Source organism: Mobula hypostoma, chromosome 4, assembly GCF_963921235.1.
Source record: "Mobula hypostoma chromosome 4, sMobHyp1.1, whole genome shotgun sequence".
NCBI classification, from domain to species: domain Eukaryota; kingdom Metazoa; phylum Chordata; class Chondrichthyes; order Myliobatiformes; family Myliobatidae; genus Mobula; species Mobula hypostoma.
This window is the reverse complement of record NC_086100.1, coordinates 170,437,900-170,726,257: the sequence shown is the minus strand read 5'-3', so window position 1 is coordinate 170,726,257 and position 288,358 is coordinate 170,437,900. Positions and strand designations below refer to the sequence as shown.

Sequence of the window (288,358 nt, the reverse complement as noted above, 5' to 3'; positions counted from 1 at the left end):
CTACCATCCTCTGACTCCTCTCGCCAAAACAATTTTGTACCCAGTTAGTTAGCTCACGCTAGAGCCCATGTGATTACCTTCCAGACCAGGAGCTTGCCAAAAGCCTTAATAAAATCCACAAAGACAACATCCACCGGCCTACCCTCAACTATCCTATTGGCCACCTCTTCAAATTCATGAGACATGATTTCCAATGCACAGAGCCTTGCCGGCTATCCCTAACCAGTCCTTGCATTTATGAATGTAGATATGCCCTCTCTTTCAGAATCATCTCCAGTAATTTTCCCAGCCCTGATGTCAGGCTCGTCGGCATCACCCTTCTGAAATAAAGGCACAATGCTTACCACCTTCCAGTCTTCAGGTCCTTCACCTGTAAGAAAGATACAAAATTTCTGCCAGGGTTACAGCAAAAAACGTTATTGCTCTCCACAATACCCTTGGATACACTTGGTCAGACCCCAAGGATTTATCAATTATTTTGTACTTCAAGACCACAAATACCTTCTCTTTCAAAATATTGTTTGGTTTCAACCATTGTTCTTTTCCCTGTATTCTTCAGCTTTCATGGCCTTCTCCACACTAAATATAACTGACAAATAATTAAAACTTTGCGCATCTCCCTCCGTTCTGCACATCTGCAACTACGCTAATTCTTAAGAAGGCCTTTCCTCCTCTGGGTTACCCTTTTGCTCTTATACTTTGTGTAAATTATTTCATTAAGAGATTGAGGAGATTCAATATGTCATCAAAGACTCTTATAAATTTCTATAGATGTACCCTGGAGAGTATTCTGACTCGTTGCATCAATACCTCCTATTGGGATACCAATGCACAGGATCGCGATAAGGTGCAGTGGGTTGTAGACTCAACCAGCTCCGACACTAGCACAACCCTCCCCATCATCAGGGACATATTCAAGAGGCAGTGCCTCAGAAAGGTGGCATCCCTCACGAAGGGCCCTCGCTGTCTGGGTCCTGCCCTCATCTCAGTTTTGCCATCGGGAGGAGGTACAGAAACGCAAAGACCCACACTCGACAATTTAGAAACAGCTTCTTCTCCTCCACTATCAGATTTCTGAATGGTCCATTAACCTATGTTCACTACCTTGTTATTCCCTCTCTTTGCACTAACTATTTATTTTTGCAATTTTTGGTAATTTTAAGTCTTTCCACTGTACTGCTGCTGCAAAGCAACAAATTTCTCATCATAATAATCCTGGCAACACACACAAAATGCTGGAAGAACTCTCAGGTTTTGTGTGTGTTGTCTGGATTTCCAGTATCTGCAGATTTTCACTTGCTAATAATAATGGAGGTGCATACAATGGGTCTTTTAAGAGACTCCTGGACAGGTACATGGAGCTCAGAAAAATAGAGGGCTATGGATAACCCTAGGTAATTTCTCAGGTAAGGACATGTTTGGCACAGCTTTGTGGGCTGAAGGGCCTGTATTGTGCTGTAGGTTTTTCTATGGTTCTAATCCTGATTCTGAATCGGAGTCCCTAAAAGGGTCATCAGGTATCTTATAAGGCCATCAGATATAGGAGCAGAATCAAGCCATTCAGTCTGTTCCACCATTTCATCATGGCCTATCCAATTTTCCTCTCAGCCCCAAACTCCTGCTGTCTCCTCATATCCCTTCATGCCCTGACCAGTCAAGAATCTATCAATCTCTGCCTGAAATATACATAAAGATTTGGCCTCCACAGCTGCCTGTGGCAAAGAATTCCACTCAATTCACCACTATCTGGCTAAAGAAATTCCTCCTCATCTCTGTTCTAAAAGGATGTCTCTCTATTCTGAGGCTGTGTCGTCTGGAAGTAGACACTCCCACCATTGGAAACATCCTCTCCACATCCACTCTATCAAGGACGTTCACCGTTCAATAGGTTTCAATGAGGTCACCCCTCATTCTTCTGAATGCTAGTGAATACAGGCCCAGAGCCATCAAATGTTCTTCGTATGACAAGCCATTCACTCCTGGAATCCATTTAACTCTCTCCAGTTTCAGCACATTTTTTCTTAAGATGAGGAGGTCAAAACTGTTCACAATACTCAAGGTGAGGCCTCACCAGTGTCTTATAAAGCCTCAGCATCACATCCCTGCTCTTGTATTCTAGTCCTCTTGAAATGAATGCTAACATTGCATTTGCCTTCCTCACCACTGATTCAACCTGCAATGAACCTTTAGAAAATCCTGCATGAAGATTCCAAAGTTCCGTGTACTTCAGTTCTTTTGTATTTTCTCCCTAGTTAGGAAATAGTAATCCTTTCATTTCTTCTACATGACCATTCACTCCTGACACTGTATTCCATCTGCCACTTCTGTGTTCATTTTCCTAATCTGCCTACATCCTTCTCTAGCCTCTCTACCTCCACCTAACTTCATATCATCAGCAAACTTTGCAACAGAACCATCAATTCCATCATCCAAGTCATTGACATATAACGTAAAAGAAATAGTCCCAACACAGATCTCTGTGGAACACCACTGGTCACTGGCAGCCAACCAGAAAAGGATCCCTTTATTCCCACTTTGCGTCCAGTCAATCAGCTACTGCTTTATCCGTGCTAGAATCTTCCCTGTTACACCATGTATACTGTACTTCTCAAAAGATTTGCTTGTTCCCACCAGCCTACACCTGACATTTGCCTCCTACATTATCCTGACCATAGCCTCAGTTATAGCTCAGTGTTCCTGGATCCTGTGAGCCTTGCCCCTCACTCTACTAGGGAATCTTCTGGCCTTGTGTGCTCTCCATCTCAATTTTTAAAACCTCTCATTGGCCAAGTGTTCCTTTCCCTGCTAACAGGCATGCAAATCAACCTTTATAAGTTTTTGTCTGATGCCATCAAAATTAGCTTGCCCCAATTTAGGACTTTACTTGTGGACCAGTCTTAAACTGTTTGTGTGACTATTTTAAAACCAATAGAGTTATGATCTCCGGACTCAAAGTGTCACTGCAATCACATACTCGTTTTCCAACAGGATGCAAAGTATTACCCCTCTCTAGTTGTGTTATCTCCATTTTCCTCATGAAAACCCTTCTGGGATACACTTAAAATATTCTTCCCAATGTAATTCCTTTGTACTGTGGCAGTGTCAGCACAAAAGCCCATCATCAGATCAATTCTTAATTCAGATTTCCAGCTTTATCCGATTTTCGTACAACTTGACCATGCATGGGAGTGTCGGGCCCACGGCTCTGATGCAGGTGCTTTCAAACTGAGTTTCTGTCCGATGATATTTTAAATAAGTTACCCTTGTGTTCCAGGCAATTAGTGCTCCTCCCGACATCTAAACTACATTCTGTCTCACTGTTTTCATGTTTATGTCTATAGCAGCTTGCAGAAAACACATCAGCAAGTTTCCACCTTACAGTAACGGTGAAAAACTTCACTGGGTGTTGAGTGTGACAGTGAAAGGATGCTTATTCTCTCATTCTTGCAGTTCACTGTTCTTCTCACGTTGCCAGTTTCTATATGATTCAGATGGGTCCTCATTATCGAGCAGCGCACGCAAAATGCAGCAGGAGTTCAACAGGCCACCAGCATCCATGGAGGGGAATAAACAGTCGACATTCAGGGCGAGACCATTATTCCCCTCCAGGTTTTGTGTGTGTTGCTCTGGATTTCCAGCATCTGCAGAACCGTTTGTGTTTATCATCCGCAGATCATGGAGCTGTCTTATCACGTGATGCTGCTTTCCTCGACCTCAGGTCCTGTGGGCTTGCTTACAGGTAGTTTGCCAGGCTTGGACCCTACTGACAAGGCCTATGCAAGCAAACGCAAAAAGATTTATTCTCTTCTGGATTTAAATAAAGAGACTCCCTTTTTAAGGAGATTCTGCTCCTTCAGCGACAGATGCAATCTCGTTGTCTCTCCGCTTGGCCTTGGGCCAGCTGGGTAACAGGCTGCTGTTTATCAGTTACAACTTGGTGTTCGACTCTATCATCCCCTCACTACTAATCAAAAAGCTTCAAAATCTAAGCCTCTTTACGCTATCTACAAATGGACCTTTGACGTCCTCATCGGGAGATCATAGTCAGTGCAGATCAGTAATTGTGATTCTTCCTTGCGCAGTACCAGCAGAGGAGAACCTCGAGGATGCATGCTTAGCCCACTGCTCTACTCGCTATACTCATGACTGTGTGGCTGGGCACAGTTCAAATTTGCCGGTGACACCACTGCTGTTGGCAGAATCTCAGATGACGGCAAAGGGGGAAAACAGGAGAGAGGTAAATCAGCTGGTTGAGTGGTATCACAACATCAGCCTTGCACTCATTGTCAGGAAGTCCAAGGAATTGATGTGGAAGAGGAAATTGGGAGAACACACGTCCGTCCTCATCGAGGCGTCAGTGGTGGAAAGGGTGAGCAGCTTCAAGATGCTGGGCATCAACGTCTCAGAGCATCGATCCAATGCAGTCACAGAGAAGGCTCTCCAGTGGTTATACTTCATTCAGAGTTTGAGAAGATTTGGTAAGTCACTAGCGATTCGAGCAAATTTCCAAAGATGTACAGTGGACAGCATTCTGACGGGTAGCATCTCCACCTGGCATGGAGATTCTGATGCGGGGGATTGAAAGCAGTGGAGAGCATTCTGACGGGTTGCATCTCCACCTGGCATGGAGATTCTGATGTGGGGGATTGAAAGCAGTGGAGAGCATTCTGACGGGTTGCATCTCCACCTGGCATGGAGATTCTGATGTGGGGGATTGAAAGCAGTGGAGAGCATTCTGACGGGTTGCATCTCCACCTGGCATGGAGATTCTGATGCGGGGGATTGAAAGCAGTGGAGAGCATTCTGACGGGTTGCATCTCCACCTGGCATGGAGATTCTGATGCGGGGGATTGAAAGCAGTGGAGAGCATTCTGACGGGTTGCATCTCCACCTGGCATGGAGATCCTGATGCGGGGGATTGAAAGCAGTGGAGAGCATTCTGACGGGTTGCATCTCCACCTGGCATGGAGATTCTGATGCGGGGGATTGAAAGCAGTGGAGAGCATTCTGACGGGTTGCATCTCCACCTGGCATGGAGATTCTGATGCGGGGGATTGAAAGCAGTGGAGAGCATTCTGACGGGTTGCATCTCCACCTGGCATGGAGATTCTGATGCGGGGGATTGAAAGCAGTGGAGAGCATTCTGACGGGTTGCATCTCCACCTGGCATGGAGATTCTGATGCGGGGGATTGAAAGCAGTGGAGAGCATTCTGACGGGTTGCATCTCCACCTGGCATGGAGATTCTGATGCGGGGGATTGAAAGCAGTGGAGAGCATTCTGACGGGTTGCATCTCCACCTGGCATGGAGATTCTGATGCGGGGGATTGAAAGCAGTGGAGAGCATTCTGACGGGTTGCATCTCCACCTGGCATGGAGATTCTGATGCGGGGGATTGAAAGCAGTGGAGAGCATTCTGACGGGTTGCATCTCCACCTGGCATGGAGATTCTGATGCGGGGGATTGAAAGCAGTGGAGAGCATTCTGACGGGTTGCATCTCCACCTGGCATGGAGATTCTGATGCGGGGGATTGAAAGCAGTGGAGAGCATTCTGACGGGTTGCATCTCCACCTGGCATGGAGATTCTGATGCGGGGGATTGAAAGCAGTGGAGAGCATTCTGACGGGTTGCATCTCCACCTGGCATGGAGATTCTGATGCGGGGGATTGAAAGCAGTGGAGAGCATTCTGACGGGTTGCATCTCCACCTGGCATGGAGATTCTGATGCGGGGGATTGAAAGCAGTGGAGAGCATTCTGACGGGTTGCATCTCCACCTGGCATGGAGATTCTGATGCGGGGGATTGAAAGCAGTGGAGAGCATTCTGACGGGTTGCATCTCCACCTGGCATGGAGATTCTGATGCGGGGGATTGAAAGCAGTGGAGAGCATTCTGACGGGTTGCATCTCCACCTGGCATGGAGATTCTGATGCGGGGGATTGAAAGCAGTGGAGAGCATTCTGACGGGTTGCATCTCCACCTGGCATGGAGATTCTGATGCGGGGGATTGAAAGCAGTGGAGAGCATTCTGACGGGTTGCATCTCCACCTGGCATGGAGATTCTGATGCGGGGGATTGAAAGCAGTGGAGAGCATTCTGACGGGTTGCATCTCCACCTGGCATGGAGATTCTGATGCGGGGGATTGAAAGCAGTGGAGAGCATTCTGACGGGTTGCATCTCCACCTGGCATGGAGATTCTGATGCGGGGGATTGAAAGCAGTGGAGAGCATTCTGACGGGTTGCATCTCCACCTGGCATGGAGATTCTGATGCGGGGGATTGAAAGAGGCTGCAGAGGCCTTCAGAGCCAGCTGCATCACAGGCACGTCTCTTCACATCATTGGAGTGATCTTCCAGAGGTGGTGCCTGTAGATGGAAACACCCATCATTAAGGACCATCACCATCCAGGTCATTCCCTCTCCTCTGCCACCAGGTTTATGAATCTTGGCTTTCAAGATGGTGCCAAGCCATAACCTCTGTTGAGGTTGTGGCTCAGTTTTAGTTGTTTTCTGGGTTTGTAGGGTGGGTTTTGGGGCAGGAGGGGGGTTAGGGATGTGGCGAAATTAATGGAGTTGGGGTACATGCCAGAGTCTTTAAGTCTCTGCTCCACATTCGAAGGACAACGACGCAAACCTGGGACATCTGTGGGCCGGGCTGGCCAGATGCCAGACTGGCAGAGCAGTGTGGTTGAAGGCTAATGGCTTCCCCAGGGTCAGCGAGCTGGAGCAGGTTCCAGAGTCAGAATTCTGTGCAGGCAATCGGAACAAAGTCCAAAAGCCCCAGGGTTCACAAATCGGTCAGAATGGAGTTTGAGACCTGATGTTCAGTGATTGGAGGGTCTTGTGGTCAAAGCCAGGGACTGAGGCCTGAGGATCGATTTGAAAGTCCAGAAGTCAAGCCCTATTAACCAGGAGCATTTAAAGTGTATAACGTTTAAAGGGTGCAAATGTAGAAAACTCAGTCTATGTAAACAATATTTTCTAGATGGGTGAATGGGCCTATTTCTGTGACTCCATGGGATATGGGATCGTTTCTTTATAAGAAGAGGTAGAAATGGACCTAGTCAATCTTTTCCATATGTAGTGCATAACTTAATTGCTTTGTTTTATAAGAACAAGCAAGTTATGCTCTACACCTAGAAAAGGCTAGCTAGATCCAGTTCAGGCCACCGTGTTTTTAGGAAGGGCACTAAATCCTACTAGAGGACACAGAGCAGATAGAACCTATCTTGGGGAGACTGGGGAAAGCGGGTGATTCAGATTGAATCAGAGAAAGTTAAGAGGAGACTCTTGGAGGAGTCCAGAAGTATGAAATAAGTAATTGAAATTGGAGTTATGGGCTAACAAGTCGATGGACTCCATCTCTGTCACTATACAGCCTAGTTCATTCACACCATGACCTTCTAATGTCATCTTCACCCTGCTCTGTAGAAATGATATTCCAACTCACTTCACACAAGCTTTTGTCCACACATGGACATTTCCTTTCCCAGCTGATCAACTTGCTGCCTGTGACTTTTACAGTAACTGCTGTTTCTTCGTGTTGCTCTGCTCTTCGCCGAGTGTTCTGGCTGCAGTTGGCCACCTGAAGTTTCTAGCCTGGACTTTGATGGCTCCACAACTCTGCACATCCATAAGCATCTTTTCAGAAGTTACCTTACCTCATATAACTTTGCTGGACTGTTCAAGTAATCACAACTCAAATGAGTAAATCCAATTAAATCTATAAATTGGTACCCACCACGTTCTCTGAAAAAAAAACTGCCCCACTCTTATCCTCTTAACATTCTCCAACCCCCTTACCTTAAATGAATGCCTTCTAGTGGTAGCCATTTCGACCCTGGGAAGAAGACTGACTCTCTAATGCCTCTCATAAATTTATAAGTTTCTATCGGGTCTCCCCTCAGCCCCACCCACTCCGAAAAAAAAACAACCTTAGTTTGTCTCATCTGCTATTATTGCACATACATCCTAATCCAGTCAGGCTCCTGGTAAACCTCTTTCACACCTTCTGCATTGCCTCCACATCCTTCCTGTAATGGGGTGACCGGAACTGAATACAATACTATAGATGGGCCTAACCAGAGTTTTGTAAAGCTACAACTAAACCCTGACTTTTGAACTCAACAACTTGACTTATAAAGGTTAGCATACCATATAAATTCTATACCACCCTATTGACTTATGTAACCACTTTCAGAGACCCCATATGCCCCTGCATATCTGCAGATTTGATACCTTAGAAGTGGCAGCCTCAGTCAATATTAAGGAATTTAAAATCATCTGCTATTGCAATGCTCTCAATCCTTCAGCTACCTGTGATCTCCCTATATACAGTAATTGTTCAATCTTGTCAAAATAATCTGCCCCTTCATGTTCCTCAATATTCCTGTCTCTATATCCTCACAGGCCATTCCCCCAGGAATATCCTCTGCTGCACTTTCTCTTCTCTCTTAGTTCCGTATTCAAATGACTGATAACCTTACATCAAAATCAACAAAATTTAGAAATGAGGAAGAGGTGGGTGGACAGAACTAAGGAAATGTCTGTGATAGGACAGGGAAGGTTAAATGACATGGGGACATGGGGTGGTTGTGCTGGCTGAGCGAGAGAGTGCGGAAGGCTTGTACAAGATGAAACAAAAAAAGAGGAATAAAGGAAAACGAGAAGTAAAGAACAATGCTGACTGCACGAGGGATGGGATCCAGGAAAACCTGGCTGGGAGGATTCAGAATTGGCTTGCCCACGGGAGGCAGAGGGTGCTAGTTGATGGTAACAACTGGTGTTTCACAGGGATCTGCTCTGGCACCCTTATATTTTTATCAATACTTTGATAAGAAAGTGGAAGCATGTATTAGTAAGTTTGCAGAGGACATGAAGATTAGTGGTGTTGTGGTCACTGTAGAACATTGTTGTAGGTTACACTGGGATATAGAGAGGGGTCACTTAAATGTCCCTATTGTATCCACCTCTACCATCACTCTACCATCACCCCTGGCAGTTCATTCCCTGCACTTAACTCCTCTCAGTGAAAAAAAACTTCCTCTGATATCCCCCCTACACTTTCCAATTACCTTAAAAGGATGCTGTCTGGAGCAGAGAATGTGACTTATGAGGAAAGACTGAGTGAGCTAAGACTTTTCTCTTTGGAGCGATAGAGGATGAGAGGTGACTTGACAGAGGCGTGGGAGGCATAGATAGAGTGGACAGTCAGAAACTCTTTCCCAGGGCGACACATAGATGTATGAAAATTGAAGAATTATGGACTGTGTAATAGGATTGATCATGGAGTAGATTTATATAGGTTAGCATGACACTGTGGCCAAATGGCCCCATATTGTGCTCGGCGGTCCTACATTATATGTCTATTACACACTGGGTAAGTAAAATGCTATGGGTGTGAGAAATCTGAAATAAATTCCAAGAATACCAGAAATACTCAGCACCTGTGGTGAGAAAAACATAGTTAATGTTTGAGTTTGAAGGTTTTCATCAGATTTGATACGAACTGGAAAGGCTGGTTATCTGGAATGGTGAAACGAAGTGTTTTGTCTTTAAGGATGCATCCTGTCAAGTTGAAACAGAAGATGTTTGTTCTTTGAGTTTAAGTTGGGCTGACACCGACTAGGTCACGGTTGTCCCTGACTTTATTAAAACAGTCGTAGATGAGTGTGCACCCACAAAATAATTCGGAGTCTTCTCCAACCAGAAGCCCTGGATAAACCATGAGATCTGCAAGAGGTGCTGATACAATCTCCATAAAACCATCTCACGCGCAAAGTGACAATTCCGGACCAAAATTGAATCATTGAAGCATGCTGAACAGCTGGGTCAGGGCTTGAATGCTATCACCTCCTGCAAAGTGAAACCAAGTGACACAGGTGACTATAAGGCTTCGCTCCCAGATGAGCTCAATGCCTTTTATACTCACTTTGACCATCAAAACATGGAGGCACCTTCACAAAGTCACACAGCTCCCAATAACCTTGTGATTTCAGTCTCTGAGCCTGAAGTGAGAGCACCCTTTAGAAGAGTGAACCCATGGAAAGCATCCGGCCCAGATGGGGTATCTGCCTGAGCACTGAAGACCCGTGCGGATGAACGGTCTGGAGTGTTCACTCAGATCTGTGACCTCTTGCATGGGCACCTGCTGCAAACAGGCTTCAATTACACAGGTGCCTTTGAAGAAGATGGTGACTTGCCACAATGACTGTCATTCAGTAGCACTTGCATCCATTGTGATGAAGTGTTTTGAGAGGTTGGCGATGAAACATATCAACAATAAGAAGCAACTTAGATCTGCTCCAATTTGCCTACCGTCACAGCAGATCCACAGCAGATGCCATTTCATTGGTTCCTCACTCAACCCTGGAACATCTGGACAGTGAAGATGCACACATCTGGATGCTCTTCATTGACTACAGCTCAGCATTCAACACTATCAGCCCCTCAAAACTAAATAAAAAGCTTCAAGACCTTGTCATCAATACCTCTCAGTGTAATTGGATTCTTGATTTCCTCACTTGCAGACCCAGTCAGTTCAGATTGGCAACAACACCTCCTCCACAATCTCCATCTGCACAGGTGCACCACGAGGCTGTGTGCTTAGCCTCCTGCTCTACCCGCTTTATATTTATGACTGTGAGGCTAAGCACTGCTCCAACGCCATACTTAAGTTTGCTGGTGGCAGCACTGTTGTTGGCCAAATCAAAGGTGGTGACAATTCAGCATACAAGAGGGAGATTGAAAATCTGACTGAGTGGTCCCACAGCAACACCCGCTCACCCAATGTCAGCAAGACCAAGGAGCTGATTATTGACCACAGGAGGAGGAAACTGGAGGTCCAAGATCCAGTTCTCATCGCTGAATCGGAGGCAAAGAGGATCTGAAACTTGAAATTCCTCATTGTTATTGTTTCAGCGGATCTGTCCTGGGTCCCACACGTAACCGTCATTACAAAAAAACCAAAGCAGCATCTCTACTTTCTCAGAAGTTTGCAAAGATTCAGCATACCGTCTAAAACTTTGATGAACTTCTACAAATGCACCACGGAGAGTGTACTGACTGGTTGCTCCATGGCCCGGTATGGAAACACTGCCCTTGAATAAAAAAGTCTACAAAAGTTGTAGGCACAACCCAGTCCATGAAGGGAAAAGCACTTCCCACCATTGCACACATCTGCACGGAGACCTGTCGCAGAAAAGCAGCATCCATCATCAGGGACGCCCACCATGCAGGTCACCACTCTTTTTCAATCTTTTTATTAGTTTCATAAAAATAAACATAACATGGTAGTAGTACAAAGTTATTGGGAATACATTGTTATAATTAACATGAGTGATTATAAAGCCAGATAACACTTAAATAATAAAACTCCCAATCATATAGGATACAAATGAATAATATAAAACAAAGAAAAATATCTAAAAAAATCATGAAAAAGGAAAAAAATAATAACCCTCCAAAAAAAACTAATCTAAATAGAATTAATCAATTAAACTGGATAAAAAAGAGACCTGGGCTGTTTTAACATCGTAAAAAAATGGGAGAAAAGAAAACCGTAGTGTCGATGACTCCGTTCCTCTCAACCAACATTGCAAAGAAGTAAAATAAGTTTGGAAATGGTCAAATTACATCATATGAAAATGCTGAATAAATGGCCTCCAAGTCTTTTCAAATTTAATAGAAGGGTCATAAACAACTCTTCTAATTTTTTCCCAAATTTAAACACAATGTAGTTTGAGAAAACCAATGAAGTGTGGTAGGAGGATTAATCTATTTCCAATCCAGCAAAATGGATCTCTGATCGGTCGGATCAATGCTATTAAGATGATTACTTTGCCTAAATTTTTATATGTATTTCAATCGGTACCAATTTTTATTCCAGTCTATTTTTGATAATGTTGATACAAAAATTTCTTCATATATATGGCAGAACAAAAACCCTAGGCTAGGTAAAAGGCATTTACAGAAATCTGAAAAAGAGCGGGGGGGGGGGGGTTAGCGCTCCCGAATCTTAGATTTTACTATTGGGCAATTAATATTCGATACTGAAAGTTTTGGTTATGGGACTTGGATGTAATTCATTACAAGGGTTTTCACTGGGTTCCGTTTTAGGGACTTTGCTTCCTTTCATTCTTTCTAAATTGTATAAACAAATTAATAATCCAATAGTTAAGCATACTTTACGTATATGGTTTCAATTTCGAAAATTTTTTGGGTTGAACCAATTTATTTTAGCAAGTCCTATTATATCTAATTTCTTTTTTCAACCTTCCACTATGGATCAAGCTTATTTAGATTGGAAAATCAAAGGTATAGTACGATTTCGTGATTTATTTTTGGATAATTGTTTTATGTCCTTTGAACAACTATCTGATAAATATAATTTACCCAGATCTCACTTTTTTAGATATCTACAGGTTAGAAACTTTTTAATTACTGTTTCTCCTAATTTTCCACATTTATATCCAATGGATATTACGGAAAAATTTTAGATTTAAATCTTTTTCAGAAAGGTGTTGTAGCAATTATTTATAATATAATTATGAATTTATGTCCTGATGTATCTAATAAAATTAAAACTGATCGGGAAAGAGAACTTAAGATTACTGTGCTGATTGAAAAATGGGAAAAAATTCTTCTATTAATTAACTCATCCTCTATATGGTTGTGTATGGTTATGCACTCTGGCAGAAAAAATAAATAGGCAGACTATTATTTAAATGGGGAAAGAATTCAAAGTTCTGAGATGCAATGGGACTTGGGAGTCCTCGAACAGGATACCCTTAAGGTTAACCTCCAGGTTGAGTTGGTGGTGAAGAAGGCGAATGCAATGTTGGCATTCATTTCTAGAGGAATAGAGTATAGGAGTAGGGATGTGATGTTGAGGCTCTATAAGGCGCTGGTGAGACCTCACTTGGAGTACTGTGGGCAGTTTTGGTCTCCTTATTTAAGAAAGGATGTGCTGACGTTGGAGAGGGTACAGAGAAGATTCACTAGAATGATTCCGGGAATGAGAAGGTTAACATATGAGGAATGTTTGTCCACTCTTGGACTGTATTCCTTGGAGTTTAGAAGAATGAGGGGAGACCTTATAGAAACATTTCGAATGTTAAAAGGCATGGACAGAGTGGATGTGGCAAAGTCATTTCCCATGATGGGGGAGTCTAGTACGAGAGGGCATGACTTAAGGATTGAAGGGCGCCCATTCAGAACAGAAATGCGAAGCAATTTTTTTAGTCAGAGGGTGGTGAATCTATGGAATTTGTTGCCACGGGCAGCAGTGGAGGCCAAGTCATTGGGTGTATTTAAGGCAGAGATTGATAGGTATCTGAGTAGCCAGGGCATCAAAGGTTATGGTGTGAAGGCAGGAGAGTGGGGCTAAATGGGAGAATGGATCAGTTCATGATAACATGGCGGAGCAGACTCGATGGGCAGAATGGCCGACTTCTGCTCCTTTGTCTTATGGTCTTATGTCTTATGGTCTATATGTGCTAAACATGCGTTGATACAGTTTAAAGTAGTGCACAGGGCTCATATATCCAAAGATAAATTATCTCGTTATTACTCTTATATAAATCCTATATGTGATAGGTGTCACTCCGAGATAGCTTCTGTAACTCACATGTTTTGGTCATGTCCTTTGTTGAAAAAAAATTGGAAAGATATTTTTGATATTATTTCAACGGTTTTGAATATAGACTTACAACCTCACCCCATTACTGATATTTTTGGGTTACCAATGATAGAATCAAATCACTTAACCTCTTCAGCTTGTCGGATGATTGCGTTTCTTACTCTAATGGCTATAAGATCCATTTTGCAGGCCATCATTCTTGCTACTGCCATCAGGAATGAGGCACAGGAGCCTTAACACCCACACTGCCAGGTCCAGGAACCCTCAACCATCTTGAACCAGAGGGAATCACTTGCTGCTGCTTGTCTGGAGTTTGTACATTCTCTCTGTGAGTGCGTGGGTTTCCTCCGGGTGCTCCGGTTTCCTCCCACAGTCCAAAGGCGTACCGGTTGGTAGGTTAATTTGTCATTGTAAATTATCCTGTGATTAGGCTAGAATTAAATAGGGGGATTGCTAGCTGGCGTGGCTCGAAGAGCCAGAAGGGTGTATTTCAGACTGTATCTCAATAAATAAACAAGCAAGCAAACAAACTTCACTCAACCAATCACTAAACTGCTTCTGCAACCGTAGACTCACTTTCAAGGACTCTCCATCTCATGTTCTCAAAATTTATTGCTTTTTAATTATTATTATTATTTTCTTCTTGTATTTGCAAGTCTTGTTGTCTTTTTGCACATCGGTGTTTGTCCGTCTTGTTGGGTGCGGTCTTTCATTGATTCTGTTGTGATCCTCTGTATTTGCAGTGAATGCCTGCAAGAAAATGAATCTCGGGGCTGTGTATGGTGACATAGCTATACTTTGATAATAAATTTACTTTGGAATTTGTACTTTGTTGGGACAGTGTGGGGGATGAAAGGCAGAGAGATCAGAGTGGAACGAGAGTGAGGATCACACTGATGGGTGTTCAGATGGGTTACTCGATTGTAAATATGTCTGGAACATGAGCACCAACTATAAGTTGAAATCAGGCTCGAGGCTGTGTACATTCTCTGATATTAAATTGAACCATTGAAATCTTGTGTCTCAGTATTTGTTAAGAGGTTGATATGACTTGTGGCGTAAGAGAGGGAGATACAGAATGACAGAGATATACAGTACAGAAACAAGCCCTTCAGCCCAATTAATGCTGACCAAGTCACCGACCTGATCAAATCCTTCAAAATCTTTCCTATCCGCATAACTGTCTAAATGTCCATTAAATATTACAATTGTACCTGCGTTGTTCCACAAACTCACCAATCTCAGTGTTGCGAGAGTCGCCGTAGATGGGCTTTAATAAGTTGTTTCATTATTATTGTCATGTGTGCTGAGATACGGTGAAAAGCTTGTTTTGCAAACAGATCAATTCATTACAACAGTGTAAAGGGAAATAATAATGGAATTCAGAATAAAGTGTTACAGTTACAGACAATGAGGTGCAGGCCATAATGAGGTGAGCACATGGATTGTGAGGTTAATATTCCTTCACTTACTGGTCCCCCCATGAAATCAGCCTGGTCCCCACAAATGACAGCCTGGCCTTCCCACCCCTTGTTCTGGTTACTTAATCCACCAGATGATTTCTAACCTCCCCTTTTTCGATGACCACAGTTCCTTTGAACCTCAGTAACTCCTTTGTCTCTGCTGTGATTTGTGCCGAGGCAGGTTCTTCCCTCTCTCGATATTTTAAGGCGTTTTTATTTCAGATTCAGCTGATAGAAATCATAGTAAAACATCAGATGTTTCGCATTCTGCATGGAGGTCGGTGACCAGTGGTGTTCCGCAGGGATCTGTTCTGGGACCCCTCCTCTTTGTGATTTTTATAAATGACCTGGATGAAGAAGTAGAAGGTTGGGTTAGTAAGTTTGCTGATGACACAAAGGTTGGGGTGTTGTGGATAGTCTGGAGGGTTATCAGAGGTATTAATGGTAAGACTGTTGGCAGCGTGGAGGATCTGAGAGATCTTGGAGTCCATGTCCATTGGACACTCAAAGCTGCTGCGTAGGTTGACAGTGTTGTTAAGAAGGCGTTTGATGTGTGGACATTCATCAACCGTGGGATTGAGTTCAAGAGCCAACAACTATATAAAACCTTGGTCAGACCCCACTTGGAGTACTGTGCTCAGTCCTGGTCACCTCACCACAGGAAGGATGTGGATACTACAGAGAGAGTGCAGAGCAGATTTACAAGGATGTTGCCTGGATTGGAGGGCGTACCTTATGAGAATAGGTTGAGTGTATTTGGCCTTTTCTCCTTGGAGCAACGGAGGATGAGAGGTGACCTGATAGAGGTGTATAAGATGCTGAGGGGCATTAATTGTGTGGATAGCCGGAGGTTTTTTCCCAGGGCTGAAATGACTAATGCAAGGGGACGTAGTTTCGAGGTGCTTGGAAATAGATACTGTACCGAAGGGATGTCAGGGGTAAGTTTTCCACACAGAGGGTGGTGGGTGTGTGGAATGCACTGCTGGCAGCGGTGCTGGAAGTGGATACAATAGGGTCTTTTAAGAACCCTTAGATGGGTACATGGGGCTTAGAAAAATTGAGGGCTATGTGCTAGGCAAATTCTAGGCAGTTTCTAGAATAGGTTACATGGTCAGCACAACATTGTGGGCTGAAGGGCCTGTAATGTGCTGTAGATTTCTATGTTCTAAGTTCTAACCAGACAGGATCTAAGAGAGGTTGATTGGGTGAGTCTGGTTAAAAGGAAAGCAATGAATGGCTTGAAGGAAAAGGAAGGCAATGAAAGAAATGAGTGGGAGGCTTTTAAGAGTGTGATAGCAGGTGTCCAGGAGCAGTATGTTTTTATTAGGGGAAAGACTGGCAAGTTTATGGAACCTTGGCTGATGAGAGATATTGATGTTCTGTTAATGAAAAAGACAGAAGCTTACTTTGGGTTTAGGGGGTCAGGAATGAATGAATCTCTCAATGATGGTGGTGTCTGTACAACTACATATCAAATAAATCAAGGCACACTCTCGGAGGGGAAGTTAACGTATGTTCACTTTGCAGAGAGAGCAACAAATCAATGCGCATGGGTAAGTTATCATTTTTCTTCATGAATAGATGAACTCTTCTGACATGTGCTGTGGTCCATCGTCACTCACAATTTGTTCATGTAAGCTGTTTCTGGAGAAGATAATCCTCAGAGTCTTTTCTGAGGTGGCTGACTTCATTGGTATGACCTCTGGCCACTTCAAATGAGCATCCACAATAATCAGAGACATGGAGTCCATGAATGGCCCAGCAAAGTCAATATGCACCCTTTGCCATGGTGAAGATGGCCACACCCACAGGTGTTAAGCGCCTGTGGTGGTGCACTTTGAATTTTGTGGTACCCCAAACGGCTTTTGGTCAAGTCTTCAATCTGTATATTTATTCCTGGCCCGGCCACCACACGTAACTCCAGGTGAGACTCTTCATCTTGACTGTACCCAGGTCTCCTTCATGCAGATTCTGTAAAACTCTGGTTGCAGTTTGGAGGGAACCACAACATGAGATCCACACATCAGGGTTTTTTGACATACAGACAGTTGGTCACATCTCACTGAGAACTCTGGAAACACGGGATTAACCTGAGCTGCCCATCCTTGCATGGTGATGTCATAGGCTTTTGACAATATTGAGCATTCCTTGTTTCTCTTTGTATTTCACAATTTGTTACCGACAGCCGGAGAGGGTTAGAAGGTGACGAGCCAAAGATGAGTAACTGAGATGAAGAGGAAGAATGCTGTGGTTGGTATGGGCCAGCAGCCCAAAGAGCCTGTTGGCATTCTGTAAACTCTACAACTTGGCATTTTTTTTCATTACCTTTCATTACTTATTTGTTTCGTTTGATGGATCAACTGATCTCTCATACCGCTTAATTGTGATGGTATGTGAGGTTTTCTTTGTGAAATATGACGAGAATTTGTCCTAGTTGTATTTTATAAAGTGTCACCAGCGAATGCTGTGGAGACACACAAAGTGCTGGGGAGACTCAGCAGTTCAGGCAGCATCAATGGAAAAGAGAACAACCCACCAACAGGATAAATCGACTGTACTGTTTTCAATAGATGCTGCCTGGCCTGCTGAGTTCGTCCAGCAGTTTGTGTGCGTGGCTCGGATTTCCAGCATCTGCAGATTTTCTTTTGCTTGCAAATGTTGTAGAGAACTTACTTTACTTGAACAATCAGAAAGAAGTAACAGAAGCAAGAAATGTTCACGGTATAAACACTTCTTTTCTGATCTGAAACCTGTAACCATCTGAGCTGTTGTAAACACTTAATAGGAATGTTAACTGTTGGAATCTGAAATTGCAAATAATAATTACAAAACAGAGAAGCATGCAGTTGGAAGTAAAACGAATGGAACTATGTAGAGTAAAGGAACTAAAGACAGTTTCTGTAATTCAGAAGCTCATTGTTTTATGTCGCGTTGCACAATAAATTGTGGCAGCCTTCCCTGGGGCTTCTTTTACTTCCTGTAGTCTGTCAGATGGCAGAATGATTGTAAACTTGTTCTACACAGTCACTTGTTTTTGGCACCTGGATAAAGTGTGACCTATAATGTGTCAGATTAACGCTTTTAGATACTTCCTTGAAGACCATAGTTTGGACACAGCTTCTTTAGATCTGTTCAACTGTTTCATCTATTTTCTCCAGTGTTTCTTTGGTTTTAATTGCAACTCTGTGGTGCTTGGATATGTTGAGCACAAAAGTTATCATAACCCCAAGATAATTTGCTAGAAAAAAATTGTCCTGAAGAATGACATTGTAGAGTGAGTAGTGAAAGCAATAATGCCGTCTTCAAACAACAAGGTTTATATTATGAACTTTGAACATTAGCAACTAAAATAATTGACGTAACACCATTTTTTCAGCATTTGCAGTATTTGAATCCAAAGAGAAAGTTCAACAGGCTAGGCAGATTCTGTGAATTTATGATGGAGGTTATCAAACTCAAATATTAATTCTGTTTCTCTGTTCACTGCTACTTCCTGACCTGTTGAATATTTCCAGCATTTTGTGTTTTCATTTCCTCAGTGGTGGAAATATCCTAAACCTCTAGGTCTACAATCTCTCATCAGTGAGTTTGTGGATGACATAAAGTTAGGAGGTGCTGTTGATAGTGAAGAAGGTCCTGGTGAAACGTTACTGATTTAGGGAAGTGGCAGATGGATTTCAATACAGCTAAATGTGAGGCGATGCACTTTGGAAAGTCAAACCAGGATTGTACTATGGATGGTGGGGCAATGGAAAGTGTAATAGAACAAAGGGACGTAGAAATACAAAAACATGGATTGTTGGAAGTGACATCAGAGATTGACAGGGTGGTGGTGAGAAAGGTATTTAGCATACTGCCCTTCCTCAGTCAGGACTTTGAGTCTCATAGTTGGGACGTTATGTTGCATTTGTCTAAGTCATTTGATGAGGCTGCACCTGGACTACTGCGTTCAGATTTGGTCACCCTATTATAGCAAACACATGGTTAAGCTGGAAAGAGTGCAGAAAAGATCCACGAGAATGTTGCCCCCACTAGACGACCTGAGTTATAGGCAGGGTTTGGCCACACTAGGTCTCTATTCCTTGGACAAACAACAGAAAATCTGCAGATGCTGGAAATCCAAGCAACACACACAAAATCCAGGCCAGGCAGCAATGATGGAAAAGAGTACAGCTGACGTTTTGGGCCAAAACCCTTCAGCAGGACTGGACAAAAAAGATGAGGAGTAGATTTAAAAGGTGGTGGGAGGGGAGGGAGGAACACAAGGTGATAGGTGAAATGGGGAGGAGTGGTGTAGTAAAGAGCTGGGAAGTTGATTGGTGCATGAGATACAGGGCTGGAGAAGGGGAAATCTAATAGGAGAGGACAAAAGGTCATGGAAGAAGGAAAAGGGGGGAGGAGCACCAGAAGGAGGTACTAAGCAGGCAAGGAGGTAAGGTGGGAGAGAGAAAAGGGGATGGGGAATGGTGAAGTGGGGGCATTACTGGAAGCTTGAGAAAACGATGGTCATGCCTTCAGGTTGGAGGCTACCCAGACGCAATATAAGGGTCTGTTCCTCCAACCTGAGTGTGGCCTCATTGCGACAGTAGAAGAGGCCATGAATTGACATATGGGATTGGGAAATAGGATAAAAATAAGTGGCCACTGTTTAATCCCGCTTCTTCTGGCGGATGGAGCATAGGTGCTCGGCAAAGTGGTCTCCCAATCTACATCAGGTCTCAGCGATATATAGGAGCACTGGACACAGTATCTGACCCCAACAGACTCACAGGTGAAGTGTGGCCTCACCTGGAAGGACTGTTTGGGAAATGTAGGAGAACGAAGGTCCGCCTTACAGAAATGTTTAAAATCATGAAGGGCATAGATAAGATGGATTAGGGAGGATAGATTTAGAACAAGAGGGGAAAGACCTAAAAGGGACCTGAGGGGCAAATTTTTTATGCAGGGGCGATGACAATATGGAATGAGCTGCCAGAGGAAGAGTTTGAGGCAGGTCATTTAAGAAGAACTTGGATAGGTATATAGAGGAGCAGGACGGAGGGATACGGACCAACATCAGAAATTCTGACTAGCTGACTGGCCATCCTCATCACCATGAACTCTAGACTCTGTGACTTGATTCAATGTTTATCAGTAAGAAAAATACAAAATTTCTGCCAGGGCTACAGCAATATAATTTATTGTTTTCCACAATACCCTTGGATACACTTGGTCAGACCCCAAGGATTTATCAACTTTTTTGTGCTTCAAGACCACCAATACCTTCTCATTCAAAATATTGATTGGTTTCAACCACTGTTCTTTTCCCTGTATTCTTCAGCTTTCATGGCCTTCTCCACACTAAATATAACTGACAAATAATTAAAACCTTGATTCGGAGCAAGAAGGCTGCGAGTGAACGGCTGATTTCACTCTGCTATTTGAACAGTGGTGGAGGCGGATACGATAGGGTCTTTTAAGAGACTTTTAGATAGGTACATGGAGCTTAGTGATTAGAGGTCTATAGGTAAGCCTAGTAATTTATAAAGTAGGGACATGTTCGGCACAACTCTGTGGGACGAAAGCCTGTACTGTGCTGTAGGTTTTCTATCTTTCTATGTTTCTACATCTCCCACCGTTCCACACATCTGCAACGACACTAATTCTTAAGAAGGCCTTTCCTCCTCTGGGTTACCCTTTTGCTCTTATACTTTGTGTAAATTATTTCATTAAGAGATTGAGGAGATTCAGTATGTCATCAAAGACTCTTATAAATTTCTATAGATGTACCCTGGAGAGTATTCTGACTCGTTGCATCAATACCCCCTATTGGGATACCAATGCACAGGATGGCGATAAGGTGCAGTGGGTTGTAGACTCAACCAGCTCCGACACTAGCACAACCCTCCCCATCATCAGGGACATATTCAAGAGGCAGTGCCTCAGAAAGGTGGCATCCCTCACGAAGGGCCCTCGCTGTCTGGGGCCTGCCCTCATCTCAGTTTTGCCATCAGGGAGGAGGTACAGAAACACAAAGACCCACACTCAGTAATTTAGAAACAGCTTCTTCTCCTCCACTATCAGATTTCTGAATGGTCCATTAACCTATGTTCACTACCTTGTTATTCCCTCTCTTTGCACTAATTACTTATTTTTGCCATTTTTAGTTATTTTATGCCTTTTCACTGTACTGCTGCTGCAAAGCAACAAATTTCTCATCATAATAATCCTGGCAACACACACAAAATGCTGGAGGAACTCTCGGGTTTTGTGTGTGTTGTCTGGATTTCCAGCATTTGCAGATTTTCTCTTGCTGATAATAATCCTGATTCTGAATCGGAGTCCTTAAAAGGGTCATCAGGTATCTGACAAAGATACCTCATGTCCCTTTTATGCCTTCCAAATTTCCTCCTTAAGTGTACTCCTACATCTCTTATAAGACCATCAGATATAGGACAGTATCAGGCCTTTTGGTCCATCAAGTCTGTTCCACTATTCCATCATGGCTTATTTATTATCCCTATCAACCCCATTCTCCTGCCTTCACCCCATAAACTTTTTTTTAGGAAATATTGAGATTTATTTCCTAAAACATCAACTTGTCACATTCTGAAAGTTTCTGGCAGTTCCAAGACGTGCAGTGCAGTGGCCCATGAACGGTGGCAAAGCAGCAGTCAAGTGGAGTACGAGGTGTTCTCTCGCTTGTGAAGCAGCACGCTAAAAACGGTTTAATATTGTGTACAGGTGATCTTGGTGTGTGATTTAGTGAAACACGGAACACAAATGTGCAGATCCAGCAAGCAACTTTAGAAAGCCAATCGGGCTTTATTTTCACCCCATAAACTTTGATGCCCTAACTAATCAAGAACATATCAGCCTCCACTTTAAGCTTTGAGAGGTTAGTCATGGCTAGAATCAACTCCTGCCTCAGCAAAGATCTGGACCCAATTTGCCTATCGCCGCAATAGGTCTACAGCAGACGCAAACTCAACGGCTTTTCACAAGTCCTCAGATTAACGGGACAATATTAACACCTACATCAGCATGCTGTTTGTTGACTATAGCTCAGTGTTTTACACCATCATTCCCACAATCCTGATCAATAAGCAAAGGAACCTGGGCCTCTGTTCCTCCTTCTGCAATTGGATCCTCTGCTTCCTAACCGGAAGACCACTATCTGCATGAATTAGTGATAATATCTCCTCATAAATTTGCTGATGATACAACCGTTATTGATATAATTTCAGATGGAAATGAGAGGGCGTACAGGAGCGAGATATACCAACTAGTAGAGTGGTGTGGCTGTGACAACCAGGCACTCAATGTCAGTAAGACCAAAGAGCTGATTGTGGAAGGGCAAGACGAGGGAACACATACCAATCCTCATAGAGGGATCAGAAGTGGAGAGAGTGAGCAGTTTCAATTTCCTGGGTGTCAAGATCTTTGAAGATCTAACCTGATCTTCAGGAAGGGCAAGACGAGGGAACACATACCAATCCTCATAGAGGGATCAGAAGTGGAGAGAGTGAGCAGTTTCAATTTCCTGGGTGTCAAGATCTTTGAAGATCTAACCTGATCCCAACATTTCGATGTAGCTATAAAGAAAGCAAGACAGCGACTATATTTCATTAGGAGCTTGAGGAGATTTGGTTTGTCAACTAAAACACTCGAAAACTTCCGCAGATGTAGCATGCACAGCTTTCTGACAGTTTGCATCACTGACTGGTATGGTGGGGGGTAGTTACTGCACAGGATCAAAAGCAGCTGCAGAAAGTTGTAAAATTTTGGGTACTCCATAGTATCCAAGACATCTTCAAGGAGCGGTATCTCAGAAAGGCGTCGTCAATCATTAAGGGCCACCATCACCCAGGACACGTCTTCTTCACACTGTTACCATCAGGAAGGAGGTACAGAAGCCTGAAGGCGCACAAACTCAGTGATTCAGCTTCTTCCCCTCTGCCATCTGATACCTAAATGGACATTGAACCTATGAACACTACCTCACCTTTTTTATTTCTGTTTTTGCACTATTTTTAATTTAACTATTTAATATACACATATATACTTATGTAATTGATATTTTTCTATATTTTCATGTACTGCATTGTACTATTGCCACTAAGTTAACAAATTTCATAACATATGCCAATGATATTAAACCTGATTCTGATTCTGATTCTGAAACATACCCAATGACTTGATCTCCACAGCAATCTGTGGCAATGAATTCTACTGATACACCACTCTCTGGCTGAAGAAATTCTTCCTCATCTCTGTTCTGCAGGGACGTCTGTCTATTCTGAGTTTGTGTCCTCTGGTCCTGGACTCCCCTGCTATAGGAAACATCCTCTCCACATCCATTCTACCTAAGTCTTTCAATATTTGATAAGCTTCAATAAGGTCTCCTGCTCATTCTTCAAAACTTCAGTGAGTACAGGCCCAGAGCCATCAAACATTCTTCATACGTTAACACTTTCATTCCTAGAATCATTCTTATGAATCTCCTCTGGAACCTCTCCAATGCCAGCACAACTTTTCTTTGATAAGGGATCCAAAATTGCTCACAATACTTTGTGTGGTCTGACCAATGCCTTATAAAGCCTCAGCATTACATCCTCGCTTGTATATTCCAGCTCTTCTGAAATGTACGCAAACATTGCATTTGTTTTCCTTTCACTGACTCAACCTGCAAGTCAACCTTTAGGGAATCCTACATAAAGACTCCCAAGTCCCTTTGCACCTCTGATGTCTGAATTTTCTCCCCATTTAGAAAATAGTTTACGTCTTTATTCCTTCTATGAAAGTGCATGATCATTCACTTCCTAACTATATTCCACCTGCCAAATCTTTGCCCATTCACCTAAAAAACTCAAAACTACCTACCTGTCCACCTATCTTTATATTGTCCACAAACTTGGCCATAAAGCCATCAATTCCAACATCCAAATCATTGAAATACAACATGGAAAGAAGCGATCCTAACACCGAACCCTGCAGAATGCCACTATTCATTGGCAGCCAACCAGAGAAATCCCCCTTTATTCCCATTCTTTGCCTCCTGCTAGTCAGATAATGTTCTATCCATACAGGTGTCTTTCCTGGAATACCATGGGGCCTTATCTTGTCCAGCAGCCTCATGTGCAGCACCTTTCAAATGTCTTCTTAAAATCACTGACTCTCCTTTGTCTATCCTGCCTGATATTTCCTCAAGGAATTCCACAGGTTTGTCAGGCAAGATTGCTCCTTAAGGAAACCTTGAGGACTTTGGTCTATTTTATCATATGCCTTCAAGTACCTTGAAATCCCATCCTTAATAATGGATTCCAACATCTTCCCAACCTCTGAAGTCAGGCTAACTGACCTATAACTCTTTTGCCTCCCTCCCTTCTTAAACAGTGGAGTAACATTTGCAATTTTCCAGTCCTCCAGAACCATTCTAGAATCTAGTGCTTCTTGAAAGATCGTCACTAATTCCTGCACAATTTCTTCAGGTACCTCTTTCAGAACCCTGGGGTGATTTCCATCTGGTCCAGCTGACCTACCTACCTTCAGATCTTTAAGCTTCCCAAGCACCTTTTCCTTAGTAATAACAACTACATTCACTTGTGCCCCCGACACTCTAATTTCTGGCATACTGCTGGCGCCTCCCACAGTGAAGGCTGATGCAAAATACTTGTTAAGCTCCTCCGCCATTTCTTTATCCCCCATTACTACCTCTCCAGTGTCATTTTCCAGCGAATATCCAGTCTCGCCTTTCTTTATAAATCTGAAAAAAGTTTAGGTAACTTCTTTGATATTATTCTCCAAAGAAGTGACATTGCAGAGTCAAGCAATCTTGTGGTCTTCAAAATAGGTTTAAATTACGAACTTCGAACTTAAGTTGAAACTTATGCAATGTCATAATACTGCAGACGCAGTATTTAAAAATGAAAAATGCTCAAGGAGCAGTTCCTGTGAAGTTCTATTAATTCTGTTTCTCTCTTCAGTGATACTACCTGTCCTGCTGAATATTTCCAGCAGTTTGCATTTGTATTTCATTATCTGTGGTCTATAACCTTGCAACAGATACATCACTATTAGGGCTCTCATCGGTAACTAGGAGGCGTTGTTGATTGTGAAGCAGGTTGTAAATTACAGTGAGGGAAGTGGACTGATGGATTCAGCACAGTTAAGTAGGAAGTGATGCATTTTGGAATATCAAACCGATTATACAATGATCAGCAGAGCACTGGGGAGGCTCATGGAACAGAAGGACTTAGAAATACAAGTGCATAGTTCCTTTAAAGCGTTGTGACAGGTAGAAAGGGTGGTGATAAAGACAATCAGCACACTGGCCTTCATTTAGAGCACTGAGCACAGGAGTTGGGACATTATGTGGCAGTTGCATGTCATCAGTGAGGCATCGCTTGGAGCACTGTGTACAATTTTGTCCGGCCTGTCATAGGAAACGTATAGTTAAACTGGAAAATATGCAGAAAGGATTGATGAGTATGTTGTTGGTACTAGAGGGCCTGAGTTATGGGGAGAGGTTGGCCAGTTTAGGTTTTTATCCTTTGGAATGTGGGAAAATGAGGGTCATCCTTATAGAAATGGTTCCTAAGGCTGTCATAGCCAGGGGTGGTAGTGGGGATAAGCTCCCACAACCTATAAAGTTCTCCAAATGGTGTGCGTCTCTAATAGCCTCTGACAACCAAGTCCAACTCTTGGCCTTCATGTGTGACTTAGCTGCTGGGCCCGGTAGAATTGTTTCTACTGATGAGAGAAGGGGCAAAGGCGGACCACTGGTGCTTCAAAACCAGTTGCTTCAGGCAGGTTGGGCTCATCTGCCTTGGACGACAGCCCCCCCAGGAGAAGGAAAACTCTGATCTTAAACCTCCTCTGCCTTGTGGCCATACCCACCCATGGGAAAGGCTTCAGGAGTAAACCCCGAGGAAGAAATCTGGAGCCGTGGTCCCTAAGGCAGTTTGATGTTGCTTACAACTTCACTCTGGTAACCTCTGCGACAACACTGGTGCCAAGCTGTATTGGCGCTTGCCCTTCCCTTGGACTACATCAGTGACGTGGAGAGGGGGAGCCCATTGCATGGGCAACAGCTGGTTCTTCAAATCTTCCTGCCCAGGCTTGTGCCCTGGAGTGGACACAGTCCACCAGAGGCACAAACCCATGATCCCCTGGAATTGACGGCTGTCTACTACTTATAGAAATGTTTGGAATTATGAGAGGCATAGGTAAGGAGAGCCAAAACAGTCTTTTCCCCAGGGTAGGGGAGATCAAAACTAGGGAGCATAGATTTAAGGTGAGATGGGAATAATCTCAAAGGGACCTGTAGGGCAACTTTTTCACCTAGAGGGATGTGAGAAACTGGAATGAGCTCCACCTGGAAGTGGTTGAGGCAGATATAGTAGAGTCACGTGGACCTGTGGAGCTTCAAGTGATGTAGTCCGAATGCAGGAAATTGGAACTTGCTTGGTGGTCACCGTGGCTGGCAAGGACTCATTGGGCTGAAAGGTCTGTATTTTGCTGTTTTTACTCTGAATGCATTCAGGAGGGATTTTAATGTGGAATGTCGAGCAGGGGTTCTCAACCTTTTTTATGCCATGGACCAATACCATTAAGCAAGAGGTCCGTAAACCCCAGGTTGGAAACCCCTGACATAGAGAGTCCTATTAGGGAGGGAGATGTATTGACTTTTTTTTAAGGAGATGAACTTAAGCAAATGGTGGAGGTGTTTGTGAAGGAACCCTTTGCAAACAGAGATTTACATTCTCAAACGTAGTCACAGACAAAGATAAAGATGGACCTAGAATTATGGTCTTCAATAGTATGGACCTGGCCAAATGTAATGTGGAGATGCTACTTCAGGGAAAAACAACATTTGATCATGAGAACCTTTAAAAAAACAGAACAGTAAGAGTTCAGAGTGATCATGTTCCTGTAAGGGTAAGAGGCAAAGATGGCAAAATTAGGAAACCTTGGTTAATAAAAGAAATTGAGAGCCTGATAAGGAAAAAGAAGGAAGTGTAATTTAGTTACGGGAAATTGTTGTCAGTTGAGCCCTTTAAGGTGTATAATGGAAAGCAGTCAGGAGGGCAAAGAGAGAACTAGAAATGGCCCTGACCTACGCAAGTAAAGCAGATTCCAAAGCTTTTTTCAGATACATTGGATGTGAGAATAGGTGCCTCCTGGGACCAAAAGGGCCACCTGTGGGGATCCAGCGCACATGTATGGCATCCCGAATGAAAACATCAGGTCGTATTCACTAGGGAGAAGATGGTGAGGGTAGAGGATTAGGAGAGGTGACACTCACATTGTTTGGCACATGTGTATATCAGGAAAGAAGAAGTGTTAAAGATGTTGACGAACCTTAAGGAGGACAAATCCCCAGAGCCTGATGAAAGTGATTTATTTATTTAAAGACAGCAGGGAAGAGGCCCTTCTGGCCTTTGAACCACAGTGCCTAGTAATCCCCGATTTAACCGCAGCCTAATAGAAACCATAGAAACCATAGAAACTACAGCACAGAAACAGGCCTTTTGGCCCTTCTTGGTGTGCTGAACCATTTTCTGCCTAGTCCCACTGACCTGCACACGGACCATATCCCTCCATACACCTCCCATCCATGTATCTGTCCAACTTATTCTTAAATGTTAAAAAAGAACCCGCATTTACCACCTTGTCTGGCAGCCCATTCCATACTCCCACCACTCTCTGTGTGAAGAAGCCCCCCCCAATGTTCCCTTTAAACTTTTCCCCCCTCACCCTTAACCCATGTCCTCTGGTTTTTTTCTCCCCTTGCCTCAGTGGAAAAAGCCTGCTTGCATTCACTCTATCTATACCCATCATAATTTTATATACCTCTATCAAATCTCCCCTCATTCTTCTACGCTCCAGGGAATAAAGTCCTAACCTATTCAACCTTTCTCTGTAACTGAGTTTCTCAAGTTCCGGCAACATCCTTGTAAACCTTCTCTGCACTCTTTCAACCTTACTTATATCCTTCCTGTAATTTGGTGACCAAAACTGAACACAATACTCCCGATTCGGCCTCACCAATGCCTTATACAACCTCATCATAACATTCCAGCTCTTATACTCAATACTTTGATTAATAAAGGCCAATGTACCAAAAGCTCTCTTTACGACCCTATCTACCTGTGACGACACTTTTAGGGAATTTTGTATCTGTATTCCCAGATCCCTCTGTTCCACTGCACTCCTCAGTGCCTTACCATTAACCCTGTATGTTCTACCTTGGTTTGTCCTTCCAACGTGCAATACCTCACACTTGTCAGTATTAAACTCCATCTGCCATTTTTCAGCCCATTTTTCCAGCTGGTCCAAGTTCCTCTGCAGGCTCTGAAAACCTTCCTCACTATCTACTACACCTCCAATCTTTGTATCATCAGCAAACTTGCTGATCCAATTTACCACATTATCATCCAGATCATTGATATAGATGACAAATAACAATGGACCCAGCACTGATCCCTGTGACACACCACTAGTCACAGGCCTCCACTCAGAGAAGCAATTCTCTACCACCACTCTCTGGCTTCTTCCATCGAGCCAATGTCTAATCCAATTTACCACCTCTCCATGTATACCTAGCGACTGAATTTTCCTAACTAACCTCCCATGCGGGACCTTGTCAAAAGCCTTACTGAAGTCCATGTAGACAATATCCACTGCCTTCCCTTCATCCACTTTCCTGGTAACCTCCTCGAAAAACTCCAACAGATTGGTCAAACATGACCTACCACGCACAAAGCCATGTTGACTCTCCCTAATAAGCCCCTGTCTATCCAAATGCTTGTAGATTCTGTCTCTTAGTACTCCCTCCAATAACTTACCTACTACTGACGTTAAACTCACCGGCCTATAATTTCCCGGGTTACTTTTCGATCCTTTTTTAAACAACGGAACAACATGAGCCACTCTCCAATCCTCCGGCACTTCACCCGTAGACAGCGACATTTTAAATATTTCTGCCAGGGCCCCCGCAATTTCAACACTAGTCTCCTTCAAGGTCCGAGGGAACACTCTGTCAGGTCCCGGGGATTTACCCACTTTAATTTTCCTCAAGACAGCAAGCACCTCCTCCTTTTTAATCTGTACAGTTTCCATGGTCTCACTACTTGATTCCCTCAATTCCATAGATTTCATGCCAGCTTCCTTAGTAAATACAGACGCAAAAAACCTATTTAAGATCTCCCCCATTTCCTTTGGTTCCGCACAAAGCCGACCACTCTGATCTTCAAGAGGACCAATTTTATCCCTTACAATCCTTTTGCTCTTAATATACTTGTAAAAGCTCTTTGGATTATCCTTCACTTTGACTGCCAAGGCAACCTCATGTTTTCTTAATCACAGAACAACTTACCATGACCAATTAACCTACTAACCAGTATGTGGGAGGAAACTGTTGCACCTGGGGAAAACCCACACTTCCCACAGGCAGGAAGGACTCCTTACAGATGTCGCTAGAATTGAACTCTGAACTCTGACATCCTGAGCTGTAATAGTAAATTGAAGGGTGTTATGGATAACAAGAGAGGAGATTGCTGAGACTCTGAAACAGGTATTTGCATAACTTTTATCTACACATGAGTTAAAGAAGACTGGAAGTCCACTAATGTTCTTCCCATATTCAGGAGGGGCAATGAGTCTTAGGTCTATGGAAACTCTTGGGAAAAATCGTTAGGGATTGGATTTATGGTCACCTGGAAAGGCAAGGACTAATTTATGGGAGTCAGCACAGTTTTGTGGATGGAGAATCTTGTCACACAATTCTGATTGAGTTTTTTGAGGAGGAAACTGACGAGGAAAAGGCAGAAAATGTAGTCCCATGGAATTTAGCTGTTTTTTTTAACATAGTAAGCCAGGACAGAATGTTAGGGCACCAAGCACCTTATTCAATAACAATCATGGTGATAGGAGGCAGGGAGTAGAGGTGGGGGATTGTCTTTCTGACTGGAATCCATAATGTGTGGTGTACTGCGCGAGCTGGTGTTAGGACTTTTGCTGTGACTTGGATGAGAACATCTGTGGTCTGATAAATTTGCTGATGACAGGAAGATTAGTTGAGTTATAGATAGCAAAGATAATTACCTGAAAATATAAAGTGGCTAGGCATAGCTGAAATACCGTCTATAAATTTGCTGATGATAAAACTATCGTTTGTAGAATCTCAGGTGGTGACGAGAGGGCATACAGGAGTGAGTTATGCCAAATAGTGGAATGGTGCTGCAGCAACAACCTGGCACTCAACGTCAGTAAGACAAAAGAGCTGATTGTGGACTTCAGGAAGGGTAAGACAAAGGAACACATACCAATCCTCATAGAGGGATCAGAAGTGGAGAGAGTGAGCAGCTTCAAGTTCCTGGGTGTCAAGATTTCTGAGGATTTAACCTGGTCCCAACATATCGATGTAGTCATAAAGAAGGCAAGACAGTGGCTATACTTTATCAGGAGTTTGAAGAGATTTGGTATGTCAACAAATACACTCAAAAACTTTTATAGATGTACCATGGAGAGCATTCTGACAGGTTGCATCACTGTCTGGTATGGAGGGGCTACTGCACAGGACCGAAAGAAGCTGCAGAGGGTTGTGAATTTAGTTGGCTCCATTGTGGGTAATAGCCTACAAAGTCTCCAGGACATCTTCAAGGGGTGGTGTCCATTATTAAGGACCTCCAGCACCCAGGGCATGCCTTTTCTCACTGTTACCATCAGGTAGGAGGTACAGAAGCCTGAAGGCACACACTCAGCGATTCAGGAACAGCTTCTTCCCCTCTGCCATCCGATTCCTAAATGGACATTGAACCTATGAACACTACCTCACTTTTTTAATCTATATTATTTCTGTTTTTTTGCACTATTTTTAATCTATTCAATATAAGTATACTGTAATTGATTTACTTATTTTATTAATTTTTTTCTTCTTCTTCTAGGTTATGTATTGCATTGAACTGCTGCTGCTAAGTTAACAGATTTCATGTCACATACTGATGATAATAAACCTGAATCTGATTCTGATATCAGTTGAAAAGTTGGTGGAACAGTGGTAGGTGGAATTCAATCCAAATAGGCATGAAGTATTCTCATTTTGGGCCATCTAATACTGTCAGAACCTGAGAAGGAAGTGTTGATGTCAAAGTCAAGTTTACTTCCCTATGTACAAGTACGTGTGCAGAATGCAATGGAAAGCTTACAGCAGTGTCACAAGTACATTGTGTCAGACACACAACATTCACAAGAAAATCATAAATTAAACATAAATTATGCAAAACCAAATGAGAAAGAACACAATTAGAGCAAAAGATAAAGTTCACTCAACCTATTCTCATAAGGCATGCTCCCCAATCCAGGCAACATCCTTGTAAATCTCCCCTGCACCCTTTCTATGGTTTCCACGTCCTTCCTGAAGTGAGGTGACCAGAACTGAGCACAGTACTCCAAGTGGGGTCTGACCAGGGTCCTATACAGCTGCAACATTACCTCTCAGCTCCTAAACTCAATCCCACGATTGATGAAGGCCAACGCACCGTATGCCTTATTAACCACAGAGTCAACCTGCGCAGCAGCTTTGAGTGTCCTGTGGACTTGGACCCCAAGATCTCTCTGATCCCCGCGAAGAATATGCTTAAAACTTTGATGAGAGAAATGCTAGCATCCTGAATTTGACAGAAAATAGTAGAGGGTTCAGAAATTACACTCATGGCCATTTTATTAGGTACACCTGTACACCTGCTTGTTAGTGCAAATATATAATCAGCCAATCATGTAGCAGCAACTCAATGCATAAAAACATGCAGACATGGTCAAAAGGTTCAGTTGTTGTTCAGACTAAACATCAGAATGGGGAATAAGTGTGATCTAATTGATTTTGACTGTGGAATGATTGTTTTGCGCCAGGTGGCGTGGTTTGAGTATCCTGGCATCTCCTCTGTACCAATTTCCAAGCACTTTAAAACTATGCCTTCTCATGTTAGTTATTTCAGCCCTGGGAAAAAGCCTCTGGCTATCCACACGATCAATGCCTCTCATCATCTTATAGACTTCTATCAGGTCACCTCTCATCCTCCGTCGTTCGAAGCAGAAAAGGCCAAGTTCACTCAACCTATTCTCATAAGGCATGCTCCTCAATCCAGGCAACATCCTTGTAAATCTCCTCTGCACCCTTTCCATAGTTTCCACATCCCTCCTGTAGTGAGGTGACTGGAACTGTACTCCTGATCTCCTGGGATTTTCACGCACAACAGTAAAACATCCACTGAGTGACTGTTCTGTAGGTGAATATACCTTTTTAATGACAGAGCTCAGAAGAGAATGGTCAGACTGGTTCAAGCCTACAGGAAGGTGACACTAACCCCAATAACCATGGGGTGCAGAAGAGCACCTCTGAACGTACAACATGTCAAATCTTGAAGTGGGTGGGCTACAGCAACGGACGAGCATGAGCCTACACTCACCGGCCACTTTATTAAGGTACAGGACCTACCTAATAAAGTAGCCACTGAGTGTATACTTCAGGATTTTAGCAATCGTCAAGATTTGAGTAAACATGGGAACATTTTGTATTGATTTCAATTGTGAGACAAAACTAATCTGTGTTTTAAAGATAATTGGGACAAAGCAGTCCAGGCTAATTATAACCCTCTTGCACACCATCAATAATATTTTCCATTCAACTTCCTTTAACTCTGATAATATATAGATTAATTTCCAATGTAGCTCTGGGAATCAGGGAAAGAGGAGCTATACATTTCATCTAATCTTAACCTTCTCAATAATCGCTGATAACTACAGGTAAATAAATAATTTATGCTTCCCTCCCTATTAAACTGAATATATATTTCCCCTTCCCCTCTGCCCTAAATATTTTGAATTCATGTCAGGTTGATAGAGTGGGGCGTTGGGAAAACGAAAGTTAATACATCTCCCTCTGCTGGTCAACAAGTTAAATTCTGAAAATAACTCTGCTCTGTTATGGAACAAGTGTTAGGGTATGCATGTGTTTGTACTTGTCTTAGTTATACTGCTGAACTGATAATCCAATCACCAGTAAAAGGAACTTGTCAGATTGTCATTAAAACACAAATGCTTCCTTATCTGCCGTCTCTATCTTCTTTGCTTCTGAAATGACCCTGCAAATTATTGTTATATGAAATCAATAATCCAAACCATTGCCACTTTTTCAAGGCAACATACCAGAGTCAATAGTATTGTAGTAATGCCTCTGACCTGTACAGTATTCATACCATCTATATCGCTACTGCTTATCTAGGCAAATTATCAGAGACGGAGTTATCAATGGATCTTTTATTGAAGGCAAAGAACCCTCAACTGACTGTAGCATCTGATATTTAAAAAAAGTATCAAAACATGCCATATGATACACTCAGTTCATAGACGTTTTTACATTTAATACATTACAGATTCACTCACACCTCTTGTCTATTAAATTCTTTATAAACTGCATATGATACCTCTGAAGTATCCACTTAAGACAATGGCAATATCAGTGAATCACTTTCTCGTAAAGGCTTAATACGGATCTAGTCTCTCATTTGGTCTGCAATTGTCGTTGGAACATAATTTCCTTTGGAACTGTGAAAAAGTTGTTAAGTATTCTTCAGCGTTTTCCTGATGTCAAATCTGAGAGGTGCCATGACAATACAGCAGTCAGCATGATGTTATTACAGCTCGGGAGGGCGCAGTTTGGAGTTCAGTTCCAACTCCGTCTGCAGGAGCCATGCATCCGCTCTCTATCTGCACTGTACTCCACGTGTTCGGTGTTTATTACGTTTAGTCCCATGAGCGGGGTCGTGGTAAAAGCAAAGGGAATAAGTCTTGTATTCGTGCTTTGTTCTGGACAGTTTGGGGCTGGGGACATATCATACCTTTTGTTGACTGCTTTGTTACAGGTTAATTTACGCTTTAAGTTTCATAGCTTCAAGGCTGTATGTTTGCAAGTTGATATTAAAGGATTGAATACACTTCTTTGACTTTTCGAACATTATTGGAGTGATGGGGGGGGGTGTGTGTTGCTGTACGAGTATAACAAATCCGAGGGGGTTGCCAGAGGCAGCAATTGGTTTGTCAGAGAAGTTGTAAGGAGTTTGCATCCTCCCTGTGAATACGCGGATTTCCTCCGGGTGCTATGGTTTCCTCCCACATTCCAAGGATGCACTGCTTACTGGGATGATTAGTCATTGTAAATTGTTCTGTGATTGGGTTAAGTTTAAATGAGTGGGTAGCTGGGCATTGTGGCTCATTGGGCTGGAGGGGCCTGTTCCATGCTATATCTTTAAATAAAATAATTAATAAAATCTGTGAACAAGAGCAGTTTGCAAACAGCAGGCTTCTTATCAGCTACTATAGTAACTACAATTAATTCAGATTAGTATCGGAGTCAGAGATACCATAAGATATAGGAGCAGAAATAGGCTATTCAGCCCATCGAGTCTGTTCCGCAACCTACCATGGGCTGAAGGTTCTGCTCCTGCACCATACTGCTCATTGTTCTAATTAATTATTCTCTTTGGTATTTTACAGGAGACCACAAATTCAGTTGGAAGTGTTTGTTTGCCTCTTAAGGTGCTCCATTTTATGCCTCTTTCATGAATCTTGCATCTATGTAGATTCCCACAACAGTAATACCTGCTGTACCACTCTTCCTCTCTTCCGAGGATACAGACCTGAAATTTTAATTATCTCTTTCCCAGCATGCTAAGTAGTTCCAGCATTTTGCTTTTATTACAGTATAGGAAATCCTATCTTGATATGCCCAGCATACATAGAAGGTAGTCATTTGCCTACAGTAGAATACAATGATATTATTTTCAGCTACTTTACCCTCAAATCTTGCTCAATAGACAATTATCAACACTCAGTACAGTGAACGAGCAAACAGCTCAAGCTCGCCTTACTTTTCCTCACTGCTACAAATTCACTCGTTCATGGAAGGGTTATAGGAAGGATAAATATTCCAATAAGCAACACCACTTCTTCTGACTTCATACCTGATATTGCAGGTGAAAGCAGAGGGTGCCCATGCTCCTAAATAAAGGCACTATTTTATATTGTTTGAGGTAAGAAAAAAAATAAAGAAATCAGTAACTGACATTCAGCTGAAAAAAAAATAGTCAGCAAGATATTTCATCTTGTCACTTTGTTTGTGAGCATGGGGTCGATTGTTTCAAATATACAGAACATTGCACTATCTGATTGTAGAGCAAAGAGGAATTTTATGCATCAAGTCCACAGTACTATAGAGACAAGTATGCTTTCACATGACAGGGGAAATGTTTCTTGAGTTAACTTCCCCAAATAAGTAAAACTTTTGTTGTATAAATACATAACTAAAGGATGTTCAAATAAAGCAAGCTACTTCTGTCACTGTAACGCTCCATCCAATACCATTTTAACCATGCAGCATCAAACTGGAAGACCAACCCTTGGTTTGGTACACTCAGTGCCCCGATTCTGAAACCTAATTTCTGCTGGAGTCGCCATTTAACAAGCTCTACTTTAAAATGTTGTTTTAATATTTTCAATAGACAATAGACAATAAACAATAGGTGCAGGAGTAGGCCATTCAGCCCTTCGAGCCAGCACCACCATTCACTGTGATCATGGCAGATCATCCACAATCAGTATCCAGTTCCTGCCTTATCCCCATAACCTTTGATTCCACTATCTTTAAGAGCTCTATCCATCTCTTTCTTGAAAACATCCAGAGACTTGGCCTCCACAGCCTTCTGGGGCAGAGCATTCCATATATCCACCACTCTCTGGGTGAAAAAGTTTTTCCTCAATTCCGTTCTAAATGGCCTACCCCTTATTCTTAAACTGTGGCCTCTGATTCTGGACTCACCCATCAGCGGGAACATGCTTCCTGCCTCCAGTGTGTCCAATCCCTTAATAATCTTATATGTTTCAATAAGATCCCCTCTCAGCTTTCTAAATTCCAGAGTATACAAGCCCAGTCGCTCCAATCTTTCGACATATGACAGTCCCGCCATCCCTGGAATTAACCTTGTGAACCTACGCTGTATTCCCTCAATAGCAAGAAAGTCCTTCCTCAAATTTGGAGACCAAAACTGCACACAGTACTCCAGGTGTGGTCTCACCAGGGCCCTGTACAACTGCAGAAGGACCTCTTTGCTCTTATATTCAATTCCCCTTGTTATGAAGGCCAGCATGACATTAGCTTTCTTCACTGTCTGCTGTACTTGCATGCTTGCTTTCAGTGACTGATGTACAAGAACACCTAGATCACGTTGTGCTTCCCCTTTTCCTAACTTGACTCCATTTAGATAATAATCTGCCTTCCTGTTCTTACCACTAAAGTGGATAACCTCACATTTATCCACATTAAACTGCATCTGCCATGCATCTGCCCACTCACCCAGCCTGTCCAAGTTACCCTGCATTCTCATAACATCCTCCTCACATTTCACACTGCCACCCAACTTTGTGTCATCGGCAAATTTGCTAATGTTACTTTTAATTTCCTCATCTAAATCATTAATATATATTGTAAACAGCTGCGGTCCCAGCACTGAACCCTGGGGTACCTCACTGGTCACTGCCTGCCATTCCGAAAGGGACCCGTTAATCACTACTCTTTGTTTTCTGTCAGCCAGCCAATTTTCAATCCATGTCACTATTCTGCCCCCAATACCATGTGCCCTAATTTTGCCCACTAATCTCTTATGTGGGACTTTATCAAAGGCTTTCTGAAAATCCAGGTACACTACATCCACTTGCTCTCCCTTGTCCATTCTCATAGTTACATCCTCAAAAAATTCCAGAAGATTAGTCAAGCACGATTTCCCCTTCATAAATCCATGCTGACTCGGACCGATCCTGTTACTGCTATCCAGATGTGTCGTAATTTCATCTTTTATAATTGACTCCAGCATCTTTCCCGACGTCAGGCTAACCGGTCTATAATTCCCTGTTTTCTCTCTTCCTCCCTTCTTGAAGAGAGGGACAACATTAGCCACCCTCCAATCCACAGGAACTGATCCTGAATCTATAGAACATTGGAAAATGATTACCAATGCGTCCACGATTTCTAAAGCCACCTACTTAAGTACCCTGGGATGCAGACCATCAGGTCCCGGGGACTTATCAGCCTTCATCCAACTAGAATCAGTACGTGCCTCATCCATAGGAATTTCCAGCAGCCAGATCTTCCACAGCACCCATCCAGGAGAGATGTCACGTCAACTGCGAAGCACACAGTGAAATGCATTGTTTGCGTGAATGACCAATGCAGTCTGAGGATTGTGCAGGGGCAGCCCGCAAGTGCCATCACGCTTCCAGTGCCAGCGTAGCATTCCCACAACCCTTTAACCCTCTCCGTGCATCTTTGGAATATGGGAGGAAACTGGAACACCCAGAAAAAAACCCACACAGTCACAGGGAGAGCGTACAAACTCCTTACAAACAGCAGCAGAGATCAAACCTCAATCAGTGATCGCTGGTGCTGTAAACATGCCCTGCTTAGCAAACTACTGTAAAACACCTGCCTTTCCTCAAGACCTAAGTTAATCATCCTTTGTCATGAAGTTGATATTGTCATCCACAGTGCTTCTTACCATAGCTAGAGCAGCCGTTATTCTATGAAACAAACAGTAGGTCATTCAGCCTTTTGCACTAGTGCCAACATTCAACACCATTGTAGCCGATCTGTACTTCAGTACCGTGTAACTGCTCTCTCCCTATGTATGTATTTTGGTGGTATCTATGTCAAGAAGTCTACCACTTCCTTAAATATATTCAACAATGAGTCCTTCAGCTACAACAGGTCTATTGCAATGCAATCTGACTGGTTTCCACCACCTATTGCAAGATGTTGTTTTATCAATTTCTCAGTATTTTTGACGAAGCTTCAAACCCCAGGACTCCTTTGTACCTCCGCTGCAAATGAATCCTCTACTTCCTTATTGGAAGGCTATATAGTCAGCGCAGATCAGTAATAACATCTAATCTTTGCCTCCAGCACAGTGGACCTCAAGGATAGCCCTCGGCTCAGTGCTCTATTCCCTCAACATTCACGACTACGTGGCTAAGTATAACTCAGACACCAGCTATAAGTTTGCCAATGACACCACTATTGTTGATAGCTCAGATGGAAGTGTGGAGACTAATAGCAGTGCAGCAGATTGGCTCGTTGAGTGGTGTCATAACAACAACTTCGTTCTTGGCATCAGCAAGATCAAGGAAGTTACTGCGGACTTCAGGAAGGGGGAGTTGGGAGAATACACACCAGTCCTCAGCAATGGAAAGAACGTTCCTGAGCATCAATATCTAAGAGGATATATTCTGGGCCCAACATATTGATGTAGTCACAAAGAAGACACACCAGCAGCTCTACTTCATTAGGAGTTGAAGCAGATTTTGTAAAATCACCAGTTTCCATAGACGTACTGTGGACAGCATTCTGACTGCTTCCATCACAGCCTGGTATGAAGCCTCCATACACGCGATCACACAATGCTGTAGGTTATGGTCAGCCAGTTGAACACAGACACGATCCTCCCTACCAGAGGGCAGCTTCAAGAGATGATGCCTCGGGGTGGCATCCATCATTAAGGACCCTCACCATCTGGGACATACCCTTATTTATTACCATTAGGGAGTACAGGAGCCTGGAGACCCACACAATTATATAGGAACAGTTTCTTCCGTTTTACCATCAAATTTACAAACAGTCCATTAACACTTCCTCATTATTCCTTTTATTTTGCACTATTTTTGTAATACAGGTCGCCCTTCACTAATCTGGCTACCTGTAATCCGGTTCCTTCGATAATCCGGCACTGATTATGCTTAATGTGATCCTTCTGTAATTCGGCATTTTCACTAATCCGGCACTCCTCAGGTCCCGATGGTGCCGGATTAGTGAAGGTCGACCTGTACTACAGATTTATGCTTTTACACAGTACCACTGCTAAAGAACAAGTTTCACTCCATTTGTTAATAATAAACCTGATTCAGCACTTTTAGGAGGGAGGTAATTTCAGAGGTTCACCATCTTTAGAGCAAAGGAAGGTCTCATGTCAGTACTCAGTCTTACCGTGTCCCCAGATCATGACTTTTGTTCAAGGCATCCCTGATGCAGAAAATAATTCCATGCATCCAGCTAGGCTTTACATTTTGTTCTTGGGACACTTTAATAAAATCCTCCACTGATTCTTTTGGACTTGAGTTAATAGACTCCAGTCAACCCAATTTATCCTCATGAGTGTTGCCATCACTGATTCAGATTGATGAAGCTTTTGCTGCACTCATGTAGGTTGCTTTTTAGGTTAAGATAACAACACTGCACCAGTGGCCTCATCAAGATCCTGTATAATTGTAACGAGAAATAATTCCTCTTGTACTCAAAACATCTTGCCACAAGGACCATTTGTGGTAGAAACAGAAGAGAGGAAACTGTGTGGACTAGTTTAAGGCTGGGACACTGTGCATTAAACAAAACATTGAAAATGATGGGGAAACACCAGACAGGATTGTGTGAGGAATGTCAGGAAGAGGAGTCAGTAGAACATGTAGTTCTGTGTTGTAGGAAGTATGGGATACAGAGAGAGATGAGAATTAAACTAAGGGAATTGGGGGTGCAGGAATTCACATTAAAAGGGTTGCTGGGCATGGGTGAGAGAGCATAGGTTAGGGTATTTTTAGCTTTCTTAAGGGGTACAGGGGTTTTTTATAGGATGTGATGGATAAACAGAAATAGAGTACTAGGATGGCCAAAGATGGGAGGATAAAGTATAGTTTAGGGTGTGTGTGGTGTGTGTGTGTGTGATTGGGTGAAGGGATTTAGACTGTACGTCTATGGCACGCTCCAGAGCAGAAGGTGGCGGTAATGCACCATTAAGCTAGGTGCCAACTGCCGTAAAACAAGACACAGACAGACCATTTGTGGTAGTTACAACTGACAAACATCAGTCATCACCCTACTCACCATCAAGGACAAATATACAAAAAGACCAGCAATATTGTGAAGGATCCCACCCACCTTGCTCATGGACTGTTTTTCCCACTTCCTTTTTTTTTAAATTTTATTTTTATTTGGATAAGGTATTCACAAGTAATACACAAACTTTTTTTTAACATATATAACCTTTTCCATTTTTTATGTGAGTAAATCTATATTAATTTGTACATTCACAAGTGCACATTGAGATAATTTAGAAAATAATTAGGTACTCAAATAGATGTTAATGTGCAATTGTAATTCCATTCTATTAAACTAAATAATGATAACAGTTGTTATTAAAAGTATTAATAATAATGGTTGGTTGAATACTAATTTCCATGTATCTCTTCTGGTCCAAAATTTCCCCAGATCATTTCTTTACTTGTGTTAATTCCACATTTTCCAAAAAAAAGAACAGTAAACATCCAAGCCAAGGGTGCTTACGTTAACACTATTACTATGTTGGTGAGACAAGCAGTATGAACCTTTAGGAGAGTCATCTAAAGTCTGCTCGCACTGGGTTTATAAATTCCATCCATTTATTCTAAATTTGATAAAATTTTTATTTTTGAATTCTCAGAGAGTAAGTCATCTTTTCCATCTTAAATAATTCCAAAATGATTTCATGCCAATCCTCTAATGTAGGTGATATTGGATTTAGCCACTTTCTGGTGATTGATTTCTTACTTGCCGCTAAAAGGGCCTGTAGCAGCTTTATGCCTTTCTTCTGTTCCAAAAACAATACATGCTCCAAGTAGAGAGTCTCAAAGTTCAGAGGTATCTGAGTCTTAAATACCTTAACTAATGTTCTGTGAATATCTTTCCAATATAAACTTAATTTAGGGCAATCCCAAAAAATATGGAAATGATTTGCCTCCTTGGAGCCACACCCTCTCCAACACACCACATTTGTGTCTTTATATTTTTCCTGGTATGGGATCTTGAAGTATCTTATAATATTTTTCCAACAATGTTCTCTCCAAATCAAAGCGTTAGTCGAAGACCACTGGAAGCTGCATATTTTCCCCCAAGCCTCCTCTGAAAGTACCAACCCCGCTTCTTTCTCCCACTTCTCTTTAATATACAATGTGTTTTCATTTTTAGCATGAGAGAGGGCATTATATAATCGAGAAATTGATTTACATGGTATTGAACTGTAAGCCGAATTCAGAATCTTGAAAAATTCTAATTCTGTTAATTAGTTTGTATATCTACAACTCTGGTTAACATGATGTCGTACTTTAAGAAGTCATTGTGTTCTAGGCCATGTTTGTCCCGCAGGGATTGAAAACTTTGTATTACACTTTTATGTGTGTGTGAATGAGAGGTAGGTTGTAAGACTTTTCTTTATCCACAGTTCAAATCTTCTATCTCCTCTGCTGGGAAGAAATTCGGTATCATAAGCACACCATCTGAAAAGTTTTAACATGTTATTGATCCCACGTGAATTTGCCACTTTCTGCCATACTTTTAATGTGAGATTTATCCAGCTGTTTTTAATCTTTTCCTATTGGCCATCAATCCTTTGTCCACAATTGAGGCCTGTAGAAGAAAACTGTCCATCAATCCAAATTCTATTTCCTTCCATCTAGCCTTGTATTCCCTATTGCACCAATATAACAGAGGGGTTATCTGTGAAGCATAAAAATAGTTTCTCAAGCTTTCTTTCCTAACTGTAAGGTGTTAAATCAGATTCGAGGTTTCTTTCCTTGCCAGATAAAACAGGAAATCCATGTGTCCCATTCCCTGAATTGATTATCTTCTACCTCCAGAGGTAAAGTCCGGAAAAGGTAAAGGAACCGAGGGAGAATATTCATTTTTATGGTATTTTTCCTTGAATAAAAAGGGGATAAGATTCCACCTATGTATATCCACTTTTATCTCTGAAATTAATGGCCCATAATTTACCTGTGAGAATGTCGAAAGATCTTTTGGCAGGGTTATTCCTAAATATTTTAATGATTCAGCTTCCCACTTAAGATCATATGTATCCTGCAGTTTTTTGGATGCTGTATAATTGAAGGACAAAACCTGTGTTTTCTTTACATTAATTTTATAACCATAATTCTTTTGTCTCAGGTAAAGAAAACTTCTTTTGAGTTTCCAGTGTGTACATATCATCAATTTCACTGTGCACTTTCTTAATTTCCTGTTCTAAATTAGAACTAATTTTGTTGCTATCTACAACTTGAAGTTGTTTTAATTTTCCTTGACGGTCTGCTAATTTTTGTGCATTGAATTTTTTCATGCGAATAGTAATGGAAATAATTTTCCCTCTCAGTACAGCTTTCAATGTATCCCATAAGATCACTGGTGATGTTTCTCCCATGTCATTATGGTCTAAGTATTCTTTGATTTCTCCCCTTAATTTCTCCATTACTTTCGGGTTATTGAGTATATGTGAATTTAACCTCCATAGTGTTTTCCTCATTTTCCTTTCCAGAATTAGACTATGGTCCGACAGATCAATTGTTGCAATATTTCACTCTTTTATCCTGAATCTATCTATGTTAAATATAAAAAAAAGTCTATCCTTGAATAAGCTGAATGAGGGAAAGAATAATGTGTATAGTCTTTAGTACTGGGGTGTAATTCCCTCTGCACATCTAGAATTCCCAGCTCTTCCATCAATGAATTCACTTTCCCAGTCAGAGGTTTATTCTGAATAACTGTTCTTGAAGAATCTAATGCAGAGTTTAACCTAATATTAAAATCCCCTCTGCAGATTACTACCCCTTGAGAGCTGACCATTTGGTCAAAAATGTGTCTAAAGAATGACCATTCACAGCCTGGTGGAGCATAATCATTTAACAATGTTATTTCAGTACCTTCTGTTCTTCCTGTAATTTTTACAAATGGTCCATCCTTGTCTTTAGACTCTGAAATATGTTCATGATTAAGAGCACTTGATTACACAATACTTGGGTATTGTGTAATGAACCGGAGGTGATTAGAGAGATTGAGGTGAAGGAACCCTTAGGAGGCAGTGATCATAACGTGATTTGAGTTCACTGTGAAATTTGAAAAAGAGAAGCTGAAATCTGATGTGTCGGTATTTCAGTGGAGTAAAGGAAATTACAGTGGCATGAGAGGGGAACTGGCCAAAGTTGACTGGAAAGGGACACTGGCGGGAAAGACGGCAAAGCAGCAGTGGCTGGAGTTTATGCGAGAAGTGAGGAAGGTGCAAGACAGGTATATTCTAAAAAAGAAGAAATTTTCAAATGGAAAAAGGATGCAACCGTGGTTGACAAGTCAAAGCCAAAGTTAAAGCGAAGGAGAGGGCATACAAGGAAGCAAAAATTAGTGGGAATCTTCTCCAGTAGCGACTCCAGTTGGGTGATGACTTTTATGGGTAATCCCTGAACCGCCAGATCCAACGTTGCCTCTTCCACTGTAGCGTAGGTTTTTGTCCCTTCATCGTAAAAGACTCTTAGCCGAGCTGGATACAGGGTCTGAAATCTGATGTTGTTTTCCTTCAGGACCTTCCATGTTTCTGCGTATTCCTTCCGTCTGGCAAGGATCCCTGGTGTGTAATCGTGGTCTAAACTGATTTTACAGTTGTTCCACATAAAGCTTTTCTTTTGCTATGCCAGTTTAAGCACTTCTTTCGTTCTGTAATTGAGAAATCTGGCTAAAATCGATCTGAGCTGGGCGTCTGCCAGGGATTGTGGTGCCCTTTTTATCAGTAGGTCTTTTGCGTCTGGTCTTTTAAGGTTCTCTCTAAGCAGCTTCTCCACGAAGGGAATCACCAATCCAGGTTTACCTTCAGCTCCTTCGGGAACTCCATGGATCGATCCTCACTTTTTCCCTTCTTGGTGTATTCGCTTCCACTGGAGCTGCTCTTGTAGCTTCAGCATTTCTCCCATCACTTCCTCTGTGCTTTGCAGCCTCTCCTCAGTCCCTACAATCCTCGCTTCGGCTTCATCTAACCTGAAATTAGTTTTTCCCATTTTTCCTTTAATATCTTCCAGCTGTTTGTTGTTATCTTGTCGGAAATCACGTATCTCTCTAAGATTCAAAGTCAGATTCACCCATTCTTCCACATTATCTCCATCCTGGCTGGCCATGGGGGAGCTAGGCCCCTCGACTTGCTGCGTCTTTTTATATTTATCAGCCTTCTGAGTGGACTTTTTATTCTTGTACTTAGGATCCATCCTTGCCCCTTTTATTGATATAGTATAGTTACACAATACTAAATATTTGTCTAATTTCCACTTTAGGGCAGTTTACGTTCTTTTTTGTCGAGAGACCTTTTCCTATGCTGCCATTCTCTTGGTGACCCAGAAGTCCTTGTTTTTCCCACTTCCATCAGGGAAAAAACTCGGCGGTATCTACACCAGGACCACTAGTCTTGTTGCCTATTTTTAATGTTGCATGGATCTACAGTAACTATCATTTCATTCTTGAACCTTTAACTATTTGCTTTCAGGATACTCAGGTCTCTTTGTTCATCACAATCCCCAACCTACAGCCAATGTTATTGTCTGGTGAATTACAAATCATCCACAATATTCATTGTTGAGATAATACTTTAGTGGTTTCTTTGGGCCCTTTATTTTGTGGGATTAAATATTGTTTTTAAAGAAACAAGATAATAAATTATGCACTGAAAACTGTAGCTGTCTCAGAATTTTATTTTATATTCACAAATGAACTCTGCAAAGTGTGAAATGCAATAGATCCAACCAGTCAGAATCAATATTTCCCCATTTAAAATTTATTGTTAACAGTTATTATTCATGACCAAATTGTTCTTATGCACATCAACTTTCTTCAACTTGTATGCATGTGCAAATAAAAAGATTAAACAAAGATGTTAATGGAATATTTTATTCTCTGAACAGAAAACCACCTGTACATATTACACAAGAGCATGAACCGCTTTCCTTTAGTTCGTGGAGTCATCAGAGCAGTCAGCAAAACATGAACAAGTCAGCAGATGGAGACAACGTTTATACCTCAAAGGTGGACAAGAAATCTACTACTATTTTCTTCAGCTTGCCTTCTGTTTCGTTACTGATGTGCCCTTCAGCCCTTTAATAAAAAAAACAGTACTTCAGAAACTATTCTCAAAGAACTGCAAAGTAGTCCAAAAATAATTGAACCAACAAAGCACAATTAAAAATCAGCACCATTTGTAATCAAGGAGTGTGTTAAAAGTCAACTCACAAATCACTGTCCTAATAGGCAAATTTCATACATAAAAAGCAGTACAGATTTGTAAATTTAAGTCCAGTACATGAAAAAAGATTAAGTTTTTTCTGTAAGGGGAGAGGGTTGTTGAGAAATCTGTTGCAGTGATACACTCACCTGATTGTTGCCAAGACATCTTGGTGCTGACTTCTCACATGGGCTAAGAAAGCTGGTTCAAACTTTGTGATCTTGCTGGGTTCCATTTTATCCAGGTGACCCCTGACTCCAGCATAAATAACTGCAACCTGTTCCTCGATAGCCATGGGAACTGGATGGAAAACACAAAAATTACTGCATAATCTGGCACACATGCTCCAACTGAACCCCCAACATCTCCATAACATTTATGAACTGCAGTAGGACTGCACTGTTAGACCACAAGATATAGGAGCAGAAGTAGGCCATTCAGCCCATTGAGTCTGCTCCGCCATTCAATCATGGGCTGATCCAATTCTTCCAGTCATCCCCACTCCCCTGCCTTCTCCCGATACCCTTTGATGCCCAGGCTAATCAAGAATCTCTCTATCTCTGCCTTAAATACACCCGACAACTTGGTCTCCTTAGCCACTCGTGGCAACAAATTCCAGATTTTCACCCTTTGACTAAATTAATTTCTCTGCATCTTAGTTCTAAATGGACATCCTTCGATCCTGAAGTTGTGCCCTCTTGTCCTAGGATCTCCTACCATGGGAAATAACTTTGCCACATCTAATCTGCTCAGGCCTTTTAACATTCAGAATGTTTCTATAAGATCCCCCCTCATTCTCCAGAACTCCAGGGAATACAGCCCAAGAGCTGACAGACGTCCCTCATACAGTAACCCTTTCACTCCTGGAATCATTACAATCATTGTTATTACAAACAGCATTGGTGCTTGAGTTTTCATTGATGGCAGTATCTGTAGAGGGAAACTAATGGTTGATTTTTCAGGTCGAGACCCTGCTTTACATCTAAGTGCAGAGCTGGCAGAAGTTGGAGAGGGGCAAGGTATACCTTCTGTCACTGCACCTTGTATCAATATAAATGGCAAAATGACTTAGCAGTATGGTGAAAAAAAAGTGACCAGAAGGCAATTTCAGGCTTCTCTGAATCACAACCCAGGGATAAGACTCACTCACCGTACTGCCCTTGTTTGAGCAGCTCTGTCAAACGAACACCGCGGTTCAGCAGCTGTTGAGTAGCAGCGTCTAAATCAGAACCAAACTGGGCAAAAGCTGCCACTTCACGGAATTGGGCCAACTCCAGCTTCATGGTACCAGCCACCTGTGATCAGTGAAGATCAAGAGTTAGAAGGTAATGCACACTCCTTCAATATTTGGGATATTTGAAAGTGAAGGTAGATCAGGAGCTGAGCAGCAGCTGGAACAAGAGGTAACTCTGACTAGGTGTCACAATGATTAATGTTGACAGTGGCTCCACAACATCCTGCTCTGTTTGGAACACTGCCCATCACAACAGCAGGGTGGAGATGCGAGACTACAGATGCTCAAATCTGAAGCAAAACACAAACTGCAGGAGGAATAAGCAAGGCATTGCCGCCTAACCGAGTTCCTCCAAAAATGTGTTTTTAGCATCAGATTGGCCTACTGGGGAAAAAAAAAGTTAGCCCAGATGGATCTAAATCATACTGAATGATATGTAAACTCCTGGTAGGGACCGGACAGTGAGATTTAATTGTCCCTCTTCTTCCCCTATCAAAGTAGATGAGTTCCCCTGCCAAATCTAGTAGCCCACTTAAAAAGTCTGTCAAATGTCTGACCTGAACACTTTTGATAGGGACTGCTTAGACCTGTAAGATGAAAATATAAAAACTTTCTATTGGAATTAATGTTCTGCCTCATTACTTTGATGTTCTTATTTAGTTCCAAAGTTTAAAAGACTCAATTCTCCCATATAGCAAAAGTGCCCAATAAATTCAGTCTAAATATCTATTAAAATAAAATGTATTGAATTGAAGTGATAAAAGATCAAATTCCCAGCAGCAATGTCAATTCTTTTAGTTAATTACCAAGCAGTAATCAAAAGGATGCAGATAAGAACAACCCAATGAATACCTGTTTCATGGCTTTGGTCTGGGCAGCAGATCCTACACGGGATACAGACAGACCCACATTAATGGCTGGGCGGATGCCCTTGTAGAACAGTTCAGTTTCCAAGAAGATCTACAAAGTATGCAAGTACATAGATCAAGATCTAATACTACATGAGCGTGATTCCAGTCATAGAAATAAGGCTGTACATGAAATCTAGTGTTGCAATGATATTGTTTACAAATCCAATGCAAAACTATTGAATACATCACTTAATTATTCAATGAAAATGACCATCGATCAATACTAGTCATTAGTCTTTAAGAAAGTGTATTCAGAGGGCTTATCTTATAACCAATTGACCATAAATGATTATCTCCATGAGAGCCCTCATTCCTGAAATGGTGGGGGGGTGGTTAAAATCAGGTATTGCCATAAATACATTTACCATTCATTTCCCTTCCCTGCAAACATTAGTACTTCAAAAATTCACTTTTCAATTTGATTTTCAAAACAAATACAGGACAATTTTCACTTCTACAACCCACCTGACCATCCGTAATGGAGATGACATTGGTTGGAATGTAAGCAGACACATCACCAGCCTGAGTCTCAATTACTGGAAGAGCTGTAAGGGAGCCACCACCAAAGTTATCGTTCATCTTGGCTGCTCTCTCCAGCAGACGGGAGTGCAGATAGAATACATCACCAGGATAGGCCTCCCGCCCTGGGGGACGACGCAGAAGCAAGGACATCTGGCGGTAGGCAACAGCCTGCAAAAAGGTTGAAAGTGAGATACTGGCAATGGTTGTTACAAGTTTCAGTTGTTTATGGTGTGCAATAAATTCCATGGATCCTTTCATTTTAAATACTTAATTAAATGTTATTCACAAATAGCACAGACTATTGCAGGAGGAAAGGAGTCAAGTTACAATCAACTTTAGTAACTTCCTCTGAAGGCATGGCTCTGCAGGCGGGTAGATCCAAGGCCGATGCTTTTTTGCTGATGGCGGGGGGGGGGGGAATGTTGCTTTGCTGCTGCTTATGCATGAGAGAGGGAAGTTGGGGGGGCTTCGGAGGTTCTAACATCTAATTGTCATTCATTCTTTGGGGCACTCCTCTGTTTTCGTGAATGTTTGTGAAGAAAAAGATTTTCAGGATGTATATTGTATACATTTCTCTGACATTAAATGTACCTATTGAACATATGAACTACCCTTAAGCATAGACTATCGTGCTTAGAACCAAGTTACTGCTAATCATCATGGGCATGCTATATTAATGCTGGATTGTAGACATGCAGCTTGCCCACAGTACATGTTCAGTTAACACAAATGACTCATTTCACTATATGTTTCAACATACATATGATATAAACAAAACTGAATTTGCTCATTTTTAGTATACATTCCACAACAAAATAGCTATTCTGTCTTCACTTTCAAAACATTCCATTTCTAAAAGATTATAAAAACCAAATCTCAAGAAATAGGTATGTAATCAAGTTTTCTCCTGTTCAGTGCTAAAAGAATACTGCACATTGCTTCAGTGACTTTGGGCAAACTACATTTTCTCTGGTTTGAAGATCCAACAAAAATCTTGAAAATCAGAGCACTTCAGCCTATAAAACTCCAATTGGCAAGGTGGCAGCACAGACCAATGGCGACATCCTGCAGACAGCTCACAAAACTACTATACTTGATACGCTGCTTCTTCTAAAAACACTTCTTCTGATCTACCATCAGTTGCAGCCTGTAAATTCCTCTTATGAGCCAACTAAATGACCTGGCATTTCTGCAATCTCCTGGGGAACTTGGTGTGGATGAGAGTGGAGTGCAGCTATGGCAGCAGTCCCCAACCACCGGGCCGCAAAACACGAACTACCAGGCCGCAAGGAAACGATACGAGTCAGTTGCACCTTTCCTCATTCCCTGTCACGCACTGTTGAACTTTAACACAGGGTTGCCAAATGTCCCGTATTTGCCAGGACATCCCGTATACTGGGCTAAATTGGTTTGTCCCGCATTTCCCCCGCTAAGGTAGAGCGTTCCTATGAAACCTTTCGTGCCGAAATGGCGTGAAGCGAAGAAGCAATTACCGTTAATTTATATGGAAAAAATTTTTGAGCGTTCCCAGACCCAAAAAATAACCTAACAAATCACACCAAATAACACATAAAACTGAAAATAAATAACACTAACATATAGTAAAAGCAGGAATGATATAATAAATACACAGCCTATATAAAGTAGAAATAATGTATGTATAGTATAGTTGGGAACAGTAAGGCAAAACCGATTAGCGGGGGGGGGGGGGGGAATCAGCAAGTACGTGCATGCGCACACAGGTGCCCGTACAAGGCTTCTTGGTCACGGTAGTCTTTCCTGGGGTAAAGTGTCCCGGGATTTGACTGCTACTTTTGTCCCTTATTTGGGTGTGAGAAAGTTGGCAACCCTAACTGTAAAGACATGTTGAGGTGAGTTTAACCTTACTTGAACAACCCACCACCACCCGGTCGGCCAGTCCGCAAGAATATTGTCAATATTAAACCGGTCCGCGGTTCAAAAAAGGTTGGGGACCCCTGAGCTACGGCATAGCTGCATCAATTCTTAATGGCGGAACAAGAACCTGTCATCAGCTCCATGACTTTGCTTGGATTAAACTGTCGACCGATACTAGATGTGTTGTTGCCTATGTTTAGCCAGTCCCTTCGTGCTGCTGCTGGAATGTGGACAATCCAGCAATCCTGGGTCCCATGCAGCCAGGTCCAGAAGCAGCTGCTGCCCTGCAGCCATCAGATTACTGGACAGGCTTCACTTGTCTCAGCACTGAATGTGCTCCACAGCTGTGGATTCACTTTTGGTGACTGCAGTTCATTTGCCTTGTGTTCTTGTTTACACTTCTGCACAATTTGATCAGGGTGCTTCAGCAGTGAACTGACTCTGCAGCTGTGGCCTGCGACCATCAGGCTCCTGGACCAGCTTTACTCGCCTTAACAGCTCAGTGGCTGCGGACTCACTTTCTGTGGCGAATGTTGTTTGTTTACTTCCCTTTTACACACTGGGCATTTGATGGTTTTGTTGTGTGGGTTGTTTCTTTCTTTTGTTGTTGCCTTCAAGAAGACGAATCTTAAGGTTGTATACCGTATACACGCTTTGATAATAAAATGTACTTTGAAATTAGAACTCCCAAGAAAATGGTTCCAGGTATCAATATTTAGAAGCCAAGCAAAGCAAAAGGTACATCCAGCTGGTGTAGCAATAAAATACCTCAGCCTGTTCTCTCAACCTTGGGAGTGAGGAGTCTTAGGAAAAATTCTGCCCAAGTTACTTCATCCTCTCCCAGGGTACTACAATAGTTACAAATGGTAACACCCACAGAAACTAACAGCTGTTGGCCTAAGACCAGGAACCTAAACTAATGGCTGGAGCTCATCTGCTGGAAAAAGCACTGACCTGTTTAGACAAGTCATCATAGATGATTAGGGCATGCTTGCCGTTGTCTCTGAAGTACTCTCCCATTGAGCAGCCAGAATATGGAGCCAGATACTGAAGTGGAGCAGCATCAGAGGCTGTGGCAGACACCACGATGGTATACTTCATTGCATCTGGAAAACAAGTCAAACAAGTAGAATACACAGCAACTTCAACTATAGTGATAAAAGATGTTATGTTGTTTCCCTGCTTGATCACTTACTACCACTTTCCATTGGATTTTGAGAATACCTAGTGACAACTATCCAATTAAAATTGAGTCAAACCACTTTTGAGAATGCTCTGCCACTCATATTCATGCCCTATTTAAGCTTGGCCTCAACTTCGCTTTACTGTCAGGTTCACCATTACCCACCTGCCATCCTCCAACACATCAATAACTTAGCCCCGGCGGCTCTATGGGGTACAGAACTCTCCCAGAAGATATTCCTTCATATCCCATCCAAACCAGTCACCCGTATTTTGAACTTTACACTTAGCTCTAAATTTCCCCACGAGGGAAAACATTATATTTATTTATTTATTTGGAGATACAGAGCAGAACAGGCCCTTCCTGCTAATGAGACATGCCATCCAGCCTTCCACCCATTTAACACCAGCCTAATCACAGGACAATTTCCAATGACCACCTTAACCTAGTAGTCAGCGAGTCTTTGAACTGTGGGAGGAAATCAAAACATCTGGAGAATATCTAAGGGATCACAGAAAGAACGTACAAACTCCTTACAGATGGCGTCAGAACTGAACTCCAACGCACTGAGCTGTAATAGCATTGCACTAACCACTATGCTACCATGGCACCCTCATTTTATGCTCACCACATCACATTCCCTTGGAGTCTTATACATTTGATTAAGATCACCCTTCATTCTCTTGAATGTCAAAGGGCACATGCCCGACCTTTTTAATCTTTCCTTGTTAAAAAACACTTTTCATTGTAGGATTTATGCTTGCAAAACTGAATTGCTTCTAAAGTCACTATAGCATCCCCTCCCCCTTAAAGGTTATTTAAAGTATGGTCTTGTCAGCACCCTGAAAAGTAGAACATCCCTACTTACCCTGCAATTAAGGTCAACTAACTATGCTGGAAAAGTAGAAGAAACATAGAAAACCTACAGCACAATACAGGCCCTTTGGCGCACAAAATTGTGCCGAACGTGTCCTTACCTGAGAAATTACCTCAGGTTACCCACAGCCCTCTAATTTTCTGAGCTCCATATACCTGTCCAGGAGTCTCTTAAAAGACCCTATCATATATGCCTCCACCATCGTCACCGGTAGCCCATTCCACACACTCAGCACTCTCTGCATTAAAAAAAAACTCACCCCTGATACCTCCTCTGTACCTACTTCCAAGCACCTTAAAACTTTGCCCTCATGCTAGACATTTCGGCCCTGGGAAAAAGCCTCTGGCTATCCATACGATCAATGCCTTTCATCATCTTACACACCTCTATCGGGTCACGTCTCATCCTCTGTCGCTCCAAGGAGAAAAGGCCAAGTTCACTCAACCTATTCTCATAAGGCATGCTTCCCAATCCAGGGAACATCCTTATAAATCTCCTCTGCACCCTTTCTATGGTTTCCACATCCTTCCTGAAGTGAGTTGAGCAGAACTGAGCACAGTACTCCAAGTATGGTCTGACCGGGGTCCTATATAGCTGCAACATCACCTCTTGGCTCCTAAACTCAATCCCACAATTGATGAAAGCCAATGCACCGTATGCTTTCTTAACCACAGAGTCAACCTGCGCAACAGCCTTGAGTGTCCTATGGACTCGGACCCCAAGATCCCTCTGATCCTCCACACTGCCAGAGTATTACCATTAATACTATCTTCTGTCATCAAATTTAACCTACCAAAATGAACCATCTTACTCTTATCTGGGTTGAACTCCGTCTGCCACTTCTTAGCCCAGTTTTGCATCCTATTGATGTCCTGCTGTAACCTCTGACAGCCCTCCACACTATCCACAACACCTCCAATCTAAATCAACAAATTTACTAACCCATCTCTCCACTTCTTCATCCAGGTCATTTATAAAAATCACAAACAGTAGGGGTCCCTGAACAGATCCCCGAGGCCCACCACTGGTGACCAACCTCCATGCAGAATATGACCTGTCTACAACCACTCTTTGCCTTCTGTGGGCAAGCCAGTTCTGAATCCACAAAGCAATTTCCCTTTGGATGCCATACCTCCTTACTTTCTCAATAAGCCTTGCATGGGGTACCTTGTCAAATGCCTTGCTGAAACCCACATACACTACATCTACTGCTCTACCATCAATGTGTTTAGTCATTCTCAAAAAATTTAATCAGGTTCGTAAGGCATGACCTGCCTGTTACAAAGCCATGCTGACTATTCCCAATTATATTATGCCTCTCCAAATGTTCATAAGTCCTGCCTCTCAGGATCTTCCCCATCAACTTACCAACCCCTCAAGTAAGACTCACTGGTCTATAATGTCCTGGGTTATCTCTACTCCCTTTCTTGAGTAATGGAACAACATCCACAACCCTCCAATCCTCCGGAACCTCTTTGCATTGATGGAGCAAGGATAATCTCCAGAAGCTCAGCGATCTCCTCCCCTGCCTCCCACAATAGCCTGGGGTACATCTCATCCGGTTCCGGTGACTTATCCAACCTGATGCTCTCCAAAAGCTCCTGCACATCCTTTCTTTAGACCTACATGCTCAAGCTTTTCAGTCCGCTGCAAGTCATCCCTACAATCGCTAATATCGTTTTCTGTAGTGAATACTGAAGCAAAGTATTCATTAAGTACCTCTGCTAACTCCTCCAGTTCCATACACACTTTTCCACTGTCACACTTGATTAGTCCTATTCTCTTACGTCTTATCCTCTTGCTCTTCACATCCTTGTAGAATGCCTTGGGGTTTTCCTTAATTCTGCCCACCAAGGCCTTCTCATGGCCCCTTCTGGCTCTCCTAATTTCTTTCGAGCTCCTTCCTGCCAGCCTTATAATCTTCTAGCTCTCTATCATTACCTAACTTTTTGAACTTTTCGTAAGCTCTTCTTTTCTTCTTGACTAGATTTACAACAGCCTTTGTACACCACAGTTCCTGTGCTCTACCATCCTTTCCCTGACTCATTGGAACGTACCTATGCAGAACTCCACACAAATATCCCCTGAACATTTGCCACATTTCTTCCGTAGATTTCCCTGAGAACATCCGTTTCCAATTTATGCTTCCAAGTTGCTGCCTGATAGTCTCCTATTTCCCCTTACTCCAATTGAATGCTTTCCTAACTTGTCTGGTCCTATCCCTCTCCAATGCTATGGTAAAGGTGATAGAATTGTGATCACTATCTCTAAAATGCTCTCCTACTGAGAGACCTGACACCTGACCAGATTCATTTCCCAATACCAGATCAAGTACAGCCTCTCCTCTTGTAGGCTTATCTACATATTGTTGTCAAGAAACATTCCTGAACACACCTAACAAATTCTACCCCATCTGAACCCCTTGCTCTAGGGACACGCCAATCGATATTTGGGAAATTAAAATCTCCCACGACAACCCTGTTATTATTACACCCTTCCAAAATCTGTCTCCTTATCTGCTTCTCGATGTCCCTGTTACTATTGGGTGGTCTATAAAAAAACACCCAGTAGAGTTATTGACCCCTTCCTGTTCCTAATTTTCACCCAGAGACTCCGTAGACAATCCCTCCATATCTTCCTCCTTTTCTACAGCTGTGACACTAACTCTGATCAACAGTGCCACGCCCCCACCTCTTTTGCCTCCCTCCCTGTCCTTTCTGAAACATCTAAACCCTGGCACTCAAAATAACCACTCCTGCCCCTGAGCCATCCAAGTCTCTGTAATTGCCACAACATCATGGCTCCAAGTACTGATCCACGCTCTAAGCTCATCCACTTTGTTCATAAGGCCAGGCAGCATCTCTAGGAAGAGGTACAGTTGACGTTTCAGGCCGAAACCCTTCATCCTGACGAAGGGTCTCTGCCCGAAACATCTGCTGCGTTCACCAGCAACTTTGATGTGTGTTGCTTGAATTTCCAGCATCTGCAGAATTCCTCGTGTTTACACTTTGTTCATAATACTCCTTGCTTTAAAATAGACACATCTCAAACCATTGGTCTAAGTGCATCCCTTCTCGATCACCTGCCTATCCTCTCTCGCACTCTCTCCAAGCTTTCTCTATTTGTAAGTACAACACTTTCTAGTGCTCGAAGCTCAATATCAAACCAGTGACTGGAAGAAGCAGACTTTCACTACACAACCAGCTGGTGGTGCAATGGCATCAGCACCAGACTCCCAGTTTGAATCCAAGTTGGGCCACCCCTCCAGTACGCTTTCCATCCATGTCCGGTTGAGCATCAAGCTAGCCACTCAGCCTCGTAGAAAAAAAAGTTCGAGTCAGGAACATTCATATCGTGACCCGGTTAATCCGAAAGGAGACCAATTCTGACACCACGCGCCAGGCAAGAATGGCTGACTGTCTGGTGCGACACGCTAAAAAAAGCTATACAACCAACACCCTGTCCCTAACCCCATAAAATTAAAGATAGACAATACACTGTTCACTCCACTGAAAGACTTAAGGCAATAATCTCAAATCCTCAGGTGGAAAATAACCTCTCATGTACTCTCAGCTTGTACAGCTCAAACTTATTAACTTTCACAGATTCTTTGGGCTAAAATAGCAAAGCCAAGGAGGGATTTAATATATAGGCAAAGCAGCATTGTTGAGTTACAGCACCCACAATAGATGCAGAGTACTCTATCCATAGAGTCTGCATGGCCAAGTGGAAATTGACAGAGGTGGGACCACAGGTAACCTTCATTAATGGTGGGAACTATGCATTACTGCTACCACAAAGCTGGGCTGGGCAGCCCTTAAATAATTGACTGCTGATTTTCTAGTCTGAATACCTCACTGGATTCCTGGCATAGATGGAAACTTAGCATGAATCAAAGAAATAAATGAATTTTCTGACCTAATAGCTGGAATTTTGTTTACTTATTGAGATACAGCACAGTGTAGGCCTTTCTGGCCCTAAAAGTCGGGCCACTCAGCAACTCCCCGATTTAACCCTAACCTAATCACACAACGATTTGCTATAACCAATTAACCTACCAAATGATACGTCTTCAGACTGTGGAAGGTAACCAGAGCATCCAAAAGAAATCCACACAGTCACGGGGAGAGTGTACAAGCTCCTTACAGGCAGCGGCAGGAATTGAACCCGGGATATTGGTACTGTTGTGCTAACCAGCAAACCACCGTGTCACGCCAGGAACATGCATCCTGGTTAGACAGGCAGCAGCAGATACAGAAACAATCCAGATTGATTGCAAGTCTTAAAAATTCAATGCTGATATTACAGCATTCAGAAAAATCTGGCAGGTGGAGGCTCTATCCAGGAGGTTAATTTGCTTGTTCTGTGTAACTCTAGACACTGAAGAAAATCTGTATGGCATCAGCTATAATGAGAAAAAGTGGTAAACCTGTGGGGATCAGAGCACACATCTCATTTAGACTTCAGATAAATATTGATTTGATAAATATTGGTTTTGTAAATATCAGGGCTAATTCACCAATTCCAGCTCCAAGGAGAAATATTATCATAATCTCCAAGACTTTAATACAGAAATTGGATGAGATAATTCACAGCTAAATTGCTTTAAGTTATCTTGGCAAAAGAACCTACCAGCATCAGTCAATCTCTTGACAAGCTGAGCCACAGTGGATCTCTTCTGACCAATAGCAACATAAATGCAGTACAGTTTCTTCTTCTCATCAGTGCCATCATTGAATCTCTTTTGGTTGATGATGGTGTCAATAGCAATACCAGTTTTGCTAAAAAAGCAAATCAAATACATTAGTCACAACAAAATTGTGAACATCTGAGCTATAAAATGCAAAAGGACTTGAAGTTATTTCACTGTTAGTCTTTCTCAAATAGGAAATACTATCACGCCATCTTTATATTTACAAGCTAGAAAGACAAAAGAAAAAGAGGAAGCAGAAGACAGGTGACTACGCATGAACAGCTGGTTACTCTCCAGTCTGATACAAGTGATAAGTTCAAATGAGCGCTGCCCAAACGGGGTCACAAGAACAGCTTTTCACATGGTGGCAGAGTGCCATCAGAACCACTATCGGCAGGAAACAGGAAAAGTGTGCAAGCTCTCTACTGGAGCAACAACTAGACAGCTACAGAGCTCTCACCTCTCATGGTTTTTGGATGTAACCTATAAAACCATAAATCTAAAATTAACAAGTCAGCCACTGATCACAAAGCCGCAGCTCAAGTCCTAGTCCAGACCCTTGCGCACAAAGATTATTCACAATCCAATGAAGTACAAGACTATTACACAGCTGGAGCTACTGTCTTTTCAAAAGTCTTCAATTCAGCCAGATCCATCATTTCAAGTTAATGCCCTAGATCCCATAGCACTAATTTTAACGGTGACATGACTAACATATTTAGAAATATGGAGTAAATAAGTCATTATCATATTGTTGTTTGGAGAACCTACAGGCTGCCATGTTTCTTATATTGCAACAGTGACTACACTTCAAGATAATCTTTGACTACAGAGTACTTTGGTGAAGTGCTGATAGGGATAGTATCAATGCAGATCTTTGCGTTTGAATACAATATTTGGTCCTTACCCAGTCTGTCTATCACCAATGATAAGCTCACGCTGACCACGGCCAATGGGCACCAGACTATCGACAGCCTTAATACCAGTCTGCATGGGCTCACGCACAGAGATCCTGGGGATAATACCAGGAGCTTTCAATCCCACACGCCTACGTTGCTTAGCTCCAAGTGCACCCTGTTTCAGAAAAACAAATAGCAAGATTTGAACATTCAAGCTTCTACAGCAAAAACAAATCAAACAGAGTATGTTTTGAACACTCCAACAAGTTCTGCTTTTCCAACTCCGATGCTTTTATTCTTTTGGAAAACAGATTTCAATACCGGAATGCACAAAAAACTGCTACATTTACAGGGCAGCTTGTTCATCAAACAAGAAGGGCTTACAGTACCAAATCAAAATATTGTAAGCACAAGTTCTAAGTCAGAGACTTACAAAGGTATCCTAACATTGAAGTAACCGCTCCAAGGCCATTGGAAAAATGGAGCTCAAATAGCTCATTTATAGCACAAATGCCAGAACTGACCAGACGATTGAATATCCTGTTTCTATGCTCATAGAAGTAACATAAATCAGCAAAAAACAATTAAATAGCAAAAATGAAGACAAAGCATGTAGTCTTTAATTACAATAAAGGCAGTACTATTAACAGATGAGTTCAAGGAATTAGAAGTAACCTTAATAGATATCATATCATGGTATTTTTAGAAAGCTCTTTACCTTTCCATCAATGGCATTTCCCAGGGCATCAACAACACGTCCAAGTAGTTCCTCTCCTACTGGAACATCCACAATGGCACCAGTTCTCTTTACAATGTCACCTTCCTTAATCAGCTTGTCATTGCCAAACACTACAACACCAACATTGTCAGGTTCCAAATTCAAAGACATTCCCTAAAATGAAAACACAAAATCAGGAAAAAAAAACAGTACAAACTCTTGACTCATTTGTATGGCTTGGAGTCCATTACAGAATGCACTGGAAGTAGTTTGAAACACTCCTCAACCTGATTAAGGCAAAATGCATGAGGAACACCACAAACCATAAGCACAAATCCTCCCCACCCAAAAAAGCCTCTTTTGATGATGTACTTTCTGCACCGCTAGATCAAGTACCATTTCTCAACTCAGTTCAAAAGTGAGATTACGGAAGCCAAGCCAAATCTCACCTCTGTTCAACACCCATTCACGTGCTTGTCATAGCAACAAAAACCTGGCTGGATTATACGGCCCAGGTGCTGAAGCAACTGTGCTACGAGCACAATCCTGACTTTAATCAGCTAATTCAGCATCTTCAGGGAATCAAACGGGAACTTATGGCATAAGGATATACAAAATGGAAGGGGACCACATCAGTTACATAAAAGGATTAATATTTTCATCCAAAATATCAGGTCATTTAAATGAAGACAAAATAAAGGTACCATTCCCCTAATGTTTTCGTGAACCAGAGGAATTCAACATGAAACACTTGTTTAATTTTGAGATCTACTTCTTTATAGATTAGAGGGATAATTTTGGTTACACTTCTCCGTGATGGAATAAAATTCACAACAATTTAAAATTTCCAAATAAATGCAAAGCTGAATTCAAGGATGCAAGTAAGTATGGTTTTCTTCCAGTCCATCTCATTATTCAGTTACCTTCAGACCAGAGGAGAATTCCACCATTTCTTCAGCCTGCACATTTCGCAGACCGTACACACGAGCGATGCCATCACCAATTGAGAGCACACGACCAGTCTCTTCCAGGTCGGCAGAGGTATCAGCTCCTAGAATACGCTCCTCCAAGATGGAAGAAACCTCTGCGGTACCTAATGAAAAGTAAAAAGGGTGTAAAATCAAAATTATGAGGAATGGGAATAAGCAACTATGAAACAGTTCCTACTGCATAAAATGTTAAAGTTTTAAGGCAAGAAAGATATAGTGAACCAGTTGCTTAATGGAGGCAGGCCAGAGCCATTGTCAGTGACTAAGAAAGGTTGGGTGATGCTCTTTTATGCACAGGGTTACTCAGTCATACAAAAGCAACATATTAACTAAATGCAAGATACCTCAGAGCTCTGAAATACAGATCCATCTAGGCATTCTAGTGCATGATACACAGAAGTCTGGTGTACAAACTACAGACAATGCAAGTAAAGATTTACAAACAAACCTCACCATAAGCTCTAATCTAACCAAAGGAAGGATAATTTAAAAAAGTACATTAGTATAATTAGACAGCATTAAGAAATTACATGAACTACGGACACACCAATGCACAGCTCAGTGCAGCCCAAACCTGGAATTAATTCAGTTTGTGCCTGGCCAAACCAGAAAGCAATTTCTCAGCCAATTCTCATTAACCCAAAAATGTATTTCACATTTGATCAAGTTAACCAACATATATGAACAATAGCCAAAAAGCCAACTAGAAATATCAAAAAAGAAAATGCTTGTTCCTGACACTACCTGGCTTCTTTCATATTCACCTCTAAACACCTGAATGTGATTGAAAACATATTTAACAAAGACTGACCAGTCTTTTGAAGGCATGTCCTTGAAGTGTGAAGATTTTTAGTGGCTACAAATCCTGCAGGAAAGACATGTCTTGCCACCTGAAAAGAACAAGACTTAAAATAAATCAATTCTGCCCAAATATTTAGAGACTGATACATTCTGCAAAAGCGCAGAAGCAAATCTCAAACTGGATTAGCTACAGTATTTCTAATGTGTTGCTTTTATATTCAAAATGTAAATTGCCTCACTTATAATTGTTGGTAAATTTAAGCTTTGAACTTTGGCATCAATCATGATTATGTTGGTACCAAAGACACCAAGGTCATTCCATACTTCTTAAAATAAACCAACTCATTTTAAAATTCATGACAGCATCACTGGGTTTGAGTATCCACCCTTCAGCAGAAGAGAAGTGACTGAGTTTTTTATACAACTTGTACATCCAATAACAAGACAAATATTACTTAACACAGTAATGTTATTTGTTTTATAAACTGAGATACAAAAGTTTAATGGATTATTCCAATTCCAGATCCATTAGGACAGACAGCTAATAACAACCTACTCTGACCTTCAGGAGCTTTAGAAGCAGCCATCATTGAGAAATTACACATTTTATTCAAAATATATACTACATGTTTGTAGGAAATTGCCATACGGTTAATAGATATGAAACATCAGATCGTTGTCCCATTACAACATTTTCTTCAATTGAATGTGCAAACAATAGCTGACTAACCAGTGTAGTTTTGTACAGTTAGATATTAACCAGCAGGAGGTACAGCATTTTGCATCATTGGAATATTTTTATCTAGTTAGGTCAAATTCAATGTTCACAACAAAATCAGTGAATGCAATAAAATTCATGGGTGTGTGCGTATATTAATTTTAAAACCCTAAAGAAACAGATTACAAACTATAAAGATATGTAGACCGAACATTCATATTGCAAAGCAATGAAGGTTTGACCGAGAAGGAGAAAAGGAGGACCTGACCTTCAGCAGGGCGAGGCCTACGAACATCCCTCAGACTATTAGAAATCTAAACACGCTTAATTAGCACAACTGCAAAGACCACGTCCTCATACAGTGGTGCAAACCCAATGAAAGGGAGGACTCGAGGATGGGATCCACAGCCACCGCCAGCCCACTGTCTGCACGAAGCCACCACAGGCCCTGTGCAAAATGGCCGCCTAGGTACAGCTCCCTTCACCCGTCCTTCCCCGCACCCGCGACTCGGCACTCGGGACACTTACCTGAGATCGCTGCCTAGCGAGAGACCGCGCGAGTGCGGCTGTCAGGCGGGCCGACAACATGATCGGATTCGGGTGTCGGAGCGGTGCGACGGTGTACTACTCGGGACGTGCCTCCTCCGCCGAGTGGCTCTGCAAATGGCCACCCTGCCGCTCCCGGCTGCTGAAGGAAGAGGTCAGCGGTACAGAGCGAGGCCCCGCCTGCCGCCCCGGAAGCAGAAGGCGCTCGCTGCGGACTCCAGGTGGAGAGGGATCAATGAACTTTGGACCCGAGAATCGACAGCCATCCCAGCGAAGATTGCAGATGCTGCAAGTGACGGGAAAAATAATATGAAAGTACAACGTTCTTGCTCCAGTTCCGTTGTTTCTGTTCCTTATGACATCCCATGTGACTGTGAGAGCTCACCCCGCCGGGCTGCAGCGTGTCTTACTGGGTCTATTAAAGACGTAGCTGTTTCCATTCGTGACTCTCCAGAGGTAGATAATAGGTCCCCGCAAGGATTTCTATTATCTCTGCCATTACATTCAGTGTCCATCCAAATAACTAACAACCCGGTGGAGCAACTCACTGGGTTGAGCAGAATCAGGGGGGTGGGGTGGAAGAGTTGTCGATGTTTGGGAGTGATGCATGGCCACGAACTAAAACGTCGACATTCCTTTCCTCCCACAGATGTTGTTCGACCCACTGACTCAAGAAAGCAACGTTCATCACCAAACACCTCCAACATGCAGGTTCTCAACTGGTTACTATAGTCGGGCAGGAGGTTCAGAAAGACCCACACCACCGGTTTCAGGAACAGTGGAACAGTTATTACCTAACAACCACCAGATTCAGGAACAGTAATTACCTAACAACCACCAGACTCAGGAACAGTAATTACCTAACAACCACCAGATTCAGGAACAGTAATTACCTAACAACCACCAGATTCAGGAACAGCTATTACCTTACAACCACCAGATTCAGGAACAGCTATTACCTAACAACCACCAGACTCAAGAACAGTAATTACCTAACAACCACCAGTTTCAGGAACAGTAATTACCTAACAACCACCAGATTCAGGAACAGCTATTACCTTACAACCACCAGATTCAGGAACAGCTATTACCTAACAACCACCAGACTCAAGAACAGTAATTACCTAACAACCACCAGATTCAGGAACAGCTATTACCTTACAACCACCAGATTCAGGAACATCTATTACCTTACAACCACCAGATCCAGGAACAGTGGAATAGTTATTACCTAACAACCACCAGATTCAGGAACAGTAATTACCTAACAACCACCAGACTCAAGAACAGTAATTACCTAACAACCACCAGATTCAGGAACAGTAATTACCTAACAACCACCAGATTCAGGAACAGCTATTACCTTACAACCACCAGACTCAAGAACAGTAATTACCTTACAACCACCAGACTCAAGAACAGTAATTACCTTACAACCTCCAGATTCAGGAACAGTGGAACAGTTATTACCTAATAACCACCAGATTCAGGAACATCTATTACCTAACAACCACCAGACTCAGGAACAGTAATTACCTTACAACCACCAGATTCAGGAACAGTAATTACCTAACAACCACCTGATCATCATCATAGCTTGTCACACCAGACAGCCAGCCACTCTAGTGTTGTTTGGTTGATGTTGAGCAGGTCAGTGTCAGCTAAATCATGTGAGAGTGGGCAGTTGCGCAGAACGTGTTCAATGTTCTGCACCCTTTCGCCACACTCACAAGATTCACCAGATTCAGGAATAGTAATTACCTAACAACCACCAGACTCCTAAACCTATGTGGATAACTTCGCTCACCACCACGCTGAGCCAATTCTACAACCTACAGATTCACTTTCAAAGACTCTACAACTCATGATCTCAGTATTAATTTGCAGTTTGTCTTGCACATTGGTTGGTTGTCAGCCTTTCGTGAAATCTACTGCATCCACAAAAGCCTGTGAGAAAAGGAATCTCAAGGTAATATATGGTGACATACATGTTCTTTGATATATTTTGAACTTTTGAAATCTTCCAGCAACTTAATTACACACAAAATGCTAGAGCAATTGATGCAAATGAATAAAGAGTCAACGTTTTGGGCTGAGACACTTCTATAGGACTGAGAAGGAAGGGGGAAGAGGCCAGAATAAAAGTAGGGGAGGCGAAGAAGGATAGCTAGATGGTGATAGGTGAAGCCAGGTGGATGGAAAAGGGAAAGGGCTGGAGATGAAGTAACCTGATAAGATGGAAAGTGGGCCATAGGAGAAAGGGAAAGAGGAGGTAAGGGGCCAGAGCGGGGAATAGAATAAGAAGGGAGGGAGAGAGGATTCTTTTTTACCAGAAGGAGAAATCTATGTTCATGTCATCAGGTTGGAGGCTACCCACAGGGAATATAAGGTGTTGCTTCTCCACTCTGAGGGTGACCTCATCATGGCACAAGTGGAGACCATGGACTGATAGAGGAAGAGATAGCTTGTTCTTCGAAGAAGGAAGACATCTCTGAGGCCCTGGAAAGAAAAGTCTCACCTGGGAACGGATGCAGTGGAGACAAGGGGAATAACATTTTTTACAGGAGACAGGGTGGGAAGAGATATTGTCAGAATAGCTGTGGGAATCAATGGGTTTATAAAAGATGTTGGTCGACAGGTCTTCTCCAGAGATGGAAACAGAGAGACCAAGAAAGGGAAGAGAAGTGTCAGAAATAGACCAAGTGAATTTAAGGACAGGGTGGAAGTTGGAGGTAAAGTTGATGAAATTGATGAGCTCAGCATGGGTGCAAGAAACAGCACCAATGCAGCGCAAGAAGAGCTGGGGAACATTACCAGGGAAGGCTTAGAACATGGACTGTTCTCCTCTCTCTCTGGCTATCCATCCCATAGGATGATGATGGTTCTTTTCAGTCAGTTAGTGGGATTTGATATGTGCATCCTAGAGTGGCTGTACAGGCCGATCCTTGACAGACACTGCTTGCCACATACTTGGCAGGTGAGGCCTGGAGAGGCAGCAGGGGGAGAAGCTCTGTTGTGGCACTTGCTGTGCTTTTCCTCTGTTGCCTCGTTGAGCTGTTCTCAGCAGCGTCCACACCTTTTCTGATGGCATCCCTCCACTGTGAACGATCTTGAGCCAGATCCTCCCATGTTGATGGGGCAATGTCAGCTTTCTCGAGGCTCCTGTGCAGAACATCCTCTATAGCCGCTGGCCTCCTCGTTTTTGGTTACCACTGGACAGTCGACCATACAAGATGTCCTTGGGCAGTCTTCTGTCAGGCATTCTGACAACATGTTCTGCCTGGTGCAGTTGGGCTGACATCACCAAGGTTGAAATGCTGGCATTCCGGCTCGAGAGAATTGGAGACCTTGTCTCGCCAGTTCATGCCATCAGTTCATGCAGTCATTGAATAGGCAGGTATAGCTGGGGCCCATGGCTACTCCTTGAGTCTGAAGAAAGTGGGAGGAGCCAAAGGAGAAATTGTTGAGGGTGAAGACCATATTAATTATTCCCATACTTACTGCCTCCATTGTTGGCACTCATCCTTTCACCCAAGAACCAAGCAAGGAAATTCTTTCCCTGTTCTACTATCCCCATCTTCTCCTTTACAACAGTCCTTAGAATCTACGTTTGCCTGTGGTTTGTCATATGCTTTAATATGTGATTCACTGTTAAATGTTGATTGTGCAATATGCCTGTTAAACTTAAGAATATTTCAGAATATTTATAAAAAGATAAACACAAGTGGACATAGAAATATTCATTAGTCTTTAGCATTTGTGGTGGGAGTCAGTAAACAACTTGGTTTAAAGGTTTTAATTTCATCTATTAATTTAATGGCTGGTGACAGGAGGATATCAGCTGGTGGGGTGGGAAGGCGAAGGGAGATTGGAGCTCATGTCTCGACTTCTGTTGGAAGCCTCTACTTGGCTTTGTAAGAAACAGAGTACCTGCACTTCACATGGCTGAAGTAATGGAAATAGAGGGGATGCAGATGCTGGAATCTGGAGCAACAAGCAATCTGCGGGAGGAACTCAGCAGTCAGCATCTGTGGGAAGAAAGGAATTCTCGACATTTCCAGTTTTAACCTGAAATGTCAACAGTTCCTTTTTCCCCACAGATGTTGCTCAGTTCCCTGAGGTCTTCCAGCGGATTGTTTGTTGCTCCAGATTCCAGCATCTACAGTCTTTTGTGTCTCCTTGGGATTCCATATGCTCGAGTTCCTAACTTTTTGTGCTAACTGATTTACTTGTGCCAATAATATTTTCTGACTGTATGTGCTATCATAATTATATGTACTGTGTGTGACTGTGCTGTCATAACTACATGTGCTGTGTGTGACTGTACGTACTGTGTTTTGCACTTTGGTCCTGAAGGAATACTGTTTCGTTTAGCTGTATACTTGTGTGTGGTTGATTGACAAGTAAACTTGAACTTAAACTTTTGACCTGCAGAGCAAGCTATTTATAAGAAATTAGAATCTAACATTCCAATCAGATAATTGTATCGACACTCAAAGCTTACCTTAAAACAAGGTAATCCTGAGGAAAATTGTTATGTTAAGCAATCTAAGAGCTGACTGCACCTGTAACTGTTCCCGTTGAAATTTTGAGTCTGCTTACACCTTTTTCACAATAATCTGATTGAGCCTGATGCCTTCTGATAGCAATTGTTTTAATTTCAAATTTGTATTCCAGTGTGTTTGTTTCCATTCTAATGGCCACTTGTTACAATGGACTCTAGGCCCTTCACAGAGGCGTGATTGTATCTAAAATAGATGTAGAATTTTTACAGGGGAAAAAAAAACACTTAAGTTTACATCATGAGATCCCTCAGGCCACATTTCCCTGCTGAACACAAATAGTCATGAGGGTGGAGCTCCTAGAGAAAAGTGTCCAACTATCATGGACCTTAACTGATTTCTTCAGGGCGTGTCACCTTTCCAGACCTGTTCTCAAACATCCTGCCTATATAAGGTGGGTCCTTAACCTCGAACTGTCAAATTTTACAGTGTGCCGATTGATGGCGCCTGAGCCGTGAGATGCTCAAACAAGTTGCTCATTGTATATTGAAGGGCCTGTCACAGATATCTTCTGGCATTGTCTCTCTATCTTGCAGCCCAGCTTTAAAACAACGACTATTATTGATAACCTATTGTTTTTACGCTTCAGATCGCGTTCTAGTGGGTATCCAGTACACTGTGCTGATAGTATCTGGGATTCTTAGGTAGGTTCCACAATAATCTACATACAGAGTCAATTGGACACAGAGCAAAAATCATAATACTGCTCAAAAGTGTAAACTTCTCGTGTCCAGTTGCTCCCTGATACCAACTAAATAGTTCTGGCGATGCATGAAAATCACAGTGGTGTTTTCAATGTTGATGGAGAGATAACATTGTCTTGTAGCGATTCTCTGGAATTTGGATCAATTGCTTAACCAGTATATGTAATGCCAGATGTGGCAGTGAAAATTGACTTGCTATGGAAACTGCTATTAACTTCATTGGGAGCACTTAATACGAGTTTATCCTGACTACCACACCTCCTCCGCCCCCGTCCAGCTTTAACAACCCTAACCAAATTATTCATTATATTGTTATAAACATAAGAGACTAAAGATGACTGAAGCACAATGAAAAGAGAAAAGAAGAACTTAGAGGAAAAAACAGAGTCTTTGCAAAATAAGGCCCTGGCTGCAGGACTGAATTAAAAACCCAGACATCAAAACTCGCCATCAGAGAATGTCAATTTCGATTCCACAATCCTGATCATTTGTGTGTTGTTGGATTGTGTAAATGCCCAGACCTGAAGATAAATTCACTGCATTCATACCATGCTTTCATGAGCTCAGGATGGCCCAAAGACAAATAAATAATTTTGGAAGGGAGTCATGGTTTTAAGGCTCCAAGTGTAGCAGCTGGTTTCTGCATAGCAAGATCCCACAATCAGCCGTCAGCTATCATTTGGTAGCACGTATATAAGTTTATGAGAGGCATAGATAGGATAGTTAGTCAAAATGTTTTTCCTGTGGTAGGGGAATCAGAAACAAGAGGGCAGAGGTGTAAGATGAGAGGAAGGAGGTTTAAAGGGGAGCTGAGGAGCACATTTTGACTTACAAAGACAGTGGTTGAATCTGTAATGTGTGGAGTGAGGTGGTGGAATCAGATATAATCACTATGTTTGAGAGGCATTTTGATGGACACTTAAATGTTGGTATGGCTATGGTAGGCCGAAGGGCCAGTTTCTGTGCTGGATGACTCTGACTATAATACAAGTATGGCAAGACTTACTTGAAATGGTAATTAAAGATTAAATATTGTCCAGGCTCCTGGGTATAACCCCTCTATTTTTCTACTGCAATTTAATGCCATGGGTCTTTTTTGTTGGGGAGGGAAAACACGTCAGTGGTTGTAGCGCAAAGGAAAATGGTTGTGATTAATGGAAGTCTATAATCCCTGCTCAATCATATTCAGCTCCTTCATCGATGACCTTCTCCCATGGCATCTGGGATCCCACCCACCACTCTAAACCTTCATTAAGTTCCATAGCAACACAATGGCTGCAGCGCCAATCGTCTATAATATAGATTGCAATATAAGCCTGAACTACTTTGACCATACCTCTCAGACCTCCAACTTTAATATCTAGGTCAGCCAGCACAGTTTGTCTGCGGCTGCACCAGCACAGAATGAGGACTATTGCATGCCAGTCCTTACAGAAATGTGGCTCCCTAACAACACCCCATGCACCAGTAATCTACAGGCCATGACACTGACACTTAGGGGCTTGGGCTGTGCTATGTTTCTGAGACTGTGTATTTTACTGTTATTGTAATTATATGTGCCATGTGCTGTGTATGACTGTGTTTTGAACCTTGGCCCCAGGGGAGTGTTGTTATGTTTGGCTGTATTCATATGTACGGTTGAATGACAAATAAACTTGACTTGACATGGAAACACCACTTGGATGTTTCCATCTCAGTGACATGCCATCTTGATATGGAGGTATGTCATCTGTCCTACAACCTCTGCTGAAGCGAGGACCTGGACTGGACCCACTGCAATTTGCCTGTCACCACAAGAGGTCAACAGCAGAAGCAACCTCCCTGCCTTTCCACTCGGCCTTGGATCACCTGGTCAATAGTAGTCGTCGTTGTGGTGGCTATCCCTCGAGGTCGAGGATGATGGTCTTCATTCTGAAGCGGCCCACAGAGTGAAGATGCCTGTACGTGTATTTGTTTAACGTGTACTTGATGTTGCATTCCAAGAAGCACACGATACTTCACAAATCAACCAACTGATTCCAATGGCATGGAAACCACGACGATTGGAGCTGATGGATTTGTTGCAGCCTTCATCGGCCTTCACAGCCATTGAGTTCAAAGTAACTTCGTCCGCCTGTTCCACCGTTGAGGTCTTGGTTGGATTGTTCTTTGTCAGAGACCTCACCCCCGACCTTACCGCCATGGTGACCCTACCAGGGGCATAGCTCCAGACGGCATCGCTCTCAGGATCTCAGGACCACACAAGCTTCTCCACCACGTCAAGGTGACAATCCACGGAGAAATCAATAGTGGTACCTAAGTCAGGATGACCACAGTTTGTAAGAATCTGAGATAACATCTCCTCCTCGCTGACCATCAACATTGGCATACCTCAAGATGCCCACTGCTCTATGCTCTCTATACCCACCATTATGTGGCTAGGCACATCTCAAATGCCATCTATCATTTTGCCAATGACACAACTATTGTTGACGGAATTTCAGCTGGTGATGAGGAGGCGTACAGGAGTGAGACAGATCAGCTGGGTAAGTGGTGATGCAGCAACTACCTTGCACTCAATGTCAGCAAGACCAAAGAACTGATTGTGGACTTCAGAAAGGGTAAGTTGAGGGAACACGCACCAATCCTCATTAAGGGATCAGAAGTGGAAATGGTGAGCAATTTCAAGTTCCTTGGGTCAACATCTGTGAGAATCTATCCTGGGTCTAACATATTGGTGCATGACAGCAGCTATATTTCATTAGGAGTTTGAGGAGACTTGGTATGACACCAAAGATTCTCGCAAATTTCTACAGATGTACCATGGAGAGCATTCTAATTGGTTGCATCATCGTCTGGTATGGAGGGGACACTGCACAGGATCAGAAAAAAACTGCAGTGTTGTAAACTCAGTCAGCTCCATTATGGCACTTTTTAAAGGCATCACCTTTTTCATTCAAAAGGTGTTGCCTTAAAAAGCTGGCATCCATCATTAAGGACCCCATCACCCAGGGAACATGCTTTCCTCATTGCTACCATCAAGGAGGAGCCTGAAGACACATACTCAATATTTCAGGAACAGCTTCTTCCCTTCTGCTATCAGATTTCTGACTGGACTATGAACCCATGAACACTACCTCAATATTTTCCTCTCTTTTTTTAAATATATAATGTAATTATATATGCATAATTGTTGTAATTTATAATTTTCTTTTTCAATATTTTTATTAATTACTTGTGTAGATGAATACAAAATACATTATGATATTATGGAAACAGAAACAAGATTGAAATGCCCCATATCTATGTATAGTAAATTAACCATAATATTGCAAAGGTATATTTTATTCTAATCTAAAGCAAAATCAAAACCCCCTAAAAAAAAGAGGGAAAAAACAGCTGTGTGGTTAAAAGAAAAAAAAAATCTCTGACATATAGTCGTAAATTCAAACATATAATAGCCATCCTCATTGCTGACCAAATCGAAAATTGTGAAAGTAGTTCCAAAAAGGTCCCCATACTGTGAAAAAATCTTGTCTAGGTATAGAAATAGAACACCTAATCTTCTCTAGATTTAAACATGACACAGCATCAATCAACCAGTGGACATGAGTAGGCAGAGCAGCATCTTTCCATTTAAGCAACAAAACTCTACTGGCTAAGGAGAAATAAAAGCCAAAATATGCAAATGATTCAGCTTAAGAGTAAAATCATTTCCTCCAACAATGCCAAACAAGGCAGTCAGAGGGTTGGCTTTAAAGTTTACTTTAAAAGGGCTTCTTTCTGTCCTTTGTGACTTTTAAATTAGGAACATTGCCACAATCTTTTTATGATGCTTCTATTTCACTTATTCTCAAAAAGAATAAAGATCCAACTGATTGCTCTTCCTGCAGACCTATTTCTTTACTTAGTGTTGATGCTAAAATTTTATCTAAACTTTTGGCTCATAGGATGGAAAACATTTTGCCTTTTATTATCACTGATGACCAGACTGGATTTATTAAAAATTGTTATTGTCATTTTAACATTCGTCATTTACTGAATGTAATTTATAATTTTTATTATTATCTATTGCAACATACTGCTGACGCAAAACAACAAACTTCACGACATATGCCAGTGATATAAAACCTGGTTATGATTCTGTTTCATTGTTGCTGGAAGCCCCTAGCAACAACAGTGAAATAACAATGACTGTGGTGTTCCAAAGGGATTGGTGTTGGGACTGCTTCTTTTAATGTTACGTGTCAAAGATCTGGATGACAGAATTGATGGCTTTCTGGCCAAGTTTGCGATTGATATGAAGATAGGTTGAGGGACAGATAGCGTTGATGGAGCATAGAGGCTGCAGGTGGATTTAGACAAATTAAGAGAATGTGCAAAGAAATGGGAGATGGAATACCGTGTCGGGAAGTGTACAATCATGCACTTTGGTAGAAAGAACAAAAGCATAGACTATTTTCTAATCAGGCAGAAAATTCAAAAATCCGAGGGGCAGAGGGACATGTGAGTCCTCGTGCAGGATTCCCTGAGGGTTATCTTGCAGATTCAGTTGGTGGTGAGGAAGGCAAATGCAATTTCGAGAGGACTGGAATATACTGTAAAAGCAAGGATGTAATGCTGACGAAGGGTCTCGGCCTGAAACGTCGACTGCACTTCTTCCTAGAGATGCTGCCTGGCCTGCTGCGTTCACCAGCAACTTTTATGTGTGTTACATGTAGTAAGGCACAGGTGAGGCCTCAATTGGAGTATCGTGAGCAGTTTTGGGCCCCTTAGCTAAGAAAGAATATGCTGTCATTGGAGAGAGTTCAGAGGAGATTCGTCAGAATGATTCCAGAAATGGTAGAGTTATTGTATGAGGAGTGTTTTTACGGCTGTGGGCCTTTACTCACTCGAATTTAGGAGAATGAAGGGAAATCTCATTGAAACCTATATTAGATTAGATTAGATTAGATTCAACTTTATTGTCATTGTGCCGAGTACAGATACAAAGCCAGTGAAATGCATTTAGCATCTGACCAGAAATGCAAAGAATAGTGTTATTTACAAAATAACTGTGAATAAAAAAAGTGCTACAGCACACAAATATAAAAGTACTGAGACAGTACAATATGGATGCAATACTGCTTAGCGCTGTGATGAAGGGTTCAGCAGTGTCACAGCCTCAGGGAAGAAGCTCTTCCTGTGCCTGCTGGTGCGGGAGCAGAGGCTCCTGTAGTGCCTACCGGATGGGAGGAGAGTAAAAAGTCCATGGTTAGGGTGAAATGCATCCTTGATAATGCTTTTCGCCCTGCCCTGGCAACGTTTATGGTAGATGTTCTCAATGGTGGCAATTGGGTGCCGATAATCAGAAATGTGGACACCAAGGAATTTGAAGCTTGATACACGCTCCACTACAGTTCCGTTGATGTAGATGGGGACATGAGTGTGACTCCTGGCATGCCTGAAGTCCACAATGATCTCCGTGGTCTTCTGGGTGTTAAGGGCCAGGTTGTCGTCGGCACACCATGCGGCCAGGTGCTGGACCTCGTCCCTGTAGGTCGTCTCGTCATCATCTCTGATCAGGCCAACCACCGTGGTGTCATCGGCGAATTTGATTATGGAGTTAGAACCATGTACAGGAATGCAGTCATAGGTGAAAAGAGAGTATGGAAGAGGGCTCGACACACAGCCTTGAGACATGCTGGTGTTCAGGGTGAGAGTGGAGTTGAAAGACCTAGTTAGAAAGGATGTAGAGAGGATGTAAGACCAGAGGGCATAGCCTCAGAACAGAGGGCCATCCATTTAGAATGGAGATGAGGAGGAATTTCTTTAGCCAGAGGGTGGAGAATCTGTAGAATTTGTTGTCACAAGTAGCTGTGGAGGCCAGACCATTTGGTGTATTCAAGGTGGAGGTTGATAAGTTCTTGATTAGTTAGGGTGTGAAAGGTTACAGGGAGAAAAGGAGAATGGGGTTGAGAGGGGAAATAGAACAGCCATGATGAAATCATGGAGCAAAGTCAATGAGCCAGATGGCCTAATTCTACTCCTATCCCATAAGGTCCTTTCGTCTTATGATCAGAAAAAGGTCCAGAGGGTTGTAAACTCAGCAAGCTCCATCATGGACACGAGTCTCCGCCATCAAATTTCTGAATGAAGAAATGAACCCATGAACACTACCTCACTATTTTTGCTCTCTTTTCGCACTACTCATTTAATTTGTTATAAATATTTCTTTATGTATTGAACTGTAGGCAGCCGTCGATCCCAGGGGATCATAGATTTGTGCTTCTGGTAGACTGTGTCCACCCCTGGGTGGGAAGATTTGAAGAACTGGCTGTTGCCCATGCAGCGGGATCCCGCTCTCCACGTCACTGATGTAGTCCAAGGGAAGGGCCAGCATCGATACAGCTTGGCACCAGTGTCGTCGCAGAGGTTGTCAGAGTGAAGTTGTAAACAACATCAAACCTCCTTAGGGACCCCGGCTCCGGATTTCTTCTTCAGGGTTTACTCCTGAAGCCTTTCCCATCGGTGGGTATGGCTGCTAGGCAGCGGAGGTTTAAAATCAGAGTTTTCCTTCTCCTGGGCGGGCAGCTGTCCAAGGCTGACAAGCCCAACCTGCCTGAATTGTACTGCTTTTGCAAAACAACAAATTTCACGACATACATAGTACGTTACTGATAACAAACCTGATTCTGAAAATTTGCTTTATACATTTGAGTTCATGTTTCTGGAGTCGGACTTTAACCCTCAAACATTTGACTCAAAGGGTGTAACTTTAGAGGCAGAGCTTCGGAAAAACTGATAGGAGAGGTTGCCATTTTGCATCTACTGTCAGTAAACAGCCAACAACATGTTTAAAAACAAAATTTTTAAACAGCTTGGCGTTGTGCAAAAAAGCATTTGTACTTGAATCTCATCTTAGGTAAATTCAAATCAAAATAAAAAGTCCTAATGCAGGTCTTGTCCGAAAACATTGACAGTTTGTTTTTTGTTTGCTCAAAATTCCAACATCTGTAATCTCTTGTGTCATGAAATAAATCCATGGCTTATATTGTTGGAATAAAATGGTTAAATTACTTCGAATCTCCTCCAATGGTCTGCCAGAAACCACCTACTACAGTAATTGGTAACATAAATCCAGAAAGTCCAAATTTTCTTATTCTTTTAGGATATTTCAATTTAGCCCCTGAGGGTGAAAAAGATAAATGTGGCTTGTTTCTTAATTCTTATTGACCGTCAGTGGTATGGTGACTGAATCAAAGTGCAAAAGTTCAAAATAAAATTTATTATCAGAGTACATTCTATTGAGATTCACGTACGACCCTGAGATTCTTTTTCGGTGAACATGCCTAGCAAATCTATAGAACAGTAACTGTACAAAGGATGGTGTCAGTACCAGGGTGCTCAAAGCCTGTGCCCCTCAGCTATATGGAGTACTTCGCCATGTCTTCAACCTGAGCCTGAGGCTCCGGTGGGTTCCTGTGCTGTAGAAGACGTCCTGCCTTGTCCCTGTGCCGAAGACGCCGCGCCCCAGCGGCCTCAATGACTACAGACTGGTGGTATTGACCTCCCACATCATGAAGACCCTGGAGAGACTCATTCTGGAGCTGCTCCGGCCTGTGGTCAGGCCACACTTAGATCCCCTCCAGTTCGCCTACCAGCCCCGACTAGGAGTTGAGGATGCTATTGTCTACCTGCTGAACTGTGTCTACGCCCACCTGGACAAGCCAGCGAGCACTGTGAGGGTCATGTTTTTTGACTTCTCCAGTGCGTTCAACACCATCCGCCCTGCTCTGCTGGGGGAGAAGCTGACAGCGATGCAGGTGGATGCTTTCCTGGTATCATGGATTCTTGATTACCTGACTGGCAGACCACAGTACGTGTGCTTGCAACACTGTGTGTCCGACAGAGTGATCAGCAGCATTGGGGCTCCACAGGGGACTGTCTTGTCTTCCTTTCTCTTTACCATTTACACCTCGGACTTCAACTACTGCACAGAGTCTTGTCATCTTCAGAAGTTTTCTGATGACTCTGCCATAGTTGGATACATCAGCAGGGGAGATGAGGCTACGGTAGGAAACTTTGTCACATGGCGTGAGCAGAATTATCTGCAGCTTAATGTGAAAAAGACTAAGGAGCTGGTGGTAGACCTGAGGAGAGCTAAGGTACCGGTGACCCCTGTTTCCATCCAGGGGGTCAGTGTGGACATGGTGGAGGATTACAAATACCTGGGGATACGAATTGACAATAAACTGGACTGGTCAAAGAACACGGAGGCTGTCTACAAGAAGAGTCAGAGCCGTCTCTACTTCCTGAGGAGACTGAGGTCCTTTAACATCTGTCGGACGATGCTGAAGACGTTCTACGAGTCTGTGGATCATGTTTGCTGTTGTGTGCTGGTGCAGCAGGCTGAGGGTAGCAGACACCAACAGAATCAACAAACTCATTCGTAAGGCCAGTGATGTTGTGGGGATGGAACTGGACTCTCTGACGGTGGTGTCTGAAAAGAGGATGCTGTCCAAGTTGCATGCCATCTTGGACAATGTCTCCCATCCACTACATAATGTACTGGTTGGGCACAGGAGTACATTCAGCCAGAGACTCATTCCACCGAGATGCAACACAGAGCGTCATAGGAAGTCATTCCTGCCTGTGGCCATCAAACTTTACAACTCCTCCCTTGGAGGGTCAGACACCCTGAGCCAATAGGCAGATCCTGAACTTATTTCCTTGCATAATTTACATATTACTAATTCATTCTTTATGGTTTTATTACTTTTTTTATGGTGCAACTGTAACGAAAACCAATTTCCCCCAGGATCAATAAAGTATGACTATGACTATATATGGACAAAAAACTATGCAAATGCAGATATAAATAAATAGCAATAAATATCGAATTATCGAGCATGAAATAGCAAGATAAAGGAGTCCTTAAGTATGTGTAGTTGTCCCCTTTTGTTCAAGGGCTTGGTGGTTGAGGGGTAGTAACTGTTCTTGACCTGGAGTCCTGAGGCTCCTGTACCTTCTACCTGATGGTCGCAGCGAGAAGAGCGTATGGCTCGAATGAATAACAAGTGAACTAAGAATCTGTTCATGTAATTTAATTTGGAGATGCTCTATGTTCCAACAAGAAGATAGTTATCGAAGCCAAAATAAGATGAAACAGAAGTCATTTTTCTCACCCCACTGGGGTGACAGTATCTCGCGGTGTGACAAGGAGTTTTAATGAGAAGGGTTTGACAAATAATGAGCTTCAAGAGGTAGTCTATCATTGAGTAACGTATTTATCGAACTAAAATCAAAGTTTGAGATAGTTTTTTTTAAATCGGAGGGAGCGAAAGAAAAGCGATGAAAATCATTGGCTCTGACGTCATTGGGAGCGCGAGGACCCCGGAATGCAGTTTGCTCTCGATCAACTCGGGTTAATTAGTCATGTGCAATTTGTGTCATCAAATGTGATGCGAGCGAAAGGGGAAGTGGAATAAACGGTGGATAACAGAGATAGTGGGAGCTGTGTTAGTTTACGTTTCGGTACTAGGTACTGCTTTCGCTGAGTTACCTACAGAGACCATGGACTGTGGTGTGTTTACCTCCAAAGCCGTCCTCCTTTGCATCAGTTTTATTTTCTGGGTAAGTGTCTGGTGAACTTGAACTTTAAAATGTCTTTGTCTTAACATTACTGGTGCTGCTGGTCCATTTCGCAGTTAATGGATTCTCGTAACTCGTAAGGCTTTGGAGGCTCTAACGACGGGCTAATAAGATGGTTTCTGTTTTCTTTAACAGTAAGTCTGGGTGTGTTCATTACTGGCGTTACCTCCACACGACACGGCGTTACAGCCTGTTTAAGACCCACGACATTTGCTCCTGCTTCTACTTTTATTGCATTTTCAGCCTAACTTTGTAACGACACTGTGCAAAACGAAACCTACTGTAGTCATGATTATGACTCCAGGCCTACGGGAGTTCGGAATCACCCCTCCTTCCCCGCCCTCACTAAAAAAAATTTAACACGCCATGCCTCACAGTTCTTGGTAAAGTAAAATTTGTTAATCCATGATTTTGTAATGTAAGATATTTTAAATCAGTTTTGAAACAAAATGCCTTGGTCACTTCCTGGTGAGTGCGGATTCCAATCCCACTACCATGCTGGATTTGCTCTGCTCGAACTGCGTGGCATGTCTTTGCGATGGGATCTTTATATACTAATACAACGACTCGTTTTCCACTATTTGAAAGCAGTTCTTAGCCTTGAATCTATATTCTCTGAAATTGTTCTTCCAGTTTCGAATGTGGTAAATCTCTCCTTGCCATTCAAGGAGAAAAAACGGAATTGCTTCGGCAATTAAGCAACATGCTGTAATCTTTAATTTGGAGAATGTAACGCAGCCTAAAACTGCAGCGAAGAGTCGTATAGACAGATGAAAAGCATTTTAATGTGGTGTTTTTAGTGGTTGTGATGACTGGATAACCCCCATATTTTGGAATGGCCTTATTTGCGGTTGATGTTAAACCTGTTGGAAGTGTGACCTGAGGATAAAGTTGTGAAAGAACAAGGTCAAACTGTCATCTGACACTTATTAATCGTTGTTCAAAGAAAAGTGGCATTCTATTGTTAGAGCCACATGCCCTGTGTAGAACATTAATTTAAAAAATCATGTGTTTCTTTGTCACTGTCTGAATCTTGGCATTCTCTGCGTAACAGTCTGGGAAGTACCTTCACTTGAGGTGGTGAGCTAAGAAATGTTGTTCTTGCCAGTGATCACTATATAACGAAAAGTAAAGAAATTGAAAGAGCACCCTGGTGTGAACAGAGGACTGTGAACTTGGATCAGCACACAGACCACGTAACTCCCCGACTTTACCCAGGGCCGTTCAACAGCCGGAAGCCTGCTTTCCAAGAGCAATGCATATTCTCTTGGCTTGATTACTATAGCGCCAATAAATGGGTGGCCTGCCTTCCTAATGCAGAACAACAAACTTTCTTTCTACAATGGTCTAGTTTTAACTTGGAGAAATTACGTATACTTGAGGTTGAGTTAGTTTGCAGATTGCCTTGGCCTTCAAAGATTTGTGGAAAATTATCTTAACATGAATTTGAAGTTTTTTTTTCCTTTGGTTTGCAGGTAGTGTTAAATGGGAATCTCAGGAAGAATTCAATCATTTGAGGGCTGTCCAATTTGCTGGAACTTTTATTTTAATGACAGCAGTACACATTTAGAATTGACCAGGTTCATAGCAGCAACTTGAAACTTGCAGGGGCCTGACTGCACTGTCCTAATGCCTCTACCTTCAATGGACTTGTATGGACAAGAGGCAGGTTCTTCAGCTCATGTCAATGCTTGTTTTTCTCATTTACCCTAATCCTATTTCCTTACAGTATGTCTGGACCCTTCTGTGCTTTCCCTAATTTAAATCCCACTAACATTGTTTGACTTCATCTCCTCTGGCAGTGAGTTCCAGATATCAACCACATCCTTTAAGAGAACTTTCCCCTTAAATTCTTAGTTTTAGATACTATTACCATGGGATTGGGACGGGATGCTGATTAATGCCTTTTTATCTCTCGTACAATTTGATGTACCTCTAGGATCACCCCTCTACTGCCATCTTCACACCAGAGAAAACAAGTCCAATCCATCCTATTATATCCCATCATTAAATAGCATCCTTCCTATAATTTTGTGACCAGAACTGCACACAATACTTAATACATTCTAATGAATGTTTTGTAAAGTTACAAAAGATCTCAAATTTTGTTCTATACACTAACATATGGAAGCTCGCTTTGTATGTCTTCACTGTCTTGGCATCGCCATTTTGAACTTATCTAAGAATGCTTAAACTGGACCACATTCCTGGCAGGGTTTTGAAGTATATATCCAGAGATGCTTTTGACTTTCCTTCATACTAGAACAAAGTTTGGGAAATAACTAACACAAAAGATTAGACTGTTAGTTTAAAGATAACAGTACACCTGTCGGTTACTGCAGGCCCAGTCTAAAGGTGTTTCAGAACTAGCTTCCAAAAGGTGAATCAGCATTGTCCTTTCAACCAAGAATTTTACATGATTGTAGTAGCTGATCTCACTTTAACCAATCGTTTATCAAGACCTTGAATGTCTTGATAGCAAAATCTTGTTAAAACTAGTGTGAAATTCAAGAATGTTGACTGCACCTCAAGGGGTTGAAGAATACATTATAGCAGCTGGGTTTTGCACTTGCAGTGTGGTTTATTATTCAAGGCTTTGCTTGTAAGAGGAAATGCATAATACCAAAACCAAATACTTCTCCAGATGGGTCACTGACCAATGAAACGTACTTGCCTGAGCTTCTCTAGCATGCGCTTGACTATGCATATTGCATGCGTTTGACTGCAGCTCGGTTGTCAATCGTTGTTTGTAATGGCCACAATGACGTGGAAAATGACATGATAAATGCCCAAATGCAATTGGATTGGGTTGACTGTGCAATTACTATAGAGTTAGCTGATACAGAAGTGGCCAAAAGGGAGTGACAGGAAAAGATGAGGCAGTCAGGGCTAGACCAGTTACAAATGAAGGGACAATGGTACGCAATATATTCTGGGATACTAGTTAACTGGTGGTTATAACTGAGCCAAGATAGGGGAATTGTAACTTTATGGCTGATGAATACTTGAACAGAGACATTGTTGTAATCACACAGTTATGGCCAGAAACCACTTAGTCTGACAAAAGGGTAATCCTGCTTCTCCTTGGAGGCAGTCATGCCATAGCTGAACTCCGATGCCTCTGCAAATTGGAAGTGGTGCTTCATTCAGAGCTACTCAATGTGCCATAATTAGCAAAATTGGTTTGTAAAAGCAAATTATGCAGTTGTATATGAGACTAGGGTGGTTTCAGAATTAGCTGTTCTAAGTCTATTCCAGTTGATATTGTGCTTGGATCTAATTTGCAAGCACATGGTGAATCTGACCCACTAAGTGTAACAATGGTGTACTCCATTCTATGATACGATTTTTGTCTATCTTGGTTTGAGGGGGAGTAGGGGTACAGGTATCAGGTGACTACTTTGCAGGTACTTCAGCTCGGCCTGAAAGGGTGATGTTGTTCTTCCAGTTGCCTTGTGAATTCTGCAGTGTACTCTGGCAGCTTCAAGTGTTCAACAGAACCCATGTGACGATTGAACAGCTCCCGGGACTTCAGAGGACCTTTTATTGGAAGCAGTTAAATTCAGTTTTCAGAATAAGTCAGTTTTGATTGAAAAGTCATCAGCCTGTGGTAGTAACTGCATCCTTCAGATGCCAGCTGATCTGCTGGGGGCACTTGTTTATTCTAAACCTCCCTGCAACTGTCTGTAACTCAACAGTTCTGACACTTGTTTCTTTAGCCCTTCTATATGCATTTCCCAGACAAGTTGGCTAGAATTGCCAAACGACTTGACACTTGATTGCCAAGGCCCTAAGACATCGGAGCAGAATTCAGCCATTTAGCTCCACCATTCTATCGTGGCTGATTTGTTATCCCTGTCAACCCCGTTTTCCTGCTTCCCCCTGTAACCTTTGGTGCCCTTGCTAATCAGAACCTATCAACCTATACTTTAAATATACCCAGTGACTTGGTCTCCACAATGAATTCCATTGACTCACCACCCTCTGGCTAAAGAAATTCCTGCTCTTCTGTTCTAAAGAGATGTTGTAGTATTCTGAGGCTGTGCGCTCTTACCCTAGACTCACACCACACCACCTCGATCTAGGATCCTCAATTTTTGAAAGGTTTCAATGAGATCCCCCTTATTCTTCCAGTTGGTATGGCTAGCTGCCAACGAACAGTGGTGATTGAGGATTGGTGTGGGTATTCCCCATATGGACTGTTTTGTTTAAAAAAAACCTTGTAGTATCCCAGTGGTGATGGAATTTATTGGTTAACTTAAGCTCAATTATCTATTCTTTTCCTTGTCTCTGTTCACTCCCCCACCCCCCCCAACTGCATCACCTCACCCAGCTTGGGTGGGATTGTCCACTAGTGTGCAGTGAATGCAGTAGCTTGTGCCAATCATTCTTGTCATGTTGAGTGTTCCAATAATGTTTCACACCACAATATGCAATTATGTTGTTTTCTAAACTCCTGTAGCAGAACTAAAATACAATTAATGCAGGTCATGCAGTCAAAAAGGTGCACTACAATAATACGTCAAGCTTGCATTAACAACATCAGGGAGCCTCTCACATCAGCCAAGGTGGCCAAGACTGCAGCTTTCCAAGTTGTGATACCCAATGCTGAAATTGTATAACTTCAGATATCAAATAGTGCAATATTTAGTCGGGTAGGTGGAGCAAGGCAGCCTGCCTAGGAGAAGGAAAACTCTGATTTTCATACCTCCGCTGCCTTGCGGCCATACCCACCCATTGAAAAGGTTTCAGGAGTAAACCCCTAGAAAGAAATCTAGAGCTGGGGTTCCTAAGGCAGTTTGATGTTGCTTACAACTTCACTCTGGCAACCTCTGCGATGACACTGGTGCCAAGCTGTATTGGCGCTTGCCCTTTCCTTGAACTACATCAGTGACATGGAGAGGGGGAACCCACTGCATGGGCAACAGTCGGTTCTTCAAATCTCTACAGAGTGTTACGAGAATACACATAAAATTAAGATGTTTGCTGGCCTGGGCTAGCATCAGTGGCATCAGCAGTTGGTCTGCCACCTGCCCTCAGGGGAAGGAGAGATAAGGAACAATGGAGCAGCGTCTGGAGATGTGTAATGAAGGGATGTGGGAGGGAGAGCTGTCTGGAGCGGCTCCCCCCTTTGAACCCTGAACTGTTTGAAGTGATGGACAGGCGATACCCCAGCAGGGGGATAAAAAGGGACAGGTTCGCTAAGACAGACACACACGCCACCCGAGGTAACGAGACCCTGGAAGCGGTACGCTTCTCACGAGTGGGTGAGAAGTGCCAGACAATGACCAGGGTGGAAAGGTACGATCAGCGGGAACCCGGTGTGTGTCCGCCCTTGCCTGGGTGCCGGGTTCACTGCAGAGGATCGACCGCATCTGGAGGAGGGGTCACAGTCGGTGACCTCAGGTGACATCACCAAGGACCCGCCCAAATGCTGTTTGTGAGCCATCCCGCTGGTCTGTGAGTGAAGCAGTGTTCTGAATGATCAGTTGTTCCTATTCTGTCTCTCTTCCCCCACCTTGTCCATCGCCATGGAAACGATTACTGCGAACTGAACTACAAACTGGACTGAACTTTGAGTCATTTTGAAATTGGTCATTTACCCCTAGACAACGATAGAGCTTGATTGATGCTGTTATCTTAATTCTGTGCACATGTGTGGTTATCATTGTTGAATTGTTGCATTTATTATCCTTTCGATTACTGTGTTGCTTGTTTCTTTAATAAAACTTTCTTAGTTCTAGTACTCCAGACTCCAACTGAGTGATCCATTTCTGCTGGTTTGGCAACCCAGTTACGGGGTACGTAACAAGAGCAAGCCTGGGCGGGAAGAGAGTTCACCCATTGTCCCCTGGGATGGATTGGCTGCCTACTAATAGTCTTGCATATATTTAAAACAAAGTTGAGAACACACACTGGAGGAGCTCAGCAGGTTGGGGAGTATTTATGGAAATGAATAAACAAAGCTAGGCATGTCAGTCACAAAGTTAAATCAATCAACACGACATATGATATGAATGGACAGATCCTGAAATAGTCACCCACACCCAGATCTTGGTGTTGAAATTAGCAAGGATCTTAACTGGGCATGCCACATCAATCAGATTACAGCCAAAGCAAATAAAATGCTGGGTATCCTGAGAAGAAACCTCCACTCATGTGGTAAATCCGTCAAGGACATGGCATGCAAGACACTCGTCCGTCCAAAGCTTGAGTATTGCGCGGCCATACAGGATCCCCATCAAGCTAACAATAAGAGTTCCATCGAAAAAATCCAACGCCGTGCTGCTCACTGTGTGTTAAACGATTACAGCAGGAAATCCAGTGTCACCAACATGCTCTCTAACCTTATGGGAACCACTTGAAAACCGATGTATTAAACTACGGTAATTTTCATTTTCGAAGAAGTTCACAACATCACTCCATCAAGCATCCAAATTTGTCACAGGGTCAGTTCAACTCGACAGCAAACTGGAGCTCACATATTGGAAACTCCTTCATTCAATAAGATTTGCTACCAGTACTCCCTCTACACAAGATCAACAAGGGAGTGGAATCTTCTGCTGCCAGACCTGCGCAGTATTTCTGACAATATTTTTAAAGATCGACTCAATCAAATTGATTTAGGGGATCTAGTCAAAAAAGCTTACTTTACAATTTAACTCCCACGCCGTTCACACCGACTGCGCGTTATAACAGCCGTACGGCAGTGCTTGCGCAGTACCAAGCAGAATAAACGATCAACATGTCACCTGTTTATTCCTCATCATAGTTGCTGCTTGACCACCTGTTGGGTTCCTCCAGCATTTTGTGTGTTGCTCTGGGTTTCCAGCATCTGAAGAATTTTTTGAAAACTTGATGTTTTTGTACATTTGATATTGTACCTTTGATACGTCTTCATGTGCCACACACGCAGTAGCCACACATTTGCTGCACTGATCTAGAAAGCTGGTCAGTTCACGAATCTGTGACCATTTAGAAGCGGAGTAGGAAGGATTCAATACTGAGTAAAATGTTTGGCCATTGCGGAATTTGGGACTTGGTAAGAGGATGGTTGTGGTTTTGTTTGTAGAAAGTGAAAATGGCCATCATCAGCATTCCAGAGGCTACAAAGAACATCTGAAAGCCTCACTACTTTTGAGGGTGGGGGAGGGTTGGTTGGGAGTTGGATTTTGGTTTATAGTTAATGATCACAGCAAACTAGCTTTAACTCTGCCATGGATGGGCCCAGCCTGGCTGCGGAAGGAGAGGGTTGGGCAAGGGGCTTGCTCTCCCTCTGTTTTTTTATAAAGCTCAGAGCTACAGGAACTCTGGAGGCCTCGCTGCTGGGAGAGGAAGGATCTTTTGAAGGGGCTACACCTAGAGACTACTTGATGGACTGGCCCAGAATAGAGGTGATTCCAGCAGCCCATGCCCCAGTAGGGTGATGGGCTTAAGAAGTTTAAAGACTAGCTTCATTTGCCTGTATGTTACAATTCCAGTTCCATTTACTACACCTTAATCTGCGATTGTATTATTCTGACTTCAGTTCTCCTAGTTCTCATTAAGTGGATCTTCAGGCTACTTGAGTTTTTGATTAAATTTAGCCTCTGGTGTCACTGGCCGCTTCAGAAACCAATTTGTAGGTTCGCTTGTCACCTTGCCAGCCTACTTTTCATCATCCAGCACCAGACTGCATTTGTAGCAGCAGACTTTTTTGTTTAGTGATACAGCACAGTGACAGGCCCTTCTAGCCCAGCGAGCCCATGTGGCCCAATTACACTAGAGGTCGATTAACCTTCAAACACACGTCTTTGGACAGCGTGAGGAAACGGCAGCACCCAGAGGAAACCTATGTGGTCACAGGGAGAACACAAACTCCATACTGTAGCAAAATTGAACCCAGATCACGAGCACTGTAAAAGTGTTGTGCTAACTGCCGTGCTGCCTTTTTAATCATTAAACTTTTCAAGTTGTGCTGCTGCAATTCAATTTCAAAGTCCACTTTAATCAAACTACTAATTTTAATTGCTTCACTTGTATTCCATCTCTGAATTTACTGGCAGTTATGGAAACGTTGCCGTAACCGTACTCTTGGATTCACTTTCAGTACCTCAGCAATAAACCAAAGTATTCTACCTCCTCATGACTTTGATTTGATTGTGTGTGTTCTTCTCTTACAGATTGCTGGAGGTGTGCTCACATACGTAGCAGCCACCTTGCTATCAACCTACAAAGACTATGCCCACTTTTTTAACGATCAATACACTGTGCTCCCAGCTGTTGTGATAATTGCCATAGCAGTGGTGATGTTTGTGATTGGAATCATTGGATGTTGTGCGACCCTGAAGGAGTCTCGCTGTGGACTGGGATTGGTGAGTAGCAGTTTGCTACCAGTTTGAGGTTTAACTGGTTTTAACAGTTTCTTGGAGCTTGGTCAAGCTACTAACTTCTATATTTGGCAAACAGGTTACCAGGAAAATGACAAAGTAATACCCAGATTACTGCTGTGTGGCTGAGATGTTTAACAAGTCTTCCCAGGGTGGAATGGTAAAGATTCCTGTTGTAATGTTGCAGGGGGAGGGGGAAAAAACTGTTACTAAGCACTTGTTACAAACACCTGTTAGGGTGCATTCTCCAGTTACCTTATAAGGTAACCGTAGCCTTCAGCCAGGAGCAGATGTCATCAGGTGGTTCCCAACCTTCACCGAGTGTTTCGACCCTTAACCACGACACTCTCCAGCTGGTGGGCCGGCAGTGGTGGCCAAATCACTGCCCATCTGCTCCTGGCTTCCAGCTCCCCTCCTCTCGCCTACTGCAAATCCAACAAGAGGCTCGTTCTGCCTCTTCCCCCATCCTACAAGCTGCTTGTTTTTTGCTCCTTTCATCCAGCCCCAGAGCTGACAACAATCGCCATGTTGATTTGGCACCAAATTATTAGGTTAAAAAAAAACACTAGAAGGGAAGGTCAATGTTTTCAATTGAGACCTTGCCTCGGGATGGGGGGGGGGGGGCGGGTGGAGATGGTCAGTATGATAGAAAGGAGAGGGATGTGTTGAATCTTAGATTTCGTGATCCAAAGGTTCTTCAGGTCAAGAACAAGGCATAAAAATTGGTTGTTTACTAAGGTGCAATAAGAACACAAGTTGTTGTTGTCCTATACTAAAAACTATTTTGAACTAGGCAAAGCAAAGTCATTCCAGTGATAGATTAACCTGTTGGATAGCTCGATTCAAGTAGTATGGTACCTGCTGCAAAAACTAAGAATTTTCTAGTAAAACACAGAATCAGTGATACTGCAAGTATTAGAAAATTCACTGAACAATTACATGTACATAGATCATGTAAAAATACAAGTATGTGAGAAGTTAAACTCCAAGAAAAGTAACAATTTTACACTCCAATCCAACAGGGCCTGTGGGACATCTCTCGGTGTTTGTGCCGATCATGATGCCAGTTTAAACTGTACATGGTCTTTAATCCCTCCTTTGTCTGTCTAAATGCCTTCTGAATGCTGTATCTGCCTCCACTTCTCTGCCAGCATATTCCAGTACCTCTGTATTCCAGTGTCACTCCATCTTTTAGATTATGAAGACATGCAGTCGTCTTTTATTGTCATTTAGTAATGCCTCAAATTTCTTCCCTCACCACCATTCAGGGCCCCAAATAGTCCTTTCAGGTGAGGCAATTGAGTCTGGTGCTCCCAATGAGGCCTAGTCTAAATTGTGAGACCAGTTGTAAATTGGAGTCACCTCCACCCCATCTGCCAAAAGTGGCCTAACATTTTAATTCTGATTCCCATTTCCATATGCCAGTCTATAGCCACCTCTTGTGCCATGATGAGGCCACCCTCAAGGTGGAGGAGCAATGCCTTGTATTGTGTCTGGGTAGACACCAACTTGGCATGAATATCAATTTCTCCTTCTAGTTTAATAATTCCCTCCCCCCCCCCGCCCCCCTGTTTTCCACTCTGGCCTCTTGTCTCTCCTCAACTGCCTGTCACCTTTCCCTGGTGCCCCTCTGCCTTCCCCTTCTCCTGTGGTCCACTTTCCTCTCATCAGAGTCCTTTACCTTTCTCACACGTCTGGTTTCAATCACATTCTAACTATCATTTTCCTCCCCCCCCCCCCGATTCCTCTATTCTGGCATCTTTCCTCCCTTCCAGTCCTGAAGAAGTCTCAGCCTAAAACGTCAACTGTTTGTTCATCTCCATGGATGCTGCCCGACCTGCATTGTGTTCCTCAGCCTTGTGGTGGGGGGGGTGGTTTGGTTCATGGGGATGGATTTTAGGGACAGTATGGGAAGTTTAGGGGTTAGATTAGGAGCACAGGCCAGGATAAGGGGAGTGGGGGGGTCAGGGGCAGTAAATGTAGAGTTGGGGGAAGGATCCAGAGGTGAGGGGGCAGCTATTTTCCCCACACTTACCAAGTCTAGAGGTTGGTAGCCCAAAGTCGGTGAGTCCGAAGCTGCTGTCTGGAGATCAGTGGCCTGCCCTGGAGTTTGGGCGGGGGGTGGGGGGTGGTGGTGTTGGAAAGCGGTTTGTTTTGTTGTCGTTGAATGTTGATTGATTTGTTCTGAACGTTGTCAACATGTTACGTTGGTGCCAGAATGTGTGGCAGCAGTTACGAGCTGCCCCAGCACATCTTCAGATTGTTAATACAATGACACATTTTGAAACTATTAAATCTTATATTAACATTCCTTGTATCAACCTGAATCTATTTCTTTGGTGTTTGACACTCCCACGCTGGTGGAAAAGAGGCCTATAAATTTTAAACGTTTAGATGTAAGGTACAGCCAGATTCTTTGGTGCATGAGGGAGTGGTGGAAAAGAATAAACCAGGTATATGTGGGTGATAGAGTGGGCCTTGATAGCAAGGGGCAGGAGGGAATAAAAAAAGTGAACCTTGAACTGGTAGTGTGAAAAGCTGATTTAATATTTGTACCATTGGGATGTAGGCTATCTAAATGGAATACGAGATTATAACACAAAATCTGTAGATGTTGGATATCTAAGGAACACACAATGCTGGATGAACTTGGGCTAGGCAAGAATATGAGTTGTTCTTGCTTGTGTTTGACCCCTCTGTAGCAGGAGAGAAGGCAGGTTGCAATGGTAGCCGCAACACCGTACAACCAGAACATTTAGATAAGAGTTCAGATGCTCTGCAGAGTGGTTGCCTTCTCGACACTTGTTCTTGCCTGTAAAGTGAGGGGGTTACATTGCAGGCACTGAATGCAATTGACCAGGCTGCAAGTGGTGAGGGAGGAGGGTGTAAGGACGAGTGTTAGATCTCCTGTTTTAAGGGATGTAGTCAGGAGGAATGAGTGGACCAGGTACTCTCAGTGGGCCCTGCAGAAAGGTGGTAGAGGGAAGATGCAGGTGCTGGAATCTATTGGAGATGGTACAAGTGCCAAATTTTGGATGCTGAAGTGAGGTCTGGGGACTATCTATTCTGGGAGAGGGTGCGCATCATCAACTATGGCAGAGAAGATGGCACTTATCCTGACACGTTTTTCAAAAGTCCAAGAGCAGAAAGCCTCAACCTGGGACTGAATGTGGTGGGGGTAGAGAAACTGAACTGGGAGTTCCCCCCCCCCTCCAGATTTTGTATCCGCAGTCTCTTGTCTCCTGATCTAAAGCAGAAATGGCTACTATTTGGGAAGAAGTGGTTTGAGTTTCTTAAACATGGCATAGTTTAAAATTAAGAAAGCTTTTTTGGTTAACACTGATGAATCTGTTTCCTTTCTGATACATTTATCATTTAAATGAAGAAATGTTCAGTATTTGTCCCTTAGACTAGACAGCTTAAAGTACCAAATATAGAGATAGGTGATTTGGAAACTCGGCATGACTAAACATGAGTACGTTCTAGACTTGAATGTTAAAGATGAATACTAGGTGCTACAAGATGACTTTCCCTAACTGGCTTTTAAAGATTGAAATAATTTATCCAAGTACATATACAACTGTGAGTTTTATTTTCTTGCAGGCATACTCAGTAAATCCGTTATAGAATCATTGAAAGACTGCACCAACTTGGGTGTACAACCAGTGTGGAAAAAGATGGCAAACTGTGCAAATACAGAAAGAAAGTAGTTATAATAAGCAATAAATACTGAGCATGATGTCCTTGAAAGTGAGTACATTGGTTGAGGGACCAGTGGAGTGATCTCCTTTGGTTCAAGAGCCTGGTGGATGAGGGGATAATAACACTCTGAACCTGGTGGTGTGAGTCCCAAGGCTCCTGTACCTTATTTCTAATGGCACTAGTGAGAAGAGTATGTCCTGGCTGGTGGGCGACCTTGATGGCTTTTGGGTCACTCCAAGAGTTGTTCCTCCCTGGCCCTTCTCCCCTCAGAAACATCTAACCATGCAAATAGGGAATTATTTTATTTCATGGCAGGTTTTTGGCCAAGGCAGAGGCTTATTACAGTTCAGATGAGCTCTGATTCTTGCCATCTAATACTAATGGGAACTTGCTCAATGACCTCAACATCAGCAAAACTGAAGATCTGATTATCAACAGGAGGAAGAAACTGGAGGTCAACGAGCCAGGTCTTACTGCGGGGAGGGGGGAGGGGGTAGATTAGAACTGGGGAGAGTCAGTAGCTTTAAATTCCTTTGGCATTATCATATTAAAATCTGTCCTGAGATCAGTACATAAATGCCATCGCAATGGTGCAGAGATGCCTCTTTCTTAGTTTGTGTGGATTTGACATCTCGCCAAAAATCATTGACAAACTTCAAAGGATGCATAGCAGGAAGCATCCTAACTGGTTGCATCAGCCTGGTATGGAAACACCAATGCCCAGGAACAGAAAAGAGACTAACCCAGCTCAGTCCATCACAGGTAAAGCCCTCCCCACCATTGAGCATATTTACATGGAATGCTACTATAAGAAAGCAGCATCCATCATCAAAGACCCCCCCCCCCACAACCATCCAGGCCATTGCGTAGGAGGTGCAAAGCCTTGGGTCCCTGGTTCAGGGATAGTTATTACCCTACAACGATCAGGGTCCTGAACCAGCGTGGATAACTTCACTCACCCCTTTCCTGAACTGATTCTACAACTTGGTCTCTTCTTATTTGCACAAATTGTTGCCTTTTGCATATTGGTTGTTTATCACTCTCTTCATATATAGGATTTTGTAAATCCTATTTTTTAGTTTCCCTGTAAATGCCTGTAGGATAACGAATCTCAAAGCAGTATTTAGTAAAACATGCTTATTTTAATTTATTTTGAACTTGCTTTGAGCTACTGGTCATCTGACCCTGCTGTTTTTTTTAAGAATCACTCACTCCAATAGGCTTGGTGGGAAAATTTAATTTCCAAGACTTTATGTTGGAGCCATAACACTCTTTAGGGTGGGAGTGTGGGCCTGCCTTGCTGTTGTAAGGGAATTGTATGTAGGTTGAAGATTTGGATCAATGTGGGAGAAAGAACACTCCAATGTTGCTGCAGGGTATTTTAGAATATATAAAAACATGTAAAGATGTGTACAGCACTAAGTCTAAAACAATGAAACAGTCCCATGCCCTTCTAAGGGATTAACAAAACAAGGTCTAAAATAGTATAGAATAACTGATGACTTAGCAGGCCTCGTGCTCTTCTGCACATTGAGGACACCAATTTACGATGACTGGCCTGGAGAACTGGTTCTTGGCACCGATTACCATTCTGGTCCGAGGACTGGAGTCCAGTGAGCTTGCTGACTGTTCACACTTGTATAATCAAGAAAGCCTGTTGTGTTTTTTTTTTAAATCTTGCACATAGTTCTAAAATAACTAGTTCTTAATAGATGTATAGGGAGGAATTTGCACTTACACTGAACTAGGCTCACTTGTTTCTGAATATCTTGAGAGTCAGGACTTTGCCAACTGAAGCAGTTTTGCTGATCCTTGAAAAAGAGAAGTTATGACATTCCTTAATGTCTTGCATCTGTATACTTCAAGGTCTCATGAACTTCATGAGTCAAGATCTTGTTTTACTCATCTTTTAATGAATGGGCTTGTTCACTATGAATACTGAGCAGACAGCCCATTCCAAGTGTATTTTTTGGAAAAAAAAATCTGTTCACAACCCTCTTTATAGCTGTTCCCTGTGGAAATGCCAAAAAGTAGGTAAAAACTTTGCCATAGTAACTCCACTTCTATTGCCAGTTGCTTGTGGCCACTTGCAAATGTTGGGTTGTAATGCCTTGCCATTCAAGAGGTAGCTAACTGAGGTGCAGGGTTTTTAGATTATCAATTAATTCGCCAAAATGTACTTCGGAGAGGTGCCTTTCTCCCTATCTTTAGCATGGATGCTTGTTTCCACTTGTTTGAAAGTGCTGAGCAAAAGTTATAATGAAGATTACTAAACTGTGGTTATTCTTCTTAGTTTCTGTTCATCCTCCTGGTCATCTTTGCTGCAGAGATTTCGGTCTTTGTCCTGGGATTCATCTACAGGAAACAGGTACAAGTAAGATCAAATGTAACCAAATCACTTCCAAATGAAAACTATTCAGTTATGAGGCATAGTGAATCGCCTCATGTCTAGAACTGGTGGAATACTGCAGTGAATACTGGGGTTTGTTAGGGGTAAGGAGCAGAGTTAACAATTTCTGTATCAAATTTTTGGGTGAATTAGTGTTTCAAACTTAATGCAAACCAAGTTGAAATTGAAGACATGAGCTAGGTAGGTGAGAAGCTGGCAGATTTGGTCAGGAGTTGGGAGGAATGAGCAGGTTTATTAGTAACGACAGAAATGCACCTTTACGGTGAGATGTGTGCAAAGATCCTTGTACACAACTCACAGCCAACAAGTGAGTGCAGTACATAATTTGGCAAGTGGAACACTGGTCTTGACTGATTTTTGTATTGCAATTTTATAGGGCCGTGGTGATTCTGCACCTGGGAAATGGTATATAGTTTTTAGTCGAGGCTATACTTGGAAGAAGGGCAGTGCAGGTTTATTATGCAAGGGAAGATTGAGCAGAGTAGGCCTGCATTCTCAATATTTAGGAGAATAGGAGCTTTTAAAAACTGTTGTAGGGATTAGCAGGATGTTTTTCCCCCTAGCTGAAGAGTTTGAAACTAGTGGTTGGTATCAGAATTGGGGTGGTGAGGATCAGTGGGTGAGAAACTCTTGGAGAGCTGTGGAGGTGTAATAAGTGCATTCAGACAGAAGGATGACTCCCAGATATTGAGGGAATTGATGACTGTGGGGATAATGCTAAGGTGGCAGATAATGCCTTTGAAATGAAATGGGTTTGATGGGTCAAATGGCAAGCGGCTAATGTTCTGTGTATTTAAAGAGGAGTCTTGCAGTAGTAACAGAAGATTTGTGTAATAGTCAAGGGCACAGAAGAAAACTGATGTAATTAAACCGTTGTACTGATAAGTACAAAATGTATTCTGCCAAGAATATAAAATGCCTTGTTTTAACCATTCAGTCACTTTAATTTCCCAAGAAGGTCAATATGGAATAATACTACGGTGAAAGACTTCCTGTGCTCCAGTTGTTTGTATATGGAAAGAGTGGGGTGATTCAGCTTGCACCTCTCCTCCCCCACTGGAGATGGGAGATTAATTGACTTTCTTCTTGCAGGTCCATGAAGGTGTGCAGAAGTCCATGTCTCTCACCTTTGGGAAGTATAATGGGAAAAATATAGAAAGCGGGACCGTGGACACCTTGCAGATGCAGGTAATGTGGAATTCTACAACTAAAAATACAGATGACACCCCCCGCCCAACTCGCATTACAAGTTTATTAACTACAATAATTTTGCCCTGAACCCTCTTAAATCCAAAAAATTAACCTTGGCCATTTGTTTGATGCCTTTCATTTTGTGCAATCTACTCCTGTCTGCTACAAAGGCTGAGTTATCCACTGCAAATGTTTGAAGTTCAAACATGTGCACAATGGAAGCTGAAATGTTACCCTTCAAAGGACAATGTGCAGCATTAGATTGAGTTTCTCTCCTGAGTTCTAATCCTGCTTTGAGGGCCGGTGTAGGCACAGCAATAACTTGCTGACCTGTGAAGTTAATATTGCCAGGCATCTACAGAAGTTTGTTTTGTTCAAGCATTCAAGATTCCACTCTGCAAACTGTTTAGAAGTTCAGTGAATGTCTTTCAGGTTACTCACAGTAACTAGGATGACAAAGTTAAGCATTTCTTGAAGATTCTTGACAAATGTTGACTTGGATATAATCTGATGTTTGCTGTGTTTTTAGTTTGATTAAAGACTGGAATAAAGCTTGCAGGGAGCAAGAGGGAGAAGTCTGCAACCACTTTTTTTTCCCCCAACAACATCCACAATCATGTAACCAGTGTTTTGAGCAAATGTGGCAGAGACAAGTTCTATTTGTCCTTTGATCTCCCTTCGCATCAAGATGATGTGTGGTCACATTGCCCTTGTGTTCCTGCTCATCCTTTTCACAAGGTGTAGAAACCAGAGTGCCTGGGGTCCTGCCTGTAGATGTACTGAAGGCCTCTGATAGTTTGGCACTGTATATCTAAATGTCTGATCATGAAGGAACAATTGGTTTGAAATCAACTAGCCAAGTGCAATTTGTTTAAAATCAATTTAACGTGCAAATTAAAACACAAATTTTCTTGATGGCCATTGGCTCCATTTTGATGGATAATTGACCATGGAGGGTTTGGATGCATTAATTTGAGGCAGACTAGAATTTATCAGCAGGAAAGTCTGGGGGTGCATTATCTGATCCACAGGGTGTCAGGTACTTTTACCCGCAACACTAGAAATGAGGCATAGCTAGCAGTGTGAACACCTGGCCTACTGTCAGTGTGATCAGGCCATAAAAATTGGGCTTGGCTGAAGTATTCACATTCAAGAGTCATTGCTGTTAAATGCAGGTACAGTGAATTCTGGTTAATTAGAATCAGTACATTTTTGGCCCAATTAAGTGGTTGCCCCAGTTAGCTGAAGTTTCGTGGAAATAGTTAAAAAGGCAAAAAGACAAACTACCATGTAACTGAGCAACAAATGATGTATTTAAATGAAATGCAGAACAACCCGGAACACTACCAATGTTCCTGGTAGCTACCCGTGGTATCCAACGATGACAGGAAACCTGAAGTGGAAGAGCCATTACACGGGCAGGTCCACTCTCAACCTCAGTCTGGGCCCAGTGGTACAAATAGATGACACAACTGGTGTCTTCTCTGGTTGCAGTGGATGACCACGACTGCTTGTGTGCCTTGTCATGCCTTTTGCTCTCCAGGTACAGTACTGTAAAATCTTGGGCACATCTATATAGCTAGGGTGCCTAGACTTTTGCATGGTTCCGTAGTAACTTTGTGTTGTACTGTACTGCTGCCGCAGGAAAAAAATCGTGTGAGTGATAAAGCTGATTCTGATGTGGGTCTCTACTGTGGACTGAAAGTGGGAAGGGGGCAGAGAGAGGGTAAATCATAGTGGGGGGGGGGAGGAGAGGAAGGGCAGCACCAGAGGGACATTCTGTAATGATCAATAAACTGATTTTTTGGGAATCAAGTGACCTTGCCTGGTGTCTTGGGGCTTGGTGCACCCATGCCAACCCCACCTTGGTAGTCTGCCACCTGTCCTACACCCCTGCCATTCCCAACCTCTTCTGCCAGGACAGGTATGTCCCTACCTCACCGGGGTATGAGACTTGCTGTTGCCCTCACCTGGTTTTTCTGCCCATCAAGCAGTGTTCCAGGGTGTAGCTGCTGTCGCATGCAAAGAGCTACTTGGTGCCACAGGCGAGAGCTGAGTGTCCAGTGGGGACTGAAGGAATTTAAGATGATTGTCAATACCTTACTACTTACTTCCTAACTTGAAGTGATAGTTTAATTTTCAATTCCAGCCATTTCTGGCATCTCAAAGTCTGAATGCTTGAAACCACAGTGAACAAGATAGTTCTGAATTGTCTAACTGCTTATGTCTCACCAACTATCAGTGACAAAAAATCTCACCTTTTTGAACAAAAATGGATGCTATTTAAAAACCGTTCATTCTCAGCACGTTGTGGTGTCTATTGGGCCCCATGATATGGATACAACTGAGTTAGAAAATGTTTCGCAACTGTTTCCTGCCCCAGTTGAGTGGCATGGTGTCTCAGATAAACAAAGCAAATCCTGGCTGTTTTCAGGATTGGTTTTCATTCTTTAAGAGTTGTCCCACATAAGCGGCTCCCCAGATTAACTGATGACTCAATTAACTGGAATCTGCTGTTTAAATTTTGAAACACTTGCTCTGACTCTGAATGCATTAAGAATAAAATTGCTCCTAATGGTTTCAATGTATTTGTCCTTCAGATGCATTGCTGTGGAATTTGGAACTATACCTACTGGGAACACACTGCATGGTTCAAAAAGAACAACACTGTGCCCCTCAGCTGCTGCAAGACCGGATTCTCTAACTGCACAGGCAGCCTGAGTGACCTTGAGCTACTCAATACTGCAGTAGGTTGCAAACTTCCAGCATCAACTTCCTCCCACCAGGACTGGTTGCAACAGTTTGAGCATACGAATATGTTTATGCAACACACATCAAAGTTGCTGGTAAATGCAGCAGGCCAGACAGCATTTCTAGGAAGAGGTACAGTCGACGTTTCAGGACGAGACCCTTCGTCCTGAAACGTCGACTGTACCTCTTCCTAGAGATGCTGCCTGGCCTGCTGCGTTCACCAGCAACTTTGTGTGTTGCTTGAATTTCCAGCATCTGCAGAATTCCTCTTGTTTGCATTTTTAAATATGTTTATGGTTTTCTTTTTAAATAGAATGAGTGAAATGGTTTTGGAGAGTTTGAGAACAGCTTAAAACCTGATTTCAACCAAAGCAGATAGACTTTTTAAAAAAAAAATTGCTATGTAATTTGAATCTGCCCAATTTGAAGAATCAAATGCCTTATGAAATCCTGCTTCTCCTTTGCTGTCCATTGTACTGATTTTATTTTCAAACAAGTATTACAATCTATGACTTCCCAATCCTTTCTAGTTCCAAGTAACACATCTGAGTATTATCTTAAGGTGCCTTGCTGTCATTGCTAGATCTAACATTGGTGTGAAGGTGTGCTATTGGGGAAAACCACCTGAACTAGCTACGTTATTTTGGAACCAGAGTGCCCATGTATCATTGAAGGGGCTTGTCTCCCTCTCAAAGTAGGAAGCCTCTATATTTCATACCTTGTGCCTATGGGTAACCTACCAGAACATTAATGAGAAATGGAGTCAGTAAGCTGTGTCTCTTCATCCTCATGCGTGCTACAGCATTTGATAATATCACAGCTTATCTTTAATTTTAGCAACACCTTTCTATACTTGCCCCATAGTGCTGACTTCTATCTGGAAAATCTTATCTGTCTTAAATAACTGATCACTGGTTCTGATTAACCCCGTGAGGCATCCATCTTCCTTTGTCTACTCTGATCAGCCATGTGTACACTGAAGTTTGCCTCATTCTCAAGCATAGACCCAGTATACCTGATCTTGTAGGATGCCCTGCCTATCCAGGAATTCATCTGATGAACCTTCTTTCCCTCTATGTAGGAACAATTTGCTTAAAATGGGGAGTTCAGATCTGTTCACACCACCAGATGTGGGCTTACCAGGTCTTGATAACTGGAGCAAGATGTCTTTTGTACTCAGATTTTGTAACAGATATTTGCCTTTCCAGTTGCATGCTGTACTTGTATGCCCAGTGATTTGATGACACCCGTGTGTCTGAACACTAAAACTATACCAATTACATACCATTTCTAGTAGTTTTTAATTTGTATATACACTGTGTGTGTGTATACACACACACACACACACACACACACACACACACACACACACACTGTATATAAATAAAATTATAGGAAGACTTTAAGTTTTACCCATTTGGTGATCTATGTCCTTATCCATGGACCTAGTGTCAGGCCCTAGAATCTTGGTCATACTCTTCACAACCCACTGCTACCAGCTTAACCTTGAATGGGAGGGATCATCTAATGCAAAGATTTTAGGTAGACCCAGAACAATCTGTTACTAGAGCTAAATGTAAAATTAATCCACAAATAGTAGAAATCTAAAATTGGAACTAAATTCTCAACATTATTCTCGGTAGTTCTTTTGGGGGGGGTGGGGGGGAAGGTCTGCGCACTTAAAAGTGGACATGTTTTGAGGTCTTTCAGTAAGTTTGTTTTAGTGTGCATTGGCTATTTTAATTTGACAAAACTGCCTTGTAACATTATTTTATAAGTGTACAAACTTAAAAGATAGAAACCTGTCCAGAAGACTAAGGTCGGGAGGTGATTGGTATTGTGAGATTCAGGAAATGTTTTTAAAGTGAGTGGACTGACAGATGGTTAACAGGAATAAGGGAACTTCATTGTGGAGGGATTTTTGTGCAATTCAGTGGTTCATTGTGCCAAATATTCATGGTGTTCCAATGGAGAACGGGCATTGAGGACAGCAGAAGGAAATATGGGATGTTTTCAAATAATTAACTGGGGCTTGAGACATTCTAAAGTTGGAGGTGACCTAGCAGGAATAAGGCTATTTTTTTCAGTTAGATGGCATGCTTTTCTTTGGCGGGGGGGGGTGGGAGACACACTTCTGTTCTTTGGGTTCATTAACTGTCTTCATTTTCCCCCTAGGGATGTGAGTCCAAGTTGGAGCAGGGTTTGGAATCTATTCTGAGCTATGCTGTGCTGATCGTCCTAATTTTTGCCATTATTCAGGTGATTTATTTATTTTTTTAATAAACCTACAATGGTATTCTAAAGAGAAACCTAGAATTGTAAGATGGACTTGTAAGCACAAATGCACAATTCCTGGGGATCCAGTATTGGTCAAATCAGGATACTCATTATGCTTCTCAAAGACTTTAGCTATTTTGCCCCACATGAGTCCAGCTGACTTGGTGCAATTGCATTTCACATTCTAAGTTTTCCCTGCAGTTTATTCTTCCTTTAACTTGTTTTCCACGTTCTGAACTCTTCCCCCACTCCACTGCTTGGCCGCATACTATAGGTGACCATAACCAATGCCTCTTTAGGATCAGGAGGAAACCAGAACACCAAGGAAGCCTTGTGTAGTTACAAGGAGTGCCTGCAAACTCCACACAAATGTCATTCTTTGGAGCAGTGATGCTGCAGCTCCACTGTGCATGCAATTTGCAACTACTGGACTCACTGGTTAGTCATTCTAATCCTGGCCTGTGCATGCTGGTAAACAAGATTCAACTTTTACAGAAGTATATTAAATCACTATTTTCTTCCCATTCCAGTTTTTTGGCATGATCAGCATCTGCGTGCTCGCCTGCAAACAACGAGATACAGGCTACGAGCCAATCTCATCCGGTGGAACATATGCATAAAGAAAAACCAAGCCATAAAGACTTGTGAAGTACTGCACTTAACAAGCAGAAGAATGTCTAGATGCACCAGTTTAGTTCTGGCCTTGTGTAAAATGAGAATTGGTACGAAGCATTTTAAACTATTCGCAGCTAATTTGAAACTAAATTCAGTGCCGAACGTGATTAATTTCACGTCTCCCCTTTGTGCTTGTTTGCTGTTGGAAGAAGTAGTATTACAAGCAAAGTGAAACGGTGGGGAGAAATTGCATTAGAAAAGGAAGGCAGCTGGGGGGAAAAGGCGAAACCTCTGAATTTAACCACTAGCCAGATGTTTTTACTTTTCATTTTGCTTCCAGTTAATTTTGGGTGGGGGGGGAATGGTGTTTGGTTCAAAAAGGACCCTAATCCAAGGAATTATGTTTGTTTTTTTGTATTTACTGTTTTAAGACTACTGTGACCACCTGCACTTGTTTGCCTATTCTACTGTTTTTGTCGAATATCAAGATAAATCAACATTGCTGTGACTGAAATGTGCACTAATCAGCAAGTATGCGGGCAATTAACTACTCATGGGTGAAGGGTAAATCATTGCACTTGATGAAAGACAAAACTGTTTCCAATTTTTGTAGCTAAATTGGTCAATCTGATTTGTCTGCAAGTATATTTGGGTTTGGAATCTTAATTAAAGTACTTGTGTATCTCTCATCTTCAGAAAATCAGTGTTTTTGATTTCTTCCCCCCCACCCATTGATCCTGGTGACTAAAGTTTTTCTAGTCTTACTTTTAATTACAATTTCTGGAGTTAGTGTTTGTTCAATTATCAGTCCTGGCTGTGAATCTGTTGCTGGGAGACTTGGCTTTCTGCCTGGTTTTAATGCTCACATGGACATGTAAAATGCAACTTGTTAATCAAAAAAAAAAAATGCATTCTTTGCAGAAGCTAAGATCTAATTTTGTTGAACTTTCCTTTGGAGTTTTGTTTTTGTAATATTCAGCTTGCTAAAACATTGCTGGAAAAGTGCCTGGAAAGTTGGGTACAATAATGACATTTAATTGACTTCAAGATATCGATCATGTGCAGCCAGGAGAGATTTGATTTGGCATGTTCAGAGCAGATAATGTGGGCTGAAGTCTGTCCTGCACCATTTCATAAGTAGCCTTAAAAGAATCTGACTTGGGATGTTATCTTTTTCTAGTTGGTTACATAGATAAAAATCCTTTAGTCCAGTCTGAAGCTTTCACTGGTTTTAGCTAGTGTTGGTTTGTAGTTATTTCCAGAATTTAAAAGGTGCAATTTCTCATGCATCACTGTCTTGTCCTGGAGATGGTTCTGTAGAGAGTGTGATGGAATTTGGAAACTTTAAATGATTGTATCCATGAATTGCCAGGTATCTTCCTTGGCAACTTTAATTTCTGGATGCTGGTGATTAAGACCGTAAGACATAGGAGCAGAATTAGGCCATCTGGCCCAGCAAGTGTGCTCTGCCATTCAATCATGGCTGCTCCTTTTTTAATATTTCCTTCCCAACCCCAGTTCCTGGCCTTCTCCTTGTAACCTTTGATGCCATATTCAATCAAGAACCTTTCAATCTCTGCCTTAAATACACCCAACAACCTCGGTGTTAAATGCATTAAAATGTAGCTTGAATGTGGAGTAAATTGTAATCCAAGTGCAAGACATTTAGAAATGTGCAGATTTTTCCATGATTCTTTCACCTTATTTAAACAGGACAGGAACTACATTTAAATAGTTGCAAGTCACATCTACCTTTTGCAGATGGGATTATTATCTTTGGTCTGAAATTCTAAGATGGTCATTATCAATAAATTGCAGATATTAATCACTTTCAGATGGAGGTATGGAGTTGGTTGTGTGGGCACATGGCCAAGTGGTTAAGGCATTGGACTAGCGACCTGAAGGTCATGAGTTTGAGCCCCAGCCGAGGGAACGTATTGTGTCCTTGAGCAAGGCACTTAATCACACATTGCTCTGCGACGACACTGGTGCCAAGCTGTATGGGTCCTAATGCCCTTCCCTTGGACAACACTGGTGTGGTGGAGAGGGGAGACGCAGCATGGGCAACTGCTGGTCTTCCATACAACCTTGCCCAGGCCTGCGCCCTGGAGAGTGAAGACTTTCCAGGTGCAGATCCATGGTCTTGCAAGACTAACAGATGCCTTTTTTTGAAAAATGGAATCGGTCAAATTTTGTATGAACAGAGTGCATCAAGTATGACTGAACTATCAGCAGATGAGGTCTACCCTACACTGGGTAAAAGATGGTCTTCCAAATAAAGAGAAAATTGTACTTTTACAAACTTGTACATTGATACAGAAGACTCCAAGTGGAATTCTGGGCTCTAATAGCCTTTGTCCCATTCCTTCAAGCTATGTATGAAGGATTGCTGTTGCCAAGAAGAGTGAACTTGCTTGGCTTGACAATTTTGTTAAATTTGATGCTGTATGAACTAGTGCATTCAAGGCTGTTAGATTAAGATGACGTGCCCAATGTAGATGCAGGGTTAAATTGGCTGCAAATTGAGATGAAACATGAATTGGATCCACAAAGCAATGCCCCCTTGGATCCCATGCCTCCTTACTTTCTCAGTAAGCCTTGCATGGGGTACCTTATAAAATGCCTTGCTGAAATCCATATACACTACATCTACTGTTCTACCTTCATCAATGTGTTTAGTCACATCCTCAAAGTTCAATCAGGCTTGTAAGGCATGCCCTACCTTTGACTAAGCCATGCTTCCTATTCCTAATCATATTTATCTCCAAATGTTCATAAATCCTGCCTTTCAGGATCTTTTCCATCAACTTACCAACCACTGAAGTAAGACTCACTGGTCTATAATTTCCTGGGCTATCTCTAAACACTTTCTAGAATAAGGGAACAACATCCACAACCCTCCAATCCTCTGGAACACCTCCCATCCCCATTGATGATGCAAAGATCATCGCCAGAGGCTCAGCAATCTCCTCCCTCACATCCCATAGTAGCCTGGAGTACATCTCGTCTGGGCCCGGTGACCCGTCCAACTTGATGCTTTCCAAAAGCTCCAGCACATCCTCTTCCTTAATATCTAGGTGCTCAAACTTTTCAGTCTGCTGTAAGTCATCCCTACAATGGCCAAGATCCTTTTCTGTAGTGAATACTGAAGCAAAGTACTCATTAAGTGTGTGTGTGCGTGCGCCCTTAACTCCTGGTGGAGTCGTTGGGATGCCATCATGACCAGCTGTTTTTTTTTTGGTATGCTCATTGTACAGCGTGTCTTGGGCATCTGAAACCTGGCAGAGCCCATCCCACTCCAGGTTTTTTTTTTGAGGTCGAGTTGTTAGCTCGACACTCAACCTAGGCACGGATGGAGAGTGTGCGCAAGGGAGCCAGCTGGATTCGAACTCGGGACCTCTTGCCCCGAAGTCCAGTGCTGATGTGACCTGTGCACTGAAGTGTTGAAGAAACTGTTTATACAAACAGGATGTGGTCTGATTTGTGATCTCCCATTGTGTTAATTCAACAGAATTTACAAGGTGTAATAGGCAACAAAGTTAGTTTCAGCAATAATTAGCTTTGTCACAGTCTCTGAAAAGAGTAAATATAATCATCATAAGATGAACTTGGGCTTTTACCTAGAAAATGAACAATTTTAAGGAATATGAAAAGGGATGACATTTTAAACTTTAAAACAAGAGGGGTATAAACTTGAAGAGTCTCTTTGACCCATCACATAAACATTGACTTTTTAGTCTATGATAAACCCATTTGACGCATTAGGACTCTAGTTTTTCTGTCCTGGAGACAGATACGAGATGCTGAAATCTAGAAGCTCTATCTCCCTGCTTCTGTTGTTTTACAGCTCTCCCCTCCCTCTGCCTTCACCCCTCCTAACATGAATCCATATATCATCTACCAGGTCTTGCTCCCTCCCTTCCCTCCACCTTTTTATTACTGGTTATCTCCTTCTATGACAGTCCATGTGACAAGCCTTGTCCTCAATTCAATATGTTGACTATCCATTTCCTTTATAGATGCTACTGAGTTCCTCCAGCATTTTGTTCTATGTTTTGCCTAATTAAGTGTCTAAATGCCTCTAAACTTGCAGTGTGATCTCTTTATTAGGTACACCTTGTTACTGCAACTATCTAATTAGCCAATCATGTGGCAGCAACTCAGTGCATAAAAGCATGCAGATATGGTCAAGAGGTTGAGTTGCTGTTCAGACCAAACAAGAGAAAGGGGACGAAATGTGATCTAAGTGACTTCGACCATGGAATGATTGTTGATGCTAGACTGTGGTTCTGGTATCTCAGAAACTGCTGATCTTGGGATTTTCATACGCAACGTTTTCTGGACTTTACAGGGAATGGTGTTTAAGAAAGAAACAAAAAAAAAACATGCAGTTGGTAGTTCTGTGGACCATAATGCCACGAGAGGTTGGAGGAGAATGGACAGACTGGTTAAAGTTGACAGTAACTCCAGTAACCACGCATTACAACACTGGTGGGCATCTCTGAGTGCACAACACGTCAAAACTTGGAAGTGGATGGGCTGAATATCACATTGGGTTTTTCTGCTGTACCGAACAAAGTGGAATCGTATCTGATTCCACCCCCTCTGACAATGCATTGCTGACATCAATGACTCTCTGAGTGGGGTGGGGGGGGGAATCTTACCCCCTCAGATCAGCTTTAAATTTCCTTCCTCTCATCTTCAACCAATGCCATCTTGTTTTTGATACTTCACACTGGGAGCGCCACGGTTACATAGCAGTCAGTGTGACCCCTGGGGCATTTCAGAGTTCAATTCCAGCACCGTTCTGTAAGGAATCTCTGTATCCTGTGGATATCTCTGGGTCCTCCGGTTTCCTCACACAGGGTAGGTTAATTGGTCATTGTATATTGTCCCATGATTAGTTTAGGGTCAATCAAGTTTGTTATGGCTTGCTGGGATGGCATAGCTGGAAGGATCAGAAGGGCCTATTCTGTGCTGCATCACTAAATCATTTTTTTAATAAGGGTTCTGACTATCTTTTATAGTTTTAAATACCACTATCAGGCTATCAGGTTACTCCTTGGTGTAGATTGTTAGTAAAATCTCCTCCTCCCTGACAATCAACATACATTTCTGAATGGTCTATGAATACTGCCTTCTTATTTGTCCTTTGCAAAATACAGTTATTTACTCTGTGACTTAGTTATTTTTATGTCCTTCACCAAACCACTGCCTCAGAATAACAAATGCCATGATGTGTCTCTGTAATCACAAACCCGATTCTGAGTCCCCAATCTTTCCCCATAACTAAAGTCAATTCAGGTAATATCCTGGTGAATCTCCTCTCAATCCTCTTCAGTGCAATCACTTTCTCCCTAAAGTGAGGCAATCGGAACTGCACACAATACTCCAACTGCAGTCGAACAATTTAGATTAGATTATGAGAACACTCAGTCCTCTTTTATTGTCATTTAGAAATGTATACATGCATTAAGAAATGACTCCTCCAGAGTGATATCACAGAAAACAGGACAAACCAAAGACTAACACTGACAGAACCACATAATTATAACATATAGTTACAGCAGTACAAAGCAATACCATAATTTGATGAAGAACAAACCATGGGCATGGTAAAAATAGTCTCAAAGTCCCCGAGTCGATTGACTCCCGAGTCCCCGATAGCAGGCGGCAAAAGGGAAAAACTCCCTGCCATAAACCTCCAGGCACCGTCAACTTGCCGATGCCTTGGAAGCAGCCAGCACTGACTCCGTCCGTCCAAAAACTTCGAGCCTCCGACCAGCTGCTCCGATACAGCCTCCCGAGCGCCATCCTCTGCCGAGCACCTTTGACCTTGTCCCGGCCATTGAAACATGCAAAGCCGAAGATTTCAGGGCCTTCTGCTCCGGAGATTCCGGTTACCACACAGTAGCAGTGGCAGCGAAGCAGGCATTTCAGAAGTTTTCCAGATGTTCCTCCGTACTCTCACGTCCATCTCCATCAAATCAGAATTGTGCACAGTCCCCTACTTAACAGATAACCGATATCATTCACTGGAGAGGCCACGCGTGCTATCTTGCAACATTCCAACTGAAAATATCAACACATGAGATGGGGTGGTATTTACATTCTTGACAGCCAAATGCTCGGAGGATGTCACTGTGATGAAAACCTTCACCGCACGTGGTTATAAAAAGCCATGGATGACAACAGAGGTGCGTTCACTACTGAAGGCCCGTGACAGCCTACAGATCGGGGGACAGGAGTGCGCTTCGTTCAGCCAGGTCTGCACTTTCACTAGGGATCAGGAAAGCGAAAAGGGCCTACGCGGGCAAAATACATGGACACTTCTGTGACACAGGTGACACCAGACGGATGTGGCAGGGAATTAAAGCTCTGACAGACTACTGGATCAGGCAGAAAACTGATGACAGCGACACCTCTCTACCTGACAGGCTTAACAATTTCTTTGCATGCTTCAAAGCATCAAACACTACAGCAAGGGGGAGAGCCAGTCCCTTTTTACCATCTGACCAGCCGGCTCCAATCATTGATTCTGAGCAAACACGGAGGACCCTTGCCAGGGTCAACCCACGAAAATCGGGAGGTCCCGACAACGTCCCTGGATGTGTGCTCAAGGAATGTGCTGATGTACTAGCAGATGTCCTGACAGACATTTTCAGCATCTCCCTTAGTCAAGCTATTGTCCCCAGATGCTTCAAAACCTCCACAATCATCCCTGTAGCAAAGAAATCAGTTGTAGTCTGTCTGAATGATTACCGTCCCATTGCCCTGACCCCCATAGTGATGAAATGTTTTGAACGGCTTGTCAAGCCTCATATCACAGCCAGCCTCCCCTCATCACTGGATCCTCTACAGTTTGCTTATCGTCCAAATCGCTCTACGGAGGACGCAATATCCACCACACTGCACACAGTTCTCTCTCACTGGGACAACGAAGACGCTTATGCCAGAATCCTGCACATTGATTTCAGTTCAGCGTTCAATACCATCATCCCGCAGAGACTAGTGGAGAAGCTGTCGCTGCTTGGCCTTAGCACTGCCATGTGTCGCTGGATTCTGGATTTCTTGACAGAGAGACCACAGTCGGTCCGTGTTGGCAGGAACAGCTCTGACTCCATCACACTGAGCACTGGATCCCCACAAGGCTGTGTGCTTAGCCCATTGCTGTTTACACTGCTAACACATGACTGTGCAGCCAGATTCAAGGAGAACCTGATCATTAAATTTGCTGATGATACCACAGTGGTGGGGCTCATCAGCAAAAATGATGAAACTATGTACAGGGAGGAGGTCAAACACCTAGAGAGCTGGTGCAGGGATAACAACTTGATGCTTAATGTCACCAAAACCAAGGAGATGATTGTCGATTTCAGACAGTCTCAGCCTGAGCACACACCCCTCAGCATCAGCGGCTCCACAGTGGAGAGAGTGGAAAACATCAAGTTCCTTGGGGTGCAGATCTCGGACAATTTCACCTGATCCAGGAACACCACTGGGATTGTGAAACGGGCCCAGCAGAGATTGCACTTTCTGAGGAAGCTTAAACAAGCATCACTCACTCCCCACTAACATCTTAACTACATTCTACAGAGGCGTGGTTGAGAGTGTGCTGACCTGGTGCTCCAGCTGCAGTGCTGTCGACAAAAAAGCCTTGCAGAGGGTGGTTAGGGGAGCAGAGAAGGTTATTGGGATCTCCCTACCTTCTATCCAAGACCTCTTTCAGAGTCAATGCCTCCAGAAGACATGGTGCATCATTAAAGACTCCTCACACCCTCTCCATGAACTGTTTGTTCTTCTGCCATCAGGCAAACGTTACAGGAGCATCAAAACTAAAACCACAAGGCTACTAAACAGCTTCCTCCCACAGGCAGTCAGACTGCTAAATAGCTGCTCCACCTGACTCTGTTTTGGACACTTTTAACTTGCACTGGACACTTATAACCGATTTTAACTGACATGTGGCTGTTGTGTTTTACTATTTATTGTTATGTTTATTATTTAGTTTTGCTTTTGTTATGTTATGATTGCACTGCCCCTGAGAAACGCTGTCTCATTCTGCCCTGCAGAGCTGATGTATGGGTAGAATGACAATAAAGTTTTTTGAATCTTTTGAATCTTGAATCTTTTGATCTGGATGGAGCGGGTAGAGCAGAACAGAAAATTGTTCAATGAAAGGCCAGGTCCAACCATACAAATGAGTGTACTATTGGAGAGGAACTGGTGACGCTCATATTCAAGGGAGAAAAATGTTCTTCCTGAATTGCGGCTTCACTTTTACCACAGTGGTCAGAACTGTGACCACATTTTATCTGTTTTGCTCACCTCTGATCTCACCCTTATCCTCCTGAAGAGATGAACAATGAATCTTTCCCCTATACTCACCTTCCATCCCACCAGCTGCAACAGCAATGAATCAATTTCTGCCGACAAGACTCTTCCACCAGATATGTCTCCCCCCCCGCCCCCCCGACTTTCAGTATTCTGAAGTGATCACTCTCTTTGCCACTCCCTGGCCTGTTCTTCCATCTTCATCTCCCACACTGACACTTCCCCACGTAACTGCAGGAACTGTAGCAGCCGACCTTCCACCCGCTCCCACCATCGGCGGACCTATGCTGTCACTTCCGATGAAGCAGCGATTCAATTGCACTTCTTCCAGTCTTGAATACCGCAGATAGTCTTCAGGAATGACTTCAGGAAGAGGGAGTCAGGAGAACACACTCCAGTGTGCATCGAGGGATCAGCAGCAGAAAGGGTGAGCAGTTTCAAGTTCCTGGGTGTCAACTTCTCTGAAGGTCTATCCTGGGCCCAACATATCGATGGAATTATGAAGAAAGCATACCAACGGCTTTATTTTATTAGCAGTTTGAGAATACGTCACCAAAGACTCCAGCAAATTTCTACAGATCGTTCTATCTGGTTGCATCACCATCTGGTATGGAGGCACCAGTGCACGGGATTGGATGAAGCAGCAGAGGGTTGTCAACTCAGCCAGTTCCTTCATGGGCACTAGCATCTTCAAAGGTGCTGTCTCGGAAAGACCCCCACCACCCAGGACAAGCCCTCATCTCATTACTACCATCAGGAATGAGGTACACACTTAAACTTTTAGGAACAGTTTCTGCCACACCTAATTTCTGATTGGACAATGATCCTATGAGCATTACCTCATGATTTTGTTCCCTTTTTGCAGTACTTACACTTTTTATATTTCTTATTGTAACTGATCGTATTTTTTAACATACATTGCACAAAGTATCAAATTTCACAGCATATATAAGTGATAATAAACCTGATTCTACTGAGGCTGCCCCTACACTGAGAAACCAAACACCGACTGGGCAATTGTTTTTGTTGTGTTCTTTATATTAATACGTACCGTGGGTTTCTAATAAAGAACCATATTCTGGAAGAATTGAACTTTTATTTAACAGCAACAAGCACACGTGTCTTACAGCGCTGTTTCCAGATCTTTCTATCATTTCTGCACATGCTCAGAACTCTCTCCAATCACATTCTTACACGTGATATCACCACATCCTCCTTTCCTTAAAAAGAAAAACAATTAGCAACATTAACCAGAACAAATGCATAATTTAACATGTCTCTATCAGTCTCTCTGAGGTTTACGAACACGAGTAGACCTTCTAAGTGGTTTGCACAGTTCTTGAGTTTCGTTGTTATTTCCATGTTTTGTCTGGTCTGCATCAGTTAACTGAAACTCTGAAGTTGGCTCTTTCTTGAGGTCTTTGCGATTTCTTCTTAACACTGCTCCTTCTTCTGTTTGGACCACGTATGATCTGGGGTGTACTTCTTCTAGTGCTGTAGCTTTCTTAATTCCTTCCACTTCCATTTGTAATGAAATATGAATCTTCTTTTCTTCATCTAATTCATTAACTGTGTAATTCTTTTTTATGCTGAGACTTCATAATTTCAATAAAACTTCTCAATTCCTTCACTTGTGCTTTCACTTCTCCAATTGGAACCTGATTCTTGTCACTCGTTAGCTTCAGATCAGTATTGTACTGTACTGGCAAGTTTGGCCTCTGTCCTCCTGCAGAGGTGAGGTTGTGATGGAATGCATAGCCCATTGATTCATGTCCAGAGGGCAAAATTGTCACTCCTGGTTTTGGTGGCAATGCTTTGTCAGATGCTGGTAACAAAGGGATGGGTCTGGGGGCTTTCTTTATGACTTCTAGCCGTTCTATTCTGTCAAGCTCTGTTTTCAGTTGATGACGTAATGCAAAAGGCACTTTTCTACATGGATGTACTACGGGTGGCACTGTGTTGTCAATTTTAATCGTGTGCTCTCCTGGAAGACAACCAAGCCCTTTGAACAAGTCCTCATACTCTTTCATCAAGTCACGGCATTCTAACTCTGTGTCACTGTCCAGGACTAAGACTATTTTCACCAAATTCAGTCTCTCACAGGCAGATAAACCCAGTATTGACTGTACATTCTTTGGCACCACCACAAATGAAAGCATGTGCACAATATTTTTGTGTGATACTTTTGCAATACATGTTCCTTTAACTGGAATATCTGCATCTGAATACCCAGTCACTTTTATATTTGTCTTATGTAACTTTGGTCTTGACTTCAACGCATTAAACTCAGATTCTGCAAGAACATTTACTTGTGCTCCAGTATCAAGTTTAAACAGAATATTGTTTTGGTTCACTTGCAATGGAATAGTCCAGTCATTCTTACTTCGTTTGTTTTCACAAAGCACATCTATATAGAACTCCTTAAGTTCATTTTCAAGCACTGTGTTTACTTGTTTTATTTTCTTTTTACTTCTGCAACAGTGTGAAAAATGATTACTCTTACCGTAGTTGTTGCACATTTTTCCATACACTGGACACTATTTTGGCCAATGCTGCCACCCACAGCGATCACATAGCTTTTTTCTTTCAGATGACGTCTTGCTCTCTGTCGGTTTTGTTGTCGTTTTATTATTTTTTCTAATATGTTCGCTCTTTTTCACAGCGTCTACGTCGCAGCTGTCAATAAAAAGTTCTTTAGCCTGCGACATCACGGTTTCTGAAGCTTTGCAGAGCATCAAGGCTTTTTCCAAGTCTAAATCTTGTTCTCTGAACAGTCTTTCTCTCAGACCATTATCCAGAATGCCATAAACAATTCTGTCTTTAATGAGAGAGTCTGTCGGTTCTCCAAACTTGCATGTTTTACTCTGGTGTCTCAACTCAGTAACATATTGATCAGTAGTTTCACCAGCTCTGTGCGTACATGTAAAAAATTTGTATTGCTCATACGTCACATTATGCTTTGGTATACAAAATGCTTCAAATTTGTCCATTATCGAGTTTAACTTTAAATTATCTCCATTTTCAAAAGTAAAATGGTTATATACCTCAATTGCGTCGTCACCTATTACATGGAGTAGAAGCACAGCTTTCGTTTTTTCCGGTTTTCTATTCTGCTCCGATCGCTGATAAATAAATTTCAAAACGCTGCTTAAAATTTCTCCGGTTCTCTGCTATGTTCCCAGACAATTGAAGTGTCGGTGGAGGTTGCAGCCTTTCCATTTGCAAAACTGTTAGCACACCAAAACAGTTCAAACTCTTTTCGATTATCTTCGATTCTCCCGTGTTAGGTAACGTATTATTCCTCCAGACCAACTTCTGACACCATGTTGTGTTCCAGACCGACTCTAACACCATCTTGTGTTCTTTATATTTATACGTACTGTGGGTTACTAATAAAGAAACACATTCTGGAAGACATAGAACTTTTATTTACAGCTACAACCAAACCACATTTCTTACAGTACCATGTTCTCGATCATTCTATCATTTCCGCGCATGCTCAGAACTCTCTCCAATCACATTCTGACATGTCATATCACCACAGTTTTGTAGAGCACCTGAGCTTCCTTTCGCCTCCCACCTTAGTTCTCTGTCCCACTCCCACACTCTCTGAGTCTGAGGAAAAACACCTTATCTTCTCATAGAGTCAGAGAGAAGTACAGCACAGAAACAGGCCCTTCAGCCCATCTAGTCCATTCTGAAACCATTTAATCTGCCTACTCCCATTGACCTGCACTGGGACCATAGCGCCCCATATCCCCACTACCCATGTACCTATCCCAACTTTTCTTAAATGTTGAAGTCAAACTCGCATTCACCTCTTGCGCTGGCAGCTCATTCCACACTCTCACGACCCTCTGAGTGAAGACGTTTCCCCTCATGTTCCCCTTAAACATTTCACCTTTCACTCTTAGCCCATGACCTCTAGTTGTAGTCCCACCCAACCTTAGTGGGAAAAAGCCTGCTTGTATTTACCCCATCTATACCCCTCATAATCTTGTATACCTCTATCAAACCTTCTCTCAATCTTCTACGTTCTAAAGAATACAGTCCAAACATATTCAATCTTTCTTTCCTTATAACTCAGGTCCTCCAGACCCAGCAACATATTGTAAATTTTCTCTGCACTCTTTCAACCTCGTTTACGTCTTTCCTGTAGGAAGATGACCAAAACTGCATACAATACTCCAAATTTGGCCTCACCAATGTCTTATACAACTTCAACATAACACCTTAACTTCTGAAGTCAATACATTGATTTAGGAAGGCCAATGTGCTAATAAGCTTTCTTTACAGCCCTATCTACCTGTGACGCCACTTTCAATGAATGATGAACCTTTATTCCCAGATCCCTTTGTTCTACCACACCCCTCACAGTGTAATACTTACCTTGGTTGGTCCTACTGAAATGCTGAACCTCACAGTTGTCTGCATTAAATTCCATCTGCCATTTTTCAGCCCATTTTCCAGCTGATGCAGATCCTCTGCAAGCCATGATAGCCTTCCTCATTGTCCACTACATTTCCAATCTTGATGTCGACTGCAAATTTGCTGATCCAGTTGACCACATTATCATCCAGATCATTGATATAGATGACAAACAACAGTGGACCCAGCACCGATCCCTGTGGCACACCACAAGTCACAGGCCTCCAGTCAGAGAGGCAACTCTAAGACCACTCTCTGCCTTCTTCCACAAAGCCAATGTCTAATCCAATTTACTACCTCATCCTGACACCCAGCGACTGAACCTTCTTGACCAGTCTCCCATGCGGCACCTTGTCAAATGCCTTATTAAGGTCCATGTCGACAACATCCATTGCCTTGCCGTCATCCACTGTTCTGGTAACTTCCTTGAAAAACTCTATAAGATTGGTTAGACATCACCTACCATGTACGAAGCCATGTTGATTATTCTTAATCAGTCCATGTCTATCCAAATACTTATATATCCGATCCCTTAGAATACCTTCCAATAACTTTTCTGTGAAAGTATGTTGCAATATGCAGCACTCAATATCAAATTCTCCAACATCAGATAACTCATTCTTTCTGTTTGTAAGAGAGTTTTGCAAACCATCATTCAAAACCTAACCGTAGCACTGTAGATCAGGGAGCCATTCTGGGGGGGGGGCGGGGTAAGAGAAATGTAGTGTGGTAATTGGGGCTAGCATAGTCACAGGAATAGACAGAGTTCTCTATTGCAAGGATAGAATGTCCCAAAGGCTGTGTTCCTGGGTTTGGGACATCTTACCTGACCTGCAGAGGAATTCGCAGTGGCAGGGGAAAGATCCAGTTGTTGTGGTCCATGCGGGTACCAACGACATGGGGAGAATGAGGAAGGAGGTTCTGCTGAGGGAATTTGAGCAGCTAGGGACTAAATTAAAAAGCAGAACCAAAAAGGTAATAATCCCTGGATTGCTACATGAGCCATGTGCAAATTGCCATAGGGTCAAGAAGACTAGAGAGTTAAATGCGTGGCTCAAGGATTGGTGTGGGAGAAGTGGGTTTGAATTCATAGGAAACTGGCACCAGTATTGGAGAAGGAGGGAGCTGTACCAATGGGACTGACTCCACCTGACCAGTGATGGGACCTGGATCCTAGCGAATCGCATTCCTATGACTGTGGATAGGGCTTTGAACTAAATAGTAGGGGGTTGGGTTCAGCAGATGGAGAAGTATGGATGAAATAAAAAACAAAAGTGTGGATAAAGAAAAAGCAAAAGAGAAAAAAGAGAAAAGGAAGAGTGGAGTGAAGAAAAGTCAAGTTCAGAAGAGTAAAAGATTACAAGATTTTAAAAGCACAGTGAGTGTAAGGGCACTTTATTTGATATGTTTCTATAAAATCTCCTCTCATTCTTCTGAATTCCAGTAAGTACAGTCCCAGACAAATCAATCTCTCCTCAAAGTCTAACCCCCTCATCTCTGGAATCAACCTGGTGAACCTCCTTTGCACTCTGTAATGGCCGCTAAATCATATTGTACTGATTTTTGCCACAAGTTCATTGACATATCAAATTATGAAAGGGATAGAGAAGATAGAGGCAGGAAAGTTGGTTCCATTGGTAGGCGAGACTAGAACTGGGGGACATAGCCTCAAGACTCGGGGGAGTAGATTTAGGATGGAAATGAGGAGAGTGGTGAATCTGTGGAATTCTCTACCTCAGTAAATATATTTAAGACAAGGTTGGATAGATTTTTGCATAGCAGAGGAATTAGGGGTTATGGGGAAAAGGCAGGTAGGTGGGGATGAGTCCATGGCCAGATCAGTCAAGATCTTACTTAATGGCAGGGCAGGCTCAATGGGCCAGATGGCCTACTCCTGCTTCTATTTCTTATGTTTTTATGTATCATTTTATCTTAGTTTTTTTCTTACTATTTCCTCTTTATTTCTTTTTTTTTTGCAAATAATCTGGCTCACTGGCATGTCTAGCAAATTCATCATTAACAGCACCTTACACAGACTGATAAACCTAATCTGATTTTAACTGCCTGTTATCCGCCACTCTGTTTATCAGAGAAATTGCCTTTGTTGTAACATTCTGTCACTTTCTCACGTTCCCATTTCCAATGAAGAGTCACAGACCAGTAACATTCTCTTTCAAAGACAGTGCCTGATCTGATAAATATTCCTCCCACATTATGTTTTATTTCAGTTTCCCAGCATCTGCAGAGCCACCAAGGACAATGTATACAGAAAGCTCATTGTGAAGGGTTCCATCTACCCAACTCATGGACTCTCGCTCTCATCAGGAAGGAGGCTACGTAGCATCCACGCCAGGACCACCAGAATCAAAAGCAGTTACTTTCCCCGAATAGTAAGGCTGATCAACACCTCGTCCCACTAATCCACTACTAATTTATCATTTCCTGTCAGTCACCTTACAGTATGTACAGACACTCCTGTGCCTTGTGTCATTTTATGTATATACAAGGGTCTCGGCCTGAAACGTCGACTGCACCTCTTCCTAGAGATGCTGCCTGGCCTGCTGCGTTCACCAGCAACTTTGATGTGTGTTGCTTGAATTTCCAGCATCTGCAGAATTCCTTTTGTTAATCTATGTACGTAAGCAGCTTATGTATTTAAAATTCACAGTTTTTTATTATTCTGTTCTTTATCTTATTTTTGCTTTGTGCTGCAATGAATCCAGAGTAACAATTATTTTGTTTTCTTGTACACTTGTGTACTGGGAATGACATTAGGCAATCTTGGGTCATTTTTATTTTCATTCAATATATGAGTAAAATGAGTTTAGGATTAAGTCATGTTGTGATGAGGCTCTTGTGATTCTGCAATAGGTATTGATAGGTGAGGAGATGAGCTTTATTTGTCACACGTACATTGAAAGATACGGCGAGACCAGAACAGTGTGAGGATATGCTAGGGAAGCCTGCAAGCCTCACCGTGGCTTCTGGTGCCCGCAGTGAGTGGCTAGATATAAATCTGGCAAGTGGGGCTTGATGAGGGGGAAGTGTGAGGTCATGCACTTCGACAGGCAGAATCAAAAGGGGGATTATTATAAAAAAGGAGGAAGATGGCAAATGAATGAAGCTCAGATGCACTCCAGTGCATGTACCACAAAAAGTTAGCAGGCAGGTCCAACAAGTAGTTCATAAGGCAAACTTCACTGTGAAGAGGTTTGGAATGTAAGAATAGGGAGGTTTTGTTACAGTCCTGCAGGGTATGGTGCAGCACAGCTATACTCTCCTTAAAAATAAACATAGCAGCACTGGAAGCAGTCCCGAGACTCACCAAATTAATTCCTGGGATGAGAGGGTTGGTCTATCAAGAGAAGCTGGATAATTTGGGCCTGTATTGATTGGAGTTTACAAGAATGAGGGGTAAAATGGTTTATTATTTGTCACGTTCTGAGGTACAGTGAAAAACTTTGTTTTGTATGCTATCCATACAGATAATTTCCTCACATCAGGACAATGGGGTAGCAGAAAAAAAGTGTTAACAGAATGCAGAATGTAGCCTTAGTTAGGAGAATCAAAATATAAGTTGCTATGGTGAATTAGCATAGGAAATAAGACGAACGTGACAATAACAATTCATGAACAAAGGCACTCAGCTACAAAATAAAGGTTTGGTCGTTTAAGACTAAGGTTTGTAGAAATTTCATCTCTCAGAATATACCTGACATCCTTTGAGAGTGATGGAGGCAAATTATATCATATACGAAATGTGCAGATTGATGAATACTTGAAGGACCAAGGAATTAAGAACTATAAGGAATTAGCAGAGAAGTCAAAGGTAATAAAGCCCAACCATTGAGTGGCCTCGTGGTCTGTTCATGTACACTGTATACCAAGTATGGTAGTAGTATACATCATGTGACCTTTATTGTAACATGTTGACATCTGCAGTGTTTGTATTTTTATTATTTTTCATAGAGATTACTCAGTCAATAAAAAAAAATTCAGAGTTGAGCCTAGCCTAGTTTTACCTCACCTAGATGAAGACGACTCGGAGAAGTGCGAAGGATAACGACCTACAATTGGAGACGCTAGAAATTGACGTTTACAGGTCCAGTCAAACATAAACTGGTGATCTAACCAAAGCCTGGGATTGCACTGGTATTAACCACCAGTTCTAACGGCAGGCATTTCCCAAGTTTGTTCGTGTTTGCAGAAAATATTATTGGTAATGAATAATTCTGATGGGATTCTCTGTGAAATTGGGCCCTTGGAAGAGCTGTAGCAGTAGTTTGAAAGGAAATCAACTAAGTGGATCCTGATGAAAGTTGTCTCTTTATTCGTCTCCCTAGTTCCCGAGTCTAACACTTGGCGTGAGAGTGTTTCCATCCTGTCACGTGCCCGTTGACGTCACAGAGTGGGCGGGGCTAAGTAACTTCCGTTACCAGCCTCAAAAGATGGCGGGAAAAGCTCCGCGATTTCTCTCCTAAATAAGTTTAAATTTATACATTTACAGTGGGATGGATTCCAAAAGCGCCAAGGTACTTTTTATTACTTTCCCAGAATTTGGATATTTATAAAACCAGACCGTATAATTGACAGTTCGATTTTACATAACTATGTTCAGCGCCGTTTTAACGCTAAATAACGAGGAAGCGGAAGTCCGGCCTAGCGGTTGGCTTTTGATTGATATGAGTGCTTAAATTTGTAGTGTATCCTGATTGATTGGTCAACTTTCCAGTCACTGTCAAACTGAACAGAGGGGCAGTGTCAGTGGGGAAAGAGAAACAGAATTCCAACTTGATGATACTTATGCTGTGTGTCTCGCAATTTTTAAAATATTTTTACACCAGCTGAAGAACTTTTAAAAAGTCAGTCTTGAGTTTAAAACAGTCTTGGCAACTGAGAGATAGACAATGAATAGTGTAAATGAATAAAAAATTCCTGCGCTGCTCTAACAATTAAAAATACTGTAAGTGCAATTAATTAATTTGAAGATGGTAGCCATTTTATCAGGATTTAAATTGACTTGATAGTAAAATATGGCTAAAATTATACAGTGAGAACTTTATATTACAAGAGAAAGATTACTGAAGCATTCTTTCAGGTGGCTGACAAATTCTGGGCATTAAATCAGCAGAAATTATCTTTTTTTATGGAATGTAGTCAGTGTTGTACATATATACACTTTGTTGAGTACCTCCTGTACCTAATAAAGTGGCTACTAACTGTACATTCATGGTCTTCTACTGCTGTGGCCCATCCACGTCAAGGTTCTGTAAAGCGATGTGATGCTTTTATGTTTAAGGGAAACCATAACAACTCATTTATTTTACTCCAAACACTGAACTCGAAACGCGGTTACAGAGCTCCACGTAATTACGTCATCACGTCAGACTAGCCTCTTCTGCTCAATGTTGGTGGTTGTGAATTATGTGCGTTACTCTACAATTCGACCTACTGTGCGTTCAAAGATACTCTTCTGCACGCCTTTGTAGGAAATCACGGCAATCTGAATACTGTTAACTTGCTGTCAACTTGAACCGGTCTGGCCATACTCCTCTAACCTCAAACAACAGGAAATCTGCAGATGCTAGAAATTCAAGCAACATTATCATCATCCTCCCCCCTCCCCCTCCCCCCCTCCCCCCCCCCTCCCCCCCTCCCCCTACCCCTCCCCCTCCCCCTCCCCCTCCCCCTCCCCTCCCCTCCCCCTCCCCTCCCCTCCCCTCCCCCTCTCTCTCCCCTCTCTCTCCCCTCCCCCTCTCTCTCCCCTCTCTCTCCCCTCCCCCTCTCTCTCCCCTCCCCCTCTCTCTCCCCCTCTCTCTCCCTCCTCCCCCTCTCTCTCCCCTCCCTCTCTCCCCTCCCCCCTCTCTCCCCTCCCCCCTCTCTCCCCTCCCCCCTCTCTCCCCTCCTCCCTCTCTCCCCTCCTCCCTCTCTCCCCTCCCTCTCTCCCCTCCCTCTCTCCCCCCCTCTCTCCCCTCCCCCTCTCCCCTCCCCCTCTCCCCCCTCCCTCTCTCTCCCCTCCCTCTCTCTCCCCTCCCTCTCTCTCCCCTCCCTCTCCCCCTCCCCCCTCTCTCCCCTCCCCCTCCCTCTCCCCCTCCCCCTCCCCCTCCCTCTCCCCCCCTCCCCTCCCTCTCCCCCCTCCCCTCCCTCTCCCCCTCCCCCCCTCCCTCTCCCCCTCCCCCTCCCCCTCCCTCTCCCCCTCCCCCTCCCTCTCCCCCTCCCCCTCTCCCCCCTCCCCCTCTCTCCCCTCCCTCTCCCCCTCCCCCCTCTCTCCCCCTCCCCCCTCTCTCCCCTCCCCCTCTCTCCCCTCCCCCTCTCTCCCCCTCCCCCTCTCTCCCCCTCCCCCTCTCTCCCCCTCCCCCTCTCCCCCCCATCCCCCCTCTCTCTCCCCCTCTCTCTCCCCCTCTCTCTCCCCCTCTCTCTCCCCCTCTCTCTCCCCCCTCTCCCCCTCTCTCTCCCCCTCTCCCCCTCTCTCTCCCCCCTCTCCCCCCTCTCTCTCTCCCCCCCTCTCTCTCTCCCCCCCCACCCCATCCTCCGCAGGATGTATAATTAATTATAGAACTTCAAGGAACTCAAATTCTCGAATACAACCTAGTCTCATAGACATAGTCATCCTTTATTGATCCTGGGGGGAAATTGGTTTTCGTTACAGTTGCACCATAAATAATTAGTAATATGTAAATTATGCCAGGAAATAAGTGCAGGACCAGCCTATTGGCTCAGGGTGTCTGACCCTCCAAGGGAGGGGTTGTAAAGTTTGATGGCCACGGGCAAGAATGACTTCCTATGATGCTCTGTGTTGCATCTCGGTGGAATGAGTCTCTGGCTGAATGTACTCCTGTACCCAACCAGTACATTATGTAGTGGATGGGAGACATTGTCCAAGATGGCATGCAAGATGTCTCACGTATAAACTGAATAATAGACTCTTCAATCAGATGTTGATTCTCTTGATGGCCAAAGATTTAATAAAAAAACAAAATAAATTTAAGCCAGATGGCCTCTTGAACAACATGCTTCTTTCAATTTTGTATCGATTATAACTCAGCAAAACATGCTGGACTGTCTCTGGACTACCACAGTTACATAATCCAGTAGGATGTTTTCCTATTATCTTTAAATAATAGTTTAGCCCGCAATGCCCCAACCTAAGTCTTGTAAGTTTCACCATATCTCTACGACTTAAAAGGAAACCATTTCTTCCCCTAGGCTGTAAGACTACTGAACTCCCTGCCACCAGGCTGGTTGCATCACATATGAAGCGCCAGTAGTGTTATATTGTTTACTTTTTAACTTGTATCGTACATACACTTTATTATTTGTTAACTTATTTGTGGTAATATTACTTTGTGCTATGTGTGTAAGTTATATGTACTGTGTGGTACACCTTGGTCTGGAGGAACATAGTTTTGTTTGGTGGTATACATGTGTACCATAAGACAGGAGCAGAATTAAGGCTGATTTATACTTGTGCGTACTAGCTTACGCCACAGCCTACGCAAGTGGGCTACGCCGTTGTGAGCATTTATACTTGTGCGTTGGTGTGTCTGCGTCTCTCTGAAATTCACCGCCAAAACGCTAGTTGGTGGTGGGGTTTCTATGCCACTGTGTTGAAACTCAACATGAAGAAACTCGAACTTCAAACAATGGCGACTGAAACTGAAGGAGGGTGAATTTTCTGTGCTTGTCCGGCCACTGAGAGACGTGGGAGCACTAGTCGTAAACACAAAATAATCTGCAGATGCTGTGATCAAAGCAACACTTTCAGCATGCCGGATGAACTCAGCAGGTCGGGCAGCATCAGTAGCCACCCACTTCAACTCTGCTTCCCATTCCCATTCAGATATGTCCATACTTGGCCTCCTCTACTGTCATGATGAGGCTAAACTCAGGTTGGAGGAGCAACACCTCATATACCGTCTAGGTAGTCTCCAGCCCCTTGGTATGAACGTAGAATTCTCCAACTTCTGGTAATTCCCTCCGCCTCCCTTCCTCTATCCCCATTTCACTCTACCCCCTCCCCCAGCTCCCTCATGGTTCCGCCTCCTTCTTCTACCACCCATTGTTTTCAGGGCTATGACATCAATGCTTCCCCTCCCCCACCCCTTTGTCTTTCAAATTACTGGTCTTTCAACTGAATCTAGAAGCATTCTTCAAATCCTTCCCCATCTTTCATTCTTCAGTCCTGATAAAGGGTTCTGGCCTGAAACGTCGACTCATCGTTTCTAACTGATGCTGCCCGACCTGCTGAGTTCATCCAGCCTACTGAAAGTGTTGCTTCAAACACCACTAGTCACTGGGAGCCAACCAGAAAAGGCCCCTTTTATTCCCACTCACTACCTCCTGCCTGCCAGTCTCTTTCCTGTAATGCCATGGGATTTTGTCTTGTTAAGCAGCCTCATGTGTGGCACCTTATCAAATGCCTTCTAACAGTCAAAGTAAATGGCATCCACTGCCTCTCATTTGTCCAACCTGCTTATTACTTCCTCAAAAAACTCTTAACAAATTTGTCAGGCAAGATTTCCCTTCATGCCGACTTTGACTTATTTTAGTCTCCAAGTACCCTGAAACCTCACCTTTAATGATAGACTGTATGGTTGAGTGACAATAAACTTGAACTTGAGATTGACAGATAGAGGCCAATGGAGATGGTGCCAGAGGCTGGAAGATGATAATTGTAGATGACAAAGGGCTGTAGATTAAGGAATCTTGGTAAGAAAGGGAGATGAGGGTGAAGCCTTTGTTGGGTCCATCCAGACTTCAACATTCATTCTCTTACACTAAGACTTGCGTTACCACTCGGGTTTCAGTGAGAGGGAGGTGAAGATAATGGCGCAGAGATTTGTTCTTCGGGATCTGTTCTGGGACCCCTCCTCTTTGTGATTTTTATAAACGACCTGGATGAAGAAGTAGAAGGGTGGATTAGTAAATTTGCTGATGACACAAAGGTTGGGGGTGTTGTGGATAGTCTGGAGGGTTGTCAGGTTACAGTGGGACATCGATAGGATGCAGAACTGGGCTGAGAAGTGGTAGATGGTGTTCAACCCAGATAAGTGTGAAGTAGTTCATTTTAGTAGGTCAAATTTGAAGACAGAATATAATATAAATGGGAACACTCTTAGCGGTGTGGAGGATCTGAGAGATTTTGGGGTCCACGTCGACAGGACAGTCAAAACTGCTAAGAAGGTGTATGGTATGTTGGCATTCATTAACCATGGAATTGAGTTCAAGAGCCATGAAGTAATGTTACAGCTATATAAGACCTTGGTCAGACCCTACTTGGAGCACTGTGTTCAGTTCTGGTCACCTCACTGCAGGAAGGATGTAGATAATATAGAGAGAGTGCAGAGGAGATTTACAATGATGTTGCCTGGATTGGAGGGCGTACCTTATGAGAATAGGTTGAGTGTACTTGGTCTTTTCTCCTTGGAGTGACAGAGAATGAGAGGTGACCTGACAGAGGTGTATAAGATGATGAGGGTCATTGATCATGTGGATAGGCAGAGGCTTTTTCCCAGGGCTGAAATGGCTAACACGAGGGGGCATGGTTTTAAGGTGCTTGGAAATAGGTGCTGAGGGGATGTCAGGGGTAAGTTTCTCACACAGAGTGGTGGGTGCGTGGAATCACTGCCGGCAGCAGAGGTGGAAGTGGATACAATAGGGTCTTTTAAGAGCTGCTTAGCTAGGTATATGGAGTTTAGTAAAATAGAGGGCTATGCAGTAGGGAAATTCTTTTTTTTTAAATTTTATTTTTGTTTGGATAAGGAATTCACAATTATCATGTACTTTTTTCACACATGTAACTTCCATTTTTTTATATGTATAAAACTACAATTATTTATACGTTCTTAAGTACACATTGAGATGATATAAAAGGAAAATAAACATTTAAATAGATAATTATGTACTGTGGTAAATCTAACCTATTAGGCTAAGTAATGAAATTAGTTGTTAAGAAAAATGGTAATAATAGTTTCCATACAACCCTTCTGGACCATTTCCACTGGTCCAAAATGTTGCATACAAGCCTATATACCAACCATTGTAGGTGCTTATATCCTAATTTGTTCGTGCTTGTTCCTGCCCGCAGACATAATTATCCAATCCCTATGTACTTATTTACTTAATTTTTTCATTTTTTTTATCCCTTTCCCAAATCTTTCCCTTTACATGTGTTAATTCTCTATTTTCCAAAAAAAAACAAACATTTAGGCTAGGGGTGCTTACGTTAGCAATATTACTGTGTTGATGAGAAGAGCAATATAAATCATTAGGAGAGTCATCTAAAGTCTGCTCGCATTGGGGTTATATATTCAATCCATTTATTCCAGATTTGATAAAATGTTTCTTTTTGAGTTCTCAGGGAGTAAGTCAACTTTTCCATTTTAAATATTTCCAAGATAATTTCGTACCAATCTTCTAATGTAGGTGGTATTGGATTTGGCCACTTTCTAGTGATTGATTTCTTACTTGCCGCTAAGAGGGCCTGCAGCAACTTTATATCTTCCTTCTGTTCAAGGAACAATACATGCCCCAAATAGAGCGTCTCAAAGTTCAGAGGTATCTGGGACCTAAGTACCTTAACTAATGTTCTATGAATACCTTCCCAAAATAGACTTAATTTAGGGCAATCCCAGAAAATATGAAAATGATTTGCCTCCTTGGAGCCGCACCTTCTCCAACACATCACATTTGTATCTTTATATTTTTCCTGATATGGGGTCTTGAAGTATCTTATAATGTTTTTCCAACAATGTTCTCTCCAGGTCAAAGAATTAGTCGAGGACCATTGAAAGCTGCAGATTTTCCCCCAAGCCTCCTCTGAAAGTACCAACCCCGCTTCTTTCTCCCACTTCTCTTTAATATACAGTGTATTTACATTTTTAGCATGGGAGAGTGCATTATATAGGCGAGAAACTGATTTACTAGGTATTGAACTGCAAGCCGAACTCAGAATCTTGAAAAATTCTAATTCTACTGTTGATAGGTCTGTATATCTACAACTCTGGTTAACATAGTTTCGTATTTGAAGGTACCTAAAAAAGTCATTATGTTCTAGGCCATGTTTGTCTTGCAGGATTTGGAAACTTTGTAATACTCTTTTATCTATAAATGAGAGGTAGGTTGTAAGACCTTTCTTTATCCATAGCTCAAATCTTTTATCTCCTCTGTTGGGAAGGAATTCGGTATCATATACACACCATCCAAAGAGTTTTAACATGTTATTAATTCCACATGAATTAACCACCTTCTGCCATACTTTTAATGTAAGATTTATCCAAGCATTATTAAATTTTTCCAACTGGGCCATCAATCCTTTGTCAGCTATTGAGGCCTGAAGAGGAAAACTGTCAACTAATCCAAATTCTATTTCCTTCCATCTAGCCTTATATTCCCTATTACACCAATATAACAGAGGGGTTATCTGTGAGGCATAAAAATAATTTCTCAGGCAAGGAAGAACCATACCTCCTCCTTCCTTCCCTAACTGTAAGGTGTTATATCGAATTCTAGGTTTCCTTCCTTGCCAAATGAAGCGGGAAATCCATTTGTCCCATTCCCTGAATTGATTATCATCCACCTCCACTGGTAAAGTACGGAAAAGATACAATAACCGAGGAAGAATATTCATTTTTATAGTATTTATCCTTGAATTTAAACTTAAAAAGGGGATAAGATTCCATCTATGCATATCTGCTTTTATCTCTGAGATTAATGGCCCATAATTTACCTGTGACAGTGTTGAAAGATCCTTTGGCAGGGTTATTCCTAAATATTTTAATGATTTAGCTTCCCACTTAAGATCGTATGTATCCTGCAATTTTTTGGATGGTGTATAATTTAGGGACATAACCTGCATTTTCTTTACATTTATTTTATAACCTGATATTTTCCCAAAGTCATCCAACAGTGTAAACAATCCTATAAATGATTTTTCTGGTTCACTCAGATAGACCAAAACATCATCTGCGAATAATGCCACTTTCTGTTCAATCCCTGCCACCTTGATACCTTTTACGATTTCGCTCTGTCTTATTAGTTGGGCAAGTGGTTCAATATATAGCGCAAAAAGGAGAGGAGAAATTGGGCATCCCTGTCTAGTGCCTCTCTCTAAAATGAAGGAGTCAGAGAGGTCCCCATTTATCTTAATTCGGGCTGTAGGGCTGTCATATAGAGTCTGAATTACTTTAATAAACCTTTCTTGAAAGCCGAATCTTCCTAACACTCTGTATAGGAATGCCCAACTAACCGAATCAAAAGCTTTCTCAGCGTCCAATCGTACTACCATTGTCTCTGTCTCGTTCTTATTAACCTGTTCTAATATGTGCAGAGTTCTCCTTATGTTGTCCTGTGTTTGTCTTTGTTGAATAAATCCAGTCTGGTCTAAATGGATTAGGCCAGGTAAAAGCTTTTCCAATCTGCGCGCTAATATAGATGTAAATAGTTTGTAATCTAAATTAAGAACACTAATTGGCCGATAATTGCCACATTCTAGTTTATCTTTACCCTCTTTAGGAATAACTGAAATAATCGCTTCTCTCCAGGAAGGTGGAGTTTCTCCTCTCTGCAAGATCCAATTAAAGGTGTTAAGTAGTAATGGGGCTAACTGTGTCTTCAGGGACTTGTACCATTCTGAGGTAAACCCATCAGAACCCGGGGACTTTCCAGCCTTTAACCTAGAGATGGCCACGTTCAGTTCTTTGACAGTTACTGGTTCTAATAAACTTTCATTTTGTAAATCTGTAAGTTTAGGTAGATCTAAAAAATTCAATACACTGTCTATATAGGGCTCATTGGGGGCCCGGGATTGGGAGTACAGCTCTCGATAATATGTTTCAAAACTCTCTTGAATTTTCCCTATTGTACTCTCCACAAGCTTTGTCTTTGGATTCTTTATTTTATGAATTGTATTGTCTGCTTGTGGTTTTCGTAATTTATATGCTAATAATCTAGCTGATTTACCTCCTACTTCATAATTCTTTTGTCTCAGGTAAAGAAAATTTCTTTGAGTTTCCAACGTATAAATATCATTAATTTCACTTTGCAATTTCCTAATTTCCTGTTTTCGATTTGAATTACTTTTGTTGCTATCTACAACTTGAAGTTGTTTTAATTTTCCTTGAAGGTCTGCTAATTTTTGTGCATTGATTTTTTTCATGTGAGTAGTAATGGAAATAATTTTCCCTCTCAGTACAGCTTTCAATGTATCCCATAAAATCACTGGTGATGTTTCTCCCGTGTCATTAAGGTCTAGGTATTCTTTGATTTCTCCCCTTAATCTCTCCATTACTTTCGGGTTATTGAGTATATGTGAGTTTAGCCTCCATAGTGTTTTCCTCATTTTCCTTTTCAGGATTAGAGACATAGAGACTGGGCTATGATCCGACAGATCAATTGTTGCAATATTACAGTTTTTTATCCTGAGTCTATCTGTATTAAAGATAAAGAAATAGTCTATCCTTGAATAGGCTGAATGAGGGAAAGAGTAATATGTATAATCTTTACTAGTAGGGTGTAATTCCCTCCAGACATCTATAATTCCCAACTCCTCCATCAATGAATTCACTTTCCGAGTCAGAGGTTTATTCTGAGTAACTATTCTTGAATCTAATATAGGATTTAATCTAATATTAAAATCCCCTCCACAAATTACTACCCCTCGAGAACTGACCATTAGGTCAAAAATGTGTCTATAAAATGACCATTCACTACCTGGAGGAGCATAAACATTCAGCAATGTTATTTCTGTACCTTCTATTCTTCCTGTGATTTTTACAAACCGTCCTTCTTTGTCTCTAGTCTCTGAAATATGTTCATAATTAAGAGTACTTGATATTAAAGTAGCTACCCCTCTTTTGTGACTCAATTTATATGATGAATAAAATACATGCTTAAAGCCCATTCTTTTTAATTTTCCATGTTCAGATTGGCTCATATGTGTTTCCTGGAGGAAAGCTATTTGTGCCCTCTCTTTTTTCAATTTAGACATAATCTTATTTCTTTTAATTGGATTCAAAACTCCATTAACATTATAGGAAATTATTTTTACCAATTCAGTTTGCATTTTTCTCTAGTAGAAAAAAAGCACTCTCTTTTTCTAACCAAACAGTAAGCAATCCCTTCTCAACAGTAAACCAAGACATATAACCACACCCTAGACATTTCTGAACGTATAACATTTGAAACTTTTTCCCGACTTCCCACAGTGAGGCCTGAGCACTGACCCGCCTCAGTTCAGAGGGATAACCTCTATCTTCACCCTGTGTTAGAGGGCCCTCAGCAGTTTGAATAATCATAGAGAATTTTCTCCTATTTATGTCTCGACCATATTGCTATCATTCAAGTTATTCCGCCTAGTTTATTTTCAGTTACCAGTTTTCATTTTACTTTTAAGTCCGATTTACTCTTTTCAATCATTTCTCTTAATTAATCTGTATTCTCTGTACATTCGCGTCTGAATATTTGCAGCTTTTCCTTGTAGCTTGACACTGTGGTTCGAGTGGAGCGTCCTCGCCCCACTAACTGCCACGACTTCTGCCGAATCCTCTCCAGTAGAGACTCCGGTTGGGTGATAACTTTAATAGGTAGTCCCCGGTCCACCAGGTCCGACGTTGCCTCCTCCACCGTAGCGTAAGTTTTTGTCCCTTCGTCGTAAAAGACTCTCAGCCGAGCTGGATACAGGGTCTGGAATCTGATGTTGTTTTCCTTCAGGACTGTCCGTGTTTCCGTATATTCCTTCCGTCTGGCAAGAATCCCCGGTGCGTAGTCGTGGTCTAAACTGATTTTGCAGTTGTTCCACATGAAACCTTTCTTTTGCCATGCTCTTTTAAGCACCTCTTCCTTCGTTCTGTAACTGAGAAATCTGATCAGAATCGATCTGGGCTGGGCGCCTGCCGGAGGCTGTGGTGCCAACGCGCGGTGAGCCCTTTCTATCTGTAGGTCTTTTGTGGCCGGTATATCAAGGTTCTCTCTAAGCAGCTTCTCCACGAAGGGAATCATCAATCCGGGTTTACCTTCGGTTCCTTCGGGAACTCCGTAGATCCTCACATTTTCCCTTCTCAAGCGGCCTTCTTGATCTATTAGTTTCCACTGGAGCTGGTATTGTAGCTTCAGCATTTCTGCTATCACTTCCTCGGCGTTTTGTAGCTTCTCTTCAATTCCAACAATCCTCGCTTCGGCTTCATCTACCCGCGAGTTAGTTTTTACTATTTCTCCTTTAATATCTTCCAGCTGTTTGCTGTTATCTTGTCGGAACTCGCGAATCTCTCCGAGAATCAAAGACAGAGTCACCGATTCCCCCTCATTATCTCCGTCCTGGCTTGCCGTGGGGGAGCTAGGCCCGTCGCCTTGCTGCATCTCTTTATGTTTATCAGCCTTCGAAGCGGACTTTTTATTCTTGTTCTTAGACATCATCCTTGCTCCTTTTATTAATATAGTTATGCAATATTAAGTATTTGTCTAAATTCGATTTTGGGGCAGTTTACCTTCTTTTTTGTCGAGAGACCTTTTCCTTACGCCGCCATTCCCTTGATGACCCGGAAGTCCCCCCCGCAGTAGGGAAATTCTAAGCAGTTTCTAGAGTAGGTTAGATGGTCGGCACAACATTGTGGGCCGAAGGGCCTGTAAATTTCTGTGTTCTATTAAGCAGTGGTCAGTTCAGCAGTGTTCATTTTGGCATGGAGGATGTGGATATCTTTGTAGACTTTTGCTTTGGTGGTATGATCTACTGAATGCCATTGCTAGGAGAGAGGTTGTTGGCAAGGCATTTGTGTTTGTCGAGGGTTTGGGGTGTGTATTTGGAAAAAGGGGAGGGGGAATCAGAGTCATGTTTACTATCGCTGCTGTATGTAGTGAAGTTTGTTGAATGTAACCGCAGTACAAGGCAGGACATACAAACCGCTGGAAATTACAAAAATAAAAAATAAATATTGAGGAACAGCGAGGTAGTGTTCATAGTTTATGGGCCATTCAGAAACCTGATGGCTGAGGAGAAGAAACTGCTACATAAAACACTGAGTGTTGGTCTTCAGGCTCCTGTACCTCCTCTCTCATAGTAGCAATGAGAGGAGGACAATTTCTGGATGGCGAGGGTCCTTAATGATGGATGACACCTTCTGGAGGCCCTGCCTTTTGAAGATGCCGCCAATAGTGTGGCGGGTGGTGCCTGTATTGGATCCGGCTGGATCTACAGCCCTCTGCAGCCTCTCTCAAACCTACGCATTAAAGCCTCCACGCCAGGGAGTGATGCTCTCCCCCAAGGCCTTTTCTTGACCATGGATGGTGCATCTATCTGTCTACATGGCACTTTATTTACGTACTGAGATACAGCATGGAATAGGCCCTTCAGGCACTTTAAGCTGCGCGACCAGCAAAACCCCGATTTAATCCTAGCCTAATCATGGGACAATTTGCAATGACCAATTAACCTATCAACCGGTATGTCTTTGGACTGTGGGAGGAAACCATAGTCCCCAGAGGAAACTCATGTGGTCATGGAGAGAATGTACGAACTTCTCACAGGCAGCAGCGGGAATTGAACCTGGGCCACTGGTACTGTAAAGTGTTGTGCTAACCACTATACTACTGTCCTGCCCCAGTGTGCTAGCCAGTGCAGTACGATATGGAGAGCAAGCTGTTGCCCATGCAGCAGGCTCCCCCTCTCCACACAGCTGATGAATCCAAAGGAATGGCAGAGACCAATACAGTTTAGCACCAGCGACATCACAGGAGTTGTCAGTCAGCGTTGAACTCAACGTAGGACTGCCTTAGGGGCTCCAGTTGCAGATTTTTCCTCGAGGTTTATCTCAAAACCTTCCCCATGAGTGGCAGCAGAGGTTTGAGATCAGAGTTTTCCTTCTAGATGAGCTGCCAACCACAGCTGACGAGTCCCATCTGCCCAAAGTGACCGGTTTTAAGGTGCCAGTAACCTGCCCTTGCCCCTTCTTCTGTCAGTAGAAATGGTTCCACCGGACTTCGTAGCTAAGCCACACGTGAAGGCCAGGAGCTGAACTTGGTCGTCAGAGGCTATTTGAGACGCACACTGTTGGGAGCACTTAATAAGTAGCATGAGCTTATCCCCACTACCACCTCTGGCTATGTCAACCTTCAGGGACCTCTCCACCAAACATACAGCATGTAGAAATTTGCTAGAGTCTTTGGAGACATACAGTATCAAATATCAAACTCCTACTGAAGTAGAGCTGCTGGCATACCTTCTTTGTGATTGCATCATTGCAGGATAGACGTTCTGAGATGTTGACGTGCAGAAACTGAAGCTGCTTACCCTTTCCACCACTGCCCCCTCATTGAAGACTGGTGTGTGTTCTCCCGACTTCCCCTTGAAGTCTACAATCAATCCTTGGTCTTACTGACGTTGAGTGCAAGGTTGTTGTGACTCCACTCAACCAGCCAACCCATCTTGCTCCTGTATGGCTCCTCATTACCATCTAAGGTTCTGCTAATAATGCTGGTGTCATCAGTGAATCTATAGATGGCATTTGCACTGTGCCTAGTGAATTTCTGTAGAGAGAGTAGAGCAGTGGGCTAAGTGTGCACCCTTTGCATGTGCCTGTGCTGATTGTCAGTGAAGATGTTTTGTTATTTCCAATCTGCACTTACTGTGGTCACCCAATGAGGAAGTCAAGGATCTAGTTGTAGAGGGAAGTACAGAGGCCCAGGTTTGGAAGCTTGTTGATTAGAACTGACAAAATGACGATGTTGAACACTGAGTTGTAATTGATGAATAGCAGTATTATGTATGTATTGCTGTTGTCCAGGTGCTCCAAAGCCAAGTGGAGAGCCAGTGAGATTGTGTTTTCTTTAGAGCTATTGAGGCGATAGGCAAATTGCGGGGGGACTAGGTACTGGCTCAGACAGCAGTTACTCTTAGTCAATACTAACCTCTCAAAGCACTTCATCACAGTAGATGAGAATGGTACTGGGCGATAGTTGTTGAGGTAGCATACCCTTCTGTTATTGGGCACCAGCATGATCGACGTTCTTTTGAAGCAAGTGGGAACCTTTGGCAGCAATGAGAGGTTGAAGATGTCCTAGAACACTCCAGCCAATTGGTTGGCTGAGTTGGATGAGAGAATTTGGGATGGATTGGAGGAACAAAGAAGCAGACGGGGTGTTGGTTAACTGAACTGGAAATTTGTAGGAGCAACTGTTTTGCAGAGCACCTGGCTCTGTCCTCAGTGGCCGTTTTGAGTAACTAGTTGCATGTATTCACCTCCATACCACCCTATCTACCCTTAGCCATTTCCACTGCTGGGGCGATGCCAGATGCAAACTAGAAGAATGACACATCGCATTTTGCCTGGGTAGTCTAAAACCCAATGGTATGAATGTTGAATTTTCCAAATTCAGGTAACATATACTATCAATGTTCCTTCTTTCTGTTTCTGATCGACTCACCTGCTTTTTCTAATCCCTAGCACCCCCCACCCCACCGCCATTACCCAGTTTTATTCCTCTTCTTCACTTGGTTCTATTTGCCTATCGTCCACACACATTCCCTCCTTGGTCTCCTAGCCAGGAGCATCCAAATTCTTGCCATTTCTGCTTTCTCTTCATAGCCTGATTCCTTCAGCTCTTTGAACTCTGCTCTTATTCCTATCCCAGATTTTGATTGTAAGAGATCCTCATTTGTTTTTCATTCATAAATTTCTCTTCATATCAAAAAAACTGAAAGTGTTACTGATGTTTTTTGTAAGCTTTCTTTCATATCTCAAATCGTCCCATTTTAATTAAAGTGTGCATTTGTAGGTGATGCAGGCTGCAGCCCTTGCACTGGTGGTGAAGGGAACGAATGTTTGTAGTGGTTAATGGCAAAACTAATCAAGCCACTTAGTTCTGATTGGTGTTTAGTCTCTTGAGTGTTAACTTTGTGGTTAGTAAAGATGTCCAGAGCAAAACTTAAAGAACAGATCAATGTTCAAAGTAAAATTTATCATCAGAGTACCTACATGTCACCACGTACAACCTGGAGATTCTGTTTCCTGCGGGCATACTTAGCAAATCTATAGAACAGTAACTGTAATGAACAACAAACTGTGCAAATACAAATATAAATAACAAGAACATGAAATAATAAGATAAAGAGTCCTTAAAGTGAGACCATTGGTTGTGGGAACACCAGAAATAGAATGTGTGGTTATCCTCTCTTGTTAAAGAGCCTGATGGTTGAGGGATAGTAACTGTTCTTGAACCTGGTGGTGTGAGTCCCGAGGCTCTTGTACCCTCTACCTAATATCAGTAGTGAGAAAAGAGCATGGCCTGGATGGTGAGGATCTTTGGTGGATGCTGCTTTTCTACGGCAAAGTTTCATGTTGATGTGCTCAATGGTTGGGAGGGTTTTATCGACTGAAGGAGGATAAGCAATTTTCTGACAGTCATGACATGCATGGCTCTTCAGTGCTGTAAAAGCCATTAATGGCCCAAACACCCATAGAGTCATACAGGATAGAAACTTAAGTTTGCATTGACCACCATGCAATCACCCACATTAACCCTACATTCAACCTTTTTAAAAAAAATTATCCCCATTTTCCCATATACTAGCGCTCATCTACACAGAGAGGGAAAAGTTTACAGTAGTCAATTAACCAACTAACTGGACCTCTGCTTTCACATGCCCATATCACTGTTTCTTTTCTTTTGAGGAATGGCGGGCCTTCCTTTGCTTGTCGCCTTGGAAACAGCCAATTGATCAGAGAGTCCTCTGATACTCAGATGCTGGGGGAGAACCAGGCATAGCCCTTTGCATCTTCTCCCACATCCTCTTAGCAAATCCATTGTGTGCAAAGAGGTGGCTGAACCTTTCCCCCATCTCAGCCGTCCCAGAGGCAGCGTACATTGGGGGTCATATGTTATCTGTCCAGGAAGGCTCTGATTGGGATGGCCCCTCCCACCTCCAGCCAAGCAAAGCCCCTCAGTTTTTCTTTCAGCTAGACAACTGTTTGTTAATGCTAGGATAGAGACTAGACTGGTAGAGGACAAAAGACCTCACGGTGGTGCAGGTAAGCCATGTAGCTCTGGACTATATATTGTGCACTGTTGATGAAGTTTATCAGACTATAAATTGCCTATATGGATCAGGTTTGATAGAGTAGACATTTTATTGACTGACATCTTATGTACAAACGTTTGTACAAATCTGTAGATCCAATTAACCTAATTTTGGTTGATGCAAGGAGGCAGACTGAGAGAATTTGTTTTGGGTAGAAAGGAGCATGAGACAGCTCTGAATCAATTAAATTGCTTGATTTGGCCAATAATAATGACATGTTAAGCTTCGTAGTACTAGTTGCTTTGTGCTGTTTTATAAACTGTTCCACTGACAGTAGCAGTGTGTAAGACATTTATTGCTGGTGTTCATGGGAGAAGTTAGGGATCATTATGAATGGATATTCTGATCCAGTTTTTGTCTGTTTTATTGCAGGTTTCCATGTGGTTATCCCAGATGTTTGGAGACCAGCAAGTCCCTTCCTTTGAAGAAAATCCATGGACCATGGATGTTCTCTGCCGACTTATGGAATGGAATGAAACTCGAGATCGTGATGTTACACAACTGATTGAGGACCTGAAGCAAAAAACTGAAGAATACAAGTCTGATGGTGAGTTATTTGCCAAATATTGTTCAACTGTATATTGTTAAGTTCAGAAGTTGTCAGTGATAATAGTTTCGCAGTAGTACCACCTCTGTATGCTCTACAACAATCTCCAAGCTACTGATTATATTGTGAGGTCCCATTCTGAGGGGTGCTCAGTAGGGTTACAATGGTTTTCTTTTCTGTATTTTATCTTCCTTAGCTTTAGATTCTACACAGAATGTGTGTTCTTGTAAGTGATTTTTTTGGAACGGGTTTACAGTTCTTTCCTTTGCTCCAACACTTTCATTCTTCCTATAAAGTTGTCAGTTGTTCAGTGAAATCTCAAAGAAAAATGATGAAGCCTAATTCTTTAATCATACTCTGTTGTCTAAAGTACTGAGTAAGTAGCAGCTTTTGTATTTTCACTGTAGCATTTTTTAGCATGGTGGAAATGGAGAGAAATTTCTCATTGCCAACAATACTGCCCATAATTAGTTTGATTAGAATTAATTCTCTATCCTGATGGGCAAAACTCATGATTTATTTTAAAGGAAGTTTTGGCTCTTGCTTGGAGCCATGACAGGTGGGTAACTCGTGATTCAAACCTTGGATATTGTTCTTGGATGTAGAATGGAATGTCAGCATTTGGGTCCAAGCTAATGCCAATTTTAACTTGACTTGAAAATATGATATTTGTACATCAATCTGTAAATTATTTTTCTCCATCTCTTCAGCTGACTACATACAGGATTTCATTATGAACAGTGTGGGCCTGTCCACCTCTAGCCTATCCAGTACTGGGTCCAGCTGCCTGAAGACATTGGTGGATAGCAGTCTTGCTTTGAACTTGAAAGATACTTCCCAAACCAGGTAATCATCTGATGTAAATAAACAGTAAGAATGTTTCACAGAACTTAATTAAAAAATAAACTAAAAGTAAGCGCTCTTTGTCTCCCGCCCCTATGCACGCTATTATTATTATTATTATTTTATCCTGTTACGTACTTCATGAATATCTTGTGACTGTCTTATGAGGATGATGTAATAGTCTTGCAGAGGTCACATGATGTAATTTCCCCGCCGATGTGAGGTCATGTGATGACCTGTTCTCACCAGGTATATAAGTGTAGACCCCTGGTGACGCAGTTAGTTTTCAGTTAGATCGTCAGTCAAATACTCCGCTATGCTGCTTATTAATCTCATGACGCAGTATAGTTTTAAAATGGAGTTTTACTTTCTATTGTAAGGTACAGAAGTGTTAGGCTGGCAGTTTTACCAATAGCTGTCAGGTTTGTTGATGTACCTTTTCAGTAATATTGGAAAGTGAAGACGGGAACCTGAAGGATCGACCATTATTGAATTTGTTCAAGAAAGAGTGATCTGCATGAGATAGCCTCTGTTAAAAGCAGCAGAAAAGGCTGTGCAGTATCTAGTGTCCAGAGGGAAAGGTCAGTGCCTTTAAGCCGTTTTATTTCCGTTGTCGTGAATCCTGCGGCCAAGGCAGGATCCGGCTGGGATCAGCCCTGATGTTGTGTCTTCGAGGAATTCTTTACTTCGGGAAAGTCTCTCCTAATTGACTGTATAAATCTCTTGGACTTTCAAATTTACCATTCTAAGAACTGTGTTTGAATTTACCACTTTAAGATTGTTTTCGCATTTACCGCTTTAAGAACTAGTACTGAGTGGCAGTTTGTTAAATGGCCGCATAGCAGTTTACTTCCGGTTAAGGTTTTCATTTGTTTCTTTTTACTAATTTTGAGCAGAGTTTAATAAATGTTTATTTGTTTATAAAACCTGACTCAATTCTATATTCATTGTTGCCAGTCACGTGACAATCCAAGAACTCAAAATCACACTCAGTGGCCTATTTATTAGGTACACCTGTACACCAGCTCGTTAATGCAAATATCTAATCAGCTAATCATATGGCAGCAACTCAATGCAGAAAAGGTCAAGAGGTTCAGTTATTGTTCAGACCAAACATCAGAATGGGAAAATGTGATCTAATTATTTGTGCCAGACAGGGTGGTTTGAGTATCTCAGAAACTGCTGATCCCCTGGTGTGAAAAACAAAAAACATCCAGTGAGTGGCAGTTCAGTGGGAAAATATGCCTTGTTAATGAGGAGAAGGGCAAGACTGGCTGACAGGAAGGTGACAGTAATTCAGATAATCAAGTGTTACGACAGTGATGTGCAGAAGAGCATCTCTGAATGCACAACACATTGAACTGTGAAGTTCGCAAACACGAGGAAATCTGCAGATGCTGGAATTTCAAGCAACACACATCAAAGTTGCTGGTGAACGCAGCGGGCCAGGCAGCATCTCTAGGAGGAGGTACAGTCGATGTTTCGGGCCAAGACCCTTCGTCAGGACTAACTGAAAGCAAAGCTAGTAAGAGATTACTAGTTGATGGGCTACAGCAGCAGAAGACCATGAACATCCACTCAGTGGCCCCTTTGTTAGGCACAGGAAGTACCTAATAAAGTGACGACTGAATTTACACATCATTTTGTAATAGTTGTTAGTCATATCCACAGCTTATTACAGTTGCTTGAATGGGTTGATCTGGTTATTAATTTTAAATACAAAATCAGGCTCCCTTTTCTTGCAAGCCGCCTTGTGTTGTTTCTCAATAACCACTCATCTATCAGAGTTTGAATAGTAGGTGATGTCAAGCACATTTTTGTCTTCATTAGTGCCTGGTAATTGTGACTGTAACAGGTACTGATTTTCTCCATCCCACACTTCAATGCTGCCTACATTAATACTTTTGAAGCAACACACATCAAAGTTGCTGGTGAACGTAGCAGGCCAGGCAGCATCTCTAGGAAGAGGTATAGTCGACATTTTGGGCGGAGACCCTTCATTGACGAAGGGTCTCGGCCCGAAACGTCGACTGTACCTCCTCCTAGAGATGCTTCCTGGCCCGCTGCGTTCACCAGCAACTTTGATGTGTGTTGCTTGAATTTCCAGCATCTGCAGATTTCCTCGTGTTTGCGTTTTTAATACTTTTGAAAGTCTTTTTTTAATTTTCCCTTTTCCCTCAGCCATGGCTTTCACTTACTCTGCTTGAAGCATTGACCTCTTGCTGTGATGCTGTTAAATTTACAATATCCAACAGTATTCAGCACTGTCTGCTTGTGTTTGACACGTCTCCTTCTTGCCGCTGCTGGAGAAAGGTGCAGGAGTCTTGGGTGCCATGCTGCAAGATTTGGAAGCTGCCATTGGGCTCCTGGACCAGCTCCATGCCGAAGGTGCTCTGTGGCTGTGGTCTCACTTTCAGGGACTCTTCTGTTTGATGTTTGATGTTCTGTGTGTGTCATTTGTAAGCCTTTTGTTGTTTGCACGATTTGTTCTTTTCAAAGTACAATTTAGGAGAAAAACTGGTACAATTTCCTGTAGCCCACAGAGAATTGCTGATGTGTGCTGGCACCATCTTACACATGGCTGTTTGAAGGTGTGTTGTGTGATTTTATTTCTTTAAACAGGTTCTTTGTTTTGTAGCTGCCTGCAAGAAGATTAATCTCAAGGTTGTATTCTGTATGCGTACTTTGATAATAAATGTACTTTGAATCTTTGAGCTCCTTCAATAGTTTGTTGGCATCTGAACTAAAATCTTATCATCTTCTGTCCTGTGCCTTCTGAAGGAAAACATACTTAAGTAGGGTTTAGAAATTATAATTAAATTATTTTTAAAAAAATCCACAAATAAACATTCATGATATAGGCAAAATAAACTGTGCTCTTCCTGAAATAGTTCTCTGTGGCACTCTGGAAACTCGCCAAGCAAATTGAACATCTAAAAATTGAGTATGTGTATGTCAAGAGATAAGCTTTACAGGTGTCCCCTGCTTTTCGAACGTTCGCTTTATGAAACCTCACTGTTACGAAAGACCTGCATTAGTTACCTGTTTTTGCAAACAGAAGGTGTTTTCACTGTTACGAAAAAAGCAGCGCGTGAAAAAAGGCAGCGCGTGCCCTGAGCAGCCAAGCTCCTCCCCCGGAACTGTATTCTAGCCAGCATTGCTTAAACACGTGCCTGTGAGCATCTGTGCTTTATGCCGATTTATTTTGAGCAATCCGTTTGCAAGATGAGTTCTAAAGTATCGGAAAAGCCTAAAAGAGCTTGTAAGGGTGTTACACTTAGCGTAAAACTAGACATAATTAAGCGTTTCGATCATGGTGAATGAAGCAAGGACAAAATGAGTTTGGCTTGTGGAAGTTGACGAAGATGATGTTGAAGAGGTTTTGGCATCCCATGACGAAGAACTGATAGATGAAGAGCTGATGCAATTGGACGTGGAAAGGATAACAATCGAAACCGAATGCAGTAGCGAATGGACTGAAAGTAAAGTTGTCCAGGAACTGAACGTGAAGCAACTGCATGAGATGATAGAAAAATGCACGAGGCTAAGCAGTCAAGCATACTGTCATTTTTCAAGCCTTCCACATCAGCCATAGCAGACGACGAACCTCGACCTTCGACATCGAGGCAGGCAGACATAAAAGAAGATGACCTGCCTGCCCTGGTGGAAACAGACGACGATGAGATGACACCCCTGTGTCCCAAAACCCCAACCCCTGGGCTGTGGACCAATATATTGCCGCGGAGAACGCAGCGGGAGCCGGGACGCACCCAGCACATCTTTAAGAAAAAAGCCGAAATAAACAATCTAATTAATTAGGTGCCGCCTGGCACGTAATTAATTAACTTGTTTATTTTGGCTTTTTTCTTAAAGATGTGCAGGGTGCGTCCTGGCCACCGTTGCATGCTCCGTGGATCGGTATCGGTCGGAAACCTGGAGGTTGGGGACCACTGCACCACCCCAACCTCCGACGACTCAGCCTAACGCACCATAATCAGTGTGCTCGGCGCTGATTTCTCGATTCCGGTAAGTGATTCTACACTGTACATACATTATTTCTACTTTATATAGGCTGTGTATTTTTATGCGTTATTTGGTATGATTTGGCAGCTTCATAGCTTAAAAGTTACTGGAGAGAATGTTTTTGCCAAGAGCGCTTGTGTGAGATTTTCGCTATGGAGAACAGTGCGGCAATGATTGTGGAAAAGTATTTCTACTTTATATAGGCTGTATATTTATCATATCATCCCTGCTTTTACTATATGTTACTGTTATTCTAGGTTTTAGCTGTTACTTGGCATGATTTGGTAGGTTATTTTTTGAGTCTGTGAACGCTCACAAAATTTTTCCCATATAAATAAATGGTAATTGCTTCTTCGCTTTACGACATTCCGGCTTACGAACCGTTTCATAGGAATGCTCTACCTTCGGATGGTAGGGGAAACCTGTATTTGTCACATATACGTTGAAACATAGAGTGAAATGCGTCATTTGTATCAAATCAGGGAGATTTGCTGGGTAGCCTCAAGAGTAACCATGCCCTCAACTCATTAATCCTAACCATAATGTGGGAGGAAACCCACATGGTCACAGGGAGAATGTATGGGTAGTGATGGAAATTAAACCCAATTGGTGATCGCTGGGTTTGTAATGGTGTTACAAGCTATTGTAACGCTATAGCCCTGTACCTGAAAGCCAGGTAATTATTATTATTAATATTTATTTTCTCTCTCTCCTTTTTCTCCCTCTAACTATACTCCTTGCCCATCCTCTGTGCTTCCCCCCTCCCCCTTTCTTTCTCCCCGGACCTCCTGTCCCATGATCCTCTCGTATCCCTTTTGCCAATCACCTGTCCAGCTCTTGGCTCCATCCCTCCCCCTCCTGTCTTCTCCTATCATTTTGGATCTCCCCCTCCCCCTCCCACTTTCAAATCTCTTACTATCTCTTCTTTCAGTTAGTCCTGACGAAGTTAGTCCTGGCCCAAAACGTCGACTGTACCTCTTCCTAGAGATGCTGCCTGGCCTGCTGCGATCACCAGCATTTTTTGTGTGTGTTGCTTGAAATTCCAGCATCTGCAGAACTCCTTGTGTTTGATTTACTTGTTTACGTATTATTATTATTTTTTTGTCTCTGCTAGATTATGTATTGCATTGAACTGTTGCTGCTAAGTTAACAAATTTCATGTCACATACTGGTGATAATAAACCTGATTCTGATTCTAACCGCTATGCTATTGTGCCATTTCACACCTGTTCACAATTTGTTGCCCCTTTCATAGAATGATACGGTATTACAGGTCATTTGGTTCATGGTTTTTATTTACTTATTTCATGTTATTTTATGTATTTACTATAATTCACATTTTTTTCTCTATTATTATGTATTGCATTGAACTGCTGTTGCAAAGGTTACAAATTCTATGACATATGCCAGAGATATTAAACCTGATTCGCATTCTGATGCCTGTGCAAATGTTGTGGAGGAACAATGTGAATAATTCCATCCATTATTATAACATAAGAGCACCAGAAAATATTAGCAGCAGTAGACCAGGAGGCCCCTCAAGCCTGCCCTGCCATTCAGTATGAATGCTCATGAGCTTGTATGCTCGGTGGTGGTTGTGTCATATGCTGTTAAGAAGCTGAATGACTTTGAGAGGCAGTGGAGAAATGGTTTAAATTTATTCCATGCACCTTAAGATAGTTAAAGTGCCATCTTGTGACAGGGCTTCACATTATTACTGTACAAGCCCATTACAATTACAATGTCCATTTTAGTGCTAAGTGATCAGAGTGGTCATAGTGTTACTAAGCTAGTTGTGATTAGGATTTTGCTGGTTGGTTCAAGAAGTGAATGGTTGATAGCAAAATAATTGTTGTTGAACTTGGTGGTGTGAGACTTCAGGCTTCTGTACGTCCTGCCTGATGGTGACTCAGATGGTGGGGATCTTTGATAGATTTTGTCTTCTTGAGGTAGCATCTTCTATAGTGGGAGGGATGTGCCTCTGCTATGTATTGGACAAAGTCTACTACTCTGCAACTTTTTACATTCCTGCTTACTTGAATTGCCACTTGCAACCATTCAGGATACATTGCTGTACTGATGAGTACATCTGTAGTAGTTTGTTAGAGTGTTCAGTGACAAGCCGAACTTCTTTAACCTCCAAAAAACGTAAAGACGCTGGTGCACTTTCCTAATAATGGCATCTATGTGCCAGGCCCAGGCAATGCATCTGGTATGTTAAAGCCTAGGGATTTATAGCTGCTGAGTCTCTCCACTGCCAATTCCCTTATGTGGTCTGGCACGTGTTCACCCTCTTTCTCCTTCCTGAAGTCAACGATCAGCTCTTTAGTTTTGCTGATGTTGAGTAAGAGGTTGTTGTTGAGGCACCACTCAGCCAGATCTGACTTAATGCCACTTGTGATTTGTTCAACAACAGCAGGGTCGTAGGTGAATCAATCTCCACTTTCAATATAATAAACACGTGTGAACCCTTTCACCTGTTTTCAAACATGTATTGATTGTTCATCATTTTAAAGTTTCATTCTACCAAAATTAATATTCTTACTTTTGTTCCCTCATGCCATTTTTACAGAATTACTAACTGCGTTTTTAGTAATAGTATCAAAATGATGTATATGAGTTCTTCATTTACTCATTCATTTTGGATAAGATTAACATGCCTCTAAACAATCTGATTATTCGAATATTCCTAAATATTTCTCCTCTGTCTAAACCTGTTTTTTAAAAATATATATCTTTACTTGCAGATCTGATAACCCTAGCCTCTAATCGTAATAAAACAAAAAAGTTGAATGCACCCAGCAGGTCAGGCAGCATCTGTGGAAAGAGAGACATAGTCAGCTTTTTTGATCTGTGATCTTATTTAACCTCTAATTATAAATCCATTCAGACATAATCTCTCAGTATATGTATTTTTAAATGTGTGTTTTTTTTACCTTTGTACTGATAGAAAGTCAGGGACGTCCTGGCCACATTGCACTCTGATGCTGTAATCAACTTGGTGATGCAAAGATACTGACTTCCTGAGAAACACTCAATGTTCTGGAGTAGACTGACAGTTATAACGGGAGGAAGGAAATGTATGTCAATTTGTCAGAAATGTGCATGTAGAACTTAGCGGCTGTACATACCCAGGGTAAAGCACAGATTAAATATAGCAGTAGATTGGATTTTGAATCTTAAGTTCTTCAAAGATTTCTAGTTGCATAGGAGGCAGGAAAAGACATGTGAAACCAAGTCTGATATTTTTTCCTCAGTGTGTAAATTGAAATGCCGCCTATTGGAAAGAGATGGTTCTGCTAGCATTCCAGTGCTGTGCAAACTGGAACTAGAGAATTGTACAGTTCAGACAAAGACCATTCAGCCCATCGAGCCTGTGTTCACTTTTTGAAAAAGTTATCCATTTAATATTGAATGCTGGCAAGCTGTTTGATGTTGGGTTTTATCAATTAATCAATCTGACCCATCTCTGATTCCGTCTACATGTGTACACAGTTCCAGCAGGATACACGTGACAAACATTGATCTGATTCAGAGTTTTCTTTTTGCATTGCTTTGCTGTTGTATGACATTTTATTTTATTTTTTTTTAGCTTTGTGCTTGCAATAAACGACTTGACATCTGATCGTTTAGAAGCTGAGAACAGATGCCAGAGAGATCTTATTAGTGAACTGTCGAAAAAACTGACTGAAATCATCATGCTGGAAAAGTCTTTACAAACGTGAGTGTCAAGCAGCTTCTTTGTTTATTTCTGTTGCCTTTCCCCACCTTTAGCTTTATGAACCACCTTTATAACTATAGATATTTAGCAAGATATATCAATTAAAACTATACTTCTGCAGTATAAGTTTGTAAGCAAAACTATTGTTTTTTAAAGATGTAAGAATGGATTGAATAGTGGAAAATTGTTGCATAAATTCTGTATCACGAAAAATAGATTCAACCTGATTGATCATTGTAAATTGGAGAATATGGTCCTAAAAATACAAGTAATGCTCCGTTGGTCAGAGTTCACCATGGATGTTGCTTCCTAGCTGGAGAGCAAGCTGTTGCCTGTGTAGCAAGCTCCCCCTCCCTGTGCATCGGATGAACCCAAAGGAACGGCAGAGACCAAGACAGTTTGGCACCAGTAGCACCACCGGAGTTGTCAGTCAACATTGAACTCAACATAGGACTGCCGTAGGGACTCCAGCTTCGGATTTTCCCCTCGGAATCTACTCCTGAAGCCTTCCCATGAATCAGAATCAGAGTCCGAATCAGGTTTATTAGCACCGGCATGTGATGTGAAATTTGTTAACTTAGCAGCAGCAGTTCAATGCAATACATAATCTAGCAGAGAAAAAATAAATAAGTAAAATAAAAATAATAATAAACGAACAAGTAAATCAATTATGTATGTTGAATAGATTTTTTTAAAAATGCAAAAACAGAAATACTGTATATTTAAAAAGAAGAGTCCAAGGATTCAATATCCATTTAGGAATTTAGGAATCAGATGGCAGAGGGGAAGAAGCTGTTCCTGAATCGCTGAGTGTGTGCCTTCAGGCTTCTGTACCTCCTACCTGATGGTAACAGTGAGAAAAGGGCATTCCCTGGGTGCTGGAGGTCCTCAATAAAGGACGCTGCCTTTCTGACACACCACTCCCCAGGTATAGTTACAAAGCAGTGGAGGTTTGAGATTCAGAGTCATTGAATATGACTTATTTAGTAACTGTAAACTTATTTGCTAATACACTAGATCATCAGCTGCTGATTTTGCAACAGTAATTTTGGAGTATTTCAGAGTGCACTTGCATTAGTGCTGTTAAGCTCTAAAGCACTTCACAATCAAATAATTATAGTTGAAGACAACAGTTAATGTTTTGGGTAAATGACTTCATCAGTGTAAAGCTTCTACTGTGGCACAAAGATCATATATGGTTAAGTCTGAAACTAGAATGTTAAATTTAATCAAATCAAAATCATGGTTGTATGAAAGAGATACTGAAGGTCTGTTTCCTCCTGCACGGAGTGTCTAGAATTAAGAGACGTCGGACCACCAGTACAACTGCAATACCTATGTCAGGCTGCAGTTTATTGATTACAGCTCAGCGTTCAAAACCATCATCTCCTCAGTTCTAATCAACAAGCTTCAAACCTGTGTCTCTGTACCTCCCTCTGCAAATGGATCCTTGACTTCCTCATCGTGTCAGTGCAGCTGGGAAATAACATCTCCTCACTAACAATCAACACAGGCGCACCTCAAGGATGTGTGCTTAGCCTACTGCTCTGCTCTCTCTACACTCATGACTGTGTGGCTAGGCACAGCTCAAATGTCAATTACAAATTCACCGATGACGTAACAATTGACAGAATCTCAGATGGTGATGAGGTGGTGTCCAGGAGTGGGATAGATTGGCTAAATGCTTTTGCAACAAAAATCTTGCACTCAATTGGAAGCATTATTGATTTGTTTTTAACATTCTTATTGAAACTTATAGTAATATTTATGTATAACTCTGTACTGGTGCCAAAAAGGACCAAATTTCACGTCATACAGTATGTTAGTAATAATACATCTGATTCTGATGAAGCATTCAGTCATTGAGATTGTATTTCTGTGATGATAGTGCTCTCCACTTGAAGGAGTGGTACCTCTTTCCCAGGAACCGATAGCCTCTTGTGGCAGTCAATCAGATCATAGTCGTCTGCAGAGCTACTGTATCCATAACACAATTGCAGTGTTTCATCACAATAAACTGTGTTACGTGTGCAAATGTTCCATTTCCTTCCTACATATTCACCTACCCATCCATCCACCTCCCTACTCATCCACCTACTTACCTACCTACCTATCCACCCCCCTCCTAACCCACTCACCCACCTACCTACCTACCTACCCACCTACCCATCCACCCACCTACCTACCCATCCACCTACCCACCTAATCACCTACCTACCCACACTGGTGGCTTAAAAGTAGGAGGAAGATTTAGAGGAAAGGTAGAGAGGTCTTAAGGAGGAATTTCCCAAACTCGTGGCCGATCAGGGTCTCTCTTAGAGTAATGTTAAGAGTTACGGAACTGAAGAAGGTGATGAGAATGAAGGAGATTGAGGCCACCATGCCAGTTGAAAGCAAAGGGTATGAATTTTGAAATTGAAGTGATGTTCAACTGAAAGTCAGAGAACAGGTTACAAGTTAATGGGTTGATAGGTGTTGTACTTAAGGAAGTAAAGTTTTGGATGTGCTTAACTTTATAGGAATTGGAAGGTTCAGGAGGGGAGCTGTTATATAATTGGTTGTGGAGATAACAGATGTGGATGTGGATTAATGCAGTTGCTGAGATCAGGCAGTGGATAGCACCAAAGAAGGATGTACCATTTTGGACACATTAATCTCAGTGAGGTTCACTTTGTGAAGATTTCAATATTTGCCAGAGAGGGAGAATGTAGATGACCGATTTTTGATTTGTGAGATCCCTGAAGGCATATGAGTGGAAGGAGACGGAATGATCACAGGAGATTCCTCAGTACTAATTGGATAGTGAGGCATGGAATTCCACTGAAGCAGGCTGTGCAGGATGGACATTCAAAATGATCAATGGAGGCCCCTTGTTCAATAGCTGACTCCCCAGATACAACTGGCACCTGCAACACTGTGCTGGAAACCCTTAGAAAATCTAGACTCTGTCTCAGGAAGCAGTTCAGCTTCCATTTCTGAACCTGCAGAAAGAGCACAGATGGTATCTACGCAAATAGACTACAGCTTTCTGAAGACATTGGCCTCTGGTTTATAAAATGGAACATATCCTGTGTAAGTAAACTTTGTAATTAATTTAAGGACATACAATTGCACAAGTTTACCATATCGAATTATAGAGTTGTATTTTTTGCCCAACTGCACTAATCCCATTTGCCTTCACAAGATCCATATCCTTCTATGCTTATTGAAATGCCTGTCTAAATGCCTCTTAAACATTTGGATTGTATCTGACTCCTCCACATCTGGTAGTAAGGAACTGTGTGTGTGTGTGCTTAAAACAGAATATTTCCGTCAAATCTTCTTTAAAGTTTCTTCCTTTCACCGCAGCTTATGCACTCTGCTTTTTGAAACACCTATCACGGGAAAGTGACTCTGATCTACCTTATCCTTGCCGCTTATAATTTTATATTCTTCTGTCAGTTCACCCCAATGTGGCAACAACAATCTCCTCAAACACCTAATGAAATATAGCTACTGTCATGCTTTCTTTGTAGCTGCATTAATATGTTGGGTCCAGGTTTATCCTCAGAGATATTGACACCCAGGAATTTGAAATTGCTCACTCTTTCCATAATACTCCAAGTGTAGTGTAATCGTTGTTTTGTAACATTGCAACATAATATTCCAAATGGTATTTTTATGCGCTAACCTGTGAAGGCAAGTATACCATACGCCACCTTCACCACCCTATTGGGGAGCTATGATCGCGAGGCCCAAGCTCCCTCTGTTCATTAACATCCCTTAGTGGCCTACCATTTCTGGTGTATAGACTATCCCTCTGACATCCCAAAATGCATCACCTTGTACATGTCAGGATTAGATTCCATCTGTCACCTCTCTTCCAACTTTCCACCTGCTGTAGCTTTAGACAAGCTTCCTCACTATTATTGGCACAAATTTTTGCCATTTGACAAGTAACTTATTAATGACTTGGATGTAGAGGGTATGATATGTATCATAAAAGGAAAATGTCCCAGCACTGATCTCTGTGGTACACCACTGATCATAGTGCTGGTAAAAGCAAATTTCCACCACTACCCTATGCTTCCTTTCACCAAACACATTAGCCAACTTGTTTTGTATCCCATGTGCCTTAACCTTCTGGAACAACCTACCACACAGAATCTTGTCGTGTGCCTTACTAAAGTAATTTTCTTAATTCATCATCATCATCAGGTGCCATGCCAGTTTGAGCTTTGACTGCCATGGCCCACACACTCCTGTTTCGGGTCAAGTGGATCAATTCATTGGTATTCATTTCCAGTTCTCTGGCTGCTGTCTCCATCATCATTTGTCTTTGCCTTCCTCTTGCTTTCTTCTCTTCAATCTTTCCCATAATTACCGTGCATTCTAACTCCTCTTTCCTAATCACATGCCCAATGAAGTCACGTTGCCTTTTCATGATCTCATACATTATTTCTCTTTTTGTGCTTGCTCTGTTCATGACATCCTCATTAGATATTTGTTTCGTCCATGATATTCTTTGCATCCTCCTCAAAAACCACATCCCTGCTGTTTCAATTCGTTTCCTCATGTTACTAGATATTGTCCAACATTCTGAGCCATATAACATAACTGGATAAACGTAACGTTTCAGTGCTCTGAGGTGGGTTGTCATGCCTAGTTTAGTATTGGTCAGTATACTCTTCATTCTCGTAAAGGTGTCTTTTGCCATCCTTATTATTCTTCTGATGTCCATGTCACACCTGCCATCTGATGTCACCCAGCTTCCTAAGTAACAAAAGTTCTGTACTTGTTTTACGAGGTATGTCTTTCCCGTTTATTCTCAGGCTACAGATAGGATTCTCCTTCTTTTTGGATATCACCATACATTATGTCTTTTTACAATTGATAGACGCATTTTTGCACTTTCTTCAATAACTATATCAATTAAGTTTTGTAGTTATTCCTCCGTACTTGCAATTAACACAGTGTCATCCCCATATCTAAAATTATTGATGTTTTCACCGCCAACTTTGATTCCCAAGATGTCTCTTATCTTTTGTAATATTGTTTCACTGTACACATTAAACAAATCAGGGGAGAAAACACACCCTTGTCTAATGCCTCTCTTGATTTTCGTAAACTGACTCACTTCTCCATCTATTCTTATAGTGACAGTTTGTTCCCAGTACAGATTTCTGATTAGGCGGAGGTCTTTCGAATCTAGATCTAGAGGTTCCTGTAATATTTCGAATAACTTATTGTGCTTCACTTTATCAAATGCTTTTGTGTAGTCAATAAAACAAACAAACAAATCTTTTTGCACTTGAATAGCTCATTCTGATAGTATCCTTAACATCAATATCATGTTTCTTGTACCTTTGTCTTTCACAAAACCACACTGTTCTTTACCTATTTCAGCTTGTATCTTACTTTTAGCTCTTGTTTCCAAAATTCTTAGAAGTATCTTAGTGATATGACTCATTAAACTTATGGTCCTATGTAATTCACATTCTATTGCTCCAGGTTGCTTAGGAAGAGTGATATATACTGATTTTTTTCCATCTCTTCTGGTATTATTCCAGTCTCATAAATGTCACTGATTAAATCAATAAGTTTTTCAATTCCATAATATTCAAGGGCGATAATTTGTTCTATTACTAATTCATCAGGACCTGCTGCCTTTCCTTTCTTCATCTTATTTATTGCATTACGAACTTCAGATTTTAAAATACTTGGACCTTCAATGTTCTTTTTAATTTCTAGTTTTTCGCCTCGATCATCTTCAAACAATTCCTGAATATACTCAGTCCATCTGTTCATAATCTTATCTTTTTCCATGATAATGGTACCGTCCTTTGCTTTTAAACATCCACCTGAAGAACAGAGGAGCTTTTTACCAGTGATATTCTTGATTTGTTGATGTAACCTTTTTTGGATCAGTAATTGGGACTCTTTCTATTTGCTCACATTCCTGGTTTAACCATTCTTCTTTGGCTTTTTGACATAAGCTTTTAACTTTTTTATCTAAGGCCTTATATTTTATAAGATTTGCTTTCTTCCATCTCCTTTTTTCCATTAGATTTTTGATTTCATCTGTCATCCATTTATTCTTTGTGCTTTTTTTCTTTTTTAGGAATCACTGACTTTGCTGATTCTACCAAGGCATCCTTCAGAGAGTTAAACTTAATTTCTACATGATTGCTATCATCTTCAACAGATTCTATTTCTAGGCTTTAAAATCTATTCCTTACTTCAGTTGTAAATTTTTGTCTTAAGTTTTCTTCTTTAATTAATTGCGAGTAGTCAAGGGATTGTTCAGGTTTTTGCTTCTTTAGTTTTTTAAGTTTTACTTTTACATGACATATTACTGGGTTATGGGAACTATTACAGTCTGCACCTGAGTCACTGAGTTTCTGAATCTTTGGTTTGATTTCTGGTGTTATCACCTGGACTTTTCCAGGTCCACAAGTGTCTTGAATGGTTTTTAAAGTAGGTATTCATAATGACCTGATTATTCATCTTGCACCATTCTACCCATTTCTCGCCTCTTTCATTTCTTTCCCCTAGTCCAAATTTTCCTATGGTATTTCCAACAGCACCTTATCCTACTTTAGCATTTTGGATCTCCCATGACAATAACAATATCGTGAGATTTGCATCCATTCTTTGCTTGTTCAAGCTCTTCATAGAATTTATCTATATCCTCATTTGTTCCATCTGTTGTTGGTGCATATACTTGTATAATTGCTAAATCAATTGGTTGTCCTCTGAATCTCACAAGGAGCACTCTTTCTGATATTGCCCAATGTCCTAAAACACTTTTTGCCATGTTTTCATCCATAAGAATTCCTACTCCATTAGTATGGGATGCTCCACAAGAACAAATTAGTGTTTTATTTCTATTCTGACATGTTCCAGCACCAGTCCAACGAATTTCCACTAATTCCTATGATGTTAATCTTTAGTCTTTCCATTTCATTTATCACATTGTCCAATCTTCCTGCTTGATATAGGGTTCTTACATTCCAAGTGGCAATAATGTTCTTTTGTGTTACTTGAATTTACTGTGTTACTTGAACTTGAGCAGTAGCTTGTTGACGGTTGGGGATCCCCTGCTGCCCAGAATCAACCCAACCGAGCGAAGCATCTTCAGAATTGTCTTGAAGATCCTCTTGATGCTGTTGTGTGATACATTTTGTTGGTTTGACCATGGTTTTCTTAGCAAATAGATCCTAGGAAACCTAGTATCTAGCAACGGTGGTTTGCTATTGCCTTCCGTTGGGCGAACTAAAGAAATCGCCATTTCTCTTCCCAAGTGTTCATCCGCTTGTACTATTGCCGTTGACATTTGAGGTCCTAGGTCATCCGCCTTCTCCGTCATAAGTTCAGTTACTGAACCTGCCGGATCTGCCATTGGCCTTCACTCGTATCCTGAGCAGGAACCCTTGCAGGTGCTACCATTCCAGGTCGTGGCCCTGGGAGCAATGAATGACTAAGGGGTAACTCCATTTTCCCAAAGCTCTGAAAGTCCCCTATCAGAACCTCATCACCCGTTGCGGTTTAGAGTCATTCCCAGGACTTAAGAATTTTCTTAATTACCTCCTCAAATAAGAACTCGATCAAATCCCAAGTGCACATAAATCTGTCACTTGGGATTTTCTCCAATAATTTCCATACCACTGATGTAAGGCCTACCTGTTGTTGCTCAGTTTATTGCTGCTGGCCTCTTTAAATAAAAGAACTACATAAACTATTTTCCAGATTTCTGACATCTCACCCGTAGCTAACAAAGATGCCAAAGTTTTTGCTGGGCCTAAACCATCTCTTTTGCATCACATAGCAAACTGAAATAGATCTTAGCAGTCCTGGGGATTTATCAACTTTCGTGCACCCTTTAACATCTCACACCTCCAACTTCTTAGTGCTTTTCTAGTTTATCCACATACTTCTTCGTGAACTCACCATCTCCCATGTCCTCCTTCTTGACCAATACAGATGAGGAGTATTCATTTGTTACTTCAGACACAACCCCTGACTCCACACACTGATCACCTCTTTGGTCCCTAAGGGAACCTAGTCTTTCTCTGACTATCCTGTCACTCCCTCTGCTTGTAGTCTTGCAGAAAGAAACCATGATAATGACAGGAACAACGACATTTCATGCTGAATGATCAGAATTGGATTAGGGACTCTGTGGTTAGGTCACATTTTTTGGATAACATCTGTGGCTATAGCTGAACAAAGTACTCAGTGATTACCCTAGAGTAAATAGTTGACTTTCACTGACACCACCCAGCCTGATGGCTTTGAATTTTTTCATTTTAAGGGATTTGTTGAAGACAGATGCTGATGTCATAGAAGCGAAGGCAAAAGCAGAGAATAGAAAACAGAATATGGACGTCTTCATAAAAAAGATGAAAGAATGGAGCCAATTGAGCCAAAATTTAGAGGTCAGTGCCATGGGTTTAAGGGTGATTGCTTGAATCTGTATCACCAAGATTGGTCTTATATGTTTCCAAGCTCAAAGAATTTGTCTTAAACTGAATGCAGAATCAATGCAGTTTGAGTTTGATTTTCATTCCAAGTGAAATAAAAACCTTTGTGGTGCACAGAAAGTGCTAGCAATTCGGTTGGGCAGAATTCATCCAGGGCTCTCAGTCCTAACTTCTGAAAATAGAACCATGAGATGGTGTAACTGTGTGGATGTTGTGCTATAGCAGGGCTTGAACCAAGGTTCTGTTGCCTTTTCCAATAGACAAATGGACAACCAACTATCTCTATTCCGGATGACCAATAAAAGTAACCTGGGATTTTGTCACGCAAACACAAAGAAATCTGCAGATGCTGGAAATTCAAGCAACACACATAAAAGTTGCTGGTGAACGCAGCAGGCCAGGCAGCATCTCTAGGAAGAGGTACAGTCGACGTTTCAGGCCGAGACCCTTTGTCAGGACTAACTGGAAGAAGAGCTAGTAAGAGGTTTGAAAGTGGGAGGGGGAGGGGGAGATCCAAAATGATAGGAGAAGACAGGAGAGGGAGGGATGGAGCCAAGAGCTGGACAGTTGATTGGGAGAAGGGATATGAGAGGATCATGGGATGGGAGGCCTAGGGAGAAAGGAAAGGGGGAGAGGGGAAGCCTAGAGGATGGGCAAGGGGTATAGTGAGAGGGACAGAGGGAGGAAAAGGAGAGCGAGAAAAAAAGAATGTGTGTATATAAACACACTTTCTTATATACGCACACTTTTTTATATGCACCCTTTCTTTTAAATCATGCTTTTCAGATAGTAATAAATAATAAATGTGTTTGAGAACTCTGCTCTCAAACGCATCTCTCCCATTTCATGCACATCTGCTCTCTCCCCATCCTCCCGCCACCCCACTAGGGATAGGGTTCCCCTTGTCTACACCTACCACCCCATCAGCCTCTGGGTCCAACATATAATTCTCCGTAACTTCCGCCACCTCCAACGGGATCCCACCACCAAGCACATCTTTCCCTCCCCCCCGCTTTCTGCTTTCCGCAGGGATCACTCTCTTCGCGATTCCCTTGTCCATTCATCCCCCCATCCCTTCCCACCAATCTCCCTCCTGGCACTTATCCTTGTAAGCGGAACAAGTGCTACACATGCCCCTAATACTTCCTCCCTCACCACCATTCAGGGCCGCAGACAGTCCTTTCAGGTGAGGCGACACTTCACCTGTGAGTCGGCTGGTGTGATATACTGCGTCCGGTGCTCCCGGTGCAGCCTTCCATATATTGGTGAGCCCTGATGCAGACTGGGAGACCGTTTCGCTGAACACCTACCCTCTGTCCGCCAGAGAAAGCAGGATCTCCCAGTGGCCACACATTTCAATTCCACGTCCCATTCCCATTCCCATTCTGATATGTCTATCTACAGCCTCCTCTACTATCAAGATGAAGCCACACTCAGGTTGGAGGAACAACACCTTATATTCTGTCTGGGTAGCCTCCAACCTGATGGCATGAACATTGACTTCTCTAACTTCCGTTAATGCCCCTCCTCTCCTTCTTATCCCCATCCCTTATTTATTTATTTCCCCCCCTTCTTCCTCTCTCTTTTTTTCTCCCTCTGTCCCTCTCACTATATCTTCCTCTGATGCTCCCCTCCCCTTTTCTTTCTCCCTAGGCCTCCCGTCCCATGATCCTCTCCCTTCTCCAGCCTTGTCTCTTCTTGCCAATCAACTTTCCAGCTCTTAGCTCCATCCCTCCCGCTCCTGTCTTCTCCTATCATTTCGGATCTCCCCCTCCCCCTCCCACTTTCAAATCTCTTACTATCTCTTCTTTCAGTTAGTCCTGACGAAGGGTCTCGGCCCGAAACATCGACTGTACCTCTTCCTATAGATACTGCCTGGCCTGCTGTGTTCCACCAGCATTTTGTGTGTGTAGCATAAATCAGGAAAGTGTTGGAATGCTGTTAGTTTCTCTGAATGAATGCAAGTACAACCATGATCAAGTAGCCCAGTGTTTTCCAGTCACAGAACAGTACAGCACAGGAACAAACTATTCAGTCCACATCATGCTGAATTAAACTAAATCTCTCTTTCGTCTTACATAATCCATATCTTTTCACTTGTTGCACATTCATGTATCTAACAACCTCTTGAACCCATCCTTCTGTTTCCAATGCCCTCAGCAGCCCACACCAAGTACTTACCACTCTCTACATTAAAAAAATTCTTACCCTGCACATCTCCTTAAGCTTTCCCCTTTTTAACTTAATTGCATATAGAGTACTTGATATTTCTACACTGGGGGAAAAAGATTCGGACTGTCTATCCTATCTATGCCTCTCATAGTTTTATAGATTTCTATCGTCACCCCTTGCCTCTGATGCTTCATATAAAAACAACCCAAATTTGTCCAACTTCTCCCTATACCCTTCTCATTCAGATAGCATCCTAGTAAGTCTCTTCCACACCCTTTCTAAAGTCTCCACATCCTTCCTATAATGAGGCAACCAGAATTGCACACTATTCTCCAAATATGCCATAATGCAGTCAAAGCAACATGATCTGCCATCTTAAGCATCTACCGGTGAGCTATAGCTTTTGTGTTTACGATCTACAAGGCGCAATGTACTTTTTCAGCAGCACCTCACATATTCTGATGTCCATCTCCAAGAAGGATGGGGACAATAGATACTTGGGGTCAATTTTCCTCCATTTCAGTTACCATTTTGACCGGGATATATTATCATTACTCATTTTGATGCTGGGTTTAAATTTTAAGATTAGAATTGCTTTATTTGTCACACGGACATCGAAACATACATTGAAATGTGGTTGTTTACGTCAGTGACTGATGCAGTGCGAGGCTGGGGGCAGCATGAAAGTGTCACCATGCTTCCAGTGCCAACATAGCATGCCCACAACTTTCTAACCCTAACCCTAACCCTAACTCGTATATCTTTAGAAAGTAGGAGAAAGCCCAAACATGCAGAGGAAATACATGTGGTCATGGGAAGAACGTACAAACTCCTTACATTGGTGAGAATTTCAATTTTATGATCACTGGCTCAGTAAAAATCTTTATATTAACCACAATGCTACCCTGCTGCCCTTCATGTTTCTGGAATTTTTGGAATAGCCAACTGAAAAGCACAGTGGGCATACCTCACCATACGAATTTCTGTGGTTCACCAGAGGATCCTGAGAAATTGGGGGTGAACAATACATATACTAACTCGCCATTTTTGATGTACATATCCTATGAATGAAGTTAGGAGAAAACGCCATCAAATTTCCTTTGTCCCAGGGAGAGTCACTCGAGCTTTTTCAGTCCATCCATGTAAATGCCATCTTTGGAACACTTTTACCAAATCTTTATACTTTATTCCTTTCTCAAAAGCAGTGTTGTTCCTGTGGCTGATTTGGGGAGTTTACACTTGGTTATTATAACCTGTTGGCTTTTTGGCGATGCAACTCACTTCACATTTTCCCATACTGAACTTCATCTGCTGTGTACCATCATTTTAACACCATAGGTGAAGTTGTAGACAGTGGCTCGTTGTGTAGTCTGGTGGTGGAGTAGCGGAGACTACTTGTTTGGACAAGGATTCTGAGTGCCAAAATAATTTGCTCTGCAGTAAATCTATACTAAACTCCTTTTTAAAAAAAAGAGTAAAATCAGTTAGGTGCATGGAAAATTAATCACTGATACTACAGACTAGCTGGAAGTTATTGTGAGCTCAGTAGATTCAGTAATGTCAGTGGACAGTCGTCAATGAATGCTATATTGCTTTTCAAAAATAGGTATAGGTAATTGTTTAATATAGTGATATCATTATGCAATAGATTGTATATGTTCTTAGCAATGTATTCACTGATAGGAAACACAAGGTTATTGTAAGATTAAATGGAGTATTCTATTTGGAGAAGTAAGTACTGTGCTTTCAACGTTCCAGTCAGCAATCATGAAATTTCACTTTATAGTATTGTTTACCTCATCATCTATTCCCACTCCTGTTATTTTTGTGTTTTTGTTGTTAATATAGAACTTAATTAGTGTCGAACTTATTTCTGTGTAGCTTTGGATGATTATTTTTTTTCTTTTAACAGAACGAACTGAAGAAGGTTGGATTTGACCCAAGTTTGGATCATCGATCACTGGTAGAACTCTCTGAGGTGGGTATAGGAATGTCAATAATTCAATATGACCTGTGTAGATTTTAAAGTCATGAAGTAATCCAGCCCAGAAAAGGCTCATTGGCTCACCATGTCAGCTGACAAATACGTGTCTATATTAATTCTACTTCCCAGCACTTGATTTGTCTTGTATTTAATGGCACAGAAAGAAATCTCTAAAGTGAGATGTAATTATTTTTAACGTAATTTCACCACTGTATTATGGCATATTAGGAAAGTGTTCTTCAGTGTAATGAACTGAGGAGCCTGTCTTGTTGCCCAGTGCCCTAAGCACTAAGTTGGGATGAAGGCTGCCAGTGATCAAGGACTATATTCCAACTAAATGATAAAGAACTGAGAATCTGACTGGTTGTTTATCCTTTTGTTTTTGTAAGCCTGTAGGACATGCGATGATTGAGACCTATTTGGAACTGAATGTGCCGAATATCCATGAAGTATAAGTCTGCAAGCATCAAATTAGCTTCTGTCCCAGTTTTTAATTAGAAGCAAGTCTGTAATGTAGAAGAAGCTTACAGAACTGATATAGAGTGGAAGTCATTGAGAGTAATTACTCAGTGTGTTTACTTTATAGAAGCTGAAAAATGTCAACAAGGAAGTAGCATCTTTAAATGAAAAACTGAAATCCTACCAAGACTTGACACCTGTAAGTATTTTGGTTACGTATGTTTTCACGAGCAAGATTAGGAATAAAAAGCAATACACACAAATGTTGGGGGTCAGGCCACATCTATGGAAAAGAGTAAACAGTTGATGTTTTGGGCTGAGACCCTTCTTCAGGACTAGTAGGGAAATGAGGAGATGCCAGAATAAAAGGGTGGGGGGGGGGTGAAGGGAAAGAGGCCTGCTGGAAGGTGATAGGTGAAGCCAGGTGGGTGAGAAAGGTAGAGGGCTGGAGAAGAAAGAATCTGATAGGAGAGGAGAGTGAACTATAGGAGAAAGAGAAGAAAGAAGGGAGGAGAGGAGAGTGGACAATTCGAGAAAGGGAAGGAGGAGTAAAGTTGATATTTTGTACTATTTACTGAAATCTGCGTTCTAATGCTTGTTACTAACTTTTTTTTTTGTTGGGTTGGGTGGGGGCTTGTTGAATCTGTATTTTGCAGAATCTTTATGCTGCCAAAGTGAAAATTGAGGAAACTAAACTGGAGCTGGTAAGTAGTCAACTCAACTAAAACTTAAATTAAAAATGAATTCTGGAAAATATTCAGCAGTTCAGGTAGCATCCATTGACAGGAAACAACGCCGCAGGGTATTGAACTTCCATCAGAAATGAAAGTTATATAAATGTAATATAATTTAAGAGAGGAGCAAGGAGAAAACAAACAAGGTCTATTATAGAATAGCAAGTAGGAGATTAAATATTAGAAAAGCTGACACTTGACAAAGTAAAGTTGTGTTCTGACAAATAAAGAAAAGCGATAAATATAGAGCAGTTGTAAGTTCTAAGAGGATCATTGCCAATAGTTGCTACCTGAAAAGTTTGGAGCAGTGTTTACGTTCCAGAAATGTTGAATTCAATGTTAAGTCTTGATATTGAGAATGCTCAATGAAACCATAATCTGGCATTCCCATCCTTTCAGCACTCCAAAAAGACTGTTTCTGTGATACTGTGGTCCTCTTTCAATACCCTTCCCTTGTAAGGACAGGAGATACATGGATTACAGATATTGTATTCAATAAATATTATCTTTTTAATTTCATATTTCCAGCATCTGCAATTTTTAACTTTTGGACAATGTTTTTACTGAATGTATTTTCATTTAGAAATTGTATCTCACAATTGAGCAGATTCTGAATTCCAAAAGTAGCACTTCACTGCAGAAGTACAAGAGTTTCAGTGCTATGTGCACACCCTCTTAGAGTTGTAGAGAAATAAAGCATGGAGTTAAGCTACATTTGACCCACTGGGTCAGCACCACACATTGACGCTAATCCTACATCAATCAACATTTCTTATTCTCCCACATTTCATCATCTCCCCCACCACAAACCAGATTCTACCATTCACCTACACACCAGATCAATTTACTCATTAATCTTCCAGCCCACATGTCTTTGGGATGTGGGAGGGAGGAAACCAGAGAACCAGAGGGCAAGTTAAACCTGCATTTCTTTGAGGCTGCTCTACTAACTGCTCCACTTTCTTGTGCCTTCTTGTGTCCTCTTGTTTTTTCTCACTCCAGGCTTTTAAATTTGCTGCATCCTAAAATTGTCAAGCATATTTCCTGAGAAAAAGGCAGTTAATATGTTTGATTGACTTAAGCTTGTGATCACATGTACAAATGAGGATGTCAGTAATTAGTTATTGAGAAATTGTTTAAAAAATTGTTTCCTTCCATTCAAAAACAGTTTCTTTATTATCAGTTTTGGAAAATTAATTTCTTGTCAAGAAGTTTATGGTGACTATAATGACCAGGTTGTAAAAGCCTATCTGATTCAGTGGTATAATTTTCAAAAGATAACCTGTCATTCTTAATAAATCTGGTCAAAATGTGGATGTCAAAACTCATCAGTATAGTTAACTCTTCTGTTCCCTGGTGTCTACCAAAATACTTAATCTCCATGTCAACACATATTAAGAATACAATTGGACAGACCACCCACCACTGATCTCGTCACTGAATTCAGACAATAAAGGGAGAATAAACCAATTATACACAGCAAGGTTATCACTGCTATCTACAATTAGGTCCAATTTAGGACGGGTGCCTCTTTGACTCTATTGACAGCCTTTTATTCCTATACCTTTCAGCCATTTTGTAGGCTCCCCTGTTAAAGTCACGGGTAATGTCGTGAACCAACCGCAAACTATGAGAACAGTGTGTTGGCATAGTGGCACAGAAAAGGGGGAGTACTCCATGAAGCCTCAAAGGATCAAGTCAATCCAAGAATTTCTCAGGAACTGAACTGACTAAAGCCTGAAAGCCACAAGATGGGTCATGGAGGAATCAAAGTGGAAGCTGCGGGAAAGCTGTTTCCTGCAAATCCCCTCTAAAGTCATTTCCCATCCTGAATTGGAAGTCTGTCTCCAGTTCTTCACTCCTGTAAATTGTAGAACTCCCTTTTCAACAGTCCTATGGGAGCATCTTTAGATTAGATTATGAGGACACGCAGTCCTCTTTTATTGTCATTTAGTAATGCATGCATTAAGAAATGATACAATATTCCTCTGGTGCGATATCACAGAACCACAGGACAGACCAAGACTGAAAAACTAACAAAAACCACATAATTATAACATATAGTTACAACAGTGCAACAATACCATAACTTGATGAAGAACAGGCCATGGTACAGTCAAAAAGTTCAAAGTCTCTCGAAAGTCCCACATCTCACGCAGACGGGAGAAGGAAGAAAACTCTCCCTGCTATGCCCGACCACAGTCCGACTCTGAGTCGTCTGAAAACTTCACGCTCTGATCAACCCTCCGACACTGAGTACCGAGCACCATCTCTATCAGAACACTTCGACCTCAGCCTCGGTCGCCAGTAGCAGGCAAAGCCGAGGATTTTGGGGCCTTCCCTCCAGAGATTCTCGATCGCACAGTAGCAGCGGCAGCGAAAACCAGCATTCCAGAAATTTCTCCAGATGTTCGTCTGAGCTTCTCACGTCTGTCTTCATCAAATCAGAATTGTCCACGGTCCCTATTTAACAGATACGATATCATTTCACTGGAGAGCTGCGTGCGCTGCGTCGCGCTGCCATCTTCTCCTCCCACCTCAACCGGAAGAACTGTAGTAGTTCAAGGTAGCAACCTGGACTGTTTTTTAAAGACTGGTTATGAACAAGCACTAAATAGTGGGTTTGCCACATTTCCACCTCCTGCAATCTTGAATAAATGAAAACTGATATTTTCCAGTTCGTCTGCATAAAGCTATCGAGAACAGTGTGAGTTTTATTTTACAATTTTATTTTTTTTTAAAAATGATTGACTATATCCATCTTTCTGGGTACACTTCTAACCCACTCTTCTTTGTTAAAATGGGTAAACTCAGCATGCAGGTTAATCAGAAAATGGTGCTGAGATACATCCTAGGATGCGCTGAGCTCACATCATCAGTAATGTAATCCTGAGGTCATCGTGTGTTTTGGGTCTTTCAACATCAGACATTCTCACCCAGGTGACCCAGCTAGGGTTGATCAGGCCTGGCTTGTGTCCCAGCACAGGTCACATTTCTCGATCCCTGGCCATCTGGAGGTTTGCTCGGCAGCCTCTGTGACGGGTCTGATGGCTCTTTTCTTTGCGGTCTTCATAATGCCAAGGAGAGAGTAGGTTCTGCAGAGTGAGCTGTCAGCAAAAGCCCTACACCCCACCTCTACAGGCTCGCATCGTGCCCTCCACCCCTGTCGCTGGCACTGCTCTATCCAGCTCCTGGTATTTGGCTTTCTTACGTTCAAACACCTCCTCAATCTGCTCGTCCCTACAAACTGTTAATTCTTCGAGGTTTCTGACAGAACGACAATGTCAGGCTTCAGGGATGATGATGCAGTGAAATCAGGGAACTTTAATTGCTTGCCAAGATTGACATTCAGTTGCTGGTCAGACGCTGTGGCGAGCAAACCTGCATCTGTAGTGAAATTTGTTAATTTAGCAGCAGCAGTTCAATGCAATAGATAACACAGAGGATTAAATAAATAAATAAATTACAGTATATCAACACAGTATAGATTAAAAATCATTGAAAAGTGGAAATAATATGTTAAAAAAGTGAGGTAGTGCCCGCAGGTTCAATGTCCATTTAGGAATCGGATGGCAGAGGGGAAGAAGCTGTTCCTGAATCGCTGACTGTGTGCCTTCAGACTCTGTACCTCCTCCCTGATGGTAACAGTGAGAAAAGGGCACGCCCTGGGTGCTGGGGGTCCTTAATAATGGACACTGCATTTCTGAGAGACCGCTCCTTGAAGATGTCCTAGGTACTTTGTAGGCTGGTACCCAAGATGCTATCTTGCCTTCTTTATAGCTGCATCGATATGTTGGGACCAGGTTAGGTCCTCAAAGATCTTGACACCCAGGAACTTGAAGCTGCTCACTTTCTCCACTACTGATCCCTCTAAGGATTGGTATGTGTTCCTTCATCTTACCCTTCCTGAAGTCCACAATCAGCTCTTTCGTCTTACGTTGAGTGCCAGGTTGTTGCTGTGACACCACTCCACTAGTTGGTGTATGTGGCTCCTGTATGCACTCTCATCTCCATCTGAGGTTCTACCAAAAATGGTTGCATCATCAGCAAATTTATAGATGGTATTTGAGCTACGTCTTACACAGTGATGGGTATAGAGAGAGTAGAGCAGTGGGCTAAGCACACACCCCTGAGGTGCACCAGTGTTGACCGTCATGTTTGTGAAAAATTACAAAAGCACATTGAATGGCTATTAGTTTGATTGTGATATTAGAAAGGACAATGGCCTATGGCATATTGACATGTTAAATTAAAATTTTTAAACTTGCGAGGCATTCTCTTGAACTATTTAAGATGCTTCTGAGCCTGTGTCTGCAAACCAACGGGAGTTGTTTTTGTTATTGTTTTAAATTTGTCCTACGGCAGAAAAAATCAAATATGCTATTCAAAAAATTTTGAAGTGATCAAATTTAATGGTCATGTCTACTCTCTGGGGTAAAGAGAGAAGCAATGGACATTTGATTGAAGCTCGCAACTATGTATAACAAAAACTGAGAATGCATGCTTGGAATAGAAAGGAAGTTAAGCTATTCTCACGTACAGTATTTATTGAATTGTGAAGTGTATGAGGCATTCAGCCCACTTGAAAGAGCTCTTCAGTTAGTTAAATATAGTTTTTTTTCCCCATATATAGATATGTTTTTCTCCCCTCTAAGTATTTATCTTGTTTTCTTAACATTGCTGTTGAACTTGCTTTCACCACCCTTTATTAAAGATCCTAAGGAACTTTTGAAGAGGAGTAGGAGCATTAACCCTAGTAATTGAACAGCTTTTATCCCTCCATCTAAATTAATATAAATGCATTATCTTGGCATTTCACCTTGATGTCTCTGGGAGCTTTGTAAATTTGCTATCATTTTCTCTTTGTTGGATTAAGCCTCAAAAGTCCTTCGATGACTGTAAAGTGCTTTGGGATATCCGGAAGCTGTGACAGCCATTTAATAAATGGAAATCTAGTTTTCAGCTTTGATGCTTCTTAAACCTCAACAACTTGCGTGTATTTGTTTTTGTTCTTCGTCATCATGCCTCTAGTTCTTCTACCCAGTTATAAACCTGTGCTTTTAATTATCAACCCTTTTACTGCTAGAAACAGTCTGTACTTGTTTATTCTGTCAACACTCTCCTGACCTCACACATCTCTGTGAAATATCCTTTAACTTTATGCTGCTCCTTGCAGAACAATTCCAACCTCCTGAGGGCTAATGTCCATATTCAAATGCAGTAGTCTATCATTGGACCTTGGGAAATCACCAGTGAATAATTTGCTCTGGTTTGAAAACAACAGCTTACCATTAGCATCCACTTTCTGCATCTTAGTCAATTTTAGTTCTGCACAGCCTCCACCCGTTTATGTAAGCAAAATCTTCTGTTTTGCTTATCATAGAAGGTTTGCAATGAAGGTGCAAGTCATTTAGCACACTATACTTGTGCTGATCAGAGCAACCTAGCACTTTGTCTTAGCTCTGCAAGTATCCTACTTGCTCACCATGTTGATAACTGGGTTTAAATTTAGCAAGTACTGTGAACTTACATATATTGGTTTATTATTGTCACATATACCAAGATACTGTACAGTGAAAACCTTATCTTGCATATTGTTTTTACAGATCAAATTATTACATAGTGCACTGAGCTAGAATAAGGTAAAACAATAACAATGCAGAATAAAGCGTAAAAGTTACCAAGAACTTGTATTATGCAAGCTTAAATAAAACTTGTATTTCTGTGAATATATTTGAGGTTATATTTTTAGGTTACACATTAGGAGGCTATATTTCCCATGGTTAGGCGAATCCAGAATAATAAACTTAGAGCTATTCTGTTCAAAGATAATGTCAGAAATTGCATCTTCATGCAGATCTGCTGTGACTTCCTCCTAAAAACTAATAAGTTGGTTTGTTATGGTAACATGTACTGAGGAATATTGAAAAACTTGTCCTACATACTGTTCAAATGGATTGATTTATTACAAAAATGCTTTGTGGTAGTAGTACGAAGTAAAACAATAACAGAATGATGAAAAAGTGTTATGGTGACAGAGACAGTGCAGTGTATAAGCAAGATCATAACACAGTAGATTGTGAGGTCAAGAGTCCATCTAATCATAATAGGAAACTGTTCACCAGTCTTACAATAGTGGAATAGAAGCTGTCCTTGAGCCTGGTAGTACTTCCAGGTTTTCAGATCTTTTGCCCCATGGGAGGGGGTGAAATGAGAATGTCTGGGTTGAGTGGGGTCTTTGATTATGTTAGCTGCTTTACTGAGGCAGTGAGGGGTGTAGGCAGATGCAGGTCTAGATGCAACTAGGTTTAAATGAGAAGTTTTATTTATTGCCATCCCAAATTGCTTATAGCTAACCAAGTGCTTTTGAAGTGTAGGCACTGTTGTAATGTAGGAAACGTAGCAAATTTGCACACTGCAGGCTCCCACACAATGCAACATGATAAATTTGGTAAGATCGAGCAAAGGATGAATATTGCTTAGGACAGAGAGATTAATCTCCCTACCCGTCAAAATACAGCAACCTCATAGAGAATCAGAATTGTGTTTCTTTTCATCACTGTCTTTTATGATGTCAAATTTGTTTTGCAGCAGCAGTGTAGTGTAAACATAAAATTACTATAAATTACAAAATAAATAGTACAAAAGAGAAGGTAGAATGAGGTTTTGTTCGTAGTTTGTGGGATGTTCAGACGTCTGATGATGGAGGAAAAGAAACTGCTCACTAAGCTATTGCGTATGGGACAACAGGCTCCTGTAGCCTCTCCATAACAGTAGGAACAAGAGTAGGTCATGTTCTGGATGGTGAGGCTCCTTAATGATGGATGCCACCTTCTTGGTATACAGCCTCTTGAAGATGAGCTCGATGGTGGGGAGGGTTGTGTCCATAATCGGGCTGGCTGAGTCTACAACTCTCTACAGCCTTTTGTGATCTTGTGCATTGGAGCCTCCATACTAGACTATAATGCAACAAGTTGGAATGCCCTCCACTATACATGTATAGAAATGTGCAAGAGACTTTGGTGACATACCAGCTTTTTTCAAACTCTTAAAGGCGTACAGCCACCAGTGTGCCTTCTTCGTGATTGCATCCATATGTTGATCCCAGGACAGATTCTCACAGATGTTGACACTCAGGAACTTGAAGCTGCTCACTTTTTGCAGCATCTTTTAACTGCTCCATTCAAGTGTCAGCCTTGTGGAGTAGTTAAGACAAAGTGGATGAATGCTATTTTTAGGGGATCCAGTTAAGAACATGATTGAGAAGGAAATAGTAATAGTCATTGACTGCTGGTAAGTAGGATTTCCTGAACAAACACCAGTGAGACTAAATTCTTGTTAATGTACTTCTGTATGTACAATTAGATTTGTTCTGTGGTTATCAAGTAAAGTGTTTGCTTATTACTATTGGAACATTAATTTATTCTTTCCTCAAATATTGTACTGTGGCTGCAGTTTGTGCCCTACACAAAATACAGTGTAGTTACTCATCTAGGCTACACCATCAATACCTTCACACAAGGTAGGAAGTGTATGGGAACACCACCAGTAGGAGATTCCTCTCCTAATCACACACCCATTCTGACTTGAAGAACATTACTGTTCATTTATTGTTGCTGGGTTTAAATTCTAGAACTCTCTAGCCTAGAGCACTAGGAGTACCTTCACCAGATTGACTCCAGTAGTTTAAGAAGGTAACTCATCACCAATGCCTTGAGGACAATTAGAAATGCATAATAAATACTGAGCTGGCCAGAATGCATGCATCCTGTAAAATGCATAACAAACAAAGTTAACTTTGTTGGAAGCTGGGGAAAACTTTTTGATTTCAGGCTCTAACTTTTGCAGTATAATACAATATTTAGATAAAAGGGAATCTGCTGTTAACTTGCCATTAGTAGCTGTATGAATGTGGCTACAGAATGCCTCCTCTAACTGTGCTTATTTGACTGTATGAATCCTATTAACTTTGTAGTTAAAAAATAACATTTTAAAATTCATGTTAATAATGTTATATGTTTTAATAAATTGAAATCTCTTATAGAAAAAATTTGAACGGCTTCTTTCTGAGAAGATGGAGGGTATGTGGAGCTTGGTGCCTGAAAACAATTTACTCAAATGAACTGTCAACTGGCAATACATGAAATCCTTCAACCATTAAGTATCCCTGACTACAAATTTCTATGTGCCTACACCTTTGACAAGAGAACTGTGGAGTCTACAATATTGACTGAAGGTTCTGACAAATCTGTCATTTAGACTAATGAGGTTTATTTGAACTGTAACAAGACTTTTTGTGAGTGGATATTATGTGAGGATGACATTTAAGTATGGTAAGCTTCTTAATAGCTCATGAACTGCTGATTTGTGAAAAAAAATGTCAGCCAACAATAAAGTCTATGTAGTTAGTGTTATGAGTTCATTCCATGTTAAATCGGTAGTTAAATGTTGCCGAACCTAATAAAATTCCAAACACGGAACATTTTTGTGTCAAGAATATTTCTAATTTCTGAGTTTCTAATTAGAGTATATTTTCCTTCCCCACATTCCTATCTCCTTTTTCTCTTAGTTTTCCTTTAATGCTATGGTCACTATGTATCATTTATGAATTAGAACTGAGTATTTTTTCTTCAGAATCTGAGTCAGGTACATAATAATAGAAATCTGATAGCAGAGGGGAAGAAGCTGTTCCTGAAACGTTGAGTGAGTGTCTTCAGGCCCCTGTACCTCTTCCTTGATGGTAGCAATGAGAAGAGAGCCTGTCTTGGGTGATGGGGGTCCTTATGATGGAGATGGCTGAATTTACAACTCTCTGCAGCCTTTTCTGGTCCTGTGCAGTGCCCCCTCCCCCATACCAGACATTATGCTCTTCACGGTACATCTGTAGAAATTTGTGAGTGTCTTTGGTGACGTACCAATTCTCCTCGGATTCGTAATGAACTATAGCTACTGTCATGCCTTCTTTGTAATTACATCAATATGCTGGGTCCGGGTTACATCTCCAGAGACATCGACACTTAGGAACTTGAATCTGCTCACCCTTAGGAGGGGCTACCCCGCACGGCTAGACGTTTCTTCTAGCTCAGCCCAGGGTCATCTAGAGACCTCAGCCTTGGAATCACAACTTCATTACCTTTTTTTCAATTATTTGCGTTTCTTGGTTCTTACTTGTTCAGGGAGTAGATCGATTAAGTTTTATTCTGCAAATTTCAGTGATATACCAACAGATAAATACACATGGCTAAGGACAAAGTAAAATTCATTTCTTTTAATGTCAATGGGCTGTTAAATCCAATCAAACGCAGTAAAATTCTATCAAAAATGAAAAAAGAACAAGCCCATGTAGTATATCTACAAGAAACTCACTTAAGCAATAATGAGCAAGGAAAATTAAAGAGAATGGGCTTCACTAATTTGTTTTTCTCCTCATATAAATCAGGACATAGAAGAGGAGTTGCTATTCTCATCTCAAGCAAGCTAAATTTTGAAGAATTATTTGAAATGGGAGATAAGGAGGGTAGATATATTCTGGCAAGGGGGAATATAGAAGGAAATCCAGTTACTTTTTTGAATATATACGCACCCCCAGGAAGTGATATTAGTTTCTTCCAGAAAATTACTAATATTATGGTAATGGAAACAGAAGGTCTCTTGATATGTGGGGGAGACTTAAATTTACAATTACAACCAAAGTTAAACTCTTTCAATAGAAAAACTTATGAAACAAAGTCCTTACATAAGAAAGTTAACACTCTTTTTGAGGATGTTGGTCGAATTGATATATGGAGGGACCTTTTCCCCAACAGAAGGGATTACACTCATTATTCTGCCCCCCCCCCCATTCCGTATATACAAGAATAGACTATTTCATAACATTTGGAAAAGCTAAAGACAAAATAATCACCTGTGGAATTGGGACAGTAGATGTAAGTGACCATGCACCTATTTATTTATCTGTTGATTTTGATCTAAAACCAAAGAAACTATTTGGAAACTAAATTCAAGTTTATTCGATGATCCCTATTTTAAGGAACAAATTAAAAAAGAAATTGGTCTTTACTTAGAATTCAATGATAATGGAGAGGTTTCACCTCCCATTCTATGGGATACTCTGAAGGCTGTCTTAAGAGGGAAAATTATAGCGATATCTTCATATAAGAAAAAAATAAGGAATAAAACATTAAAAGAATTACAAAATAAGCTGAAGGAACTAGAAAAAAAACACAAGTTGAGTTTGGCACAGAATACACTAGAGGAAATTTTAAAAATTAGGAATGAAATTAATAGTTTGGCTACACAAGAAATAAGAAAAATTTTAATGTTTCTGAAACAGAGACACTATGAAAGTGGAGCTAAATCAATGAAAATACTGTCGTGGAAACTGAAAAAAAAAACAGAAAATACAATTCATAGAATTAGGGTTCTAAGAATAAAAGTGATAAAAAATCAGCTAAGTGAAATTCAAGAAGCTTTTGAAATGTTTTACAAAACACTATATTCCAAAGTTCCAGGGGGAAGCATAACACAAATTGACACCTTCCTGAATTCTTTAGATAGAGCAGCAGTCCCCAACCACCGGGCCGCAAAGCATGTGCCACTGGGCCGTGAGGAAACGATACGAGTCAGCTGCACCTTTCCTCATTCCCTGTCACGCACTGTTGAACTTGAACATAGGGTTGCCAACTGTCCCGTATTTGCCAGGACATCCCGTATACTGGGCTAAATTGGTTTGTCCCGCATTTCCCCCACTAAGGTAGAGTGTTCCTATGAAACCTTTTGTGCCGAAATGGTGTGAAGCGAAGAAGCAATTACCATTAATTTATATGGGAAAAATTTTTGAGTGTTCCCAGACCCAAAAAATAATCTAACAAATCATACCAAATAACACACAAAACTGAAAATAAGTAACACTAACATATAGTAAGAGCAGGAATGATGTGATAAATACACAGCCCACATAAAGTAGAAATAACGTATGTACAGTGTAGTCGGGAAGATGAAGGCAAAACCGATGTATGGGGGAAAAAAATTGGCATGCACGCGCACGTGCACGTCACGCATGCGCACACAGGTTCCCGCGCAAGGCTTCATGGTCATGGTAGTCTTTCCTGCGGTAAAGTGTCCCGGGATTTGACTGCTACTTTTGTCCCTTATTTGGGAGTGAGAAAGTTGGCAACCCTAACTGTAAAAGACGTGTTGTGGTGAGTTTAACCCTACTTGAACACCGCCCCCCCCCCCGGTCGGCCGGTCCGCAAGAATATTGTCAATATTAAAATAGTCCATGGTGCAAAAAAGTTGGTGACCCCTGCTTTAGAGTTACCCACTTTAAGCAAAGAACAAAATAGAATGATGACTGCTGACATAACTAAAGCTGAACTAAAAACTGCAATTAGTAGGCTTAAATTAAGCAAGTCACCAGGATCAGATGGATATACGGCAGAGTGGTATAAAGAATTTAGAAGTGAGTTAGTTCCTGTTTTACTCCCCACACTGAACTGGGCTCTAAGAAAGGCGCAAATGCCACCCAGCTGGAAGGAGGCGATAATCTCAGCTATACCGAAAGGAGGCAAGGATAAAATGGAATGTGGGTCATTTAGACCAGTATCTGTTCTTAATATGGATTATAGAATATTTACCTCCATCATGGCCAAATGATTAGAAGAGTTTCTACGTAAAAAGATTTAAAAAGAAAGAAGAGTTTCTACCCACACTGATACATAATGATCAGACAGGTTTTATACAACAACACCAAACACGACAATATACGAAGGAAGGACACTTCACATTATGGATCATATTAAAAAAATGAAATCGAAGCAATAGTGATAAGCATGGACACTGAAAAGGCATTTGATTCGGTGAATTGGAATTTTCTTTACAGAGTTTTACATAGATTTGGTCTACATGACACAATTATTAAAACTATACAGAAACTATACGACAATCCCACTGCTGGGATTAAAATCAATGTATGTTTATCTAATAGTTTTTCCCTAGAAAGGGGCACGAGACAGGGTTGTGCGTGGCCACCGCTACTCTTCTCATTATATCTGGAACCATTAGCTCAATACATCAGACAAAACGAAGATATCAGGGGAATTACTATTAAAGGGACAGAGCGTAAATTGGCCTGTTACGCGGATGACATTTTGATCTGTCGAGGGCAACCAACATACTCTTTACCTAAACTGATGCAATCCTTTGAACAATATGGCCAATTATCAGGATACAAGATCAACATAGATAAAACCCAATTACTTTCATATAACTATAGCTCACCAAGAGAAATTTAAAGTAGATATCCTTGGGCATGGCAAACAGAATCTGTCAAATATTTGGGCATCATTATGCCAAAAGATTTGGCAAAATTATCAGAATGCAATTATCAGCCTATATATAAAAAAATTAAGGAAGATATAACAAGATGGAACCTAATTCCTTTTCTTGATCTCAGTTCAAGGATTGAATCTATTAAATATACTGCCCAGACTACTATATCTCTTCCAGACCCTACCAATAGAGGTTAACCAAAATCAATTCAATGAATGGAACAAGATGCTATCAAGATACATATGCACGATAAAAGGCCCAGGGTTCGTCTCAAAACTTTGCAATTAGCCAAGGAAAAGGGGGGATGGGGCCTACCTTCTCTTAGAGATTATTATTTTGCAGCACAGTTGAGAGCTGTGATATGCTGGTGCAACCCATCTTGTGATGCTCAATGGAAAAACATTGAGGAGAGGATACTTTCCATCCCCATACAGGCAATTTTGGCTGATAACCTACAAGTCACATAAATAATATTGATAACCTGTGGGTGAAATGGACTCTTAAGATATGGAAAACTATTATAAAATATAAACTAGAGAGAGACATTGCAATTCTTAAATGGTGTGCATATGACTCGGATTTTATGGCGAATAAACTGGATGCTAGATTTAAGGACTGGACAGCAAAAGGAATAAAAGCTATTTGCAATATAATGAAAGAAGGAGCATTGTTCAGTTTTGAAATGCTCAAAGAGAAACACTCATTAGAAAAACAAGACTTTTACTGGTATTTACAGATGTGACAGTATGTTAATAGGACGGTTAAAAATGCAACCAAGGCAAGTACATGTCTAACAGAGCTATTTAGAAAAGCATATAATTCAGACAACGGTAGTAGAATCATTTCAAGCATGTATAAGGGTTTGTCAAATCTTAAGACACATTCGACTTCATACATTAAAACAAAATAGGAGAAGGAAGGAGGGATAATAATATCTGAGGAAGACTGGACAATAATATGGAGGTATCAGTGGAAGTGTACCAGTTCACGGAAATGGAGGGAGTTCGGGTGGAAAAACTTGATAAGATATTTTATTACACCCTCTCAGAAATCCCATTATGATAGTAACCTCCCTGTTTGCTGGAGAAACTGTGGAAATCAAAATGCAAACCATTATTATATTTTCTGGGATTACCCTGTTATCAAAGACTATTGGAGTGGGATACATAATGCCCTACAAGACATGTTTAAATGTGAAATATTTACCCTTAGAGAGTAATATTGTATATTTTGGGTATATACCTCAAGAATGGTTGAAAAGAGATATGTGATTTAATGAATATACTGCCGGTGGCTGATAAAAAGACCCTTACTAGGAAATGGTTATCACAGGAGAGCCCAACTTTAAATGTATGGATGGAAATTACAATGGACGTTTACAAAATGGAGAAGATAACAGCATCTGTTAATTATAAATTGGAACAATTTGATTCATACTGGGAAAAATGGTTTAACTACATAACACCTCATAGGCCTGATTTTATTCTCACAAGTCAATGAATATGTTGTAAAAAAAAAGGTCACCCCCTACTTTGTACATAGTTTTCTTCTTCTGACTGTTCTTTCTTTCCTCTCCTTTCTATGTGTATACCTCAGATAAATATTATCTAGAGATTTGTGACAAATATGGTTATATGATATATATGTACAGTATCTGAAATACATCTTATGGAAATGTTTGTTTGATGATGAACTTCAATAAAAAATAAATTACAAAAAAAAAGAGACTGCTCACCCTTTCCACTGATGATCCCTTGATGAGGACTGGTGTGTGTTTCCTCAACAACTTCTTCCTGAAGTCCACAATCAATTCCTTGGTCTTACTGGCATTGAGTGCAAGGTTGTTATTGTGACACCACTCAACCAGCTGATCTATCTCACTCCTGTACGCCTCTTCACCACCATCTGAAATTCTGCCAACAATAGTTGTGTTGCTGGAAAATCTATAGATGGTGCTTGAGCTGTGCCTAGCCACACAATTGTGCGTGTAGAGAGAGTAGAGCAGTGGGCTATGCACACATCCTTAAGGTGCTCCAGTGTTGATAGTCAGTGAGGAGGAGATGTTATTTCTGACCTGCACAGATTGTGGTCTCCTGGAGAGGAATTCAAGGATCCAGTTGCAGAAGAGGGTACAGAGGTCCACGTTTTGGAGCTTGTAGATTAGTATTGAGGGCATGATTGTGTTGAATGCTGAGCAGTAATCTATAAACAGCAGACTGGTATAGCTATTACTATTGTCCAGGTGATTCAAGGCTTAGTGGAGAACCAGTGAGATCTGCTGTAGCAACACACACAAAATGCTGGTGAACGCAGCAGGCCAGGCAGCATCTATAGGAAGAGGTACAGTCGATGTTTCGGGCCGAGACCCTTTGTCAGGGTCCGATGAAGAGTTTCGGCCCAAAACGTCGACTGTACCTCTTCCTATAGATGCTGCCTGGCCTGCTGCATTCCACCAACATTTTGTGCGTCTTGCTTGAATTTCCAGCATCTGCAGATTTCCTCGTGTTCAGATCTGCTGTAGACCTATTCTGGTGTTACACAAATTGCAGTGAGTCCAAGTCCTTGCTTAGGCAGGAATTAATTCCAGCCATGACCAACTTCTCAAAGCACTTCATCACAGTAGATGTGAGTGCCACTGGGCAACAGTCATTGAGCAGCTCACCCTGTTCTTCTTGGCCACTGGTATGATTGTCACCCTTTTGAAGCAAATGGGAACCTCCAACTGCAGCAGTGAGAAATTGAAGTTGTCCTTGAATACTCCAGCTAGTTGGTTGGCACGTTCTCAATGCCCTATCAGGTACAACTCGCAAGGCGTTCATCTTCTTGAAAGATGTTCTGAGGCAGGAATCACAGAAGCACCAGATGCTGCAGGGATTCACACAGGTGTAGTTTTATCTTCCCTTCGCTCATCCGGGAGTGAAGCACACAGCCATTCATGTTAGGTTTCGCTTTGTATGAAGTAATGGCCTGCAAACCCTGCTGGAGCTGACGTGCATCCGATTCCATCTCTAACCTTAGAGGTTATAGTTTTTCATCTTTAAAACGGAGAAAGGATCTCAACCAAGTCAGATTCTGATTTCATGTATAATCCTCCAACAATTGCTATCTAAAAATTGGGGGAAATATCTGTTATTCCTCTACTCTAGAGACTTTTATAATTAGCCTTAGCTTAGGTCAGCTGGCTTAGCATGTTAGATATGACTTTTAAGATTTTAAATTTAGAATAACTATGATTATTGCTTTGAGTCAGTACACTGGGCGATGTATCAGAGGACTCATCAGAGGATCTGTCACGGACTTTATGAAATCAGGTGTAGACGAGTCTGTCCCCACAAAATCATTCAGTCTTCCCTCATCAGAAGCCTTGGATGAATCATGAGATCTGTAATCCGCTGAGGGCCAGATCAGTAGCTTTTAGATCAGGTGATCATGTTAAATACAAGAGGTCTCAGTACGATCTCCGAAATCCATCTTGTGTGAAGTGGCAATTCCTCACTAATCTTGAGTCACTGAAGGATGCTCGACAGCTGTGGCAGGGCTTGAGTGCTATCACTTCCTACAAAGTGAAACCAAGTGAAATCGGTGACAACAAGGCTTCGCTCCCAGATGAACTCAATGCCTTTTATGCCTGTCTTGACCATCAAAACATTGAGGCACCTTCATGAACTTTCACAGCCCCCGAAGACTCTGTGATTTCAGTCTCTGAGGCTGATGTGTGACCATCCTTCAGGAGGGTGAACCCATGGAAAGCATCTGGCCTAGACAGGGTACCTGGCTGAGTACTAATCACCTGTGCTGATCCACTGGCTGGAGTGTTCACTGATATCTTAAACCTCTTGCTTTGCAGTCTGAGGTACTCACCTGCTTCAAGCAGGCTTCAATTGTGCCGGTACCTAAGAAGGATGGGGTAACTTGCCTCAATGACTATTATCCAGTAGCACTTACATCCACAGTGGTGAAGTGCTTTGGGAGCTTGGTGACAAAACATATCAACTCCTGCCTGAGAAGCAACTTGAATCCACTCCAGTTTGCCTACCATCACAACAGGTCAACAACAGATGTAATTTCATTGGCTTTTCACTCAATCTTGACATTAGACAGCGAAGATGCATACATCATGATGCTCTTCATTGACTACAGCTCAGTATTCAATACTACCAACTCCTCAAAATTAATCAATAAGCTTTAAGTTCTGGGCCTCAGTACCTCTTTGTGCAACTGGAGGCCCAGTCCATCAAGAGTAAAGCTTTGCCCACCACTGAGCACATCTATATTGAGTGATTTTGCAGGAAAGCAGCATCCATCTTCAAGGACCCCCACCATCCAGGCCATGTTCTCTTTTCACTGCTGCCATCAGAAGGAGGTACAGGAACCTCTGGACCCGCTCACCAGGTTAGGGAACAGTTATTATCCCTCAACCATCAGGCTCTTGAAACAGAGGGGATAACTTCACTCAGCCAATCACTGAACTGTTGCCACAACAAACAGACTCACCTTCAAGGACTCTTCATCTCATGTTCTCGATATTTATTGCTTATTTATTTCTTTTTTTTCTCATGTCTTTTGTTTTTGCATTTGCACAGTTTAATGTATTTTTTTGCACATTGGTTGTTGTCCGTCTTGTTGGGTGTGATATTTCATTGATTCTATTGTGTTTCTTGTATTTACTGTGATTGCCCGCAAGAAAGTGAATCTGTAGGTTGCATATGGTGGTATATATGTACTTTGATAATACACTTATTTTGAACTTTGTCAGAATTTATAGCCTGAACCCACAATCGAATAACTTTGATTATGATGGAAGTGTAATACAAAGTAATAATTTTGATAGTTTGACTGTCCAATAGTCTTAAACAATCAACTAGTGTAATAAATAGATCAATCATTCTCCTTCATAATTAAGTTTTTGTATTATATTCTCCCCAATGAACTACAGTGATAAAATACAAACATTACATTATGGTAAAATGGTAGGGTGGAGAGTACTTTAAGTTACTGCATCATCAGTTAGATAGGTACATGGATCGAAAAGGTTTAGAAGGTTAAGGCCCGAATGCTGGCAAATCAGACTAGCTTGGATGGGGTATTCTGGTTGGCATGGACATGTTGGGCTGAGGGGTCTGTTTCTATGCTCTGTTAGGCAAAGGAAACTACTGTTGTAATTGAGTAATTATTTTAGACATATTAGTGTGCTTAGTATTTGTTACTTTACCTGACCCAGATGTAGGTTGAAGAATCAATCTCCTAAAACATGATTGTCTGTTGATGTAAATTTTGGAAATGTTTTCTCTTAGTTGCTTCTAATTAATGGCTATAACTTATCAAATAGCTGGAAAATATTAAGTGTATACATATCTATCTATTTGTTCGGGTTAGTTATGGTATTTTGAAGTAAAAAGAAAGGAAGCATGATCCACAGATCACCACCTATGATATTTCTTTCCAGTGTGAAATAGGAACTGCAGGTGTCAGCAGGATTAATGCGTAAATGAATAATACAGCACTGTACAGTATTTTGTAACACCATCATGAATCTGAGCATTGATGCTAATAAGTTTGAAACCTTATCATGAATATGGTCCTCTTTTGGTGGTGCAATGTTATCCCTGGAATGAGAGCTCTATAATTTACATAAGTCTTGGACAAAGAGAAATAACAATCCCAGGAGCATAGTCAATCATAGTCGATCAGGCAGCAGCAAAAATTACAAGAAGATCTCGAATGATTTTAATCTCTCCCTCTCCCAGTGTGTAGTGCCCTCCTGTTTCAAATTGTCCATCTTTGTCCCTGTACCTAAGAAAACCAAGATTGCATGCCTGAATGATTGGCGCCCTGTTGCACTCACCTCAATTATAAGCAGATGTTTTGAGAGGCTGGTTAAAGACTACATCTGCAGCATGCTACCACTCACACTGGACCCCCTACAATTCGCCTACTGACAGAGCCAGTCTACTGATGTTGCCATAGCCACAGCACTGCACATGGTCCTCACTCACCTGGAGAAGAGGGATGTATATGTTAAAATGCTGTTCCTGGAGTACAGTTCGGCACTCAACACCATAATTCCCTCCAGCCTTGACAGGAAGCTCAGCGACCGTGGCCTGCAACCCACCTTGTGCAGTTAGATCACCGAGAGGTGGTAAGGATGGGCTCCCTCACCTCTGCCCCTGAACACAGGTGCCCCCCAGGGTTGTGTCCTGAGACCCCTCCTCTACTCCCTTTACACCCACGACTGTGCCGTCACACACAGCTCCAATCTGCTGATCAAATTCACAGATGACACGACTTTAATTGGCCTTATTTCTAGCAGTGACGAGACAGCCTACAGGGGAGAGGTTAACACCCTGACACAGCAATGCCAGGATAACAACTCCTCCCTCTGTCCAAAAACCAAAGAGCTGATTGTGGATTACAGGAGGAACTGAGACAGGCTCACCCCGATTAACATCAATGGCACTGCAGTTGAGAGGGTGAGTAGTTTCAAGTTCCTTGGTATACACATCATCAATGATCTCACCTGGACTGTACACACCGGCTTTGTGGCAAAAAAAAAGCACAACAGCATCTCTTCCACCTCAGGTGACTGAAAAAGTTTGGACTGGGCCCCCAAATCCTCAGGACCTTCTACAGGGGCACCATTGAGATCATACTGACTGGCTAAATTGCTGCCTGGTATATGAGCTGCACCAACCTTGATCGCTGGGCACTGCAGAGAGTGGTACAGACAGCCCAGCGAATTCGTGGATGTGAACTGCCCTCCATCGAGGACATTTATAGCAGCAGGTGCAGAAAGAAGGCTTGAAGGTCATTGGGGACACCAGTCAAGTCAACCATAAACTGTTTCAGCCGCTTCCATTTGGCAAACGGTACCACAGCATTAAGCAACGACCAACCAGCTTCGGGACAGCTTCTTTCTACAAGCCATTAGACTTTTAAATTCACTTTTCTGTACATTGCAACAGAGTCATAATGCAAAGATTTTTACTCTCTCATGTTGTGGGATAGATGTAAGATTGTAAGTAAATTCTGAATTCTAAATTTTAACTGTAGGTGTTCTGAGATTCGCAAATGTCTTTGGATTTGAATAAGTGCGAACTGTTGCATTTTGGGGACTCTAACCCGGGATGGACTTGTACAGAAGCAATTCTGCAGATGCTGGAAATCCAGAGTAACATGTGCAGAATGCTGGAGGAACTTGGCAGGACAGGCAGTACCAATGGAAATGAATAAACAGTCAATGTTTCGGGTCAAGACCTTTCATTAGGTCTTGTACAGTGAATGGTTAGGCACTGAGTGTTGTGGAATGGAGGGATCTCGGAGCACAAGTACATAGTTCACTAAAAGCAGCGTCACAGGAGTCTAGGGTAGTGAAGAGGTGCTTGACATGCTGGCCTTCAATAGGCAAGGCATTGAGTTTAGGAACTAGGATGCTATGTTGCAGTTATCCAAGATGTGGCTGAGATCGTATTTGGAGTATTCTGTACAGTTTTGGTTGTCCTGTTATAGGAAAGACATCATTAACTTAGAAAGTGTTCAGAGAAGATCTATGAGGATGTTGCCAGGATTTAGAGGGCTTGAGTTATAGAGAGTTTGGACAGGACTTTGTTCCTTGGAAAAAGGAGATTGAGGGGGGACCTTTGACGAGTTACTTAAAATCATGAAGGGTACAGATAGGGTGACTGCACGTAGTCTTTTTCCCAGGGAATGGGAATAAAAAAAAACTGGAGGGCATAGGTTTAAAGTGAGAGGTAAACATTTTAAAAGGGACCTGAGGGGCAACTTCACATAGATGGTGGTATATATATGCAATGAAATGCCGGAGGAAGTGGTTGAGATAGGCACAATAATGACACTTAAAAGAGATTTTTGGGTAGATACATGGGTAGGAAGGATATGAGCCAAACACAGGCAAAATAAGATTAGAGGACCATGATCAGGTAGGGCCGAGGTGCATATTACAATGCCTTGACACTGCAGCATTTGAGGAGGGGATGTTATTGTTGATTTTTAATTTGAGATCTTGCTGCCTCTTGTGTTTCCAAATTTTGGATGTTTGTAGTTCATATAATTTATTCCAGTACCAATGAGATGTGTTGGTGAAGTTTATGGGGTTGATCAGTTTTACTTGGGGCATGAAAAATGACTGCAGAAGAATGCAGAAGTCTGAGGAGGATATTAAAGAGTGAATACTTTAAGATGTGCAGTTGAAATGGGGTTATACAATTTTATGTCTGTCCATTGACGGGGCATCAAACCTAGAAACACCTGTGGTCTTTCTATTATTGCTATCCCATCATTAAATTCTACCCGCAATACATATTTGCGCCTTGTATAGATAATGATTTTTAAATGCAATATAAATTCATACTTCTCCCTGTGGTGGTGACACTTTTGGACCATTAATTAATGAGAATACGATAGAACTCAATTCTTATTTTTAGTTCAGATACTTACAGTGAAAGATTTTTAATTAAAAAGCTTATCCTAAAATGGTGGCAATGGAGTTGCTGTAGAAAAGGCCGGAGCTGGACGGTCACCATGGTAACGTGGCGACTGACTAAACGATTCCGGTTCATAGGCGGCTGACCTTTCCAGCGGAGAAGCCGGTGCGGCGTCTGCCATTTTGTGAGGAGCTCCGAAGCGGTGCACGGTGGAGCCGGCGTCCCAGCCAAAACCATGTTGCCGGTCCGTCCATTAGTTTCCTCTACACAAACTTTGCTCAGACATCAGGCTCCCGTGAGCGAACCCGAGAACTGAACCGCAGGTTCGAGAGACGGGTGGGGGAAGCTCGACCGCCAAAGCTCATTCGAAGCTGTGCTCTCCGCCATTTTGGAGGTACAGCTGGAGGGTGTGTGAAGGGACTTTGTGCGGAATCAAAAAAAGAGCCGCGCCGGCGTTGGTTCGGGAGGACCCGGACTTGGTTTCTGTTCGGTGCTAAGGCTGCCCTCCCCCCCGTAATGAGCGGCCGCGCGAGACGCCGGTGACTCCGCAGTGCGCAGGAGCGGAAGTGAGGGAGCTTGTTTTGGGAGACGCAGATACAGAGGTCGAGACGGTAAGAAATTGGGAGAGGGACTGAAAAGGGGTTAAGGGCATGGTGAGTAGGAGGGTAAGTCGGGTGGGTTTGTACTGGGGTGGAGGAAGATCTGGGCAGGGCGGAATGAAAACGAGGAAGATGACGTTGGGTGGGGGAGATTGACAAGTGGGGAAATGCACTAAGGCGGAGAGGTAGCAGAGGTGCAGGAGTCTTACAGAAGGAAGAGACTGGGGTAATGAGCAACAGGAGAAGGGGAGGAAAGTGGGTCCTGTGGAAGGGAGTTGATGAAGAATCGGAAAAGGTGAAGGAAGGTAGAATAGAGAGAAGGGTGTAGATGATGTGGAAGGGAGGAGTTGGAGAAGGGAAGTGTGTAGGACGGTTTCATGGTAATTATAGGCAGGGGTACGGGTGGTTTGGAAATTAAGGTCGTGAAAAGGAGAAAAGATAATTTCAATGTCATGCGACGCGATCTGACATGTAATCTGATAGCAAATACTTGTGGGTAAATCGACATCCTACAGGTAGAGTATTTTAAAAATGAAACTGAAAGATTGGGGCCAACATGTTTCCCTACGGGTAAAGCACAAGAAGAGCAAGACTGAGAAAACTCCGATGTCAAGGAATAGTAAGGATTTGATTAAAAAAAACTTGTGCTAGGCATAGAGCGTGAATAACCTCACTCACATTAACTGACTTCATGATCCATTTTGAAGGACTCTGCAAGTCACAAGTTTTATTTGTTTACTTTTTAATTATTTACATAATGTCTTTTGAACAATGGTTTATCAGTCTGTTTATGTAGTTTTTTTGTAAATTCTATTATATTTCTTTATTTTCCTGTAAATGCCTGCAAGAAAATGAATCTGGTACAGTAACATATGTACCGTTCAAAAAGTTTGAAGGAGATCCTTTAGGAGTATAGACAGTGCTTAAGAAAGCTATTGGGTGGATTGGCTGGTTTATTTTTGGAGAGAAGGCTGAGAGAGTTAGGGAATGTGTTAGAGTTGTATTCAATTATGATAGTATTAAAATAGATAGACCCTAGGGATTTTTCTGCATTGTCCATAACCAGAAGATATGAGTTTATGGTAAGGAGTAAGAGGTTTAGGGAAGAAATACTGATTTTTTTTTTCACCCAGGCGGTGGTTTGGAGTTTGAATGCACTGGCTAACAGAGTGGTGGATGCAGAGATTTATTTACATATTTAGCTGAGCATTTGAGTTGTCAAGACAAGATCAAGTGATGGTAAATGGTTTTAGTGTAAATGGGTACTTGATAGTTGGACAAAGTGGGTTGAAGGACCTGTTTCCTTGCTGTGTGACTTAGTGGAAATCTGAATAGAAGTAGTCATTCGGCCCCATTGTGCAGTATGATCAAGTTTATACCCCAGGACCATCTTCCAGCACTTCTCTATATGTCTTCATTGACTTGAGATCTAAGAATCTATCCTTCCCTTGAATATAGTCAGCATCTGCGCTTCCGTAACCTTGTTCAGTAGTGAATTCCAATGATAATACCTCTCTTCTCTCTTCCCCATGAACCCCCCCCCCGCCCAATCTGGATGAATAAATTTCTTTGCAACACACATCAAAGTTGCTGGTGAATGCAGCAGGCCAGGCAGCATCTCTAGGAAGAGGTACAGTCGATGTTTCAGGCCGAGATCCTTTGTCAGGACGAAGTCCCTAGTCCTGACGAAGGGTCTCGGCCTGAAACGTCGACTGTACCTCTTCCTAGAGATGCTGCCTGGCCTGTTGCGTTCACCAGCAACTTTGATGTGTGTTGCTTGCATTTCCAGCATCTGCAGAATTCCTGTTGTTTGCGTGAATAAATTTATTTTCTCTTCTGAATGGCTGTTCTTTTTGCGACTGTAACTAATTGTTCTCTTTCTAGACAGTTGTAGAAAACTAACTTTGTGGTTACCCCACTAAACCTCACAAAATAATTTTGTATGAAAGGTTTTGGTCAGAGACATTGACTGTTTATTCTTTTCCGTAGATGCTGTATAGCCAGCTGTGTTCCTCTAGCATTTTGTGTGTGTTGCCCAAAATATTCTGTATGTTTCATTGAGATTGCCTCTCATTCTTTCACAAGGTTAGTCTGCTTAACCTCTTCTCATATGATAAACTAGCTGTCTCAGGAGTGAGTATGTGAACTTTGCATTCTATTACAGGTATATCTTTAGGTGGAGAGCAGATCTGAACACAGTTCTACAGCTTGTCTTAGCAGAGCTGTACATTGTTGAAACAAACACTCAGTGGCTGCTTTATACACGTATATACCTGCTCGTTAATGAATTATGTAATCTGCCAATCATGTGGTAGCAATTCAGTGCATAAAAGCAAGCGGTTCAGTTGTTCAGAACAAACAACAAAATGGGGAAGAAATGTGATCTAAATGACTTTGACCGTAAAGTGATTGTTAGTACCAGATGGGGTGGTTAGAATATCTCAAAAACTGCTGATCTTGTGGGTTTTTCACATATAACAGTTTCTGGAGTTTACACTGCATGGTGTAAAAACAAAACATCCAGTAAACAGCAGTTCTGTGGGTGAAATCACCTTGTTTATGAGAGAGGTCAGAGGAGAATGGCCAGACTGCTTCAAGGGCACAGGAAGGTAACAGTAACTCAAATAGCTATGCATTATAACAGTGGTGTGCAGAAGAGCATCTCTGAACACCCAGCTGGCCAATCCTTGACGTGGATGGGCTACAGCAGCTGAAGACCACAAACATACACTCAGTGGCCTCTTTATTATGTACAAGAGGTACGTAATTAAGTGGTCACTGAGAGTATATCTGTATCCCTACTTTTGTACTGAAGTCTTCTTGCAATGAAGGTGAACATAGCAATTGCTTTCCAAACTGCTTGTTGAACCTGTACAATAATTTTCACTGATTCATGCACAAAGACACCCTGGGATCAGGAAACCTTTAGGAGAATTTTCATCTGGTACATTAGATCAAAGTTTCACAGCTCAATCATGAATTGCATAGTCATTTAATCTCTAGTGAAGTTAGAAATAGAACATAAAAAATCTACAGCACATTACAGGTCCTTCGGCCCGCAATGTTGTGCTGGCCATGTAACCTACTCTAGTAGCTGCCTTGAATTTCCCTAACGCATAGCCCTCTATTTTTCTAAGCTCCATTTACCTATCTAAGAGTTTCTTGAAAGTTGAACAAGAAAGTGGCATAGGATAAAGCATTTTCTTCAAACCAACTTCTGGAAATGTTATTGTTGATCTGTTTTGGCCTTCTGAGGTATCTACTGTCACTTTGCATATTGGTGAGAAGTGGCTGAATACTTGTCAATAACCAAGCTGTTTTCATTCATTTGCAATGCCAGAAGGGGAAAATTGCCTTTATATATTGTGTATTTCAACAGGGTAGGTACAGTTCATTTTCCATGGCGTTTAGAAAGAGGACAGTCAATTACAGTCCCAAAAGAAAAGTTTATGGAAGGGATTTTTGATATGATCAATTGGCATTTAGCTAACGTGTTTGTTCTTCAGTTTTATTTCTTCGTTATTCAGCAGATCACTAAACTAACATTTATTACCCATTCTTAGTTGCCCTTGTATAGTGAGCTGCTGTTTCAACCACTGCAATCCTTGTGTTGAATGCAGTTCTGGTGATCAGGAAGCTCCCGGACCTAGTGACCGTAAAGGACTGACTATATAATTCCAAGTCTGAATGGGTGTGCATGTTATTGGTACTTGTCCTGTAATACAGTAAAAAAGCATTTGTTTTGCATGCCATCCAGACAGATTGTGTCATATATAATTAAACTGAAGTTGTAAAAACAAAAATAGCAAATGCAGAATGTAGATTTACAGTTACAGAGAAAGTGCTATGCAGGTAGGTAAATAAAGTGCAAAGGCAACATTGAGTGAGGCATATTGGGTGATCGCAAGTTCATCTTTTCGCAGATGAGTAGTCTGTTTGAGTTTGATAACAGTGGGATAGAAACTGTCGATTTGGTGGTTCATGCTCCAAGTTTTTGTATCTTTTGCCTAATGGGAGAGGGGAGTAAAGAAAGTGACAAGAATGGGAGGGGTTCTTGAGTGTACTAGCTGCTTTCTTGAGGCAATGGGAAGTGTAGACTGAATAATTGAAAGGAAGATTGGTTTGAATGATGTCTGGGCTGTATTTGCAACTCAGCAACTTCTTGGTCTTGGGCATAGCAGTTTCCATACCAAGCTGTGATGTGGTGCAAAAGTCTGATAGAATATGCTTAAATTGTGAATGGAGTACCAATTGAGTAGGTGGCTTTATCTTGCATGGTTTCAATACTTGTAAGGTTGGAACAAGACTGATGCAGGCAATTCCGGAGACTTCCACTTTATTCCCTACCACTACCTTATGTACAACCCACACACAATACTTTTTAGAAAAAAAACTATTCTGTTTCATTTTCACCAACATTTGTCCCCCTTCTTACAATTTCTCCCCACATAACCATGGGAAATGCAGTGCTTAACTTGTACTTCCCTTTCCACTTCTTAAAGCCTCTTTGTTGATGGAACAGCAATTCCCTTGCACTACTTTCAATTTAGTGTGCTACATTTGATGCAAGTGATAATGGAAACTAATTGCAGGTTGGATGAGGTGTTGCAGAACTGCTGTTTAGTCAGTAAGTTGTCCTTTATTTTAATTTGCTTTCCCACTCTAACTTCTGTTTATTTGGCCCCTTACGCTATAGGCTTAGACACAGCATTTTATCTTCCGTCACTGCCATGAATTCAACAGACTTAGATCAACAATAATTTTTGTTTGTGTTAGAATTGATTTGTTGTAGTTGGACCAGAAAACATTAGAAGTGCTTTGGTGATATCTCTGGGTCAGGGGAAGGGTTGGTGTTTTGGGTTGATAACCTTTCATGGTAATTGGCCAGGGCCATTAGCTCTGCTTTCCTCTCTCTGCCAACACCATTCAGTTTACTGAGTGTTTTCTGTTTCAAACTTTCAGTGTTTTGCTTCTCATTCCGTGCCCGGCTCTGATTTAAATCAATTTTTGTCTCTCCACCAATGCTATTTGAGCTGGTTGACTTTTCCAAAATTGCCTTATTTCTGATTTCTAGCAACTGCAGTGTTCTGCACTTCATGATTCCAACATGTTTTTTGTTGTTTCTTACTCCGATATTCTGTGTCCATTTGTAGTACCCCCTGACAAATTAGTTGCCATTACCAAGCTGCCTTCTGCTTCTCATGTCAACATTTACATTATCATCCATTTTCTCTTGGTTCCCTTCTCTATCATGGAAATTTCCTTTGTTTCCTCCCCTGAAGTTTTCCTGTTTCTTTCTTCACAAATGCTCTTGGGCCTGCTGAATATTTCCAGCAATTTTTGTTTTTCATCTCAAGAGTTGTAGCATCATAATTTTTCTTTATTCTTATTTTGTCACACTCCTTGAATGTGCCTTATGGATAGTTGAAAGACCAAAAAGACTGCAGGTGCTGGAATCTGGAACAACAAACAACTGTGGAATAATTCAGCAGGTCGAACAGTATTGAGTGGCAAAGGGTATAATGTGGTATTTGGATTGAGACCCTGCGTTAGAATTTGGATGTCAGAAGGTGAGGCATTCACTTCAGAGTAGCCAAACTCTGACCAGCTCTGATTGCTGCTGTGATTATGTGGCATGTCCAGATGAATATCAGAATAATCGTGACTCACTGTTGATAATGGGGCTCAGTAATGATAATGCCACTGAATATCTACTGTAGGTGGTGAGACTGTGACTGCTTGGTAATTTGATAGCATTCCAGTTAATTGCCATTTGAGCCATGCCTGAATGTTGGAGGCACAAGTAACTCCAGATTGCAGCAGCAATGAACAATCTGCTGGAGTAACTCAGCAGGTCAAGCAGAATCTGTGGTGGAAAGGAATTATTGACGTTTTGGATCAATAGCCTGCACCAGAGCAGATGCAGGATTTTGGACGATGTCAGCAGTTTCTTTTCCCTCCTAGATGCTGCTCAACCAGTTGAATCCCTCCAACAGATTGTTGGTATACCTGAATGTTGTCTGGGCTTGAACTGCTTGATGCCTTGGAGCTGCAAATAAAATTGAGTATTCTGCTCATTATCAATCAGCATTATTACTAATTATCAGTAAGTAAACTCACCTTTGATTTCTTGATGGAAATCATCGATGAAGTAGATGAAGGTCACTGAGCCTAGAAAACTGCCCTGAGGATTTTCTGCAGGGATGTTCTGATGCTGGAATGAATTGATTCTTAACAGCTGCAAGCATATTTGTCTGAGTCATGGCTCTAAGCATTGGAGTGTTTTAATCTTGGTGCTTATTGACTTTGTTTAATCAGGGATCCTGCATTTCATAGTTTCCCATTTGCTGCCTTGATATCAGGGCTGGTTACTCTCTGTCTCTGGAATTCAGTTATTTGGTCCAGGCTTAGACCAAGATTGTGATGCTTGAGAGGCCCTGGTAAAACCTTAACTGATCATAATTGAATGAGCTATTAATGAATCAGAGATTTTTGATGGCACTGTCAGCAGCACTGTATATTGTGATTGAGAGTAGATTGGGTGGTGGTTAAGAAAATAAGAGATGTCCTTTTTGAATGGAATATACATGGGCAATTTTCCATATTGTCATGTTATTACCAGTGTTGTCGCTGTACTTGAACAATTTGAACATATTGCTATTACTTTTGGAGTTCAGCTTTTCACTATTAAAGGCAAGGTGTTACCTGGTTTAATAGTCTTTACTATTTACAGTCCTCTCAGCTGTTTCTTTGTCACGTGAATGGCAAAAGGGCAATTTCAACAATGGAAAGGATCATGGAAGCTTGAGTTGGGTGTTCCATTTGGCACATCTCACTGAAAATGCTTGTGACAGCTTCAGCCTTGATTTTAGCAGTCACAAGCTGATCCTCGCCATTGTTGAGAATGGATATGCCATGGAGTTACAGTGGTATAAAATAGCAAAAGGCCCTTTGTCCTACTATCAAGTGCCTATCACTATTAATTTCATTTCCCATCACTAGGTCCAAACCCATGCCTCTACTTCTTTCTCCATCTTTCTCCACCTCACTGGTGGTTAGATTCTACCAATCATTGAAGATATTCTTCCTCAGATCCCCTCTTAATCCTCTTATTTCTCATCCTAAACTGTACCTTCTGGCCATGGGAAAAAATTCTCACTGTCTACCTTATTAATTCTCATCTTAGCTTTATATACCTCTATCAGGTCCACTCTTAGCTTCCTCAATTCCAGCAAAAATTAAATCCAGAATACCCAGTCTTTGCTGATCACTGAAATGTTTCACCCCAGGCTGAAATGCTTCATCCCAGGCAACATCCTGGTGAATCTCCCCCACATTATTTTTAGTGCTATTATTTCTTTCCTATGGTATGTTGGCCAGAAATGCATGAAGTACTATAACTGAGTCTATTGTAAAATAATGCCTTGCCTGCTTTTGTATATTGTGCTCTGATTAATGTAAGTCAGTAACCTATATATTTCTAATCATGTTATTTACCAATTGCACCTCCTTCAACATTCGTTAGACTTGTTTTTCAAGGCCCTTCTATTCCTCGATACTCCCTAGGACCCTACTATTTAGATGTTGGTTCCTGCCTCATTGTCTCCCCAAAACGCTTCACCCTCATACTTTATTAAATTCCATCTGCCATTGCCCTGTGTAGCCCAGGATATATCAATATCTAGCCTTTGGCTATTCTTCTCACTGTTAAAAACTACAATGTTCTTAGAATCAAGAATCCCACCACTAAGCACATCTTTCCCTCCCCCACTCCCTCTGCTTTCCGCAGGGATCGCTCTCTACGCGACTCCCTTGTCCATTCGTCCCCCCCCCCATCCCTCCCCACTGATCTCCCTCCTGGCACTTATCCTTGTAAGCGGAAAAAGTGCTACACATGCCCTTACACTTCCTCCCTTAGCACCATGCAGGACCCTGGACAGTCCTTCCAGGTGAGGCAACACTTCACCTGTGAGTCGGCTGGTGTGATATACTGCGTCCGGTGCTCCCGATGCGGCCTTCTGTATATTGGCAAGACCTGACGCAGACTGGGAGACCGTTTTGCTGAACACCTACGCTCTGTCCGCCAGAGAAAGCAGGATCTCCCAGTGGCCACACATTTTAATTCCACATCCCATTCCCATTCTGACATGTCTATCCATGGCCTCCTCTACTGTAAAGATGAAGCAACACTCAGGTTGGAGGAGCAACACCTTATATTCCGTCTGGGTAGCCTCCAACCTAATGGCATGAACATTGACTTCTCTAACTTCTGCTAATGCCCCACCTCCCCCTCGTACCCTATCTGTTACTTATTTTTTATACACACATTCTTTCTCTCACTCTCCTTTTTCTCCCTCTGTCCCTCTGACTATACCCCTTGCCCATCCTCTGGGTCCCCCTCCCCCCTTTTCCTTCTCCCTGGGCCTCCTGTCCCATGATCCTCTCATATCCCTTTTGCCAATCACCTGTCCAGCTCTTGGCTCCATCCCTCCCCCTCCTGTCTTCTCCTATCATTTTGGATCTCCTCCTCCCCCTCCCACTTTCAAATCTCTTACTAACTCTTCCTTCAGTTAGTCCTGATGAAGGGTCTCGGCCTGAAACGTGGACTGTACCTCTTCCTATAGATGCTGCTTGGCTTGCTGCGTTCACCAGCAACTTTGTGTGTTGCATGTTCTTAGAATCATCTCCTGTTCTCTGTTTAATTGCATTAACTGTAATGGCAAAAGGCAGACTTTGTGTTAATCTGAGATAGCTTACTTTGGCCTGTGGCATTTGGCATGTTCTTGCTGTTTAGCACATGTCATATGGAACAGCTGTACCAATTTGGCATCTCGTTTTTAGGTATGCCTCATGCTGTTGTTGGCATGACTTTCTGCACTCCTAATTGGGCAGTATTGATTCTTTGATTTGATTGCAGAGGTAGAATGAGGAATATATCAGGCCGTGGTTCGACTGGAGTCATAGAACACTACACAGAAGCAGGCCCTTCAGCCCATCTCTGTGAACCTTTAATCTGCCTCGTCCCATTGACCTGCACCCAGACTATAGCCCTCCATACCCCTCTCGTCCACGTACCTATCCAAATTTCTCTTTAACGCTGAAATCAAACCCGCATCTACCACTTGAACTGGCAGCTCGTTCCACACTCTCATTACTGTCCGAAGAAGTTTCCCCATCATGTTCTCTTTAAACATTTCATTATCCATGACCTCTAGTTGTAGTCTCCTCTAACTTCAGTGGAAAAAGCCTGCTTACATTTACTCTCTCCCTTTATGATCTTGTATACCTCTATCAAATCTCCCCTCAGTCTTTTACATTCTAGGGACTAAAATACTAACCTATTCAACCTTTCCCTTTAACACAGGTCTTCAGGTCCTGGCAATGTGATTGTAAATTTTCTCTGCACTCTTTCAATCTTCTTTACATCTCTCTTGTAGTTAGGTGACCAAAACTGTATACAGTACTCCAAATTAGGTCTCATCAACGTCACATACAATTTCAGCATAACATCCCAATTCCTGTTGTTTGCATCCTGAACTCAGTGGGTTGTTGGGGTGTATTCCGGAGATAGGGAATATAGCAAATATTAATTTCACTAGCAACCAATCTTCAGGTTTGAGTGTGGATTACAGATTCAATTTAAATGCAGCTCAAAACAATTAGACCTCAGATGCCAGCACATGCATGAATGTGGCCTAGTCAGTGGAGATTAGCATTCATTTTGAGTGTTTAGAGTGTGGGTGCAAAGAAGGTGGTGTGTGAAAACTGTCTGTAATTCTAAGGAAGCATTGTAGATACTTTGTAACTAGTATATGAAAATGTTATATAATATTGGGTTGGGAGGCCTCAATATGATGCCAGCTGCTCGTTTTTTTGAATAAAACACTTCTAAATTAACTAGTTTCAGTGTCCCTCATGTCACTTTTTTCACATCACAACAAAGCTTTCTTTATGACCCTATCTGCTTGTGACTCCAGTTTCAAGAAATAATGGATCTATATTCCCAGATCCCTCTGTTTTATCACACTTCTCAATGCCCTACCACTCACTGTGTAAAGCCTAGCCTCGATGGTCCTCCTGAAGTGCAACACCTCACACTTGCTGCCATAAATTTCATCTACCATTTTTCAACCCATTTTTTTTTCAGCTTGTCCAGATTTCGCTGCAGGCTTTGATAATCTTACCTAATGGCCACTACATCCCCAATCTTGGTGTCATTTACAAATCTGATCTGGTTTACCACATTTTTACATAGATTGTTGATACAGGTGACAACCAGCAACTGACCCAATACCGATCCCTGTAACACGCCACTAGTCACCGGCCTGCAGCTGAAGAGGCAACCATCTATTACCACTCACTGGCTTTTTACCTGAAGCCTGTGTCTAATTCAGTTTTCTACCTCTTCTCAAATGGCATGCGATGAACCTTCTCAGCTACCTTCCCTCCCCCTCTCCTCATGCAAGACCTTGTCAAAGATCTTGCTAAGGTCCATGTAGACACCATCTACTGCCTTGCCTTCATCAACTTTCCTGGTAACTTCCTCAAAAAAACTCTAGGATTTGTTAGAAATGGCTTGCCACGCACAAAGCTATTTTGACTATTTGTAATGAGTCCCTGTCTATCCAAATACTTGTATATCTGTCTCTTAGAATACCTTCCAGGAGCTTTCCCATGACTGATGGCAGACTCACTGACCTATTATTTCCTGGCTTATTCTTACAGCCTTTCTTAAACGACTGAACAACATTAGCTATCCTCCGATCCTCCGGCATCTCATCCCTAAGGATGTTAGAGCTTCTGCAATTTCTGCACAAGCTTCCCATAGGGTCTGAGGGAGCACCTTGTCAGGCCTAGGGGAATTATCCCACGCTAACTTGCCTCAAGACCGTGAACACTTTCTCCTCTGTAATCTCTATAGGGTCCATACAGCTGCTGCTTTGCCTCACTTCGATAGACTCTGTGTGTGTCTTGTCTGTGAGTCAATACTGATCCAAAATATTCATGCAAGATCTCCAACCCCCCCCCCCATCTCTTTTGGCTCTACACATAGAGGACCAACTTTATCCCTTGCTACCTCTTTGCTCTTAATATATGTATAGAAGCCTGTAGGATTTCCTTCACCTTGTCTGCTAGAGCAACCTCATGTCTTTTAGCCCTCCTAATATCCTCCTTGTATTTCCTTGCATTTCAATACCCAAGTATCTCATTTGTTCCTATCTGCCAATACCTGGTATTCACTTCCTTCTTTTTCTTAACCAGAGGTTTAATATCTCTCAAAAACCAATGTCTCCTAAACCTGTTATCTTTGCCTTTTATTCTGACAGGAATATACTCACCTGCAGTCTTAAAAAAATTCACTTTTGAAGGCCTCCCACTTACCAAGTATACACTTTCCAGAAAAGAACCTGTCCTAATCCACACTTGCCAGATCCTTTCTGATACCATCAAAATTGGCTTTTCTCCAATTTAGAATCTCAACCCAAGGACTGGACCAGACCTTTTCCATAATTACCTTGAAATTATTGGCATTATGATCACTATATGCAAAGTTTTCCTTTACACAAACTTCTGTCATCTTCCCTGTGTCATTCCCCAATAAGAGATCTTGTATCGCACTCTCTCTAGTCGGGACTTCTATGTACTGATTAAGGAAATTTTTCCTGTACGCATTTGACAAACTTTTTCCCATCCAGCCCTTTTACAGTATGGGAGTCCCAGTCAATAAGTGGAAAGTTAAAATCGCCTACTATCACAACCTTATGTTTTTTGCAAAGTGTCTATGATCTCTCGACAAATTTGCTGCTCTAAATCTGCAGACTGTTGGGTGGTCAATAATATAATTCTATTATATGTGGTCATACCTTTCTTATTGCTCAGTTCAGAATCAAGTTTATTATCACTGGCATGTGATGTGAAATTTGTTAACTTAGCAGCAGCAGTTCAATGCAATACATAATCTAGCAGAGAGAGAGAAAAAACCATAATGATAATAAATAAAATAAAACATAAAAATAAACAAGTAAATCAATTATGTATATTGAATAGATTTTAAAAATATGTGCAAAAACAAATACTTTATATTTTAAAAAAATGTGAGCTAGTGTCCAAAGCTTCATTGTCCATTTAGGAATCAGATGGCAGAGTGGAAGAAGCTGTTCCTGAATTGTTGAGTGTGTGCCTTCAGGCTTCTGTATCTCCTACCTGATGGAAACAGTGAGAAAAGGGCATGCCCTGGGTGCTGGAGGTCCTTGATAATGGGTGCTGCCTTTCTGAGACACCGCTCCCTAAAGATGTCCTGGGTGCTTTGTAGGCTCGTGTCCAAGATGGAGCTACCCATTAATGGGCTCTCCAGTCTATCCTGCCTGAGCACTGTGATGATATTTTCCTTGACTAGTAATGTCACCCTTCCCCCTTTAATCCCTCCAGTTCTATCATGTCTAAAGCAATGGAACATTGAGCTGCCAATCTTGCCTCTCTTGCAACCAAGTCTCACTAATGGCTGCAATATAATTCCACTTGCTGATTGATGCCCTAAGCTCATCCTGTCTTTCCTACAGTGCTCCTTGCATTGAACTATACACAGCTCAGAATATTAGTTCCACCATGCTCAACCTTTTGATTCCTGACTTTGTATGTAGGCTTAACAATATCTTTCTCCACAGTCACTCCATTATTTGTTGTCCCCTGCAACTCTAGTTTAAACTTCCCCTTGTGCAGCACCAGTAATCCTTCCTGCTAGGATATTCGGCCCGCTCCAGTTCAGGTGCAAACTGTTCCTTATGTACAGGCCTCACCTTCCTTAGAAGAGAGCCCAATGATCCAAAAATCTGAAGCTCTTCCTCCTGCACCTCCTCCTTAGCCATGTATTAAACTGTATGGTCTTCCTTTTTCTGACCTTCCTAACACATGGCATGGGTAGCAATCCTGAGATCAGCCTTGGGGGGTCCTGTCCTTTAACCTGGCACCTAACTCCCTGAAATCACTTTGCAAAACCAGGTCCTGATGAAGGGTCTCAGCCCAAAGCGTTGACTTTTCCATAGATGCCATCTGACCTACTGAGTTCCTCTAGCATTTTGCGCGTTTCTTTCTATTGGATCTTGCCGACTGCCTAATTATGCACAAACCAGTGTCTGCTTGGGAACTGTGGTGGGCAAAATGTGCCAACTGCCCCTGCTCCCTTATTTTAAACACTCTCTCCCTCTACACATTCCAGTGTCTCCTCAGGAGCTGTAGCACGCAAAATGTAGCATTCTAATTGTAGCGGTGTTACTGCATCTAGTCTGTAGTGCCACGTTGATGATTAGTTTTGAGCTACCAGATCTGTTCCAAGTGTTTTCCATTTAGCTTGAGTACAGTACTGCAAAATACAGTGGAAGGTGTAATGACGGGATTCTGTTTCTGTAAGGTTGTCACTTCTAGCAATGCTGTCACATCTTATTCATGGGAGATAGCTTGGTGAGGATGAGGTTAAGTGAGTTTATGGCTTGTGTCGGTTTACTCAGTGCTGCAGACTTAATCTGAAAGCTGTATCTTTCAGGACGTAAACAATGGGAATTCTGCAGATGCTGGAAATTCAAGCAACACACATCAAAGTTGCTGGTGAACACAGCAGGCCAGGCAGCACCTCTAGGAAGAGGTACAGTCGATATTTCAAGCCGAGACCCTTTGTCAGGACTAACTGAAGGAAAAGTTAGTAAGAGATTTGAGAGGGGGAGGGGGAGATCCAAAATGATAGGAGAAGGCAGGAGGGGGAGGGATGGAGCCAAGAGCTGGACAGGTGATTGGCAAAGGGGATATGAGAGGATCATGGGACAGGAGGCCCAGGGAGAAAGACGGGGGGTGGGGGGGAACCCAGAGGATGGGCAAGGGATACAGTCAGAGAGACAGAGGGAGAAGTAGGAGAGTGAGAGAAAGAATGTGTATATAAAAATAAATAACGGATGGGGTACGTCGACTGTACCTCTTTCAGGACTTAACCAGTTTGGCTCATGGTGGTGCCACCAAGATACTATTGATATTTGATATTGAAACCCCTTACCCAGGGTACATTAAGTGTTTCTTCTAAGCATTGCTGGATCACTACTTCTGAGTGAGGATTTAGGTGGTAATCTTTAGAAGGTAGTCTTGCCGAAGACCTAATGTCATGAAATGTAAGAGGATTCTGAGTTAGTACTGAAAATTCTGGGATTATTTCTTGCTGTTGATATGCAATTGTGTTATGTCCTTTTATGGGACATTGGTGCTGAGATACACTCAGAAATTGATGCCTTTGTTTGATTAATCTGTGAGCCAGTTCTCCCAATTCACTGTAGACATAATACCCAGATTATTTTGAGAATGACTTCTCTGTGTTTGACATTAACCAATACCTGCCACTATTACTAATTATAGCCTTGGTGCAAATGTGATTAATTCTGAATCTTTGTGTGAGTTGACTTTCTTGAGATCATTAGCTTTTGACTGAGTAAATAGCCCTGTTAAAATTGAAGTTGGTAGAAATTATGAAAAACCTGCCTCTAGTTTATTCTAAAACTTGCATAAAACAAGATTGTTGTATTTGCTGAAAATAAAAAATCCCACTTGGAGGTATCACTGCAAAAGTTTCTCAGAACAGCATCCTAGGCTCAATTGTATCGAACTATTTCATCAATAACATCCATTAAATCAGAATTGTTGAATTAACATGGAACTCTTCAGACAATAAATTCGACTGCAAGGATACAGTGTAATCTTGGCATTGACTCTACTTTGGCTGGCAACTGACTGCAACAAATGAGTCACTTTCACCCATCAGCTCTTTATGACCTGATCCAGGTTAGTCACTAATTAAACAATGTCTTGATTTTTTTTCCAGTTACTTCTTCCAGATACAGTACCTGGACTATATTCCCTATCTCTAATTTGTTTTAGTCCAAAAATCCCCTCCAACTGCTTCTCTAATTCTGGGCTTTTGAACATCTCCAAGCTCAATTGCTTTGCAGTTGATGGTGGTGTCTTCAGATGTCAAGGAATTTCCCCCCTTAAATCCCTGTCCTCTCTAACTTTGTTCTTTTAAAAAAAAACACCTTAAAACTAACTCATTTGAAGCATTTGTCTTCTACTCCAATATCTCCATGTGGATCAATATCAAATTATTTGATAATATTCACATGAAGCATCTTGGAATGTTTTGCCATGTTGAAAATGTATGTAAACCAAATGTTGTATATAAATCAATTGAGTAATATTTCTGTCACAGAATATTAGGTAGCATCATTTCTTTGAAGTGTATCCGTCTTCCATCATGCTGACATTGGTGCCTTTACCATTTTGCAAGAAATCAGCATCTTATGAACAGGAAATGAATTAGGATCAGATCATATTATCACTAACGTATGATATGAAATTTGTTTTGCAGCAGCAATCTATTGCAAAGACAAATCTATAAATTACAAACATAAATAACTGTCTGAGGCCTCTTTGGTCAGAGTTGACCATGAATATTGTGTCCTAGCTGTCTAGATACACAAGCCTGGGCAGTATGATATGAAGCGCAAGCTGTTGCCCATGTAGCAAGTTTCCCCCTCTCCATGCAACTGGTGAACCCAAAGGAATGGCAGAGACTGATACAGTTTGATACCAGCAGCGTCGCAGGAGTTGCCAGTCAGCATTGAAAATGTAGGACTGCCTTAGGGACTCTGGCTCCGGATTTTTCCCTCGGGGGTTTACTCCAGAAGGCTTCCCCATGAGTGGGTATAGCTGCAAGGCAGCAGAGGTTTGAGATCAGAGTTCTCCTTCTAGATGAACTGCCAACCATGGCTGATGAGCCCCATCTGCCCAAAGTGACTGGTTTAAGGTGGCAGTAACCTGCCTTTGCCCCTTCTGTCAGTAGAAATGGTTCCACTGGGCTTAGTAACTAAGCCACACATGAAGGCCAGGAGCTAGACTTGATTGTCAAAGGCAATTTGAGGTGCACACCATTGGAAGCATTTAATAGGTAGTGGGAGCGTTTCCCCATTACCACCCCTGGCTGTAAAGGAACCGTAATTAGTGTATGAAAAAGCAATAACAAGATAGTGTTCATGTGTTTATGGACTGTTCAGAAATCTCATGGCTGAAGAGAAGTAGGTGTGCCTAAATTGTTGACTGAGTGTACATGCTCTTGTATCACCTCCTTGATGGTATTAGCGAGAAGGAGACATGTTCTGCTGAGGGTCCTTAATGATGGATGCCACTTTATTGAGGCACCGCCTCTTGAATCCTTGATGGTTGGGAGGGGTTCTGCCCATGATGGAGCTGGCTGAGTGTACAACCCTCAGCAGCCTCTTGATCATCTCAGGCTATCCTGCAACCAGTCAGAATGCTCACCACTGTACATGTAGTGAGATTTGTAAGGGTTTTTGGTGACATACCAACTCTCTTGAAACTCTTAGTGTAGAACCACTGCTGTGTCTTTGTGGTTACCTTGATGTGTTGGGCCCAGGATAGATTCTGTGCAATGTTGAAGTCCAGGAACTTGAAGCAGTTCACCTTTCCTCTGCTGAGCTGTGCCTAGCCATCTATAAGTATAAATATTTACCAGACTATTACCACTGGGCAGCACGGTTGCGTAGTGGTTAGCACAGCAGTATTGCAGTGCCAGTAACCTGGGTTCGGTTTTATTTACTTTGTTTAGAGATGCACTGCGGAACAGGTCCTTGTGGTCCAACGAGATGTGCTGTCCAGCAACCCACCTATAAGCACTATCCTAATCACAGGACAATTTACAATGACCAGTTAACTGACTCACTGGTATGTCTTTGGACCGTGGGAGGAAGCTGGAGCACGTGGAGGAAACCCATGTGGTCACAGGGAGATTGTACAAACTCCTTAATTACAGTGCCAGAATTGAACTCTGATCTCAGATGATAGTAATTGTGCCACTAACAGCTATGCTGCCATCTTGTCCGCTATGGTCTGTGAAGAGTTTGAACGTTTTCCCTGTGACCGCGTGGGTTTCCTCCCACACTTCAGAAGGTACAGGTTAGTAGATTAATTGGTCACATAGGTATAATTGGGCAGCGTGGTCTCGTTGGGTTGGAAGGGCCTCTTATTGTGCTGTACTTCTAAATAAATTAATTAATTGGTTAACTACACCAGAATAAAAATGGAAAATAATGGAAAGACTCAGCAGATCAGATAACATCTGCCCACTACTAAACTCAATGTATTTATAGTGCCTATAAAAAGTATTCACTCCCCTTGGAATTTTTCGTGTTTTATTGTTTTTACAACATTGAATCACAATGGATTTAATTTGGCTTTTTTTGGTCCATTGCTCAGCTCTCCCCAAATTTACCTGGGCTTCTGACTTTCTTAGTAACGATACTTTTATTTTGTGCTCACCTGCCTCCGCTCTCATTATTCACAAATCTCCTGTCTCTTTCTATGACTCTTCATGCCTTTTTTTCCCCTTCTATATCTTGCCCTGCTAGTCTATTTTCCATCTCTTTCCAAACCTCTGTAATGCCTTGTCATATGCCTTGTGCCTACCTGTCATAGGTCCCTTCTTCTCCAGGCTTATTAACATATGCAATCATTACTTGCGGTCCACAGGCATACCTCTTTCTCAGGCCTCCTCAATAATCAGATCATCCCCTTTTTGTTTTCCTACAGCAAACAACAGTTCTTTTTCCAGCAATTTTCAAGACAGTACTTTCAGTTATTCTCTGCTTTGTATGACCTTATGAACATAGTTCCTTCCGTTCTTTGCTCTGTCATAGTCAAGGTACTCACCGCTTTGTCAGTAAATAAACCACTCTCCCATTTTATGAATTTAAGATCACTGTTCAGGCTAACTGAGCAATGCTGAGGGACTGCAGCTGTGTCAGAAATATAAACTTAAATAAAAGAATTATTAAATTGTACTTTCAAGTGGTCACAAGAGATAGAATAGCACCACTTGTTCAGTTTCTCAGTACTGTTATTGAGATTTGCTAAGTATAAATTATTGTCTGGTGCATTTTCTCCACATTGTAATGGCAACTTAAAAATTTGCTGTGAATTGCTTTCAGAATAAAGTTCACAAAAGGAAATAAATACATTCAATTCTTAATCTCTCACTGAATTTTTGTACCCGAGAGGTCTTGTCAGCATGGGTGTGGAAGTATTACCTGTTGATGGGGAAAAAAAAACAGAACTACAGGTCACTGTTTTGAAATAAGAGGTTCCGATTTAAGATGGAGACAAAACTGGGTCATAAGTCTTTGGCTTTCTTGTCTTACAAGATTGAGTGTTTTAAGGCACAGGTAGAGAAATTCTAGATAAAACTGAGGGTGAAGGGTAGTCATGGTTAGATGGGAGTTGAGTTAAAGTTAACAATGAGATTAGCCATGATATTGCTGTTTGGCAGATCTAGCTCAAGTCTTAAATGGGCCTACTCCTGCCCCTCATTTCAATGCTCATACAGTGCCTATAAAAAAATATCCCACCCCCCCACTGGAAATTTTCATCTTTTATTGTTTTACAACACTGAATCAAATCACAGTGGGTTTAATTTGGCTTTTTTGACACTGATCAATAGAAAAAGACACTTTTGCATCAAAGTGAAAACAGATTTAATAGACAAATAAAGATAACAGATAAAGTTTTAATTAGTTATAAAGCACAATAACTGATTGCGTAAGTATTCACCCCCTTCAACTTAGTATTTAGTAGATGCATCTTGGGCAGCAATTACAGTCTTGAGTCTATGTGGATAGGTCTCTATCAGCTTTGCATACTTGGACACTGCAATTTTTTTCCCCCCCATTTTTCTTCACAAAACTGCTCAAGCTCTTTCAGATTGCGTGGGGAGTGTGAGTGAACAGTCATTTTCAAGTCCAGCCACAAAGCCATTCCTGTGTAGCTTTGGCTTTATGCTTGGGGTCATTGTCTTGCTGGAAAGCAACACTTCTCCTGAGTGGCAGTTCTCTTTTAGACTGCATCAGGTTTTCCTTGTATTTTGCGGCATTTATTTTACTCTCTACCTTCACAATCTTTCCAGGACATGTCACAGTGAGGCATCCTCACGGCATGATGCAGCCACCACCATGCTTCATGGTAGGGATGATGTGTTTTTGATGTGTGGTGTTTGGCTTATGCCAAACATAGCATTTAGTCTGATGGTAAAAAGCTCAATTTTGGTTTCATCAGACTATAGAACCTTCATCCAGCTGGTTTCAGAGTCTCCCTCATGCCTTATGGCAAACTATAGCTGAGATTTCATGTGAGTTTTTTTTCAACAGTTGCTTTTTCTTATTCAGTCCTCCATAAAGCTGTGACTGGTGAAGCACCCAGGCAGCAGTTGTTGTATGTGCAGTCTCTCCCATCTCAGCCACTGAAGCTTGTAACTTCTCTAGAGTTGTCATAGATCTCTTGGTCGCCTCCCTCACTAGTCCTCTTATTGTACAGTCACTCAGTTTTTGAGAACGGCCTGCTCTAGGCAGATCTACAGCTGAGCCATATTCATTCCTTTTCTTGTATCTGTCTCCTGACTTGTGCTTTTCAATAACCTTTTCGCAGAGTTGTTTGGAGTGTTCTTCTGTCTTCATGGTGTGGTTTTTGCCAGGATACTGACTCACCAGCAGCTAGACCTTCCAGATACAATTGTATTTTTACTACAATCAATTGAAACCCCTTGACTGCACATGGTGATCTCCATTTAGCTAATTATGTGACTTCTCAAACCAGTTGGCTGCACCAGTGATAATTCGGCGTATCATATTAAAGGGGAGTGAATACTTAGGCAATCAATTATGTTGTGTTTTATATATGTGATTAATTTAGATCACTTTGTAGAGATATGTTTTCACTTTGACATGAAAGTCTTTTTCTGTGAATCAGTGTCAAAAAAGCCAAATTAAATCCACTATGATTCAGTTTTGTAAAATGTTAAAACATGAAAGCTTCCAAGGGTGGTGAATATTTTTTATAGGCATTGTATGTGTAGGTTAATTAACAATTGAGATAAAGCAGAAAGACATGCATATACACAGTGCTTAGAATCTGGTTTATTATCACTGGCGTACAATATGTCATGAAATTTGTTGCTTGCAGCCCCAGTAGAGTGCAAGACATAAAAATTACTACGTTCTGAAAATACTGCAAGACATGAACAATGAGATAGTGTTTTTGGATTCATACCCCATTCAGATATCTGATGGTGGACAGGAAGAAGCTGTTCCTAAAACACTGAGTGTGAAACAGTTTGAAAGCACTTAATGTAGTGAGATATTCCAAAGTGTAATTATTGTGTTAAGGTGAGACACAGCAGTAAATCTGCATAGAACAAGGCCTTATAAACAGCATTGCACCAATAAGATCTCTCAAGATGCACATTTTTATGCTGCTGATTGAGAGTCAGAATGTGATAACTTTTTTGTATCATCAGCATTGTGTCTTGGGATATTTTATGTTGTCTTGAAAGACTAGATGGTGCTTTTGCTTGAAGTATTGTTTAAAAGCTAGCAACTCTGATAGCATAGTCCCTTTAATGTGACATTGGAAAGTGTAGGCACAAAATAATTTTTTCCTGATATGACGAAACTTCTGGAGCAGTTGGGAGAAGTGTATTGAAGAATCCTTTTTTGTTGAGGGGGAAGCTAGAGGTAAAAAAAGAAAAAGGCAAGTGTTTTAACTGAATTTTTAGGAACTTGGTAAGCTTGCTGTCCTAAACTTTTATTTCCCATGTAAACAATGACAGTTAACACATTGGCTGCAGTGTTAACTGTCTCCAAAATATATAACAATTACTTGCCTTGGCTACTCAAGCACAGTCTTGCAAACTACACTCCCAAGGACAAAGACACATGTTTGTCTCTTTGGTGCAGGTAGTTTGGTAAAGAAAGATATTGAAGCAGAAGGCATACATGAAACAATTACTGTATAAATTGAAACAGGAGTAAATCTGCAGATGCTGGAATTTCAAGCAACACACATAAAAGTTGCTGGTGAACGCAGCAGGCCAGGCAGCAACTCTAGGAAGAGGTACAGTCGACGTTTTGGGCTTAGGCCTTTCGTCAGGACTAACTGAAGGAAGAGCTAGTAAGAGATTTGAAAGGGGGAGGGGGAGACCCAAAATGGTAGGAGAGGACAGGAGGGGGAGGGATGGAGACAAGAGCTGGACAGTTGATTGGCAAAAGGGATATGAGAGGATCATGGGACAGGAGGCCCAGGGAGAAAGAAAGGAGAGGGGGGAAGCCCAGAGGATGGGCAAGGGGTATAGTGAGAGGGACAGAGGGAGAAAAAGGAGAGAGAAAAAGAATGTGTGTGTATATAAATAAATAAATAACGGATGGGGTACGAGGGGGAGGTGGGGCATTAACGGAAGTTAGAGAAGTCAGTGTTCATGCCATCAGGTTGAAGACTATCCAGACGGAATATAAGGTGTTGTTCCTCCAACCTGAGCGTGGCTTCATCTTTACAGTAGAGGAGGCCGTGGATAGACATACCAGAATGGGAATGGGACTGGAATTAAAATGTGTGGCCACTGGGAGATCCTGCTTTCTCTGGTGGACAGAGCGTAGGTGTTCAGCGAAACGATCTCCCAGTCTGCGTCGGGTCTCGCCAATATATAGAAGGCTGCATCGGGACGCAGTATATCACCCCAGCCGACTCACAGGTGAAGTGTTCCCTCACCGGGAAGGACTGTCTGGGGCCCTGAATGGTAGTGAGGGAGGAAGTGTAAGGGCATGTTTAGCACTTGTTCCGCTTACAAGGATAAGTGCCAAGAGGGAGATTGGTGGGGAGGGATGGGGGGGGGGAGGAACGAATGGACAAGGGAGTGCGTAGGGAGCGATCTCTGCGGAAAACAGAGAGAGGTGGGAGGGAAAGATGTGCTTAGTGGTGGGATCCAGTTGGAGGTGCTGGAAGTTACGGAGAATTATATATTGGATCCGGAGGCTGGTGGGGTGGTAGGTGAGGACAAGGGAACACCAGCAACTTTTATGTGTGTTGCACTGTATAAATGTGCTGTTCTTTGGATTTTGCTTAACTAGCAGGTGGAAAGTAATGATTTTATGAGTGATGTTTTCTAAACTGTACTAAGAACTGGTTTGTATAGGGTTTTTTTTGCTAAGAACTGGTTTTCTGTTTCATCTTTGTGTTTGTTACCGATCAAAATATGAGTAAATTCCATGATGTTTTAAATAGATTTATGACAGAATTTGGTGTATATTGCACAGAGCATGGTGATTTGGGGCTTTAGGTTCTTTTTACATTCCAAACTCTGCCTTTGTCCACGCTTTCATTGCCTCTATTTGACTAGCTTCACTAATTTCCTGAGCCTTAGATGTTGTTCTAGGAGAACATCATTTAAGCACATTTATTTTCAGCCAGCAAGTGAAGCAACAGATTGTTTTACTTTGAACTTGGGATTTCAATGATGGCTTTTTGGCATAGAACAGTTCCTTTGTTTTCCCTCTGAAGTAACATTTCTGTCATCGATTTTTTAATATCTATATACTAAGAATTTCAGGTCAAAGATATGAGTCACTGTGTACATTCATATTTGATGCCACAGTCCAATGATTTATGCCATATAGGTGTATAAGATGATGAGAGGCATTGATCTTGTGGATAGTCAGAGGCTTTTTCCCAGCGCTGGAATGGCTAGCACAAGAGGGCACAGTTTTAAGGTGCTTGGAAGTAGGTACCAAAGAGATGTCGGGGTAAGTTTTTTTACACAGAGAGTGGTGAGTTGCGTGGAATGGGCTGCCAGTGACGGTGGTGGAGGCGGATACGATAGGGTCTTTTAAGAGACTGAAGGACAGGTACATGGAGCTCAGAAAAATAGAGGGCTATGGGTAACCCTAGGTAATTTCTAAGGTAAGGACATGTTCAGCACAGCTTTGTGGGCCGAAGGGCCTGTATTGTGCTGTAGGTTTTCTATGTTTCTATATTTTGTTCAAAGGCTTTTCCATTCCATCCAGTGCTATTGAAGCAACTAGATGGTTACCAAAAAAGATAAGATTTTTTTTGCTGGAATTGTAACATTGCAGAAGTCATGATTTGAAATATTGCAGAACCTTAGTAGATTTTCACATCAGTTATGTTCTGAAAGAATTTTCTGCTGAAAATGTTTAGGTGAAATTCCTTGTCTCCAGTTGATGGCTGGACTACTTACAGTGAATGGCTGGTTATAGTGGCATGCCAGTTGCCATCTCTGATAATATTGCACACTGTTCAAATTTTCAGTCACCCCAGTTTATAGCTTGCTGGTCGGTTTTCTTTTGTTCATCTATGAATCTTACGGAGGTCATGTTTTAATCACGTGCCCTGTTATTGAATTGACTTTATTACTTGCATTCTTCACATACATGAGGAGTAAAAATTTTTAAGTTACGTCTCCGTCTGAATGTGTAATTTGTAATAGTATGTACAGCAGGACAGTCAATATAACGTAGAAATACAATTGTATCAACATGAATTACTCAGTCTGATGGCCTGGTAGAAGAAGCTATCCTGAAGCCTATTGGTCCTGGCTTTAATGCTGTGGTACTGTTTCCCGAATGGTAGCAGCTGGAACAGTTTGTGGTTGGGATGACTTGGGTCCCCAGTGATCCTTCAGGCCCGTTTTACACACTTGTCTTTGTAAGTGCCCTGAATCGTGGGAAGTTCACATCTACAGATGCAGTGGGCTGTCCGCACCACTCTCTGCAGAGTTCTGCGATTGAGGGAAGTACAGTTCCCATACCAGGCAGTGATACAGCCAGTCAGGATTGTGCCCTTGCAGAAAGTTCTTGGGATTTGGGGTGGCCATACCAAACTACTTCAACCATCTGAGGTGAAAGAGGTGCTGTTGTGCTTTTTTCACGACACAGTATGTCCAGACCACGTGAGATTCTTAGTGATGTGTATGCGAAGGAATGTAAAGCTGTTCACCCTCTCAACCCCAGATCCATTGATGTCAATGGGGGTCTAGCCTGTCTCCATTCCTCCTGTAGTCCACAACCAGCTCCTTTGTTTTTGCAACATTCAGGGGGAGGTTGTTTTCTTGACACCACTGAATCAGGGTGATGATTTCTGTAGGGTGCCCCATTATTATTTGCGATGACGTCAATCAGTGTAGTGTCATCAGCAAATTTAATCAGCAGATTGGAGCTGTGGGTGGCAACACAGTCATGGGTATACAGAGAGTAAAGGCCAATCTATACTTCTGCATCAGATCTACGCTGTCGGTATGGCGTAGTTGCGTACCCTGTGCCGTAACCTGACGCGCACCTCCCCAAAAATGTAACTACGTGTCACGGCGATGCAGATCGCAACAACTGTGATTGGTTCACTTGGTAGCATCGCATTTCCTCCTACGCTGCAATAGCTTCCCATTGGGCAGCTGAAGGGCAGGGAAGGAACTCTGGCTGCAATGCTTTCCATAAAGCTTTATAGACCTCCGAAATTATGGAGGACCCTGTGCTTGACGCCAGTTTGTAGCTAGCTGCTACAGCCTGTTGACTTCCACCTGAAGCTAAAACTTGAATGGTAATTGCCAGTCTCTGAGTATACTGTGCATACACTGATGCGAAATAAATGGTTGGAGACGATGAACCAAATCGTCAAATCTATCTGCCGACATCCAAAAATATTTGAAATTCATTTCCTCGTCCATGTCTCTTAGTAGCCTTTGTTTTGATTGCACTGGAAAGAATACAATGGAGATGTGTAAAGATCTTGCTGAGACCAGAACATTGTAGCTTTGAAGAAAAATTAGATAAGTAGTTATCATTTTCCATGCGACAGGAGAGATTTAATGTATAAAGTTAAGGGTCTGGTAGAGTTTTAAAAAAATAAAGAAATTGATTTCAAGTAATTGGTAGGAGAAATTGAAAGATGAAAATATCTTTTCACTAAGGTCTGAAAAGAGGGTATTTGCATTTAAAACCTATAACCTGGGATTAGGATGGGCAAGGGTTTTACAGCTGCTACCATATAATAGACTGTTAGGTACTTGCAGTGAAATGTATACTCTTAGTTTCAGAAGTAATGAATCCCCTTGTGGCATGAGTGAGGAATTTGCTGGGATGTGGGTGGCCCTGCAAAGCTCATTACACAATACTGATTTTCTTTTATGTCAACACATGCTTTATATATCTAATTAAGTAGGTTGCAGAGCAAAACATATGTCAGGCTGATCATTACCGATTACAACTCACCATTGAGCTACTCACTACTAATCGATAAGCTTTAAAACATCAGCAATTAGATCTTTGACTTTCTCATTTTAAGACCACCATCAGTGTAAATCAGTAATCAACATAGACACACCCTAAGGGTGTGTGCTTAGCCCACTGTTATATTAATTACTTAACTACTGTTGTTCGCAGAATCACGTATGGCCAAGGTGTACAGGAGTTAGATAGATTAGATGGTTGAGTAGTGTGACAACAATAACTTTGCACACAAGACCAAGTAATTTATTGTGGACTTCAGGTAGGGAAAGTCGAGAGAACACACACCAGTTGTCATTGAGGGGTCACTGGTGGTAAAGATGAGTAGCTTCATGTTTCTGTGTGTCGACATCTCAGAGGATCTATCCTGGGCTTAAATGTTGATGCAATTGCGAAGGCATCCCAGTGTCTATACTTCGTTATATGTTTGAGGAGATTTAGTGTGTCATGAAAGATTCTTGCCGATTTCTACAGAAGTACATTACATTGAAGAGTATTCTGACGGTCTTACAGCCTTGTATGGAGGTCCTGATGGACAGGATTGCAAGAGGTTGCAGAGGGCTGTAGACTTGGTCAGCCCTCTCTGCCATTGGGTACATCTTCAAATGGTGATGCCTCAAGTAAGTGGCATCCTTCATTAAGAATCCTCGCCATCCGGGACATGGCCTCCTCACATTACTACCTTTGGGAGGAGATACAGGAGCCTGAATCCTGACATTCATATCTTAACATAATTTCCCTTCTGCCTTCAGACTTCTGAACAGTCCATGAGCACAACCTTGTTATTTGCATTTTGTGCTTTTTTTTATTTCTGTAACTTGTAGTTTTTTTTTGTCTTACACGGTACTGCTGCTGTAAAACAAGATATTTCACGAGTCTTTTATGTCAGTAAACCCAAATCTGATTCTGAGAACATGCAAATCAACTTTACCATACTAACGTTTTTCCTAACTCTGATTGCCTTTGACGTGTTTGCTTTATTAACCTGTTTCAGAGGACAGCAAAAATTTAACCATATTGTTGTGAGACTGGGTACATTTTGGTCAGACTGGGTTAGAGAGAGAACATTTTCATCTCTGAAGGTAGGCTTTCGTAACAGTCCATTATGCCTATGGTCACTTCTATTAATACTTAAATGTGCTGATAAGCATAATACTGTTTCTGAACTTACCATTTCTAGCTATTCAGGAAATAAATGTGTTATTATTTAGGTTTTATGAATTATATTAAAATATATAAATCACATTATCAAATATAATCCAAATTTCTGAGGAATGTAATAATCCAAACTTTCTGCAATGGAGGAAGAAGTTGCAGAAACACTGTCCATTATCTTCCAGACATTTATAGGCTCAACTGGTGCTGAAGGATAGGAAAATTGTAATGTTACATCCTTATTCAAATAAAGTTTTAACTATAAAGTTGTCAATTTAACCTTGGTGGTGGTAAATTCTAGAAATTGTCAGTAACAGGCTAGCTGTCAGTTGTGGATTCATCATGAATTTGTTAAAGACATATTTTCTAACTAATTTGGAGGTTTTTTAATGAACGAATGGTGGAATAGACTTGATGGGTTGAATGACCTAATTGTGTCCCCCACATCATATGGTCATTCAGCGGGTCAGTGAGAGAAATGCTTTTATTGAAGAATTTGAAAAGATTATGTTATTTATCATAGGTCTGCTATTAAGACTTAAGCTGTGGAATGAAAGGGGTGGTAGTAGCATGGATTAACAAAAATGGTCAAGTAGGAAACAGAGTTGTACTGATTGTCAGTCTGAAGGGATGCTCATATCCCACTGTGCAGTACAAGTATAATTGCTTTATTTGATAAAGGGGTATACTGGGCATATTGAGATGGGAAGGTGAAGTTATTCATGAGCATGAATGGGCTAACATGTGGCGGGAGAAGATCAATGTTGGAAAATGTGAAGACACTTAGTTTTTGTTTTGAAAAGGAAAAATTAAAGGATTTTCATAATAGTTCAATATTTTGCAAATAGTAACTGAATGCTTGAGTATAGGTCGCAAAGAGCAAGCCAATTCCTTTATGGAGTGTTGACTTTCACCTTGAAGAGGTTAAAAGAAAAAAATGAGAGAAAGATTCAACTATACAGACAGTCTTGGTCTGATTCCATTTGGAGTTCGATTATTTTTTTTGGGGGGAGGCATTTAAGTTGCATATATTTTGGGTTTGGAAAGGGAATGGTTTAGAAATTAGTAACATTTGGGTTTATGTAAAAAAAAGCGCAAAACTGAACACATAAAATACAGGGCAAAATTTGTAAAGTAACAAATTAAAAAATTTAGTGCTGCTTTTTAGCCGCATCCTGGTCACCTCAATGTAATTCAGCTATTCTATTGAAAGCATTTAGAAGATATTAAGATGATTGACTTTTAGAGAATTAATCTACAAAGTGTTTGTGATTTACATATGAATGGTCTCTGGAAAATAAGTGGTTGAGAAGTGATTTGGTTTTAATATTTAAAACCAAAATGAGCAATATTTTGCAGCAAATGCAGATTAAGCGAGCATTCTGAGAACTCTAAATGAAAGTCTGGAAGTGTAGTAGAGGGCTGGTATACCTAGTACTATCTTTTGTTACTTTAGTTGACCAATTTTGAGTAATCAAGGCTACAAAATATGTCACATTATGGCTGAAATTACTTGTTCTGATATTGCATTCATGCATGATTTTAAATATTGGCTTTTAGACTTTTTTAAAAAGCATATTAACAAGTAATTGGCAGTCAAAAATTTGCTAGGAAATGCTCCTGCATTTTCTCAGAGTTTGATGCTTGCCAAAGTGAGAAATAAACTTCAGGTTGGAGGCTACCCAAACAATACCCAAAGGTGTTGTTCCTCCAACCTAAGTGTAGCCTCATCATGATAGTGGAGGAGGCCATGGATGGACATATCGGAATGGGAAGTGGAATTAAAATGGGTGGCCACTGGGAGATCACACTTGTTCTGGTGGACGGAGTGTAAATGTTCCGTGAAACAGTCTCTCAATTTACGTTGGGTCTCACCGAAATACAGGAGGCCATACCAGGAGCACCAAACACAGTAAATGACCCCAACAGACTCTCATTGTGAAGTGTCGCCTCAGCTGGAGGGACTGTTTGGGGCCCTGAATGGTAGTGAGGGAGGAGGTGTAGGGGCAGGTGTGGCACTTGTTCCGCCTGCAAGAATAAGTACCAGGAGGGAGATCAGTGGGGAAGGACGAATGGACAAGGGAGTCACGTAGGGAGCGATCCCTGTGGAAAGCAGAGAATGGAGGGAAAGATGTGCTTGGTAGTGGGATCCCATTAGAAGTGGCGGAAGTTTCGGAGAATTGCCTGCTGAACGTGGAGACTGGTGGGGTGGTAGGTGAAGACAAGAGGAACCCTATCCCTGATAGGGTGGCGGGAGGATGGGGTAAGAGCAGATGTGCATGAAATGGAAGAGATGTTGAGGGCAGCGTTGATGGTGGAGAAGGGGAGCACCTTTTTTTTGAAAAAGGAGGACATCTTCATTCTCAAATGAAAAGCATCATCCTGACAGATATGGTGGAGATGGAGGAATCGAGAAAAGGGGATGGTGTTTTTACAAGTAGCAGGGTGGGATGGGATGTAGTCCAGGTAGTTGTGAGAGTCTGTGGGTTTGTAATAGATATCGGTGGATAAGCTGTCTCCGGAGATAGAGACAGTGAGATCGAGGAAGGGAAGGGAGGTGTTTGAAATGGACCAAGTGAATTTGAGGGCGGGGTGGAAGTTGCAGGCAAACTGGATGAAGTCGATGAGTTCAGCACGGGTGCAGGAAGCAGCACCAATGCAGTCGTCAATGTAGTGTAGGAAAAGTGTGGGATGGTCACCACTGTAGGCTTGGAACATGGACTGTAGCCAACAAATAGGCAGGTGTAACTGGGACCCATGGGAATGCCCATGGCTACCCCTTTTGTTTGAAGGAAGTGTGAGGAGCCAAAGGAGAAACTATTTAGAGTGAGAACAAGTTCCGCTAGGGGGAGAAGAGTGGTGGTGGTGGAGGGGAACTGGTTAGATCTGGTGCCCAGAAAAAAACAGAGAGCTTTGAGGCCTTCTTGGTGGGGGTGGAGGTGTACAGGGACTGGATATTGATAGTAAAAATAAGGTGATGAGGGTCAGGGAACTTGAAATTATGGAAAAGATCAAAAGCATGTGAGGTGTCACGGATATAGGTAGGAAGGGGCTGAACTGGGGAGATAAAACAGAGTCGAGGTATGCTGAGTTCAGTGGGGCAGGAACGAGCTAAAGCAATGGGCCTATCTGGACAAACGGGTTTGTGGATCTTGGGTAGGAGGTAGAAACGGGGGCTGCAGGAACTATGAGATTGGTGGCGGTGGATGGGAGATCCCCATAGTCAATAAGGTTGGTGATGGTGTGGGAGACAATGGCCTGGTGCCCTTCGTGGGGTCATTCTATAATAGATTGAGTTAAGCAAATATGCTTCAATGCTTATGGCCTGAATTCACTGGATCTTATTTGCATTTGGGTGACCCAATTTCTGCTCTAGAGAGCATGTGTAAGTCCACAAGTTGATATTTGTAAGTTCACACTTCAGTACATAGAACATCACAATCCGGGTCCTTCATACGATGTGGTGGTGACCTTTTCACCCACTCCCAAGATCTGCACTAGTTTAGCGTTTTGGAACGTTGATTCAGAATGAAAGGTTTTAGCAACATTAAAGTGGATGGCAAGTTTTATAAACCAAACTGAAGCTGTTTTAGCGCATTAAATTGCAACATGTGTATTTTTAATCTCCTCCTTAGGCAGTGCCTCAGGAACTTGCTTCCACTGCAGTTCAGTGTGTTCTGAAGTGCCTGCTGCAGCCAAGGTGGAATCTTGAGAATATGCCACATGTAAGGTGGAAAAAGCCTGAGTGGACAGGAACAGGGTTTGTGAGAAAGTGTTCTTCTTCCAATGTTTATGCTGGGCTTTTGTGTACTCTCAGTAAATGGATGATATTCTCAATACTGTCTCAAAAATCCTGCTCCTCCATTTTAAGTAGCTATGCAACAGGAATTCAAGTTGGTTGATGAAGGTGTTAGCTTTTTTTAAAATGTTCTTGAATTCATCTGCTAGTTTCCTAATTAAACAGAAGCTATTACAGGCTGTCTGTTTCAAAACTCTGGTATTGGTCATATTCACAATATAGTGTGTATGTTGGAGTCAACTGAGAAACCTGAGAGAAGTTTGCTTACCCTTCTAGAGGATTTGGAGAATTTTTCTGGGGATATCTCTTCAGTGATAGAACATGCCTACTCGAGGTAACCCATGTCCCAGAAGCATGTAAGAAAAATAGGGATCATTTCTGCTTGGTAAACCAGGATCTTTGTGGTGGGTTTGAGCTTCGCTCTTTTCTTCATGTGGTCATGGATCTTTATTGATGGAATTTTACTGTTTTTCTGGGGACCAGATTGGTAGGGGTCTGTGTTATGAACATACACCCCAATCTCTGATGTGCTTCAGTGATTGAGTTGAAAGCTTGGGGCATGACCCTCTGAACGTGAGCATGTACAAGCAGCATTTGGCTGCTGCAGTGCAAACTGATGTTGGGATAAGTTTGCTTCTGGAGCGGAGGTAATGTGGTTGAATGGTTTCCCATTAGTTTTGTGGATTAGTTCCAGACCAGTAGGAAGTTTATTGGAAGCAAGGTGCAGTTTTGTATGGAAGGGAAAAAAGTATTGAGATGATGATCCAGCTTGCCTTATGTCAGTTTGCAGTGATATTGGATTTACCAGGGACCTTTTGGTTTTGAAATTGTGTAGTAGACGCAAATGATGAGAAGTTTGTGCAGGCAAATTTGAAAAGGGCACTTCACACTCTGTTTCAATTGAAATGATAAGTTTTTGTGAAGTTAGAAAAGGTAAGATGCTGTTTCCTGCATTTCAACAAAGTGTACAACCAAGGCACCAGCCAATTAAATTTGTATACCTGCCCTGGTGAGTTTCAAGGGAACACTGCTGACATCACTTGGTGAACCAGATACTGAATCATCAGAATATTTGAATCATTGGATAGAGGAATATAGATTTTTTTATTGGAAGGAGCTGAACTGAATGATCATTACCTCTTCAGAACGAATTTAAGTTTGTGATTCAATGGTGCACTGATAAAATATCAATTTTCTCTAAAATATTCAGTCAATCAGTAAAGTGCCTTGTTCAGTATAATTTTAACATCAACCGGAAGTAGTGTAAAGATCACTGGATTTGCATTTGGAGCTTCCAATCATTAATGAGATAGAATTTTTTTTAAGGTTTTGTGCATGTGTTATAAATAGCTTCAGAGTAGAATTTTCCTGCAATGCAGTATTACTTGTAGGATGAGGTCAGAAAAAAAATTGGTGTTTAAGGGAGCTGATGAATCGTGAATTCCTTTATTTATAGTATATAATGAGCAATCTGGCTTCTTCCAAGGGCTTCTGGGGAAGCTGTAAATTGAGTTAGCAATGCAGTAATTTAGCTGCAAGTACAAATGCATTCATTTTGAGGGTTTGTGCAGAGTATATTGACTGGCTACGTCACAACCCGGCATGGAAGCACCAATGCTTTTGAACGGAAAATCCTACAAAAAGTAGTAGATATGACCCAGTCCATCAGAATTGAGTTTAATATCTCTGGCATATGCCGTGAAATTTGTTAACTTTACAGCAGCAATATAAATAAATATAGAGGGGGAAAAACTGAATTACAATAAATATATATATATAATAGTTAATATAAGTAGTCCAAAAAAAAAATTTAAAAAAATAGTAGTGAGGTAGTGTTCGTGGATTCAATGTCCATTAAGAAATCGGATGGCAGAGGGGAAGAAGCTGTTGCTAAGTCACTGAGTGTGTGCCTTCAGGCTCCTGTACCTCCTTCCCAACGTTAACAATGAAAAGAGCGCATGTCCTGGGTGGTGGGAATCCTTAATGATAGACATCGCCTTCCTAAGATGCTGCTCCTTGAAGATGTCTTGGATACCCATGATAGAGCTGACTAATTGCGTGCAGTTGCCCACCCCCTACACCAGGCAGTGATGTAGCCAGACAAAATGCTCTCCATGGTACATTTTTAGATGTTTTAATTGACAAACCAAATCTCCCCAAACTCCGAATAAAATGTTGGCTTGCCTTCTTTATAGCTGTATCAATATGTTGCAACCGGGTTAGATCTTCAGATACTGTATATTGACATCCAGGAACTTGAAATCAGCTCACTCTCTCCAATTCTGATCCCTCTGAGGATTGGTTTGTATTCCCTCGTCTTATCCTTTTTGAAAAGAAGTATCTGTTCTTTAGTCTTGCTGACACTGAGTGCATGGTTGTTGCTGTGATACCACTCAACTAACTCAACATCATGGGTAAAGATGTCCCATTTAGCACATTTGCATGAAACATTGTCATGGGAAAGCAGCACCCATCATCAGGGACCTCCGACCACCCAGGTCGTGCTCTCTTCTCGCTTTTGCCCTCAGTAAGAAGGTACAGGAGCCTCAGGACTCACACCACCAGATTCAGGATATTACACCTCAACCATCAGGCTCTTGAACCAAAGGGAATAACTTCACTTGCCCCATCATTGAAATGTTCCCACAATCTATGGACTCTCTTTCAAGGACTGATATTTATTGCTTATTTATTATTATTATTTATTTCTTTTTGTATTTGTACAGTTTGTCTTTTTCACACTGGTTGAAGGCCCAAGTTGGTGCAGTCTTTCATTGGTTCTATTATGGTTATTATTCTATTTTGCGTTTATTGAGTATGCCCTCAAGAAAATGAATCTCAGGATTGTATATGGTGACATGTATGTATTTTGATAATAAATTTACTTTGAAATTTGTAACCTCGAGGGATTTGTCCCACTGCCTTTGCTAGTCTGCTTTCTCAAAGACAATTTTTGGTAACTGCTTAACGATCTAAATACTGGGAATTTCAGTTTATCCAGAGCTGACTTACAGTTTGTGAAGTCTGCCAGGTGATTTATTTGTCACATTTTTTATTCCTCTACTTCGCCACCACTCTACTGTTTTAAATGGTTCCTCATTTAGCTCCTTCCAACTCAAATGTTAAGATCTGATACCATAGCCACCTGTGTTAAAGATCTTTGTAACAAAGAGGGCATGAAGAATCTGATTCATGGAGCTTATACATTACTCTTTCTGGATCTGGTTTCAGGACTGACCCTCAAGACCACTCATTTTCCCGGAATCGTGTAGTACCTGGCAAAAGACTTTTAATTTTTAAAAAATGATGTAGTCTTTTCTGGATTGAAGGATTCCTGAAGTATTCCTCTCCAACTCAGAAGTGATATAAAACAAGTCTCAGGAAGAAATTTCAATGTGTCGTTGGTCATCTTCATTGGAAGTGTGTAAATGAATACCTCATTATTTGGCTGAAAAGAACAGTATGTTTAAATTTAATAGTTGAACCAGGTATTTGAAATTGATGTTCTGTACCTTTATTTGCAGTAAATCATTTTCCAAAGAAGTATACATGATTATTTAGCTTGTAATTGGCAAAATGTATGTCAAAGTACATTTTTTATCTACAGGGATGCTAGAAAGTTTGTGAACCCTGTAAAATTTTCAACATTTCTGCATAAATATGACCTAAAATATGATCAGGTCTTCACACAGGTCCTAAAATTAGATGAGGAGAACCCAATTAAATAAATAGCACAAATATACAGTTTGTAGTTCTGAGGCTAGAAAATACTAGCAACCCTAAATTTTATTTTATTTCTAATTTCCTTAATCTGTAGATTTGATACAAATAATTATTCATAAAACTGTTGGGTATATTATGAATGCCATTTTATTATGGTTTATCACAATTAATATTCCTTAATTTTCCTTTTGAAGGTTGTTTCTCGTTGGTTTGTCAGCTAGATAACAATAAGTTGAGTTCAGAAGAATATTTCTAGTGATTTTGATTCAAATCAATAACTTAAGCAATGTAGAATTTCTTAGTGTCCTTGTATTTATTCATATTCTACTTTTTTTTGATAATTGGCATTCTTCTGAGCCGGGGTGGATCAAAATTTATCTTCTTCACACAGCTTTTTAAAAAAAAAAGTTTTCATTTTGTTTTAAGGCATTGCTATCACTCTAGATATGGTTTCTCTTTTAATGTATAATTGCTGCACTTATATGGAGTTGCAAAAAAAATTGCTGATAAAATCCAATGTGCCCTCCTGCTTCTGAGCAAGGTACAGTGATAAATATAGAAAATTCCCATTTGTAAACCTTTGAGGGGGGATCCGAGGTGTACTAGCTTTTGTGTTGGAAATTGGAAATACACTCTTGATTTCAGTCCAGGAGTTATGCCCATCAGGCAAAAGTGGAGGATCATTTTTATTTTGTGGTATTTAGAGATACAACATGGATCATTTTTATTTTGTGGTATTTAGAGATACAAATGACAGATTGTACACCATCATAAAATTATAAAGAAAGTATATTTACCATTTTCAACTTTATCAAACAGTTAACAGAGGAAGAGAAAAAAGATAAAAAGGGACCCATTTATAATAAGTTAAACCAGTCTAACTGTGCACATAAACGTTGGAGCTCACTTCTGGAGTAGTTGGGGGTTGTATTGCTTTACGTGCAGGACCCACAGTCTGTGAATGCATCCACCATATTCCAATTCTCTCCCCCCCCCCGCCCCCCAAAGACCTTCTCTAACGAACTGGCTCTCTCAGGAGTATTGGCCCTTACTCCTTGGAGCCATTCATCTGCACAAAGCACTTTTTTTGCAACAGGGATTCTTTTCAACGGCATTCTGCATCTTCCCTTGTGCCCTGATCCATAACTCCCATCAAAAGACCCAAATCAGACTACTGTCCTTCAGAAATCTGATCCCACCCAGCTCTCCTGAATCTTCCACTGGGCAGAATCTTACAAATGTCTGCCACAACATTCCTTAGTCGGACAACATGGCTGCTTATCTTTAGGTGAAGCCAAACTGCTCAGAAAACTGCTAAAATAAAATACCTCACAGCATAGCAGTAGAAATCTTAACTGGGGCATTACATAAGTATGTCTTTTTTTTTTCTCAAATATTTCTGTTGTATGTTAAACTTGACATGTCACCCTCAAACTGCCTTTCCATTATTTCCAGCTTGACAGAAATGAGTGTTGACTTTGAGAAAGAAACTATGGAAATAGTGAAAAGTGTCAATGCAACAACCAATGTATAGAAAGGTTGTAGAAGCATCATGAAGTTTAATTCAGTAAGGTGTGAGGAAAGCATAACTCACTGAGGGATTTCACTTCCTTTCATAATTCTGACCAAGCTGTCAGCACTTTCCCTGTCACAATGCTCCAGCTCCCCTCCAAGCTTCCCACTAGATTGAGGTTGATCCATCCACACCATTTGTGGGAATTGCTCCACCTATATTGCTTTCATTCCAGAATTCTCAGTCAGAATTGCAGTGTGCAGATGACATTCACTTCAGAAGCTAACCTTCAAATTATTACGGTGAGGACAATATGAGTGAGGTTGATGTTCTGGAGCACGTTGATATCAAGGGAGAGGAGGTGTTGGTGTTGTTAAAATACATTAGGACGGATAAGTCCCCGGGACCTGACGGAATATTCCCCAGGCTGCTCCACGAGGCGAGGGAAGAGATTGCTGAGCCTTTGGCTAGGATCTTTATGTCCTGGTTGTCCATGGGAATGGTACCGGAGGATTGGAGGGAGGTGAATGTTGTCCCCTTGTTCAAAAAAGGTAGTAGGGATAGTCTGGGTAATTATAGACTAGTGAGCCATACGTCTGTGGTGGGAAAGCTGTTGGAAAAGATTCTTAGAGATAGGATCTCTGGGCATTTAGAGAATCATGGTCTGATCAAGGACAGACAGCATGGCTTTGTGAAGGGCAGATCGTGTCTAACAAGCCTGATAGAGTTCTTTGAGGTGGTGACCAGGCATATAGATGAGGGTAGTGCAGTGGATGTGATCTATATGGATTTTAGTAAGGCATTTGACAAGGTTCCACACAGTAGGCTTATTCAGAAAGTCAAGTTTGGCCAGGTGGATTCAGAATTGGCTTGCCTGCAGAAAGCAGAGGGTCGTGGTGGAGGGAGTACATCCGGATTGGAGGGTTGTGACTAGTGTCGTCCCACAAGGATCTGTTCTGGGACCTCTACTTTTCGTGATTTTTATTAACGACCTGGATGTGGGGGGTAGGAGGGTGGGTTGGCAAGTTTGCAGACGACATAAAGGTTGGTGGTGTTGTGGATAGTGTAGAGGATTGTCAAAGATTGCAGAAGTGGGCTAAGACGTGGCAGATGGAGTTCAACCCGGAGAAGTGTGAGATGGTACACTTTGGAAGGACAAACTCCAAGGCAGAGTACAAAGTAAATGGCAGGATACTTGGTAGTGTGGAGGAGCAGAGGGCTCTAGGGATACATGTCCTCAGATCCCTGAAAGTTGCCTCACAGGTAGATAGGGTAGTTAAGAAAGCTTATGGGGTGTTAGCTTTCATAAGTTGAGGGATAGAGTTTGACTCGCGAGGTAATGATGCAGCTCTGTAATACTGGTTAGGCCACACTTGGAGTACTGTGTCCCGTTCTGGTCGCCTCACTATAGGAAGGATGTGGAAGCACTGGAAAGGGTACAGAGGAGATTTACCAGGATGCTGCCTGGTTTAGAGAGTATGCACTATGATCAGAGATTAAGGGAGCTAGGGCTTTACTGTCTGGAGAGGAGGAGGATGAGAGGAGACATGATAGAGGTATACAACATATTAAGAGGAATAGATAGAGTGGACAGCCAGTGCCTCTTTCCCAGGGCACCACTGCTCAATACAAGAGGACATAGCTTTAAGGTAAGGGGTGGGAAGTTCAAGGGGGATATTAGAGGAAGGCTTTTTACTCAGAGAGTGGTTGGTGCGTGGAATGCACTGCCTGAGTCAGTGGTGGAGTCGGATACACTGGTGAAATTTAAGAGACTACTAGACAGGTATATGGAGGTATTTAAGGTGGGGGGGTTATATGGGAGGCAAGGTTTAAGGGTCGGCACAACATTGTGGGACAAAGGGCCTATACTGTGCTGTACTATTCTATGTTCTGTAACTAACTTGTTCACAAATGCTTATGTGAGACTAGACCCTATGACCTCTGAGGCAGAGTCATGCAGCACAGAAGCAGGCCTTTCCGCCTAAACTCAATCATGCTGACTAAGATGTCCACTTGAACTATTTGGATGCATTTGGCCTATAACCCACTAAACCTTTTTTAGCCATTTGCCTATTTAAATGTCTTTTAAACTTTGTAATTGTATCTACCTCCTCTTCTGGCATACACATGTTCCATGTAGAGCACTGTGTAAAAGTCTTAGGCATGTGTAAAAAAAAACTTCTATAAAGTGAAGATGCTTTCAAAAATAAAGAAATGAAGAGTTTGTAAATATCAAAAAATTACAATAAAGAGTAGTAAATAGTAAAAAACTAAATCAAATCAATATTTGGTGCAACCACCCTTCGCCTTTAAAACTGCATTAATTCTCTTAGGTATACTGTCATGCAGTTTTTTTAAGAAAATGGGCTGGTAGATTATTCCAAACATCTTGGCAAACTTGCCACAGTTCTGCAGATTTTGGTTGTCTTGCTTGCTTGCCATTCTTTGCTGTTGGCTGCAGACACTCATCCATGTAGTGCTCTGCAGCTCTTCTATGGACACACTGTCTCCAGTTTGAGCCAAAAATGTCAAATTTTGACTTGTCAGTCCAGAGCACTTGCTGCCATTGTTCAGCACCCTAGTCCTGGTGTTTTTGTGCATAGGTCAGTCTCTTGGCTTTGTTTCTACTTCAGAGGAATGACTTTCTGGCAGCATTTTACGACTCGGGGTAAAAGGGAGGCCAGACTGCGCAGGCGCATGATCTCAGCCAGTAGAGTGGGAAAAGTTTAAGAAGAAGACCGCCATATCCAGCGGGCAGCGGAGTGAGAGGTAGCAGAGTGATAGGGCTTTGGCTCAATGGGCTTAGGCGGTAATGCGGCGAGGTAGGTTTATCTGTGTCATTGCGGAAAGGAAGTATGTGTGTGAAGCCGGTTTTCTGTGCTCGGTGTCAGATGTGGGAAGACTTGGAGTCTCCCAGCCTCCCAGACGGCCATATGTGCACCAGGTGTGTCGAGCTGCAGCTCCTAAGGGACCGCATTAGGGAACTGGAGATGCAGCTTGATGACTTTCGTCTGGTCAGGGAGAGCAAGGAGGTGATGGGAGTTATAGGCAGGTGGTCACACTGGGGCCACGGGAGACAGACAAGTGGGTAACAGTCAGGATAGGGAAGGGGAAGAGTCAGGTACTAGAAAGTACCCCTGTGGCTGTACCCCTTGACAATAAGTACTCCTGTTTGAGTACTGTTGGGGGGGACAGCCTGCCTGGGGAAGCGACAATGGCTGTGCCTCTGGCACAGTGTCCGGCCCTGTGGCTCAGAAGGGTAGGGGAAGGAAGAGGAAGGCAGTAGTGATAGGGGACTCTATAGTTAGGGAGTCAGACAGGTGATTCTGTGGACGCAGGAAAGAAACTTGGTTGGTAGTTTGGCTCCCAGGTGCCAGGGTCCGGGATGTTTCAGATCGTGTCCAAGATATCCTGCAGTGGGAGAGAGAACAGCCAGAGGTCGTAGTACATATTAGTACATAGGTAGGAAAAGGGAAGAGGTCCTGAAAAATAAGACTACAGGGAGTTAGGAAGGAAGTTGAGAAGCAGGACCGCAAAGATAGTAATCTCGGGATTACTGCCTGTGCCATTCGACAGTGAGTATAGGAATAGAATGAGGTGGAGGATAAGTGCGTGGCTGAGGGATTGGAGCAGGGGGCAGGGATTCAGATTTCTGGATCATTGGGACCACTTTTGGGGCAGGTGTGACCTGTACAAAAAGGACGGGTTGCACTTGAATCCGAGGGGGCCAATATCCTGGTGGGGAGGTTTGCTAAGGCTACTGGGGAGAGTTTAAACTAGAATTGTTGGGTGGGAACCGAACTGAAGAGACAGGGGAAGAGGCGGTTGGCTCACAAATAGAGAAAGTTTGGAGACTGTGTGTGAGGGAGGATAGGCAGTGATAGAGAAGGGACACGCCCAGACGGACGGTTTGAGGTGTGTCTATTTTAACGCAAGGAGTATTGTGAACAAAGCGGATGAGCTTAGAGCGTGGATCAGTACTTAGAGCTATGATGTGGTGGCCATTACAGAGACTTGGATGGCTCAGGGACAGGAATGGTTACTTCAAGTGCCGGGTTTTAGATGTTTCAGAAAGGACAGGGAGGGAGGGAGGCAAAAGAGGTGGGGGCGTGGCACTGTTGATCAGAGATAGTGTCACGGCTGCAGAAAAGGTGGACGTCATGAAGGGATTGTGTATGGAGTCTCTGTGGGTGGAGGTTAGGAACAGGAAGGGGTCAATAACTTGGTGTTTTTTATAGGCTGCCCAATAGTAACAAGGATATCGAGGAGCAGATTGGGAAACAGATCCTGGAAAGGTGTAATAATAACAGAGTTGTCGTGATGGGAGATTTTAGTTTCCCAAATATCGATTGGCATCTCCCTAGAGCAAGGGGTTTAGATGGGGTGGAGTTTGTTAGGTGTGTTCAGGAAGGTTTCTTGACACAATATGTAGATAAACCTACAAGAGGAGAGACTGTACTTGATTTGGTATTGGGAAATGTACCTGGGTCAGGTGTCAGATCTCTGTGGGAGAGCATTTTGGAGATGGTGATCATAATTCATCTCCTTTACAATAGCATTGGAGAGAGGAACAGACAAGTTAGAAAAGCATTTAATTGGAGTAAGGGGAATTATGAGGCTATCGGGCAGGAAATTGGAAGCTTAAATTGGAAACAGATGTTCTCAGGAAAAAGTACAGAAGAAATGTGGCAAATGTTCAGTGGATATTTGTGTGGAGTTCTGCATAGGTACGTTCCAATGAGACAGTTTATGGTAGGGTACAGGAACCATGGTGTACAAAGGCTGTAATAAATCTAGTGAAGAAGAAAAGCTTACAAAAGGTTCAGAGAGCTAGGTAATGTTAAGAGATCCAGAAGATTATAAGGCTAACAGGAAGGAGCTCAAAAAGGAAATTAGGAGAGCCAGAAGGGGCCATGAGAAGGACTTGGCAGGCAGGATTAAGGAAATTCCTAAGGCATACTACAAGTATGTGAAGAGCAAGAGGATAAGATGCGAAAGAATAGGACCTATCAAGTATGACAGTGGGAAAGTTTGTATGGAACTGGAGGAAATAGCAGAGGTACTTAATGAATACTTCAGTATTCACTATGGAAAAGGATCTTGGTGATTGCAGTGCTCACTTGCAGCAGACTGAAAAGCTTGAGCACATAGATATTAAGAAAGCGAATGTGCTGGAGCTTTTGGAAAGCGTCAAGTTGGATAAGTCGCCGGGACCGGATGGGATGTACCCCAGACTACTGTGGGAGGCGAGGGGGGAGATTGTTGAGCCTCTGGCAATGATCTTTGAATCATCAATGGGGACAGGAGAGGTTCCGGAAGATTGGAGGGTGGCAGATGTTGTTCCTTTATTCAAGAAAGGGACTAGAGATAGCCCAGGAAATTATAGACCAGTGAGCCTTGCTTTAGTGGTTGGTAAGTTGATGGAGAAGATCCTGAGAGGCAGGATTTATGAACATTTGGAGAGGCATAATATGATTAGGAATAGTCAGCATGGCTTTGTCAAGGGCAGGTTGTGCCTTACGAGCCTGATTGAATCTTTTGAGGATGTGACTAAACACATTGATGAAGGAAGAGCAGTAGATGCAGTGTATATGAATTTCAGCAAGGCATTTGATAAGGTACTCCCTGCAAGGCTTATTGAGAAAGTAAGGAGGCATGGGATTGATGGGAACATTGCTTTGTGAATCCAGAACTGGCTTTCCCACAGAAGGCAGAGAGTGGTTGTAGATGGGTCATATTCTACATGAAGGTCGGTGACCAGTGGTGTGTCTCAGGGATCTGTTCTGGGACCCTTACTCTTCGTGATTTTTAGATATGACCTGGATGAGGAAGTGGAGGGATGTGTTAGTAAGTGTGCTGATGACAAAGATTGGGGGTGTTCTGGATAGTGTGGAGGGCTGTCAGAGGTTACAGTGGGACATTGATATGATGCAAAACTGGGCTGAGAAGTGGCAGATGGAGTTCAACCCAGATAAGTGTGAAGTGGTTCATTTTGGTAGGTCAAATATGATGGCAGAATATAGTATTAATGATAAGACTCTTGGCAGTGTGGAGGATCAGAGGGATCTTGGGGTCCGAGTCCATAGGACGCTCAAAGCAGCTGCACAGGTTGACTCTGTGGTTAAGAAGGCATACGGTGTATTGGCCTTCATTAATCGTGTAATTGAATTTAGGAGCCAAGAGGTAATGTTACAGCTATATAGGACCCTGGTCAGAACCCACTTGGAGTACTGTGCTCAGTTCTGGTCACTGCACTACAGGAAGGATGTGGAAACCATAGAAAGGGTGCAGAGGAAATTTACAAGGATGTTGCCTGGATTGGGTAGCATGCCTTATGAAAACAGGTTGAGTGAACATGGCCTTTTCTCCTTGGAGCGATGGAGGATGTGAAGTGACCTGATAGAAGTGTATAAGATGATGAGAGGTAGTGATCTTGTGGGTAGTCAGAGGCTTTTTCCCAGGACTGAAATAGTTGCCACAAGAGGACACAGGTTTAAGGTGTTGGGGAGTAGGTACAGAGGAGAAGTCAGGGGTAAGTTTTTTACTCAGAGAGTGGTGAGTGCGTGGAATGGGCTGCCGGCAACGGTGGTGGAGGCAGATACGATAGGGTCTTTTAAGAGACTTTTGGATTTAAGAGAGCTTAGAAAAATAGAAGGCTATGGGGAAGTCTAGTAATTTCTAAAGTCGGGACATGTTCAGCACAGCTTTGTGGGCCGAAGGGCCTGTATTGTGCTGTAGGTTTTCTATGTTTCTATCTCTTCCAAGAAGACCACTTATGACAGGACTTCTCCAGACTGTGGAAGCTGTACTTGGTTTCAGTGGTTTCTGTAAATGCAGAGTTGATAGCAGTACTGAACTTCATCAGATTCAGGAGGAAACTCAGTTGATTTATCTCTCGTCTGCTGCACTCAGTTTCCGTGGCCAACCACTGAGTTTCAAGTCCGCAACTTTGCCTGTTTCTTTGACGTTCTTCAGAAGAGCTTGGACAGCACATCTTGAAACTACTGTCTCCTGCAAAATTTCTGCTTGGGAGAGACCTTGCTGATGCAGTATAACCACCTTGTGTCTTGTTGCTATGCTCACTTTTGCCATAGTATTAGAATTGTTGATTTGAAGGTTAAACTGTCACATTGGCCATGCTCTCAACTTTGAGATTGATTGTCCTTTGCCCACTTTGATTCCTTGCCGAAGCACAGCGACAACTCACGGATACCTCCTCTTATTTACCCCTCGATCGTGACCCCACTAAGGAGCGCCAGGCCATTGTCTCCCACACCATCACCAACTTTATCGGCTCAGGGGATCTCCCATCCACTGCTACCAACCTTATAGTTCCCACACCCCGCACTTCCCGTTTCTACCTCCTACCCAAGGTCCACAAACCTGCCTGTCCTGGCGGACCTATTGTCTCAGCTTGCTCCTGCCCCACCGAACTCAATTCTGCATACCTTGACACAGTTTTATTCCCCCTTGTTCAATCCCTTCCTACCTATGTTCGTGACACTTCTCACGCTCTTAAACTTTTCAATGATTTTAAGTTCCCTGGCCGCCACCACTTTATTTTCACCATGGATGTCCAGTCCCTATATATTTCCATCCCCCACCAGGAAGGTCTCAAAGCTCTCCGCTTCTTTTTGGATTCCAGACCTAACCAGTTCCCCTCTACCACCACTCTGTTCCATCAAGCGGAATTACTCCTTACTCTTAATAATTTCTCCTTTGGCTCCTCCCACTTCCTCCAAACTAAAGGTGTAGCCATGGGCAGCTATATGGGTCCCAGCTATGCCTGCCTTTTTGTTGGCTTTGTGGAACAATCCATGTTCCAAGCCTATACTGGCAACTGTCCCCCACTTTTCTGTCACTACATCGACGACTGCATTGGCGCTGCTTCCTGCACGCATGCTGAGCTCGTTGACTTCATTACCTTTGCCTCCAACTTTCACCCTGCCCTCAAGTTTACCCGGTCCATTTCCGACTCCTCCTTCCCCTTTCTTGATCTTTCTGTCTCCATCTCTGGAGACAGCTTATCTACTGATGTCTACTATAAGCCTACAGACTCTCACAGCTACCTGGATTATTCCTCTTCCCACCCTGTCTCTTGCAAAAATGCCATCCCCTTCTCGCAATTCCTCTGTCTCCGCCGCATCTGCTCTCAAGATGAGGCTTTTCATTCCAGGACGAGGGAGATGTCCTTTTTTAAAGAAAGGGGCTTCCCTTCCTCCACCATGAACTCTGCTCTCAAACGCATCTCCCCCATTTCATGCACATCTGCTCTCACTCCATCCTCCCACTACTCCACTAGGAATAGGGTTCCCCTGGTCCTCACCTACCACCCCACCAGCCTCTGGGTCCAGCATATAATTCTCCGTAACTTCCACCACCTCCAACGGGATACCACCACTAAGCACATCTTTCCTCCCTTCCCCCCCCCCGGCTTTCCGCAGGGATTGCTCCCTACGCGACTCCCTTGTCCATTTGTCCGCCCCATCCCTTCCACTGATCTCCCTCCTGGCACTTATCCTTGTAAGCGGAACAAGTGCTACACATGCCCTTACACTTCCTCCCTTACCGCCATTCAGGGTCCCAGACAGTCCTTCCAGGTGAGGCAACACTTCACCTGTGAGTCGGCTGAGGTGATATACTGCGTCCGGTGCTCCCAATGTGTCCCTCTATATATTGGCGCGCCCCGCTGTAGACTGGGAGACTGTTTTGCTGAACACCTACGCTCTGTCCACCAGAGAAAGCAGGATATCCCGGTGGCGACACATTTTAATTCCACGTCCCATTCCCATTCTGATATGTCTATCCACGGCCTCCTCTACTGTAAAGATGAAGCCACACTCAGACACTCAGGTTGGAGGAACAACACCTTATATTCCGTCTGGATAGCCTTCAACCTGATGGCACGAACATTGACTTCTCTAATTTCCGCTAATGCCCCACCTCCCCCTCGTACCCCATCCATTATTTATTTATATACACACATTCTTTCTTTCTCTCTCTCTCCTTTTTCTCCCTCTGTCCCTCTCACTATACCCCTTGCCCATCCTCTGGGTTTTTTCCCCCCTCCCCTTTTTCTTTCTCCCTGGGCCTCCTGTCCCGTGATCCTCTCATATCCCTTTTGCCAATCAACTGTCCAGCTCTTGGCTCCATCCCTCCTACTCCTGTCTTCTCCTATCATTTTGGATCTCCCCCTCCCCTTCCCACTTTCAAATCTCTTACTTGCTCTTCTTTCAGTTAGTCCTGACGAAGAGTTTCGGCAGAAACGTCGACTGTACCTCTTCCTAGAGATGCTGCCTGGCCTGCTGCGTTCACCAGCAACTTTGATGTGTGTTGCTTGAATTTCCAGCATCTGCAGAATTCCTCGTGTTTCCTTCTATACCTATTTGTTTCAGTTAACCAGTTGTAGTTCATTCAACTCATTATGTTATTGATTATTAGCATACTGTGTTATCTTTGTTTAATTATGCAATGGGTTGTATACCTACAAAGTAATCAAGTTTTTATTTGAAAAGTGGTCTATTAGTTATTGTGATACTTTCTTTAATGGAATACAAAAATTTCTCTAACTTAATGTTTTTGGAAAATGATTGTTTAGAAATTTTTTTCTCTGCTGACACACTGATCCAGAAGACAAAAAATAAACAGGTAAAAATTTACATAAAAATCTAAGGTGCCTAAGACTTTTGCACAGTACTATTTACTTGGAAAGTTTTCCCTTGAGTCCCTTTTCAAATTTTCCCCTCTCGGCTTAAACGGCTTGTGTTCTGAATGTGATGGGAAGGAAATTTAGTTTTTGTTGAAATAGTAAATTTGATAGTTATCCAATAAATTTCAATCCCAAGCTTTATGTCAATAATTGTAAAAGAGTTTACCTCATTCAAAATTATCTTTGTTTTAGGGTTGTTGGTCCATGGTTCCTGCATTCTCCCTCGTTGGAATTCAAAATGAGAATGATCTTGGACTGTACTTGTCTGCAGTATGCTTCATTCCCAGTGGGTAGACTCCTGTTTAGATTACTGAACTATTTTTGGGTTTTTAGCAGTTATGACCGTGTGGCTTTTTATTTCTTTATTAGATAAGGCTTTGAATATTGGTCAATTTGATCATAAATATAGAGTAGCCCATTGAAGTTATTACTTCATTGGTGGGGCAGTTGTTTAGACAAGGGTTCCACTAGTAATCCAGGGGCCTTTAGTTGCGTACAGAAAGATAGCTATATTTATCCATCATGGCAGTATGAGAACTGGATTTTAAAAATGGTATTAGTAAATATTGTTTACGAAGCTCTTAAGGAGTGAAATTGGTGTTTTATGGAAGGATCTGTGCTGATCATCCCTATTTGGGTTTATCTGTAGCTCCAGCTGCCAGGATTCTTAATTGTCTTCTGAAAAGACTTAAAATAAAATAGCTCTGCACTTATTTAAGATGAAAAGCTGCCATTACTGAAGTTCTGGGAAGTATAGTTAATTGTAATTTTACCAACCATGCCCATGTCTTAAAAATGAATAAAAGTATTACAGTTTTGACCAAATTACTAGAAATTTTCCTTTTTTATTCAAGTGGTGAATTCAGCATTCACAATAATTCTAAAGTGATCTTCAGTCATCTGTGGTGCTGAAAGTTTAGTTCTGGGTGTTTAAAAGACTAAGAATTAAAACTTCTGCCTTTGGAATTGAAACATTAGTTTTCTTACCTGTTAAGAATCGTTTTCCTAAACCAAATTATGTGGAGTTGCACATAGTAGTAAAGGGTTTTATAGTGAATATCTCTATATTGAGAACAGTACTCTAAAGTAGAGATTAAATTGATAAACAGGACAGAAAACTATGGAGTAATATGATTGGAGATGAACTTGCTTCTACCCTCAATTTTTTTCCCCAATTTTTTTACTATCAACCTTTGCATCTTATTAAGTTAGTGTTTCAAACAAAATGATGTTCTGTGACTTTTGTGTTTAACCAATTTTTCTTTCTTTTTTTTTCCCTGGGATAGGGATGAGACACAGCAAAGCACAGTCCTTAGCTAAAATAAATGATTGAATTAGTAAACATGTTGTTTGGTTAGTGAAAATATACATGTGCAATAATTATTGGTATACATTGCCTCAGATATTGTAGTTTCTAAATTGTACCTTAGTTTTACTGATATCTGCTTTTGGTTATTGAACAAAATTGAGTCTACAAAATTAATTGGAAAACTAATATCAAGATTAAGAACCAGCTCTGGAAATCCGAATTTAAATTCTGGAATAAAAATAGCTAGAACAGTTGAACATTGAACTGAGATAATTGGAATATGAATCTTTGGAGAGAGGTGTCAAATAAATGCAAACTATTTCTGTGCGCAATTTGTTATTGCTTGCCAAATTAAAATAATATTCTGCCAAGAATAAGATTTCTGTTTGGTTTGGATAGATGGAAGCCAATACGCTAATTGCAATTTAACTCGTCTAATAATTTTTCTCTTTTCAGGTTTCTCCAGTTTGTTAAATCTTTAGCTGAGCACACGTCTATAGTCCTGGGTGCTATATGGTGTTTTATAGTAAGTGCTTAAAAACTTAACTTGACATGAAGATGGAAGCAGTAGAGAAGGCAGAGTTCTCTTCCCAGGATGGTCTGGAGGAAACTGAGGCTTCATCAAAAGGTATTGATACAAAATCCGGTGACACCTGCAAGGAAGATGATGGGTCATTTCCAAAAGAGACAACAGCCAAATTGACAAAAGAGAACAGTGAACATTCTTTGAAAATAAGTGGCCTCTCTGTGGAGCCTTGCTTGTTAATGGAACTTGGGCAAGACTCTTCTGAATCTCAGCTTCCATCTGCAGACAGTGATAAACAAACACCTGGCCGTACCTATGATAGTGACTCTTCTAATCAGTGCATGGTTTCCCCTTCATCCAGTGGTCATTTGGCAGACTCTGACACACTTTCATCTGTAGAAGAGAATGAGACTCCCCAGACAAATGTGGCCGTGGAAGAGGATCCTTCTGGAGGGTCTGGTCCTTCAATCGGCAGAAAATCACGACGATCTAGATCTGAGAGTGAAACGTCAACCATGGCTCCCAAAAAGAACCGGTCTTCAAATGACAAGCAGAACGGCCGTGTGTCAAAGGTTAGAACCCAGAAACAAAAGGAACGGATACGATTGCTACGGCAGAAACGTGAAGCAGCAGCTCGGAAGAAGTATACATTGCTGCAGGACAGCAGTACGAGTGATAGCGACTTGACATGTGATTCCAGCACAAGTTCATCAGAGGACGAAGTTTCTGGAAATGGCAACAGGACGATTAGTGCAGAGATTCCAGGTATTTACAAACATCCTTTATGTCAGGATTATGAATGAAAGAATCAGTATCTTGATGGCTTGACTAGGTCCCTCCTGACTTCTTTCAAAGTGAAACATTGTCCAAAAGCAATATTATGTACACATGTATTAAATAGATATCTGAAATTAGCCTAGTCTCCATTCAGAGAACTAAGTCTGCTATGAGATAAAGCTGCTCGTGCCCACTTCTTCCCTATATTAATGCCTTATCATAGTTTACTGATTAGGTGCTTTTGTATTTAGATTTCCTGTTTTGGGATGCATTGAGATTCTTTTTAACTACTTGGAGAAAGTCTTCAAGTGGCTCAAGCCTCCATCTCCCTTAAAAATGTTTGATAAAGCAACTATATTTTGATTTATAATGAATGGAGTATTATTACCATTAAAACAATATCTTCAGCTTTGAAAGAGCATTTTTTTGGATCTGATTTTCTATCATTGTGTTCATTTCTTATATATGACTGATAATCTGCCGAATTATAATATGGTAATGGCAAAATCCTTATTGGGGTAATTGGGGTAGAAAATGTATTAAAAATAGTGTTGAAAATAGAAGCTTAATGTTTTTACTTTTCTGTTAGAAATTACAATGCAGTACTCATCACCTACTCATAGTAATTGATTTGCGCATTTTCTTGGAGAAATCACTTATATAATTATCCTCTAGAATGTTAGTTACAAAATTATTTACAAAAATCTTGCATAATGTTAAACCTGTTGCCTGTTTGCTGGGGTTTAATTTTGGGGCCCCAATCAGTAATTTGGTGTGAAGTATCAAATCAAATTTAAGACTGACTTTGGGAAGAAGGGATAGGTTGCAACGTGTATAAGAATACCTGGGTCACTGGGTGTCATTGTAAGTTGTTGCTATTAATTCAGATTGTTTGTAAACTAAGTACCTTGACGTTCATTGTTAAGAATGTGTGCACTGCAAACCTGATGATATCAGGTTGTTGATGGTGAATGAAATTGTGCAAATCATTGTGATCAGCTGTAACTTGTATCTATGTATACAAAAATGATGAATGGCAGTACAAAACAATGGATTTTATTTCCACAAATGGCAAATGAAATTGATACAGGGTTCTTAAAGGATATGTCTGTTACTTAGGTAATACGTAGATGAGATTTTGAAGTGCCATTGGCACCTGTACAGTTGTATATTTGGAAAGAATGTTTTTCTAAAAGAATATTTTGAAGAAAATGTTGACATGAAAAAATAAAGGGTAAAGCATATGAATTTTGCCTCCCTAACTCTATGGAGATACTTCATATCAATTGGTGTGCTTGCATAATCAGATCCAGTTGCTAATAAACCAAGCATTTCTATCGTGTAAATTATTTCACTTTTCATTGCACTGTCCTTTTAGCATTCACTCAGCCAAGTGAAGTGTTCCCAGTAACACAGGATAAATCCACTAGTATTGGTTGGGAAACATTTAGCCTGCATCACCAGCTGGACGACTAAAAATTGCCCCAAGTTTTCTTGGGATAGGTTTTGGTTGCAAGGTCAAAGCTGCAGACTTTGGTCGGCTCGGTTACTGGGACAGTTTGAATAAGGGTGACAGACAATGGGAAATATTGTAGAGAGGGGTGTGCTAGTTGTTGGGGGATTGGCTTGGATCTGGAGGAAAGAGCAGTGAGTTGAAGAGTGGTGGAATGCAGGGAAATCGATGAGGAAACAAAGATTAGGTGAAAGAAGGTTTTAGACTTGGGGGGACTGAGAGGAAAAGGTGGAAGCAAGAATGATCAGGGTATGAATGAGGATGAAGGCATGAGCAAGAATTATTTTGTATGTTTATGTATGTGCTGTCAAGAATTCTGTGTGTGCATAGTATATGAATGATTTTCTGTATGGGCTAGTTCTGTATAGAAGAGTTTTTTACCATTTGTCCAGGATCAGCTTGCCATGAGACTAATTTCTTGCTTTGTCAAGTCTGTGTGGTAGCTCACGCAATGGCCCCCCCCCCGCCCCAAAAAGAATTCACACACAGGCGTCTTCCATTCCTCAGAACTGAGTGGAAGCAAATCATCCTTGGAGCCAAGGGACTGCTGAAGGAGGAGGTATGTATTGCTTATTATGTGGTATAATGTATAGGCTGATTGTTGGTCTGTCAATGTTTTAGTGCCTTTGCATTCACAACAGCAAGACTTTAGTTATGAAATAGTGGCTTCTGTTTGGTCTCCAGAATAGGTAGGCGATTAATCTGAATGTAATTGTAATTCATTCACTTACTAGCTATGGTACACAAATCACTAATGTCTTGTGTTTGGTCTCTAATCTCTGTTGAGTTAATTGTTCTCAGGTAGATTAGGAGAAAGGTTGTTGTAATAATCCTTTGGTTGGAGAGGAAATACATTTTGAAGCTCGGATGTCATTTATGCCCCGTTACATGATTTTATGGATCATAATTTGCAATAGATGCCCTTAAAAGAGAAGTTAACGAAAGTCCTTTTGGGAAGGTTGAGGAATTTTTAGAGAAGCATTGGGTGTTCATTTTTGAAATGTGAAATTTCTGATTGAAGCAGTTTTATTACTATGAGGAACAAAGGAACATTGAATTGGGTCCAGCAGTGAATTGCCCTGACACTTCAAACTGCGTAGTGTATGTATGATTTGAGAGGCCAGCAAGCTTGATTAATGAGAATAAAATATAAAGGTTTTGAAGGTATTTTGGCAGTTTATATTGAAGCTAGAGGAGTAGGATAGAGAGAAAGAATTGAGGCCTGGATTAGATTAGCCACGATGATGGATAGTGGGGAAGGCTTGAGGGCGAGGGGTGAGGTGGCCTATCCCTTCCTATTTGCTTGTTGCAGATGGTTTTTCTTATAGAATTACTGCTTTTAAGTTCTAATTGGACACACATTTTCTCAGTGTAATGACAACATCAAAACAATTCCCTTTCCCATTCACCCACCCACTCACACACATAGATAGGCTTCCAACCCCAGGATCTCAAATACTTGGCCCTGGACTCTTGGACATGCAGGCATCAGGTCTCCAACCTCTATGGTAGTTAACATAGCCAATGGTTAACAATGTCTTTCTTGGGCTAAGGCACTTTAAAATGATACCTCAGTTTTAAAAGGCGATGCAGAAGAGTGTTATTCAAAAATACAATTGCTCTTCCCACCACTGCATTATTATTTCATCTTTCTTGGGAAAGTTAGATAAATCAATGCCACAAGTGCACTTAAAATCTGTATCATCCTCCGCACAGTAGCTAATTCTCCCAGTCGACTTATTTAACTGTACACTACACAAAACTATTTCAATAAGAGTGCTGTAGCAGGACAATTATGGCTACTCTACAATGGGAAGAGGTAAGCAAATTGGATGCATACTCTATGGGATTCCTTTGTTCGATTGAAAAGCACAGTGTGGGCTTTTATTTAACTTATTTAAAAGTATTATTTTTGATTCCATTCTGACTTCTTGGTCCTTAATTTTACCAAAGCTTTGGTTCAAGGAATAGCACTCATCCTTCCATTAGGTACATTGTAATCTTCTGGGCTCAAAATTGAGTTCAGTGATTTGAGTTCTGATTCCTAACATTCTCCTTTCAGATTTCTGGCCTTTTCTCTACATTCATTCAGTGATGTCTTAATTATTTTGCATTTACACCCACAGACTACCTGTTGTTCCACGTTACCATTACCATTCATCTTGTATTTCCACCCCCATTTTATCTGGTTAGTCTCCTCTACCCTCCACCATATAACACATCTTTACCTTTTGTTCTGTCCATTTTCCCTGCATCTCAAAAGTTGCACTAAATATGAACTCAAGAGATTCTGCAGATACTGGAGATCCAGAGCAACACACACAAAATACTGGAGGAACTCAGGAAGTCAGACGGCATCTTGGCAAAGAATAAACAGTCGATGTTTCAGGCCAGCACCCTTCATCAAGACTGGAAAGGAAGGGGAAAGAAGCCAGAATAAGGAGGTGGTGCTGGGGAAAGAGTTCAAGCCAGCAGGTGATAAGTAAAACCAAGTGAGGGGGAAGGTCACATACATCAAAGTTGCTGGTGAACGCAGCAGGCCAAGCAGCATCTATAGGAAGAGGTGCAGTCGACGTTTCAGGCCGAGACCCTTCGTCAGGACTAACTGAAGGAAGAGTGAGTAAGGGATTTGAAAGTTGGAGGGGGAGGGGGAGATCCAAAATGATGGGAGAAGACAGGAGGAGGAGGGATAGAGCTGAGAGCTGGACAGGTGATAGGCAAAAGGGGATACGAGAGGATCATGGGACAGGAGCTCCGGGAAGAAAGACAAGCGGGGGGGGGGGGTGACCCAGAGGATGGGCAAGAGGTATATTCAGAGGGACAGAGGGAGAAAAAGGAGAGTGAGAGAAAGAATGTGTGCATAAAAATGAGTAACAGATGGGGTAAGAGGGGGAGGTGGGGCCTTAGCGGAAGCTAGAGAAGTCGATGTTCATGCCATCAGGTTGGAGGCTACCCAGATGGAATATAAGGTGTTGTTCCTCCAACCTGAGTGTGGCTTCATCTCCACAGTAGAGGAGGCTGTGGACAGACATGTCAGAATGGGAATGGGATGTGGAATTAAAATGTGTGGCCACTGGGAGATCCTGCTTTCTCTGGCGGACAGAGCGTAGATGTTCAGCAAAGCGGTCTCCCAGTCTGCGTCGGGTCTCACCAAAAGGCCACATCGGGAGCACCGGACGCAGTATATCACCCTAGTCGACTCACAGGTGAAGTGATGCCTCACCTGGAAGGACTGTTTGGGGCCCTGAATGGTGGTAAGGGAGGAAGTGTAAGGGCATGTGTAGCACTTGTTCCGCTTACACGGATAAGTGCCAGGAGGGAGATCAGTGGGGAGGGATGGGGGGGACGAATGGACAAGGGAATTGTGTAGGGAGTGATCCCTGCGGAATGCAGAGAGAGGGGGGGAGGGAAAGATGTGCTTAGTGGTGGTATCCCGTTGGAGGTGGCGGAAGTTACGGAGAATAATATGTTGGACCCGGAGGCTGGTGGGGTGGTAGGTGAGGACCAGGGGAACCCTATTCCTAGTGGGGTGGTGGGAGGATGGAGTGAGAGCAGATGTACGTGAAATGGGGGAGGTACGTTTAAGAGCAGAGTTGATAGTGGAGGAAGGGAAGCCCCTTTCTTTAAAAAAGGAAGACATCTCCCTCGTCCTAGAATGAAAAGCCTCATCCTGAGAGCAGATGCGGCGGAGACGGAGGAATTGCGAGAAGGGGAAGGTAGGTAAGTGGGCTTGAAGTGAAAAGCTGGGGAGGTGACGGGGGAAGAGTTAAAGTTTTGAAGAAGGCATCTAATAGGATGCTAAACCATAGCAGATAAGGAGGCAAGTGATGGGCCGGAGAGTGCGGGAGAAGGGGTGGGGGGGTGGTCAGAATGGGGAATAGAAAACTGAAGAAGGGACAGTCAGGAAGTTAGAGACATCAGTGTTCATGCTATCAGGTTGGAGGCTCACCAGGTGAAATATGAGGTGTTGCGCCTCTGACCTGATGGTAGCCTCATTGTGATCATTCTGACATGCCGCCTCTACTGACATGATGAGACCACTTACTGTCCCTCACCTAGTTTCACTTATCTGCTAGCTTGTATTCCTTCCCCTCCCCCACCTTCTTATTCTGACTTTTTCCCCCCTTCTTTTCCAGTCTTCATGAAGGATCTCAGTCCAAAATGTTAACTGGCTATTCCTCATAGATGCTGCCTTACTTCATGAGATCCTCCAGCATTATGTTTGTGTTTCTGTAGAACCATTCCCAGTTTTAAAGAAAAGTCATTGATTTGAACCATTACTAATTTGTCTCTGATTAGATCTGACCTGACTTGATATTTATTTCCAGTATTTTCCACTTTCACTGTGTTATTTGACCTGAAACTTAAAATACAAATCAAGCTTTACAACTGAGAAATTGTATAGACTGTGTCACAAATTAGGAATGAACAAACCAACACTTTATAGCAGTTTACTCTCACAAGTCCCCTCTCTATTTGAGTCAGTTAGAGAGCATCGATATAGGGCTAAACCACTCGGTATCTTGACCTTCTGGCTATCATTTAGATTGTGGCACATCTGTGTCACAATTTGACCTGTATCTTGGGTGTGTCGGGGCCAGTGCATGCACCGAGAAAGCAAGGACACTTATGAGGGGTGATTGATAAGTTTGTGGCCTAAGGTAGAAGGAGTCAATTTTAGAAAACCTAGCACATTTATTTTTCAACATAGCCCCCCCCCCCCTACATTTACACACCTAGTCCAGCGGTTGTGGAGCAAACGGATCCCTTCTTTGTAGAAGTGGTCCACAGCAGGAGTGATTGATAAGTTCATGGCCTAAGGTAGAAGGAGATGAGTTATTAACTTCAAACTTTCTGCATTATTACTCAGAGTTCAACTGCACATGCATGTAACGAGACCATCTTGGGCTTCCAGGTGGTCCACAGCATGGGTGATTGATAAGTTCGTGGCCTAAGGTAGAAGGAGATGAGTTATACGGCTCTCGTTACATGCACGTGCAGTTCAACTCTGAGTGAAAATGCAGAAAGTTTGAAGTTAATAACTCATCTCCTTCTTCCTTAGGCCTGAACTTATCAATCACCCCTGCTGTGGACCACTTCTGCAGGTCCAAGACGCCAACTTCTACAAAGGAGGGATCCGTATGCTGCATGACCGCTGGACTAAGTGTGTAAATGTAGGAAAAGTAAATGTGCTAGGTTTTCTAAAATTGACTCCTTCTACCTTTGGCCACGAACTTATCAATCACCCCTCGTATGTCAGAATGCTGTTTCTGTGTTTCAGTTCAGGATTCAACAGTATTGTCCCATAGACCTTGGTGGACAAACTCCTACTCCTCTGCCTAAATACACCATTGTGCAGCTGGTTTTTGGACTTCGTAACCAACAGACTTCAGATAGTGTCCAATGTCAGCACATCTTTTCTTAGATAAGGGGCTCAAATCTGCTCACAATACACCAAGCAAGACCTTATAAAGCCTCAGTTACATCCTTGCTTTTATATTCTAGTCCTCTCAACATGAATGCTAACATCTCATTTGTTTTAATCACCACCTACACAACCTGCAAATTAACCTTTCGGAAATCCTCCACAAGAGCTCCCAAATCCCTTTGCACCTTGGATTTTTGAATTTTCTCTCCATTTAGAAAATAGTCAACCCTTTCATTTCTTCTACCAAAGTGCATGACCATGCACATCCCGACACTATTCCAATCTGCGGCTACTTTGCCCATTCACCTAATCTGTCTATCTGCTTCTGCAGCCTTGCTGCTTCCCCAACGCTACCTGCTCTACCACCCATCTTCATATTGGCTGCAAACCTGGCTACAAAGCCATCAATTCTGTCATCCAAGTCATTGATGTGTAATGTAAAAAAAAACACCCCAACACATCGCTGTGGAGCAACACTGGTCACTGGCAGCCAATCAGAAAAGGCTCCCTTTATTCCTACTCTTTGCTTCCTGCCAATCAGCCAATACTCGCATCCATGCTAGTATCTTTCCTGTGATACCATGGGCTTCTAACTTGTTAAGCAGCCTCATGTATGGTACCTTGTCAAAGGCCTTCTGAAAATCTAAGTGCACAATATCCACCAATTCTCCTTTGTCTATCCTGCTTCTTATTTCCTTAAGGAAGCCATGGTGACTATAGCGTATTTTATCATGTGCCTCCAAGTACCCTGAAACCACATCCTTAACAATTGACTCCAACATCTTCCCAACCACTGGGGTCAGACTAACTGGCTTATAATTTCCTTTCTTCTGCTTCTCTCTCTTCTTGAAGAGTGGTGTGACAGTTGCCATTTTCCAGTCCTCCAGATCTGTGCCAGAATCTATTAATTCTTGAAAGATCATTACTAATGTCTCCACAGTTTCTTCAGCCACCTCTTTCAGAACCCCAAGATGAAGACCATCAGGTCCAGGTGACTTATCTACCTTCATTCCTTTCAGTTTCCCAAGATTAATCTCCGCAGTAATGGCAACTTCATTCACTTCTGCCCCCCGATGCTCTTGAACTTCTGGCATACAACTAGCGTCTTCCACAGTGAAGACTGATGCAAAATACTTATTCAGTTCATCTGCTATTTCCTTGTCACCATTACCACCTCTCCACAATCACTTTCCAGCAGTCTGATATTTATTCTCACTGCTCTTTTACACCTCGTATAGCTGAAGAAACTTTTGATAATCTTTAATATTATTGGCTAGCTTACCTTCTTTGTATTCTATCTTTACCTTATTTATGGCATTTTTTTAGTTGCTCTCTGTTGGTTTTTGAAAGCTTTCCAATCCTCCAACTTCCCACTAATTTTTGCTTTCTTTGGCTTGTGTCATCCTGCCTTTAGAGTACTGCTCCTACTTTGGGATGTATCTATGCCATGTCATTGGTGTCATTTGTGTCATGTACTAAGACTTCTGGCTTCTCATGCTTCTCTTTAAAATGCCGTGGACCCGATCCAAAACATTACCTATCCTGGTAGGTGGGAGGCAACGTACCATCTGGCTGTGTCTCTATTGCACCCACGGAATCGCTTCTCTATTCCTCTAACTATGAAATCTCCTGTCACTACTGCAGTCCTCTTGGTCTCTCTCTTCTGATCAGTGTCAGAGACCCAGTTGCTGCAGCACCCCCCACTAGGTCGAGCCCTCAACAGTATCCAAAGCACTATACTTATTACCAGGGGAACAAACACATGGGTACTCTGTACTGCCCATTTCCCTTCCTTCTCCTAACAGTACCTGGCTGTAGCCTAGAGGTGGCCATTTCCCTGTAGCACCTGCATTCAGACATCCTGAGCTGAATGTCATCAAGCTGCAGCTCCAGTTCCTTAACACTTTCTCTAAATAGATGAAAGTAGTAGAGGTAAAATTATACAAAATATGCCCATGGATAAATAACTGCAGAAGGAAAGACTGAATGCCTACAATAAACTTCTGGCCAATGCTTTTCACTCCAGATGCTCATCCCTAAAAATAAAATCTGCAGAGTTCTACGTTCTTAGATCTGGAGTGTTTTGTTTTGTGATTAGGATTTAGGGAATTGAGCTAATTAATTAGTTGACTGACATTGAGTTCAGCCTTTCCATTACATTTTTTTTGTGTGTGTCCCATTAGCCAATAGACAAGAACAAACAAATTCATCAAGTTCCTTTTTGGATATTCCGAAATTAGAGGAAAATGCAAGTGAAAGACTGTTGGATAATGTGAAACAAGTAGAATATTAGGAGCACATAGCAGAGGAAAAGAGAAATACAGGTTGATGTTTGCTATATGGGGTAGGTAGCTGGTAAGACCCAAAATTAGTTCTGCATAGTTTTAGCAAAGCCTGAATAGTCCTCTTTGAGATAGGTCCCTTGTGTTTTTCAGAAATGGAGCACTTGCTGTAATGAAATGCCTCAATTTTTCATGTTAATTTTCTGAAAACAGGCAAAAAAAAATTCGAAGCTGATTAATATTTAACTTTTTTAAAAATGGCTATTTGAGTTGCTTTTGGATATAGACACAAAATGCACTTGAGTGCATTTTGAATGCAGGACTGGTAAAGTTAAATACGACAAGGATCTTGTGCTCTGAAATGCAAAATATCATGCCTTAATTTCCTGCATTTTGAATGATTATTTTTTGCAACCTTTTGGTAGCAATATGAATGGAAATTGTGCTTTTAGTAAGTTGATGTTTCAGGCTGAGATCCTTCATCAGAACTGGAGGGAAAAGAGAGGAATCAGTTAGAAGGTTGGGGAGGGGAGGAAGAAACACAAGGTGACACCCGGGGTGGTGGGGGGGGGGGAGTGAAGTAAAGAACTGGGAAGTTGATTGATGAAAGAGATACAGGGCTGAATAAGGGGGAATCTGATAGGAGAGGACAGAATGCCATGGAAGAAAGAAAAGGGGAGGAGGACCAGAGGGAGGTGATGGGCAGGTAAGGAGAGGGTGAGAGAGGGAAAATGGAATGGAGATTGGTGAAGGTGGGGGGGCATTGCCCAGAAGTTCAGTCCCTTCCTACTTACATCTGTGAATCTTCTCTTAATCTTTTCAGTGATTTCAAGTTCTGTGGACCCGAGCATCTTATTTTCACCATGGATGTCCAGTCCCTATACACCTCCATCCCTCACCAAAAAGGCCTCAAAGTTCTTTGTTTCTTTCTGGGCACCAGACCCAACCAGTTCCCCTCCACACCACTCTCCTCGGTCTGGCGGAACTTGTCCTCACTCTCAATAATTTCTCCTTTGACTCCTTCCACTTCCTTCAAACAAAAGGTGTAGCCATGGGTACTTGCATGGGTCAGACCATAGAACCTTCTGCCAGTTGACTTAAGAGTCTCCCACATGCCTTCTGGCAAACTCTAGCCGAGATTTCATGTAAGTTTTTTTTTCTAACGGTGGCTTTCTCTTTGCCACTCCCATAAAGCTGTGACCGGTGAAGCACTTGGGCAACAGTTGTTGTAGGTGCAGTCTCTGTCATCTTCACTGGAGCTGGTAACTCCTCCAGAATTGTCATAGGTTCTTGGTGGTTTCCCTCACTAGTCCCCTTCTTGCACAGTCACTCAGTTTTTGAGGATGGCCTGCTCTAGGCAGATTTGCAACTGTGCCATGTTCTTTCCATTTCTTGATGATTGACTTAACAGCACTTCAAGGGATAATCAGTGACTTGGACATTTTCTTGTATCCATCTTTTTTGACTTGTGATTTTCAATAACCTTTTCACTGAGTTGCTTGGAGTGTTCTTTTGTCTTCATGGTGCAGTTTTTGCCAGGATACTGACTCGCCAGCAGTTGGACCTTCCAGGTGCAGATGTATTTTTACTGCAATCCATTGAAACACTTGCCTGCACACAGGTGATCTCCATTTAACTAATTATGTGAATTTTAAAACCAATTGGCTTACACTAGTGATGATTTGGTGTATCGTATTAAAGGGTGGTGAATACTTATATTTGTGATTAATTTAGATGTCTTTTCACTTTGACATGAAAGGGTCTTTTTCTGTTGATCAGTGTCAAAAAAAAGGCCAAATTAAATTCACTGTGATTCAGTGTTGTAAAACACCAAAACATGAGAACTTCCAAGGGAGTGAATACTTTTTATAGGCACTGTATATGCTACTTTCAGTTCAGAGATATATTTTCCTTTTCTCGTGCTGACATTTGTGGCACATTATTATCCATCATATTTTTAATTATTATGTCCTGGTTGGGAGAGTTTAATTGTAATTTCACCACCTACATATCTGTGATGTTGGTAAATTAATGAAAAAGATGGAAAATGATTCTAGACTTGTCTGTTGGACAGCAAAATATCATGACTAATAGAATACTATTTAATTTTTGCTGAAGCAGTTGGTGGTACAGAAGGTCAAGGCAAAGGAAAATATAAATCTTATTAACAGACGGTATGTGGTTTTCAATGAAAATGGGAAGAAGTGTAAGGTTTTTTTTTGTACCTTTGTCGGGGGTAGAACATTGGGCTATCATGGGAGCAGCCATTTTGTGAGGGGCTGTGTGATCAAAGAACTGTTGTTGAGGCCAAACTACGGCCTTTGGGCAGAGAGTGAATAGTATCCGAACTGAATGCTCGGTTTTAGTTGAATGAATTGGAGATAAAGGATATGGAAACTAGGGCAATGGTATGCTCCTCCCATAGGGGCATGTGGAAGTTCAGGGAATTTTCCAGTGACCTTGGTGACCATACCTGTCAGACTGCATACAACATTTGAAGCTGTAGTTGGATATGCTGTGGAGCATTGAAAATGTCATTGATTTGGTCATGTTGCAGCTGTAGAAAGAAAAGATATGCTGCTCCAGATAGTGCAGTGAATGCCTTCAGGTAGTACTGGGGACGCCTTTGGTCGTTATCCTCAAAGTTATGTTTTCTAACACCCAAAAAAATAATTGAAAGCAAAAACATGGACCTGGGAAGAAGAACCTAATTTTGTTTTTACTTTAAGCATAGTACGCTCATATGACGTTATGGTGTGATGATGTATGCCATTAATGTACTTTGTACATATGACCATAAGAATTATTTAAACAACAAAGAATAGTTAATCAAACGATATACTTACAATATTACTGATATATTAAATACACAACACCTCCTGGCTTAGCTATAAACTCCAACTCTGTATAAAATGCATCTCAACTATATACACAACTACAATCAACAAAAGTACTATATAGACATCCACAACATAGTGCATTTTAAATTGTACCATTCAGGCCTAAAGATTTCTTACTCTCAAGTCTTTCCTGACAAGGGAGGTAACTCTGCTTGGCGTTTGAGACTTGTAATTGTGAAACTTGTAATTGTGAAACAATCTCAAGATCTGAGGCTTCCTCCAGGGTGGTTGTAGCAGTTGACTCTTAAGACTGCAGGAAGTGGTTCTGACAGCTCTGGACATCTTTTTTTTGTCTTTTCTCTCTGCATCTACTCCAATCCTTGCTTCTCTCCCAGTTCCAGCTTCTTTTTCTTTCTTTATCCTACTCTTGATCCCACCTTTGTCGTCACTCTTAGATTTTATAACTCCAAAATGTAAGATTAATTGAAAGCAAAAACAGGACTTGGGAAAAGAGTCTGACTTTGCTTTTACTTTAAGCAAGGTGCAAGCTTACGACATGGTGGCTTGATAACATATGCCATTTATATCCAGGTTTCCCCCGCCATCTGAAGATAGAGTGTTCCTATGAAATGGTTTGTAAGCCGGAATGTCGTAAAGTGAAGAAGTAATTACCATTTATTTATATGGGAAAATTTTGTGAGCGTTCGCAGACCCAAAAATAACCTACCAAATCATGCCAAATAACACATAAAACCTAAAATAACAGTAACATATAGTAAAAGCTGGAATGATATGATAAATACACAGCTTATATAAAGTCGAAATACTTTTCCACAATCATTGCCTGAACTTTTCTCCGTAGCGAAAATCTCATGCAAGCACCGTTGGCAAAAACACGGCGCAAGCGCTGTCCAGTAACCTTTAAGCTATGAAGCTGCCAAATCATACCAAATAACACGTAAAAATGCACAGCCGATATAAAGTAGAAATAATGTATGTACAGTGTAGTATCACGTACCGGAATTGGGAAAGCGCGGAGCACACTGACGATGGTGTTTTAGACTGAGTCATTGGAGGTTGGGGTGGTGCAGTGGCCCCCACCCTCCGGGCAGCGAACTGATACCGATTCACAGAGAATGCAGGGGTACAGCGGTGGACGCATCCAGCTCATCTTTAAGAAAAAAGCCGAAATAAGCAAGCTAATTAATTAGGTGACGCCCGGCACATAAATGTCGGCCCAGATCAGAGACGATTTGCCAATTGCATCGCCTCTTATCTGGGCCGACAATTACGTGTTGGTGGGCACCTAATTAATTAGCACGTTTAATTTGGCTTTTTTCTTAAAGATGTGCTGTGTGTCTCCCGGCTACCGCTGCATTCTCCACGAATTGGTATCTGTCCATGGCCTGGGTGTTGGGATGGTGGGACACTGGGGTGTCATCTCGCCGTCTGTTTCCATTAGAGCAGGCAGCTCATCTTCTCCTATGACTGCCCGCCTCGATGTCGAAGGTCGAGGTTCGTTGTATGCTGTGGCTGATGTGGAAGGCTTGCTTGACTGCTGAGCCTTGCGTATTTTTCTATCATACAGTTCTTTGTAAGCACTCAAACCATCCAGCAAATATGCCCTAAACCTACGTACCCTTTCAAAATTAAAGTCGTACTTTATCATTACTCATTCGGTTTCGATTGTTATCCTTTCCTCTTCCAATTGCATCAGCTCTTCATCTATCAGTTCTTGGTCATGGGATGCCAAAACCTCTTCAACATCATCTTCATCAGCTTCCACAAGCCAAACTCACTTTGTCCTTACTTCGTTCACCACGATCAAAACGCTTAATTATGTCTAGTTTTACGCTAAGTGTAACACCCTTACGAGCTCTTTCAGGCTTTTCCGATACCATAGAACTCATCTTGCAAACGGCTGCTCACAGGTACATGTTTAAGCAATGCTGGTGAGATTGCAGTTCCGAATCCAGGGGAGAGTGGCTGCTCGGGGTGCGCGCTGATTTTTTTGTAACAGTGAAAACACTTCTGTTAGCGAAAACAGGGTACTAATGTAGGTCTTTCGTAACAGTGAGGTTTCATAAAGCGAACGTTCAAAAAGCAGGGGACACCTGTACTTCATGCATATAACCATAATGAATTATTTATACAACAAAGAATGTGTAATCAAACAATATATATATATAATATTACTTGAATTTTACTGATATATTAAATACACAAGTTGTACCATTATGTATAGTGTTGGTCGATAAATGGCCTGTCAGAGTAAAGCAGCAACAGCAGTCAAGTCTGTGGCACTAAAATGAGCATTAATAGTGGGTCATTCTTTAGTGAGGGGAGCAAAAAAGGCACTTCTCAGTTTCAGCGAGACCAAGGAATTGATTGTAGACAGAAAGGGGGAGTCAGGAGAACATACACCAGCTCTCAGTGAGTGGTCAACAATGGAAAGGATGATCAACTTCAAGTTCCTGGATGTCAGCACTTTAGAGGGTCTCTCCTGGGCCCAGTACATTGATGCCGTTCAGGGTATGCCAGTGCCTCTACTTGGTTAGGAGTTTGAGAACATTTGATATGTCGCCAAACAATCTTGCATATTTTTTTAGGCATATGGTGGAGAGCATTCTGACTGGTTGCATCACGGACTGATATGGAGCCTCCAATGCACAGGATCACAAATGCTGCACGGCCTTCCCCACTATTGAAAGCACCTTGGTAGCAGTATCTCAAAAAGATGACATCCATCATTATAGACTCTCACCATCCAATCATAGTGAAGGAGGTTCAGGAGCCTGAAGACTTCCACTCAACAATTTAGAAACAGCTTCTTCCCCTATGCCATTTGATCTCTGAATGGTCCATGAACCTAAGAACACTGCCTCATTATTCCTTTTTTTTTGCAGTATGTATTTTTGTAACTTTATGTCTTTACACCAGATGTCTTTGCTGCAAGACAACAAATTTCATGTCATATAAATCAGAAATAATAAATCTAATTCTGTGGCCAAGAGTGAGGCAACAGATTATTCTGATGTCTCCCTCGTGCCAGGTTCGGGGGCATCTTGTTCTGGAAACAGACATTCTGAAGGAGACAAAACAGCAGGAGTTTGTAATTAGTACGAATAGAGGTCATTGGGAATATTTAAAGTGGAGATTAATAGGTTTTTGATTAGTAAGGGCACTAAAGGTTATGGGGAGAAGGCATGAAAATAGCATTGAGAGAGAAAATAAGTCAGCCATGATAGAATGGCAGAGCAGACTCAATGGCCGAATGGTCTGATTCTACCCCTATGTCTTATGGTCTTATATTTTTAGATTTTGATCTGATTCATGTTTGACATTTACATAGCAGTAGTATTAACTTCAGCAATTTTACTAAAAGCAATTTTAGAATATTTTTGTTGGTGATTTTACATATAGAAAGAAAAATAAATATAGTGGATTCCAGTTAATTGGGATACATCAGGACCAGTACATTTTGGCCTAGTTAAGCTGCTCCCCCAATTAGCTGAAGTTTCATAAAATACTTTTTAAAAAGTAAAAAGACAAACTACCATTTAACTTAGTAATAAATTGTATTTGAAATAAATACAGAACAAATTAGGATACTTCTAATACTACTACAGTACTGTAAAACTGTATTAATTCTTAATAGTTATTGGTGGAGGAATTCATCCAGAGTGTGCTGCAGTATTTTTCTGATTGATACGCAGATACCTAGGGCATTGCCTTCATGCAATGTTTTTGAAGGTTGCATCCTCCAAATCTTAATTTTCATTGTAACGTTCAAGATGATTATTGATACCTTCAAATTCTTCACAGTTCCTAGTATGAAGTAGTGAAGTTGTATCATTTTCACTCCTGGCCATTTCTGGCATCTGTAAATACAAAATAGTCTGCAGATGCTGTTGTCAAAGGAATACTCAAAATGCGCTGGAGGAACTCAGCAGGTCAGTCAGCATCAGTTGAAAAGATTAGTCGATGTTTCAGGCCGAAACCCTTCGTCAGGACTGAAGGAAGAACTTTGGGGAGGGTTTGAAGAATGCTGGTAGTTGAAAAAAACAGTAATTTGAAAGACAAAGGGGTGGGGGAGGGGAAAGAGGGAGGTGATTGGCAGGAGAACAATGCGCAGTAGTAGAAGGAGGCGGAACTATGAGGGAGGTGATGTGAAATGGGGATAGAGGAAGGGAGGGGGAGGGAATTCCTGGAAGTTGGAGAATTCTATGTTCATACCAAGGGGCTGGAGACTACCTAGACGGTATATGAGGTGTTGCTCCTCCAACCTGAGTTTAGCCTCATCTTGGCAGTAGAGGAGGCCATGTATGGACCTGTATGTGAATGGGAAGCAGAGTTGAAGTGGGTGGCTACCGGGAGATCCTGTCTGTTGTGGCGGACGGAGTGGAGGTGCCCGATGAAGCGGTCCCCCAATCTGCATCGGGTTTCACTGATGTAGAGGAGGCCGCACCAAGAGCACCAGATGCAATAGATGACCCCAGCAGATTTGCAAGTGAAGTGTTGCCTCACCTGGAAGGACTGTTTGGGGCCCTGAATGGTGGCAAGAGAGGAGGTGTAGGGACAGGTGTAGCACTTAGGCTTACAGGGATAAGTGCCGGGTGGGAGATCCGTGGGGATGGGCGTGCGGATAAGTGAGTCGCGGAGGGATCGACCCCTGCGGAAAGTGGAGAGGGGTGGAGAGGGAAAGATGTGTTTAGTGGTGGGGTCCTGTTGAAGGTGGTGGAAGTTGCGGAGTATAATGTGCTGGAACCGGAGGCTGATGGGGTGGTAGGTGAGGACAAGGGGAACTCTGTCCCTGTTGTGGTGGCGGGAAGATGGGGTGAGGGCCGAAGTGTGGGAAATGGAGGAGATGCGGGTGAGAGCATCATTGATCACCGTAGAAGGGAAACCACGATCCTTAAAGAAAGAGGACATTTGAGATGTCCTGCAACGGAAAGCCTCATCCTGGGAGCAGATGTGGTGGAGTCGGAGGAACTGGGAATAGGGAATGGCGTTTTTGCATGTGGCGGGGTGGGAAAAGGTATAGTCGAGGTAGTTATGAGAGTCAGTGGGCTTGTAGAAGACGTCAGGGGACAGTCTGTCTCCGGAGATGGAGACCGAGACATCGAGAAAGGGGAGAGAAGTGTCAGAGATAGACCAAGTGAATCTGAGGGCTGGGTGGAAGTTTGAAGTAAAGTCGATGAAATTGACAAGCTCAGCATGGGTGCAGGAAGCAGCACCAATGTAGTCGTCAATGTACCGAAGGAAAACTTGGGGAGCAGTACCAGAATAGGTTTGGAGCACAGACTGCTCCACATAACCAACGAAGAGGCAGGCATAGCTAGGGCCCATGCGAGTTCCCATAGCTACACCCTTGGTCTGAAGAAAGTGGGAAGAACCAAAAGAGAAGTTATTGAGTGTGAGAACCAGTTCCTCCAACCGGAGGAGGGTAGTGGTGGTGGGGAACTGGTGAGGTCTATTATCCAGAAAGTAGTGGAGGGCTTTGAGGCCTTCTTCATGGGGAATGGAGGTGTGTAGGGATTGGACATCCATAGTGAAAATGAAGCGGTTGGGACCGGGGAACTGGAAGTTATTGAAGAGGTGGAGGGCATGGGATGTATCCCGGATGAAGCTGGGGAGAGACTGAACTATGGGTGACAAAATGGAGTCCAGGTAGGCAGATACAAGTTCGTTGGGACAGGAGCAGGCAGAAACTATGGGTCTGCCGGGACAGTCAGGCTTGTGGATCTTGGGGAGGAGGTAAAACCGAGTGGTATGGGGTGTGGGAATAATGAGTTTAGCGGCTGAGGATGGAAGGTCTCTGGAGTTGATAAGGGTGGTGATTGTGCGGGAGACAATGGTTTGATATTTTTTGGTGGGGTCCTGTTCCAGGGGTAAGTAAGAGGAGGTGTCAGAGAGCTGCCGTTTGGCCTCAGTGAGGTAGAGGTCCGTCCGCCAGACTACTACGGCACCACCTTTGTCAGCGGGTTTGATGGTGAGGATTGGATTAGTGCGGAGAGAGTGGAGGGCAGTGCGTTCAGAGGGAGTGAGGTTGGAACAGGAGAGAGGAGTGGTGAAGTTGAGACGGTTGATGTCTCGGCGACAGTTGGAGATGAAGAGATTGAGTGCAGGTAGAAGGCCTGGGCGGAGTGTCCAGGAGGAGGAGGAGGGTTGAAGACAGGAGAAGGGGTCATCAGTAGGGGGAGGGGAATCCTTGCCAAAGAAGTAGGCTCGGAGACGTAGGCATCTGTAAGCCTGAAAATGCAGTGAGCAAAACAGTTCTGAGTGATCTTACTGCTTATTTCTTGCCAACACTCATTTTTGATCACAACGCGCAACTAATGCTATTTTAAAGCACAGTGTAGCATCTAATGTCTACACAAGCGCACATGACCGACACCAGTTAGAATCTGTTCGGCAACGGTCTCCTGCCTCAATTATATGACAGCGGCCTTAATAATTGAAGGAAATCCTGGCAATTTTCTCAATTAGTTTTTGTTCTTTAAACATTGTCCCAAATAAGTGGCTGTCTTAATTAACTGAAGGCTCTATTTACTAGAATCCACTGTATTTGTATGTTTTTTTTAATATTGAGTAATCTCTGCTGTAAAGGTAGTTATATAGGTTCATGTTAGATTTGTGGTTAAATTACCTCTGGTTTTCAGATTTGTTTTGCTTTGTCTTTTTCACATGTCTTTGGGAATAGCTGTATCCTTGAAGACTTTTAAAATAATGTGTTCTAACAGCCCATGAATGAATGTTCATTGGTATATCTTTAAAGCAAAACTGATCTTTTTCATGTTGTCCTGTAAAGGCAGGAGACATCTTTTAGCTCTTTCTGTTGCCCAGGTTAGCTAATTTCCAACATTTGAATAGTGAAGACACCTTTTGGTCCATTCTTGACCTTCAGATTAGGTGGGAATCACCATCACCGGTTAGACCAAGAAAAAATATTGTTATTCTATGTTCTTAGTTCATGATTGCTTTGGGGAATTTGACATTTATCTATCAAGATTTGTGCATAAACAGAGTGCAATGGCTGGAAAAGTCTATTTGGTTATAAATTAAAATTGAGTTACTGTAAATTCATGGCCTTTTGGCTTCAGAGCACATCCTTAATCGGTTCCTCAATCCAGCTGGGAATCTCTTCACCTAAGAGAGCTCGAAGTAGAATATCCAATATTATATGAGTGACATCACCATCATCTTGTGCCGTGTTATATGACAAGGGTGATCATGGTCTATTAATGACCATGACTGTTCTTGGCAAAGTTTTCTACAGAAGTGATTTGCCATTGCTCTGTTCTAGGCAGTGTCTTTACAAGACAGTTGACCCCAGCATTTATCAATACCCTTCAGAGATTGTCTGCCTGGCATCAATGGTAGCATTACCGGCTTTTGTGATGTGCACCAGCTACTCATATGACCATCCACCACTTGCTCCCATGGCTTCATGTGACCCTGATCAGAGGGGCTAAGCAGATTCTACACATTGCCCAGGGTTTGCTGTAGGGAATTTGACACACCCAGGGATGACCTGCAAGCTAGTGGAGGGAAGGAGTGCCTTACACCTCCTTTGGTACAGATGAATCTCCACCCCACTGCTCGATGAGTGACACACTTTGTCCAATTAAGTCAACTGAGAGTAATATGAGCCTCATTGTTGGGGATGTTGTCTTGGAGAGGAAGCTGGCATTGGCTGATCTATCCTGCTGTTGGATTTGGAGGATATTGCATAGATTGTCTTGGTGTTATCTCTCCAATACTTTGAGATACCTGCTGTAGGTAGTTCCTTTTTTCCGTAGGGAGTGAAGAGCTGTGCTGGTGCACTGAAAGTCAAGGTGAATTTCATCTTGGTGTGGTAGGTGGCATAACAAGACCACTGCTGGAAGCAAATGTAAAGAAGCCGGATATTTTGAAATTTGACCTTGGTGACTGATTGACAATGCTTGGAATAGGTGTACCAATATGTACCAGTGTCATCTAACATATCCTTTGGTAGTTCATTCAGTATATGTAAAAAAAAAACCACCTTTATATTTGAACACTGTTTGGGAGACGACAAGTAATGGTACCAGCTAGAGTCAATTTCACATGCGAAAAATTAATTTGGTAGTGAGAAGCTTCAAAATTTTTGCACTAATAAATAGATATACCATGTGGCTCAAATATCAGCTTTTTTGGCACTGCTTCAGTAATATTATAGGCTGATCTTCTTCCACTATTTAATCTTGGTTTTTAACCAAGCTTCATTGGTATTTAAAATGGATTAGATTTATACAGTACTTTATCTTTTCTACTCTTAAAATATGAATGACCAGTTTATATGATTTATAAGGCTTTGCAAGAAATGAGAGGCACTTTAAATGTTTAAAAAAAGACTGAAGAAATAAGGCTGGATTATGGCAGCTTTATGACCAGAAACAAAATTCAAATGAGTTTATTTCGTATCCAGCATGTGCTGGTTGACAGTGGCTTTGCAAATTGCTTGTTGACATACAGTAACAGTAAAGAAAACTTTGTGATTTTTAGACAAAACAAACCATAATAACAGAATTAACTTGTCTTTATAATTGGGAAGAAGAGCCTTGTACTTTTCAGTTAGCTTACTGCCTACAGAATTGGTAGTTTGGTGAATTTTAGTGCTGAAGATGCATGATTATTGACAGGAGCTGGCAATTTAATTTGGAATGGCGATGAGGAAGGCAGTCATTGTGAAATTACCATATTGTAACTAGCAATAATAAATGTTGTTTCCACTTGCAGTTAATTCTGGGGCAAAGATGACAATCATGTCTTTGAATGTTTTGTGATTAGTTTTAAGATGCCTTGGTGCTGTTCTTTGATAACTATCTATGACATTTGTATTTTAAGAATATTCTGACACAGAACAATGTAGTCGCTTGAATTCATTTGTTTTTATTGAGTGTGGGAATTTACCATTTTTACTGAGTTGGAGGAAGTCTTTAAAGTTATTGATATGGCAAAAATGCAGTAACTTTTTATTTTATTTCTGGCCTCATTTTATTTCTATTCTGTTAAGTCAGAGTTTAAAAATTAGTAATGTGCAAGTTTAACTTTCTTTCCTTGTCTAATTTCATGCCTTCCAAATCTAAATATCATTTTTAACAAAATAGTACAAAACCCTACTAATGCTGTTAATGTTGAATGTCAAAATTTAGCCATGTTAAAACTGTTTTTCCTCCGCAATTTAATCAAGTTTAATCATTTATTTAAAAAAAAGGAGTTTCATTAACTAATTTATAATTGACAAAAATAATTACACTTGTGATTTCCTTTCTAATCTTGGTTATATTACATAAAATGTATTGTGCTAACACCCTAAGTAAGCCTAGTGTAGCACAGTAGAAGTTGCTTTTCCATTTGGGAACAAGAATCCTAGCTAGAATGAGGCAAGAGTTTATTTTTCAGTTAAAACCTTTTCCATTATCTGTTGATTAATACATATTTTCCTTTACAGCCATGCATCTAATGTATCTGTATTGTAATTTTTGGGTCATACAAAGTGAATGTGGATTTTTAAACAAAGCTATAATACAAGAATGTTATGTAGAATGCATTTTGATAAGGCTGACTGAAAGGGATCCTGTCTCTTTAAAAGGTAAAATGGGTGTGTTGTAATCGCTCTTATCAAATGGCCTCAATGTCTTTCAAGCTGCCAACACTCGTGCAGAGGGGTCTGCAGGCACTACCGCCCAAATGGCCGGACTTCTGGACAGTGGGATCTCATGGGAGCGGAACTGTATCGGCAATGTCCTGGAGGAAGCAATGAACTGTTTTGCAGAGATGCAACGACAGACAGAGGAGAGATTTCGGATGTGGATGGAAAAGTTGACCCGCTTGGACACTGATGAAGATGCAAAACAGCAACCAAATCGACAGGAGCCCAAAATGTCAACAAGTGGCACGCCAGTGCCTCCTTCTAATCAATCTAGCACATTTATGCATCTATCCAGCAACCATTCAATTCCACAACCATCACATAACCCTTATATGAATAACCAGCCAAATATTGACTGTACTCCAGCTTATCAAATGTCTTTCAACAACAATCCTTCAACTGGTTTTCAGGAGAATGGAAACTCCTCTGGTCATGACCTTAATCACTCAAATGTTTGAAGCAATCAGATATTCTATAGCATTAAACTCTCAGTCAAACAAGTATTTGAGCAGAGATCTTATAAATAAGGTTTCTAAATATCATACATGAGCAGCAATGCAATTTTGTATATGGTTTAGGAACTGTAGTGGCCAGGTTGTTGTTAATCACAATGACTGCTTGAAATAGAATTTTAAAGCCAAAAGTCACCATGATAACCATAACAACCTACCTCTGATTTTACTAACACAAGAGATACTGCAGATGCTGGAAATCTGGAGCAACACACATAAAATGCTGGAGGAACTTGGACAGCATCTGTGAAGGAGAATAAACAGCTGATGTTTTCGGGCCAAGAGCCTTTCTTGAGTTCTGATAAAAGGATTTTGGCCTGAAACATCAACTGTTTATTCCCCTCTGCTGATAATGTCTGACTTGCTGTGTTCCTCCATCATTTTATGTGTACCTTTTATTTTCTCTTTGGTTGCATTAAAGGCAGATTTTTTTTCAATATTAGTGTTGAATTGGCATATTGATTTATTAACTAACAATTAGCAATTATAATTTTAAAATAATAGGAAAAATGGTTTTTACTATTTGAAGTCACTAGTTAATAAAAACCCAGGGATGTTCAGGTTGATGCACCCACATAGTTTTGTATGTGAAGCTGTTCTCATTTGCAGCAGTGACAGACAAAATTCCAGTAATCCTTGCATTAGTGTCTGGAAAACATTGAAGAGAATGTTTGCCAAAAGATGCCTCTTCTTTGTCATTGTCCAAAATGGCCCCCTTGTTTACTTCCTCTTCATTTGGTAAATCAGCTACTCATCTCTTCCTTTCCAATTTCTTATTTTTTTCTTTCTGTCTCAACATCTTCCCGACCAGATACTGATAAAAACAAAATGACTCAAATGTGCATTGTACTCTGCTCCATTTATGCAATACAATTCTATTTGAACTGAATTTCTAGAGTTCAGTGTGTGTTCAGTGCAAGCAACAAAGCATGAATTCCTATTCCAATATCTATTCTGACTTCAGAATGGTCAGCAGAAATTGCCCAGTTCAGAAACTATCTTAAAGTTTTTGATCTCTGACACTTGAAATTGTATATTTCAAGACTATTTAGGCAGTGGTAATAGTTCTACATATCCTTGTTAGATTCAGTCTAATCCTGCAATACTTGTTTGCTGTGTAAGCATCAGAAACTGAATACCATAATTGCATGTTTCAGGTTTAGAATATGCTGACCCAGTCAAAGTGTCTGCCGTGTAACGATATATTTTAACCTAGAGCAAAAAATGAACTTTGGAAGAACTCAGCAGTTCATGCAGCATCTGTAGAATAGGAAGCCGATCAGTTCATGCGAAAGGTCTTGACCTGACGTGTCGACTGTCTGTTTCCCTTAGATTTGCTTGACCCACTGTGTTCCTTAAGCAATTTGTTATATTTTACTCCAGATTCCAGCATCTGCAGTCTGTTGTGTTTCCAATTTATCCATATACTGAAGTTTGGAAATTGCCAGCAACTTCCCACTCTTGATTGGGACATCAGTGAGATGCCATTATAAATACCTTTCTATGAGTAGATATGAGAAAATCAAAGTTTCAACTATTGTCTCTTAACTTATTGCTGTATATATATTTTTTTTACACCTCCCCATTCTCTCCTTTATCATTCTTGCCCTAAATTTCTTGGTAAAACAGTTGAGATCTCAATTTTGATCATGTCATCTGATTACCTGGATTTGAATACCAATATTCATATGGTGATTAAAATCAATCAGGAGATGCAAAAGTGATTTTCACCCAATTGGAAGAAATATTTACATCAATCTTCAATTTTAGATCTTAATTCAACAGCAATAGATATCGACTTGGTGGATTTGTTGTGATTCATGGCATATGAATAAAGTTTTATGTGGTTAAAGAGGAGTGGCCATTAAAAATATATAAAGCTTTTGAGTTATGAGATCCTACATATACTGAGCAATGTATTTCTATCTCTTGGTGGGCTATTTATATGAGGCCATATGTCATTGAATTATAAACTTGACATCATATTGATAGAACTTTTCTCAAAATTTATAATTACTTAACAAAAATATGTAAAAGTAGGTCAACAAAGCATTTCCTCTAATCCTATAAATATATTACTTAATTGGCATGGTATTGACTGGCAATCATTTAAATTTGATCCCTGGTCTGTGCTGAGTTGACTTCTTCTCTGGGTTCGCGTGTGAAAATTTCATGCACAAACATTCAAATCATTTAAGTGACATTCGAAACTCTAGAAGGCTTTTCCCCCCAATATGGATGAATTCTGATCTGCCAAGTAGCCATTGTTGTCTGTTTTTAACCTTCTGTTCCTAGACCAGTTGGGTAACAGTGTTGCAATTGGTAATCTAATGCATCTAGGCTAAGGAGGGTGAACAGTCAGCTAAGGATCTTGTTTTTGATTTGGTTTGCTGTCAATTAAGTGCTGACAATTAAAATGCGCAGGGTTGTCAGATAAGGACAGGATTAGTATTGTCTGTTTTTGACACTTGGGTGAGGTCTGAAAGTGTTGTCTGAATGTTAACTGGTATTTTGAGGAGCAGAAAGAAGAAATTGGGTACTAGGAACTTGCTCAATTGATGCAAGGATGAGAAATTAAAACTTAACTAAATTGTATAAATTTTACAGTATAGACAATTTGAAAATAATTTAGGCCACCAAGCATCTAACACTCCCTCACCCCCTCCCCTGGTAAATAATCATAATCATAGTCAGTTTGCATTATCCTGATGGAAGTATCCATGGTATAATCAAATAAGTGTATGTAAATTTTCCCCCTTCATGTGTCAATAGACTTTCAGTGAATGTGTGCCATTCAGTTACAGTTTAAAGTAACAAAAGATTAGAATTAGCTCCCATGGTGAAAGCATGAAGCTTCCATAAATGTGACATTTTTTAAAGAAAGTAACAATCCAAAGCATGTTCTTTATAATTTTCAAGTGGGCTCACTGAAGTAACTTGAAGTTTAGGATGTGGTTTATACAAAATGACCACACTAAACTAGCTTATCCATTGCATGTGCTGATAAACCAAAGTTCAAATTGCAAAAAAAAATCCTCCATTTTGACAATTTTTATTTTTAAAGAAAACAATTCAACCAGCACTTGTGTACTTTTATGCACGGGATGTTTATTATTTAATAATCATATAGAAAGATCAGTGCTGATATATCTCTGAAATGTCTTATGGCCTTGTATTGCAGACTTGAGCACTGTATTAGCTGTTTACAGCAGATTACTATTTGATATAGGAGTTTAGAGAGAATATTGTGTACCCATCCATTATATGTTGGAAATATCCCAAGATTGGTTTTGGGTGAGTAATTTGAGTAAAATTCTTTGGAGGAATATACCACTAACACATTTAGGAGGAAAGAGAAGGTTCAACTGAACAGCAAATGCTGGAAATCTAGAAACAACAGAAAATGCTAAAATATTCAATAGGTCAGGTAGCACCTGCTGAATGGGGATCCATTGTGATGAAAGATCATGATCTGAAATGTTAACTCTCTTTCTCTCTCATAGTGGGTTGCCAGACAATAGTATTTTCAGCATTTTTGTATTTACTTTTCAAAACCTGAGTTGAGGTCCTAATTTTTCAGAATTTAAATTTTATGCTTCCAGGACTGTTCTACCAACTTATCATTGTGCTGGATATCTGACATTGATAGATCTTAAAGTCTTTGTAGTCGCATTGCTGGTTATGCTTTGAACTGATATTTGAACAAATTCCTTCAGATATTAACTAATGTGTTGCTACAAACATGTGTGCTGTGTTCTGACCATGTTTTCCATCACCAGAAATCCATGACTAGTTTTGTCTTCAAACATTATGTAGGAAGATTAAACTTAATAGCACATTATAGGACCCTGTTCAAATTTAACTTTTCGAAACTTTCCCCCCACATCCTTAAAGTTAGGAAATGACCCACCGGACATAAAGTATTTTCCCTCCTTCACAGAATTGTTTATTTTTATGTAATCTGAATTTTTTAAATATAGAGTTAGGAAATAACCTTCATCTAAGCAGGCAGGAAGTTTTGTCCAAATTTTCTGAAATTGGTTGAATGTGTAAACTTTAGTTTGGAGAGGTTCTAATTTTCTACAAAACTTCTACACTAAACCTTAATAAAAATACAATTTGGGAATGTATTCCTTGTTGGTGTACCTGGAGTGAATTTATCTCTTAAGCAAACTTAGTTCCATGGCTTTTTGTCGTCTGGGATTTAGTGAAGACTAGAGCTATGTCGCAGATTGGTGATGCCTTGTGACCCAACTTCAGAAAGCAGTGCCAATATTGGATTTTAACATTCTTTGTAATTTTAAGTTTTCTTTTTTGTTGTCTGTTATTCAGAGATTAATGACAACGGTTCGTGTTCTTATTTGAGAATTTCTTTCGGGAAGATATTGAAGGGTGGACTGGTTTTGGGCAGGGGGAAGTAAAAGTAAATTTTTTGTGCATGATTTAATATAATTAGTGATAACAGTTGGTTTAGTTACAGTCTCCTTCCCACAGTTAGAGGGTTAAGAAACCTTGGACTCAATTTAACTTGGAATTTATTAACCCATTCTAGATGAGGGATGTCTTTCCCAGATGAGTGAGAGAGGAGCAAACATCTTTAATAATCCCCTTTCCTCCTACTCACAATAATGGCTCAGTTCTGTGGAATTGTTAGAAGTGACAATTTTTACATGGAATGTGCCACTTGTGCAAAGGTTGTGATTGAAGAAAAATCCAACTTCCACTATGCATAGATTGAAATTCACTCTTTATGCACCCTGGTTCTCTAACAATTGTTTTAAGTTTCCTTTCTATCTTTCCTGATTTTGTAGATTTACTGGGTCATTAGCATTATAACAGTCTGTGTAATCTGTGGCTCACTAAGAATGAATGTAAGGTATCTCCAAAGATGAAATTCTTGAGCAGTTTTTGAAAAAGCAGCTCATGTAGATACATGGAGGTAGGGTTTCTACTCTTCTGTTATTAAAGCTGCTATTTGCACTGAAACAATGAGTTACTAGTATTAAGCAACATCTGTGGACGCTAGTTGTGAACAGTATTTACAGTGCAATTTACTTTTTAAAACTGTACTAGAGGTGGACACAAGTATCAGATCTGGGATTTGTTTTTTTTTAAACTGGTGATAAACATGTGCCTTTTCCATTTTGTCTTTCTTTTGCATTAAACTTAAAATTTCAAACTTTTAGAAACTGAAAATGAGTTTTCCCCCAATCATTTAACTAGTGCTATATTTTTGATACAGCTCCAAATAGAAACAGTTTCATTATAGATTTAATGCTGTAAACTCAGTTTTAGTTGCTTATCATTCTGAAAGTTATCAGTATAACCAGGAAATGACCTAGCATGATTTCCAATTCAGTAAGAACTTCGACATTAAAACCAAGAATGATTTGATTTTTTGGGATTGTCTTGTGAGGTAAGTTCCTTCAGAACAGACAGGAGGCTTTGTGCATTTGAGGTCCTGTATCAATCACTGAACATGATCTTATATTAAATATTAATGTAAATGGAGCAGAAATAATCTTTTTGAGGCTGCTATGTTATTCACTGAGATCTGTGAAGATTCCCACCACATCCTGCAACCTTGTCTGATTTCCTTATTTCTTGATTCCGTTGCTCCTTATACAATGTTGTGGTGTTTAATGAATTGCAAAACTAACTTTAATGAGTTAAAGCATGACTGACAGCGTTTTACCTCACACCTAATTCTCAGTGTTACTGCTTTAAGCTTTTAATTTAAATGCGGACAAAAAAATTGCTCATTCTTCCTTATTTTGCCACGGACTTCATACTAAAAAGATAGTATACTCCAGTGTCCAATGTGATATCGTTGTGTGAGTGTTAAACCTGACTATTGGCAGGCTATACACCTTTATTTCCTGAATACCATTCCATCTGGGATTTCTGGATAATCAACATAATACTGACTAATTTTCCTCTATTTTACACAAACTAAACCATTTCTCAATTACTGTTTGGTTAAGCTTAATGACTACTATTTCTCAAAAGAATAGTGTTTTTGTTTAGGCTATTGAATTATTAGCAATCAAAAGACAACAGATGATACAAACTCAAAAGAAGTACAGCTTTGTGAATAAACCCAGTTCCTGTAGTCCAAAAATATAATGTCAGTCCTAGTCTATGCTTATTTGTTTCTGTATAAGCTTTGCTGTGTGATCCAACCATTTTGCTTCTCCTTGTGCTTACTGATATTTTTTCAAGCTCTAATTAAATAATTTTAATATGGAATTCATGGGCTTGGAAAGAATAAAAAAAAAGCAGAATCTTGTTGCGTCACCTATCCGTTTGTCATGGCTAATGTGAGACTGGGTGCAGTGGTCCATATATGACTGAAGCAGTGTTTTGTAAGGATTTATCAGGATTTCATGTACTTCTGTTTATAAAGCCAGGAATGTGCTATGCTTTTTAAAAATTGTTTTCTCATCTTCCATAACACTTCCAATGATTTATGCAAATCTGTCTCCTGTATTCCTTAAAGTATACCGTCTAGTTTTAATTACCTTGCATTGTTTATTCTCCTGAAATGTAACACTTAGTTTTTCTTAGAAACTATTAATCATTTGCGGTGAGGTATCTAAGCATTCTTGTCAATGAAACAACTTCAACAAATGACAAATCTCCTAGGAACTCAGTAGATCAAGCAGCATCTGTGGAGGTAAAGGGATGGTCATCAATTCACTTTGAGACTCTGCATCAGAGGTCTATTCTTCAACATTTAGATTAAACCAAATAATATGTTTACCTTTACTTCAAGGATTGTTGAGTACAGAAAAAAATTGGGGCCATTATGGAGTACCAAGTGAATTCTCCCCAAAAGCCCAATACAATTTTTGTACTCAAAGGTCAACATATATAGCTTAATCATTTGCTCTATCTGTATATTCAAGAATAGATTTGATGCAGGGTTTTGATCCCAAAACGTTGATTATTCCTTTGCCTCCACAGATGCTGCATGACCCACAGAGTTGCTCCTGAAGTTTGGGTTATTATTAACTTTGTTTTATTTACAGGAATGCCCAAATACCTCTTTACTCAAATGTTTAATTGTTCCTCACCAAATAACAATTTTTTTTCCTATTTCTCCTGTCTTGCCTTAGTTAAACTTTTCCCCTTTGTATATACTCAGTGCTCTCCTTGCAACTTAGTTTCCAATGTGGTTTTGTTTTGTCAGCTGATTTGTATGTTTTATCAATTCATTTAGATTCCCACATATTTGCCACCCTAATTTTTTGAATTTTTTTTTTTAATTACTTTAATGTCTTTTTTATAGTAATGTTCCAACTAGCTGACAATACATCATTGTAGACATGGCCCTTTAACTTTCTAAGCTGTAGTGAAAACAATATTTTGATTTCACAAAAGCTCACTTCCATACTAATTCATCCCCTCATAGCAGCATGGTATATCATCCTTCCTGTAATCAGTGCCTGAACTTGTACAAATGAGACTTTTCATGTAACATCTTGAGCATATTCCATTTACATTACCTCATTTGTTACATATTCTATACCTCTCACCATGTATAATTGATGATTCATTTTGTCTTGTTTAGTTGAACCACTTTCTATACACAGCAGAAAATTAATTGGTGATTTTGAACATCCCACTGAAAATACATTATTGCCCACTTTGATTAGATGAATTGTTATAAAGTGGACTACAACAAGATGTTCACCCAAGTATAGAAGTTTGAAGTTACTGCTTAAGAAAATTACCAAGTCCATTACTGAATGATTGTTCCCCAAATTTTTGATCTGTTTTTAATTATCCAGTCTCCACTTTACAATAAGCTTATGCATATTCAAGGTAACTCTTTTTAATAGAATATTCCCACCTTGTATTGTAGCCATCCTTGGGCATTCTTTTGGAAATGCAAGCTTAACATCATACTTGAGATTGTGTTTTGTTGTAATTGGAAGGTGATACCTTTCTCAGCTTGCTTACCAGTGCTTAATCTCCCATGCAGCTCAGCAAAATTGAAATGGAGCCACTAGCTTAATTCAGATCTGAAATGAAATTATCTTTGCAATGGGTTATTGACTTTTATTATTTAAGTAGGGGGAAATTTGGAATTTTTATGCACTTTTTAATGAGTCAGTATTAATTGCTAATATCCAAGTCTCATCACAGAGAAAAGTATATTGAAAAAGTAATTAATAGGGCTGGGTTTGGGGTAGTGTTTTCCTCATTAATGTTTTGCAAAGCATTGAATGGTCGAAGCACTCACAACCCTACCCATTTTTGGTAAAACTAAGATCGTGGGTGTTGTTGTGACTCCCAGCAACCAACATCCAGGATTGGTGCTTGTGTCCGCCTTTATTTTCTAGGATTTGCTTTTGCAACACCTTACCTATGTTATGTATCTATATTGTTTGCTAAGTTCTCTATTGCCCAAATCCCTGTAAAGTCAAGAAATGTAAAGTAAAATAACTGCAATTTCATTGAAAATAAATTGTTCAGATTGAAAATTTCTTTTGGCCTTTTGAAGTTTTCAGAACATAACTTGTGTAATTTGCTTGGCTTGAATATTTGTTCACCTCACTTGGTACCTTAAGATTTGTTTGTTTGAATATTGCAGTGGAATTCTTCGTAAGAATAATAACGTTAATTGTTTTTGCCAGAGGAAATACAGCCACACTTGTGATATTACCATTCAAGAAATCTGTAGGAAGAGGAGACAATCTTTTTGCAGTAGCTTTTTCAGCAAAATGTAACAGTATGAATTTCAGTGTTCATGGGTTTGAGTTTTCAAAAATTAATGAGTAATTGATTTCTTTTGGCTCTGACAAAATAGGAGCTTTTAAATTTGAAAATACATCACTGGTTAGTGAAGTCTGATGTGTTGCTGTACATATTTGTATAATGTTTAATGATATAGCTGTATGCATTTTGCAGCATCCATTCTTAGTAGGCATTCTTGCCCCAATCCTGAAAAGAGAGCACTGGCTACAAGCAAAGGTGTAATGAGCTATAAATCTGTTGGCTCTTGTCAGTTAAAAAAAATCAGTACAACTAAATGTACACTGCTTAACCCAGCTCTTTAGCCCATTTTAAGATTATAGTCTTTATCCCCTGAGCAGTTCTGCTTACGTGATGACCTCTAGGCAGTTCTTCTCGTACCTTCCTCCTCCACAATTTCAGTATTTCTTACCTGACTGCATCTGTTCAAAAGCAATCAAAGCTATGAAATGTGTTTGATTTTCCCCTTTTTTAATTTTCTTCCACCCTTCTATTGCCATCACTGAAGATGTAGCCTTTGTCTGGTGTTGAGTTTCTTATACTTATTGAGCAGTCTTAATGCTTTTACTCTAACCTTTAATTCTCCCTGAAGATTTTCAGAAATTGTGTGGAATTGAACTAATTCTGGTTAACTGCATGCAAGTTAAACCAGTCCAGAACTAATCTGTGGACACATTTATGACTCTGCTCAGTCATGAGAAGTTCAAGGAGTATCATTACAGTGGAAGTCTTGAAACTGTAATTTGTCAGGCTATGCCACCTCCAGTAGATACAATAAATTACCTATCAGATGCACGGGGCAGTGATTGGTGTATTTTTTTTAAGAAAATGAGTGATTTGAGTTATTGACATTACACAGTTGAAAGCTCAGCTTTTCAGTTGTTGTAATCAAATAACTTGCAGTAAAATTGTGAATCAAGAACCAGTGCTAAGTACATTTATTCAATGAGCAGCACAAAAAAATTGGCTATTTACACACCATCTTCTATTCCATTTGTAAAAATTATATTGACTCCTTAATTGAAGACTTATTTGCTTCAAGGGACATCAAAACCTCAATGTATAGAAAGAGACTTTGAAATTCAATTTCATAATTGTTTATTATTTCATTATTAACTTCATTCAGATTTAGGAGGAAACCAATTTAAAATCAATATTTTTACAATCTTTCTCTCCTTGTGCTGTGAAAGTGAGATCAGCATGTTTTACTACTATGTTAATAGTTATATATACCATTTAAAAATCTAATAAACCAAATCCTTACTTGAAATCTCATTTTGAGTAAAGAAATTGACTTTAGGACATTACTTTCATTAGAAAAATACCTGGTTGTAACGAAGTGGCTGTAAGAAATATTGACTAAAAGTACAGTGCATTTTACTAATATAAAAACTACCAAATCTGAATGGCTGTTTAGTTTTTGACAAGATCCTTAATGTAAAAAATCTTTGCAAACTGCACTGCCAAACTCCTATCAAGATAAATACTTAATACCATCAACCCTGGATAAGAGCATTTTAATCCCTCTTGTGCTGTCTCAGAATACCGTGGTCCTTTCCCTTGTAGTGATCTGCACTAAAGCAGTACGTTTCTTAAGCTCGGCGGCGTGTTATTTGGTAACACTGAAGATGCAGGACCACAGCTACAGAAATAACCAGATGTACCTGTACTTTCTGAATCTGAAGACTGGAAATTTTGCCAAACATGTTTTAAAGGGGTAGGTGCTAAAGTATTTATATTTGCATGTATGTACTACCAATAAATGTTGCATGTCATTGTGTCTGTTCCATGTATTAATTGCTACTGTATAAATATTGACTGCAAGGAAATTATGAAGCTTTGGTCAGTGTTAATTTGCTTAACTCTGCAACAATACAGGTGATTATTTGTTGAATTATACAATCTTACATTTGTAACTAGTAACGTTCCCCCCTTTTTTTTATAAAACAAAACAGTTTAAAACCAAATACCTCAAAAAAGAAGGTTGATTCAGATAAGTACATAACATTCCTCAGAAACTGCATATGGTTGGTTCTTGGCTTGCAGGAACACTGAAAATAAATACTATGTGTAGGTTATCTACACTTTCCTGTTTGGTTATGACAACCAGGTTTTTTTTTACTTATTCATTTTTGGACACACTACTTTTGGCCAAGTATTTACCACATTGAAAATACTGCAATATATTTCTAAAATGGAAAAAAAATTGGTTACACTGTTTTTAAAAAAAGAAACATACTCTTAATTCCTGTTGTAAAGTTTATATATGGTAACATTAGACATGAATATTTTCAGGATCTTTTGTGCTACAACCCACGCACAATTGAATAGCCTGTTTGTAGATGGAGAATGGCCACTGCGGCAAGTACTAAGGAGCTGTTTACGGCCTTAAAACTAACTTAGGTGTCTCTTCTATAGTTGGATGAAACTGAGGAAGTTCTTTCTGTAGCATGTATTCATAACTGTATGCATCACTGGTCCTAGAAGTATTTCTATTCTGATCATTTTTTTCTTTTAATCACAGTAATCAAGTGGAGCCAATTGCATGCTTGTGTTTGTGATTTTTGGAGATCCATCTGAGAATATGAATTTAGTTTGTGAACTTGTACCATTGTTGAGCTTCTGTTCTTAAATGTATTTGATTCCATTCTGTCAATTTTGTATGGTTAATTTTCCCTGTCGCGTGTGAAAAGTCCATTTTCACTTCTGATAGTTTAAAGTTCTAAAAGGCATGTTCTGCCTGACACATTGCAATAAAGGTGAGGTTTATTAGGTTATGAGAACAATGTCCATATCATTTAAAATAAGCCTCCTTTACAAATTAAGTCAGCTATATATCGTGAAAAGTTGGTCCTTCGTATATCATTCTTTTGATTGTCTAATCAGTCAAAAATTTGGAAATCATTACGGAAGTATACATTCAGATAAATGTGGACAGTACTGTACGTGTCACAGATTTTGTGATCTAAAGGAAGTGGTTTCTGACAATTGTATCATTTGTCAGATTCATTTTCTGATTCAATGACTTTAGACTTTTTAAACTTTTTTTAAAGAACAGTTCTGCTTTCTATCATGTGTTTACTGTGGAGCTTTTCCCTCTGTTGCATCAGGCTAACTTGAGTGACCATTTTTGAAATACTGATGTAAATGGATCAGTACCAGGCTTGTACCTTCCTCGATTAACTTAAAATGTATTACTCTGTTAACTCAAAATGAATTATTTCTAACTTTGTTCCCATTGAAGCAATGTGGTTGTGGTGCATATAGCTAAAAGTTTGCTCTGTTAATAATGAAATACCTTTTTATAAAAAGCACTCCTCATCACATTAATATCAGATCAGTTAAGGAAGGGGGCAAATTTGTTTATTTCAGATTGTGTACACATCAGTTTTCTGCAAAAGCAGTTGGGGTTTTCCTTTGTCAATTTATTAACACAGTGACGATAGTCATAGTCTTACTTTATTGACCCAGGGGGAAATTGGTTTTTGTTACAGTTGCACCATAAATAATTAAATATTAATAGAACCATACATAGTTAAATAGTAATATGTAAATTATGCCAGGAAATAAGTCCAGGACCAGTCTATTGGCTCAGGGTGTCTGACCCTCCAAGGGAGGAGTTGTAAAGTTTGATGGCCACAGGCAGGAATGACTTCCTATGACGCTCTGTGTTGCATCTGGGTGGAATGAGTCTCTGGCTGAATGTACTCCTGTGCCCACCCAGTACATTATGTAGTGGATGGGAGACATTGTCCAAGATGGCATGCAACTTGGACAGCATCCTCTTTTCAGACACCACCGTCAGAGAGTCCAGTTCCATCCCCACAACATCACTGGCCTTACAAATGAGTTTGTTGATCCTGCTGGTGTCTGCTACCCTCAGCCTGCTGCCCCAGCACACAACAGCAAACGTGATAGCACTGGCCACCACAGACTCGTAGAACATCCTCAGCATTGTCCGGCAGATGTTAAAGGACCTCAGTCTCCTCAGGAAATAGAGACGGCTCTGACCCTTCTTGCAGACAGCCTCAGTGTTCTTTGACCAGTCCAGTTTATTGTCAATTCGTATCCCCAGGTATTTGTAATCTTCCACCATGTCCACACTGACCCCCTGGATGGAAACCGGGGTCACCGGTACCTTAGCTCTCCTCAGGTCTACCACCAGCTCCTTAGTCTTTTTCACACTAAGCTGCAGATAATTCTGCTCACACCATGTGACAAAGTTTCCTACCGTGGCCCTGTACTCAGCCTCATCTCCCTTGCTGATGCATCCAACTACGGCAGAGTCATCAGAAAACTTCTGAAGATGACAGGACTCTGTGCAGTAATTGAAGTCCGAGGTGTAAACGGTGAAGAGAAAGGGAGACAAAACTTCCACTGATGGAACTGGGAAATGGGGTTCAATTGGGAAAAGTGTGAAGTGATGCACTTCGGAAGGTTGAGCTTGAAGGCCAGATTCTTAGCAGTGTGGAGGAATAGGAATCTTGGGTCCTCAAAGTTGCTGCGCAAGTTGTTTGGATGGTTAAGAGGATATATTGCGTGTTGGCTCTCATTAATTGGAGGATTGAGTTCAAGAGCTGCCAAGTAAAATTGCAGCTCTATACAGCGCTGGTTAACCACACTTGGAATATTGTGTTCGGTTCTTTTCGCCTTATTATAGATGTGATATGGTAGCTTTGGGTGCAGAGGAGATGCTGTCTGGATTAGAGAGTATGTACGATGGGGGAAGGTTGAGCGAGCGAGGACTTTTGTTTTTGGAGTGAAGGAGAATGAGAGGTGATTTGACAGAGATATGAAAGATGATAAGAGGCATAGAATGGACTGTCAGAGACTATTTCCCAGGGCAGAAAGGCTAATAAGAGAAGGCATAATTATAAGATAATTGGAGGAAAGTATGGGGAGAGTGGTGGGAATGTCAGAGGTTGGTTTTAACACGGTGACTGGTGCATGTAACGCACTGCCAGGGTTGGTGGTAAAAGCAGATACATTAGAGATATTTAAGAGACTTTAGATGGTCACATAGATGAAAAAAATGGAGGTCCATGCGGGAGGGAAGCATTAGATTAATCTTTGAGTAAGTTAACAGGTCTGTAAAAAATCATAGGCTGAAGGGCCTGTACAGTACTGTGCTGTTCTATGTCATTTATATTCCCAGTAAATTGATGTCTCCTACGTCATTGCTATCATTTACTGCTTGTATTTAAACTTCATCAACACGTGACTGCTCTGTACATTTGTATACTCCAGCCTGTTTTAAAGACCTTACATTTTATAGCTTTTGTTCATTTTGCATGTGCGTATGGTACAACAATGAAAGGATGCAAGTTGCATGTGCATATAAAGCTATTTGGATGCAAAAATGTGTATGAAATGCCAGAGACACTGTATTAAGCTAGCTGACTTTTAAGTGAGAAGTTTGCTCTGCTTTTAAACTGGATGTCTTTATTTATATACTCCATCCCATATCTGTTGATGTGCATGCTACCATTGTTCTGGTGGGATATCTACCCTCAAGCCATTTCCTTGCAGCTCAATACCAAGAAGCGTATCATAATTGTTGCACTATTGTACCTATCTTTTCAGTTTCTAGAATATAAACTGAAATGTAATAACTCCACCAAATAGGAGAGTAGGAGGGTGAATGCTCTCAAGGTGCAGAATCTTCCTTCAACATACTGCATTGTTGAATTTACAAGGTGATTAAAGGTAAAACCTCCCTTTGTGCGCCAACTGTGATTTGTTTCAAGGTGGGGTTGAAACACCATGTTGTTACTTCATTAGGGTTCAGCTCCTCGTTGTTATGAATGCACATTGATGATGTATTTTACATCCATGAAATTAATTCACAAATTGTTTAATAATGACTGAATTAGTCATGCCCAAAAATCATTCAAAGCAGAATTTGCATCTTGATGCAATATGTTAGATAAATTGTAGGATTAAAATTTAAGCCTGATGTATTATCTAATACATAATACTCTTCTGAAGGACCCTTGCTGGAACGTGCACTCCTTGTTTCCTGGGGAAGTTTGTAACATTTATTATACTTAGTTCATAAATGTCTGGACGTCAGCTGGTGCTATCTTTTTAGTTTCATACATAGTTACACCCCAACTGAAGTACTTTGTTTTGTGATGCTTGTGATTTTTCAATTTTGCAAACCCCTAAACAATTATCAGAATAAAATATACTGTACGTTGCCAATATTGGATGGATCTTGTCTGACCTCTGCGGTCATATCACCTCACTTTGAGCTAACTTTGCTGACACATTAAGTGCTTGATTCTTAATAATCTTGAGATCTTTGTGGCAGACTGGGCCATGAGCAGCTTGACCTCAGGCTGTGCAAACTGGCTGTGTTTGTGGACTGCAGTGGTAACTTTCTGACAGGTTAGAAGTTCTTAGTAGTTTTTAAATGTCTCTGATTTTATTAAAGTGACATTTTACATTTACTGTACATAAATAAAGTAATATTTTAAAACAGTAAAATAAAAGTTTCAATCATAAACAACCATTTAACTTTTCAATGAAGGTCATTGGGACCCATTCAAATAAATGGAGTCATGATGACGAGTATAAAGGTGTGAAGCCATATATAAAATGCATTGTGTCTCTAAACCCAGATCATTATAGAAGCATCCTGAACACAATGGTGAATTTGCAAACAGAAATGAGGCCAGTACCCCTGTGCCTAAACTTTAGTACTTCCATCCTTCCATTTTGTGGTGTTCAGAGCATGCTGACATACATATTGTGACTTGCTAATAATTCTCTTGGAACCCAGTAGCTAGCTGATAGTATGACCTAGCCCATGTGTTTAGCTAATGCCATCTAAGGCTACGTCCACACTAGACCGGATAAATCCGTAACCGAAGCTCTTTCTCTTCGTTTTGACCCTTCGTCCACACTGAAATGGCATTTTCCTCCCCCAAAAACAGATTTTCTAAAACACTCTCCAGAGTGTTTAAATCTGAAAACGCTGGTTGGCCGTTGTAGTGTGTACGGGGTAACCGGCTAATTTTAAAACGCTGTCATGATGTGCCGGAACAAATGGTGGTGGCAGCGCAGCATTTCATCGTTTTCTTGAACGCAACCTCCAACACCACAACAACAATATCTGACAGTAGATGTGTAACAGCCTAATGTAACATTGTATGGAAATACAAGATAACACTGATGCAGACATGTGTTATACATTTAACAAGATGCTTTATTAATGTATTGCTTGTGCAAACAGTCAATAGATGCAATTGTCACTTTTGGCCAGTAACTTGTTTTATTGCACATATTAAATACAGCAAAATAATACACAAAGACATGACAAAGGTAAAGGCAAACAAATGAGGTAACAGTAACTTTCACTTTTGCCCAGTAACAAGCCTTATTGCATTTAGTTGTAGCCGTCATCCCTTTCATCAGTGAAGAGACTGTAGGAAATGTTTCTGGACAAACGCGCACCAAGTATACCGTTTCCTCTTCACTTGTTTTCTGTATGTCCTGCGTATGCCCAGTAGGAGGAGATTAGCCCAAATATCCGTTTTAATGTGGACGGAGGTATTTTCAAAAATGCCTGGTGTGGACACCTATCGTTTTTACGTGAAACCGGCATTTTCAAAATTATCCGGTCTAGTGTGGACATAGCCTAGTCCCACAGGAGAAACTTTGATAAAATGTCCCTCTTCACCAGAACATTAAGAGAGTTTAATTAATCAAAACAAAATTTATTTGCAAAATGATGTTTCATTCTTATTAATTTATTCTAATTAAGTTCTCTCTGAATTTATTCTTATTTTTAAAAAATGAAGCGGGTCTGCCTGTTCAGCCTATGGCAGCTCCCAGCAGACTGAATCCGATCTTTCCTTTCTTTCCTCTATACCCCTGCAAATTATTCTCTTTTGCTTCTCTCCTCCCCCCCTCCCCTCACAAGACACCTTTCACTAGGTATTTGACAAAAAGGATCTTGGTAATTTGCAGTTAACTTACCAGTATGTCTTGGAATGGAAGGAAACTGAAAGATTCATAAACACAGCACTGAATTGAACTAGACCTTTTGAGCTGTGAAGCAGCAGTGCTAATTGCCAGCCTATCAGGCTGTCCGTTTAGTTATTATAACGTACCTGTTGCTATTACTTGCAAGGATCAAAATGTTTTAAAGTAGTATTTCTAGTCACTGTCCTACCTAGAAAGGGGTTTTGCCTTCCTTGCGGCTGTTAACATTTTCAGTGTGATTTCTATTTCAAACTTTTCATCAGAATATATATTGAAAATGTTCTATTTGGAAAAGAAATTATGAGTCCTAATGCAATTGAGGTTTCAACAGTTAATTACAGTTTATGGTGTATTGGACAGACCTGAAATGTGAGAACTTGCTTTCAACTCCTTTCCTAGAGACATCTTTCCCCTGTTTGAAACGTGCAATCCCTCACTCAAAGCTGTCCAGTAACCTACTTGCAAGAGCAATACAAGGGAAATAAGACTGACTGTTTAGCTAGCAAACAGAAATTCAGTATATATGCATGGTCTCATCAATCCTTATGAAATACAACCCATTTGCCAGCCCAAGTTTGGGATCACAGTCATACTATTCTGCTAAATTCATTAGATGTAAGTTGATATCAAATTTAAATCAATGAATGACAAAGCATTGTATACTAGTTATCTCACATCTGCCAAATGTCAAGGATCAAGGATTTACACGTATTAGGAATTTGCTGTGGTGTGTTGGTCAGGGCTGGTCTGCAACAAAAACTGTAATATTAAACAAGTATGAAAATGTTATATATGTATTTACAATGTAAACAGCATTATAAAAAGTGGTTTAAAGTGTCAACAGTGCAGTGATGGGGATAATAGATAGGGGAGAGGGCGAGCTAGAATGGTTGATCAGATTAACTACCTGTTAATCTTGATATTGTAAAACACTGACATAAGAACTTCCAACACCAAAGCTTCTTACTCTTAATGTTAATTGTGAGAAATAGAATGTTAATTCTGTAACAACTAGGATGTAGGAACAGATTAAATCTGATCTACAAATGCAGTCATTTACTATAGGTATTAGTCAATCTGGGATTATCTGATAGCTGAGGGAACTTTTTATAGGCAGTAAAAAGACCTTTGGCACATATATGTGAGGTTGAAAAGATAAGTTTTGTTCAAAGTAACTATTGCGGAATAAAGAATTAAGTTAATATTTTCATTTTCACCAAGTTGAACATTATTTAGGTAATACAGAATAGATACAACGAAGGCAATATAGTAGAAATTATTTTGGATATTTGAAGTGGAGAAAAGTGGAATTTACAGCATTATGGCTGAGTTTGCAGATGATACAAAGATGGGTGGAGGGGGAGATAGTGTTGAAGAAGCAGGGAGTTTGCTGAAGGATGTTGGGAGAATGGTCAAAGAAATGGCGGGTGGAATACAGCATTGGGAAGTGTATGGTCATGCATATGGGTAATAAAGGCGTAGGCTATTTTCTAAGTGGGAACACATTCAGAAATCAAAGGTGCAAACAGACTATTGCAGAATTCCCTAGCGGTTTACTCTTAGGTCAAGTCAGTAGTAAGGAAGGCTAATGGAATGTTAGCATTCATTTCAAAAGGGCCACAATATAAGAGCAAGGATGTAATGCTGAGGCTTAATAAGGTGTGGGTCAGACCATATTTGGAGCATTTTGAAAAGTTTTGGGCCCCATATCTAAGAAAGGATGTGTTAGCATGGAGAAAGTCCAGAGAAAGTTTACAAGAATAATCCCAGGGATAAAAGGATTAAGGTATGAGGAGTGTTTGATGGCTCTGGGCCTATACTCTTTAGAGTTTATAAGGATTTTGAGAGATCTCATTGAAATATTGAAAGGTCTAGATGGAATGGATGTGGAGAACATATTTCCAGTAGTGAGAGAGTCTAGGACCAGAAGGCACAAATTTATAATAAACAGACATTGCATTAGAATAGAGATGAGGAAGAATTTCTTTAGCCAGGGGGTGGCGTACCTTTGGAATTCATTGTCACAGATGCCTGTGGAGGCCAAGTCAATGAGTATATTTAAAGCAGAGGTTGAGAGGTTCTTGATTAGAAAGGATGTCAAAGGTTACAGGGAGAAGGCAGGGGAATATGATTGAGAGGAAAAAATAAATATGCCGGGATCAAAAACTGGAGCACGCTTGTTGGACCAAATGGCCGAATTTTGCTCATGTGTTTTATGCTCTTATGATACAAGCTACTTCCTTGATGTTTACACAAAATATACCAATATAACTCATTTTGAAAAGTCTCTCTCAAAACTGATCTAGAAATCATTAAATCTTTTACAACAGCTTGGACCTTAATTCCAACGTTATCACCTAACTAACACAGTGAAAGTGGATCAAATTCTCTAGCAGCTTATTTCATTGAGCTGCAGAACTTTGTGATTGTTCTCCCTTTTCATTCATTTAGGAAGCTTATGCATTACAGCTGTATAAAATGTTGAATTTTGCCCGAGTACAATGACAACGTCAGTATTATTTGTACTGCTGTAATCGAAGAGGTACTGACCGAAGATAAAGAGGTATTGTAGCCCAGATCTGGTTGATCTCCTTGTAACACCTTGCTGAGAGAGAGGTCTCTTCCTAAGCTTTAGGTCGTCCTTTTTAATGGAGAAGGTTAAGGGAATGCTTGTGTCTAAGTGGGGGGAGAAAAAGGCTAGGATGAAGCACTGACTTTAAAATAAACTTGCCTTATATTATGTCACATAGAGGCCAGAAACTGTAGACTTTTAACATCTAGATTTAAATACAGCGTTCAGGGTTCAAAATTGATTTATTCCTTAAATTTTACTTTTGTAGTCTGTTAAGTTGCACCATAGAGAACCAGACATTTTACTCTTGCTACATAAAGCTTGCCTAAAATTGATAAGCCCATAAACCTTCCACGTTTGCACTTTCAGAATGCCATCAGGTTGCCTTTTTGTCTCAATCAGACAACGTAGTCTTGTGCAATCTTATGGATATTGCCTGTTAAATGTGATAAGCTTTGTGTTGCTCTATAGTTTTCTCTTGTCTTACTTTTTTCTGTCCTCTCTTGTAAGAAACATTGACTAGAAGTTAGTTAAATTTGCTTGTTTGAGCTTGAGTTCCAAGTTAGACTTTGATTGGATTGCCTTCTTGGGACTACCATTTAGAGCCAGCCTCATTGCTACTGCAATTTTTTTGAAAAATTGGCAGCATTTCTTTAAGTATTATGTTATGAGGATGCCAAGTAGCCCCAACAACATGCTTGGTTTTGGCTTTGCATCTTTATATATAAACTACATGAGCTGAATGTTCCTTTATAACAAAGATTTAAAATATTAAATAAAACGAACCATTACCTTGCATAACACAAAATGTTGGAGAAACTCAGTAAGTTAGGCAATATGGAGGGAAATGGACATTCGATGTTTCAGGTCAAGACCCTTCATCAGAGCTGGAAAGAAAGGGAAGGTGGCCAGTGAGGTTGGGGGGTGGGGGTGGCAGTAACTATCTTGGGTGCATGTTGTATGACACCTTCATTAATTTAAGCAACCTTCAAAATGGAATTATAAAATATTCTGCCTACTCAAGACACAAACAAATTTTGGAGGTAATTATTATGGGTTACTTGTGTTGATAGTTCTAGGAAATTGGATTATGCTTTGTACTGTTCTCTTTTTTTTGATATTCTTTGGCAGAACATGTGTATTTGTGGCTCTTCTTCAGACCACACCTACAGTGCTGTCCACATTTACTGCTTTGTTTTCAGATTATCTGCAACATCGTGATTACAGCAGAATTTACAAAGCACATTGAAAGATTGAAGGTTGGCATTTTTTTTGTTGTTTTCTCATTACTGCATTTTCATTCAAGAACTACCAAGGTTGTTTCACTGTAAGGGAAATTTTTCTTTGTGCATGCTGGAGGTTGCACTGCATTTCACAAAACATTCAGTTCAGCAGAAGTACATCATTGTAGCAACTTCTATATCATATACGTAAAATTTTAGTTAACTGCCTGATTATCAGAATTGCTTTTACCTTTCTCTTTTCTGCCCTTTTGTACACGTGAATAAGCTTATCCATTGTGTTATGTGTTCTCAGATGGCCCTCCAGTGACAGCACATTATGATATTTCTGACACTAGCTCCGACCCAGGAGTGTTGACCATGGATAATCTTATTGCAGCTGCTGCCGCGCAGGAACAATTCTCTTTTGGACATCATGAGTTTAAGGTCAACACAGTTAGGAACCAAGGACTACTGGAACAATGCGTTGCAGGTTAGTTAATGAATAATACTTTGTTTTCTTTCTTTTACCTTTTGTGTTTTAGAAGTAATTTCAGTCTTCTACCTTTAAAAATTCTGAGCCACTGTACTGCAGTTTCTTGTAATACTTGTAATGTGGAAACAGCATCAGCACATATGCCCCCATCTTGGAAGCCACAAATGCATCAAGTCTGACCTTGATTAACACTTGGTAACATCATAGAGGAAGACAATTTGATTCTCCTTAGTGACTTCAAATCCCTGGCCAGAAAAGGCTCAATAAGTGCAATTGGCAAGGAAGGAGAACAGACAAAATGCCTGGAAAACAAATCTTGTGAACTGTCTTATGCAGCAGAAATAACCAACTTAATTGATTCATTCAGACCCAAGTTCAGTTTCTTGGCTGTACCAGTTTACTAATCTCAACCAGGGAAATTGTAGGAATGTTACAGGGGAATAAAAATTATTATCAGCTTATCCAGTAAACTCATTTGGGCATGTGAAAGTGTTCCTTCACATATCCATTCACTTAAAAGGAAGAAGCAGCTATAAGGTGGTAGAGAAAGTTCATTATGGTGATTGACATCTCAAAACAAGAAAGTTTGTTATGACCTTGTGTTATCCAAAAGTGTTTTCCTGCTTGTGAAATGCAGTATTGTTTTATAGGGAATGTGATTGCTAATTTTCACAAAAATACCTCCTGTAAGCAATGGAATACCAGTAACCAAGGAATTTGTTCTTAAGCAAGAAGCCGGACAGGTGGACAGACCACCTGTCCACTACAACAAGTTAATGTTTCATCCAAAATAGAAGACATGACCATTTGACAATTATTAGTATGTAGTGTAGTGGTATATTTACTGGAATAGCTGTCAGGGTTTGGATTGTTTACCTTATATAGGGGTTGAAATCCCATCATGGCAGCTGGCAAATTTAAATACAGACAACTAAACACTGCAACAGTTTTTTTTAAAGTAGAAACCTCCATAATGATAGCCATAGAATTAAAAGAACATCATAAAAATGGTTCTGTGATGTCCTTCAAGAGAAGATCTTGCTGTCCTTAGAACATAGAACAGTGCGGCCTGGGAATAGGCCTTTCTGCCCACTGTATCTGCGTTGCAGGGTGCCAGTCTGAACAATCTCATCTGCCTGCACATTACCTGCCTGTTCCTGTGTCTTGTCAGAACCTTCTGTTGTACTGCTTCTGTCACCTACTCTGGCAGTGCATTCCAAGACCCTAATCTCCAACTATTCCCCCTCTGCAATATTTTGACATTTCCTAGGCTCTTCATGCCTCTCATAATTTTGTATACTTATATCAGCTAACCCCTCAGTCTTTGATGCTCCAGACGGAAAAAAAATCCAAATTTGTCCAACCTCTGTTTATAGCTAACATTCTGTGATCTAGGCAATATCCTGGTGACCATCTTTTGCATCTTCTCCAAAGCCTCCACATCCTTCCTATGGTGCGGCATTCAGAATTACATAAAATACATCTAATGTGGCCTAACCAAAGCTTTATACAGCTGTATGTGACTTCCCAGCTTTTATACTCAGTTTTCAGGATAACCTGATGAGGGCAAGCATGCTTTATGTCTTTACCGCTCTATCCACTTGGGTGGCCACTTCCAGGCAACTGTAGATTTAGACACCAAGGACCCTTTGTACCGCAATATTGTTCCGGGCCCTTCCATTTATTGTATACGTTCCTGTTGCATATGACCTCCCAGAATGCATCACCATGCTGTTCACCATCCTTGTGAAGCCTGACATACAAGTTACTCCAGCCCAGTTGCTGCAGTTGATTAACATAGTGATTATTAAGGACATCCTTAATAGAGGTGGATAATAAATGCTGCCGTTACCTGCAAGATCATAACCTATGAATTAATAAATACATAAAATAATTATTGATTGTATTCATGGAGCTACCTAACATGTTTTCTTAAGGAAGGAAAAGTCACTCTTGCCTACTTGGTGTATCATCTAATTTAATTATGCACTAGTGGATAGAGATCATGAGAAAAGAAAATTTTGAATTTAATGATAGAACATGGAAATCTACAGCACATTACAGGCCCTTCAGCCCACAATGTTGTACAGACCATGTAGCCTACTCTAGAAACTGCCTAGAATTTCCCTACCGCATAACCCTCTACTTTTCTAAGCTCCATGCACCTATTTAAGTGTCTCTTAAAAGACCCTATTGCATCCGCCTCAATCACTGTTGCTGGCAGTACATTCCACACACCCACCACTCTGTGTTTAAAAAAAAAACAACCTTATCTTTGACATCCTCCTTGTACCTACTTCCAAGCACCTTAAAACTGTGTTCTTTTGTGTTAGCCACTTCAGCCCTAGGAAAAAGCCTCTGACTATCTACACGATCAATGCCTCTCATCATCCTATACATCTCTATCAGGTCACCTCTCATCCTCCATCACACCAAGGAGAAAAGGCCAAGTTGACTCAACCTGTTCTTATAAGGCATGCTCTCCAATCCAGACAACATCCTTGTAAATCCCCTCTGCACACTCTCTATAGTGTCCACATCCTTCCTGCAGTGAGGTGATCAGAAGTGAACACAGTATTCCAAGTGAGGTCTAACTAAGGTCTTGTATAGCTTTACCATTACCTCGTGGCTCTTGAACTCAATCCCACGGTTGATGAAGGCCAACACACCATATGCCTTCTTAATAACACTGTCAACCTGCTCGCAGCTTTGAGTGTCCTATGGACACGGACCCCAAGATCTTGCTGATCCTCCACACTGCCAAGAGTCTTCCCATTTATATTCTATTCTGTCTTCAAATTTGACCTACCAAAATGAACCACTTCACATTTATCTGGGTTGAACTCCATCTGCCACTTCTCAGCCCAGTTCTGCATCCTATTGATGTCACACTGTAACTTCTGATAACCCTCCAGACTATCCACAACACCCCCAACTTTTGTGTCATCAGCAAACTTACTAACCCACCCTTCTACTACTTCAGGTCATTTATAAAAATCACAAAGGGGAGGGGTCCCAGAAGAGATCCCTGTGGAACACCACTGGTCACCGCAAGCCAATTCTGGATCCACAAAGCAAGGTCTCCTTGGATCCCATGTCTCCTTACTTTCTGAAGGAGCCTTGCATGTAGAACCTTATCAAATGCCTTACTGAAATCCATATACACTACATCCACTGCTCTACCTTCATCAATGTGTTTTGTTATATCCTCAAATACTTCAATCAGATTTATAAGGCACAACCTGCCCTTGACAAAGCCTTGCTGACTATCCCTAATCAGATTATGTCTCTCGAAATGCTCATAAATCCTGCCTCTCAGAATCTTCTCCAACAAATTGCCCACTGCTGAAGTAAGACTCACTGGCCTATATTCCCTGGGTTATCTCTACTCCCTTTCTTTCAAGGGAACAACATTTGTAACCTTCCAATCCTCTGGTACTTCTCCTGTCCCTATTGATGATGCAAAAATCATCACCAGAGGCTCACCAATCTTCTCCTTCGCTTCCCACAGTAGCCTGGGGTATATCTTGTCCAGTCCTGGTGACTTATCTAACTTAATACCTTTCAAAAGCTCCAGCACATCCTCTTTCTTAATGTCTAAACACTCAAGTGTTTCAGTCCTCTGTAAGTCATCCCCACAATTGCCAAAGTCCTTTTCACTGGTGAATACTGAAGCAAAGTGTTCATTAAGTACCTCCGTTACCTCCTCCGGCTCTGTGCACACGTATCCACTGTCGCTGCTGATTGGTCCTATTCTTACACTGTTCATCCTCTTGCTCTTCACATACTTGTAGAATGTCTTGGGGTTCAAGGCCTTCTCATAGCCCCTCCTAGCTCTCCTAATTTCATTCTTGAGCTCTTTTCTAGCACCCTTTTAATTTTCTAGAGCTCTTACAGTACCTAGTTTCTTGAACCTTTCATAAGCTTTTTTTTCTTCTTAAATAGATTTTCCACATCCTTTGTACACCATGGTTCTTTGACCCTATCATCCTTTCCCTGCCTCAATGGAACACACCTGTGCAGACCATGCAAATGTTCCCTGAACATTTCTACTGTGCATTTCCCTGAAAACAGCTGCTTCCAGTTTATGTTCCCAAGTTCCTGCCTAATAGCATTGTATTTCCCCTTACCCCAATTAAATGTTTTCCCAAATTGCCTGCTCCTATCCCTGTCCAGTGCTATGGTAAAGGAGATAGAGTTGTGATTACTGCCTCCAAAATGCTCTCCCACGGAGAGATTTGACACCTGACCAGGTTCATTTCCCAATACTAGATCGAAAACAGCCTGTCCTCTAGTTGGCTTATCTACATATTATGTCAGGAAACCTTCCTGAACACACCTAATAAACTCCACCCCATCTAAACCCCTTGCTCTAAGGAGATGCCAGTCAATATTAGAAAAGTTAAAATCACCCATCACAACAACTCTATTGTTATTGCACCGCTCTGGAATCTGCCTGCCTATCTGCTTCTCAATGTCTCTGTTACTATTGGGGGGCGGGGGGCCCTATAAAATACCCGGTAGAGTTTTTGCTCCCTTCCTGTTTCTGACTTCCACCCACAATAACTCAGTAGACAATCCCTCCATGACTTCCTCCTTTTCTGTAGCTGTGATACTATCCCTGATTAGCAATGCTGCTCCCTACTTTTGTTTTTGCTTCCTTCGCTATCCTTTTTGAAGCATCTAAAGCCCGCATACTCAGCAGCCATTCCTGCCCCTGAGACCTCCAAGCATCTGTAATGGCCATTACGTCATAGTTCTATGTATTGATCCACACTGTAAGATCATCCGCCTTGTTTATGATTCTCCTTGCATTAAAATAGACACATCTCAAACCATCCGGATGAGTGCATCTTTGCTCTATCATCTGCTTATCCTTCCTCATAAACGCCATACAAGCTGTCTCTACTTGTGCACCAACCATCCATCCTCTGCTTCTTCACTTCAGTTGCCCCCCCCCGACAAATTAGTTTAAACCATCCCCAATAGCATTAGCAAATCTCCCTCCCAGTATATTGGTTTCCCCCACCGTCCCCGTCCCCCCAGTTCAAGTGCAACCTGTCCCACTTGTACAGGTCATTCCTTACCCAGAAAAAGTTCCAGTGATCCAAGAACTTGAAACCCTGTCCCCTGTACCACCTCCTCAGCCATTCGTTCATCTGCACTACCTTCCTGTTTTGGTCGTCACTAGCTCGTGGCACCGAGAGTAATCCGGAGAAGGTCTCGCTCTTCAGCCTCCTTCCCAACCCCTTAAACTTGCTGCACAGGACCTCTATCCCTCTTCTGTCCACGTCATTGGTACCAACATGTACCACAACCTCTGGCTGCTCACCCTCCCCCTTCAGAATATTCTGCAACTGCTCAGAGACATCCTGGACCCTAGCATCCGGGAGGCAACACATTACCCTGGTGTCTCTCTTGCTGCCACAGGATCTCCTGTCCCTCTAACAATTGAGTCCCCTATGACCATTGCTCCCCCCGACTTCACCCTACTCTTCTGAGGTTCAGAGCTGATCACAGTGCTGTTGGTCTGGCTGCTGCTGCCTTGCCCAGATAGGTCATCCCCCTCAGCAGTATCCAAAGGGGTATTCCTGTTGCTGAGGGGGATGGCCACAAGGGGACCCTGCACTGACTTCCTTCTCCCTTTAGCTCTCTGAGTGTTCACCCATCTACTCCCCGAATTCTGCACTCTGGGTGTAACCACCTGTTCAAAAGTCATATCTGTCAACTGTTCTGCCTCCCGGATGATCCTAAGCTCATCCAACTCCAGCTCCAACTCCTTAATGCGGTTTTTCATGAGCTGGAGTTGACCGCATTTCCCACAGGTGTAGTCATCATGGAGACTATCGGGGTCCATGAATTCCCACATCCTACAGAAGGAGCATTCTGCTGCCATATCTGCTATCCTGCCTGCACTGTTCAATGGACAGCCAAGACCAAATCTTCTAACCTGTGACTTTGGCCTCAGCCTCTTCTTATCGAAACATCTTGAGTCAAAGCCTGATGCACCCACTCTCACTGCTGGCCTACTCCCAACAATGGCTGGCCTGCTTGTCCCTTCTGTACTTTTTTTAAAATTCGCAGTGCTCTGCTCCCAACGCTGATTGGGCCTCTGGAATGTCCGAATGCCCACAAAGCTCTCCTTTTGTACAAGCTTCTTCAACCTGCAAGTAACCTCCTCAAAGTGCTCTGCTCCTGATGCTGATTGGGCCATCAGATGCAGCACTATGTAAAGATGTGCAAAAGTATTTCATTCACATCCCTCTCCACCCACCTCCCTCCCCCTCCCCATAATGAAGAGCGTTCCCCTGGTCTTCTCCTTGTATCGTACTAGCTTCGGAATCCAGCATATCATCCAATCTCTCCCTTCTGTTTCCCATTGGGACCACACTCTCTGTGACTCCCTGGCCTGTTCTTTGCTTCCCACCTACCCTTTTCCGTAGGGGATTTAACTCCAGCCCCTTCATCTCCTCCCTCACCATCATTAAGTGACTTAAAAACAACCCTTCCAGATGAGGCAGATATTCATGTGCATATCCTCCATGCCGGTCTATTACATTCCGTGCTCGGGATCCGGGATCCAGCCTCCTCTTCATTGGCGAGACTGAGGGTAGACTAGATGACTGATTTGCAGAGTACCTGTGCTCTGTTTGTAAGGGCTATCTGGAGCATCCAGATGCATGTCATATCAGCTTGCCATCCCATTCTGACAGTGAGCTGTTTCTACCTTGTCACTGCCGTGGTGAGACAAATTGCAAACTTAAAGAACAGCACTTCAAGCTCCACTTTGGTAACTTGTAGCCAATGGAATGGAATTTTTTTGTTTAACCTAACCCATTCTTTCCCACTCTCACCGATCAGACAAAATCCCCTCTTCCTTTGTTCACTTTCAAATATGGTGCAATAAGGAACAGTAATGAAATTTTAGTCTTGAAATATATTTTAGTCTTAGAGTTAAGTCCATGTTTCCCTCAGTTTACTGATTCAGAGTAGAGTATTTATACTTGATACATAAGTTCTGTACCTGTTGTTTTGGATTGGCATGGTCTGTTGCGGAGATGAACACTTTTAAATGGAGCCTGCTGACTTATTGGTGCTCTCTTTCTCCCCCTTCTCACCCTTTCTCAATCTCTTATCCTTCCCATGTTCCCTCCTCCACGGAGCCGCCACTACCCCCTCTCCACTCATCCAGCTCTGTGACCCTCCTCCTCCACCACCATCATTGCTAATTTTGCAATAAAGAGTTGGAAGATACGGATTAAAAAATATATATTTTTAGATTGATTGGGAGTTGACAAGCGAGATTTTCATTGCATTTGAAGTGCTAATGATTATCCTAATTGAATTTTGTCTTTAAGATGTTATTTGCCTCATTGCAGGTCGAGAAGAGAACTTCATAGCAGCTGATGGCTCCACAGGCTTCTTTGTAGCTGAAAAAGAAGAAATTCAGATTGCCTCCTCAGATAGTGAGGTTGAAATAGTAGGAGTCCAAGAAGATTCAAGGTACAAGCACTCTTGAGCATCAGATACTGCACAAAAGCTCAAAGTTCAAAATAAATTTATTATCGGAGTACATACATGTCACCATATACAAACCTGAGATTATTTTTACTGTGGGCATACTTAGCAAATCTATAGAACAGTAACTGTAAAAGGGATCAATGAAGAACAAACTGTGCAAAAATAGCAATAAGTAATGAGCATGAATTAACAAGATAAAGGGTCCTTAAAGTGAGACCATCAGTTGTGGGAACACCAGAAATAGAATGAGTGTAGTTATCCCCTTTTGTTCAAGAGCCTGATGGTTGAGGGGTAGTAACTGTTCTTGATTCTGGTGGTGCGAGTTCTGAGGCTCTTGTACCTTTTACCTGATGGCAGCAGCAAGTAAAGAGCATGGTCTGGGTGGTGAGGACCTTTGATGATGTATGCTGCTTTTCTCCGGCAGTGTTTCGTGTAGATGTGCTTAATCGTTGGGAGGGCTTTACCCATGATGTACTGGGCTGAATCTACAGCGTAGTATAGCGTAGGGGTATGCAGATCTCAGAATGTCTTTGGTAGTCTGAGAGAGTCCACTCCTCAGTTACAGTGGTTATTAATGATTAAACATCCAGTTTAATGTTTATAAATAGCTTCGATATTCATAAACACATGGAAAGACTCTGAGACTATGAAGCACATTTAATGGTTATTAAGTTTAAAATTACAAACATAGCAATTAGGGCAGGAAAGACTACTTGGAATTTGCTGTTAGTTCATAAATACAAAATTCATATTTGTCCTGTTCTTTGTCTTCCTGTCCTGTTATTTTTCACTTTTTATAATGAATGTATAGTTGTTCTTCTCTTCCCTAATGTTTAATTGGTGCAAATTCAACCATATTGATCAGGTACTTTAGTGTTTCTAAGTTTAGATTGTCAATTTGTTTTACATTTTGTCTTATTAGGCTCCACAGTAAATATTGAAGCAAAATAATTGGTAGTTAGGTGTCATTCTTTTTGTTTTTGAAACAAAAGGATAAGCTTTTTATGTTTCTAATTGTTTTAACTTTTTTGTTATTCCCTTCTGTCAGATTGGCCTTTATTGTCAATATACTTGATGTACAATATGTTTCAGTTTTGGTTTTGTTCTACTTCATAATGTGCCATTACATTTTAGTTCTAAATTTTATAAGTGAGTATGTTTCTTCTAGGCTGAATTGGATACCAATTTAAAATTTTGCCACTGCTGTTCTGCCTATTTCTGCTAATTTCTGAAGTTTATTTTCTCTGGTAGCATTTCAAGCATGTAAGTTTTTTTTTATTATATGGGTATCTTTGTCAAATTTTATTATCTAGAATTGAGACAGCAAAACCTTGGAAAAAAAAACTTAAACGGGCTTTCACCTGAATCAATTTGATACCATAGGATCTTTATTATTCTCTGGAATTTTATTCCATCTACCATTTTCTATCAGCCTTTAGCTTGGAATTTTTTAAAATCATATCTGCAAATGTGACAGTAATAGATGGAATGTGTTCATCGCTTCATTTTTTCATGTGGATCCAATAAATGATGCTAACAGACCAGGACTGGTTTTATTGTACATCTGGAGTCATTATCTTGCACATGTTACTACCTGAGCAGAGGAAGAATGTTTGCAATGGGGGAATTACAAACTCTGAGCGTTGATGTACCTTATTGGAAGCAAAGTTTGTTGCCAATGGAAAGCCCTCAGAATTCTGCACACAGTGAAATTGATAAGCGCAAGAGATTCTGTAGTTGCTGGAATTCCAGAGTATAAAACAAAATGCTGGAGGAACTCAGCAGGTCAGGCAGCATCTATGGAAAGGAATAAGCGTCGACATTTCACGCCAGAGCTCTGCATCAAGATGGGAAAGGGAGGGGGAGGAAGCCAGAATAAGAAGGCGGAGGAGGTGAAGGAGTTCAAACTGGAAGATAATAGGTGAAGCCAGGTGAGAGGAAAGATAGGTGGGTGGGGGAAAGGGCTATAAAATGAGAAAGTGGGAGGTAATTGGGGGAGAAAGTAAAAGGCTGAAGAAGAAATTTGATAGGGGAAGAAATGGATCATGGGAGAAAGGGGAGGAGGAGGGGCACCAGAGGGAGGTGATAGGTGTAGATTCTACAAAGGAACTTCTGTCTCAAAAACTTGAGTTTAAGAAAACTAAAGTAATTGAACATTGAATTTTCATTTATCTTTTTAAACAGGTACACTCAGACCCGGCCTGGTGTCATTCAGCGATGTTCATCATGGAAGCAGAGTTCTCATTCATACTGCCTCAGCAACAGGGAGCAACCACAACAGATGCATTCATGGTCTGCCATTTCGCAGCCTACCTGGAGCGGACCACCAGAGGTTGTTGACCTGACTCTTGATGAAGATGCTAGACGCAGGAGCCATCATGTGCTTTCTTTATTCTGTGCTGCAAGAAGAGAAAAAAGGAAAAAAAATGCTTGACATCACCTCTCAGTTCACAAAGATTTGTAAAGTTATTTCATTTTTGTTCTCTGAGTGGAATTGCTGTAGTTTCTATCATTAGTACTTCCCACAAAGGTATGTTTCCTCATTGTCTTCAAATGTCAATATGTCAGTATTGTGGGGTCCATACAGGAAGAATGTTTATAAGTTTAATTAGTATTTTACATTGTGCCATGTGCTTTAGTAGGTTATCGGATTCAAATTGCATTTACCTAAACTAGAGTTGAAGAGTTACCAGAGCTAAACCTGCCCATCAGGTGGCATGATCATGCTGCAGCTAGGTGCACTATCAATTTAAGTGATAAATAGTTGACTTTAAATGTTTCTCTTTTGTTTCGAATTTTAAAGGCTGGTACAGGAAGCACTGAAGCTTTTGTTTAAGACTAGCATCTTTTGCTTTTGACCTCTAGTGTATACAGTAACAGTTCACTTTAACTAGAGTAGATGATCAATGCCATAAAGAACAAAGGAAAAATAATAATCATCTATGTGGTAGTGTAGCTGATTGTGTTAGGCCTGGTCTGTTTATTAGTTTATTTCAAGAATGTATAGGAAAGCACTAATCTGGAAAGTGTGATGCCACCATGTTTACAGCACAAAGGAATTTTACCCAGTGACAGTAGGGCTGCAAAAACTTTTGTATTATTACACCAAGCAGCATTGATTTGTATTTTCAAGCCTGATGGTAATTTGTGGTCACTCATGCTACCTGTTATAAATGGTGGTTTAAAATTGAACATGATAAATTGGGCAAGAAATGTAGTGCTGAACATGTCATAGTTGTGCAACCAAGCGCACATACTGGGCACTTGTTTTACCATATATTCTTGGACAAGTTTTATTGGGTGAAATGCATCCAAGTGATTTGTTTGGATAAAGGCATGAAATGTTCTGTGTTTCCCCAAAGCTGAAGAGATTTTAAGGTTGTACACGTTAGCTGATCTTAGATCGCTGTTTAAGATGGTAAAAAATTATTTTATACAAACGTTTGTACCTTTATTCATAATCTATGCCAGAAAGTTGAGCTTGCATTTTCAGTAAAGTTTGATCAGGTTTAGTTGTGATACATCCCATGGCTGAGAGGGCTGTTAGACCTCTAAATCACAGAATTATCATGTGCAAAAGGACATTGGCAGTCCATCTTGTTCATGACAGCATCTTGAAAGCCATCTAATTAGGAACTCCACTGCACCCCCACTCCCTCCTCTTCCCTCGTGGACCTCTAAATTGCTTGCTTCTAGAGAATAGGGTCATTGAAAGGAAGTCAGTGTTGGTGTGCCATTAAATCTGGAAAGTTTTATTTTTTGATTCATGATCTCTTTGGAAATCCTGTTTAATGAAACTTCTCATTTCCTAATATTTGAAGGATTTCCATTTTGGAATCAAAGCTGCAAAGAAAACTAAGCCATTTATCCCATTGGTTGTTTATTATATTATAGTGGTAAATGGCAGTTTTAATTTATTGATAAAGTTGTTGATAATGAGCCCTGTTGTTAAAATCTGTGTATTATATTTTAGCAGCTTCGATTACAAGCCTCAGAATCTTTTTTTTAATCTTACCAGTATATTTTTTCATTTGCATTAGTATTTCTTTTCAGTGGAGTTATGGAGTGATTACCACTTTTGAGTTATGGGAGCCTTTTATCAGAAAGGTACTGTACCTTTTAATCACCCCGAGAAATCACTGGAGACTAATATGTGTGGCAGTAGCATTTTAATGTTTTGTTTTTAATCCTTTATGCTATCATTCAAAACTTCATGCTCTCAAAGTTTAGTACATTTTTGTTTATCAAGTGTGAATACTGGTGGATCTCTTTGCACACCAAGCCCCATAAGCCAACCTCCCTAGTTCAATTTTTTTAAGCTGATAACCACCTTTATCTAACATTGGTCGTTTGCATCATGTGAATCAACTTGGTAGACGATGTGAAGTTGAGAAACGAGAAGATTAGGCTGATGAAACGGTTCATTAAGATCATTAACTGATCCATTCTTGACCTCAATGCCGCAGACCTTCACTCTCTCTGTACCCTTACATTGGCTTGCAGTTTAAATGTCTGACAATCTTGCACTTGAATACATACAAGGACTCCACCTCCATGGCTGTTTGGAGACCATTAAACCCAACATATAGTTTGAAGCAACACACACAAAATGCTGGAGGAACTCAGCAGGCCAGGCAGCATCTAGGAAAAGAGTGCAGTCGACGTTTTGGGCCGAAACCCTTTGTCAGGTTTCAGGCCCAAAACGTCGACTGCACTCTTTTCCTAGATGCTGCCTGGCCTGCTGAGTTCCTTCAGCATTTTGTGTGTGTTGCTCAGATTTCCAGCATCTGCAGATCTTCTCTTGTTTGTGATATAGTTTGAAGCTCTGATTTTGACCATTACATTATGTTTTCCTATTCTAAAGGCTGCAGTTTAATTGTGTGGAGTTTTAGTAGACTTGCCAACAGGTTGCCAGACTATGAATAATTCTCAGCTTCCTGTGAAATATATAGTTAAAGTAACCTTCCCACTTTAAAATAAAGTGTGAGAATTCCATTCAACCCTTAAAATGTGTACTTTTTGATAGCTTTTTGATAGTAGGGTCCATTAGATGACAAACCATGGAATATTATCTACAACATCACATAAACTCCAGATAGATTGCATAAAACACAACTCATATTTTGTGTTAACATCTTAGCTGGTATTTGTGATAGTTTTCCAATTGGGCAAGTTTTTGTATTGCATGTAGTTTTATGTGTGTATTGCTCTGAAATGCTGTTTGCTTTAAATTGAACTTAAAACTTAGATCACTATTTGAATAATTTCATGATAACTGGGATTCATATACCTTGTACGTGTCTCTGAGCAATAATGGTTCAGATTCAAGAATCCAGTTTTGTTGTGTAAAGTCACTCTCAACTATTGGAAATTCCCAGTAAATGATGTCCACTCTTCCTCCATATGTGCTCCCGCATTTAATAACTATCCCGCAAGTAAGAAGCTCACAGAATTGGTATGTGACAAGTGAAGATTTCAAGTGATTATCTGTGCCTATGTTGTACTAAATGCTTTGTTACAGGTTTATACTCTAGAAAAAGGGGTGGTATTCAGTAAAAAGTCAAGTTATATAATTCTGCCATTAGTTAATTTAAGTGGATGCTGCTATCTAATTCCTTATGGATTTTAAATTAGTTAAAAGGTACTTGCTACCTTTTTTAAAAAAAATTAATTTCCTGATGGTTGCTAACTGTTACTCTATAAAAACTTTGTAAATCACTTCTGAGTAGCACATGTAACAGTATTAAGAAGAAAAGTTGTGAGTAGCCCTTCACCTGACACAAACCTATGAAATGAACAATATTTATTTTATTTAGCAATACAGTATGGAATAAGCCCTTCTGGCCCTCAAGCCACATCACCCCAGCAACCCCTGACAAACCTGTTTAACCCTAACCTAATCACAGGACAATTTACAATGCCCGTTTATTCTACCTGATATGTCTTTGGACTAAGGGGAAACTGAAGAACCTAGGGAAATACCATGCATTCCATGGGGAAGATCTACAGAGTCCTTGGAGTTAGCGCTGGAATTGAACTACAAACTACAGAACGCCCAAGCTATAATGTCTTGCTGACTACTATGCTACCATGGCGTCCAGCATTTGATATGAATTAACCCTTGTACTACTTTTTGTTCATCCAAAGTTCTTTAGAAGAAGCAGTAAAAATAAGAAAACAAATCAAATGCAAATGCTAGTCTGGTTAGAAGGGTGGCTGCTTATTCGGGATTGGGGTTTGAATTTATTGAAAAAACTAAAATGTGTTTGTTCTTTACCTTGATCATTTTAACCTTTTCTATTCAGGCACAAAGGACCTGCTACTCAAAAGATTAATTGATACTTTCAGTGCTACACATGAAGTATTGTCCTAGTTTGATCATAGCCTCTCCTGAGTAATTACATCTATCCCAGGGTACTAAAGCTTAGGGAAGTAAATGAAAATAGCGTTGTCATATCTGACACATTACTCAGCAATCTCAGTTCAGGAATGCACACCAAGATACCAAGTGAGAATAGTGTTGGGCTCAGCTGTTTATTAAAGTAGTCTTGACCACTTTAAGAGTTTGTCTTTGAACACCCACTTGAAAGATGGATTGAAGGACTACCATTATCCACTGACTATTAACTATCCTGCCGTGCTTCAGTTTCCTGAAGGAGAAAGACGAAGGAGGAGCCATGAGCTGTGACTAAATCCTCTTGAGGAGAATTTTGTTTGGCTGATGCAATTGCATATAGTGGCTGATTTCTCGTAGAATCTTGTGTTTCCTGTTACATATGCTAGAACTTCTCATCTTTTTCTAGATGAATCATAAACAATCATAAAAGGCAAGGCGATGTAGAAACTGTAGATACAATCTACATAATATCCCCAGGAATCAGTAGTACAATTTTGCTCATCAACTGCATAAGGGAATTTAGTACAGAGTTTCATCCAAATCAAAACAATATATCTGTGTTTAAAAATGCCAAACCACTACTACAAACATTACTACTTTACTGAATCTGGATTCTTTGGGTTGTGTTTTATATTTCAGGACCATCTTTGAGGGTTTATTTAATTTTTGTGTAGGAATGGGATAAAGTTTGCTGTTCTAAAACTAGCCACACTGGATAGTAACAGCAAGATCTAAAAGAACTGAGGTATAAATGCTTGTAAGTAGATTTTATTGAAGCATAAAAATGTATAGAATTATTACAAGAGTTTAAGTTGCAGTTTAAGGAAGCAATTCTAAATAATTTTCAATTTGTAAAGTGAAAATCTGATGAGATTGCACTAATTATGGATTTTGTGTTCCCTTGTTTCAAGTATGTAAATACTTCATGCTGCCTTTTCTGAGGTTCTGGTAGCAGTGTATAGAGTTTTAACTGTTATGCAGTGACTATTCAAAAAAAAACAGAAAAATTGAGAAAGAAGAATTAAAAAAAACTTTTAAACAATGAAGGCTGACTTATTTTTGTAAAGATATTCTTAATTGTTCTAGGTGGTTATCAGACATTTGTACATTAACCATTTTCTGTGTGCACTCCCAAAAATAAGGCTGTGCTATTTTCTGTGTGGTGTCGAATCTCCTATCGTTGTTATAGAATCCATAAATCTAAAAGTATGAGATATTCTGAACAGGTGAAGTGTGGTGTGTCAGTTACAAGCAGCGGGTATGAGGTCTTGGCATCATACTACAGAAACCACTGGAGTAAAGTAGACTGAAAGTGGGCAATAATGAAAATGAGAATTTGTAAATGGGTCACCTCGCTCTATATTCTGATATACTGCACTAACTGAGGTGAAATTGGAGGACAGGCCAAAATTGCCATCTGTACCTGAATGAAGAATTCCCATAAGCATATACCAGGCCATGGGCAGTATAATCCTAGAGTGGATTTGAGACCCCTAGACCCCTACCCAACAAATCCTATAAACTGCATATTATTAAAGAAAGGCTGGGTCAGATGCAGTTGTGATAACTTCCAAGATTAAATGATCAACACTGCTTATAAAGGTTACATGGAGAGAAATCTGGGAACTCACCTGTAAGAGGATTTGATTGAAGTTATCTTTGTCCCTGTGAAGTTATTCCTGGTTACATTCATATGGCTGGCGATATCAAGGTTTAGACAAACCATCACTTTATGTTGATATATCAATTTCGGACCCTGTTTAACCCAATCAGACAAGGTGAAGTAGAGGTCCTCCTTAGTTTATGAATGCTCAACTTACATACACCTACATATACAAATGTTCATTTGAGAGACTGGTAGAATGGCTTGTCTCCAGTATTTAGTGTTTTTGCCCTGGATTTGTATGCTGCTGCAAGGATGCCAGTTGGGAAATCAATATGCAGTTACATTTCCGGCTTGCAAATTGTTCAGGTTACAAACATTTCAAAGGAACGGAAACAGTACATACAATTCTGGAGGAACTCAGCATGTTAGGCAGCATCCATGTGGACTGAACCCTGTCATACCCTGGGGAGGACACCGTAATGAGTTTACCTCAGGAGGAGAAAACATTTTCTGCATTGCAACACATCCTGCTCCTTTGTGAGCAGAACAAGCCAGCTCAGCTACTGTACAATTATTTCTTTCTGTTCACTGTCTGAAATGTTAACACATATTTCCTTAAGTAGACTGATGTTAAAGGCTATGCTGAATGATGGATGAATTCAGAAGACATGTTTCTTTTAATCATGCAAATTTTCTGAGGGTTTCAATTGGTAATTTATAAAACAAATTCTGGAACCTGATTCTTAATTTGTATGCTAAATACCCATCTTTGCTCTAGAAAGACTTCTTGTAAAGAAGTAATATTCATTTGTTTTTTTTAGTAATCTTGCTGAAATTTATTGACAAGAACAAAACTGATCTCTGACTCCAGACCACTCTTCCCTTGCTTCCTCATTCCCATTACCTGATATATTATCCCTTGTATAGTTTTTGTGTTATGTAAAATCCTAGCACGTCATCATCCTCCCTGTTGATGAAAAGTATCAGCTTTAGGATGAAGCATCCAAATTATTGAGACTGAAATAAAATGCACCTGTAACCTGATCAAAATAACGAGGGGGCTTTGTTTTATCAATGTCTAAAATCAAGTACCTAAATTACTGTTTGGTGTATAGACTTTTTAAAAATAAATGCAAATTCCAGAACTTACAAAAATTGTTGATGTACAAGTCCATTAACATCTGCTTCAGTTGTCGTCCATTGCTTTCAGAAAATACCGATGAACTGAAACTTGCATTAATGATGATTTCCACAGTAAAATACTCGATGCCCTGAATCAAGGAAATGTTGGGAAAATAATGACATAAGAAATATTTCACCATTTTAATTCTGATGTTGTCATTATCTGAGTCCTGTTGTTTACTTTGGTCTGTATTGTTTATTTAAACCACTCAAGTCCCTCCCTTTGATATTTTAGATTTTTTGGTGTTATTTGTATTTTGTCTTCCTTCCTTGTGAAATTAAATATAAAGAATCCATTTTGTCCATGACCATCTTTCAAAGTAAATTTATTATCAAAGAATGTATATGTCACTGTATATACAATCCTGAGAGTCATTTTCTTACAGGCATACTCAATAAATCCATAATAGAATCTATGAAAGACTGCACCAATTTTGAGTGTTCAACCAGTGTGCAAAAGGTGACAAACTGCATATACAAAAGAAAGAAATAATAATAAATATACAGATCATGAAATGAAGAGCTCTTGAAAGTGAGTCCATAGGTTGTGGAAACGTTTTAATGATGGGGTAAATGAAGTTGAGTGAAGTTATCCCCTTTCGTTCAGGAGCCTGATGGTTGAGGGGAACCCGAGGCTTCCATTCCACCTTCCTGAAGGATGCTGCTTCCCTGCAACAACATTTTGTGTAGATGTCTCAATGGTGGTGAGGGCTTTATCCTTGATGGACTGGACCACTACTTTTTGTAGGATTTTCCATTCAAGGACATTGGTGTACTGTATCTGTACCAGGCTGTGATACAGCCACTCGGTATACTCTCCACTACAATTCAATAAAAGTTTGTCAAAGTTTTAGATGTCATGCTGAATCTTCAAGAACTCCTAAGGAAGTAGGAGGGGTGACCATGTTTTCTTTGTAATTGCACTTGTGTGGTAGGCCCAGGGCAGGTCTTCCGAAATAAAAACACCAAGGAATTTTAAATTGCTGATCATCTGATGAGAACTGGCTCATGGACCTTTGATTCCCTCCTCCTGAGGTCAATAATCAGCGCCTAGGTTTTGCTGACATTGAATACGAGGTGATTGTTATAACACTATTCAGCTAGATTTTCAATCTCCCTCCTATATGCTGGTTTGTCACCACCTGACTGTGTCAGCGAGCATAGACACAGTCACAAGTGTGAAGCAAGTAGAGCAGGGGCTAAGCACACAGCCTTATGCTGCCCCTGTGCTGATGGAGATTGTGGAGGAGATGTTAAAACATAGCAGAATTTGGCCATTTGGCCCATCGATTCTGCTCTTCTGTTCAGTCATGGCTGATCCTTTTTTCTCCCCCTCCTCAGCCTCCCTGGCCTTCTCCCCATACCCTTTGATGCCATGCCCAAACAAGAACCAATCAATCTCCGCCTTAAATACACCCAACGACCTGGCTTCCACAGCTGCCTGTAACAAATACCACAAATTCACCACCCTCTGGCTAAAGAAATTACTCCACATCTTTTTAAATGAACACCCTCTATCCTGACCCTGTGCCCTCTTTGTCTTAAACTTCCCCCACCATGGGAAACATCCTTTCCACATCTACACTGTCTAGGCCTTTCAACATTCGAAAGGTTTCAGTGAGATACCCCCCTCCTCCTCCATCCTTCTAAATTCCAGCAAATACAGACCCAGAACCATCAAACATTCCTCGTATGATAACCCTTTCATTCCCGGAAACATCCTTGTGAATCTCCTCTGAACTCTCCAATGCCAGCATATCTTTTCTTAGATGAAGAGCCCAAAACTGTTCACAATACTCAAAATGAGGCCTCACTAGAGCCTTACAAAGCCTCAGCATCACATCCCTGCTCTTGTATTCTAAACCTCTTGAAATGAATGCTAACACTGCATTTGCCTTCCTCACCACTGACTCAACCTGTAAGTTAACCTTGAGGGTGTTGTGCACAAGGATTCCCAAGTCCCTTTGCATCTCAGATTTTTGGGTTATCTCCCTTTTTAGAAAATAGTTTGCACATTTATTTCTTCTACCAAATTTTATGACCATGCATTTTCCAACACTGTAGTTCATAAGCTAATTTCTTGCCCATTCTTCTAATCTGTCCTAAGTCCTTCTGCAGCCTACATGTTTCCTCAACACTACCTGCCCCCCACCAATCTTCATATCATCCGCAAACTTGGCAACAAAGCCATCTATTCCATCATCTAAATCATTGATATACAGCATAAAAAGCAGTGGCCCCAACACCGACTCCTGCAGAACACCACTAGTCACTGGCAGCTGACAACCAATGCTCTAACCATGCTAGTAACCTTCCTGTAACACATGGATTCTCAACTTGCGAAGCAGCCTCATGTGTGGCACTTTGTCAAAGGCCTTCTGGAAATCCAAATATACGACATCCACTGCATCCTTTTATCTATCTTATTTATTATCTCAAAGAATTCCAACAGGTTTGTCTGGTAAGATTTCCCCTTAAGGAAACCATGCTGACTTTGTCCTGTCATGTCCTGTGTCACCATGTGCTCCATAAACTCATTCTTAACAATTGACTCCAACATCTTCCCAACCACAAAGGTCAAGCTAACTGGTCTATATACATCAAAGTTCCTGACGAAGGGTCTCGGCCTGAAACGTCGACTGTACCTCTTCCTATAGATGCTGCTTGGCCTGCTGCGTTCACCAGCAACTTTGATGTATGTTGCTTGAATTTCCAGCATCTGCAGAATTCCTGTTGTTAACTGGTCTATAATTTCCTTTCTGCTGCTTCCCACCTTTTTTAAAGAGTGGAGTGACATTTGCAATTTCCAGTGCTCTAGAGCCCAATGATTCTTGAAAGATCATTACTAATGCCTCCACAATTTCTATCGCTACCTCTTTCAGAAACCTAGGATGCAGTTCATCTGGTCCGGGTGACTTATACATCTTTAGGACTTTAAGCTTTTTGAGCACCTTCTCCCTTGTAATAGTAACTGCACCCACTTCCCATCCTTCATGCCCCTCAACATCTGGCACACTGCTAGTGTCTTCCACAGTGAAGACTGATGAAAAATACTCATTTAGTTCATCTGCCATCTCCTTGTCCCCCATTATGAATTGTCCAGCCTCATTTCCTAGTGGTCCTATATCCACTCTCATCTGTCTTTTATTTCTATATGCTTGAAAAAGCTTTTTCTATCCACCTTGATATTGTTGCTAGCTTGCTTTCATATTTCATCTTTTTCTTCCTGCTAATTTTTACTTTGTTGTCTGCCCTCTCGTTTGCTTTTGCATTAGCTTTGACTTCCATTATCAGCCACGGTAGTACCATTTTGCCATTTGAGCATTTCTTTGTTTTTGGAATACATCTGTTACAAGAATCACCCCTTGTAATAATGATCAGTGAGGCACAGAGAATCTGTATTTACCAACAAGTAGCTTTTATTATTTCAACTAAAAAGCATGTGGGTTCACACTCTTATCTACCTGTGTGCACCCTTCTAGAACCCCTGACACTCCATGAACAGTCAATGAAGAGAAAAGATATTACCCGGAAAAGGAGTCTACATTGGCCAGGCGTTCCTCGTGGTCCCGATCTCCGTGTGTCCACGGGGTCCTCTTGTCCCCGATGGTTGGTCTCTGGCTGCTGGAGAGTTATCAACCCCTGTGTATTTGGAGCTTCTGAGTCTTGTACTGTTCCTCATCAATTGAACCATTGGCTCAAGGTCACCTGACCTACCTGGGTCACCTTCTTACTGGTCATTGTACAGGGCTACAGCCAACATTGTTTCATGTCTCTGCCCACCCCAGCCTTGTGTATTTGTGTCTTTACACTCTGACTGGTCCAAACCAGTTAAATGAGGCCACCCTAGACAGAGTCTAACGAGATTACCGATTGCATTTCTGGCATTTTACATAACAAGTAGCTACTCTCTGAGAATGGTCTCAGATATATTGCTCTGATTAGATTGTCCCAGAGTAAGAATCAGTTCAGAGTCCATGCCCTTTATATAATAAATGGCTACTTGTTTGAGAATGGTCTCAGGTTTAGCAGATCATTAGCTGAAGCTTCCCGTGTCCACATTCAGTTGCTCTGATTAGATTATCCAAGAGCAAGAAACTGTTCAGAGTCCACAAAACGGGGGAGACAAAGACAACTGGCTTGTCTGCTTCCCCTGTCCCTGATCAGACTGAAGTTTCTTCTGGCCAACACATCTATCCTCACCTTCCTCATTTTTCCCAGAAACTCAAGCCATTGCTGCTCTGCTGTCATCCCTGCCAGCATCTCCTTCTAATTTACTTTGGTCAACTCCTTTCTCATGCCACTGTAATTTCCTTTACTCCACTGAAATACTGCTATGTTAGACTTTACTTTCTCCCTATCAAAATTCAATTTGAACTCAATCATGTTGTGATCACTGCCTCCTAAGGATTCCTTTACCTGAAGTTCCCTGATCGCCTCCGGTTCAATACATAACACCCAATCCAGTATAGCCGATCCCCTGGTAGGCTCAATGACAAGCTGCTCTAAAAAGCCACCTCATAGGCATTCAACAAATTCACTCTACTGAGATCCATTCCCAACCTGACTTTCCCAATCTACTGCATGTTAAAATCTCCCATGACTATTATAACATTGCCTTTTCTATTTCCCATTGTAGTCTGTAGTCCACGTTCCAGCTACTGTTTGGATGCCAGTATATAACTGCTATCAAGGTCCTTTTACCCTTGCAGTTTCTTAACTCAACCCCCAAAGATTCAACATCTTCTGATCCTATGTCACATCTTTCTAATGATTTGATGTCATTCTTTACCACCAGAGCTATGACCTTCTGCCTACTTTCCTATTCCTCCGATACAATGTGTAACCTTGGACATTCAGCTCCCAACTATAACCATCCTTCAACAACAATTCAGTGATGGCCACAACATCATACCTGACAATCTGTAAAAGTGCAACAGGATCATCCACCTTATTTCTTGTACTCCATGCATTGAGATATAACACTTTGAGTACTGTATTTGCTACACATTTTGATTCTGTATCCCTAATGCACTGGTACTTACCCTGCTGGTTGCAATTTTGTCCTATCATATGCCTGCCCTTCCTGACAGTCTGACTGTATGCTATCTTTGCTTTTCTACCATCCATCCTACCCTGAGTCCCTTCACTCCAGTTCCAACCGCCTGCTAAATTAATTTAAGCTCTCCTCAATAGATCTCACAAACCTGCCCGCGGGTTCGGGTGCAACCCGTCCCTTTTGAACAGGTCATACCTGCCCCAGAAGAGATCACAATGAGCCAAGAACCTGAAGCCCTGCCCCCTGCACCAGCTTCTCAGCCACGCATTTATCCGCCAAATCATCCTGTTTCCACTCTCACTGGTGCATGGCACAAGCAGCAATCCAGAAATTACTACCCGGGAGATCCTGCTTCTCAATTTTCTGCCTAGCTCTCTAAATTCTCCCTTCAGGACCTCTTTGATTTTCCTTCCTTTGTTACTGGTACCAATATCTGCTCTCCCTCCCCCTCCAAAATGCTGAGGACGCAATCCGAGACGTCCCTGTCACTGGCACCTGAGAGGCAACGTACCTTTTGGGTGTCCCATTCATGTCCACAGAACCTCCTGTCTGTTTCCCTGACAACTGAGTCCCCTATCACTATCCTCTCCCTCTTTCACGTCATGCTGAGGGCCGGTAGCTGGTCTCCGTGGCATTCCCTTGGGAGGTCATCCCCCCCAACAACAGTATCCAAAACAATATGCTCATTATTGAGGGGAATGGCCACAGGGGTGCTCTGCACTAACTGCCTATTCAACTTCCCATTCCTTCTCCTGACACTCACCCAACTATCCGCCTCGTGCAACTTGGGGGTGACTACTTCCCTGTAACTCCGATCGATGATCTCACTCTCCCATACAAGCCGAAGGTCATCCAGCTGCTGCTCCAGATCCCTAACACGGTCTTCAAGGAGCTGCAGCTGGATGCACTTCACGCAGATGTTCTCCGGGAAACACTGGGTCTCCCAGGACTCCAACATCTGACATGAAGAACACACAATGGCCTTTTAAACTACTCTAAGTAATACTGACACAATAAGAACAAAGGGAAACTTAACAGAAACTTACCCAGAGCCAACATCTC

General features: G+C 41.4%; 4 protein-coding genes across 10 annotated transcripts; 3 read left to right on the top strand and 1 right to left on the bottom strand.

Moving 5' to 3' along the window:
• Nucleotides 1-44,893: 44,893 nt before the first annotated feature.
• atp5fa1 (ATP synthase F1 subunit alpha) lies at nucleotides 44,894-61,377 on the bottom strand. The gene is made up of 12 exons (XM_063046992.1): nucleotides 61,208-61,377; nucleotides 59,972-60,050; nucleotides 59,095-59,264; nucleotides 58,172-58,345; nucleotides 57,462-57,628; nucleotides 56,494-56,642; nucleotides 50,756-50,907; nucleotides 47,849-48,073; nucleotides 47,325-47,432; nucleotides 46,389-46,533; nucleotides 45,388-45,538; nucleotides 44,894-45,111 (listed from the first exon to the last, which is right to left on the bottom strand). The coding sequence occupies exons 1-12, from the start codon at nucleotides 61,265-61,267 to the stop codon at nucleotides 45,030-45,032; spliced, it is 1,662 nt and encodes a 553-aa protein (XP_062903062.1). The 5' UTR covers nucleotides 61,268-61,377; the 3' UTR covers nucleotides 44,894-45,029.
• Nucleotides 61,378-75,829: 14,452 nt separating this feature from the next.
• tspan36 (tetraspanin 36) lies at nucleotides 75,830-98,087 on the top strand. Of its 2 annotated transcripts, none has more exons than XM_063046990.1 (7): nucleotides 75,830-76,085; nucleotides 84,266-84,457; nucleotides 90,468-90,548; nucleotides 91,677-91,772; nucleotides 94,376-94,522; nucleotides 96,702-96,785; nucleotides 97,334-98,087. In XM_063046990.1, the coding sequence occupies exons 1-7, from the start codon at nucleotides 76,026-76,028 to the stop codon at nucleotides 97,421-97,423; spliced, it is 750 nt and encodes a 249-aa protein (XP_062903060.1). In that variant the 5' UTR covers nucleotides 75,830-76,025; the 3' UTR covers nucleotides 97,424-98,087. The 2 variants fall into 2 exon arrangements, with proteins under 2 accessions (XP_062903060.1, XP_062903061.1); XM_063046991.1 differs by having other exon boundaries at nucleotides 75,832-76,085; nucleotides 90,468-90,542; nucleotides 97,334-98,086.
• A 16,472-nt stretch (nucleotides 98,088-114,559) lies between these two features.
• On the top strand, nucleotides 114,560-161,673 carry haus1 (HAUS augmin-like complex, subunit 1). Its single transcript, XM_063046989.1, has 9 exons — nucleotides 114,560-114,712; nucleotides 130,621-130,795; nucleotides 131,506-131,641; nucleotides 139,254-139,382; nucleotides 147,676-147,799; nucleotides 151,929-151,994; nucleotides 152,587-152,658; nucleotides 153,116-153,163; nucleotides 161,238-161,673. The coding sequence occupies exons 1-9, from the start codon at nucleotides 114,692-114,694 to the stop codon at nucleotides 161,313-161,315; spliced, it is 849 nt and encodes a 282-aa protein (XP_062903059.1). The 5' UTR covers nucleotides 114,560-114,691; the 3' UTR covers nucleotides 161,316-161,673.
• Nucleotides 161,674-174,058: 12,385 nt separating this feature from the next.
• ark2n (arkadia (rnf111) N-terminal like PKA signaling regulator 2n) lies at nucleotides 174,059-277,688 on the top strand. Of its 6 annotated transcripts, none has more exons than XM_063046984.1 (6): nucleotides 174,101-174,575; nucleotides 219,821-219,914; nucleotides 221,394-222,228; nucleotides 265,352-265,528; nucleotides 272,911-273,034; nucleotides 275,237-277,688. In XM_063046984.1, exons 3-6 carry the CDS (start codon nucleotides 221,490-221,492, stop codon nucleotides 275,484-275,486), a joined length of 1,290 nt encoding a protein of 429 aa, XP_062903054.1. In that variant the 5' UTR covers nucleotides 174,101-174,575; nucleotides 219,821-219,914; nucleotides 221,394-221,489; the 3' UTR covers nucleotides 275,487-277,688. The 6 variants fall into 6 exon arrangements, with proteins under 6 accessions (XP_062903058.1, XP_062903054.1, XP_062903057.1 ...); XM_063046987.1 differs by lacking the exon at nucleotides 219,821-219,914 and adding an exon at nucleotides 207,915-208,103; XM_063046985.1 differs by lacking the exon at nucleotides 219,821-219,914 and adding an exon at nucleotides 207,915-208,171.
• The last annotated feature ends 10,670 nt before the right edge of the window (nucleotides 277,689-288,358 follow it).

Bases quoted from the DNA above. Each gene is read 5' to 3' on its own strand.
- ark2n (XM_063046982.1), top strand. From the start codon at position 221,490: ATGAAGATGGAAGCAGTAGAGAAGGCAGAGTTCTCTTCCCAGGATGGT. The intron at 222,229-265,351 runs GTATTTACAAAC...ATGTGTTCTCAG, and splicing joins GATTAGTGCAGAGATTCCAG to ATGGCCCTCCAGTGACAGCA. The intron at 265,529-272,910 runs GTTAGTTAATGA...GCCTCATTGCAG, and splicing joins ACTGGAACAATGCGTTGCAG to GTCGAGAAGAGAACTTCATA.
- haus1 (XM_063046989.1), top strand. From the start codon at position 114,692: ATGGATTCCAAAAGCGCCAAG. The intron at 130,796-131,505 runs GTGAGTTATTTG...CCATCTCTTCAG, and splicing joins TGAAGAATACAAGTCTGATG to CTGACTACATACAGGATTTC. The intron at 153,164-161,237 runs GTAAGTAGTCAA...AATCTCTTATAG, and splicing joins AGGAAACTAAACTGGAGCTG to AAAAAATTTGAACGGCTTCT.
- atp5fa1 (XM_063046992.1), bottom strand. From the start codon at position 61,267: ATGTTGTCGGCCCGCCTGACAGCCGCACTCGCGCGGTCTCTCGCTAGG. The intron at 60,051-61,207 runs GTAAGTGTCCCG...TGTTCTTTTCAG, and splicing joins TCGCTAGGCAGCGATCTCAG to GTGGCAAGACATGTCTTTCC. The intron at 56,643-57,461 runs GTAAGGACCAAA...TTGCTTTTTTAG, and splicing joins ATTGGTGATAGACAGACTGG to CAAAACTGGTATTGCTATTG.
- tspan36 (XM_063046990.1), top strand. From the start codon at position 76,026: ATGGACTGTGGTGTGTTTACCTCCAAAGCCGTCCTCCTTTGCATCAGT. The intron at 90,549-91,676 runs GTAAGATCAAAT...TTCTTCTTGCAG, and splicing joins TCTACAGGAAACAGGTACAA to GTCCATGAAGGTGTGCAGAA. The intron at 91,773-94,375 runs GTAATGTGGAAT...TTTGTCCTTCAG, and splicing joins TGGACACCTTGCAGATGCAG to ATGCATTGCTGTGGAATTTG.